This window comes from Melopsittacus undulatus, chromosome 12, assembly GCF_012275295.1.
Source record: "Melopsittacus undulatus isolate bMelUnd1 chromosome 12, bMelUnd1.mat.Z, whole genome shotgun sequence".
NCBI classification, from domain to species: Eukaryota; Metazoa; Chordata; class Aves; order Psittaciformes; family Psittaculidae; genus Melopsittacus; species Melopsittacus undulatus.
This window is the reverse complement of record NC_047538.1, coordinates 9,078,920-9,359,216: the sequence shown is the minus strand read 5'-3', so window position 1 is coordinate 9,359,216 and position 280,297 is coordinate 9,078,920. Positions and strand designations below refer to the sequence as shown.

General features: G+C 46.3%; 16 protein-coding genes and 1 long non-coding RNA gene across 38 annotated transcripts; 8 read left to right on the top strand and 9 right to left on the bottom strand.

Moving 5' to 3' along the window:
- Window positions 1–4,306: 4,306 nt before the first annotated feature.
- CASTOR1 (cytosolic arginine sensor for mTORC1 subunit 1) lies at window positions 4,307–9,304 on the bottom strand. Of its 2 annotated transcripts, none has more exons than XM_034068647.1 (9): window positions 9,135–9,304; window positions 8,979–9,049; window positions 6,997–7,190; window positions 6,748–6,880; window positions 6,108–6,231; window positions 5,412–5,525; window positions 5,232–5,314; window positions 5,029–5,123; window positions 4,307–4,951 (listed from the first exon to the last, which is right to left on the bottom strand). In XM_034068647.1, the coding sequence occupies exons 1-9, from the start codon at window positions 9,245–9,247 to the stop codon at window positions 4,886–4,888; spliced, it is 993 nt and encodes a 330-aa protein (XP_033924538.1). In that variant the 5' UTR covers window positions 9,248–9,304; the 3' UTR covers window positions 4,307–4,885. The 2 variants fall into 2 exon arrangements, with proteins under 2 accessions (XP_033924538.1, XP_033924540.1); XM_034068649.1 differs by having other exon boundaries at window positions 5,033–5,123.
- A 297-nt stretch (window positions 9,305–9,601) lies between these two features.
- TBC1D10A (TBC1 domain family member 10A) lies at window positions 9,602–18,300 on the bottom strand. Its single transcript, XM_034068347.1, has 9 exons — window positions 18,057–18,300; window positions 15,807–15,906; window positions 13,074–13,181; window positions 12,676–12,782; window positions 12,026–12,140; window positions 11,853–11,918; window positions 11,420–11,609; window positions 10,938–11,092; window positions 9,602–10,760 (listed from the first exon to the last, which is right to left on the bottom strand). Exons 1-9 carry the CDS (start codon window positions 18,251–18,253, stop codon window positions 10,368–10,370), a joined length of 1,431 nt encoding a protein of 476 aa, XP_033924238.1. The 5' UTR covers window positions 18,254–18,300; the 3' UTR covers window positions 9,602–10,367.
- Window positions 18,301–20,283: 1,983 nt separating this feature from the next.
- On the bottom strand, window positions 20,284–34,089 carry SF3A1 (splicing factor 3a subunit 1). Its single transcript, XM_034068401.1, has 16 exons — window positions 33,912–34,089; window positions 32,047–32,159; window positions 30,056–30,260; window positions 29,068–29,325; window positions 28,363–28,437; window positions 27,712–27,862; window positions 26,761–26,954; window positions 26,030–26,147; window positions 25,753–25,938; window positions 25,296–25,417; window positions 24,870–25,112; window positions 23,573–23,783; window positions 22,700–22,854; window positions 21,958–22,059; window positions 21,677–21,748; window positions 20,284–20,912 (listed from the first exon to the last, which is right to left on the bottom strand). Exons 1-16 carry the CDS (start codon window positions 33,975–33,977, stop codon window positions 20,811–20,813), a joined length of 2,373 nt encoding a protein of 790 aa, XP_033924292.1. The 5' UTR covers window positions 33,978–34,089; the 3' UTR covers window positions 20,284–20,810.
- A 442-nt stretch (window positions 34,090–34,531) lies between these two features.
- CCDC157 (coiled-coil domain containing 157) lies at window positions 34,532–40,425 on the top strand. Of its 10 annotated transcripts, none has more exons than XM_031042523.2 (10): window positions 34,532–34,909; window positions 36,099–36,270; window positions 36,893–37,577; window positions 37,661–37,738; window positions 38,014–38,204; window positions 38,315–38,470; window positions 38,945–39,113; window positions 39,416–39,555; window positions 40,010–40,080; window positions 40,158–40,425. In XM_031042523.2, exons 1-10 carry the CDS (start codon window positions 34,662–34,664, stop codon window positions 40,414–40,416), a joined length of 2,169 nt encoding a protein of 722 aa, XP_030898383.2. In that variant the 5' UTR covers window positions 34,532–34,661; the 3' UTR covers window positions 40,417–40,425. The 10 variants fall into 10 exon arrangements, with proteins under 10 accessions (XP_030898383.2, XP_033923886.1, XP_005141814.3 ...); XM_034067995.1 differs by having other exon boundaries at window positions 36,890–37,577; window positions 40,170–40,425; XM_005141757.3 differs by having other exon boundaries at window positions 36,890–37,577.
- Window positions 40,426–41,131: 706 nt separating this feature from the next.
- On the bottom strand, window positions 41,132–44,613 carry RNF215 (ring finger protein 215). 2 transcript variants are annotated; one of them, XM_034068329.1, is made up of 10 exons: window positions 44,353–44,613; window positions 43,788–43,916; window positions 43,575–43,646; window positions 43,411–43,496; window positions 42,929–42,983; window positions 42,680–42,784; window positions 41,841–41,957; window positions 41,628–41,765; window positions 41,405–41,507; window positions 41,132–41,310 (listed from the first exon to the last, which is right to left on the bottom strand). In XM_034068329.1, exons 1-10 carry the CDS (start codon window positions 44,611–44,613, stop codon window positions 41,288–41,290), a joined length of 1,089 nt encoding a protein of 362 aa, XP_033924220.1. In that variant the 3' UTR covers window positions 41,132–41,287. The 2 variants fall into 2 exon arrangements, with proteins under 2 accessions (XP_033924220.1, XP_033924219.1); XM_034068328.1 differs by having other exon boundaries at window positions 41,132–41,507.
- A 1,523-nt stretch (window positions 44,614–46,136) lies between these two features.
- On the top strand, window positions 46,137–51,135 carry SEC14L2 (SEC14 like lipid binding 2). The gene is made up of 12 exons (XM_034068607.1): window positions 46,137–46,257; window positions 47,378–47,453; window positions 48,014–48,057; window positions 48,197–48,256; window positions 48,338–48,526; window positions 48,869–48,964; window positions 49,089–49,149; window positions 49,224–49,307; window positions 49,444–49,550; window positions 49,646–49,785; window positions 50,522–50,691; window positions 50,777–51,135. Exons 1-12 carry the CDS (start codon window positions 46,204–46,206, stop codon window positions 50,926–50,928), a joined length of 1,233 nt encoding a protein of 410 aa, XP_033924498.1. The 5' UTR covers window positions 46,137–46,203; the 3' UTR covers window positions 50,929–51,135.
- A 235-nt stretch (window positions 51,136–51,370) lies between these two features.
- MTFP1 (mitochondrial fission process 1) lies at window positions 51,371–53,439 on the top strand. 2 transcript variants are annotated; one of them, XM_034068323.1, is made up of 4 exons: window positions 51,371–51,600; window positions 52,530–52,657; window positions 52,730–52,962; window positions 53,239–53,439. In XM_034068323.1, exons 1-4 carry the CDS (start codon window positions 51,549–51,551, stop codon window positions 53,312–53,314), a joined length of 489 nt encoding a protein of 162 aa, XP_033924214.1. In that variant the 5' UTR covers window positions 51,371–51,548; the 3' UTR covers window positions 53,315–53,439. The 2 variants fall into 2 exon arrangements, with proteins under 2 accessions (XP_033924214.1, XP_033924215.1); XM_034068324.1 differs by having other exon boundaries at window positions 53,161–53,375.
- Window positions 53,440–55,106: 1,667 nt separating this feature from the next.
- GAL3ST1 (galactose-3-O-sulfotransferase 1) lies at window positions 55,107–63,256 on the bottom strand. Of its 2 annotated transcripts, none has more exons than XM_031042507.2 (3): window positions 63,139–63,256; window positions 58,355–58,488; window positions 55,107–57,114 (listed from the first exon to the last, which is right to left on the bottom strand). In XM_031042507.2, the coding sequence occupies exons 2-3, from the start codon at window positions 58,477–58,479 to the stop codon at window positions 55,962–55,964; spliced, it is 1,278 nt and encodes a 425-aa protein (XP_030898367.2). In that variant the 5' UTR covers window positions 58,480–58,488; window positions 63,139–63,256; the 3' UTR covers window positions 55,107–55,961. The 2 variants fall into 2 exon arrangements, with proteins under 2 accessions (XP_030898367.2, XP_005141798.2); XM_005141741.4 differs by lacking the exon at window positions 63,139–63,256 and adding an exon at window positions 61,307–61,583.
- A 2,253-nt stretch (window positions 63,257–65,509) lies between these two features.
- Window positions 65,510–72,519, bottom strand: PES1 (pescadillo ribosomal biogenesis factor 1). The gene is made up of 15 exons (XM_034068542.1): window positions 72,387–72,519; window positions 71,765–71,844; window positions 71,416–71,569; window positions 71,221–71,330; window positions 69,555–69,726; window positions 69,229–69,318; window positions 68,018–68,134; window positions 67,818–67,895; window positions 67,373–67,462; window positions 67,056–67,186; window positions 66,802–66,927; window positions 66,540–66,724; window positions 66,300–66,433; window positions 65,976–66,143; window positions 65,510–65,720 (listed from the first exon to the last, which is right to left on the bottom strand). The coding sequence occupies exons 1-15, from the start codon at window positions 72,408–72,410 to the stop codon at window positions 65,634–65,636; spliced, it is 1,746 nt and encodes a 581-aa protein (XP_033924433.1). The 5' UTR covers window positions 72,411–72,519; the 3' UTR covers window positions 65,510–65,633.
- Window positions 72,520–72,703: 184 nt separating this feature from the next.
- Window positions 72,704–77,397, top strand: TCN2 (transcobalamin 2). Of its 3 annotated transcripts, XM_034068588.1 has the most exons (11): window positions 72,704–72,846; window positions 74,059–74,257; window positions 74,747–74,933; window positions 75,015–75,071; window positions 75,407–75,549; window positions 75,638–75,799; window positions 75,880–76,055; window positions 76,517–76,691; window positions 76,783–76,975; window positions 77,084–77,205; window positions 77,294–77,397. In XM_034068588.1, the coding sequence occupies exons 2-11, from the start codon at window positions 74,173–74,175 to the stop codon at window positions 77,353–77,355; spliced, it is 1,362 nt and encodes a 453-aa protein (XP_033924479.1). In that variant the 5' UTR covers window positions 72,704–72,846; window positions 74,059–74,172; the 3' UTR covers window positions 77,356–77,397. The 3 variants fall into 3 exon arrangements, with proteins under 3 accessions (XP_033924479.1, XP_033924480.1, XP_030898365.2); XM_034068589.1 differs by lacking the exon at window positions 75,015–75,071; XM_031042505.2 differs by lacking the exon at window positions 72,704–72,846 and having other exon boundaries at window positions 72,857–74,257.
- Window positions 77,398–77,837: 440 nt separating this feature from the next.
- On the top strand, window positions 77,838–82,208 carry SLC35E4 (solute carrier family 35 member E4). The gene is made up of 3 exons (XM_034068549.1): window positions 77,838–78,673; window positions 80,065–80,533; window positions 82,081–82,208. Exons 1-2 carry the CDS (start codon window positions 78,064–78,066, stop codon window positions 80,472–80,474), a joined length of 1,020 nt encoding a protein of 339 aa, XP_033924440.1. The 5' UTR covers window positions 77,838–78,063; the 3' UTR covers window positions 80,475–80,533; window positions 82,081–82,208.
- A 5,606-nt stretch (window positions 82,209–87,814) lies between these two features.
- Window positions 87,815–90,659, bottom strand: LOC117436862 (uncharacterized). Its single transcript, XR_004550182.1, has 4 exons — window positions 90,457–90,659; window positions 88,878–88,994; window positions 88,170–88,230; window positions 87,815–88,057 (listed from the first exon to the last, which is right to left on the bottom strand). It is a non-coding gene; the product is annotated as an uncharacterized lncRNA (long non-coding RNA).
- A 3,743-nt stretch (window positions 90,660–94,402) lies between these two features.
- Window positions 94,403–136,787, bottom strand: PRKCZ (protein kinase C zeta). Its single transcript, XM_005143265.3, has 19 exons — window positions 136,505–136,787; window positions 135,565–135,767; window positions 131,272–131,393; window positions 129,298–129,387; window positions 128,844–128,894; window positions 115,127–115,212; window positions 112,168–112,299; window positions 110,755–110,836; window positions 110,027–110,079; window positions 107,895–108,083; window positions 106,416–106,513; window positions 102,602–102,688; window positions 101,786–101,921; window positions 100,946–101,033; window positions 100,684–100,803; window positions 99,654–99,733; window positions 99,007–99,096; window positions 96,502–96,617; window positions 94,403–95,629 (listed from the first exon to the last, which is right to left on the bottom strand). The coding sequence occupies exons 2-19, from the start codon at window positions 135,633–135,635 to the stop codon at window positions 95,542–95,544; spliced, it is 1,779 nt and encodes a 592-aa protein (XP_005143322.1). The 5' UTR covers window positions 135,636–135,767; window positions 136,505–136,787; the 3' UTR covers window positions 94,403–95,541.
- A 247-nt stretch (window positions 136,788–137,034) lies between these two features.
- CFAP74 (cilia and flagella associated protein 74) lies at window positions 137,035–209,124 on the top strand. The gene is made up of 39 exons (XM_031043909.2): window positions 137,035–137,273; window positions 139,220–139,275; window positions 169,891–170,041; window positions 170,122–170,212; window positions 171,819–171,965; window positions 172,888–172,986; window positions 174,527–174,631; window positions 175,766–175,939; window positions 176,496–176,606; window positions 177,415–177,517; window positions 178,257–178,414; window positions 179,628–179,994; window positions 180,426–180,599; window positions 182,076–182,194; window positions 183,182–183,248; window positions 183,671–183,760; window positions 184,504–184,677; window positions 185,919–186,093; window positions 187,360–187,472; window positions 187,835–187,957; window positions 189,043–189,164; window positions 192,580–192,708; window positions 195,306–195,393; window positions 195,970–196,143; window positions 197,230–197,363; window positions 198,009–198,285; window positions 198,766–198,873; window positions 199,559–199,713; window positions 200,918–201,052; window positions 201,434–201,543; window positions 201,922–201,977; window positions 202,444–202,563; window positions 202,823–202,975; window positions 203,895–204,024; window positions 204,560–204,714; window positions 205,786–205,924; window positions 206,685–206,812; window positions 207,292–207,426; window positions 208,575–209,124. The coding sequence occupies exons 3-39, from the start codon at window positions 169,918–169,920 to the stop codon at window positions 208,686–208,688; spliced, it is 5,076 nt and encodes a 1,691-aa protein (XP_030899769.2). The 5' UTR covers window positions 137,035–137,273; window positions 139,220–139,275; window positions 169,891–169,917; the 3' UTR covers window positions 208,689–209,124.
- GABRD (gamma-aminobutyric acid type A receptor subunit delta) lies at window positions 146,873–161,800 on the bottom strand. Its single transcript, XM_005143264.3, has 9 exons — window positions 161,456–161,800; window positions 154,895–155,007; window positions 154,721–154,788; window positions 153,588–153,808; window positions 152,853–152,935; window positions 150,459–150,596; window positions 149,421–149,576; window positions 148,633–148,844; window positions 146,873–147,758 (listed from the first exon to the last, which is right to left on the bottom strand). The coding sequence occupies exons 1-9, from the start codon at window positions 161,521–161,523 to the stop codon at window positions 147,459–147,461; spliced, it is 1,359 nt and encodes a 452-aa protein (XP_005143321.1). The 5' UTR covers window positions 161,524–161,800; the 3' UTR covers window positions 146,873–147,458.
- A 1,604-nt stretch (window positions 209,125–210,728) lies between the features above and the next one.
- TMEM52 (transmembrane protein 52) lies at window positions 210,729–217,621 on the top strand. Of its 3 annotated transcripts, none has more exons than XM_005143281.3 (4): window positions 210,729–210,863; window positions 211,697–211,741; window positions 213,093–213,262; window positions 213,933–217,621. In XM_005143281.3, exons 2-4 carry the CDS (start codon window positions 211,710–211,712, stop codon window positions 214,286–214,288), a joined length of 558 nt encoding a protein of 185 aa, XP_005143338.1. In that variant the 5' UTR covers window positions 210,729–210,863; window positions 211,697–211,709; the 3' UTR covers window positions 214,289–217,621. The 3 variants fall into 3 exon arrangements, with proteins under 3 accessions (XP_005143338.1, XP_030899772.1, XP_033924321.1); XM_031043912.2 differs by lacking the exon at window positions 210,729–210,863 and adding an exon at window positions 210,870–211,236; XM_034068430.1 differs by lacking the exon at window positions 210,729–210,863 and having other exon boundaries at window positions 211,246–211,741.
- A 14,103-nt stretch (window positions 217,622–231,724) lies between these two features.
- On the top strand, window positions 231,725–271,825 carry GNB1 (G protein subunit beta 1). 5 transcript variants are annotated; one of them, XM_034068055.1, is made up of 12 exons: window positions 231,725–231,879; window positions 250,064–250,115; window positions 256,736–256,843; window positions 257,708–257,746; window positions 258,436–258,542; window positions 259,080–259,143; window positions 260,818–260,980; window positions 262,635–262,701; window positions 265,879–266,080; window positions 266,813–267,029; window positions 269,584–269,695; window positions 270,077–271,825. In XM_034068055.1, the coding sequence occupies exons 3-11, from the start codon at window positions 256,787–256,789 to the stop codon at window positions 269,688–269,690; spliced, it is 1,023 nt and encodes a 340-aa protein (XP_033923946.1). In that variant the 5' UTR covers window positions 231,725–231,879; window positions 250,064–250,115; window positions 256,736–256,786; the 3' UTR covers window positions 269,691–269,695; window positions 270,077–271,825. The 5 variants fall into 5 exon arrangements, with proteins under 5 accessions (XP_033923946.1, XP_033923947.1, XP_030899742.1 ...); XM_031043881.2 differs by lacking the exon at window positions 231,725–231,879 and adding an exon at window positions 237,693–237,770; XM_034068056.1 differs by lacking the exon at window positions 250,064–250,115 and having other exon boundaries at window positions 231,734–231,879.
- The last annotated feature ends 8,472 nt before the right edge of the window (window positions 271,826–280,297 follow it).

The window sequence follows — 280,297 nt, the reverse complement described above, 5'->3', positions numbered from 1 at the left end:
TAGTCAGGCCGGGTCATCAGACCCACTGAATCACTGGAAACTCCGGCAGAGCTCAGTGACAAGGGCCAGCTCCATCCCTCCGCGGTGGCACCGGGGACACCGGAGCGTGCAGCTCCTCACGGCACCGGAACGTGGGGCAGGCAATGGGGGAGCTGCGGGGAGAAGAGCGGGGCTGTCCTGCAGCCGGGCGAGCGGTGGCACGGGGACAGCCTGGTCCTCATGGCAAGCTGAGGTGATGGGAGCTGCTCCAGGCACGCCGGTGTCCTCACCCCTGCGAGCTTAGGGGGTCCCCATGGCGCATCCCGGCCAGCCGGCGCGTGTCCATCGCAGGGAAAGGGCTGGGTCAAACGGAGATGATGGAGTTGGCGATGATGACCCATGGACACCTCCAGTGGCCGCGCTAGGAGCGTGCAGGCAGCTGCGAGCCCCGCTGTGATCTCCGCTTGTCCCGGCGCGCTCGGGCTCGGGTCCGAGCCTCCAGCTGGGCACTGAGCTTGGCCATGAAGCGGGCGTAGCTCCAGAGGAGCCGGCAGCCCTCCAGCTTCTGCCGGAACACCCTGGGGGGGGCCGTGGGGCCGGGAGCGGGCCGGGGCACGGGCCGGGGCCCCGGAAAGAGCCCCTCCAGGTTGTTGAGGAGCCCTCGCACCTTCAGGTGGGTGCTGGCCAAGCGGCGCAGGATCTCGGCGCCGGGCGGGTTGAGGTCGCGCTGCTGCCGGGTGATGTCCTGCAGCGCCCGGGCCATGCGGGCCATGGTCCCCCGCAGTCCCCGCAGCCCCCCGGGCCCCAGCACCGGGCCCCGCAGCCACTCGGGAGGGTGGTTGGTGCGGCAGAGGTTGTGGAAGGCCAGGCGCTGGTCCTCCTCCTGCCCGGGGTGGGAGGGAAAGGTCAGCGGGGTGGGATGGGAGCAGCACGGGGACCCCCCACCCCTCAGCGCTGTGTGTCCCCCCGTGGAGGGGACAGGAGCGACCCCGCACCCTGGGGACAGGGACTCACATAGAAGGTGAAGAGCTCCTGCGCATCCTCGGCCATGTGCCTTACCAGCGCCTGGATCTGCTGCAGGGTCGGGGGCTGCAGGGGCCGCCCCCCCTGGCCCGGCACCGCCCAGAGGAGGAAGAGCCCTTTGGTGACAACTGGGGAGGAAAAGAAGGGTCAGGAGGGGACACTGGGACATCGCTGGAGGCAGGGAGGCAGCCCCTTGACCGTGCCGGAAAGGTGCAAGCTCACTGGTCCCTGTGCCACAGGGACAGCTCAGCCCTGTGCGCCCATCCCCTCAGCATCAGGTCTGGAAGCAAGAACAGCTTGTGCCAGGCACATGCAACCATCCCCTGTGCCACAGTCTCCAGTCCTGCTGCAGGGACAAGCCCCTGTGCCAAAAGCCTGCCGGGGACCCAGTGGGGAGCAGAAGGATGAGGACAAGGGTGGTAATGATGCCACTGAGCAGCCACAGCAGTTACCCCAGCAGCTGCCTGTCACCATGGGCCACCATGAAGGTGGAGACAGCGGTGACACCCCTGGATCCAGCCCCTTGGCTCCAGCTGGATGCTGTCCCAGCCCCATTGTCACCCATGGCTGTGTGCGGGCAGTGGCCTCAGATGCGGTGCTGGAGCAGCACCCAGCACCCAGCACTGCTGCACTGGTGGAGCCGAAGGGCTTGTGTGGGCTGTGCCAGCAACCGACTCTGCCATCAGTCTCCACACTGACCACCAAACCATGTCCCCTCCTGCCCATCCCCTTCCCCAGGCACAAAGGGACCCCCATGGGATGCCCATCCCCATGCTCCCACATGGGGTGGGATGTACCCATCCCCTGCCAGCACCCCTGACACCAGCAGCCCCCGCTCCCTGCCTGAGCCCCCCCCATGAGCTGCAGGCAGCCGAGGGCCGGCAGCAGCCCCGTACCTGCCAGCACGCGCCAGGGCCGCCCTTCGCTCCGCATGGCCGGGGCAGGGTTGTTTCGGCGCGAGTTCACTTCCTTCACTGCTGCCGATGGGGAACTTCGCCTTTTAAAGAGCACCCATTGCCCCCACCTCCGACCGGGGCACCCGGCCCCAGCGGGGAGGCAGCGGGGAGCAAGGCCGTGCCCGGGGGCCAATGAGCAGGGCTGAGCCCGGCGGGAGGAAATGATGCTGCCCTGCCAACGGGCTCGTTCTTCGATTCAGTTCCTCGAGGGAGCCCGTGTGGGTCCCGCTGCTCATCCCGGAACCCCAGGACCCGGCTGCCTGGAGAAGGGATGCTCTGAGTCACTCTGGTTTCACTGTGCGGCACCCAATGGGGTGGTTGAACCGAAAACATCCTCAGCTGCCCCGAAACCCCAGTGCAAAAGAGCACAGCAGTGTCAGGGCTGGCACCCAGGGATGGTGGTGCCACCATGTGGGGACATGTATGTCCCATCACAGGGGGCTTCCCCTACTGGGTCCAGTCATGAAAGCTAAAAACCTGCCTGGATAAGGAGGGAGGTGGAAGCCTGGGAAGTTCATAACATCCTGGAATGCCCAAGGACTGCCCTGTGCCATGGGAAGAGCTCAGCCCTTTGAGCCTATCACCTTGGCATCAACCCTGGAGGCACAAACAGCATGTGCCAGGCACATGTATCCATCCCCTATGCCAAAGTCCCTGTTCCTGCTGTAGGAACAAGCCAATCCCTGTCCAAAAGCCTACTGGGGACCCAAATGGGAGGAGAAAGATGAGCATCCCAGCATGGCCATGGCACTCAGTGATGCTCCAGAGGATGCTCCATCCCTCCCTCCACCCATCTGCTCCCAGCAACCCATCCCTGTAGGTGATGGCTTTGGGTGTTGATGGAGCGTGGCTCAGCCCCTCTGCCCAGCAGCACCCATGGGTGCCCTTGGAGAGGAACCACACACAGTGGGTGTTGCCCAAGGGCAGCGGAAGCATGGTGCGGGCAGCGCTGCCCTCACTGCTGCGTCAGCCTTATGCAACCACCATGGGAGAGCCCAGCTTGCTCAGCACCAGCACCACAGCAGCACCCACTGCAAACAGCCCCTTTACCCTGCCCCAGCTCCCCTTTCCCAGCGGATAGAGCTGGCTTTGCCTGCTCCATGAAATGGGTGCATGGGATCAGCTCTTTGGGACACGTTGGGCTCCGTTTTAGTGCCACCAAGTTGCTGGTGTGAGGAGAGGGAGCTTCCCCATGCCAAACTTCCACCCTGGGAGGGCTCAGTGATGGCACGGGGGGTACAGCCCAGTGATAACGTCTGCTCCGGACGGAAGAGCGCCTGTGACTCACCCCCAGGGGAAGAAGTGTTCTCTTTACCCAAATTTCCCACCCAGGCATCCGCAAGCTGAGGATTCCCCAGGGCAGGACCTGCCCCCTCCTCCTCCTCCATGTGTCCCGCAACAGAGGTGGTGCTGGGCTGGGTCGGGGGGGCCGGGACCCAGGAGAGCATCCTTCTCTCTGCACATCTGTCTGTAGGAGTTTGTCCATCTGTCTATCTAGGCAGCCCATTTACCATCTGTCTGTATGTCTACCTATCCATCCACACACACAGCTGCATGTCCACCACCTGTCCACCTCTCCATCAACCTGTCTATCCATCTACCTGTCACCTGTATAATGAATCAACTGCCCATGCATCTGTACATCCACTCATCCATCCATCCATCCATCCATCTATCCATCCACCAATCTATTTGTGTGTGTCCATCCATCTCTCCACTTGTCCATGCATCCATCTGTCCTTCCTTCCATGAATGCATCCATCCATCCACCCATCGATCCATTCATGCACCCATTCACCCATCCATCTCTCCCTCCCTCCCTGTCCCTGTGGACCCTCCAGCACACACAGTGCTGTGTCAGGACCCCAGCTCTGTGCCCGGGTGAGCAGGACCCCACGGGCCCACCCTTCACTCCCCAGGGCTCCCCACGGGTCCCCATGGCTGTGACCCCCGGGGCGGGCAGGCGGTGGTGCCTGTGCAGCCACAGCAGGGACAGGAACAGCGCCGGTGACCGCATGGGCCGGGGCAGTTTCCTCATCGCTGGGCGCGTCACCAGCGTCCCATGACAAGGGACGAGACAGGAAAGAGGAGCTTGAAGCCACCACAGGAACCCGGAGGGAGCTGACGTGGGGAGGACATGGCCGGGACCCTGCTGGTGCCTGGGGCAGTGGGAACGGGACTGGAGCAGAGCTGGGGTCCCCCCCAGCCCCACTGAGCTGCTCACAAAGAGGTTTCCAGCACCCAAAGCAGGGGGCATTGGAGCTGACCCCACCACAGGGCGCACGGGGGTGTCCCCCCCATCACCTCCGTTCCCATCCCACCCGGTGCCACCCCCCAGGGACGTGGCAATAAAAACAACAGCTTTTATTGACTCCTCAATAAACTCCATGGAAATGCAGCTTGGCAGAGCTGGGCTCACCACGACAGGCGACAGCCATCAGGGAGGGGACACCGGGCCTCACTATGGAGAGCTTTGGGGTGCCAGGGGGAAGCCCAGCTCCGGAGAGGCTTTTCACCAAGATGGGGCTGGTCCAGGGGTGCCCCAGAGCATCACGGCCACTTCCCACCCATAGGGGCACACACAGGGCATGGGGACACATCCTGGGCCATCGCCCCCATCACTGCTCTGTGGCACGTCCCCTCCATGTCCCCTCCTCCAGCAGGTCCCTGGGGGCATCCATTCTCCTCCGGAGCCCCCCAACAGGGATGGAGGGGTGGGATGGCACAGCAGGACCACTGTCCCATTGCCATGAGGCCACCAGTTCCCCACATCCCCAGCAGGCAGGGAGCGATGCTGCACCCTCCTCTGCCCCACACCATGGGGAGCCTTAACATTAAAACTAAGGAATACGATGGGGGTGAGGAGGGGCAGGGACACCCCCCCTGTGCCACCACACTGGGCCACCCGGCATGGGGACAACCGGCCACTATCTGCTGCTGTCCTGGCGCTGCTGCAGCAGCTGGATGACCTCGGCGATGCCCTCCTCAGGGACCTGCCAGGGGAGGAAAGGGGTTGTCAGCCCCATGGGAACACCCCCAGGGCGGTGGGTCCCCGGGGTCAGGTGCTCACCAAGGCATGGTCGAAGTTGAAGGTGCTGATGTAGTAAGCGGAGATGTCAGCAGCGGCCAGCGGCTCCGCGATCTGCGCCACAATGCCGCACTCATCTGGGCAGGAAAGGGGTCCCCATAGAGTGGTGGCCTTGGTGCCACAGGGATGCACAAGGGGAGCATCACCCCCAGGGCAGGTCAGGGGAGGATGGGGACATGTCTTACCAAAGCCGAGGGGCTGCCCCCCGATCCGCACCATCCGCCACAGCTCCCCTGTCGAGCTGGTCAGCAGCAAGTCACTGGGGAACCTGAGAGAGGGGGCTGCGGAGTGAACCCCCCCTTTCCTGGGGTTCACTCACACCCCAGGGGGGCAGAGGGATGGACACCCCCAGGGACAGCACCCACCGCTTCTGGGTTTCGGCGTCCATCACGATGGAGATGTAGCCATCGATGAGGGAGAAGGCAAAGAAGGTGATGGAGTCGAGGTCCTGACTGCCGGCTCCGGGCTCCCATGGGGGGCTGCAGGGCAGGAAAGGGGTCATGGTCCCCAGCATGGGGTGGAAAAGGCTCGGTGGTGGCACAGGGCATCGTGTTGGGTGAGCTGGGACTGGGGAGCAGGGGGAGCCAGTGATACCCCAGGGTCTGCAGCTTGCACAGGGACCGGGCTGGGGACAGGGGTGACACCAGGGCTTAGGGCACTCCTACAGTGCTGCAGTGGCTCTGAAGCAAGAGGGTCCCACAGGAAGGGTGTCATCCCATGGGACATGGCCAGGAGCATCCCCTTGCCACGGCACCATCACCACCAGTTTCACAATCCATCTCTCCTGCTCTGCTGCAGTGGGAGGGCTTGTCCTTAGGTGGTCCTGGGGCTCCCACCTCCCATGGTGGCAGTGGGACCCACAACAGCCACATGTGGGTCAGGAGGCAAAACCAGGTTGCAAAACACACCCAGAGCTTGAAAAGCCACTGGGAGCAAGGGAAAGGGACACACGTCCCTGCAGCTCAGGTGGCACAAGGGTGATTGGATGGATGGAGGGATGAAGGGAGGGAAGGGTGGCACTGGGTGAGGAGCAGCCACCATGTCCCATTGCCAGGACCCACCTGTGGGAGTAGAAGAGGACGTCGATGAGCATGGTGGCGATGGCGGGCAGCGTGTCGGGGGCCACGGTCAGGATGCAGAAGCGGGTCTGGGGGCTCTGCACCGGGTGCAGCGTGGGGCTGGCAGCTGGGGGGGGGAAGAGGCACCTGTCAGGTTGGGGACAGGCGCGCAGTGCCACCGCGTGGCCACCGCAGCCACAGCCCCGCATCCCTCGGGGACCTGAGAGCAGCTCCAGTGCCTAAAGGGGCTGCAGGAAAGCTGGAGAGGGGCTTGGGACAATGGCCTGTAGGGACAGGCCAAGGGGAATGGCTTGAACCTGCCAGAACAGGGGAGACTGAGCTGAGCTCTTAGGCAGAAGCTGTTCCCTGTGAGGGTGCTGAGGCGCTGGCACAGGGTGCCCAGAGAAGCTGTGGCTGCCCCATCCCTGGCAGTGTTCAAGGCCAGGTTGGACACAGGGGTTTGGAGCAGCTGCTCCAGTGGAAGGGGTCCCTGCCTGTGGCAGGGGTTGGAGCTGGAGCAGGTTTAAGGTCCCTTCAACCCAAACTAGGCTGGGATTCTGTGACGTGGGTACCACTGATGGGAGCTGGAGCACCTCTGAGGGGACCAGGTGGCCCTGGGGGACATGGACCCCGTGTCACTCACCCGGCTTGGGCTTGAGGAACCCATTGCTCACATCCTCGCAGGTGACGGGGACGCATTCACCACTCTCCTCTTTGTAGATGTCGAACTCCCCAGCCAGTGTGTGGATCACCACGGGCAGGTCCCGCTCCCGGACCTGGCCAGGGGGGCAGGATCAGGCCCAGCATCACCACCAGCACCAGCTGGGGCCAGAGGGGTCCTCACCCAGCACCCCCATGGGACCAGCCCCCTCCATCCTCGCCCAGTGCTCACCAGGATGAAGTCGGTCTGGTAGGTGGAGAGCATCAGCACAGAGACGTGGTGCTCGGCCAGCGGCGCGATGACCGAGCGTGCGATCTTGGTGACGCCGGTGGCCTGGCAGCCGGGGGGCTCGCGCCCGTTGGACACCACGCTGAGCACCAGCCACGTCGAGTCCGCCACCTGCATGAACTCGGAGGGCGGCAGCTCTGTGGGGGGACAGGGACAACGGGGCTGTGGCCACGGCACATCCCCTCCTGCACACCCTGCCCAGGACACCTCACACTGCTCCTCAGGGGCTGACGAGCTGGCCAGGGGGGGCAGGGCAGGATCAGCCCCAGGTGTGGGGCTGGAGGTGCTGGTTGGGGGCACAGACCAGCCCCATCCATAAGAACCAGCATCACGAGCCAAGATGTGTGTGCAGGGATGAGCAGACCAAGCCTATGACACTTCAGTGTTAGGCCCCATCTCTCCTCCCCACAGCAGCACTCCAAGGTGGGTGCAAGGGGGTGTTAGGGTGCAGTACACCCCAAAACCAGCATTACCTTGGTGATGCCTAGCTCATCCTTTGCCCCCCACCAGTCCCCAGCACCATAGCAGGACACAGGGCACCAGAGGGGATGAGGAAGGGTTGTGTGTGCTCCCCCCCCAACCACTGTGCTCAACCCCTGCCCAGGAGAGGACCTGGCACTGCTGGGGTGCCCCAGGACCCATCGCTGGGCACCATTTCCGCACCCCACAGCACCCGCAGGACATGGGGGGTGGCCACCCAAGGGGTCTCCAGACCGCTTCCCCCCCCCATGGGACACATGGGAGCCCGCTGGTGCCCCAGCCCCCCTGAGAAGACAAACTCATCGCACCAGTGGTGATGGGGAGGTCACCGCGGGGGGGGTCCCCATCATGGGGCAGGCTCCGCACCCTGTTCCCACTCCACGGCTGGGCAGGGCGGGAGCGGGGCCGGATCCAGGCTCTCGGCGGGTGTTCCCAGCGCCTGTTCCTGCGCAGGAAGCGCCAGAACAACCTCGGCTCAGGCCCAGGGCTCCGCGCTGGGGCCGCGGGGGGGACACGCGGGGACGTGGGACCTGTCCCAGCGCCGGCCGCTAAATCGCTTTCCAACAGCACCCGGAGCCGGGGGGGGAGCGCCCCGCTCCTCGCGTCACCCCCCGGCGGTGCCACCTCGCCCTCCACGGGGATAGCGGGGGCGCAGCGCTCTTGTGGGGGGTCCCCGCAGCGGGGAGGCACCGCCAGGCTCGGGGGACACACTCGGAGCCGCAGGGCCCCCGGCTCGGGAGCCATTGTTCGGCACTTCCCGCCCTCCCCTCGGGATGGGGAACGTTTGCGCACAGGCCCCGAAATGAAACAATCCGTGGGGAAGGGGGGGGGGGGGGGGGAAAGATCCCGGCCACGCGGCCCCTTCCGTGGGCAATGGGGCCGGGCCCGGAGGTGGGAGCTGGGTCCGGCCGCAGCGCTGCCCCTGCCCCTGCGGCACAGCCACAGGGATGAGCTGCGGCCGGCCCCGGCACGAAGCTTTGGGCGTGGGGAAGCCGGGCGGGACCCGGCCCCTCCGGGGCAGCGCAGCGCAGCCGGGCCCGTCGGGCCGGTACCCCCGGTGCTGGTCACCCGCGTGGGGACGTCACCCAGTGACACATCCCGAGAGGGCGGCGGGGCCGGGATGGCTCCAACCCCCCCATAGGACACCCCGAAACCCGCCCCCCGCTGCCCCGGGAGGATTCCCCCCCTGCCAGCCTCGGTGGGTGCAGAATCGGCCCCGCAGCACCGCGGCTCTGCCTGGGCCGTGGCCAGGCAGGCTGGGACATCCCCAGCGCCGGCGCCAAGGGGATGGGAGCTCCGTGGCCAAGAGCCCCGGGGATGGGCACGCTCTCAGGGAGCCGCGCTACCAGCCGGGACTCGCTCCTTGTGGCTCAGGACCGGAGCGCTGCTGCGCTCGGGTGGGCTGAGAACGTGCACAACTCGTGTCAGTGGTGACAGGCGGGTACCTTTGAAGCCCTCCTCGTCCAGCATGATGGTGTAGTCCTCGGGGGTCTCCGTCAGGCTGAAGAACTTGCACCTGAAGAACAAACCGGCACTGCCAACCCCGGGGCCGGGCACCGGAGGAGGAGGAGCGGGGGGGTGGGGGAGAGGAAGGTCGGTACCTGCAGCGCTGGGGCAGGAAGAGCAGCTTGAGCAGCGGGTGCGTGTAGAGCCAGAGCCCGCGGCGGGCCAGGCTCAGCACCCGCACCCGGTGCTCCAGGATGTGCAGGTCCATGGCCCCGCCGCACCGGGACCCGCCGTCGCCTCGGCACAAGCCCGCCCCGTCCAGGGGGCGGGGACACCGCTGGCCATGCCCATCGCTCCGCCCATCTCCACGCCCCCCTCCCGGTGCCCCAGGCCCGGTCACGCAGGGACCGGGTTCATCGCAACCCCAAACGCCGACCCCCACCTCCACCAGACATGGGGTTAACCAGGGCGGGGACATCGGGGTGAGAGCAGCGGGTCCTGCCCCATGGCACCTCCCAGCACCTTCCCTCCCCGGCAGGACCCCCCAGGGGATATGGGCAGACACCCCCGCCCCATGCCCCCCCCCAGCCCGCAGACGGGAGGACACGGGGCCGCAGGCGCCTTTACACAATCTGCTTTATTTACCTTTGTACAAAACCGTGTTTCCCCGCTTTATTTTACAAAGCCACCCCCCAACCCTCAGGCAGGAGAGAGGGGACCCCAAACCAGGGAGGGCATTGGCCCTGCTGGGCCTCGGGGGGTGGGGGGGGGGGCGGTAGAAGTGCTGGGGGGAGCCCCGGGAGGCTGAACCGTCCCCCCGAGGCTGAGGACATGATGAGGGGCTTTGGCCCCATGGTCTGGCATCACCCCCCCTGCTCCTGCAGCTCCCAACCTCGGTCCCTGTCCTGCAACGGTTACTGCCACGGAGGAGTAATAAATAGGCTCAAGTGAGTAGGTACATTGGGTACTACAGGTAGGGCTACAGCTCGATATATCCTCACTAGATAAAGAGGAGCAGGGTGAGGGGTGCCCCCAGCTCCCCACATACCCCCAGTGCCCCTGTGCCAGGCGTGAGTGCTCAGGAACTGGCCCTGGGGCTGGCAGAGGGATGGAGGCAATGAAGGGACCCTGGGGGCAGTGGGGCACAGGGCACTGGGACAGGGCAAAGGGACCAAGGGGCACCTGGGATCCCCCAGCTGTGGGGAGGGAGCTTGGGTGGCTCAGCCACCCCTGCCAAGGCTCCCACCGTGCATGGTGCCAGCACCGAGGTGTCCCCGTGGGTCACCGCAGGCCCTGCATATGGGGACCGTGGTGTGTCCCCATCCCTCCAGTCCCCACGCAGCCCCCAGCAGTGGCCTCCAGCCAGGTCCATGCGTGCCGTGCTGGCCCTACAAGTAGGTGTCCTCGCTCTCCCGGGAGCTCAGGCTCTCCTTGGACTGGTGGTGGGGGGAGCCCTGGGGGTGCAGCAGCTGTGGGGCAGAGCTGGGCGCCGCATGGCCCTCGGCCCCGGGGCCGTTGGCGGGGCTGGCCGGGCTCTTCTCCCGGCTCTTCTCCTTGCTCTTGCGGGCCTTGGGCACGGGTGCGGGCCCAGGGGAGACGATGATGGAGGGGACGGCCTCGAGCGCTCTGCGAGGGGGGGGCTCGGCCTCGCTGATGGCCTTGGCGCCATGCAGGCGCGGAGGGCTCTTGCACTGCAGCTCCCCGTGCGTCTCCCGCCACTTCTTGAGCTGGATGAGGTGCTCCCGCTCGATCTGCCGCTCCGTCACCGGCAGCTCGATGACCTGCGGGACACGGCTGTGTCAGCAGCGGCAGCACCGAGACACCTACGGGCACCCCCAGGGCGGAGGCAACCCCAAACCCAAGCTGTCTGCGGGCTGCCCCCATGCTACACCAGCTCTGCCCAGCCCAGAGCAGTAACTAGGCAGTAGGGGGACCGCAGAGCTCCCCCAGCACCTCACCTCCTGCACCAGGAAGGTCTCTTGCATGATCTTGGGGCTGAGGGCCCTCAGCCTCTCCATGGTCTCATACTGGCCTTGGCAGGACTTGAGCTTGTCCGAGGAGCCCAGCGTGTGTTTGAGCAGCACCAGGCCCACGCGGAAGATGATCTTCACCCCTGCAGTGGGAGAGGTGAGGCAAGGAGTGCGCAGCAACAGGGTGACGTGGCCACTGTGTCCCTCAGGTGCTGTGGGACACCAGGTCCCGGCTCTGCCAGCAGTCAGGACATGCAAGAGGGTGGATCTGGGACACACGTGTCCCCAGGCCCCAAGCCAACAGCCCAGCCTCCACCCCAGGCATGTGGCTGCCCCAAACCTGCCCTACGACAGGTCCCATGTGCCAGGCACAGGCACGCAGCCGCTGCAGAGCTCCTGCTGCAGCCCCAGGTGCTGTCCATGTGCTCACCCCGGGACGAGGAGGAGGATGGTGGGTGAGGAGCTTCTACCTTCACAGAAGAACATGTCCCAGACACGCAGAACGGAGCTCCAGGGCAGTGTGCGGGAGAAGGCGCACATGAACCACTCGGTCATGTAGAGGATGGGGTCGATCTTCTGCTTGCTCAGGTGTTTGTAGGCCACAGGAGAGACCTTGTGCAGCAGCGAGAAGAGGATCTGCCCATCCAGCTGAATGGCCTCCTGCAGGGACAGCATCCAGGGGCCTTACCCCCAGCACCCAGCCCCACCAGACCTGGCTCCTGGAGCAGAGCTGTGCCCCACGGATGCTGGGAGCGGGAGCGCCCCATCCCTGACTGCGGGATGCTCCCAGGGACCACGGCACAACACACACTGTGGGAGCCCCCAGGATTCCCCATGCTCCGCCCTCCCTCCAGGGTGAGGAGCTGAGGGAGCCATCAGAGGCACCACGGGCCCTTCACTCACCAGCTTCTCGCTGTAGTAGCCGGGGAGATACTTCTCACAGATCTGCACCAGGCACCAGAACGCTTGCTGCGAGCCAAGGAGAGCAGTGAGTGCCCAGGGAGCAGCCCTTCGGCTCCCTGCGACCAAGGGAGGCAAGGGGCAGCCCTCAGCACCCCCCTGGGCCCAGCTCGTACCTCGGCTGGCATGTGCATGAGCAGGACAGCGGCGATGGGGGCCTGGGCCTGGCAGTAGCCCTCCTCAGGCCGGTACAGGGTGTATGCCTTCAGCACCCGGAACAGGTCCTGCTGCCTGCGGGGACATGGGCAAAGGAAGCTGGACACAGGGCACGGCAGGGCCCCTGCAGAGCCCATGGATGAAGCCACACTGGGCATCCCATGGGGACCCGCCACCAGCCTGGGATCCTGCTTGCACACAACCCCAGGGACACAAGAACCACAGCGCTGCACACGGAGGCCCCATCCTACCCACATCCAGAGGTAAGGCAGGGAGATTACCATCTCCCATGGGTGCTGGCTCAAGCTGAACCATGGCCAGGCAAGGACCCAGCTGCAAGCACAGTGGCACAGACACTCCCCAACACACGGGGAAGGACAGGTCCCGGTGACATGGAGGCCACAGTGGCCACCTCCTCCCTCCACCTGCGGTCAGAGCCGGTGCTGAGGGCTGTGCCCCATGCACTGAGCTCCTGAGAAGCCATCCTGCTTTCAGCCTGTGCCTGGATGCCCTGGAAGCTGGGTAAGGGTGGAGGGGGATGCACAGCACCCACCCCACAGTGCTGGTGCAAGCCAGGGCTCCAGCCCAGTCATACAGCAGCTCCACTCACCCGTGGCCTCCACGGGAGACAAACATCTCATGGAAGGGGAACTGGCGGTGGAGGTCCCGCTCTATCACATCCAGCCACTTCGGGTCCCCCGTGAGGAGATCCAGTTCCTGGGGAGCACAGAGGTGGGGTGAGCAGCACCCCACAGCAGCACGGTGCTAGGTCTATGGGGCTGGGGGAATGGCCTCCAGGCTGGGCCTGGCTCTGCCCCAAACACAAGCCCCACCAGGCTGTGGGTCAGTGCACCCTTGACACCCCCCCTCCCCAGCAGAAACAAGCAGCATCTTGGGACCCCAAGTGATGCCCCAGCCCTCGAGACAGAAGGAACTGGCCCAGCAACTCCCCACAGCAGCACCCTGCACCAGCACCATCTGCACCAGCACCCCTGGACCAGCACTCACATCAAACTTGCCGATGTTCTGCTCCAGCTTGACCTTGCTCCCAGACAGGTACTGCCAGGCCCGGCCCCGCAGTGAGGGGGGGATCCCCTTCTGGCACCGCAGCCGGATCTGTGGGTACACACAGGGAATATCATGAAGCAGTCATGGGCAAAGAGGCTACAAGGGCAAGATGGGAGTGGGGCTGAGCACTGGCTGCACAGAGGCACAGCCTGGTTTGGGTTGAAGGAACCTTGAGGCTCATCCAGTTCCAACCCCTGCCATGGGCATGAGGGAGCCAGCTGAGGATTCATGGTCTGCAAACAGCTCCAGATGAGCCAAGCTCTGCCTCAAAGCAGAATCCACTCTTCCCTGTGAGGGTGCTGAGGCGCTGGCACAGGGTGCCCAGAGAAGCTGTGGCTGCCCCATCCCTGGCAGTGCTCAAGGCCAGGTTGGACACAGGGGCTTGGAGCAGCTGCTCCAGTGGAAGGGGTCCCTGCCTGTGGCAGGGGTTGGAGCTGGATGGGCTTTAAGGTCCCTTCCAACCCAAGCCCTTGCATGATTCCATTCCATTCATTCTGTGACCCTGCTGGAAGCTGGAAAACCAAACACTGGAGCCAAATGGGGAGCGGGTGCTCCCACCCCTGGCACAGCCAACGGGAAGCACTGGAATCACACAGGAGCACTCTCCAGGCTCCAGGCCAGCCCTCCTCTGACCCAGGGAGAGCAGGGAGATGCTCGCTGCTGAGCTCTTGGCCTTTCCCCCCTCTCACCCCAGGCTGGCTGGGCCTCAGCTCCATGCATGGCCAGCTCTGTGCCCAGAGCCAGCCCCTGGTTTCCTTGGCACTGGGCACCAGCAGGACCAAAGTCCAGCGCCAGCACTTAACCCCACAGCAGGGCTTAACCCTGCTCCTGCCAGCAGGGACCAAAACCAGACCCCCCCACTGCTGGGGCATCGGCAGCACCACCTCCCCATGGGCCCTGGCCAGCACACGCAGCATTGCTGGGCCCATCAGAGCAGTGCTTCCATCAGTCACCCCGCATAAGACCCGGCAGACCCCCAGCACAGCTCCACACCTCCCATCCCCACATGGGGAGCTCATCCCAATTGCCAGAGAAAGGGGATGCCAGAGCCCCCACATCCTCCCTGCTGTCTCCAGCCTGCCCAGAGCTGCCCTCCTTTTTCAGGAGCAGGTTGTTTCCAGGCAGCCGAGTGCAGCGCCCGGTCCCCAGGGGGGATTTGCTGCTCCCTCCCCATGGTGCTGTGTTTACGGGGCAGCCCCGGTCCTGCAGGGCTTTTGTGCCTGCAGGAAGCCCGCGGGCGATGCCCACTGCAGCTCTGCCCTGCTGCCAGCTCCCCTTCCTGCTGGCCCAGCTGCCAGGAAGGAAGCTGCCCTGCTGGGTTCAGTGCACCCCTGCAGCTCCAAAGGCACTGGAGCCAGGCACCTCACCCCCTTGGAAACCCCGAGCATCTCATCCCCATGGCTCCGGTGCTAGGGGTGCCCAGCCCTCTGGATCTCACTGTGCTCTTCCAGGGATCCGGAGCGTGTCCATGCTGAGGGAGGCCAAAAGCAAAGAGCAGTCTGAGTGCTGCTCATGGGTCTGTCCTCCTCCGGGCTGGTGACAGAGGGCAAGTACCAGCACTCAGTGCCAGGAAGGACGTGAGACCGTGGTTCCATCGGGATCCAGGCCAGGTGGGTGAGGGAGGGAGCGATTTGGGATGCCGGAGAGTGCAGGTGTGAGTGAGCCTGGCAGGGCTGGCCCAAGGGATCCCTGGGCTGTCAGCCAGCCCCGGGGCGTTCAGAGGCACAGGGAGCAGCCACGCGGCATGGCCACGTACCAAAGCATTCTGGCTCCTGCCAGAGTAGCATCGAGGCCAGGCCTGGCTCCCTTCCCCAAGCAGCCCCAGAGCTCCATGCACAGAGCAGCTCTTGGGAGATCCAGATCCACTCCCAGCAGTGTCCAGGCAGGACACAGGGGCTTGGAGCAAGCTGCTCCAATGGAAGGGGTCCCTGCCCGTGGCAGGGGCTGGAGCTGGAGGAGCTTTAAGGTCCTTCAACCCAAATCAGACTGGGATTCTGGGATTCAAGAGGCTCTGGGCGTCGTTTTTTTGCTTCAAGACACTCAATACAGCACATCCACCCCATGGAGACCCCCGGGAGCTCAGCCCAAGTAGAGAGAGCTCCTCTGCCAGCCCTGCTGCTGCCGGAGCCCTGACCCCAGCCTGGGCACGGCTGTGAGCAGCAGAAAGCACCCACAGAACAAAGTGCCCGCTGCCGTGTCCCGAAAAGCTCTCCCGAGTCCTTTGTGAGCAGCCAAGAAACAGGAGGGATTCCTGCACTGAACAAGAGGCTCTGAGCAGGGACAGTGCTTCGGGAGCCCAGCACAGAGCAGTGCCAGGAGGCTCTGCCAGCAGGAGGAAGAGAAGGCCCTTTGGCCACTCTCTGGCAGCGCTGGCTGGTGCCAACAGCCTCACTGCTTCCAGTGGACACATAGGACTTCCACATCCCATCCCATCCTGGCTGGTTCACAGGCTCAGGTCAGGAAGCACCAACAGATGCAGCCAGCCAGCACACAGCACCACAGCTCACCCTGGGACCCCAGCCTGCAGCCCGGCATCACACACACCAGCCTCAAACATTTCCCACCCGGAGTCCTTTGCCTCTATGAGATGCTCAAAACAGAAGTTTCCATGAGCCAGCAGCTCCCTCCGGGAATGGGACACAGGACACAGGGTGCTGGCTGTCACCCACTCACCTTCTTGTGTTTTTTGGCCATCCACTTGTCCCAGTTGTTGAGCATATCCAGCCATTTAGACTCCCGCTGCCGCAGCACCTCCAAGGGCACCTCCTCCAGCCTGCAGGAGGGGGAAGAGGCCATCAGTGCAGGGCCCCGCAGGTCCTCTCCAGCACCTGGTGTCCTGTGTTCCCCCCCGCACAGAGCCCAGCCAGGACACACTTGAGCTGGAAGCACTCAGCATCCATGACACCACAGTGCCAGCACAGAACCAGCTCCAGACCCCTCCGGATCACCCTGCACTGCACCCACCGCATGCCCAAGCATCCCCAGGGAGCTGTGGCCAGGAGAAGGGCACATCAGGAAGGTGAGGAACTGGGAAGCACATCCAGAGCCATTTGTGGAGCTGAGCACTGGCTGCAGGCAGGGAAAGCTGTGGCCATAAGCATCATGTCATGCTCGCGCTCCAAGCCTGGCGCTGCTCCAGGCCCAGCTCTGAGCCCGGCAGAGCTGAGGGTCCCCCAGGAGGGAGGGGAGAGCCGGGAACCAGAGTTAACCCTGCCGAGGCAGGAGGGATGCTGCTGCGATGCTCCTCTGCTTTCCACCAGCGAGAAGACGGGTGACAGAGAGCTCAGGCAGGCCCCGCGCAGGGACAGCCCAGGCACAGCAGAAGCTCCTCAAGCCATCAGAGCCAACCTCAGCAGGCTCAGCACTGCCCACAGCCACGCCAAATCCTTCCTGAGGACCCAAGGACCACAGCCCCGTGCTGAGCATCCTCCATGGAGCACAGGACACCCAGGCCCTGCCTCCTCCTGGAATGCAGGGAGCGCAGGGCCGCATCCAGCTGGCAGCCCCCTGGTCAGCTCCTCTGCCGGATCCCACCCTCCGGAGCCGGGATCCAAAGGGATCCAGCACAGGGTATGGAAGGCGCTGGCCCTGCACCAGGGCTCTTGAGGCGTGGGAAGCTCGGGAGCACTGGCCCTAGGCCTGCTGGAGCCCAGCCAGCCCTGAGTGGAAGCTGTTACCAGCTGCTGGCAGCGGGCACAGATGGGCACCAGAGGCACTTCATATGGCCCAGGCAGGGAGGACGGGGTGGGGGCACCCACAGGAGATGCCCTGTGCAAGGAGGATGCTCCTCTGCACCACACAGTGGGTGACAGCCCCACAGCCTGGCCCTTCCCAGTGCCCCCAGACCCTCTGCAGCTGCTGGGACCTCTCACTTGCCCTCCCTATGCTTCCCCAAGACCCTTCCAGTCAGAGAGACCCCAGCTCTGCCAAGCCAAAGGGAGGCTCTGAACTCCTGCTTATCCACTCATGGACAGATGGAGAGCGGATAAAAGCCCTGGAGAAGGACAGGATTGGGCCTCAGCGCATCCATGGGGCACAGGAGGAAGGCTCAGTCCCCAGTGACTGCAGCCACCAGGAGCTCCAGCAGGCAAAGCTGCAGGGACCAGGACATCCCCAGGGACACGTGAAGTGCTGCGGGAATAGGGTGCAGCAGCAGAAGCCACCCTGCTCCTACGGTGCTGAGCCATGTTCATCCCCCGGCACCTTGTCCAGCACCAGCAGAGAACCCCCTGGTGCCTTCTGCCCCCAGGGGCAAACGCTTTGCTTAGTGTGCACGGGGAAACTGAGGCAGGGGCCACAGAGCGGGCGAACCACCCGGGTCACATCCAGCCACCGCAGGCACTGTGCTGGCCAGGGCGTCGCTGTGCAGCGCGCCAGGCACCGCACAAACATGCTGCCGAACCAGCCCCGAGCACATTCCTGCTGCCAGCACCGCCCTGGGCTGCTCCCAGCCCCAGCCTGGGCTGCCCGGCTCCCTCCCAGGGCTTTCCCCGCTGCCGCCGCCCCCGTTTCCCGTTGGAATCCAGCGCTCGGAGGAGAAGGGGCCCGGAGGTACCGGATCTCCGAGGTTGGATCCACGGCACTTCCCGACTTTCCCCCCCTCACCAACACCGAGGAGAGGCCGAAAGAACGCTGCGGGCTCTGGTTCGGCCCCGGCCTGCACGGCCGAGCTCTGCCCCTCCCGGCGGGTCCCGGACCCCCCATGCCCGCGGCGCTGTCCCCCTGGAGGCCCCGCGCCCCGCCCCGGGCGCTGCCGCTCTTCCGGGGCGCTGGCACGGCGGGGCCGGGCTCTGCGGGGAGCCGGGGACAGGCCCCGGGGCCGCTCCCGCTGTGGCCCAGCCCCGCGGCTCGGCCCCGCGCCCGCCGGCAGCTGCTCCACGGGCGCTCGTTGACGCGCGGCCCGCCCGGCCCGGCCCGACTCACGGCCCCTCGGCGCTGCGGCTGCCCACGATGAAGCCGAACTTGTCGACGCGCCGCTCCTCGGGGCCGCCCCCGTTGACCTCGGAGTCGGAGCCCAGGGAGCTGAGCTCGTCGGCGCCGGGCTCGGCCAGGCTCTCGCGGGTCCCGGCCAGGCTGTGGTGGCGGCCGCCGGGCGAGCCGGGCCCGCGGCTCTTGGCCATGGCGGCTCCGCGGCGCCTCAGCGCTCCTCCATGCCGCGGCCACGGCGGCGGACACGCCCCCGCCCGCCCGGACCCGCCCCAGCGACGCGACGCTATTGGGCGGGAGCGAGAAGACAGCCAATCAGCCGTGAGGATGGCGACGGGAAACAGCTCCCATTGGCTGAGCGGCCAGGTGGGAGCTGTCAATCAGGGTGACAGAGAAGGGAGGCGGGGCCAGCGGCGGCGGCGGGGCAGGGACCGGGACCGGGGCCGCACTGGGGCTGTCACAGGCGCACACGGCACCGGTTGGAGCCAGCGGCACGCACCTAGCGTCGCACCGCATCCTGCCCCAGCGCCGGGGTCCCCACCGCCGCTTCACGCTGAGGCTTCCTAAGCGGCAGCATCGTCAGCGCGAGCCCCGGCCGGTGAAACACAGCAGCAACGGACACACGGGACACAGCAACGGGCTGGGAGAGGCCCTGGGGGAAGCTTTCACAGGGTTGGTCCATAGGGAGCAGGCACCAAGCTCCATCCCGCCTCCAGACCCTTCACAGCGGTCCTCCCCCTGCAGGGTCAGCTCTGAGTGATGGGTTTGTCGCAGACACACACACAAAGGGCCTGTTCCAGCCTTTATGGTGATGGAACGGGCTGGCCAGGCTCCACCTGAGCTATTCCGAGCAGGAAGGGTTCCTGCAGGAGCAGCAGGCCAGGTGCTCAATCCTGCTAGGATGAAAATGGCACCTGAGCACCAGGGCAGTGCAAAGAGACAGATGAGATCACATACATGTGGGATCACATACACGTGGGATCAGGGAGCATCCCAGCACTTACCTCCACCAGGCACAGCTGGAGGAGCAAAGCTGGGTGACCCCACACCGGATGTCCGACACCACTTCTTCATTTCAGAGCTTTCCTGCAGTTCAGTTTTACACCAGTACCGGTTTGCACCGATCCTCTCGTGTTTTAAAGCAAAGCCAAGCCATTGCACACCCTTGTTGTGGGGCAGCAGCACATTCCCAATGGCAGGATACTGGCATGGGTTCACCACAGCCAGGGGACCACTGTCAGCACCAGGCACCTTCATCAGGGCAGCAGGGCTTGCTCCTGCTGGAGAGGAGCACACCAGGGCCAAGGCGGCCATTGCATCCTTCCTCCTGCTGCATCTCTCCCCTGAGCAGGCAGGCAGTAAGGCAATGAGGATGTTGTGGTAGTGCCTGACCACCACTAATAATAAATCCGTGGTTTTGGATTATCCCAAGAGGAGAAGAGAGGCACCCACACCACAGACAACAGCTGCTCCTGCAGTACCTGTCCATTAACTTGTGTGCTGTGTTTGTGGATCAGCCTGCAGCACAGCTCTGATGGAAGCACAGAATAGGATCTCCGCAAGCCCAAGGTGGCAGCTGCACAACACGAAGCACAAACCTTTTTCCAATCAAACTCTAAATTCAGAGCAGTCTTTCTGCCCACACACACAGACAGCAGCATTTGTGTGCATTATGTTTACACCTAAAGCATAAATCACAGCATCACAGAAAGAAAGTGCCAGCACCTCAGCATCCTCATGGGGAAGAGCTTCTGCCTAAGAGCTCATCTCAGTCTCCCCTGTTCTGGCAGGTTCAAGCCATTCCCCTTGGCCTGTCCCTACAGGCCCTTGTCCCAAGCCCCTCTCCAGCTTTCCTGCAGCCCCTTTAGGCACTGGAGCTGCTCTCAGGTCTCCCCTTCAGGAGCCTTCTCTTGTCCAGGCTGCCCCAGCCCAGCTCTCTCAGCCTGGCTCCAGAGCAGAGCTGCTCCAGCCTCACAGCATCTCTGCGGCCTCCTCTGGCCTCACTCCAACAGCTCCACGTTCCATTTGTGCTTTACATTGATGAGCAACTCCGGATCACCAGGGGAATTCTAACCAAACCCCCATCTTGCAGCCTTTCCTGGAGAACACAAGGATTTCCTACAGTAAACAACAAACCCCGATGTACATCCATGCAGCCCCTGCAAAGGCTCCGAAACCAGGCACAGCTCCATCCACACCACCAAACCCTGAGGCACCACAAACGCCTGCACCAAGAGGTGTTTATTAAAACAAACTGGAGGCTCTACAGAAGCAGCACGAAGCTGTTTAACACACAGACCCAAACACTCCTGCTCAGGGAGGGTAAGTTTCCAAGTCAAGGTTAATCTGAGAGGCTCCTGCAGAGGGATCCAAGACAAGGAAAGAACAAGGGACTTGGCAACTGTTGAGAAGGAAGAAGCTGTCAGGAAAAGGTGAAGAGAAGCAGCAAGCAGCACTCAGACAGATGACGGTCAGTGTAAATCCCTCAAAGATGGATGTACTGAGCTGGGCACCATCTCAATGTTGCTTCAAGAGGGAATTCAATCAAATCATCAAACCCTAACAGACCAGTTCAGTCCATTTACACGTTTCAGGGCTCTATTAACTTCCCCTCTCCCCCAGACATAAGGTTCAGCATCTGTCTCATCAAATTAGAGCAGTGGGAATAGCCCCTAAAGGCTGGAAGACTCAAAGGGTTGGGGTTAAACAAGTGGCAACGCAGCCACCTTATGCCTCTGGGCTCCATGGTTCCTATTTCTTTCTGCCTCCTCTCTCTTTGAGGGCCAGGTGGATGAGGGAGCCACTGGTCATGTTGTAATAGGCCAGAGAGTTCGAGTCCTTGATGAAGATGCCCTGAGGAGAGAAGAAAAAAGTCAAAAGAAGAACTCTTAATGCTGCCTTCCCACAAAAGCCCAGAGCCAAAGCCCTCCCAGCCACTGCAACAGGACCGGGGGTGACAAAACAATGCAGGCTTTGGAAAAACTGGAACAGATCCTGGTGTCTTGGAAGAGGGGCACAGGAGGTGGTGGGGATGCAGGAATGAACAATACTCACCAGATACCTTCACACACACACACACACACACACAGAGTCACCACCAAAACCGAAGTTATTTAGAAGCACAGAATCCCAGCCTGGTTTGGGTTGAAGGGACCTTAAAGCTCCTCCAGCTCCAACCCCTGCTACAGGCAGGGACCCCTTCCACTGGAGCAGCTGCTTCAAGCACCTGTGTCCAACCTGGCCTTAAATGCTTCCAAGCTTCCTTTGTCACCAAGGGTTAACACAACATCTGCCCACAGATTAACTCCCAAGCGTACGAAGGTCAGTGCTCAGGCAGCAGGTTGTGCCTATGCATGACTGGAAACGAGACCTCCCCTGCAGTCCTGTGTCCAGCTCTGTGGCAACAATACAAGAGGGATGTGGAGCTGCTGGAGCGAGGCCAAAGGAGGCCTTCTCAGGGCTTCCAAGTTACTCTCATCCACTTCCCAAGCACATACAACAGGTCCACAAGAGCAGACTGACACACTGAACTGCCAACCTCCCCCACTAAAAGAGGCTGACTTCAGAGACAGCCACCAAGCCCATCACCAAGCAGCATTCCAAAGGCTTCAACCCACCTCGTACTGCAGCTTCTGCTTCCCAGCTGGCATCCCCGTGGCCTCGTGGATCTTCACCTTTATAACAGACACCTGGGAAGAAGCAAAGAGCTTGTTCAGGGGGGGTTCCCTGTTGTATGGGTGTACCCACTGCTCCCCACACACACCCCCTCACAGGAGGATACAGCCTGGGGAGCATCCCGAGGTTTACAGCTCCCACCATCAGGTCAGCTGCTGCTCCCCAAGGGAAGAGGCTCAGAGCACAGGGAGGAAGGGAGCAGCCAGGTCCATGTGCTACGTGCCTGGTCTGAGAGGGGCAGGGTGAACACCAGCACTTGGCCATTCAGCTTCCATTCCGTCTTGTCCTGCATGTTGGGAACCTGGACTTTGACCGTGACGGGGCCCTGGAGGAAACACAGATAATGTCTCAAGGTGAGGAGGCTCTGCAACGCGATAACCGAGCACCAGGCACAGTGTTTGTTCCAAACACCAGGCACTATCTTCAGCTCTCAGTAAACATAAGCTCCAATGATAGGAAAAAGCCTTCACTGCTTCCAAAACAAAGCGTTCAGCTGGATTTCTCTCATGCCTCCCTCTGCTCAGGCACCACAGGCACTCACAGCCCTCCTAAAGGCAGCCCTCAGGAGAAGGTTCAGTGTTAACACCCAGTCCGTGTTGTTATGGAATACTCACATCACCACGGTCATGCTGACACTGAGATATTGAATCTCCTTTCACCTCCAGCTCAGCAGTTCTTAAAGCTTTATTAGCACCTTTAGCTCTTCTTTGCATTACCATAAACCCAACTCTCCCTGCCCTCAAGTGCAGAAGGGCACCATCCCCACACACTGCTGGAGAGCTGCATCACTCTGCCCAGCAAGGGACACAGCAGTTTGGGAATGCCAGCACCTCAGGAGGTCACTCCCTTGTGCACACCAGCTCCTCTTCATGCAGTGAACTGGCTTCACATCCCTGTTGGGCTGCAGAGCCCAGCATGTCAGCATTCTCTGGTGCTTCTCTGTGAGCAGCCATACACACACGTACCTTGTTCCTGCGCAGGAACTCCTCCTCTGGGATGAGGCTGTCCTCGCTCTTCAGCTTCTTCGAGACCGGCTCATCCTCCATAGGTGGAGGAGGGTGCACAGGAGGCATCGGTGCCGGGGAGGGAACTGGAGCCACAGGAGGAGCAGGAACAAAGGCTGGAAGGGGACAGAGGGACAAGACACAATGTGTGGTCAGCCTGAGGCACAGCAGGCACCCCTCACATAGAAGATCTCTGAGCAGCCACTAAGGGCTAAAAATAACCAGGAGCATGCATGGAGGAAATTCACACAACCAGCAGCAACATGCAAAACTTCAAACATCAGAACTTTCATAGAGGGAAACAGGCCAGGAAGAGACAATAACCAGCCAAAGAGCTTCCTGCAGATCCTGCAGAAGAGCAAAGGCTCTGGGCTGGGCAGACAGAAGAAAAAGAAGGGGAAAGGGAAGAATTGCCTTTTCCATTGTGCTTTTCAACTCTGAAACACCTAAAGCCATGAGGAAAGGGGCCAGGTAACAGCTTTTTCCCCCAGCTGCAGCAGCTTCTGTAAGGAGCTGCAATACCCAGTGAGGTGCTGGCAGATCCTCTTCATCCCAGAGCCTTTTGGATGCTACCCCTTCCCCTGGGCAGGCTCCCAGGGACACAGCCACCAACCACTGACACCCAATTCACAGTCATGCTGCAGGAGGAGCTTTGAGCCCCGCAGCAATTGCTGAGACACAGGTCACCAAATACCCCCAAAAACTCACTGATGGGGTTTGGGGCCTGCAGTGCCACCCACACCTCTTATCCCAGGCACCAAAGGCACAGAATGAAGCTCAAGCCCGTGCTGACCAGGACTGAGCTGCTGCTGAACCAGCACACACTGAGCTTACCTGTTGGCACGATCATGGGGGGCGGGCGGGGGCTCATGATGGGGGGAGCAGAAGGGGGCATGGGCACCACGTTGATGCGCGGGGTGTGGATGATGGGTGGCATCGGGGTGGCAATGACAGATCCCGGAGGCAAACGGACCACGGATGTCATCGGGGGCCGAGGCATGACGGGGACTGCAGAAACCACAGCAGCTCGCACAGGAGGGGGCATCTGCAGGGAGACAGGGTAACTTCACTAGCAGCAACACTGAACCAGAGAAAGGGTTGGGCTGGAAAGGACCTTAAGATCATCCAGCTCCAAGCCCTGCCACGGACAGGGACCCCTTCCACTGGAGCAGCTGCTCCAAGCCCCTGTGTCCAACCTGGCCTTGAACACTGCCAGGGATGGGGCAGCCACAGCTTCTCTCGGCACCCTGTGCCAGCGCCTCAGCACCCTCACAGGGAACAGCTTCTCCCTTATCTCTAAACTGAACTTCCCCTGTTTCAGTCTGAACCCATCACCCCTTGTCCTGTCACTGCAGTCCCTGAGGAAGAGCCCCTCTCCAGCATCCTTGTAGCCCCCATTCAGACACTGGAAGGCTGCTCTGAGGTCTCCAGCAGCTTCTCTTCTCCAAGCTGAACAGCCCCAGTGTTCTCAGCCTGGCTCCATACAGGAGGTGCTTCAGCCCCTGCTCATCCTCATGGCCTCCTCTGGACTTGCTCCAATGGCTCCACATCCTTCTTATGTTGAGGACACCAGAAGTGCACACAGAACATGCAGGTATGCTGGGGGCTGTTCCCAGTCCTGGCTAAACTAACATGGATTTCTGCTGGCCTAAGGCTTGCTGGGAACCTTAAGCTCAGGCTGCCTGTGAACAAGCTCAGGAGCCTCATTAACAAATGAGATGGTTCCTTCTTCCCTCACCACCCTGGGTGCCACTTTCAGTCAGGCAGCAGAACCCCTGGGGCAGGGAGTCACCCGGAGCAGCTCTTACCTGCAGCTCCTTTGGCTCTGCATCCTGCCTGTTTACACCCAAAACAGGTCCCCACCCTCCCTGTGTCAGCCACGTTCTCTGCCTCTGAGACTTCACCACCCAGGCTCTTCCCCTGCCCAGCTGCTCACATCTTTCTGATGCCTCTAAGGACAATCCAACTCCACCCGAGTCTTGTTTCCCATTTTTAACAGCAACTTCAACATTCTGATGTTTCCAAATGAATCTTAAACTGCCCCTAGGCCCGTTTATAACCTGCTGTTATAACCCTTAACCTTCATCAGGACTCCCTTGTAACTGTGGCCTTTGGAAGCCCAAACACTCACTGTGGGGGGACGAGGCACGGATGTGATGGGCTGAGCACTAGCAGGGGGATTTGATGCTGATGAAGGAGGGGGTGGCTGGGGTATCTCATTGGGTTTGCTGGGCCCGATCTTCTCTTTGCTGTCATCTTCTGGCACCAGTCCCTTGGCCTTATGGATTGCTTCAATCTGCTCTTGGAGGGTGATATTGGCCTGGGCAGCCTGTTGTGTGCGGGCCATGCTGCCTGAGTGGCCATCCCAGGTCACCTGAGAGGATAAAATACAGCAGAATAAGCCTAACCCCAGCCTGTCCAGACTGCAACATGAGCTGCAGAGACATCAAGAGAGCAGTCTGACAGCAAGAACACAGGTCAAGACTTGTGTGTCTCTGAGCATAGAGAATACTACAGGAACCTGTTAAAACCAAACCAACACTAATGTCCACTCTACCTTTTCCTCGGGTTTCTGGATTTCCTCTTCACCAATCTTTTTACCAATGGCAGTCTCTTCTACACCAAAGATATCAGTACGGCGCTCTGCCAGCTGCTTCAGGCTGCTTTCAATGTCCAAACCTGCAAGCAGCAAGAAAAGCTCTTATCTCAAGTGACAGAATCAAATGTGACCAAGCTTCTGCCAATAATCTTTATGGTACCTGATGGCAGTCTCTTTAGGAGACTGCAACTGCTGCTCAGCAGTAGCCTATGCTCTTTGCCTTTAATATCACAGAAAGGCTTTGATGTACTAAAGACAAATGTAGCCACATAATGAGCATGCTGAGAACAGCAGAAAGCCACATTTAAGATGGGTCATATGAGAGAGAACTGGGGGAGAGATGGGGTGTGCTAAGAGTGCACAGAACTCATCCAGGAGCTGGGGTTTGCAAACCACAGCTCTCCCTGAAGCTGACCTGGGGCATAGACCTCATCATCACTCTGCTTTTCCCGGATGGAGCGGTCACGCTGCTCCAGCCATCGAGGATCCAGGAGGCCAATCCTCATGTGCTCCTGCATTTTACTGGCAGGAATCTTCTCTCCAGTGATGGGGGAAACAAGATACTCATCTGGAGCTGGGGCGGGTGGTAATGGCTTTGAGGCTGGAAAAGAAGAGCACAGTGTTGAAGCAGCCTGGAAACAAATGCTGTTGTGGTCAGTGAGGGAGAACTGATCCTCACCAGCCTGACTTACCTTTGGGATCATAATCCTTCCTCACAATGACCTGGTCTGGTGTGGGAGGAAGAGGTGGTGGCATTGGGGTTTCTGGAGGAGGAGGAACCTTCTGACCTTCATCTTCATCATCTGAGCCCTTAGTTAAACCAAACCCAAAAATGACAACCAAGTTCCAGCAGTCAAATACCCACGGACAACATTTGGGAAAGACATAAACATCCTGTGCAGCGCTGGAAGAGTTGATGCTGCAGCTGCAAAGAGATGGAGCTTCTCTGCCTCTGACACCCACAGTGGTTCCTCTGGATAAATCCCAGTTCAGCAGACCCAGAAGAGGAAGCAAGAACCCCTCAGCTTCCACATTAAAGAGCAGAGTAAGCAGGGGCTTATGGTTAACCCTGCTCTTGTTCCTTGTGACCACAAAACAGCTTAAACAGTGGGTGGAGGAATAGTCTAAAATGAGTCACCTTTCAGCATTCCAGATGCCACAGAGCATGGCCCGAAGGCTTGCTCACAGGAAGATAAAATCCACACCATGAGGTGACAGCACCACTGCATTTCTCTCTTGGAGAAATCATACTGTTCATGGAAACATGAAAACCAGCATATTCCAGCAGAAATGGGTTGGTTTGAAGTTCCATCAGAGAGAAATCTCATTTCCTCAAGGAACTGAGGAACTTCTTAAAGTGAAAATGCACCAAGGGGCACACAAACTTTATGGGATGAAAGTAATGGGTCTGTTGGATAGTTACCTCATCCATATCCTGCACTTGTGTGTCTAGATCCAGCTGGGCTGGGGGCTCATCTGTTTTCTCTTGCTTTTCATCTTCCTCATCTGACTCCACCTCCATCTCCACCTCCTCACTTTCCCCAAACTTCTCATAACGCTCCTGGATCAGGATTCGAGCTCCCAGCTCTTCCGGAGTGGTGGGAGGAGGGAAATTCCCTACAATGCAGAAAACAGAACTCCTGTTTCCCTATCCCCCTTCACTGCTCCATGCACAGACAAGTATGAACCTCCTGAATGAAAAGCAGTTTCTTTACACAGCAGTGGCATCAAGTATCTCCTTGGAGCCAACGTATATAAAACGGAAAGAATGGAGCCTACCCAGACCAACATGAGCATGACACATGAAGATGAAAGTACTTATAGGTAGAACTTAAAAAATACTTAGGAAGAGAAGGCTATGGGGAGACCTTAGAGGAGCTCCAATGCCTAAAGGGGCTACAAGAAACCTGGAGAGGGAGCTTTGCCAAGGGCCTGTAGGGACAGGCCAGGGGGAATGGCTTTAACCCGCCAGAGGGAAGACTGAAATGAGCCCTTAGGCAGAAGCTCTTCCCTGGGAGCATGCTGAGGCGCTGGCACAGGGCTCAGAACAAGCTGCTCCAGTGGAAGGTGGTTGGAATTGAAGGACCTTTAACGTCCCTTCAAACCAGGCTGGGATTCCCTGACAGGTGAAAATGCTGCCAGAAAGTGTAACAAGTTCTGCTCTCCTGGTGGAAGTGGCAAAGTGGACCCTAGTGCAGTCTTGGACCTAGTTCAAGGGGAACATTACTGACTCCAGAGACAACCCCAGCCCTGGTGTCACTAGAAGGCTTTCCCCACATCTGTAAACCCCAAAGTCTGCCTAAAACCAGCACTTCAGGACACAGTGCCTGCTCAAAGAGAGCAGAGCTTCATAGAGGTTACAGTGCTTCAGTACCTTGCTCACTGGGCTGAAAGTCAACTGTTTCCACCACCACAAAGTCATGCCAGTCAATCTGGGCATAAGCCACACGCTCCTTTTCTTTCTCCTCCTCTTCCTTCTTTCTCTCTCGCTCCTGGAACTTTGCCCACTCCACTCTGTAATACACCTGCACAAGCAAAGCACACACCAAATGTCAGACAAGAGACACAACACAGTCACCTCTACAGCACCTAAAGGCTTGCACTACCAACCCTTTCAGGGCAGTTACACAGGCAGCATCCCTGAGGCCTGGCACAACAAAGAACAGTTACAACCCTGTAATTCCACCTTTCCGAAGGAAAAGCCTCAGTGTGATGAAGACAGAAATCAAAGTAATAAAGAACAACCTGGAAGGACTCCAAGTGACTGCTGGGTCACAGTGAAGCTGTCTGAAAGTGAAACATTTCTGCTCTGAAGTTTCGTGCAGTTCCTAAGCCTCTGCTGCCACCCCTGGCACCAATGGTAGCCAGTAAAGGCAACTGCAGCACCCTGTGTTCAAGTGGCTACAGAGGAAACAACCGTTTTATTGCCTGTGCATTTATATTTGCTGCCAATAAACCAGAAACACATGAAGGTGAAACATTCACAACATCAGTGAAATACTTCTATACATTTCTCAGGCATTACCTGATCAAGGACTTCCTTGGGATTTTCAGCCTCCTTCTTGAGTTTGAGTAGCAAACCTTTGGGTGGGATCAGGATCTGAAACACAGGACAGCTGGTGACAATTCTTTTTGCTAGAGCTTCCATAAAGGCAATTATTCTCTTTCCTCAGTGATAAAAACACCAGCAGATCCCTGGTGCTACATTCCAGTTATTCTACTGCAGCCCTTATTACCTATCCCTCCTGCTTGCGCTTGAAAATACTCCCTCCTGGCTTTCCAAATACATTCTGTATTTAAAATCCCACAGCTCGTATGTTTCAGTAGTGGCTGGTACGTTTAAGTAACAGCCCACTGTGTTCAGCACCGCACACTGCCAACAGTACGAGATATTCACTCTACTTAGAGTGGGATTTAGAGGACAGACCCATAGAATCCCAGCCTGGTTTGGGTTTGGAAGGCACCTTAAAGCCCATCCAGTTCCAACCCCTGCCACAGGCAGGGACCCCTTCCACTGGAGCAGCTGCTCCAAGCCCCTGTGTCCAACCTGGCCTTGAACACTGCCAGGGATGGGGCAGCCACAGCTTCTCTGGGCACCCTGTGCCAGTGCCTCAGCACCCCCATGGACCTACAGATGTTCCCATTCTGGCTGCTTTGCAGTGCTTCAGTAGCCTCCAGAGCCCAGCACTGCTGCTGAGGGCTGAACCTGGTGGGTGAACTGCCAGGGTACCTTGGTGTACTGCTCCACCAGCTTCGTGAAGTAGTTGAAGAGGCTGTGCTGGGGGCGAAGGAAATCAAACTGGTAGTTCCTCTGCTCCTTTTGCATCAGCTGCGTGAGGAACTGCCGCCCATTGCGCGCTACGAACTGTGCCGTCAGCTTCACCACATCCAGGTCGAAGGCAGAGATGGAGGGAGGATCCGCAATGAACTCGAACTCTGGAGGAGGCTCTTTGGGAACCACTGTCTCCTGGATCACCTGGGCCTGCACCTGCAGAGCAGAAAGACATAGCTCAGGCACTGCCCTCAGGAAACCATCAGACACTTGGAGAACCCCTTTTGCTTTCAGCTGTTGCAGGAAAGCAACACCAGAAATGCTGGCAGCTGAGAGGAGGAAAGCTGGGACCAGAGGGTGCATTTGTGTTTGGGCCTACTGTAAACACAAGCTAACAAAGCTGGAAGCTGTCAAGACGTTGCTGTAATCCTGCAGGATGGGCAATGCTGGGTGTGCAATGCGTGTGACAGACATTCAGCCAGTGTGCTTGTTTCAGCCAGTATGGAAAAGGCACAGCTAGGCAAGACTAGCAACACTTTGCATCCACATTTTAAGGGGAAGTTGATCCCCCTGGCAAGAAAAAAAGGAAATGTTTCTACAAGACAAGCCCAAACTGACCTCCGGGACCCTAAAGACTCGCCTATGGCAGGAGTCCTAAATCCATCCAATCTGAGCGATCACTGGTGTAGGTCAACACACATTTGTCATCAAAAAGGACCAAACAGAATAATAAATTGGTTCTTTCCCTCCCAGCTTTCAGTTCCCAGCAACTGGGGGATGCCCACCTGCAGCAAACCCAGTCCCAGACACTGAACACCAAGGGATCACTGCTGGCTTTCTTGCAGATGTGTAACAGCCCCTTGTGCTCCAGACCTCCTGCTTCACATCAGGCTGTGGGCCACTGGGGAGAAGTCAAGTTCTGTGCTCGAGTGAAAGGGACACTTACCTTCTGTGGCAGCTGCTGCTGAGCAGTCTGCTGCTGCTGCATCACCTTGGGAATAGCAGCCGAGGGCTCCTGGGCTTTGCCCTCTTTGAACTCACTGACTTTATGTCGGTAGTAGGCATGGTAGGGATCATTGGGGTTCAGGAAATTGAACTTGGGGTTGTTTATCTCATTCTGGCGAATTCGAGCTTCAAACTCTGGCCCATTTCTGGGGAGGAAACAGAGGAATTATTCAAGTGAACAGGCATCAACTCCCACGTAAAGGTCTGTTTCTTTTATGGTGAGATGTGTTGATACATCAACCCCTCAAAGGACAATTTCCTCTCCTCCATGGAAATAGTCCACCTCTAAGTAACTCACACCAACAGCTCTGCACACACAAGTTAAAGGCACTTGTCCTGATTTAGTCTGAACACTTCACAGTGAATGTTTCTTCAGACAGTTCAAATCTCAGCAGTGTTCCACAGCCCCATCTGACCACAGACAAACAAAAGGCCATTTACTGGATTGACAGTTCATGGGATGCAGTTTACAAGGTACTTCCTGACCGATTTGCTCTACTCACAAGCTTTTGGGAACAGTTTCACTTCCAGAAAGTTCATATAAGGAAAAAAGTAGGTAAGGAGCAGCCTGTGCAGAAGCTGAGCATGGTAGGGTTGCATTCACGGAGCCCTAAGCTGAGGTACCACCCATTCCTCTCATCCATGGATTTGGGGGCACCTGAGCCAGAGCATGTTTTCCTTCACATCCTCTGGTTACCTCCAAGTCTTGTTTGGACACTCCACCCCTTCCAGAAGAGGAGGTCTCTACAATACCGAAGGATAAACAGCCCCTTCCATATCCTCACAGAAAGCCAGCACTCCCTGGCAGCACAGTTACACAATACGTGCTTTTGTCCAGAGCAGCAGCGAGTAACTCCCTTGAACCCACAGTGATGGGTGGCTCTTTCCAGTGAGGTGAGAGCACAGTGAGCGGCTACTGGGTGCCATGGAAGTTAAGAATGAGCCAGCTGAGGGGTGGCACCTCCTGTGGTACCCACATGCTGCCAGGAGGACCAGGATCGAACCGCCTAAGACCTCATGCAGTGATAAGACAGAAATCAGATCATGGAGCTGCTGTGAGGGCTGGAGCAGCTCTGCTCTGGAGCCAGGCTGAGAGAGCTGGGCTGGGGCAGCCTGGACAAGAGAAGGCTCCTGAAGGGGAGACCTGAGAGCAGCTCCAGTGCCTAAAGGGGCTGCAGGAAACCTGGAGAGGGGCTTGGGACAATGGCCTGTAGGGACAGGCCAAGGGGAATGGCTTGAACCTGCCAGAACAGGGGAGACTGAGATGAGCTCTTAGGCAGAAGCTGTTCCCTGTGAGGGTGCTGAGGCGCTGGCACAGGGTGCCCAGAGAAGCTGTGGCTGCCCCATCCCTGGCAGTGTTCAAGGCCAGGTTGGACACAGGGGCTTGGAGCAGCTGCTCCAGTGGAAGGGGTCCCTGCCTGTGGCAGGGGTTGGAGCTGGAGGAGCTTTAAGGTCCCTTCCAACCCAAACCAGGCTGGGATTCTAGGAATGATGCCAGTCAGCAAATGGAAGAAGCCCACGAGTCAAATTTATTCAGCTTTTAGACTCCTTCCTGCATACACCACAGGAGATCCTGCCCTAAGGGAGGATCACACATTCCCTGGAGGAGCCTCTCTCCCTCTGGCTCTCAGGGCAGGGTGAGATGGGGCTCACCGAGATGAGTCCAAACAAGGGTCGGATTTAACCTGACCCTTGTTTGTGGTGAGCCCTCTGGCTCTCAGGGCAGGGTGAGATGGGGCTCACTGAGATGAGTCCAAACAAGGGTCGGATTTAACCCGACCCTTGTGTGTGGTGAGCCCCTCACCATACAAGTGAGGAGCCTTGCTACAGGACTGGGACCTCCTTCAGCCTCCAGAGCTGCATAGCCATTAGCACCAAAGAGGAAAAGCAAGAAAATCCCTGGAATTGTGAGCCAACAGCAGTGTCCATTACCTGGCTACAAAGCTGGCAGTCTTGTCCACAATATTCCTGACTTCTGGAGGAGGGTAAATAATTCCAACCACAGGCTTGGCTGGGGCTGCTTCCTCTTTGGGCTCCTCTTCCGGCTGTAAGAAAAAACAATAAACACACCTTTATCTGGTGCTCTGCAGAGGAGCTGGCACAGAGCTGAGCCTTGGATTTCGTGTGGAATAATGTTGGTAACACACTGGTGCCTCCCAGCTCCAGTAACGAGCCAAGGGAAGAGCAGGGCCACAGGAAAACATCGTGGTGCTTGCAACCAGCACGGATGCTAAACTCAAACAGCCTCAAACCAAACCTGTGCAATCAAAGCTGAAAACAAGAGAAGGAACTTCAAATACTAGTGAGCAACACGTGTGTACCAGCACCAGGGGCTGAAATGAGCCTCGACCGCTGGAATCCCTATTGCCAGGTGGTTGATCTCCATTGCTTCCCAACTTCACTGGGAATAACAATCCTAACACAGTTTAATTGCCAGAGGGGGGACTGTTCTTCCCTGTTCTGCATCCCCCAGCTCAGGGAATGAATGCCAGGTCAGAATGAGGTATTCCAAGCAAACAGCCCCCGAGGCCCTGCCCTCCTTAGCTCCCAGATCCCGGAGTTCTTCCCAATGCAAGGCTGTGGTTTAACAATCCCATCCCAGACTCTGCTCGGCTGCTCAGGGTGGGTGACAACGTGGCTGCTTGCCCAGGGCACCGCAGGGGGCCGGGGAGGAAGGTCAGGCCCCTCCATGCAACCAAAACAAGCGCTCCCGGTGCTCTTCCTATCCCAACCTTGACCCCAATGTAGCTTTAGGAAAGCCAAGCAAAGAGGAACACCTGGAGCACTCCATGTGGGAATAACTGAGCACTGCTGTACAGGCTGGGAAACTTGGAGTGTTCCCAGAGGCCTGGGGGACCACAGGGAACTAGAACCTGAATGATCAGCCCTCATTAAAGCAAACACAGCTTTTCATCCCTGGGCAGCTGCCTCAAAAGCTAGTTCATAGAGAACAGCTCTGCAGGGCATTGTTCTCAGGGTAATTCCATGAGGATCCAAATTACGATCCCAGAACCCTCCCTGCAGATGATGGCTCTATCCTCTGCAGAGCAGCAGCTCTTTGCAGGACACGGATGTTGCTCCCCCTTCCTCACCAAGTGACTTCCACAGGAAAAGCTGTTACAGGAGAGCAGATCTACGGGAAACGTGTACACCCTTAACAGGGAAGTGCTCACATTCCAGTTAAACCTCTGGCTCTGCACAATCCCCATGGCTCCAGGGCAGAACGAGCCAAATGCAACCTTAACAGAGGGTGCCAGGTGAAACGTGCCATAAGGAGCTGCAGCTCTCATCGCCACTCGCTCTGAACACCATCTTGAGGAGCAGGATAAGGCAGCACCACGCTGAGGGCTGTTTGCACTCAAGCACCATACGGAGCTGCCCGTGGGCGCAGGGAAGCCGCTGGGTTTTACCTGGAGGAGCCAGGCTCCTCCTCGTGTCCATTAGGATCTGCCACCGGCTCGGGTTCCCTGCTCACGGCACAAGCGCTGACGCTGTGGTGTCGAGCCCCGCCAGAGCAGCAGCCCCTGCCCATTGGCGCTGAGCGCCCACCCCGGGACAGCGGGGAAAAGCCTCGTGCTGAGGTGAATGGGGCGGAGCGGGGGGTGCGATCCCTTCGGACACTTCCCACTCCCACAGCGCACAACAGACCCGCAACCACCGCCCGGTCCCGCAGGGAGGCCTCGGGCCAACTCCCCACAACCCAACCACAGCCGGGTCCGTGCAAGAGCCCCAACCGCCCGCCTCCCCCCTCACCGCTCCCGGCGCGGCCTGCGTGCCCCCCCCACCGCGGCTCGCACCGGTTTGCTGTCGGCGGGCGGCGCTGGCTGCGCGGGCGCCATGGCCTGCACGGGTCCCGCGGGCATGGCGCTGCGCTGGGGCGGCCGGAGCTGCGCTGCGGGACCGCTGCGACGGGAGGGACGGGACGGGACCGGAGCGGGACCGGGACAGGCGGCACAGACCGCAGCGGGCGAAATGGCGGCCGGGAGCTGCGCCGAGCTGCGCCTGCGCGCCGGAAGGGAGGATACGGCCAACAGAGGGCGCGAAGCGCAGACTAACAGGGAGTGTGTGCGGCACCGGTAGGAGACGCAGTGCGCATGCGTGATGGGAGGGGTTCCCTGAAGGAGGTGCGGCCCACAGCGGGGCCGTGGTTTGTGTTTGGGGTGTGGTCTACGGTGGAGGCGTGGTCTGTAATTGGGCAGCAGTCCGGGGGCGTGGGGGACACGGCTTGTGATTGGGTGGTCTGCACTGGAGGGAGGGCGAGAGCTGCGGGGGTCGGTGTGTTACCTGTGATTGGGTAGTCTGCACAAGGAGGGGGCGTGGCCTGAAGGGAGAATGGTCTGTGATTGGTCAGGATGTCCCGGGGCGTGGTCTGTACGGGCCGCGGCCTCCGTTGCCATAGCAGCGGCCGGCACCTGTGTCGGTCCTGTGCAGGCCTCGGCTCGGCCCCGGGACCTCAGCCCGGTTGCCCGGAGCCCCCAGCCCCGGGGCCCGCTGTGCCGCTCCTGCCCCAGCAGGGCTGTCCGAGCCCGGTGCCCGTGCCGCCCAGCATGGCGCACCTCCTGGGCCACCAGGGCTGCATGGAGAGCCTGCGGGCCGACCTGCGGGACCTGCAGGCCGCCATCGCCGACGTGTCCTCCCGGGCCGGCGCCGTGCGAGTGCCCTCCTGGAAGTTCCCGGATCAGGTTTCGTGTGAGCTGGACGTGGCGGCGCTGCTGGAGCGGTACCGATACAGCCCCGGCGAGCCCGAGGTCAGCCAGCACGGCCACGTGGTGCTGCTGGAGCTGCTCATCGACAGGTACCGGCCCCCGTGTCCCCGATGGGGTGTGCAGGCTGAACGAGGGCTCTACGGCTCTGCTGACACCTCATGGTCCACAGCTCTGCACATAAACCCCAACTCCTTGCCCTTGCACAGAGCTCAAATGCTGCCTGCAAAGGAGCAGAGAGAGCACTGGCACGGCTCTGTGCAGGGCATTGGGTGGATAGGGGCAGGCTCCTTAAATTGCTCCCTGAAACCTTGGAAACCCCTCGAGTTCTCCAGGCCAGGGAGGCAAAAGCATCGTTTGTAATGAGGGTGAAGTAAATGCGGCTGCGTTTTACCAGGGGAGCCCTTCCTGCAGAGCTTTTTGGCTGGATATGGCAGCATGCATGATGGATTTCATATGCATGTGTATCATATGGATATCATAGCTGGGGAGAGCTGAACTGCAGGCTGACAGCTGCAGGAGGGGTTTTATCCTCCCAAGTACTGCTCAGTGGAGGGAGTCAGGCTGAGGTGGGTCACAAGAGAACTGCTGCACACCCAGAGCATGAGCAGCAGCTCAGGGAGGGGATCCTGCCCCTCTGCTGTGCTCTGGGGAGACCCCCCTGCAGCCCTGATCCAGCTCTGGAGCAGCAGCACAAGAGGGACCTGGAGCTGTTGGAGCAAGTGCAGAGGAGGCCATGGAGCTTCTGCGAGGGCTGGAGCAGCTCTGCTCTGGAGCCAGGCTGAGAGAGCTGGGCTGGGGCAGCCTGGACAAGAGAAGGCTCCTGAAGGGGAGACCTGAGAGCAGCTCCAGTGCCTAAAGGGGCTGCAGGAAACTGGAGAGGGGCTTGGGACAATGGCCTGTAGGGACAGGCCAAGGGGAATGGCTTGAACCTGCCAGAACAGGGGAGACTGAGCTGAGCTCTTAGGCAGAAGCTGTTCCCTGTGAGGGTGCTGAGGCGCTGGCACAGGGTGCCCAGAGAAGCTGTGGCTGCCCCATCCCTGGCAGTGTTCAAGGCCAGGTTGGACACAGGGGCTTGGAGCAGCTGCTCCAGTGGAAGGGGTCCCTGCCTGTGGCAGGGGTTGGATGAGCTTTAAGGTCCCTTCAACCCAAACTAGGCTGGATTCTATGATGTGCACCTTCCTTTTGCCCAGGTCATGGGAGCAGTGCAACCTCTTGCACCCTTCCAGGCCCCTTTCCCCATTCCCCGCTGTTCTCAGCTGTGCTCTGTTGCTGTCCCAGGCTGCTGCTGCTGCTCCAGACCTTCACAGGTTATGCAGAGGAGCTGCTGAACGACCGAGCGGTGCCGCCGACGCGGGCCCTGGCTCCTGGCATGTCTGCAGGGCTGACCGTGAGGAAGTACTGGTGCTGCATGCTCAAACTGGGAGCCTTCTACCAGCAGCTGCTGGCCGAGGTGGGCCATGTGGGGGCTCTGATACCCCCCAAGCTGAGCGCAGGGTCTCAGCAATGGCTCTTGCACCCCCCTCCATGACTAGGACTGCTCTGAGGTCCTCCTCTGAGATGCCTGTGAGCACTGCCCCATGTGTCAAACCACATCTGTCCCACACTGTCCCCTCCCTCCTCTAACCACCAAACCAGGGTTCTGCTCATGGAAGAGCCTCACAACCATTCCTGTGGCATAGGCAGACGTGTGACAGAAGGGCCAGTCTCAAGAAGGGTACAGGTTTCATTGCTGAGCTCCCTCCTGTGACACCACAGCTCTGCCAAGGCTGGAAAGCTGCCTGGCAGCTGGGAAAATGTAATTCCCATATTCCCCCTCATCCTGCATCAGGGAGGGGGAAGTAAATTCATTTTGCCTGTTATCCACGTGCTTCGGTTGTGATGGAACACTGCAGTCAGTGAACACAAGTGCTCGGTTGCTGTCCTCCTGCAAGGTCTGGGCTCACTGCCCCTTGGCTGCACTGGTGCCCTGTCCCCACACTTCATTCCTCTGTATTTGGGCTCTTGCAGATCACCTGCAGCCAACACGGTCTGATCTGAGCCCTGGTTTTGTTCTGTGCTCTCTCCACCAGAAGAAGGCTTCCAGGAAGGAGAACCCTGCACTGCCCTCCAGTCCCCAAGCTGGGACCCCTGAGAAGGAGCCCCCAAAACACTGCTTGCCCAATGTTCTGGAGCCAAGATCTTCTCAAGACATTGCCCCATCCACTTCTTCCCTGTGCCTGCCATCCAGTGTGCTCACACCAGCCAGCAGTGCCTCGGGCAGTTCCCTGCCCAGGGCTGCCCACAGCATCCCCGTGCAGCCAACTGGGACATCCCCAGGACCCTGTGCCACCTGCACCAGCATCCAGAGCTGCCTGCATGAGGTGGGCAAAGCCATCACCAGCATCTGCCAGAGCCAGAACATCCCCTCGGCCCTCAGCAGGTTCCAGGAGGTGGTGGGGGACACGACAGGGAGAAGGACCCTCTCTGCCATGGATGTGAGCTACTGGGCCTCAGAGCAGAGCAAGGACCTGTCCCGGATCAGCAAACACCTCCAGATGCTGCTGCAGCAGGTCCAGCCGCTGCGGGCTGAGCTGCAGGAGTCAGAGAAGCAGAAGGAGAAGCTGCAGAGGCAGGTTGAGGACATGGCCTGGCTGCTGCAGGCAGAGAGGGACACCCATGTGCAGCAGCAGGAGGCTCAGCAGAGTCTGGAAGCAAAGAACAAAGAGCATTTAGAGGCTATAGGGAGGCTGGAGCTGGCCAAGGACAACCTACAGAGAGGTACAGGGGTATTCCCAGTGTGCCCTGCTTGGTCTGAGGGTTTTGAGGAGCTGTTTCATTACCAAAAGCTTGTGCTGCTTTAGGAGCGGCTGTGCTGGAGGAACAAGTCTCCACCTTGAAGGAGGAGCTGGCTGGGAAGCAGGCAGCTGTGCAGGAGCTGGGTAAGGACCCCAGGGGCACACAGCTGATGTATCCCACCCCCTGCCAGGGCCTGTGGAGGCTGTGGCTCCTTGAGGACACCTTGTCCTGGAGCTTCTCCCACCCAGCCTGGTTTGGGTTGAAGGGACCTCAAAGCTCATCCAACCCCTGCTACAGGCAGGGACCCCTTCCACTGGAGCAGCTTGCTCCAAGCCCCTGTGTCCAACTGGGCCTTGAACACTGCCAGGGATGGGGCATTGACCCATCTTTGGCCAACGAAGGTGCTGTGTGTCCCCAGAGACTGCCAAGGCCACCTTGCTGGAGGAGATGAGGACCACAATGGTGGCCAGGAGCCAGGTGCTGGCGCTGGAGGAGAAGGTGCAGCTGCTCAGCAGCCAGCAGGAGAGCCTGGACCAGGAGCTGGGCACCACCACCACACAGCTGCAGAAGGAGAAGGCCAAAGTGGAGAGCATGGAGAGGCACCAGGAGGTACCAGTCCAGCTCCCCCTTGCCCTGGCAGTGGGCTGAGCCTCTGGGTGCTGTTGCCCAGCATCATGTGGGTGCAGCAGCAGCCCCGCTGCAGGCTCCTGCCCCTGCAGTCCCTGCAGGCCAAGCAGAGGATGCTGCTGCAGCAGCTCGACAGCCTGGACCAGGAGCGGGAGGAGCTGCACGTCAGCCTGGGGGAGGCCAAGGAGGACAAGGCCCTGCTGCAGAAGCAGCTCCAGGAGAGCCGGGAGCAGCACAGGCAGCAGCAGGTCAGTGCTGGCACCCAGCACCCCTGGGGTGCCCTGTGCCTCGGTATGGTGTCCAGAGCCACCCCCTGCCCCATCCCACATCCATGGGCACAGCTTTCCCAGCAGGATGAATGTGGGACAGGGGATGACATGAGAGCAGTCTCCTCTCGGAGATCCCTCAGCCCGTGCAGGGAAGTCTCCACTGGGTTTCTCCATGGCCAAGGAGCAGAGGGAAGTGACTGCTCAGGCTGCTCCTGTGCCTCCAGCATGCCTGTTCCTGGATGTGCACTCTTCTTCATGGCTTCCAGCTCACACAGGGACCTTCCTGCTAAATCTCTGCCCACTTCCCACCGTCATGGGGCATCCGTAACACCTAAGGAAAGGAGGATGCTTTCCCTGGGGATCCAAGTGCTCCCCCAGGACTCCCCCATGCTGCACCATCCTGCGGTTCAGGAGAGCTCTCTGCAAACCTCAGCACCTCTTTTGTACACCCAGGAGCTGCTGGACACGCTGCAGCAGGAGAAGCTGGGCCTGGAACGGGCTGTGTCAGAGCTGCAGGAGAACGTGTCCAGGCTGCAGGAGCAGGCGCGGGAGCTGCAGGAGCGGGAGCGGCTCCTGGTCTTCTTCCCTGAGCTCCATGTCCCCACTGAGGCACAGTCTGAGAGTAAGGGAGGAGGCTCCTGCCCTCAGCCTGTGCCCAGGCTCACAGGGGATCAGGATTATCTGATCAACACCCCCTGTGCCCCTCACAGCCAAGCAGGGCTCAGCCCTGCGCTGTGCTAAGCCCATCTTAACACGCTTCCCAGCACAGGAATTGCTGATCCCACCTCTGGGAGATCAAGCTGGGCCAAGGCATGGATAGGGCTTTGTTTGCTCACATGGGTTGAGCCGTGCTGGTGCTCAGGGGGCCGGAGAACTGCAGCCTGAGCCCGGGCTCAAAGCACAGGAATGTTGTTTTGGTTGCAGGCACCGGGAGCTTGGCCGAGGACATGAAAAGGCAGCTCCAAGCCAACAGCATCCGGATTGGGGTGCTGGAGCAGGAGAATGCGCGGCTCAGCACTGCGCTGGGCAAGGTGAAGGTGGCTGCCCAGGAGGGCGTGCTGAAGGTGAGGATGCACCAGCCAGGGTGAGCTGGTGCCGTGAGGAGAGGGTGTGAAGCCCAGCACCACCCCATGGGCCATGGCACTGTCCCCATCCTCTGCGGACTGCCCATGCAGGAAAAGCTCTGGGTAGCAAAAGACCAACCATAGAATCCCAGCTTGGTTTGGGTTGGAAGGGACCTTAAAGCTCATCCAACCCCTGCCACAGGCAGGGACCCCTTCCACTGGAGCAGCTGCTCCAAGCTCCTGTGTCCAACCTGGCCTTGAACACTGCCAGGGATGGGGCAGCCACAGCTTCTCTGGGCACCCTGTGCCAGCGCCTCAGCACCCTCACAGGGAACAGCTTCTGCCTAAGAGCTCATCTCAGCTTCCTCCAGCAGCTCCATGTCCCTCCTCTCCATCAGTGCCACTGGAGCTGAACATGGTGGGGAAGTTTCACCCCTTCTCTTCTCTTCTGCAGCTCATCCCACAGAGCCAGCTGTGGTCCCAGCTCAGCCAGTGCAGCAGGGACACTGTCAGGCAGGACAAGGGGTGAGTAGGACCCCCGAGGAAGAAGCTGGGGATCCTCCCTCTTCTTCCTCCCCTCTGACTGCTCCCACCATCCACAGGCCGCCAAGCAGCCGGGACAGCGCAGGGACACAGGGACCCACAGGGGCAAAGGGACATGCAGGGACGCTGGGATGCACAGGCGACACCGGGAAGCGAGCGCCCAGCAGCCAGCGGGCAAAGCCACCCTGGGCAGAGCCTGTGGGCAAGGCCGGATGCCGTCCCTTGCTTGTGGCTGAGGGCCTGGTGCTGAGCCCCCCTGAGCCCCAAGGCAGAGCCCATCCCCTGTCCTCTCCCCACGCTGGTGGCCACCGCCAATGAATAAATGCTCTTGGGACTAACACAAAGTGAAGAGCTCAGCACCCAGCCCTTGCCCTGGCCAAGGGACACTGACTCATCCTGGGGCCCTTTCCCTTAGGAAACCCACTCCTGGCTCATCCTCTTGTGCTTCCACTGGGATTGGCCAAGCTGCTTGGAAGAGGAAAGCTGGGGGTGAGAGGAGGCTGAGCCCCTCAGCCCATTGAAGCAGCTCTCCCTGTGCTGCTGGCACCCACCAGCACGCAGAGGGGCCAGTGACCCCTGAGCAGCCCTGGCAGAGCATCAGGAACCTGGTGAGCTCAACACAACACGCAGCAGCCAGTCCTCACTTCCTCTTTAATAGAGACCAGTGAGTCCCAGCCCCTGTGGCACAGCTGGCTCCAGTGACACAGGCCCCACGTGGGTCCCTGCAGCCTCTTCGTGCCCTCCCTCATAATAAGTTAGTATAAATAAAGCGTTGGCCTTGCCCTCGGTGGTGAGGCCCCCAGCAGAGCTGGCACCCTGCAGAGCTGGCACCCAGCACCCCACCATGCAGGGGCCACCCCACCAAAGGCACCCGTGAATAGAAAACAAAGAGACCTATAAAAGTGACTATGAGCAGGGAGAGCACAGCCCAGCCTCTGCACCCTCCCACCCTGCTGCACCCATGGGTGCTACTATTCCCTTCCCAGCACCCACTCCCCCGCCCTCCCCACACTGGACCCCCCACCCTCACCCCTCTACTGGTGCTCATTTGGGAGAGCCCCCCCAGGATCTTCCTTCGGGCTGCAATGGGCACTGAGCCCGTGCCAGCAGCAAGTGCTGCTACTGAGCACCCCAAGTCCTTCCCCGGAGCACCCATGGGTCCGTCCCTGGAGCCCTGCCACCAGGCCAGCTAGCTCTCCGGGCAGCAGTTCCCTGCAAGGCAGGAGGATGGAGGGGATGGCATGGGGAGCCGGGGGGGCTCTGGTTCCCCCCAGCCCTCACCCCCGTGGTGGCGGTGGGCTCTCACCCAGGATGTTGCGCTTGCAGAGGGGGCAGGTCTGCTGCAGCAGAAGCCAGGGGTCCACACAGTCCCGGTGGAACTCGTGGCAGCACGGCAGCACCCGCAGCCACTGCAGGGAGGGACACGGATGTGAGTGGAGCTGGGCCCCGGCAAGCAGGGACAGTCCTGGCGCCAGGGATGGCAGGAGGACAGACAGCCCCAGTGCAGGCTGCAGGCTCCCAGTGCCCACCTGGCTCTTGTGGAACTGGTCCAAGCACACGGCACAGCTATCGATCTCGCAGGCACGGCTCCGCAGCGCTTTGCCGGGGTGGTAGCGCCGTGTTTTCAGCGCTGAGAGCCGCCGGTGGATGAGCTGCTTCAGGTCCAGCTGTGGGGACAGCAGAGGGTCAGAGCCGGGCACACATCATCCTGGGGAGGAGCAGAGCCTGGAGACATCCCCAACCTCAGCATTGTGCTCCGCTGGGTCTTGCCGCGACTGCCGCTGCGCCTGCACGATCACACCGGTGCAGAGGAGCAGGGCGATGAGCAAGATGGTGTTCCAGAGCTGCTGCAGGTACTTCTGCAAGGACAGACCAGGGAGCGAAACATGGAATCATGGAATGGTTTAGGCTGCAAGGGACCTTAAACTTGCTCCAGCTCCAAGCCCTGCCACAGGCAGGAACCCCTTCCACTGGAGCAGCTGCTCCAAGCCCCTGTGTCCAACCTGGCCTTGAACACTGCCAGGGATGGGGCAGCCACAGCTTCTCTGGGCACCCTGTGCCAGCGCCTCAGCACCCTCACAGGGAACAGCTTCTGCCTAAGAGCTCATCTCAGTCTCCCCTGTTCTGGCAGGTTCAAGCCATTCCCCTTGGCCTGTCCCTACAGGCCCTTGTCCCAAGACCCTCTCCAGCTTTCCTGCAGCCCCTTTAGCCACTGGAGCTGCTCTCAGGTCTCCCCTTCAGGAGCCTTCTCTTGTCCAGGCTGCCCCAGCCCAGCTCTCTCAGCCTGTCTCCAGAGCAGAGCTGCTCCAGCCCTCGCAGAAACTCCATGGCCTCCTCTGCACTTGCTCCAACAGCTCCAGGTCCCTCTTGTGCTGCTGCCCCAGAGCTGGATCAGGGCTGCAGGGGGGGTCTCCCCAGAGCACAGCAGAGGGGCAGGATCCCCTCCCTGAGCTGCTGCTCACACTCTGGGGGTGAAGCCCAGCACACGAGGGGGTTCCCTCCACTCCCATCCCCACCATTGCCACTGCCCCACACCAGTAACTGGTTACAGGAGGAGCCCCCCCCAGTGCCGGAGCCGTACCTGGACCTGTGAGCTGTTCTCCCCGGTGCAGATCACCCCCTGCCACTCCCCGTAGAGGCCCCCTCGAGAGAGGCCGCAGGTTGACCACAGCGTGAGGGTCACTCCCTGCAAGGCAGGAGATGGCATTTCTGGTGCTGGGTGCATGGAGGGGAGGAGGAGCCCGTCGGTGGGAGAAGTCCCTCCCTTCCCACCCTTCCCACCGGGAGAGGAGAGGAGGAGGAGGCAGAGGAGGAAGGCAGAGCAACATACCAGGTTCTCCAGCAGCACCGCCTGGTACGTGATCTTGGCTGTCGCCTGGAGCCCCCTGTGAGCAAAAGGCAGGAAGAGTCAATCCCATGGGCACAGCAGGATCCGACTGCAGCACCCCAACACTGGGAGCATCTCACCTTCATTCCCAGAGACACGGGGGACACGGGGAACAGAGGAACACCAAGGGGACTGCCCCTGCCCAGCCCTGAGCAACCCCACACAACCTCTTCCCCCCAGTGCCATGCCTCAGTTTCCCCGATGACACCACAGCAGCGATCCCCACTGACCACGTGCAGGAAGGACCAAGGGGTCCCATCACTGCAGTGGTGGGGACACGCACTGACAGCACCGGGGTGCTGGTAACCTGCCATGTGAGCTCTGCACAGCTCCAGCTCGCCCCCAGCCCATGTGCTGTGCGTGAGGACTGCCAGGCAGCCCAGCCAGGCAGGGTGCAGGACACAGCCCCACCGCCCCAGCCATACCGCAGCAGCGCTCCCAGCAGCCTGGTGACGTTGTCTGAGGACTGGATCACGATCACGGGCTTGGCGAGAAGCTGGGACACGTCCAGCTGCAAGCAGAGAGGGAAGCCAGAGCCGTGAGCAGGGCAGGAGGCCGGCGCGGGGAGCTGCGGGTGGGACGCCCCTACCTCCCGGATGGCGTTCTGGTTCAGCGCCAGGATGAGCAGGGCCGAGGCCCCCAGCACCAGGGCTCGCTTCATCTGCGGGAACAGGACAGGCTCAGAGGCAGCACAGGCAGGAGGGGGCGCAGCGGCCTCCCCGTGCCTCTCACCCAGCACCACACGGGACCCACGAGGGGCCGACCCGGGGAGCGCTGCCGGGGACCCCCCGTGCGCTCGGACCTTGCTGACGACGGCGGTGGTGAAGGACTCCTCGCGGGCGCCGCGGGGCAGCTCCGCCGGCTCCTCGCCCACCGGCACCACCCCGATCCAGCTGCCGGCAGCGCCCAGCTCCGGCTCCGCGTCCCCCACCTGCAGCAGGGAGCACAGCACCAGCCCCGGGCACCGCACGGCACCGCCGGGCAGAGGGGGCAACAGGACCTGTCCCCGGGCTCCCCCCCAGTGCTCCCCACATCTCCCTGCTCCCCCCATTCCCTTCCCAGGGATCAAAGTGCCCCCGCCTCTCCCTGGTGCCGGGTGCCTCCGGTGCCCACAGCCCGCCCATGCCCGGATCCCTCCAGTGCCCAGATCCTGCCGGTGCCCGGTTCCGCTGTGCCCCATTCCCTGCTGGCCAGTTCTCTATCCCCCGATGCCCGGTTCCCCGGTGCCCCATTCCCTGCTGGCCACTGCTCTATCCCCGCTGCCCGGTCCTCCCGGTGCCCCAGTGCCGGTGCCCGGTTCCCCATTCCCTGCTGGCCAGCTCTCTATCCCCGCTGCCCGTTCCCCGGTGCCGGTCCCCGGTGCTCACCAGCAGCAGCCGCCCGCGGATCTCCTCCTGCTCCTCCTCACCCCGCGGCCCGGCGCGGCCGCCCCCCGCTCCCAGCACGGCACCGCGCAGGGTGTAGGAGCCTGTGGGCCCCGCGGCCGCGCTGCCGCCGCCATCCCCCGGGCCCGGCCCCGGCCCCGGCCCGGTCACCGCCACCTCCACCCGGGCGGCGGGCGCAGGCCCCGGCCCGGCCCGGCACAGCGCCAGCAGCGGCGCCAGCAGCGCGGCCCGCACGGCCGCCATCGCACCGCCGCGCGTCGCCCCGCAGCGCCCCCTGCCGCCGCGGAGGACCGTTGGGGCTGAGCGCCGCCGGGCGGCGCCCGAGAGCCAGACCAGGGGTGGGGATGGGGCCGGGATAAGGGAGCAGGGATAGGGAACAGAGATAAAAAGGACCGGGATGACAAGGATAAAAGGGGCCGATTTAGGTACTGGGATAAAAGGGAGCAGGATAAAGGACAGGGATAGGGGCAGGAACACAGGACCGGGAGAGGGAAAAGGACAGGGACAGGAATACGGACAGGGACAGGCACCAGGACTGGAAACTGCCCCATCCCTATCCGGGACTGGAACAGGCACGGGGAGAGAGACAGGTACTGGGATGGGCACCAGGAGAGGGACAGGGGCAGGGATGGTGCCACACTGAGGGATGTGGGCCCCATGGCCCCACGGCCCCACTTCCATGCAGGGTCCATGAGGACACACGTGCACACAGGACACGCGTGCACAGGGACACGCACAGCCCTGCACACATGTGGGGCACCCCAAGCCTGGGCTCACCCCAACACCTGAGTACCCCAAAACCCCCTGACACCAGTCCACTGCCCCTGTGCCAGCAGTGCCAGCAGTGCTGCCACGTTGGCTCTGCTGCAGCCGCGTGTGCCTGGCACATGTGCCGAAAAAGGATTCCTGGGGGATTATCTGCTGACCAGCCGGATGCAGGGGCCATGGTGTGGTGACATTCCCAGCCGGACGGGTCTGGGTGTGCCCTGGTATTCCCGGTGCTCCCAACCGTGTTGCAATGATGGACTTAATCTCAGCACTGGAGCCGGTTTAACCACACGGCAAAACATTCCCATTGTTTGGCTCTGCTGTAAACAACAGCCCGGAAACCTGTCCAGCTCAGGAGCTGGACCGGGAAAGCTGGTCCCCAATGTGGGATACCCAAAATGGGAGTGTGGGGAACTGTGGCTGTGAGCATGGCCCCTTGGAAGGGACACACACATGAGACCTGTGGGGTGGGACATGTGTGGGGTGGGAATACAGCTGTGGAGTATCCCTAGGTTCATGGGATATGGATGGATCCATGGGGCAGTCACCACTGCAAGGGCTGCAGGTGGCTCCATGGGACATGCATGGGTCCAAGGAACAGATGGCTCTGTGGGACACGCATGGGTCCATGGAACAGACACAGCTCCAAAGGACATGCATGGCTCCATGGTACATCTATGGATGATGGGACATCTATGGGTGACACGCGGTCCCCTTAGCCCAATCCCCCTGTGCCCCCCATCCTCTCCACACCCCTACCCCCTCCTAAGCCCCATAACCCCATATCCCCACACCCCTCCACCTCCCACCCGTGCCCCCCATCCCCTCATAGCCCCTATAGCCCTGACACCCCCATACCCCTGTATCCCCCGCACCACCCGTAGCGCCCATCCCTCCCGCCCCCGCCGTACCCCGTGCCCCCGTCCTGCCCGGGCAGGGTCCAAGGCCTCGGGGCCGGGGCGGGCCGGGGCGGGGCGGGCTGGGGGCGGTGCTCCGGAGCCTCCGCAAGCCGCCGCCGGCGCCGGGGCCCGGTAGACGCTGCGCCAGCCCCCGGGGCCGGGTACCATGAGCGGCCGCGTCGGGGACCTGAGCCCGCGGCAGGCGGAGGCGCTGGCGCAGGTGAGCGGGGACCGGCCCCGGTGACCCCGGCATCCCCCGCGGTGCTGCCCGGTCCCGTCCCGGCTGCGCCATCGCAGCGGGGACCGCGGCTCCGAGCCCCCCATCCCCGTCCATCCCCATCGCTGCCGCTGGCTCCCTCCTGCCCCGCCGCGGGGCTCCGGGTCACCGGTAGCCATCAGCCACCGCTGTGGCCTTGGGACCGGCACCGCGATCAGCGGCACCGTGCCCGGGTGGCTTCCCGCGGGGTCATTCCTCCCACCGCGCCGGGACTTTATCCTATCGCTGCTCTTGGCCCACCCCAGCCCGAGATGAGCCCGCCGGGAGCCGGAGCCGGGATGGGGCAGGGAGCCGAAAGCGTCCCGGTGCTGGCGGGTGGGGGAAAGCAGAGCTGCGGAACCCGTCATGAGCACCTTGTTGTTCTCAGGGCGAAGGAGCTAATCCCGGGCTTAATTACACCTAAATTCAGCGGCAGATAATCCCATTGGCCTCATTAAGGGCAGGTCCTGGCCTGGTACGGGGACCTGGGCCGGGGCCATGTGCCACAGGGACCTGCACCCTGAACCAGCTGGGACCTGCAGGGTGTCACTGGAGCGGCATCATCCCAAAGGATGCAGAAGGGTCTGATGGAGGGGGCCAAGAAACCTGGAGAGGAGCTTTGGGCAAGGGCCTGTAGGGACAGGCCAAGGGGAATGGCTTGAACCTGCCAGAACAGGGGAGACTGAGATGAGCTCTTAGGCAGAAGCTGTTCCCTGTGAGGGTGCTGAGGTGCTGGCACAGGGTGCCCAGAGAAGCTGTGGCTGCCCCATCCCTGGCAGTGTTCAAGACCAGGTTGGACACAGGGGCTTGGAGCAGCTGCTCCAGTGGAAGGGGTCCCTGCCTGTGGCAGGGGTTGGAGCTGGAGGAGCTTTAAGGTCCCTTCTACCCAAACCAGGCTGGGATTCTGTAGTCCCTGCAGCCTCACACAAGGGGACCAGCTCAGGGATACCGAGTGCTTGTGCCCAGCATGTGCGGTGGCAGGGACAAGATGTGGGTGTCCCTGCCCTCCTGGGGCACAAAGCGGCAGCTTTGGGTTTTCTATGTGGGATCATGGCCCTTCCAACAGCCCCTCTTCCCCTGGCAGTTCCGGGAGAGCCTACAGGATGTGCTGCCCTTGCTACCCGCACAGGATGACTATTTCCTCCTCAAATGGCTCCGAGGTGACCCCAGGGTGGGGGATATGCTTTGGGCATGATGGAGCTGGGGACATGCATTGGGGGTGATGGAGCTGGGGACATGCCTTGGGGGTGATGGAGCTTGGGACACACTTTGGGCATAATTGAGCTGGGGATACATGTTGGGGGTGATGGAGCTGGGGACACGTGTTGGGGATGATGGAGCTGAGGACACACTTTGGGCATGATGGAGCTGGGGACATGCATTGGGGGTGATGGAGCTGGGGACACAGAGGGTAATGGAGCCGGGGACATTCGTTGGTGGTGATGGAGCTGGGGACACACATTGGGGGTGATGGAGCTGGGGACACGCATTGGGGGTGATGGAGCTGGGGATGTGTTGGGGGTGATGGAGCCGGGGGCACACATTGCGGGTGATAGAGCTGGTGGCACACATTGGGGGTGATGGAGCTGAGGACATGCATTGGGGGTGATGGAGACATTGACGCACATTGGGGGTGATGGACCTGGTGACACGCACTGGGGGTGATGGAGCCGGGCTGTAGCCCTCATTGGAGATGAGCTCTTTGCTGCCTGCCCTGCAGCGCGTTCCTTCGACGTGCCCAAGTCAGAGGCAATGCTCCGCAAGGTGAGAGGGATCCCCCATGCTGCCGCCAAGCTCCCGCTTGTGTCTGGGATGGCCCCATTGTCAGATCTGCCTGTGGGCTGCACCCCATCCCATGAGATGGGGCGTTCCCAGATCCTCTCATCTCTGCCCCCACCTGCAGCACCTCGAGTTCCGCAAGCACATGGACGCCAACAACATCATGTCCTGGGAGGCCCCCGAGGTGGGTGTCCCGGGCCCTGGGGGGTGCCCCGGGGGGGCCCCACCCGCATGGGGCGGTGCTGACGGTGGCGGTGCTCTGCAGGTGATCCGCAGGTACATGTCGGGTGGGATGTGCGGCTACGACCGCGAGGGCAGCCCCATCTGGTACGACATCGTGGGGCCGCTGGACGCGCGGGGGCTGCTGCTCTCCGCATCCAAGCAGGACCTGCTCAAGAACAAGTTCCGTGACTGCGAGCTGCTGCGGCGCGAGTGCGAGGAGCAGAGCAGGAAGGTGGGGCCTGGCCCATGGCCATCCCCGGCCCCACCACCCAGCGTCCTCCCCACCCCTCCATGTCCAGTCCATCCCCACCAGTCTGTTCCTACCAGCCCCATAAGTCCATGTCCTGTCCCTCCTGACACAGATAATGTCCCTGCCAGCTCCGTAAGTCCGTATCTCACCCATCCCTACCACTCAATGTCCTCTCCAGCCCCATAAATCTGTGCCAACCCCATCACCTGTCCCAGCCCATGATACCCCTTCTCCCCACACCCACACCTTGAGGAGGCTCTATTCAGGGCATTCCAGCCCCATCCCTGGGGCCGGGCACTGCCTGACCCCCCTCGCCCATCCCAGCTGGGCAGGAAGGTCGAGACGGTGCTGATGGTGTACGACTGCGAGGGCCTGGGCTTGAAGCACCTCTGGAAGCCAGCAGTGGACACCTATGGGGAGGTGAGGCTGCGACAGCAACACCAGGACCGTGGTGCAGGAGCAGGTCCCTGCTGTGCCCTGTACCCCATGAGCGCTTTGGGGTGTGTGCGTGGATGGAGCTGATGGAGCTCTCCCCATCCCACAGCTCCTGTCCATGTTCGAGGAGAATTACCCCGAGTCCCTCAAGCGCCTGTTCATTGTGAAGGGTGAGTCCAGCTGTGGGGCCCCTCCTCTCACTGGGGGGTGCTGACCCCTCCATAACACCCCCATCCACCCCCAGCCCCTAAGATCTTCCCCGTTGCCTACAACCTGGTCAAGCACTTCTTGAGCGAGGACACCCGCAGGAAGGTCGTGGTGCTGGGATGTGAGTCCGGAGCCCTCAGAACGGGTCCCCACGTCCCCCCCCCGCCTCCCATCCACCCGGGGGGGTGCCTGTGGCTGCACTGGGGCTCCCCACAGTGCTCCTGTGCCCCCCAAGGACCGAGTCCTCCTCCCTGCAGCCAACTGGAAGGAGGTGCTGCAGAAGCACATTGACCCCGAGCAGATCCCGGTGGAGTACGGGGGCACCCTCACGGACCCCGACGGGGACCCCAAGTGCTCGAGCAAGGTCGGAGTAGCCCCAGTGCACCCGTGGGTTCCTGAGGGGGTGCAGGGGTGCTTGCCCCCCCCCCATACCCACATCCATCTCCATCCCCTGTGCAGATCAACTACGGGGGGGACGTGCCACAGCACTACTACGTGCGGGACCAGCTGGCGCAGCAGTATGAGCACAGCGTGGTGGTGAACCGCGGCTCATCCCACCAGGTCGAGTACGAGATCCTCTTCCCAGGCTGCGTCCTCAGGTGAGGAGGGGGCTGCACCCCACGGAGATGGGGGGACACAACACAGTGAGGGGGCCAATGCAACAGAGGGGACACAGTGCAATGGAAGGGACACAGCGAGATGGAAGGGACACAGTGTGATGGGGGGACACAAGGCAATGAGGGGGACACAAAGCAATCGGGGAGATGCAATATGATGGATGGAATGGGGGTGACACAAAGAGATGGAGTAGACACAAGGCAATGGAGGTGACAAGGCAATGGAGAGGGCACAAGGCAATGAAGGGACATAATGTGATGGAGGGGACACAGAGGAATGGGGGGACACAGAGCGATGGGGGTGACACAATGTGATGGAGGGGACACAACACAATGACAGGGACACAAGGCAATGGAGGTGACAGCACAGTGGAGGGGACACAAGGCAATGAAGTGATACAATGTGATGGAGGGGACACAAAGGGATGGGGGACACAATGCAGTGGATGGGATAAAAGGCACTGGGGGTGACACAGTGCAATGGGGGGGACACAATGGAACGGGGGTGACACAGTGCAATGGGGGGGACACAATGGAACAGGGGTGACACAGTGCAATGGAGGAGACACAGGGCACTGGGGGTGACACAACACAATGGTGACACAATGTACTGGGGGTGACATGATGCAATGGGATGACAGTGCAGTGGTGACACAGTGCAATGGGTTGACAGAGAGCACTGGGGGTGTCCCTACCCCATGCTCTCCCCATGGCGCAGGTGGCAGTTCCGGACGGAGGGTGCTGACGTGGGCTTCGGGGTGTACCTGAAGACCAAGGCCGGGGAGCGGCAGCGCGCGGGCGCCATGACCGAGGTGTACCCCAACCAGCGCTACAACTCCCACCTGGTACCCGAGGACGGGTCCCTGACCTGCTCCACACCCGGCATCTGTGAGCACACCCCCCTCTTGCCCTTGGGGACACCCCGGGCTGCTCCCCCCCGGCGCTGATCCCCCCCGATCCTGCCCCACCGCAGACGTGCTGCGCTTCGACAACACCTACAGCTACCTGCATGCCAAGCGGGTGAGCTACAGCGTGGAGGTGCTGCTGCCGGACGCCGCCGCCGCACAGCAGATCCAGCGCTTCGGGGACCGGCCCAGCGAGGAGAGCCTCAACCACAGCCCCTAGCGCTGCCCCCCGGCTGCCGGAGCCCCCAGGATGGCCGCAGCCGCCCCACGATGGAGATGGGGCTGAGGCCCCCGAGCGCAAGGACCAAGGAGGGGCTGAGCGGGGCTGGAGGGGCGAGAGCCCCCGGGGAGCCCCCGACTGTGCCTTAGGGGGGGGTCCTAGGTCCCCACTGCTGCATGGGGTGAGGGGAGTAAAGGGATGGATGGAGCTGGGTCACCTCTGGTTATTGTCACCCAGCTCCATAACCAGACCCTGTCGCACCCCCCCCGCCCCATAACCAAACCCTGCTGCCTCTCCAACCCCATAACCGGACCCTGCTGCCCCCCCAACCCCATAACCGGACCCTGATGCCTCCTCCAGTCCCATAACCAAACCCTGCTGCCCCCCCCAACCCCATAACCAGACCCTCCTTCCCCCCCCCAGCCCCATAACTACTCCCCGTTGCCCCCCACCCTCATATTCCACCCATGTGACCGCCGCGGGCGTCATGTGACTATTAACCCCCCCGGCAGCCCCGCGATGCCCCGCCCTTCTCGCGTGCCCCGGGGGGCGGGGCCTGGTGACGTCTCCCCGGAGGGGCGGAGCGGGCTCGTGCGGCGGCGGGAGAGGGAGTGCGCGCCATGGGGGCGGTGGAGCCCGACCTCTACCGGGACACGTGGGTCCGGTACCTGGGTGAGCACCGCGGAGGGCACCGGGTGGTGGGCACGTGACACCGGCACCAGGCACTTGGCACGGGGGCACCACATCGGGGCGGGCAGCGGCAGCGGGCACTGCGCATGGACCGGGTACCGGCACCGGTCAGTGCAATACCGGCATCAGTCACTGCGCATGGACCGGGTACCGGCACCGGTCAGTGCATACCGGCATCAGTCACTGCGCATGGACCAGGTACCGGCACCGTGCTTGTCCTCAGGCACTGACACCAGGCGCTGTGTCAGGCAGCACGGTTGCATCAGGCACCAGCGCTGTGTTAGCAGGTGCCGGGCACTGACACCCAGCACTGGTTATGCACACTGCACCGGGTACCGGCACCGGGCACGGACACTTGTCCTTGGGCACATGCACCAGTCACCGGGTACCAGACACCAGCACTGCACTGCGTTGGACACCGGCACTGTGCAGCCAGTACTGACATTTGCCCTTGGCATTGATACCGGGTACCAGCACCACACACCAAGCACTGGCACTGGGTACTGGTGTCACACCACACTGGATAACAGCATCACACACTGAGCACTGACACTGGGTACTGGTGTCACACCACACTGGATAACAGCACACACCAGGCACTGACACTGGGTACAGTGTCACACCATACTGGATAACAGCATCACACAGTGGCACCAATACTGAGTACCAGCACTGCACACTGGGCACTGAGCACTGCCACTGCACAGCAGTCACCATCACTGGTACTGGCACTGCGCCAGCAGCATGTGCTGTCACCTGCACTGCCCCTCGGGACTGGGCACAGGCACCAGCACCGGTGCTGGTCACCGACAGCCACAGAGTGACCCTGTGGGTCCTCACTGCTCCCAGTGGGCACAGGAACACACCCGGGGGGGGGTCCTGGTTCCTACTGACCCCCTGCTGCCCCCCAGGTTATGCCAACGAGGTGGGTGAATCCTTCCGCCCGCTGGTGCCGGTGCCCGTGGTGTGGGCCAGCTATGGTGTGGCCACCGCGTACGTGACCGCCGATGCCATTGACAAGGGCCGCAGAGCTGCCGCTGTGAGTGTCACCCCCCCACCAGCACCCCCCACTGCTGCATTCCCATGCCCTGAACCCCCTCGTCCTCCCCAGGCGCACGTGCAGGACCCAGCGCAGGCCACGCGGGTCGGGGTGGCCGTGGTGGACACATTCATCTGGCAGAGCCTGGCCTCAGTGGCCATCCCTGGCTTCACCATCAACCGGCTCTGTGCCGCCTCGCTGGCCCTGCTGGGCACCCTTACCCGCTGGCCGCTGCCCCTGCGCCGCTGGGCCACCACCGCCCTGGGGCTGGCCACCATCCCCGTCATCATCACCCCTATCGACAGGTAAGGGGGACACCCATGGGATGGAGCACTCCCCATCCCAGGGGAACTGGTCCCAGTGTGACCTTGGAACTGGGTGGGGGAAGTATGGGGTATCGATGGGGGGTCCTTGTCCCAAAGGGGTGTCCAGCCCCACAGGGATGACGGAGAACAGGGCCCTAAGCCTGCTTTTGCTGACATCTGGGATGCTCCTGGGATTAGGGAGCACCCCAGCTGTCACATCAGAACCAGTTAACCGAGGACATCCCCCGCTGCTCCACTTCCCTTCTCCTGCCGTAGGACTGTGGACTTCCTGATGGACTCCAGCCTCCGCAAGCTTTATGGGGCACCAGGAGAGCCCCCGGCCCCGCACTGAGCCCCCCCCGGGGACATTGAACCTGATCTTGGGGTGCTGAGACCCACAACTGTGAACCCCCCTCCCCTGATCCCACACCCGGTCGTGGCCCCGGGGCTGGTCCTAATAAACCATTTCAAGGTTGACCCTGTTGTGGGTGGTGTTTGGAGACCCCATGGCCATGTCCCCTCCTTGGGGACACACACACATGGGTCTGGCTCTGTCCCAGCCCCTGGGGGATCTCAACCTGAGGATGAGGTGTCCCTGAGCACCCCACCAGCACCCCCAGGTTTTAGCTGGAGCCCCTCCATCCTCCCATAGCCACTGCCAGTCCCATAGCACACCCTGGTGGCTGCCACCATCTCCCAGGTCTTCAGTGGTGCTTCCAGGCACCCAAATCCCCCCAAGCAGAAGCCACCCACTCCAGCCCCATGGCCTGGGGCTGTGCCACCATGCACGGTGGCCACATCTCCCAGTACCACACAGTACCACCAGGGTGATGTGGCTTCCAGACAAGGTCATGAAGGCCCCAGCCGGCGGTGGCATCCACATGGTCCCAAGCGGAGAAGCTTTAGAGAAGAGAGAACCACTTTAAACTGGGGAGGAGGAAAGGGGGCACCAGCTCACCCCCAGCCCTGCGCCAGGCTCTGGTGGTCTGGACCCATCTCACCCCCTTTGTTCATCTCCCTGGGGATGAGGGCTCCCCCGCTCTGCAGCTTGGCATGGAAGGGACATTGGCCAAGGCCTGCACCAGCACAGCCCCAGCCGTGGTGGATGCCACCAGCACCAGCCTGGGCAGCAGGAACGTGGCACCGAGCTGGGGACAGCGCCAGACCAAGCAGGGTCAGAGGGTGCTTCAGCCCGTGGGGTGGGGGGTTTGGGGCCATGAGGCTGGAGGTGTCCACTCACCTTCACACCGCAGCACCTTCTCCTTCTGCACCAGCAATGGTCCAACCATCTCCCGCTGCAGTGTCCCCTCTCCTGGGAGCCCTGGGGCAGGAGGTGGTCAATGCAGCCTGTGAGGACCCCCAGGATCCCAAAGCCACACGGGCCACCACATCCCAGCCCGGTACCCAGCAGCTCTCCGGGAGGTGTCACCGCAGCAGCACAGGGCTCTCTGGGAAGGGCCTGGGAGTTGGGACAGGGCCTCCAGCAGGAGCATGTCCCATCCACACTGCAGGACTGCTGCTCCCGGCCCGGGGCTTGTGCTGGTCCCTCTGGGGACGGGCAGCCCTGGGCACACAGGGACAGCAGTTTGGTCACAGCCAGGACAGAGCTCAGATGTCCCCACATCACAGCCCCTGGCCTCAGCACAGGAGCATGCCTGGGGACATCATCTCTGCAGCCACCTCTGGCCTCAGAACTGGCTTTTCCATCCCCTTATCCGTGGAGAGAACCGGTGGTTGAGCTGGGATTTGGCACCTGCTCCCAGCAGGAGAGCTCAGCGCAGCATTGGAGACACCACAGAGCTCAGGCAGGTGCCCCAAGCTCTGTGTCCAGGACCCAAGGGCAGCACCATGCACAGCTGAGGTGGTGGCCCCAGCCTGGCTCTTTGGGCGTGCGTGCACCCCAGTACTGATGGTACTTTGGGGGCCACCCTCCAGCAGCAGAGCTAGGGTCTAGTGGCACAAGGGGGTTGTGTCACCCATGGTGGCTGTCCCATGGCTCTGGTGTCCGTGCAAGGCCAGCAGAGTGGGTCCATGGTCCTTGGCCTCCCCCTGTAGAAAAAGGAGAGGGATGGAGGTGGCTGGGCCACTCTTGGGTTAAAAACTGCCCAAAACACCATTATCTTACAAAAGTAGAAGGGCTCATTTATTTATGGTCTTTCCAAAGGGGGCAGAACACGGGCTGGGGGCCCTTTGCTGCTGGGGAGCCTCAGCCACAGGTGCCACCAGGGGCATCACTGGGATGGTGGCCACCAGACACCATTCCCCATCTCCTTCCCACACCAGTTCTCACTGGACCCTGTGGCCTTTCGGGATGTCCCATGTAGTGACTGGGGCCACGGGGCCCTCTAACCAGGGTGATGTGGGGCTGGAAGGGGATCTGCTGTGTGGATGCTGTTCACTGTGGGGACCATGAGCGCACTGATAAATGGGCTTTTGGGGTGGGTTTTCCCTTCTCTAAGCGGCTCCAGGTCACAGCCCAATGTGGACCATGGCTACAGGTAGGCTGAGAACGTGCTGCACTCCTCACCCCAAGGGCCAGAACCCCTGGAGGGGTGCAGCAGCCCCTGACATGCAGCTCTAGGAGCTCAAGGGAAATGGGGTGATTTGAGGAGCCCCTTGAGGTTTGGGTTCCCTGGTGGCAGCTCTGCCCACCCCGGACAAGGAGGACACCCTGCCCACTCCAGCTGCATGGTGATGGATGTGCTGCTCCTGCCACAACAAGTCCTTCACAAACACCTCCTCCAGCCTTTCCATGGAGAAGGAAGTGGATCCTCCTGGGAAAAACCATCCCAAGCCTCCAGTCCTTGATGCTCTCGGAGGCTGAGGGAGAGGCTCTGCAAGCAGGGGCTCTGCAGGAAGCTGGTGCAGGGTATCCCAGACCATTCCTGGGTGCCGGGGCCTCCAGTGGGTTCTGCACACGTCCAACCAACAGACACCATGAGTAAGAAAAAGGAAAGCACCTGGTTCCTGCTGGGGGAGAGCGGGACCCCCACCACCCCCTACCACTTGAGGAAGTCCCTCACGCGGCTCCATAGCTTGGTGATCCAGAGGTTGACCCCCAGGTCGGTCAGGTACTGGATTTCGGGCGTCAGCATCTTGCGGCACAGCTTCTGGTGCTTCTTGTTGATCTTCTTCTTCAAGTTGTAGCCCAGGATGGACTTCTCCCCCAGCGGCTGCCAGGGTTGCATGGAGGACTCCTGGATGGCACTGGCATCCACAGGGTGTCCCCCATCGATGCAGATGCTCTTCATCTTCTCATTCTCCCGCTGCAGCTCAGCCACGTCCTTGGCCATCCGCTCCCTCCCGTAGGCCTCCACTTTACGCCAGAAGGTGGCATTAAAATAGCGGTAGAGCTTGGCGTCAATGAGGTTCCAGGAGGTGGCCTTCTCATAGAGCTCAGGTGTCAGCCGGGACACATTGGAGCCCTTGCGGGCATTGAGCTTGAAGTAGAGGACATCCTCCAGCTGCCAGCACAGCAGCTCCTTCAGCAGCACCAGCGACTCGTCAAAGTACTCGAGCAACATGACAAGGTGGAAGCGTTGATCTATCTCCTGGATGTGCTCCTCCACCAGCGGGCTGGCGGCGTTCATGTTGTTGTCGTAGCCCAAGTCGAAGAAGAGGAGGTTTTGGAGGTAGTGAGCATTGAACCCATTGGGGTCATAGTAGTGCCATGGGTCCCGGAGGAACTCCGCCAGCTTGTCGTCCCCGCTCAGCTTCCAGGTGAGGGGAATGACGCGCCCGAAGTAGTGGAAGGAGGACTCAAAGAGGTAGGCAGGGTCCCGCAGCACCGTCACGAACATGGTGTCAGCCGGCAGGAGCTTGCGCACCTCCTCGTAGTGGAAGCGCATGTGGTTGCAGATGATGTTGAAGCAGGCACCGGGCCGGTAGTGCTGCACTTGGCTGCGCTCGAAGAACGAGGGGTAGTAGAAGTCGTTGCGGCCGTTGGGGAAGGCGAACTTGAGGCGGTGCTTCTCTCCGAAGCGGAAGAGGATGTTGAGGATGGTGCTGCTGGCTGTCTTGTGTGTCTTCATGAACATGATGTTCACCTTGGGCACGCAGTGCTGGCCCAACACGCTGCCTGTGCCGTTGGCCGCTGCAGCCGGAGCCTTGCCGGGGGCTGCGGAGGAGGTGCAGGAGGAGGAGATGGGGATCCTGGTGGGGAAGAGATGGGACAAAGTGAGAGGGCAGCTGGACCAACATGGCTCGGCCACAACCAAGGCTCAGGCGTGTTCCTTCCTGGAGCAGCTGGAGCACGGAAGGGTGCTCAGCCTGGGGATGGGTGCTCACCCCCAACACCCATTAGGATCCCCAGTGCAGAGGAGGTTGGGTTTGGGCAGAGCCCCCTGTACCCCACACCATCCCCAGAGCTCCTTATGCACTGCTGAGCCACCAAACAAGCTCACCCACCCCTGGACAACCCCAGTCACTGAGGATGGGCTGCGGTGGGAGTCAGACTCCACCAGCATCAGCACAGCTGAGCAGAGGGTCCCCATCCTTCCCCATGGGCATGGCTGCAGTGGCCCTGGTGATGTTGAGATGTGCATCAAGACAAGCTCTCCATGGCCATAACTCCATGGACAGGAGCTATTAACATTCTTGTGAGGTCTGGAAGCTGCCCACCCTTTGTAGGAGCTGTGGAGGATCCAGCATCCCAGTGAAGAGGGGAATAATCCCCATGCCCAGCTCCACAGACGAGCACTGGGAACACCATGTGTGTTACCTGAGCTGTCTGGGGCAGGGACCAGAGCCCTCCATGGGTGACTCTGGACACTGTTAATGAAGGTGCAAAGCTGATTCCTGATAACGATCCCATTGGGCAGCATGGGCAGCAGCTCATGCAACACCCACAGGTGGATCCTGGGGATAAGCTTAGAGGTAAATTCAATGCCAGGAGCTGAGTTTCACCAGGCAACAGAGAGCTTTGAACCTCTCCATGTCCATTGCTCTGCGTGACAGTGTGCATGTGGCAGCCCTCTGGTAACTCCTTAAGGACAAGCCCTCAGTGATAAGCACCCAAGTAATTACTCCCCTCTGCCTGCTGCTCCTGACTGCTGGGGAGTGTCCTTGTGATGCTTTTCCTTTTCCCAGGGGACACAAAGCTGTGGTGGGGTGTGAGTTCCTGCACCTCCTCATCCCACCATCACCCAGGGTGTGTGTATGGATACACCCATCTCCATCCTGCCCCAAAGTGATCACCCTCCGCCCCCCGCAGAGCTGGGGTTCTCCTTCACCAACTCATGGGGTGCAGACACCAGCACGAGGTTGTAGGAAGGGGATGTCTTGGTGTGACGCCATCGGAGCCTGGAAAGCCCCAGGATTTTCACAAGCTTTCCAGGGCTTGAAAGCTCTGGTTGGGTATGAAACAGGGTGGCCAAGCTGCCGGGGCACTCACTCTGCCATGCTGACTTGCAGTGGAGGGACAGCATAGGAGTAGAGCAGCAGCATGAAGCTGGTCAGGAGGGTCCCCAGGACGAGCCCCTTGCACATGGACCTCCAGTGCTTCCCATGGTGCAGCATCCTGGTCACCTGCAGGAGAGGAGAGCTGTTAGCACCGGGAGATGAGGAAGGTGGGACAGAGGGAGCTCAACGCACATGCCCTGGGAAGCATCTCACTGTGCTTTTTGGCCCTGGCACTGCCAACATTGAGGTGAGGCAGCACCAGGCGTGTCCCCACTGCTGGCACCGCTTCATGGCCAAGGAGCAGCAGCTCTGCCCAACCTGAGCAACCTTTGCCCTCCTGGATGAAACCCAATGGTCTGGGCTAGAACCAGGGGGAAGGAAGGAGCTGCCATGGGGCAGAATGAGAGCACGGAAACACCATGGACATGGGCAGGATCTTTCCAAGGACACTGGGATCCCTTTTCCCAAGGAAACCTTCAGCTGGATCAGGAGCTCCATCAGCTCATGGGTGGATGCTGCTCTGTGCACACAGCGCAGGCATGAGGGAGGTCCTGGAGCCTTCGGCAGCACTGAGGGCAATGTTCAGCCTCGGGTGTCTCCATATGGGGACAAGGGGGACCCAGGGAAGGATGTCACCTCCCTGAGCTAGTGCACATTACGTACGTGTGCATGCAGCAGGGCATGCACACAGCCAGAGGGCACATGCACACAAACACCCATGCACATATGTGCATGTGGAGACGCATGTATTCATACACACTGGGACACAGACACATATTGTGTGTGCACACACAGGTACATACATGCATCTCTGTGTGTTCATGCATCCACATGCATGCAGATACACATGCACACATGTATGCACTCATGAATGTCCCCTAAGAACACAGACACCCTTATGCATGCACACCCATGCACACACCCAGGGATACACACACACATACATGCACATCCATGCACACCCAAGGACACACACGCACACGTAAATGCACACACACACAAATACATGCACACCCATGCACACACCCCCATACATGCACACACACCCCATACATGCACACCCATGCACACACACCCCCCCATACATGCACACCCATGCATATACACACACACACCCTCATGCACACCCATGCACACACAAGGGCACACACACACACCCTCATGCACACACACATCCATGCACACCCATGCACACCCAAGGACACACACACACATACATGCACACACACACACATACATGCACACACACACCCCCATACGTACACACCCATGCACACACAAGGGCACACACACGGAGCCCCGTGCCCACCTCTATTCCCCCCCCCCGGCACCGCCGGGGACACGGGTGGGGGGGCTGGGGCCGCTCGGCTCTCCCGCGGCCGCAGTGCTGCAGGGTGTCCTCTGCGGCAGGACACGGGGACGAACCACCGTGACCGCGGCCCCGGGGCTGCCACCGGAGCCCGGGAGCACCCCCCGAGCTGGGGCAAAGCCCCGCAGCCCCGTTCCATCCATGGGCTTGGAGCTGGCTGGGGTTCAGCGTCCATCCCAACCCCAACCATTCCATGATTCTCCGACTGAGCGGCAGCAGCATCTCCTCAGCCCCGGCTCTTTCCTCCCTCCTCTGCAGCAAAGCACCCCTCTGTTTTCCCCGCTGCCCCCCAAGCAGGCGGGTTACCTGGTGCTGGGAATGCTGCTGGGACACGCGGAGCCCGGGCGGCTGCTCCCCCTGCACCCCCCCCCCCCCCCCCCCCCCCCCCGGCGCCTCGGGTGCTGAGATTTCCAGCTCGATGAATAATGAATGGAAAGTGCAACCGGAGCCCAGGCTGCGGCCGGGCGCGGGGCACAGCTCGTCCTGGCACCCGGTGCGGCAGCGGGGGCACCGGCGGAGTGGGGGCATCCCAAAAGCCCACCCAAGCGCTGCGCTGCAGCAGGGACGGGGTCAGGCAGCGCTGGCTGCATTCAGCCTCATCCTGCCCGGTGTGTGGGACCGGTGGCAGGCACAGCACGGCACAGATGGGACACAGCGGGTGTTTAGCAGAGCCACATGGGAGAGGGTGGCCCTGACCCTTACCCCAGCCCGGGTGTAAGGACCTGAGGGTCTCACATACCCGGGAGCAGCCAGAGTTTGGTCTTGCCCACGGTTACCATCCACAGAGGAAAAAGATGCTGATGGGAGCCAGGCAGTGCCAGTGGGGACATCCACCAGTACCAGAGTGAAGCTGCATCCCGCTGGCTCACAGGCTGCCCTTGTCACCACAGCAGTACTGATCCCATGGAAGCAAACCAGCTCCATGAGCCCTGTGGGGGTCCCGCTATCCCCCTGGAGCAGCACGGAACCCCATCCCTGTGCACTGGGATGCTGGGAGGATGGAGCTCCACCCTGGCTGTCTCCCTGGGGTGGCTCTGGCAAACAGTTCCCAACCCAGCTCCTCTATTGACTTTGCCTTCAATGAGTGGCTTAATTATTAATAGCTTGCTGAGAGAAATGTGGTGACCGAGGCGCTCTCCTGGGGGCTGCCATTAGTGCTGGGCAGCTGCAGCACCAGCTCCCAGCTGCCTGCTCGAAATTCCCAGCCGGAGCACACGGCAGTACCGGCCATTTCCCCACAGGTCACCCCCAGCACAGCCCAGGCCACGCAGCTCTGCAGCTCCATCCCCACATCCCAGCAGCTCCTCTGGTCCTTGGGGACATGCCGGAGCCTTCTTTAGGGTTTTCACTATAGGCGTCATCTCCTTTACATCCAACCGCTATAGCTGCTGTCCAAATTCCCCTGCCTCTTGCTCCTCTGGCCCTACAAGCCCGTGGAAACGGTCCTCATCCCACAACCCCAACTTTATGCAGACACGATGCTTCCTACCCCCCTTGCACAGCCCTCATGAGTACAAACATCAATCCCCACACTCCCCTCACACCCTGCCCCACAGATCTGCCCCTTGGCATCACCTTTTCCTCTGCTTGAGCTGCTCTCTGCGAGCCCTCCCTTTCCTCTCCTGGGCTGGCCAGGGCGCAGGGGGAGCGGGTGGCACGGGGCAAGGGTGCCGATGCTGCTCCGACATGGAATAAGCTCTTCCCGGCAGCTCCCCGCAAACGCTGGCTGGTCTGAAGCCTCCCCACTATCCGTAGTGCTTACGGCATCTCCTGGGGCCTGGCCCCGTGTTCACCGGCCTGGGGAAGGGGGAGAAGAGGCAGCGATGAGGGGCGCTGCGGGAGGGACACGGGGCTGCGGCCGGGCACTGCCCGGCTCCCCCGGCACGGCCGGGCCAGCCCCTGGGTCCCCGCGGCCAGCCCGAGCCTCCTGCTCCCCACCCACCGCCGCGGCACAGAGGAGGCATTGAGCCGCTGCCGAGCAGAACAACGGCGACGTTTGTCTCCATCTGCGCCAGCGGCCTCAACGGGGACATTGTCACCGGCAGCACCCAGCCCGGCATGGCCCTGCGCTGGCAGCCGGGGTGCCGCCGGCAGGGGGGCGACAATGGCTGTTCGGTGGCACCCGGCTCCTCGCCTCTTGCTGTGTCCGTGTCCCATGGCTGCTGTCAGCTCCCACCACCACAGCTCACCTGCAGGTGGGGGGCTCGGCCCCACAGCCCCGTCCCTGCCGCCCTCGGGTGCCCGGCCAGCACTGCGCCAGCCCCTCTTTATCCTCCCTCCCGCAGGCTCCCTGCCCTCCCTCCCCGCGCCCTCCCTATCTAAAGAGCTTTTACGGCCTTCGAGGCAGCGACATTTACGCTCCCTGAACCCAACCCGTGCACTAACTGGGAAGCCACTGTGCTGCCACCAGCCTTACACCCACTGCTGCTCCCACTGCGCTGTGCTTACAATCTGGGGGCACCCAAACCCCACTTGTGGGGGGCTCAGAGCCTGCTCAGCTGCTGAAGACACAGCCCCATGGACTGCATCACCCCACGGTGGCGCAGGAAAGGGGCCAGTGTGCTCCCAGACCTGTCCTCAGCACTTCCCACTCCTGATCCTCACCTGAGTCACCAGGATGGAGGGGTTTGGGTTTGCTGAGCCCCAGGGCAGCTCTTGCTCCATTGCAGCAGTGGTCACATCCTGCTCTGCCTTAGTGCGACTGGTTCCAACCCTGGGGTCAACCTGTACAATCCCCAGGGAGACCCAGCCCTGCTGGGGCATAGGAGGAGCCAGAATGTCCCCTGTCATGGCAAGATAAGGCACAAGGAGCTGCCAGCACCCTGCAGGAGCTGGCGTGGCCCTGCTCCCCTGGGATCACCCCCCGGCTGTGCAGGAGGGATCTGACAGCAGAGGGGAAAGGGCAGCTCTGTGCAGGGCAGAGAGCACAGGCAGCGCTGGGATGTGCCCTGGTGGAGCAGGGGCTGCTGTGGGACAGGAACAGGAGACTTGTCCCGAGTGTGTCCGAGCTCATGGCCTCCTCCAGCCCTTGTTTGATGCATTTCCAGTTGCATCCAGCCCTGACTGGGATCATGCCAGGGATTTCTCCTCCCAGGCCCATCTGTCACAGGCCACGACATCAGATTAAATATCAGCCCTGGCTCTTCTGGCCCTTTCTATCCCCTCACCTGGAAACAGCAGCGCAGGGGCAAGGAACCAACCCACAGCCTCTCTACAGGGCATCTCTCCATTCCAGGGTCCCCCTTTGTTTTGGGAATGCTGCCACAAAGAATTCCCACCCGGAAAAGGGCTGCAGTATGTGGAAGGGAAGCTGGTGAACCCAGGATGTGGCATAGACGAGCTGGGAGCTGGGACACCCCATCTGCAGCACCCATCCCCAGGAGGCCTCACCCCTGTCCCCCACCCACCTGGGAGAGGGCAGAGCGGATCCCCCCCGGCGTGGGGTACAAGCGAAGTGCTCACGCTGGGAAGCAGGGCTGGAGCTGGGGATCCCGAGGGATGCGGTGAGGAGCCAGGCAGTGGCACAGGGCTTGGCCCTGGACACGCACTGTCCAGGGCAGTGTCACACGGAACTGTCACAGGGAGAAGGTGTCATCAGGGTGGGAAAAATGGGAACCAGTGCCTACCCGGGTGGTGTGACCGGTCCTTGGCCTCTGCTGGCCCAGCACCCTGAAGCCAGCACCCACCCCGGCACCACGCCTCTGAGTGCTGCGGGTGCTGTGGGTGCTGCGGGTGCCTGTGGGTGCTGTGGGTGCTGCAGTGCCTGTGGGTGCTGTGGGTGCTGTAGGTGCTGTGGGTGCCTGGGGCTCCGGTGCGGTTGGGAAGCTCCACTCAAGGTCTCCTGGCCTATGGTGGGAGCCTGGCTCCAGGTGCAGCTTCCCAAGAGCTCCCCCCATGCGGTGGGCACCCCCAACCCCCCTTTTCCAAGAGGTGAAATAAGGGAAGGGGAAAAACAAGGGGAAAAAATAGAAACAGCAAAATGTTCTCAAGTCCTAAAGGGGGCGGGGGGGAAGAAATTAAAATAAAAGGGAAAGGAAAATGCAAAAAAAGAGAAATAAAAAAGAAAAAAGAAAGAAGAGTAAAAGAAAAATAAAAAAATAAAAAAGAAAAAAAGGAAGAAGGAAAAGGAAAAGGAAAAAAGATGAAAAAAGAAAAAATAAAAGGAAAAAGGAAAAAGAGAAAAGGGAAAAGGTGAAAAAAAAATTAAAAACGAAAAAAGAAAAATTAAAAAACCAGAACACGCAAAACCAGAACCAGGCCTCGATGGAGGCTGCAGGAAGGACAGGGCAGGAGGAGCAGGGCACACAAACGGCCTCTGCCGTGGATGTGTCCATGGCCACGTCCCTGCCCCCGGCAGCACCATGAGGGGCAGGGCCGGCCCCGGGGCTGGAGCGAGCCAATCCCCACAGAATTCCTGCGGGATGAGGCAGGCCCCGGCGCTGCCGCACACAAGGGTCCCCATGGAGCCCCGCAGCCGTAACGCCCTCAGGCACCACGACCCAGCTCACCGAGCCCACCGCAGCCCCACAGCACATCGGGGCACCCCTTTCCCACCCCGCGGAGGACCCAGGGAAGGGGGATCCTGCCCCATGGCCGCTGCCCCGCTCCCGGCATTACCCTGCGGCCGTGCCCTGGGCGGCCATGAGCAGGCCTCAACCTGCGAGCAGGCCTCAGGAAGGGAATGTGTGAGGAGGGGGAGTCGGGGAGAAAAACATGGATTTAGGGGAAAAGGGGGGTATAATGGTGCTGATGGTGGCTGCTGCCACCCCCCAGTGTGTTCTGCAGGGACCCCTTCCACTGCAGCAGCTGCTCCAAGCCCCTGTGTCCAACCTGGCCTTGAACACTGCCAGGGATGGGGCAGCCACAGCTCCTCTGGGCACCGTGCCAGGCCCTGGCCATGGCGTCCCCATCCATGGCTGTGGTGCTTCCCGGGTCACTTTGTGCCATCACCTCCACCCTGGCACCGGGTACCAGTGATGAGAACCTGGCTCCATCTTCACAGCCCCCCCTCGGCCGTTTACTCCATTGCTGGGATCCCACTCAGCACCCTCTCCTCCAGCCCCAGTCCCTGCTGGACATGCTCCAGTGTCCCGCAGGCACCGTGTCCCTTGCTGGACACAGCACCCCATGAGCGGCCTCACCAGTGCCGAGGGGCAGGATGCCCTCTTCAACCTCCTCCATCTCCTCCTCATGCTCCACTGGCTGTGCTTGCCCCCAGGGCATTTTCCCTATGGAAAGCCCCAGGCCCTTCCCTACAGAGCTGCTCTTCAGCCTGGTGCTCCCCATGGGCAGGACCTGGTTGAATGAATGGGCTTGCGTTGAGCTGAGCACACAGCCGGAATAGAGCAAACCCTTCCCAAACCTGCTGCTGGGAGCAAGGATGGGCAAAGGGTGACGAGGAGCAAGGTCACAGCCATGGTGCCCAGGCTCTGTCTCTTCAGCCCCATGCAGGATGAGGAGCCTCCTCCAGCCCCATACGTGCATGGGGCAGAGCACAGGATGCAGAGCGGACCCACTACAGCCAGGAGGCACGAGACAGCACTGGGTGTCACCTGCTTTATGACAACTAAAAAGCCAAGAGGGTGGCTCCAGGATGGGCTCCTCTCCACCGGGGGCTGTGCCAATCAAAAAGGAACAATCCCAAAGGGGCCTGCAAGAGCCTGGAGCTCTCCTTGGCCTCCTCCTCACTCACCCCCGTGTGAGTCAGGAAGCAGAGGTGGCACTGGCATGAGGGGCCAGTGACACTGATGCCATAGTCCAAGGCAGGATGGGCAGCACTGGGAAAGGCACAGCAGGAGATTTATTTACAAAGGGGAAATGGTTTCATTCTGTGTTCCTGTCCCAGGATCAAAGCTGAGGGTTCTGCAGCCGAGGACAAGGGTGTGCACAGGGCACAGCTCCGTCACGCCTGCCGTGCCTTCTTGCTTTTCTTCTTCTGCTCCTTGACAGCAGCATCGTGGGCTTTCCTCTTCGCAGCGAGTTTGTTGGCCTGTGGAGACCCCCCCGAGAGGCACAGTCAGAGCCATCTGCAGCCCTCGAGGGCAGCTCTGCCCCCCGGCTGTGCGTGGGGAGATGGACACTTGTGCTGCAGGCAGCTGGGTCGCTGCCCTCATCGGCTGCAGGAGAGCAGGAGCAGCCCAGAGCTGGCCCAAGGTGGGACAGACCTGGCTTTAGTGATCCATCAGCAAGAGCCCATTTGGGAAGAGGCAAAGGTGCTGGGCCCACAACAGCCCTATGCTCCTACCTCTCGGATTTTCCTCTTCTTGCCAAACATGATCTTCTTGTAGAGGTATTTCTCCCTCTTTTTCATCATCATGATGGCCAGGCGCTTCTCCTCGCTCTGCTGCTCCTGCTCCAGGCGCTGCTTGTCCTCCAGCCGCACCTTCCCAGCTGTCACTGTCACCGGCAGCGCCTGCAGGAGCCGGAGCTCAGCACCCACCGCCCTCCCCAGGGACACACGGAGCACCCTCCACAGCTGGCAGCAGGTCCTGAGCAGGGACAGGGGGCCAGGACCCAGCAGTGCAGTGGCTGCAGGAGCAGCACAGCCGCAGCAGTGACAGCTCTGTACCTTGTTGCCCTGAGTCTTCTGCTCTTCCAGCTTCTTTAATTTTATCTCCTCTTCCTTTTCAGACTCATCTTCCTCCTCCTCCTCTTTATCGTTGTCCTCCTCTTCCTCCTCTTCTTCCTCCTCACTCTCTTCATCTACAGACAGAGCACTGTTATCAACAACAGAGCAACAAGGCGTGGCTCCGGAGCAGGTCCAGCCCTGCTCAACTCCCCAGCTCCTGATCCCAGAGCCAGGCCTCACCTGGCTCCTCTCCCCTCTGCATCGCCAGCAGCTTCAGCTTCTCAGGAGGGATGTAGTCTCCCTCCTGCTCCGTCACGAAGGGCGAGAGGTGGGGGGGCAGCAGCACCCCAGGGAAGTAGTCGGCCACAGGGAGGCACAGCTTGGCATTGACCGAGTCGAAGACCCACTGAGGCTGCAGGTAGTACCTGTGAAGCAGAGGGACTCAGGCTCTGGTGCTCATGGGCTAGAGGGGAGCGTAGCACAGCTCTGGTGCCTCACCAACCTGCCAACAACCTGCTGCTGCACCTGGGGCCGGTCAACGATCTGGTGGGTGATGGATGGGTCGCTCACATCGTAGGTGGCCCCGATGCACAAGGACTTGTCCCAGGAGACTTGGCCACCAAAGCACCTGCCAGCAAAGCCCACGGAGGGGTCAGGCAGACAGGGGGGGTCCACAGGGTCCCCTCGCCTGCAGGAGGTCAGGCAGATCAGCCCCCAAGCCCTGATGGAGGGGCAGCACCGAGGCACAGCACGTACCGGATGACAAAGGCCAGTGCCTCCCGAGGCACCTCCCTGTTGAGAAAGAAGCGCAGCCCCTCAAAGAGCTTCTTGTGCTTCTCCAGGGCCTCCTGCTCCTTCTTCCTTGCATCCATCTGCTCTGCAGTCTCCTGCTCAGAGCAAAGTATTCAGCCTCCTCCCCAAGCCCAGCCCCTGCCAAGCCCCTCTCTGCATGGTGCCAGCCCCACTGTGCTCCCAGTCCCTCCCAGCACCACACCAGCCCCTGCCCAGGCACAAAACCTACCCCAGGCAGGACCCCCCAAGGCCAGGGCTGAGCCCCACCACCAGGCTCTTACCCCCTCCACTGGGAACTCATCCAGCTCCACCTCCTCCTCATGGGTTGGTGCCACCACCCGGGCCAGGGTGGAGCTCAGAGCCGACAGCTTCTGCAGTGGGAGATGAGGAAGGTCAGGCCCAGACAGGGCTTCGGGATGGGAAAAGGGGCAGCCTCATGGAGGAAGGAGCTTCTTGGACCAAGAGGTCACAAGACTGGAGAAATATTCAACCTCCTTCATGTACTGTCCCCCCCCAAGTCCCTCACCACGCAGAATGGATGCCAAGCACAGCTTCTCCCTTGTCCAACAAAGAGTTTGAGACCAGCCTCCTCCACCACAGAAGGGTCTGGCTCTGCTCCTCAGTCCCTACACACCGAGTGCCCCACAACAGGAGGAGGTGTGGGGTCAGGACACCAAGAGCACGCAGGATCCTCCCATGGAGCACGGTGACAGCAGTGTCCCTCACCTCCAGGTAGCTCTCCGAATCCATGGCGTATTCCTTGCCCTCTGCAGGCGTCAGCTCAATATCAGCCTGGCCATCGATCTGGGGGGAGAAACAGGATGTGAGGAGGCAGCTCCCAAATCCCAGAGACCCCAAACACCCCCTGACCCTCCAGCACAGCCCTGCTTCCCAGCATCCCAAGCCGGGAGCAGCCGGTGCCTCACCTTGGGTGGGTAGAGCAGGTTGAGGGACTGGTAGAGGCGGAAGTTGACGAAGCCCAGGAGCGTGGTGTAGAACTCGGTGAAGGTGGCCATCACCCGGTAATCCACATCTGTGGGGTGCTGCAGTCACAGCAAGGGTGAGGACACAGGGACAAACTCCAGGAAGGGAGAACTAATGTTGCCTGGGCAGGACGTGGGCTGGCCAAGGAGATGCTGCAGGGCGAGCTGTAGCGGTGAACCCAGCAGGGGCCAAAAACCTGGGAAGCCTCAACCCAACTGTGCCAAACCCAGGGGTGAAATGAAAGGGTCCTGACTGGGAAGAGGGAATAGCTTTAACCTGCCCGAGGGGAGACTGAGCTGAGCTCTTAGGCAGAAGCTGTTCCCTGTGAGGGTGCTGAGGTGCTGGCACAGGGTGCCCAGAGAAGCTGTGGCTGCCCCATCCCTGGCAGTGTTCAAGGCCAGGTTGGACACAGGGGCTTGGAGCAGCTGCTCCAGTGGAAGGGGTCCCTGCCCGTGGCAGGGGTTGGAGCTGGATGAGCTTTAAGGTTCCTTCAACCCAAACCAGGCTGGGATGACTCCGTGATACGATCTTGGCAAGGTGCAGCACAGCGATGAGCCTGACTCGGCTCCTCACTAAGTGGTACCAGCCTCATTCCTCAGGTTAATCTTTAATTGCTGATTAAGGCATATTTGGTAACTAACAAGAGAAAACAAGGAACTGGGGAGGCTGGTACAGCCAGGCACGGGAACAGTCAGTCTGCAGGGCCGTGCCCCACCAAGTACCCTAGGGCCCTTTCTGGGTTCCACAGCATGAGAGCCATAGGACGGTCCCTCAGCTGTCCTTGGGAAGGACTTCAGCAGCTCCTGTTGTGTCTGATGAGGGGTGATGGGTTTGAACTGAAAGAGGAGATTCAGGCTGGACATGAGGAAGGCATTTTTCACCATGAGGGCCATGAAACACTGGCACAGGTTGCCCAGAAAGGTGGTGGATGCCTCATCCCTGCTGACATTCCAGGCCAGGTTCTGAGCAACCTGGTCTAGTTGAAGATGTCCCTGCTCATTGCAGGGGGCTGGACTAGATGAGCTTTGGGGGATCCCCTCCAAGCCAAACTGTGAATCTATTCTAACCCTTCCCCATCCCAGGGAAGGCAGCAGTGCGGCAGCAGCAGCACGGGTCCCACACAGATCCTGCCTTGTTCCCCTCTAGTACTCACATCATGGGCAAACGTGTAAGGAGTGATCCATGTGATGGGCTGCCCCAGCACCTCGGCCTGGTAGTAGATGCCCTTGATGGAGAGGAAGACCTGGCAGGGAATGGAGGGAAGGCTCAGGAGGAGGAAGACCATGGGTGCTCCCTTGTCCCATTCTTGTTAACCCTTCCCATGTCAGTGAGTCATCAGGGAAGCATCAGGCAGCCAAGCAGCACCCATTCCCCAGCTGAAGCACCAGCACAGTGGGCCCAGTGCCATCCAGGGGCACAAGCTCATCACCATCACAAGCGCCAGGGCAGGGGTCTCAGCCCCCCTCCCGCAGCACCCACCTTGCGCAGGGAGCGGGAGGCGATCACGTAGTTGAGGAACTCCACGGCCAGGCGCCGGCAGAGCTGGATGGTCTGGACGTGGCACTTGCCCGTGCGCGGGAAGGTGGAGAACAGGAAGCACATGGAGAGAGCATCGTCCAGGTCCCGCAGCGCGTCCACAAAGGTTGGATACCTGTGCCCGGGCAGGAGGGGGAATCACACAGAGCCATGTCCACCAGGAGCTGCTAGGGCTCGTGGAGACCGTGTAGGATGAGCGAACAGGAACCAAAGTGCATCAGCCTCCTGCACGTCCCACCAAAGTGGTGACCCACAGTGATGGGGTGTCCCTGCTGGGCACTGGGAAGCTCACAGACACCAGCTCCTGGGACTCAGGGCTCTCCAGGGAGGCAGGACAGCAACAGTCCAGTTACTACGTGTTGTCAACAGGTTTTAGAACACCCACAGGCATTGAGTGTTGGGGAACCATGAGCTGGGCTGCACCCCCAGAGTGTGAGCAGCAGCTCAGGGAGGGGATCCTGCCCCTCTGTTGTGCTCTGGGGAGAACCCCCCTGCAGCCCTGATCCAGCTCTGGGGCAGCAGCACAAGAGGGACCTGGAGCTGTTGGAGCAAGTGCAGAGGAGGCCATGGAGCTGCTGCGAGGGCTGGAGCAGCTCTGCTCTGGAGCCAGGCTGAGAGAGCTGGGCTGGGGCAGCCTGGACAAGAGAAGGCTCCTGAAGGAGAGACCTGAGAGCAGCTCCAGTGCCTAAAGGGGCTGCAGGAAACCTGGAGAGGGTCTTGGGACAAGGGCCTGTAGGGACAGGCCAAGGGGAATGGCTTCAACCTGCCAGAACAGGAGAGACTGAGATGAGCTCTTAGGCAAAAGCTGTTCCCTGTGAGGGTGCTGAGGCGCTGGCACAGGGTGCCCACAGAAGCTGTGGCTGCCCCATCCCTGGCAGTGTTCAAGGCCAGGTTGGACACAGGGGCTTGGAGCAGCTGCTCCAGTGGAAGGGGTCCTTGCCCATGGCAGGGGTTGGAGCTGGAAGGTCCCTTCCTACCTAGCCCAGTCTGTGATGCTGAATCCCAGCCTGCACCCACCAGGACCAATGTTCCTGTGTTGCAGCACAACAGCACGGGACACTCCTTGGCCGGATGAAGGCTGCAGGACTCAAGGGCTGCAGTCAGATGGTGAGGTCCCACCACTCCAGCAGTGCTGCAGTCACAGCATCCCCCATCCCGAGCTTGCTGTGGCAGCACCTGCCCCCTGGTGCCATTTCCCTTTCCTCAATCTGCACCAACACAGTGTGGTCCCGGACACCACTGGGACGATGAAGAGACAACGACATTCCTTCCCTGCCACCAAACCCATCAAGTCACCAAGAGCCACCATCCATAAGCACTCCCTCTGAGGAAAACAGTGCCCAGGGAGAGGAGAAGAGCTCTGAGCATCTTCCTGGAGATCTCAGATTCATCTAGGATGGTCGGGCACTCCCTGCTCACTCATGCATCGCTACAGCTAGCTTGCAGCACGCCCTGCCCTTCTCCTCCAGCCCAGAAACACCAGTTTTCATCAGATACACACAGGAAATGGATCCCTAATGAGGGATGGACACAGCGAAGGCTCCACAGCTCCAGGGCAAGATCCTGCCCAGAGGACAGCTCTGTGGGACAGGTCATGCAGCTCACCCACCTCTCCTTCACAATGTGGTCAAGCTTGTAGGTGGGCTTGTTGTCCTTCAGCCGGTCTACGGTGCTCCACTCACTCTTCCCGTATGCCTTCCGGAGCTTCCGCACGAACACCTGTAGGACAGTGGGAATGCTGGGGAGGGTCTGTGGGAGAGGCCGAGGCCCCAGGGATCCCTAGGGGCTCCTGAAGGGAAAGCACCTTGTACTCCCGGAACTTGTTGACAATGGGCTCATGGAGGAGGAATTTGATGTCCTTGAGGAGGTAGAAGGTCCTGGGAGCTGTGGAGCCTTTGTTCACCTTCTTCTTGTGCTTGGGCTCATGGGGGTAGATCCCCTTCAGGATGCAGAGGCGCCTGGGGGTGGTGATAAGGGTGAGACTCGCAGGGTGGTAGCACCCAATGGTGCTGCCACCCCTCGGACACCCAAAACCACAGCACCCTGAGACCTGATGCAGGACACAACACCCGGCTCCCCATGGGGAGGGCTCATAGGGACACCCCACCAGAGGCCCCATCTGCTGCAGGGTCCCGGTTGGATGCTGAGCGCACCTGAAGTCGGGCAGGCTCAGCTGCAACTTCTTCCGTGCCCGGTTGCGGGTGATGTAGTTGGTGGCGGCCCCACGCTCGTACTGCAGAGAGACGGGGAGGAAGTCGGTACAGGGAACCCCACCACCGGGAGGGGGAGCGGAAACCGGCAGGGACACAATAGAGCCAGTGGCACGGCGAGAAGAGGGAGACCCGGCAATGGATGGGGTGGGTGGGGGCACGGGAAGGTACAGGAGGAGATGGGGGACAGGCAACGGACACGGTAGGATACGGAAGTGTACGGGGGGGATGGACGCGGTACGGACACAGCAAGGTACAGGGGGAATGGACACAGTACGGGCACAGGAGGGTACCGGGGGGGGATGGACGCGGTACGGGCACAGCAGGGTACCGGGGGGATGGACACGATACGGGCACAGCAGGGTACGGGGGAATGGATGCGGTACGGACACAGCAAGGTACGGGGGGATGGACGCGGTACGGACACAGGACGGCACCGGGGGGATGGAGGCGGTACGGGCACAGCAGGGTACGGGGGGATGGACGCGGTACGGGCACAGGACGGTACGGGGGGTCCCGGAGCAGGGGGGCTCCGGTGCGGGGAAAGGGGGAGGGTAACCGGTACCTTTTTCTTCTCCACCCCTCCCATGGCCGCGCCGCCGCTGCCGCGTGCTCCCGGAGCGCCGCAGGACCCTGGGCTGCCCGCGCGCTGCCTGCAACCGGGACGCGGGACCCGCGCCCACCGGAGCCGCGCCGGGCTGGGGCAGTGCGGGCGGGGCGGGGGCGGAAGGCGGGAGCGGAGCGGGCAGCGCGGGCAGGCGACGGGACCGCACCGGGCCGCACCGGGGCGGGGCAGGCGCGCCGCGGGCAGCCCGCGCGGGCACGTAGGAGGGGTCCTGCGGCGCGGGGCACGCCGGGGTGTGCGAGGCGAGGCGGGGCGGGGCGGGGCGGGGTGGGGGTGGTCCCCGGTGTAGGCCCCGTGCCCCGGTCTCGCAGTCGCGGCTCCTGCGGGCCCGGCTCCGGAGTCCCTGTGGCTCCTGGGGACCCGCTCGTGGTGGCGGGGGCCGCACGTCCCCGCCCCGGAGGTGAGTGCCCGCAGGGGCCTCGGTGTGCCTGGGGAGCGAGAGCCGAGAGCTTTGGGTTGTGCTGTGCCGCTCCCGGGTGAAGCGGTGGGGACACGGGCGTGCAGAGGGATACGAACGACAGCACAGAGGGGTTGTAACCGACAGCTGCCAGCACAGAGGGGTTGTAACCAATAGCTCCCAGCACAGAGGGGGCTCCTCAGCCCCACTGTCTGCAATGGCATGGGCTGTTTGCCTTGAAACACCCCCAAACCACCAAACAAACCAAAAATGGGGAAAAGGAACAATTCCAAGGTGGAAGGGGTTGATGGAAGAGAGGAGCTGAGGCTCTGCTCTCCCGGGGGTGTTCTCCTGGGCCGATGCTGCTGTGCTGGTGGCACCTGAGCATCACTGAGCAGGTGACGGCTGCTGCAGCAGTTCCGTGTTTGCCCAGTGTCCGGTGTCCCTGCATGGAGCTGGAAGAGATCTGAGGTCCCTTCAGTCCAGACTGATTCTATGCTGGTTTATGCAGTGCTGTGTGGGGCTGTGGGTCATGAGGGTTGGACCTGACCCTGGTGGGTCCCTGGAGCTGCTCTTGTCCCCACTGCAGGTTGCAGCCGCTCTGGGTGCTTCACCCGCCCCTGGGTGCTGTTGGTGCCATGCACCCTCCGGCACCCTCACCCATCCCCACCGCCTTCCAGAGAGCAGCTGCCCCTGGGACATGGGGCACCTCCTGCCCCTGTCGCTGGTGGGACACCCATGGGTGCTCCCTTGGGTCCCCACTGTGTCTGTAAAGGCCAGGCGCCCGGTCCTCAGCCCCCACTGAGTGCAGGGCTTCTGTGGGGCGCAGGAGCGAGTCCCCCCAGCCCAACACCTGCCCTGAGCCTGGGGGTGCCAGCAGCACCCTGGGACCCCACGGCAGGGATTTACCTGGTGGGGTTCAACCCCCCCCGCACCTGCTCCCCTGCTGGGCTGGTTAATCCTTGTTTGCAGTTCCATATGGACAGCGAGTGCCAGCTCCTGAAGGGGATGGAGGGCGCGGGACCACGGGATTCCCAGCCCCATTCCTTGTTGATGACTTTGGCCGGTGGCTCTGACCCAGGCAGGGGTTCAGGTCTCGCTGCCCTGGCGCAGGGCACGGACACCCTGTGCTGACACGGGCTGGGAGTGAAGGGGGGCCGGGAATTCCTTATCTCTGCCCCGCGGGGGTCGGGCTTAATTTCTCTTCGCCTCCAGCCAAAGTTCTTCCCTGTTCCTGCTGACTCGGCTCCAGTGCGCGGAAACAGCCTCTTGTGACACCTCCCTGTCAGCGGCTCCGTCCCGGCTCACCCCGCCGAGCAGTGCTGAGCCATGGCACAGCACCCACTGTCCCGCTGCAGCATGTGGCTGCTCCTGGTGCTGCTGCAGGCTGCGGGCCTGCCTGCCCGCCTCTGCGGTGAGTATGGCCACGGGCACACCCCGCACTCCCTGGGGGCTCCCCCCTGCTGAGCAGGTCCCTGAGGAGTGTGACACGAGCCCCATCGATGCTCCAGCCCTGGCTCTGGGGCCGGGTGAAACCGCTCTGGCGATGGCTTCCCCAGGGCTGAGCTCTGTGAAGTGCCTTACTCCTGTGCCCCATTCTTCCCAGCGCCTGCAGCCCCCAACCACCCATGTCCCTGCGGACAGGGCAGCCCTGGCAGCCCCCGCCAGCCCCATGAGTTACCTCGGGCTCTCCACACTCCTGCCTCATGTCATTTATGTTGTTTATTCCCCATTTCGGGTCAGAGACTTGAGCTCTGGGGACCTGAGGGGGGGTTGCAGAGGGCAGTGTTTGGCTGCTGGATCTCCATCACCACCACAGCCCCACACCACCGGTGCTGGGTGCTGCAGGCGCCCTGGGGCTCTCCTGCCCCACTCACCCTCTGCTCCCTTCCGGGGCCTGTAGAAGCCCCGGGGCAGGAGGCCCTGCAGCGGGCTCTGAGCTCCCGGCTGCTGGCGCTGGCTGCGGACCCTGAGCGGGAGCCTGACCCCAGCGTGTACCTGGCGCTTCGCCTGGCTGGGGAGCACGACCTGCACCGGGAGCAGCAGTACCTGGAGCGGCTGCAGGACGCCTTCCAGCACCGCTATGGCCGGTAGGTCTTGCGGGACACACCGCGTGTCCCCGGGTCACTGCGGGTGTCCCCTGGCCTTTCACTGACACCGAGTCCCTGCAGGAGCCTGCAGGCTGCTGGAGATTCCCGGCACCATGCTGCGGACACCGAGCACAGCACGTACGTGTGTGTCCCACACATGGACAGTCCCCTCTGCTGGCAGGGTGATGAGCACCGGCGCAGTGTAGGGGGGTGATGGGTACCACTGTGCTACAGGGGTGTCAGATACTGGTGTGCTGCAGGGGGGGTGGCTACCAGTGTGCTGCAGGGGGGGTGGTGGGTATTGGTGTGCTGCAGGGGTGGTGGCTACCAGTGTGCTGCAGGGGGGGTGGTGGGTACCAGTGTGCTGCAGGGGCGTGATGGGTACAGGTGTGCTGCAGAGGGTTGATCGGTACCGGTGTGCTGCAGGGGTGATGGATATCAGTGTGCTGCGGGGTTTGATGGGGTGTTTGCAGGAGCACTGATGTGGAGTGGCTGGAGACAGGGCGCCTGGCGCTGTACCTGCTGGGGCTGAGGGCCACGTGTTCCCCACTGGAGCACAAGCTGCTGCGCTCACTGGTGACGTGGCTTAAGTACTACCTGGAGGAGGACTGGGCAGGTGAGAGCAGCCCCATGACGTGACCGCAGTGAGCACCCACCGGGGCACTGGCATGTCCAGCTGCAGTGATACAAGCCCCTGTTCCCAGGCTCCCGGCGGCACGGCCACCCCATCACCAGTTACTACCAGTACAGCCTGGGTGTGCTGGCACTGTGCGTGCAACGCAAGCGGGTGCGGGAGGAGGTGATCCGCCGGCTCCTGGCCGCCGAGCAGCACTCCAAGTTCGGGTACAGTGCTGGCAGTGCCATAGGTAAAGGGTCCGTCGGGATCGGTGGGGTGGTGGCACCCAGGGTGGGTGTGTGGCTGCGTGGTGACATCCTGTCCCCACAGACACAGAGGCAGTGGTAGCGGTGGCCTTCACCTGCCTGGAGCAGGAGCGGCTGGTGGGGCCCACGCTGGCAGCAGAGCTGCGGGCAGCAGTGCATGGGGCGAGGAAGAGGATGGTGGAGGCACAGGGCGAGGATGGCTTCTTTGGCAATGTCTACAGCACTCCCTGGGCCATGCAGGTGGGTGTCCGGTGTGGGGGGACACCAGCATGGGATATGGGTTTGGGACATGGGTGCAGATGTGCACGTGAGCATAGACACAGTGTGAACATCATGAGGTTCAAGAAGGCCAAGTGCAATGTCATGCCTGAGTCAGGGCAATCCCCAGCACAAAGACAGTTAGGGTGGAAATGGGATGGAGCAGCTCTGAGAAGGACGTGGGGTGTTAGGTGATGAGAAGCTCCCTATGACCATGGCAGGGGGTTGGGACTGGGTGAGCTTTAGGATCTTTTCCAGCCTTTCCCTTTCACTCTGTGATCCTATGGCTCTATAAGCAGGGGTATGGGTGCAGATGTGGGTACTGGGGCAGAGGCAGGGGCTGGGTGATCAGTGCTCAGCTCATTGTGGTGCCCACAGCCCAGTGCTCTGAGCCACCTCCCTCCTTGGGATGCTGCCCATCCCCTTCCTCCCTCTGGCTCCAGGTCTTCATCGCCACCAACTCATGTGAGGCACAGGCTCCGTATGGCCGGGCCATGGCGGCGCTGCTGCAGCACGTGGATGCCTTCAGCACTGCCGCCACGCTGGCACAGCTGCTGCCGGTGCTGCACGGCCACTCCTACCTGGACATTGCCTCCATGCACTGCAAGGAGGAGCTGGGTAGGAGCTGGGGGCAGCTGGGGGGGCGCTGGCACCACGGGCACCGCGGTGGTGGCCTGGTGCCCATCAGCACCGCGGTGGCTTCTTGCAGACACGCTGACGCCCATCAGCCCTGAGCCACTGTCGGAGCTGCCAGGGAACAAGACGGTGTGGTTGGTGGTGGAGTGTCCTCTGCCATCGTGTCCTGAGCTCTGGCTCTATGACCACCCGGTACTTGTACCTGCCAGTGCCACCCTCCTGGATGTGCTCAGGGCAGCCACTGAGCAGGGACCCCCCGACTTTACGTACGTGTCCCTCACACCCAGCGTGGCCATGCCCCATGCACCCATCCACGGGCTCATCCACCCGGCAGTGCTGGGGCTGGACCCTCACCCTCATCTCCCCCCCGCCAGGTTTGACACCCAGGACACCCCTCAGGGCCCCTACCTGAGTGGGGTGCTGGGGCTGGAGGCGCAGCAGCAGAAGTGCACGTACTGGCAGCTCCTCACTGCGCCCAGCACCAGCCTGCAGATGGGTGAGTGACACGGGACCCACGGGAGGCAGGGGGTTCCTGGCTGTCCCCACGGCCACTTTCCCACCCGGGGCTGTCCCTCTCTCCACAGGTATTGGTGACTACAGACCCTCCGATGGTGAGACCCTCATCCTGCGCCTCACCGAGTGGTAGAGGATGGGGGTGATGGCAATGAACCGCCTGCCCAGGCTCAGACCCTGCTGTCTCCTGCCTCCTGCTTTCCTGCGCCCGGGTGCCAGCACCCCAGATGTGCCCTGGGGGGGAAAGGGAGAGGAGGGGGCACACAGGGTGCTCTTTGTCCTGTGTGCATGGTGGGACGGAAGTACCCAGAGCAGCAGCTCTGTGCCTGGATGGGGCAGCAGCTGCTGGAGGCAGTATTTGGGATGCCCAGATGTTCATCCCCAGTGAGTCACAGCCCGGGCCATCCTCTGGGCGGGACGCATTGAGCGCCCTCCATCCCCAAGCCCGGTCCGTGCACCGCGGTGCCACCTCCTGGGTGCATCCCAGTCCCGCTCCAGGGATCTGACCCAACCCCAGCCCCTGGGGACGGGGTCGCGGTGACCCCGCCTCGATGGGAGCCGCACCCGGGGGCTGTGACGCGGAGCCGGTGCCCCCGCCCGGGCGGTGCTGACGCGGAGCTGGGGCGGAGCCTCCCTCCCTCCCTCCCGCCATTACCAAACTTTCCGCTCGCCGCTGGCATCGCCCACCTCGCGCATGGCACCAGCGGCTGAGCCCTGACACCGGCGGGCACCGGGAGCGGGGGACCCGAACCGCCCCTAGCAGCACCAGCACCGCCGGGCACGGCGCGGGAGGACGGAGCAGAGCGCAGGGTGGCAGCGGCGGGGAGCGGAGCCGGTGCCCATGTGCCCGCGGTCGCGGCGCGGCGATGAGGCAGCGATGATGACAACCACCGCCGAGGGCACCCGCCGGCCCTGGAAGCCGGACCCGGGGCAGGCGCAGGGCGGCCGGGCCCCGCCGTGGCCGTCGGTGCCGCTGACCCTGACGGTGCTGGCCTGGCTCGGCACCGGCACCACCATGGCCGGCCTCAACAAATGGATCTTCTCTGCGCACGGGTTCCGGTACCCGCTGCTGCTGTCGGCTCTGCACATGCTGTCAGGGGCGGCCGTGGGGCGGGCGCTGGGCTGGGCGCGGGGGCTGTCCCCGCCGGCCCCGCGGCACCGCGCCAGGATCTACCTGCTCAGCATCACCTTCTGCACCAGCGTGGCCTTGGGCAACGTGGGCTTGAGCTCCGTGCAGCTGGACCTGGCGCAGGCGGTGGCTGTCACCACGCCGCTGGTGACGCTGCTGCTGTCGCGGGTGCTGGGGCGCCGGCGGCACCACCCGCTGCAGTACGTGGCATTGGGGCCCGTGTGCGCCGGGGCCGCCTGCGCCATCGCCAGCGGCCACCAGCCCGGCTGCGGGTTCCTGCTGGCTGCTGCCGTGCTCCGCGCCCTCAAGTCCATCCAGCAGAGTAAGTGCAGCCCTCCCGCCCCCTGCCCTGCCCCTCCCCTGTCCTGCCTGTCCCCTGCCTGTTCTCTGCCCTGCCCGACCCCTGCCCGCCCCCGCCCTGCCTGTTCCCTGCCCTGCCTGTCCCCTGCCTGCCCCCTGTCCTGCCCGCATGCCCTCCCCATCAGCCCCCAGGGCACAGGAGTGCTGGTGCTGCTCCCTGGCACAAGTGCTACCTCAACCCTCCGGCACTTTGGTCCCCGGTGCCTCTTTAGCCCTAGTGCCACCCCAGTTCCAGGGCCACCAATTGCCTTCCTGGCCCTGGCATCACTCACTGTCTGCCCTGTTCCTGGTGCCACACCAATGCCACCCTTTCCTACCCTATCCCTGCTATCACTCCAGTTATCACCCTGTGCCATCCTAGTACCATCCTGTCCCTGGTGTCACCCCAGTGTCACCCGTACCCACCATGGTGCCATGACCTGGTGTGACCCTGCTTTGTTGGTGACAAATGCGCTGGTGTCCCTGTGGTTGGCTCCCAGTGACACTGCCCCATGTCCTGGGGGGTGGCAGTGCCATAGCACAGGGATGCCCAAACTGCCCAGTCCTACCCATGGGCTCCCCCAGCACCCACCCTGTGCCCCTTGTCACCCATGGGACATGGTGAGTGGCACTGGGGACACAGTGGGGACAGTGCCTGGCATGATGCAGGGTGAGGAGATGGGCTTGGAAACTGCAGAACAGGACAGGGAAACGGCTCCATCCAACCTGCCCCTGGGGCACCCCTGACCTGGGACACCCCCAGTTCCCCCTTCCTAGTGACTGTGTTCAGCTCTGGGCCCCTCACTGCAAGAGAGACCTTGAGGTGCTGGAGCGGAGCCAGAGAAGGGCAATGAAGCTGGTGCAGGGCCTGGAGCACAAGAGAGATGGGGAACGGCTGAGGGACCTGGGGGTTCAGTCTGGAGGAGAGAAGGCTCAGGGGGGACCTGATGGCTCCCTACAAGTGCCTGACAGGAGGATGGAGCCAGGAGGGGCTGGGCTCTGCTCCCAAGGAACAAGGGATGGGACAAGAGGAAACAGCCTCAAGCTGCACCAGGACAGGTTTAGATGGAGCTGAGGGTGATGATGGAGCACCACAGGGTGCTCAGGCATTGGAACAGGCTGCCCAGGGCAGGGCTGCAGTCACTGTCCCTGCAAGTGTTCACACAGCATGGAGACGAGGCCTCAGTGCCATGGGTTAGGGGTGGCCTTGGCAGGGCTGGGGTAAGGGCTGGACTGGATGAGCTTAAAGGGCTTTTCCAACCTGGCTGGTTCTGTGATTTGGGGCTTGGGCACTAGGGCTCACGTCTGTGGGTGACCCTGTGGGTGCAGGTGTCCCCTGGTGCCATCCCCACTGACTGTCCCGTGTCCCCACAGGTGTCCTGCTGCAGGAGGACCGGTTGGACGCGCTCTCCCTCCTCTGCCTGACGTCTCTGCCCAGCTTCTGCCTGCTCCTGGGGGCTGCGGTGGTGCTGGAAGTGGGGCCCTCCTGGGATGGGGTCTTGCACTACGACAGCACCCTGTGGGGCTGGGTGCTGCTGAGCTGCCTGGGCTCCGTGCTCTACAACCTGGCCACGTCGCGCGTCCTGGCCCTCACGTCTGCACTCACCGTGCACGTGCTGGGCAGCGTCACCGTGGTGGGGAACCTGCTGCTGTCGCGCGTCGTGTTCGGCACCTGCCTGAGCGGGCTCAGCTACACGGGCACCGTGCTGGCGCTGGCCGGGCTGCTCCTGCTCCACCAGCCCCGGCTCCTCACGGGGCGCTGGGCCCGGGCACCGCAGCCATGAGGAGGGACAGCGTGGAGCCGGGCACGGGAGCTGTGGTGGTCGTGGTGCAGTGCACACAGGTGTGCTGAGCTCACCGTGATGGGTGTACACATCTGGTGTGCATGGTGGTGTGTGCATGTGTGTGCTGGTGTGCACAGTGATGTGAGCACATGGATGTGCTGAGCTCACCATGATGGGTGTGCACAGGGGTGTGGTGTGTGAACACATCTGGTGTGCACAGTGGTCTGTGCATGTGTGCTGGTGTGCACAGTGATGTGAGCACGTAGGTGTGCTGAGGTGCATGGTGCTGTGCACAGAGCAGTGCTGGTATGCACAGGTCTGTGTGAACACATCTGATGGTGTGTGAGGCTCTGTGCACATCACAGTACTGTGTGTACATGTGTTTGCTGGTGTGCACAGAGCTGCGTGTACTGGTGAGTGCAGCATGTCTGCTGGGTCCCATGGCTCTGCATGTGCACAGTGCTGTGCACACGGGTTTGCTGAGGTGCTCAGCGCTGTATGCACATGTGCTGGTGTGCACGGCACTGCACGTGTGTGCTGGTGTGCATAGCCCAGTGTGTACATATCCTGGTGTGCTCAGCCCTGTGCACACACAGTTCTGTGTGTGCGAGGTGGCCCATGCAGAGCTCTGTTGATGTGCACAGGCTCTGTGCGCTGCTGTGCGTGCCTGGGGCACACGTGCTGCTGTGCAGCTGTGTGTGTTCCAGCAGGTCTCATGTGTGCTCTGTACATAGGAACGTGTCTGTGTGCATGGCTGGTGTGTGTGAGTGTGTTGCTGTATGTGCAGAGCCTGGTGTGCACGTGGGTAATGTGCACAGACGTGTCCCTGTGCACGGAACATATGTGTGTTGGTGTGCACAGGAACTGTGTGTGCAGATGCACCTCAACATGTACCCGGCTCTGCACAGGCTTGTGTGTGACGGGTACTGGTGGCTCATATCTACATGTGTGTGCCATCGCTCTACATGTGTGTGCCCAGGCTGGGCACATTTGGGGACACGGCTGTGGATACACAGCTCCATGCAGCTGAATGCTGTCACACCGCAGTGTGTGCGCACACATGTATGTCTGTGTGCACATGTGTGTCTGTGTGCACATGTTTGTATGTGTGCACATGTATGTGTGCACACGTGTGTGAGAGTGCTCTGCTGGCTCCGGTACCCCCCGGACTTTGCACATGCGGTTCCTGTAGCTGAGCAAGGTGCCAGGGCCAGGTCCGGGTCCCTCCTTGTCCTCGTCCCCACCGTGTCCTGTGGCCACCCCAGCTCCGGCCCCACCATTCCCGGTTTGCCGAGGCTGGAGCAGCAGAGCGGGAGGGTCACAGCCCAGCAGAGTGCACGGGGATGGCTCAGACCCGCTCGCATCGCTCCGGGACAGCATCCGCCTACCTGTCACTCATCACTTTCGCCCCACAGGTCCATTTGCGTCCAAAAAATGCAGTGCCCGCCCTTGGCTGACGGGCAGCAGAGAGGGGCAAGAACGCCTGGCCCCTGCGCCCACAGCCGAAGAACCAGGAGGGGATACTGCTGCTGCGCCTCTTCAGCGCACAGCTGGCATCGCAACGCTGGCACCCGCCTACCTGTCACTCTTCGCTTTCGCCCCACAGGTCTGTTGGCATCCAGAAAAAATGCAGTGCCCACCCTGGGCTGCCGGGCCCTGCGGCCCTGCTCGGCAGCCCGTACGCCCGGCACCTGCGCCCACAACCGAAGAGCCAGGAGAGCACTACATTGCAGCATCAAAGGATCAGAATCAGAACTCTTCTCCACAACCGAATTGCCTGCGGTCAGAGACGGTGCTGTTAAACGTCAATACACATGTAAGTTTTGAAGTAAAGACACTGCCCTTGATGCCAGAACATAATTTTACTGCTAAAAATTCACTTCAAAGCAGCCTCTGCTGTGAAATCTAATCCTGACCAGTTCTGCAGATATACAATCATTTAAACAGTGCTGCATACCTAGCAGCATGGAGAGATAGTGCTGCCAGTCATCAGCACACACTATTTGCAAAGATGGCACTGCCTTTTTTGTCACAACTAAGTTTTACACCTACATAAGTTATTGGATCGAACCTGTGCTGGAAAACAGGTCTGCCGCCATGCTGTATCCAAGCTTCAGTGTCAGAACTCTGCTCCACATCCGAAATACCTCCAGTGAGAGATGGTGCTGGGAACCATCAGTTAACATGTAATCTTTGAAAAACAGACACTGCCCTTGATGCCACAACTAAATTTTACTACTAAAAGTTCATTGCAAAGCAGCCTGTGCTGTGAATTCAAATCCTGAGATGCTCTGCAGATGTACACACATTTAAACAGTGCTTCATACTTGACTTAGCAGCATGGAGAGATGGTGATGGGAGTCATCCAAACACTCTCAATTTGCAGAGGTGATATTGCCTTTGCTGTCACAAGTACCTTTTAAAGTTACATGAGTTACTTGATGAACCTGTCCTAGAAAACCGGTCTCTTCCCATGCTGCATCCAAGCATCAGTGTCAACTCTGATCCACAACAGAATTGCCTGCACTCACAGAAGGTGCTGGGAGTCATCAGCACACATGTAAACTTTCAAATAAACACACTGCTCTTGATGTCAAAACTAAATTTTAGTACTACAAGTTCATTGAAAGCAGCCTCAGCCGGGAAATAAAATCCTGACCCCCTCTGCACTTGTACAAACGTTTAAACGGTGCTGCAGAGCCGACATAGCAGCATGGAGAGATGGTGGTGGGAGTCCTCAGCACACAATATTTGCAAAGGTGGCACTGCCTTTGCTGTCAAAACTAACTTTTACACTTATATGAGCCTCTGGATCGAACTTGTGCTGGAAATGGGTCTGCTGACATGCTGCATCCAAGCACCACTATCACAACTCTCATCCCTAACCCTAACCCCTAACCCTAACCCTCTCATCCCTAACCCTAACACTAACCCTAACCCTAACCCTAACCTAACCTAACCTAACCTTAAACCCTAACCCAACCCTAACCCGAACCCTAATGTCGGGAAGAGGGCACCCTAACCCTAATGTCGGAAAGGGGGTACCCTAACCCTAATGTCGGGAAGAGTGCACCCTAACCCTAATGTCGGAAAGTGGGTACCCTAACCCTAATGTCGGGAAGAGTGCACCCCAGCCATAATGTCAGACTGAGTGCACCCTAACCCTAATGTCGGGAAGAGGGCACCCTAACCCTAATGTCAGATGGAGTGCACCCAAACCCTAATGTCGGGAAGAGTGCACCCTAACCCTAATGTCAGAAGGAGTGCACCCTAACCCTAATGTCGGGAAGAGTGCACCCTAACCCTAATGTTGGGAAGAGGGCACCCTAACCCTAATGTCGGAAAGGGGGTACCCTAACGTCGGGAAGAGTGCACCCTAACCCTAATGTCGGAAAGTGGGTACCCTAACCCTAATGTCGGGAAGAGTGCACCCTAACCCTAATGTCGGAAAGTGGGTACCCTAACCCTAATGTCGGGAAGAGTGCACCACAGCCATAATGTCAGACTGAGTGCACCCTAACCCTAATGTCGGGAAGAGGGCACCCTAACCCTAATGTCGGAAAGGGGGTACCCTAATGTCGGGAAGAGTGCACCCTAACCCTAATGTCGGAAAGTGGGTACCCTAACCCTAATGTCGGGAAGAGTGCACCCCAGCCATAATGTCAGACTGAGTGCACGCTAACCCTAATGTCGGGAAGAGGGCACCCTAACCCTAATGTCGGAAAGGGGGTACCCTAACCCTAATGTCGGGAAGAGTGCACCCTAACCCTAATGTCGGAAAGTGGGTACCCTAACCCTAATGTCGGGAAGAGTGCACCCCAGCCATAATGTCAGACTGAGTGCACCCTAACCCTAATGTCGGGAAGAGGGCACCCTAACCCTAATGTCGGAAAGGGGGTACCCTAACCCTAATGTCGGGAAGAGTGCACCCTAACCCTAATGTCGGAAAGTGGGTACCCTAACCCTAATGTCGGGAAGAGTGCACCCCAACCCTAATGTCAGACTGAGTGCACCCTAACCCTAATGTCGGGAAGAGGGCACCCTAACCCTAATGTCGGAAAGGGGGTACCCTAACCCTAATGTCGGGAAGAGTGCACCCTAACCCTAATGTCGGAAAGTGGGTACCCTAACCCTAATGTCGGGAAGAGTGCACCCCAGCCATAATGTCAGACTGAGTGCACCCTAACCCTAATGTCGGGAAGAGGGCACCCTAACCCTAATGTCGGAAAGGGGGTACCCTAACCCTAATGTCGGGAAGAGTGCACCCTAACCCTAATGTCGGAAATTGGGTACCCTAACCCTAATGTCGGGAAGAGTGCACCCCAGCCATAATGTCAGACTGAGTGCACCCTAACCCTAATGTCGGGAAGAGGGCACCCTAACCCTAATGTCGGAAAGGGGGTACCCTAACCCTAATGTCGGGAAGAGTGCACCCTAACCCTAATGTCGGAAAGTGGGTACCCTAACCCTAATGTCGGGAAGAGTGCACCCCAGCCATAATGTCAGACTGAGTGCACCCTAACCCTAATGTCGGGAAGAGGGCACCCTAACCCTAATGTCGGAAAGGGGGTACCCTAACCCTAATGTCGGGAAGAGTGCACCCTAACCCTAATGTCGGAAATTGGGTACCCTAACCCTAATGTCGGGAAGAGTGCACCCCAGCCATAATGTCAGACTGAGTGCACCCTAACCCTAATGTCGGGAAGAGGGCACCCTAACCCTAATGTCGGAAAGGGGGTACCCTAACCCTAATGTCGGGAAGAGTGCACCCTAACCCTAATGTCGGAAATTGGGTACCCTAACCCTAATGTCGGGAAGAGTGCACCCCAACCCTAATGTCGGGAAGAGGGCACCCTTACCCTAATGTCGGAAAGGGGGTACCCTAACCCTAATGTCGGGAAGAGTGCACCCTAACCCTAATGTCGGAAAGTGGGTACCCTAACCCTAATGTCGGGAAGAGTGCACCCCAGCCATAATGTCAGACTGAGTGCACCCTAACCCTAATGTCGGGAAGAGGGCACCCTAACCCTAATGTCGGAAAGGGGGTACCCTAACCCTAAAGTCGGGAAGAGTGCACCCTAACCCTAATGTCGGAAAGCGGGTACCCTAACCCTAATGTCGGGAAGAGTGCACCCCAGCCATAATGTCAGACTGAGTGCACCCTAACCCTAATGTCGGGAAGAGGGCACCCTAACCCTAATGTAGGAAAGGGGGTACCCTAACCCTAATGTCGGGAAGAGTGCACCCTAACCCTAATGTCGGAAAGTGGGTACCCTAACCCTAATGTCGGGAAGAGTGCACCCCAGCCATAATGTCAGACTGAGTGCACCCTAACCCTAATGTCGGGAAGAGGGCACCCTAACCCTAATGTCGGAAAGGGGGTACCCTAACCCTAATGTCGGGAAGAGTGCACCCTAACCCTAATGTCGGAAAGTGGGTACCCTAACCCTAATGTCGGGAAGAGTGCACCCCAGCCATAATGTCAGATTGAGTGCACCCTAACCCTAATGTCGGGAAGTGGGTACCCTAATCCTAATGTCAGGAAGAGTGCACCCTAACCCTAATGTCGGAAAGTGGGTACCATAACCCTAATGTCGGGAAGAGTGCACCCTAAACCTAATGTCTGGAAGGGAGTACCCCAACCCTAATGTCAGGAAGTCTGTACCCTAACCCTAATGTCAGGAAGTCTGTACCCTAACCCTATTGACGGCCCTAGCCCTAGCGGCTACCTGGGACGGATCTACCTAGCGCCTAATTTGTTTTGCCTTTCCGTCATCTATCATCTCTCATCTGCCATCTCTCATCTGCCATCGATCATGTACCCATCTATCATCATCTATCATCTAGCATTGACTTACCTGCAAAATTGACTTACCTGCAAAATTGACTTACCTGCCAAAACATCATAGGGGTACAGAAACAACCCATACAAGTACAAGATCAATAGTCCCTCCCAACCACCCCCACCCTCTGCTTTTTCAGTTAAGGCAACAATTATAACAAGTTATATTCAGGGAGGAAAACATCATAGGGGTACAGAAACAACCCATACAAGATCAATAGTCCATCCAATCCACCCCCACCCTCTCCTTTTTCAGTTAAGGCAACAATTACAACAAGTTACAGTCAGGGAGGAAAAAATCATAGCGGTACAGAAACAACCCGTACAAGATCAATAGTCCATCCCATCCACCCTCACCCTCTTTTTCAATTAACACAACAATTATAACAAGATATACTCAGGGAGGAAAACATCATAGGGGTACAGAAACAATCCATACAAGATCAATAGTCCATCCCATCCATCCCCACCCTCTGCTTTTTCAGTTAAGGCAACAATTATAACAAGTTATATTCAGGGAGGAAAACATCATAGTGGTACAGAAACAACCCATACAAGATTAATAGTCCATCCCATCCACCCTCACCCTCTTTTTCAATTAACACAACAATTATAACAAGTTACAGTCAGGGAGGAAAACATCATAGGGGTACAGAAACAACCCATACAAGATCAATAGTCCATCCCATCCACACTCACCCTCTCCCTTTTTAAGGCAACAATTATAACAAGTTATAATCAGGAAGGAAAACATCATAGGGGTACAGAAACAAACCATACAACATCAATGGCCAGTCCCATCCACCCTCACCCTCTCCCTTTTCAGTTCAGACAATAAGTACAACAAGTTATAGTCTGGGAGAAAAACATCATAGTGGCACAGAAACAACCCATACAAGATCAATAGTCCCTCCCATCCACCCTCACCCTCTCCTTTTTCAGTTAAGGCAACTATTATAACAAGTTACAGTCAGGGAGGAAAACATCATAGGGGTACAGAAACAATCCATACAAGATCAATAGTCCATCCCATCCACACTCACCCTCTCCCTTTTTAAGGCAACAATTATAACAAGTTATAATCAGGAAGGAAAACATCATAGGGGTACAGAAACAACCCATACAAGTACAACATCAATGGCCAGTCCCATCCACCCTCACCCTCTCCCTTTTCAGTTCAGACAATAAGTACAACAGGTCAAAGTCTGGGAGAAAAACATTATAGTGGTACAGAAACAACCCATACAAGATCAATAGTCCCTCCCATCCACCCCCGCCCTCTCCGTTTTCAGTTAAGGCAACAATTATAACAAGTTATAGTCAGGGAGGGAAACATCATAGGGGTACAGAAACAACCCATACAAGATCAACAGTCCATCCCACCCACCCTCACCCTCTCCTTTTTTAAGGCAACAATTATAACAAGTTATAATCAGGGAGGAAAACATCATAGGGGTACAGAAACAACCCATACAAGTACAAAATCAATAGTCCCTCCCATCCACCCTCACCCTCTCCATTTTTTTATTAACACAACAAAAAGCATTTCTACAAGTCCGCACTCGTGCAATTCTTGCAGAGCCAAGGCCACGCAGTGAGCGATCCCAATACCCTGAGCCTTGTTACTGGACAATAAGAAGATTCTCGGCAGGCATAAGCAAGGTCAATTGTCTTGTTATGCTTCTGTAATTTCCCATGTTTTCGTGCAGAGAATGATCTCTGCCAAGGCTATAGTTTCCCACTGTGTTTTTACAAATACAGTATTACAAAATACACAAATGCAGTTTTACAAATACAAGAACAAACAAGTTATAAACATTAGCTTTGTAAACAGTAGTAACCTCTAGACTCACCAATTAGAGCTCAGCATCCAAGGTTGCTCAGCTTTCTCCTTGAGTCAGCTACATCCACCTGCTAAACATGCACAGAGTTACCCACATGAATTCAAGCTAAATAGATTAGCCTAAAGAGAAAGAGGTTCAGTATCGCAGCAAAAACCTGGACATTCCTCAGCTTTGCAGAGCCTAACATTTACTCCCAACACAACCCTTTCTTCTACCCATTCCCCAAGAGCTATTCACGCACCAAACCCGACGTTCATTTTCTCCTGCTCCACAGCTCCCTGCTGTGCTAAAAGACTTGCTAGTGTAGCTGAAAAAGGGACCTGTTCTTTCTGTGTGCTGACCGGCAGCACAACCAGACTATCGCAAGGAAATCGCAGAACAATTTACAGCTTAGCTGACTTTTAAAGATTCAAGAGCTTGGCCCAACAGGAGCTAAGCTTGTCTGACTGTTCCAAAGCAAACACCATTACATTTATAAGGAAGCAACCTATCCAAGGACACTGTGATACCAAAGAAAGGCAGTGCAAAAAAGCAGACAATGCTTCAGATGGAGCAAACCTCTGAAGAGTCAATGACTTCAAAAGAAGTGATTGTGCTGCTGGACAAGGTAGTGCCTTTGCCCTGAGCTTTCAAAGCAGATCAGCAAGATACATGCTTGCCTCAGTGCTGAAGTTCCAGCTGAATGCACTGTTATTCTCTCTACTTCCACCTACTTACCAGAAGCAGCTTCCTCGGTATGCTCATCCGCAGTGCCACATCTTCTTTTGCTGCGTCAAACACAAGGCCAGGAAGTGCATCCAGTAAGTAAACTCCCCAAGAGGTGAAGGACAGGAACTAATAAAAAAAAAATAATTACTAAAATAGTTGCACTGAAGTAAAACAGAAAACTGATGTCAAAGCTGGAAACACAGTGCTCCAATCCCAAATCTGCTTCATGCCTTTAGCCCTTCCATTACCACTCTGCAGCCTCACGCAGTAGCTCACTCTAAACTGTACGTGCATTCTCACTAGCTCCAGGTCAGTGCTACAGAGGGAAGGGACTGGGGCTTGACAAGGTCTGGTTTGTTCTCATGAGGGTGACGGCGTATTGAAGCTCTCCGGCTTCCAGGCACAAAGGGGAAAATACTGTGACATGCCCTGACAACAGGGGGTCACGCTGCCAGGTCACCAGCAGCACAGGCAGACATGCAGGCAGAGACCCAGATCCTGACTACAGGCAGATCGCATTGCCTGCACCACGACTAAGTGGCTTGGCGCCGTCTTTGGAAAGAAGGGGCGAGTCCAGACCATCCCTCCGCTCGTGGACTTAGGGAAGACCCCCCTGTTACTGCACAGCGACCTGCTCTCCCTCCAGGGAGGCTTAAGCTAAGCTGCAGCAATTTTAACAGGGGCCTAAAGGACAAGCTCACTCACTCCCCCACATTGATAGACAAGGACAAGACAAACACAAAACAAAACGTCCCAAAAAGGGAGACGGTCTCCGTGCAGCCACTGTCCGGGGAGTCACCCTACTCACCAAGCAATAGAGGAGAGCCTCAGACCATGCCCAGGGCTGCGTGGAAGCCGGAGAGCTTCAACAGGCCAAGGGCCAAATGTTATGACACGCCCTGACAACAGGGGATCAGGCTGGGTAGGCCACCAGCAGGCAGAGAGCTGCTGGGGCAGAGGAGAGGGGCAGGGAAATGGCCCTCCCCTGCTTACAGGGTGGCCTGGGGGTCCAAGAGAGCTCTATTTCCCCCTCGGGTGTGGAGACGCTGGCTCTCACCCTCCTTTCAGGGTTGCCACGCTCTCCGGGCAGCCAAAAGAGCAAGACGGCCAAAGGCCAAAACCAAGAGTAACAAAGACCTGAGCCCTGCTTACAGGGAGGTCGCCCAGCACACAACGTTCCTCAGGGCCCCCCAGAGGTGCCATCATGCTATTACGAGACCTCGCCCTGTGCCCACAGGGTTTCCCTTTGCCCAGGGTGCCTTTCTCGTGCCCCCTCTTCTACCCGACGCAGAAGAGGGTTAGGATTAGGGAAAGGGTATTTCTGGAAGAGCCTGGGAAAACGAACGACGGCTTCGCACTGCTCTCCGAGCTTCCCATACCTGAGACCTAAACGAGACACCAACAACCACTGCAGACACCGACACTGCTTCCCGGCCATGCCCTCTCCACCCCCCGCTGGCGGTACAAAAGCGAGCTCCCGTCAGCCGAGGACCGCGGGCCGAGACAACACCGCCCCTCAGGCGGTGGAAGCCGAGGACCATAACAGCAACATTACAAGGCAGGCACTGCCATGGCCGCTCGGCCTCACCTTTGTCGACTTCCATGAGAGCAGAGTTCGCGTTCAGCTCCTGCTCCCCATAGCCCGCATCGGACAGGAACGACTTGGCGCTGGCAGCCATACCGACCGCTTCAGCTCGGACGGGACACCTGCGCATGCTCCGCTCAACCACACCGCCTCAGCGAACGCGCAATACGCACGCGCAGCCGCCGCACGGAGCCGCCACTACGCACGCGCAGTAGGCAGTACGCAGCCGCCGTACGGAGCCGCGGTACGCAACCGCCGTACGCAGGCGCCGTACAGAGCCGCCGTACGGAGCCGCCATTACGCACGCGCAGTAGGCAGTACGGAGCCGCGGTACGCAAACGCCGTACGGAGCCGCCGTAAGCAAACGCCGTACGGAGCCGCCATTACGCACGCGCACTAGGCAGTACGGAGCCGCCGTACGAAGCCGCAAATATGCACGCGTAGTAGGCAGTACGCACCCGCCGTACGGAGCCGCCATTATGCACGCGTAGTAGGCAGTACGGAGCCGCCGTACGGAGCCGCCGTACGCAAACGCCGTACGGAGCCGCGGTACGCAGCCGCCGTACAAAGGCGCCGTACTGAGCCGCCGTACGGAGCCGCCATTACGCACGCGCAGTAGGCAGTACGGAGCCGCCGTACGTAAACGCCGTACGGAGCCGCCATTACGCATGCGCAGTAGGCAGTACGGAGCCGCCGTACGCAAACGCCGTACGGAGCCGCGGTACACAGCCGCCGTACAAAGGCGCCGTACTGAACCGCCGTACGGAGCCGCCATTACGCACGCGCAGTAGGCAGTACGGAGCCGCCGTACGTAAACGCCGTACGGAGCCGCCATTACGCACGCGCAGTAGGCAGTACGGAGCCGCCGTACGCAAACGCCGTACGGAGCCGCTGTACGCAAATGCTGTACGGAGCCCCGGTAGGCAGCCGCCGTACGGAGCCGCCATTACGCACGCGCAGTAGGCAGTACGGAGCCGCCGTACGTAAACGCCGTACGGAGCCGCCATTACGCATGCGCAGTAGGCAGTACGGAGCCGCCGTACGCAAACGCCGTACGGAGCCGCGGTACACAGCCGCCGTACAAAGGCGCCGTACTGAACCGCCGTACGGAGCCGCCATTACGCACGCGCAGTAGGCAGTACGGAGCCGCCGTACGTAAACGCCGTACGGAGCCGCCATTACGCACGCGCAGTAGGCAGTACGGAGCCGCCGTACGCAAACGCCGTACGGAGCCGCTGTACGCAAATGCTGTACGGAGCCCCGGTAGGCAGCCGCCGTACGGAGCCGCCATTACGCACGCGCAGTAGGCAGTACGGAGCCGCCGTACGCAAACGCCATACGGAGCCGCGGTACGCAGCCGGCGTACGCAGGCGCCGTACTGAGCCGCCGTACGGAGCCGCCATTACGCACGCGCAGTAGGCAGTACGGAGCCGCCGTACGCAAACGCCGTACGGAGCTGCCGTACGGAGCCGCCGTACGGAGCTGCCGTACGGAGCCGCTGTACGCAAACGCCGTACGGAGCCGCGGTACGCAGCCGCCGTAAGCAGGCGCCGTACTGATCCGCCGTACAGAGCCGCCATAACGCACGCGCAGTAGGCAGTACGGAGCCGCGGTACGCAAACGCCGTACAGAGCCGCCGTACGTAAACGCCGTACCCTCATTTCGGCCCCCGCATGCGCAGTAGTAATTTCGGCCGGCGCATGCGCAGTAGCAATTAAGGCTCGCGCATGCCCAGTAGCAATTTATACTCGCGCATGCGCAATAGCAATTTTCGGCCGACGCATGCGCAGTAGCAATTTTACCCGCGCGTGCGCAGTAGCAATTTCGGCCGGCGCATGCGCAGTAGCATTTTACCCTGCGCATGCGCAGTATCAAATTACACTCGCGCATGCGGAGTAGCAATTTTGGCCCGCGCATGCGCAGTAGCAAATTCGACTCGCGCGTGCGCAGTAGCAATTTTGACCGGCGCATGCGCAGTAGCAAATTAGGCTCGCGCATGCGCAGTATCAATTTTGCCCCGCGTATGCGCAGTAGTTTTGAGACAACGCATGCGCAGTAACGATTTTGAGCCTGCGTATGCCTGCTAGGGTTTTGAGCCCGCGCATGCGCAGTAGCATTTTATGCAGGCGCATGCGCAGTAGTGTTTTAAGAGGGCGCATGCGTACTAGGTTTTTGAGCCCTCGCATGCGCAATAGCGTTTTATTACGGCGCATGCTCCGTAACGTTTTGAGCCCGCGCATGCGTACTAGGTTTTTAATTCCGCGCATGCGCAGTAGTGTGTTGTGGTTTTGATCCGGCGCATGCGCAGTGGCGTTTTGCTCCGGCGCATGCGCAGTAGCGTTTTGAGCCTGCGCATGCGCAATAGGGTTTTGAGCAGAAAAGCGGAAGTGGGACTCAGCTCCATTTATTGAGAAATAATAACAGTCTATCAGCTTTGTCATTAAAGTCTTTAATAGATGTGCAAGAATATAAATGATCTTAGCTTTTAGGGATTAGTATACCATCTTCTGCACAATTAAAACTGGTCAGCAAAGATCCCAACTAATTAATTATACAAAACTACAAGAACATATTTACTGGTTTACAATCATTGAATTAGCTAGAATTTTCATTTACTATTTCAAATAAGACAACTATATATCATTACCAGATCCATTTGTAATATATTAGGATTTATTTTTCCAAACCACACATTTAATTACATCCTTCATTTTCTTTATTTATAAAACAAGTACTTTATATAAAAAATTTCCCCTTCATCAGGAACAGAACATTATTCAAACACTTGCACATGAGCAACCAAACAAGGATCCAGCAAACTATTTGGCAACACAGTAACATTGTAAATGCCCGTAAATCTTTGAAATAAAATCAGTAGTCTTTACAATGTTTGTTTAGCAAATGTGTCTTCCTGTTCTTCCTTCCCTCCCTCCCAAAATGCCCCAAAACCTAGAAAAAAGGTTAAAAAAATCACCCAACCCACGTTTTTAGTATTTCCAGTTTGAAGTTCTCTGCCCTGTTGTGTCACAGGAGAGCTGATCTGTCTCGGCCCCAGGCAGGAGCTGCCTGCAGTCACTCGGGGAACTACTGGTTTGTTTTAGTACCAGGGGAATTGAAAACACACAAAAAAAAATATATAATTATCCAGGGTAAATAAATTACTAGCAAGAAATGGGGGAGAGGAATAATTAGAAACTATCAGATTTAAAAGGTAAATGTTTCCTTTAGTAGATAAAAGTATCTCAAGTCCAGGCATTTGAGGCAAGTACTTCTTACCAGTTAAATAATTTAGCGCTGATTAAAACACATTTTGCTGAATATGAAAAGGTACAGTCCAACAGAGAAACCCACAGCTGAAACCTGAACGGGATCAACACAACCACCACAGGCTGTGTACTCCTGGGGAAGGAGGGGATATAAGCACAGATTGTTAATCAGTGATTCATTGACAATTTGAAACAATGTTTTGGCAGTCTTGTCCTAGCACCTCATGACCTGGATGTGAATCCAAAAGATGTCATGTTCAGCACCTAATGCAATGCTGTACCCTGAGAAAACCAGATGTGAATGGAAAGCAAGCCGAAGGGTTGCAATTCATGCTGCAGCTTACACCACATCAGGTGAGATGAGCACAGGAGCTTGGGGTTTCTGTTTTCCTTCCCACATAATTCCCCCACCCCCCCCCCATCTCTACAGCCCACACCCCCAGAGCTAGCAAGAAGCAACTGGTGCTCCCAGAGGCAGGTACACCTTCACAGCACCCAAAGCTCCAGACAGCAACATACACTCCCTAATCTCAAACACAGTGAGGTGAGCTTCTCCAAGCTGATAGACTTTGATATAAACCAGCCTTTCCCTGCCCCCAACCCCCACCCAACCTCCCATGAGAAGGGATCTGATAGAGCTTTTGCTTTATCCAATTTCTTACAATATTCATTTTCCATCCATTAAAAAAAATTATTACTTTAATGCAAATCATTTTACCAAACCTTCCATTTTCTGAAGTAGAACGATTAGTTATTAATAAACACTGAGTAACTGGAAGCAGACAGTTTATCAGAAGTAGGAGGTGTGCTTTATCAGGAAAGCGTATTCTAGATTCTGGTTATTCTAGATTTACTACTTAGACTTTAAGGCTATGCTTTAATTACACTTTTATTTCATTTCTGAATATCTGTATGGCTGATAAAAATACTTTTCAAAAATCTAATATACAACTGCAGGTGTAGGCACTGCTTAAGTCTTTTCCTAACTCCTTTGTGTGCAAATTTAGTTTTCTTCAATTGAAACATTTTGGTAAATTTGGAGTTTTAAGACAACATTTAGAAATCCGCAAATTCTAATTTGGAATTCATATAGCTGAGTCACTCTGCATTTCAAATCCAATAAAGGTGCCAACAAACATGAGGCTGTAGCTGAGAATCGTTTTGTTCACATGTTAATAGTCACTTTATATTAATGAGCAGAACTTACCAGGTTTAAGAATGTTCCAAATACATAATAATTCTTCAACGCAGTTTTATCCATTTAGGCACTTAAATTTTGTACCCAAATTTATGTTTTGATTGCTAATAAAACACAACTCCTTTTAAATACATCTGAGATGTTTAGACAGGTACCACTTGTGAAAAAAGGCATCAAAAATAAGCTTCAACACCACTGTAATGTATTTTATTCTTCAGGATGTTACACTGCAATACTCTTCAATTGGTAGATCATTGCATCAAGCCTTTGTAGGAAGTGTGTTGGTCTCAAAGTTTTCCAGAATCTCCTTTTCCAGGGATGCAATGAATATCTCAATCCTTCATGAAACAGGCACAAAATGCAAATTCCTTCATTAATGAAGCCAGTTGTGTCAGTGCCCAGAACTTAAGAATCATCAAGTGGCAGAAGACACCCACCAAAATCATTGTTCTCTTCTTTGATTTTCAGCAGCAATTTGTTGGGGTTTTTTTGTTTGTTGGTTTATTTTTAAATCATTGGTCTCCATCCAAAATGTTACAGTTCCCCAGCCTCGCATGCATATACTGTGGTTAAGGATAAATTTAAAGGTCATTCACACTGTCCACAACAAAAGATGTCATTCCTTCATACTGTTTCTTCTGTTGACAGCAACAATGGATTAATGTATTCAAATCCTTCAAACTCTGACTGATCTATTCGCTTTATTATATCTCTGAAAAAACAAACAAGAGCACTGATTTAGTTTTATCAAGCACAAATGCTGGTTTTGTTGCTGGTTTTGTTCTTCAAAAAACAAAATACATTTCTGTGAAGTACATATGTGAAGTTGTATGGAAACAACACTAAATGGGGAGAAATATATTATTTTTATTACTACTACCACTACTATTATTCTTCAACATTATTATATGCCCCATCCCTGACACTGTTCAAGGGCAGGTTGGACAGGGATTGGAGCAACCTGCTCTAGTGGAAGGTGTCCCTTCCAACCAAACCAGTCTGCGATGATGACGATGAACTGATAGAAAGTTTCTTCTGCCCCTCCAGTTCAGTTACTAGCAGTTACTAAGTAGCACTTAAAAGGCCCCGAAAGCACAAAGTAATGATGACTGTTGTTCTGTAATACCAATTTAAAAGTAAGAAACAGTAAGAAAATTTAAAAGAAATATAGGCTGCTCATGTTATATTCATTATATTCATATATATTCATATTATATTTAATAATATAAGTATTATTAAAGAGTCATGCACAAAGCTAATACTTTTTGATTACAAAAATGCAGCTGGTTGGGTCAGGAATTGAACTTGTATCCTCTCTCAGTGCCTAGCACACACTCAGCAGCTAATCAACCCTGTACTCCCGTCTTGTGTTAGAATACCAGCCAGTCTTCTACACACAGTAAGTACGAGAAGTTATGTAAAATAGGCAGGATAAAAAGAATATCAAATTTACTTCAACTTGGCTATATTCTAATGCTAACTACAGAGCCTCCTCCTAGTAATTTTCAAGTAATTTATAAATTGATTTCTCAATATACAATTACATTAGGGGAAAAAAAAACACCAAAACCAAAAAACCCTTACTCATCATCTGGGGTTAGCTGCACAGGCTCGCTGGTGAACTGTGTGTCAAAGTTATCCAGACCATAATCGTCTGTGATCTGAGGCTGGAACGGGGGAGTGGTTTGCTTCTTCTCCAGCTAAGATACAAACACAAATGGAGGAGAGGGAAAATAAAGTACTGCATATTCACAAGGTTTCCACAGAACATCCACGCATGCTGGCTCTAAAGCACATGCACAGAGCAGTCACTATAGTGGACTCAAATATCAGTGGAAGACAGAAACATGTTAAATATAATCTGACATTAAGGTTTAGACCATTTTGACACTAAGTGGTGTATGCTCATCCTTTTTAGCCTGTTGCTGTATTTTAAATACAAAACCTTCAAAAATCACTAAAGTGTTAAGACTTACAAGAAAATCTTGAGAACAGACTTCATGTATGAAATAATATTTCATTTGGGTGGCATGGTTTAGTGTGAGGTATCCCTGCCTTTAGCAGAGGGGGTTGGAACTGGATGATCTTAAGGTTCTTTCCAACCCTAACTATTCTATTCTATGATTCTATGAAAAAACGTGGTCTTGACACTTCCCTGAATGCTGTTCAGCCATCCTATATGCAGAGTCAGGAATTAAAAATGTTTTTAGCTGTGCCACACACAGCTCTGATGACTAACATGAGGGGAAAAAAAAATGTGTTCACTTCACCTCTATTTATTTTGTAACTCGAGCTTCACACAGATGATTTTTAGTCAGTATTAGACTCTTGTTTCAACTTGAAAAGATTTGGAAAAGCTTTTAAGTCAAAATCTTTGCTCCTCATCACCTGCATTTCAAAGGAAAGTCTAATAACTAAAAAAAGCTTCCAAATAATTTTTCATTTTGCTCTGAACATATTTCCCAATGCTCTTCATTAGAAGTTCAGCTAAACTTCTCATACTCAGGACATGAGATCCTCCTGAGCAGCACTGTCCTAATCAGATCACAAAACAGAACCTCTGCATAAGAGAACACAACCCTGCAGCACACGATGCTCATTCTCCTATGGAATCTCAAGCAAGCTGTGCTGTAGCACCACAAGGTTGTTAACCCTAACATTCAGGCTTGAGGGAGAACACAAAACAAGGAATGTCTGACAAAATTAAAGACAACCTTTGTTATAGGAATAACTGTATAAGCATGAGGTATTTTAAGCCACTGGCTCCTTACACACTGCGTGTCTTCTCCTAAGAATGCTAACAGGGACGGCCTGAGTATCAGGCTTCCAAGGAAAAATGTAACAAGAGTTTTACCTTCTCCCCTAAACCTCTTTAATATTACTACAGGCCTATTCCCACACACTTGTAGACTTCCTAGGACTGTCAAAACATGACAGGCATATTCTATCTCTGTTCAACTAGGCATTAAAAAAAAAAGAAAGTGCTGATAAGGCAGTGGTTCCAGACTTAGTTGTTTTATTGCTCAGGTATCGATAAATGTAACAGTGCCCTTTCTGTGATGGTTTTCTACCATGAAGGCAGAAGTAGATATAATTGCCAAGAGAAGGTTAAAAAAAAAAACAAAAACAATTTAAGCAAAACTTTATGCTTGCCAAACCACTAAAGTCAAAGCCATCCACTCCCCCATGAACTAAAAACTCCCCTCACACCAAGAGCAATAAAGAAAACCTGACAGTAATAACCAAAGAATCTTTTTGAATAACCACACTGCTCCCAAGCCATATCCTTAAATAAGGACCTGATCCTACTCACACCTATAACTAAACCCTGTTTCCTACCTGAATAATTACACTGATTTAAAAATTACATCATTTGTGATTTCAGTCTTTTTTCTTTTCAATATAATACAAGCAGATTACAAATGCTTCATGTACCTGAAGCACTTCATCTTTCATGGTTGTATCTAAACTTGTTTCACAACACTGCACCCATCCTGCTGGCCATGTAAATCAAGCACTACCTGTCCTGCCAAGGCAGAAAGAGTTTCTAATCACCAAGAGAAATTACCTACTGCAACAGCATTCCAACAGGCTGGCTTTGCTAGTCCAGATTTCCATGTTCAGTGAAACATTTACTAATAGGACTATATGAAATGCCCACCCAGAACTGAGCTATGAGTCTGGGAATCTATGGAGTCCTCCCCACAACTGCAAGCACCTTGTGTGTACACTGGAGAAATTCTATAGCAGCAGAAGTCAGTGCATGACTGTAGAATCTACAAACAGAAACCAAGGAATAAATGGTTCCTACAATGCTTCTTAAAATTTATCATTTGTTTTAAAATCAATACCCCCAAGTTGTAACCATTCCTAGAGTTCAGAAGGAAGCCTGATTTTTGGTAGTAAAACAAAGCTTGTTTCCATTATGGACATGGAAGAAACCTTGTTCCTCCATCATCTGGAGAAAAACAGTTTTTACTCTTCTAGAATTGAATTTCCCTGTTTTTAAGGGGGCTTTTACATGTGCAGATAATTAATGAACTAGAGAATCTATTCCTTTTGGGCAGACATAAACAGAATAATTTTTACCATATCCCAGTCTATGCTGCGGAAAAACGTATGAGACTTGATATCAGAAAATCCTGTCTGTGGCTGGCAACCAAGCCTTTCTTTGGGATCCTGTGGAAATACAAACTCACATTACACACTCAAAGCCAGTTATGGTCTCTGTTTATCCCACATACAGCCCATATGCATGACTCCAGCATTCCCCACAACTGCAAACTACTGCTAAAATAGTAGGGCTGTCAAGGAATTTTTGTTCTTTTTCCTTTTTATAAATGAAGTTTGTTTCAAATTTCATTTTAAAATTATATTTTGCAATTTCTTAAAAAATATTTATTTAGTAATGTATAATTCATATCCTTTTCCCCCCTAAAAATCTTAGGATTTCAATCAGCTTGATTAAGTAATAAAGTATTCCAGAAAAAAAAAAGCTTCAAAACAAACCTATAGTTATTTTTTTCAACTAGATTCAGGCTTTTAAATCAAGTCTGTGCTGTGGAATTCACTCAGCAAATTAGCAGCTAAGAAGTGGCTTCTTTTAACATACAGCACCCAAAGATTTTATAGGTTTTCTTAACAGTAAGCAGATTAAACTCTTAACTGTATTGCTTTCAACAGGAAGCTCCGACTTCCAGATCTTAGATGCTAAAAATAAGAGAATTGTCATTTACCTTGTTTAAAAACCCTTTTAACACGTGGGAAGCCTTGACAGAAAGAAACCTTGGAATCCGGATTGGCTTCTCGAGAATAACTGTTAAAGGTTTAAAAACAGCAATATTGGCTTTTAGTCTGTGACATTACCATGATCTCCACAGAAACATTGTATTATTTCAGTATGTGACCATTTGGAAAATGGGAAGACAGAGTAATTAGTTAAAATAATGCAAGCTAAAGGAGTTACAGTAATTCAAGGCACTGTTATAGTGACAGTTGAAGATTTCCTAAAAGAAATAATTAGCTGCACTAACTTTTCCTACTGTTTGCAGTGCAAGCATGGAATAAAACTTTTCCACTGTCCTCACTACATGGAAAGGTGCAATTTTAAACAGTAACTGACTTAGCATCAGGCTCATACGAAGAGCATTGCAGATTGTGGTAAATAATTACAGCAACTCCTTTCAAGAATGACTCTGCATATTAGGGAGCATGCAGCTTCTCAATTCCCCGAACTGTCACAGAGTTTCTGTAGTAATAAATATGGCATGTATTACTATTTCTGCTTAGAAAAACTCATGTGTCTCTATCTAAAGGGTACTGCCGCTTAAAAGAAGTTGGTACTAATTTCATCAGAAGTAAAACTAAAAGTTGTCTGGAGCAAAACCACAGGCTGACATATTTCTGTCAATAAAGATCCTCCTACTCTCTCATGGAGCACTCAATTTTAAAATTCATTCTAGGCCTGTAGATTTGCTTCTAACAAAAGTACCATTCCAGACAATTCTGTGATAGCTCTGGACTGTGGACATCTGTACAAAAGTATTTTCTTGTCTGAAAAAGGCTTCCTCATTCCAGACTATTTTATCTGAGTTCAACAAAGCAAATTTCTGGGATGAAGAACTGAAAATATTTGAGAACTTTATCTACAGTAGATTTACAGACAGCTACAGGAGAACAACTGCAAAGGGAATGAAAACTCTCCTGCAGGAACTGGAATTTTCACTATTTCTCCCCCAAGAAATACAAAAATCCAAATGACTATACCTTGGAAGAGGTAATCTTCAGTGTTCATGTCTGGATTGTCAGTAATAATATCAAACGGAGACCTTCCTGCCATCATTTCAAACATCAACACGCCAAGAGCCCACCAGTCCACACTGAACCCTGGAAGCATTTGCAGAGCAGATTTTCAGCAAGGACTCAATGAAATTGTTTTCTCTCATAGAAGTGAACATCAACAGCCTGCTTCAACTAGAACTTTGCTTTGTGATTTATTATAACTGCAAATTGTTTAGTCACAGCTTACCATATTCTTCTCCTCTGAGGATCTCTGGTGCAATGTAATTTGGTGTCCCACAGAAAGTGCTTGTAGTATCACCAGGGCCCAAACCTTCCTATGTGCATAAATCATGCAGAAATTAAAAGATGACCTCCTTTTCTGGGAATTTCCCTTAATTAGACTTACAAAGCCAAGTGATTCAGGAGTTCTAAAGACCTTCCTTTCAAAAAAGGCAATGCTAGAGCAAAACAAATGCTCATAGTGCTCAAAGCTGGCTTGTGACTTCACGGCTTACCTTAGCAAATTAATCGATTAAAACTGAGTCACAGCACACTTCCAACTACATTTTGCTTACTGTTTACAAACACAATTAAAACCAAATCCAGATAAACAATTTGGAAATCCTTTTCTAAGAGATGTTGTGAAAAAGCATCACATTAAGAACATGCTACACTTTGCCAGATGCTTTGAAAATGATGCTCTTTCAATTGCCTCTCAGTGACCAAGATTACAGCCCCTGAGAGCTAAGGTACCAGACAGCCCCCTTGGTTACTGATCTGCACAGTCCAATCTCAGAGAATGACAAATTCACACTCACAGGAGCAGTTAAGAGATGAAAAATACATTTTGAGAAACATATTTTCTTAAACATAATTTTTCTAACTTGAGTCATTTAGCAAACAAATAGAAAAAGAAACTGACTTGCCCAAAGGGCCAAACTACTTTTGACCAGCAAAATGACCCACACAACTTGAAATGTTAAAGGAAGAATTACAAATCACTGGATGCTGTATTTGATTTAAAAGCATAACCAGAGAGATGCTGCTGAATGACAAAGTGACAAAAGAAAGGTAAGAAATACCCTACCTTGCACATGCCATAATCTGTTAATTTGATGTGACCCTCTGCATCTAGAAGAACATTATCTAGTTTTAAATCTCTGTAGATTATGCCTCTTTCATGGAGGAAGTTTAGAGCAATACAAATTTCAGCAGCATAAAACCTGAAAGTAAAAAGGAGAAAATTCCCATTAGCATTAAGATTGTACAAAACCTGGTACAATTAAAAAGAAAAAAAATAATCTTGTCTTAAAGCATCACTTTGCAGTCAGCTTTTATCTACCAGCAGCATGCTAAAACCAAGCTACACTTATCCATAAGGACACTGACCTTGTGTATGATAAAGCGTTCCTTTAAATATGGGAAATTACTTAAATTCTAATTAAGAAAATATTTATTCTTTATACTACATTTTTGCTGAAAATTCCAACTATGAAAGAGGTCTGTCTTTTCCACTCATTCAGAGTTAGAATAGGATTTTGTGTAGTGCAAAGCCATGCAAAACAGATTTTTCCTCTTCCCCTACCAACACTATATTAAATCAATGTAAGACCAAAGCAAATAGAATAGTTACATCTTCCATCAACAGATCAAGCAAGTATTACCTAAATATGAAACAATAAACAAAAGTAAATAGGAGGAACTGTTACTACAAATTCTTGCTTACTTGGAAAAATATACATATTCTTCAAAAAAGCAAAATTCACATTTCTTCCCAGGGCAGTACATTCTAAACTTGAGAATTAACTTTTTGTTCCTTCTTTGTCATTCATATACTTGTATTTCCTAAAATATTAAACAACTACAACACAGGAAAACCACTACAACTGTGCTAGTGAAATACCTTGCGTGTTCTTCAGGAAGCTTCCTTTGCCGTTGCATATGAAACATAAGATCTCCCCCGTTTACATACTCTATTACAAGAAACAATCTGAAAGCATATAATACAATTAATGGATTCCAAGGAAACTGAAGAAAAACTATTCTTATCCTTCCAAATTAAACAATTTTCACTTCCACTCTTGAATTGACTTCTAGACTTCTTACAGTCACAGAAACTATTTAAGAGAAAAAAAAGAGAGTACTTTTTTGATCCATATAGGACCACATCCTTTATTTAAATGACAGACTGCATATAAAAGAGAGGCAGCTGCATACAACAGGCTATTGTCTGGTATAAAACCTGCCGAAACTTATTTAAACAGTACATAAGACAAAAACATTTGCCCAATGAGGTACTCACTTAGCAACAGAAATAAAGACCCAAAGCATATAATGAGATACAGACTTGTTTAAAAATTACAGCACAATCATGGAAGTGTGCTAGAAGATGGTGCATGGCCAAAATGAAGGTTTATCCCAAAAAGGTAGAATTGTCTTTCATTTGAAAAATGACATTAGTAACAACAACAATGCCAACCATTTAAAATAAAAGGTTTAGTATTTAAAAATACTTTAAAAGATGCATCAATTGTAATTCAAAACCTTTCTGAGTACACCTGACAGATTCACCCTGATGTAACAGTTATTAAATTGTTACTCTGCTTAACTAGATACTGTTCATTTTTAGTAGCCAAGCTACAGCATCACATGTGGAGAGCTCTGTAAATGAAATGTAGCTTATATACACAGAAGTCATCAAGGTTTCTGCATAGGCAAAACCTGAAAATTATCATCCGTATTTGATGCAGTTTTCCTACTAAAAGGTCACCATCTTTAATAAATAACAATATTTGCTCAATTAATGAGCACCTGGCAACAATACAGATCAGTATGTTTTACAGGATTTGTAATATTAATACATAACTACAAAGCTTGCTGTCTGTGCTAGTTCAGTTCTTGAAAAGCTCAAACAGACGTACTGAAAGCAAGTTGACAAATTCAGTTAGAGCAGCGTAACCTGAATCTGCTTTAAAAAAAAAAATGCAAGTTTTAGCTGAACAGTAGATGACAATAATATTCTTTCCAATTTAAATAACAAAATCTAGCGTATTATTAAAAAACACATACAAGATTATTTCTATGAAATCATATGGCCATCACTGAGCTCTTCCCAATACACTGTTAAGAAACATACTGTCATTCCTGAAAGGAAAACCCACACTGTTCTGTTGTATTTGAAGGATAGACTGAGACTAAAGAATTTGAGGATTGACAGACTCTGCTCATACACACCCATGATGAAAACTGAGTAAGGTGAGCCAGCAGGGCAGACAATGAAATCCCACCCTCCCTTGACTTTGCCACAACCTCTACACCTGCAGAAAATGGTGAATTAAAAGACAATATGATGGACCCTTTTCCGTCACTCCCTACATGGCATAGTCGCTAAAGGAAAGATCTGGGCACAGATCTGGGCTTATTAGCTCCTCTGCAGAACAGCTTTTGAAACAACCTTCTCAAGACAAGATGGGAGGGGAAAGAAACAAATATAGGTGGAATGAGCTGTGTAAAGAGACCTCTATTACAGTTTGCAGGAAAGATTTCATCCTTTGGGAAATATGATCCAGGCAACGCTGCTAAGGTCAGAGAGAGCAACAGGATAGAAACATGTTGAGTAAGGGCTCCTTATGAAAGCTGCAGCTCTCCCAGGAGGTATTGTTTCTTTATACATCTCATTTTCCACATGCTGAAAACTCCTTTCCATATATCCACACACTGGAAAACATTCCATTTGGAAAAGACATTCTCCAGTCTTCTCTCAGCCCATTCTAACTGGTAATAATAAAGATTACTTTCTTCCCTTTGCAAAGGAGTCTTCATTTGAAACACCTGAAGTGTTAAAAACTTCAAAGGTAAAACAGGAAAAATTATTGGACACAACCCAGCTTGCACCTCTTTCAGTGGCCTCCCCACAAGATTATAAAGACTTCAATAAAAACTTTTTAAGACTTATAAAAAACTAAAAATAAAATCACAAATAAAATACATAATGCCATGAGCGTTTTATTACAGCATTCCTGATATTTTTTGCTTTCAAATTTCCTATTCAATTTGGAAGCTTTCAATGTTTGATCACCATCCAGAGCCTGCAATTTAAAGTTCCTTGTGTCAAGTCATGTTTTAGCATGTGTGTGAAAACTGATGGTCCTTGCTAATTTTAGAAGGATTTACTCAAACATCAGTGATCTAGCAGGGTGGAGGTTTCAGAGTGTTGCCATCCTTGGAAAACACTTATCTGGCAAGTCTGTACAAGCCCCAGGTACATATTTTATGACAGTAATAAAACAAGCATTGCTAGTATCTGGAACAATACAAACACCTACATTTAGCATCAATCAGCATCTATAAGTACACATTTTTCTTACTTAAAAATCTATTAAAGATTTATTTAGGAGCAAGAACATGTTCTTTTGTAAATTCTTTCCCCTCCTATTACACATAAACCCTTACACATAAACTATTTCATATTACAACTTGTTTTCTTTGGGCCAGTTAACACAAGCTGATGTTGATGAGCTTATTCACTTGAAATCAGTTTTGTGCTTCTCTCTTCCTGTAATGAGGTTATGAGCATGATTTTTTTTAAACATTACAGCTATAACCAAATTTTGAACTCGTGACATTGCAGCTCTATCCATGGCAAAAGGCTGAAGTCAAGCAAAGCACTTCAGTTTCACTGCAAGAAGTCAGGCTGGAAAAAGGACTCCAGAAGACACAGCAGAAATACAGAAAGTTTTCATTACATTCAGCTACTTGTCAATATTTCTGTTCTCAAGTATGCCAGTGTAAGTACCAAAGTGTCATGCAAAGGACCCTTCTATTGCTCAGCCTTTTCATTGTTTCCAATATTTCTAAGTAACCGCATCCTCAATACCTCACACCCTGCCCAACCACTTGAACTGCTACATTAGACATTCAGTACTATTTAGTACTTGGTGACAATATTGGTTTAGCTTAAAGGCCTTTCACTTATGGAAGTGTAACAGCAAGTAGGTGCCTGTGGAAACAAAATCACCCCAACCCACAACCCCCAAACATCCGAATTCCACAGTGACATACATAAGCATGGGCACAACAGTTCTTGATTTTCTTCATATTCCAATTACAAAATAAGAAGCAAGTAACCCATTTTGGATTGGGCACACAAGGACAAAAAAAAAATTAGTATTTCAAAGTACCTAAGAGTTTATTTAGCACTTCGTCAAATAAAATCACATACTTCATCAATAGGTGCTAAGCTTTGTAGGTAAAAAATACTTCATACACATGTAGTTTTTAAGTTATTAAAATTATTATTGCTGAGCAGCCCAACTCTTATGCTAATTTTAAGAACAGAGAACTACAGCCTGGTCCTCTGACAAAGGCCCTGTTCAATACCATCAGGCATTATAAACTCTCCCCTACAACGCTGCGTTTAACCCTACTACCAATCTTCCTCCTCCCAAAGCCACATAGTGTGTGCTCAGGAAGACAGCACACAGTTCCTCCTCCTCATTCAAGTTCCCCCTTTAGGTCTGGACCTGGGATACCAGCCTTTTGCTCCACACCGCACGGGCTAAGGTTCCCCACTGGAACTGGCTTTGCTGTAAGCGATACCAATGCTTCCTTCTGAACACTCCTGACAGTGGGACGGCACTGGTTACATTTGCTTTATGAGAAGCAGTTAGTACAATGAGCAAGAGTTTCAAAACAAAGTAATTTCAGATCTTTCTTACCGACTTGTTGTTTGAAAGCATGAATGTAAACCAACTAGGAATGGGTTACTGGATGCCTGTTCAAACACATGTTTCTCTGTCTGTACCCAATCAATATCCTGAAATAGAGTAATTGAACAATCAGAACTCCTGCTGGATAATCACTGGGGGTATTCCCAGAAAACTGTGAACATCTATGCTCCCTTGCACATACACCATCATTGTTACATTGTTCTTCAGAAAGACAAACCCCCCTAAAATCTGGAAGTTATAAAACATTTTAATTCCATTATATATTCAGAAGCTTCTTAACCATTTAGAAAGGTCTGCACAAAATTTAAGCCATTTTAAAATACCATAACATCTGCAGTATTTGACATACTGCTCACACTGCTTCATAGAAATAAATTCAGCTAGCTTAGATGAATGATCCTAAAGCTGCTGAGGCAACTCATGCCAGTAACATAAGCAATGGGAATCTCCAGGTTTTACAATGCTCAAAATAAACTGAAATTCACTTTCTCACCTGAAACTCAAAATTAATTCAATATATTCAATAATTCAAGAAAATACCAAAACCTGCTTAGTTTGTCCAGCCAAAATCATTCTTAAAACATCACAGACCACCTTTTAGTACTTCAATGGGGAGAAGTCCTGAGCACCCAGAGCAATGCCATATAATAAAACCCTATAAAAATTTGAAAGATATGAGCACAGTACTGCAAGATTCAGGACCCCCAATAACAAAGCATTTGGTAATTTTTCATACAACCATCCAAAATTTAAACTTTATGGGCACTTGGTTTTAGCAGTAAATACTCTCTTGATGCAATACACTGATCATGTTCCACCCTGCAAACACTCAGTGCTCTGGTAATAAACTAGAAATGTAATTGTGCTAAAAATTCTTCCTTTCCAACAAATACTTCCAGTTTTCCAACCAACCTGAATACAAAGACTGGCACTGAGAGACCAGGCCTTCTTGTCAAGGATAGTTACTGAAACTAGAGCCTCAAAGGAAATAAAGAAATGTCACCATCAAATTAATCTGTTAGGTTTTGTGTTCAGACACTCCTGACAACCTTGGAAAGGTAAACTTGGATCCAAACATGAGCCACAATCCAGTTCTGAGTAAAATCATGACTCAGAACGGTTTCAGCTCCTATTCTGAAACACAGAGAGTAATCTGCAGCTACATTCATTTGCCTTCAAAGTTAAGTGCCTAAATCCCACCCTATTTATCTCACCACTTGCAGCATATCCAGGTTGGGATATTTTTCATGTGCATTCCACTAAGACTGTTAATAGCTGGTAATTGTTATTAACATAAGGGACATTTCTCAGATTTAATCTCCGTGCTTCATGCAGCCACTTGATGACAAATGAGTTCAGAAGTTAGTAAAACCTGTTACAGAAATAGCTGCTTTCTCAGTTGAAAGTTTCTTGTTAAAGCACAGTAAGTTTTTACAGAAACAGAATGCAATTAACACAGACTTTTACCTCGTCATCATGGACCAATTCTTTTTTCACTACTTTCATAGCATAAATTTGATCATTCTTTTTTAACCGAACTAAAAGAACTTTGGCATAACTTCCACGTCCAATAACTCTGATTAAATCAAAGTCCTGTAGTCCAAGTCCCTGAGAAATCTTAATTCCATCCATTCCATCAATGACTGGTTTGATTTCCTGTATAAAAAGAGATAGATGCTAGAAATAGAAGACATTTTCAAAACAAGCGACTATTAAAGCGAAGAGGTCTTTGACCACTGGACAGAATGTGCTGAGTTTGCTTCCCATTGTCAGTGGCACACAGATCTGAATGGCTGATAACAGCACATTTGTTTGGAAATGTTCACTTAGTATTGCCTTTGCTCTTGCTAAAAGTCACTATAGTTTTCAAGGCAGTAGTTTGTTCAATTAATTGTTTAAACTTCCCTACTGGAAAATAGAAGGGAATGTCCTGAGAAATGAAGTTTTACTCAAATTCTTTGACCACATAGAATTATCCTTTGTACTAAGTGAAGAAAATATTTCATATTCTGACAGATATTGCAGTACAAATTAATAAAGGCTCTCTAAAAAGGAGGAGGATAAAGAAACAATCATTTGCTATTGAATATACCTGTCTTGGTTTCAGTTTAAGCAACAATTGCTTGTATTAAGTACAATTTCTAATAGGTCCTGGGAACATAGAGAAGCAGATGCCCGTTTCTCAAATGTGAGAATTTGCAGCAAATATACCACTATGAAGAATTTTATTTTTAAATTCATTACTTAAAAAGATAAATTTTATCGTGACTTTTTGCTGAAGTTTAATGCGAACACATGAGACTGAAGAACAAGCAGTTGAACCAGGCAAATGCAGCAGGTACTGTGACACTTCATGTTTTACCAATATAGACAATGCTCTGACATACTTCTGTGGCCTATTTTTATCTGACCTCATACTACTGTACTTGTAGAGATCAACATTCTGCTGAACTAAGAAAAGTACTTATATAAAGAATCTTGATCTAGGATTGACTGCTCTTAGAAGAGATTGCTCTGAGCTTAGAGTCTCATCAAAGCACCTACCAGAATGCCACTTCCTGTCTGCAAGATAACTTAAATAATTTTATTAAAGCTTGAAAATAAGGTGAGAAAATCAGAGCAGCATAATTCAGGACACTTGAGCAAACAGCACCTACAGAAATCTAAATACAGTATTAACCTGAACACTAACCATGGCAGAAGTCAGCAACTCCAGATCACAATTCTGACATGTTTTAAACTCATACCTTTCCATTTCTGAATCCAAGACAAAAATCTGAAGATGTGACTGAAAATCACTCACCCATGAGCGGGAAGTACTCAAGTGTGAAGTAATGGTAGTGACAAGCATTGTAGTAGAGGTAAAGGAAAAAAAAAGTGCAGGCTAGCTAAAAGCGGGGTATGAAACTAACTGTTAGCGTTTTATAGAGGGCATCCTATTTACTTTAAATATGCCAGAAGCACTGCTTTTAAAGAAGTGTCTTGGAGCCCTTTAGAATTAAAGAGTATTGGGATTGTTCAAACTGCTTTAAGCGAAATACATTCTTGGTATGCAAAGATTGTATCAAATCCTCTACAAAAGAGCTGAAAACCAGAGTTTAAATGTATGCTATTATATTTGTATTTCCACATGAGCTGTCTATAAATTATTAGATATTATTTATGTGAAACCTCTCAGACAGCTGGATAGTTAATGTATTACCAGACTGAACTAACTTTCATAATCATAGAATGCAAGGGTAGCCTGAGGGTGATGGAAGGGGGTACAGCCATTAGAGAGAGCAGACAAGATAATGTCAAAGCCTCCATTTGTTGCTAGGACCAATAACGTCAAACCCTCTGCTAAATCACTGTTGTTCCAATATGAATGGAAAGGATAAAATACATTAAAAAATTGGGATAACAAGAGCTGGATACAAAAGAAACCTGACAACATCCAACAAAAATACTTTAAAAAACTAATCCATTTTCAGAAAGAAACACCAGGCTTTTTTTTTTAAGGTAACAGAAAAAATAGGACAAATAATTTGGCATATTTATATAAAGTATATGATTCAGAGTGTGTAAATATGACCTACAGAGATATTTTAAAAACCTACCTCAGAGTCATCTTTAGTGTTGTCATGTTTCCGGTTTGAAGGAATGTAGGGAACTGAAAAAAAAAACAAATAGTGTTGTTAAGGTCTTCATTAGAAATCATTTTTAAAATTTATAAATGGAAAGATTCAGTAGCTTAGGGTCAGCAGTTTGCTTTAAATACTATGGGACAGTTGACCAAACTTTCCTACTTCTCTTGTAATTCTGACAGCAGGGTGCAGCAGAAACTACTCTGAGACAGCAAGAAATTCATCAATGGACTTTTGAGCTCATAGCAGCATCTGACAAAGGACAGTCATTTCCAAGAATGGGTGTGGTAAATGGCCCCAGAAAACAAGACAGGTTAAATCATCAAAAATGTTAACCTAGAAAGAGTACTACAAACCACACTAAATTATGAAATACTTAAAGGCTGAGGGTGCATTTAATTAGCATCCCAGCCTGGATCAGAAGTACAGGGTTTTAAAACAAAAAGTACATCTATTGTTCCAAATACCTCCATGCTTAATTTTCCATTGTGGTTTGGTTTCAGAGCTTATGAATTTAGGATGAAACCAAACCAGATGACATGTTTCAGAAGTATGTTTACTGTAATCGAGTCCCTAATGAGTCCATGGGAGTAAACAAGAGCTAATCTAAGGTAAATTTTACTAAAAAAGAAACCTAAACAGGTAGAAACTGGGCCTCCAAATGGAGAAACACAGGAATTTTTACTTAAGACAGTACTCACTTCCAACAGTTTCTTCTGAAGGGAGGCCAACATCATCATTTTTATCATCTAACTGAGGTTCCTGGGAAGGCATGACCGAATCCTTGCAAAACACACAAGTTACATAGGAAAAAAAAAACATGGGTTTATGCAGTAACTTTAAGCGAGTATGTCTTGCACTGAACTACGATGCAATGAGAACCTAACATTTGTGTCCTCCACAATGAAAATTGTGTTTTGTAGTATTTCTGACTACTAACACTTTGTGATGCATTATAAAAACAGCCTACAAAATGCCTAAATGCAACATTGACCATTCTCTACAACAGATGCTTTGCTGTCTTCTAAAAGCAAGATAAGTATATTTTGTTGCAAAGTTAAAAATTTTATTCTATTTAAAACTTCCGAGTCTGCTTCACGTGGAACAGCAACAAAGTAAACACTTCAACATACACACTCCATTTAGAGCACTGGCATATTCCTTTTCTATTTAAAAACAGGAATTGTTCCTCACTATGCAAGGGTACAACAGAAATTGGTAAAGATCATAACACCAAATAGTTTTATAGTACATTTAGACACTGGTATCAATCATAACTCATTGAGAAACATGTAAGACTATTCCAATATGTATAGCAGCATGCACAAATAAATCAGTAAAGAACCTAGCAGTGCAATAAAGAAAAATACTGGTTTAAGTTCTGAATTAGAAAGAACATGATGCAACAGCCAGTGAGATACTGGTTGTCAGCAATGAGTAGAAGAAGGGCTAAAATTCAGGGATAAAGATTCATGTCATAACCTAGGAAAATCAAATATTGCCACTGGAATGTATGAGGGAAGCAGAGGATGAAAGAACACTGGAGAAGCTGAGGTGGAAGAACATTAAAGCCTTTTTCCATGCAGTAGTGCAAAAACCACACAAGTGCCTTAGTTCTTAAAATATTCCCATAGGCTAAAAGGAAGAAATCCAGGATTTGTCCAGAGAAGCTGTGGCTGCCCCATCCCTGGCAGTGTTCAAGGCCAGGTTGGAGGGGGCTTGGAGCAACCTGCTCTAGTGGAAGGTGTCCCTGCCCATACCTGGGTGTTGGGACTGGATCAGCTTTAAGGTCCCTTCCAACTCCGACAATCATAGAATCACAGACTGATTAATGACAACTCTTTATCTCTCTGTAAAATACAGTGTGTCTACTGGAAGAGGGAAACTCAAGCTTGCACACAGTTCATATCACAAGTTTTCTTTCCTCACTTTGTTTCTACTGCTCACAATCCAAAGGCTTGTCCTCCAGAGACCTCAGTTCAGAAAGTGAAAAGCAACCACTACCAAGTGTTACAGCTCCACCACTACACACAGCATTTAATTACTCAAGAGGCACATCCACAAACAGCCACTCAGGACAAAACGAAACAGCTTCATACAAAACACGAACTTACCATATGCCTTTTGCAGGTCAGTGGAACAAGTATATGGCAACGCTTATGGACCAACAACTTGCAGTTGATACACTTGTAGCCTTGCCTTCCCAGACCCCATATCCTTTCACTGCACTGGCCACAGTACGCTCTCTAAAACCCAGAAAGTGTATCATTAATTCAGTTATCAACTCCTTTCTGTAAATAAGTAGTTGCCAAGCAGCAAGAATTCACCTACAAAATGAGTCACTTTCTAATAGATGTACAATATTTCTCTTAGAATTACAGCTTAATATTAGCAAATTATGCCAACAAAATATTTTGAATTTCAGATTCTGACAGAGGTCATCCAGACAAAGCACACAGAAATTTGTACTACACCATTATGCATAAAATCCACCTGGACTGACTGCTCTGGAGAACACAAAATCTTACACAATACAAGTTAAAGTATGAAGCATGTTCTATATCTGCACATATATACTTTAACAGAGGTAGAAACTTTGCATAATTAAAACTCAGCTATCAAGTCTGATGTAAAACCTCTGTATCTTGCACCATTTAATGGCAAAAATATATGGTCTTTTCCTCTACATGCAGTGACATAGCATCTGACTAAATTAAACCAAAAGGAGGACAAAGCAAGAAGCCAGACATTCTACTGTTGACTTCAACAAAGCAGGTCTTGAAATATTTTTTCCAGGTTGTGTGTGCTGTGGTCATTTTATCCACTCTACCCAAAGTGCCAATTGTAATATGAGCTTCTTAACATGCCAAGAAATCACCCAGCATCAGGTGATTCCTCTGTGCAGTGCACAGGTTGCCAGCACAGGACTTACTCATTATTCCCTGTCTACACGTTTTCTGCAGTGAGTCCTGTAACAGTCTAAGGCATTGTCCAGCACCCTGCAAGCTGCACATGAAGCCCTACTCTCATCCTCAGGCTCAGGCAGAGCTCTGCAACTGTCCCGAAGCTGCAGACCAGAACAGAGCAGGTCTGTTCGTCCCAGCAAACTGCCAGTTAGAGTGTGGCTATTCACATCCTCAAACTAATGAATCACACAGTGTCCTGCCCAAAAGCATTAAGCTACTATAAATCCTTACAAGTAGTATTAGAAAAAATATACTAAGAAGAAAAGAAATAATGATCAAAGAATAGATAATTTTAAAAAAAAAACAACAAACCAAAAAACCTTCTGCATTGCCCTTCGCATGTTTTGATAGCTACAGAAAGCAAAACTTAATGACATCCCACTCATCTGCACAGCCAGTTGCTTTTGATCACAAGAAACCCAAACGGCATTGCTCAGGGGAAAAAAAAAAACAAAACCAACAGCACAACCATACTGCCTCATAAGAGAAGCAACCATGGACATTATAGCCCCTTCTTTCACAATTCCTGCTCCATCAGACTTCCTTCAGTATCCCTGTCTAGGTTTGGCAGCAATAGTACTAAGACTAAATAAAATATTTTAGGCCCTGGAAATAACATACAAGAAAACAGTTTCATTTACTTCAGACAGATGCAGGGAAACAAGGGCGGGGGGGGGGAAGATGTAGGGGTGGCTCCCAAATTCCTTCCATTAATGCCAGTATTCCTCTCCTAGCTCTCCAACACACATACAAAGTTTCGTATGTGTTAACCTTTATGTTAAGCAAGATTAAAGTTTAGATTCTGGCACACATTCATTTTCCTGAATTATCTGAGAGTTCTAAAAGGTTATTATGAAAAAGGAATTAATTTCTAAGGTCATACTTCAGCCTTAAAAATTCAATCAACATTAAAACTTGGTATCTAATTTGGTAATGCATACATGACCATGACTTACTATAAATTTATGTGTTCTTACAGCACATTTTGCAGTTCATGTCCACTTTACTACTAACTGCAGTTAGATACACCTTGTGTTCTCACTTTGATTCCATTTGTATAAAGACAGTTACAAAGTAGTCTTGTTTAGGACTGTTGACAAATGGGCATACTAATAAGGCATTAAAACCTTTATGTGTATATTTGATATCTGCCTAATTTCAATCAAAACACTAATGCACTTAACATGGCAGGTATGCACTCACAATGTTTCAAAGAAACATGTTTGGACTATAGGGCAAATAAGCATAAAAAGTATGTGTTTCACACTATAAATGAAAAAACTGGAGTTGGCACACCCCATTACACAAATGCATGTTGTAACTCGGATACTTAAGATATTTTTCACATATCTAGGGATAATATACTGAGTTTGAAGGGGCTTTTCCTCCTTTCAATACAGTTTTGGGGTGGCGAGCAAGAGGAAAAAAGCTAATTTTAAAAACCAGTTACTACTGAATCACAGTTCACTTCCCTCACTGCACTCAGGTCTGTATAGAATTCCCTGAAGTGTTTATATACTACATTTGTACATATACTGCAAAACTTAGGCATAATGGGATAAGCGAAGGAGGTGTCTCAGTCTTAAAGCTACATTCACTTCCTTACATGGATTAAGTCAGATTCTTAAAATAGTTGTATTTTAGCTCAATAAACCAGATTTGTTTCTTAATCAGATGATTTAATACCTCAGATTCAACACATTTAAAGCAAAAAAATAAAAATAAAAATAAATCAAGAGCTCTTTAAGAGCTGTAAGAATGACAAAAAGTACCAAAAGTAAAAGATCATGCTAACAAGCAACCAAAATCACATAGAGTAAGGAGGAGAAAAGCTGCTCTAAGTAAGCATCAGTTTAAATAGGCACAAACCCAGCTTTTTAGAGACATTAAAAATAATTCCCACCAATAACATATTAACTCCATCCCAGATTCAAAGCCTTCCAAAGTTTTTCTGATTGTTATGACCTGAGTAACACTGCATAGACTGAGAAGTCACATGAATAAGCATCTTGCTTTTCAATACTCAAATACAGAACAAGCACAGGCTGAGAAAAACAATTACCACAGAACATTACCAAAACCCAACATTTTATGCAACAGTACTCACTCTGTTAAAACGTTTGGCTTGAAACAAATGCCCATTCACTCGGTACAGCTTCCTCCATCTTCTGGCTCCACGGCGGTAGATTGACTCTAAGAAAGAAATTAAAAAGGTGTAAGGCAGCAGCATGGTGGCACAGGAATACCAGACACACTACATTAAGAAAGTTGTGACTTAAACCAATCTTGCTTTTCCAAAAATCAACGCACAGCTAAAATCTCTGCTGCCTTGTTTTTAATACGTAAAGGCAGCCGTAACTGACAGCTCCTGCAGGATGTGCCTTCCCCTCTGCCTCTCCCTTTTCTCCTATCAGTGTCTCTTTTCCATCACATGATCATAATCTTGTTACCATTTCTTGGCTGCTCACTCTGCAAGCTCAGGTGAGAGGGGCACAGGAGTGCTAAATTGCCTCCTCTGGTCCAACCACAATACCTATCTCACCTTCACATGTGACCACACAAAGGTCTGGTGCTAATAACGCTTTAGATGTGTAAGTATTAAAGACGTTACAAGCTTTGAGTGACATTATTTGACCTCATTTTTAAGTCGCAATTAAATGCTGTCCAAAATATTTCTCTGGTTAAGGGAACAGCTCAAATGCAGGTCTGCAATTATTTCCAATCTATTCTAAACATAACAAGAAAACATTTAATCTGTTTAAGCCAGACTTTTCAAGAGGCCCCAACATGACAGTACCTGGCACCTACTCTGAATTACTGTTGTTTTCATATCCATACATGCAATTTTGTGCGACTGGCTAATTAGAGAATTTGATACGTAATACTAAGTGTTGTAAAATGTGTTGTGTGACACCAGTTCTATCCAGAGCTGCTGTAAGGGTGACACAGCCAACCCCTGCCACATAAGCAGGGCCACAAGCTTTCCACAGCTGCTGGTACGAGTGGGCACTGGGTGGACTGGGGAGTCGAGGAGGAAAGAAGGGGAAGAGTTTAGCAGAAAATTCAGTGTTAAAACTGACAACATATTCCTAAGAGGATATAAAATAGTTTTTAAAATGTCAGATTTTCATTACCTAATAATCAGCTCTAGCTACACCTATAAGGAGATTCCATTTTAGGGGTTCTCCCAGTTTACTGTAATATTTAAAGTTAAGAAGCATATTTCACACAGTCTGACACATCCCCTTAAACATTTCCAGGAAAATTATTTTACTGTGTTTTTATGGGTGCTAGAATATGCTCTTACTTACTTGAAAAAGGAAAATGTGAAAGTCTAGAACCCTCATTTTGATACCATTATTTTAAAGTAATATGGTGAATAAGATTATCCAATACAAAGCTTTAACTGCATGCCTTTCTAAAAAGAGATTCTTTATGCGAGTTATAATGCAACTTAACGCTGTTGGCAGCTTGTACAAAACATATTTCATCTACTTTCAGTGGAAAAATGGTAAGCATAGCTATTTTATAGGGAGAATTAAACAGCATAGGAAGCATAAATAATGGGGAAAACAACAGTAAACTACAATTATGATACCTAACAACTTCTGAAAGACTGCAGGCCACAAAAGGGGCAAAGGCAGTCACTAGAATAGAGGTATATGGTTTAGTATCTCTGATGCAAATAGTTCCCCCAAACCTCCAAACACAAACTTTAAAGAAAAAAAAACCCTCCTGTTTTTCCTAAGCACAATTTAAATGAGAATCTAGAGGAACGATTGCAAAGTTTCTGCCTAAAACTATGCTCAAACACAAACATCAGCTAAAGACTGTTCCGCTATTTGTAGGATGACTTTACATCAAGGAGGGAAAAAAATCTTCACAAGGATTTTCTCCAAAATAGCTAATTGACTCATTAGACAAAGCACCATATGGAGGCAACCTACTACATCTGTGCGCTGAACATGAGCTTATCACTGAGATGAGGAATATTAAGTGAACGGTAAGTTACCAAGCAGCTTGTGCTGATGAAGTCTGTAAATAACGGAGCAAGTAACTTCCCTAATTAATAATAAATAATAAAAATCAAAGTCAAGGTTTGTATCATACATTTGTGAAGCAACAACTTAACAAAACCTGAACTAATAGAGCATAGCTTCAAAAACATGGAAGAAATCTACAACTTATTGCTCTAACTGCCACTGCCACAGTGCAGGGTCTATGTGAAGGCAGTTCCTATTCCCTGACTCTGAAAGTGCCCAAGGTAAAAAAAAAAAAAAAAAAAAAAAAAAAATATAAAGAAAAAACAGTGATCACTGTAAGGCACACCTGTATCTCACAAGTCTTACTTGTATTATTACACACTAAGATTAAATTTACATGACAATAATATGTTCTTGGTATCACAAAAGCTTGAGTATTTAATTATTGTGTTTAAGGAAAGGGCTACTTTTTCATTTATTTTACAGTGCACATCTGTTAACTCTTTTCAGGACTTGAAATCAGCTGCTTGGAAGCTGCAGGGGATATCATACCTTAAGCAAAATAAGCCTTTCCTGTCTCTGACATTAAATCAAGTGTTTGGGATGAAAAAAGCTGTCTTTCCTTTGAATATTTGTTCTGTTTCTGAACAAGCTTAGGGGAAAATGCAAACAATATTTTAAGCCACGAACAAAGATAATACATTTTTATTGAGTAACACAAATACATATTCTAATTAAAACGAATGTACTGAACTTCACCTACTTCCAGGACTGGAATATCGCAGGGAAATAAGGAGACTGGTTTTAGTTATGATTACAAGGTAAATAAAAGTACTCAAAGCAAAACAAAATTAACCACCTGTCTACATGTAAAAAGCCGCGTGAAACAACTGATTCTTGCTGCTATGCAATTCTTCCCTCTGTTGTCAAGCTGTGCATCTATATCACTAACAGTAATGCACAATGAACCTTGTAAATACACTTAATTTTTTTTTTCCCCAAATACATCTCCTAGGGTTGGGGTTTTTTTCCATCTTTAAAAAAATACTGTAGAAAAAAACTCATGGGAAAATTACACAAAAATATTTAAGTGAGGCTGCAAATGGATGAGCAATTTGTCCATTGTTCTGTGTTAATTCCAAATTAACTAATCCACAGAAGATACTGCCCCAATTCAATAGTGACCTCTGCAGAACTTCACAGGAAGGATGTGAACTTTGCCTTTGAAAATGTAACTTAATAAAGCAGGCAGAAACAGAAGAAGGAACGGACAGTTTTCAACTGACAATGTCCTTCCCCAGCACGGAGAAGAGAAACAATTTAGAAGACTGGCCCAACCTGCCCTCAAGCCCAAAATACTTTTTTCCATCTGCAAGTTGATAAATGCTTGTATGTCCCAGAATACGTAACAGAAATAATCTGTCATGTGCAGACTGTGGTTCACACCAATGAATGGCAGCAAGATGCCCACCAACAAATTATGTCCTCTGCATTTGAATTTACAAATTCCAAAGTCTGCTTCTACGTGATCAAAATATAATGAAAATTTTTACTACCCTAAGTACAGCTATTAATTGCTATTGTTGCACATCACTTCTCAGGGACTAATGCAACTTGTTTACAGGCCAATTCCACTGCCTGCCAGCTGCACAGTATAAGAATGCCCAGGTTTTGTTTTGTTTTTTTAATGTTTTGCTGAGCATACAAGTGAGCATTCTTTCAAAACCAACTCATAAATTACAAGTAAGAAATTGATATTAGTATTTTAGATGGAATCTGAATTAGATGAAAATATAACATAAAAATAGTTACAAATAAAGACAAAATTTTGCGCAACTCAAAAGAACCTCAATAGTATGTTGTTTCACATATTTGTTATTTAACATGTTCCAAATAGCTAAATTTAAATAATAAAAGTACTGTTTTCTGAAGCATCTAACATACAGATCTTGTATGGGATGTTAATCTGTCCTCTTTATCATGAAATAGCTGCTATGTACCATTGCCATTCCTTTTCAGATGTTAGGAAAGCATATCCTTAACAATATATATATTAAGTGCTTTCACCTCTTACAGTTATTAAAAGGGTCAAAAGTTAGCTTTTTTTTTTAATTGAATTTAAAACTGATTAGCAATTGGGAAACCGTATCTCCATTCTTCTTTTCTTTTGCAAGACATAAAATTTAACTACCAAGTCAGATCAACCTTTATGAACAAGATTAAGCACAATTAAAACAGCAATAGTAACAAAGGAAGTTCCCTACATATAGCATCAGCAGGTAACTAAGAAGGAAATAAAGCTGTATCTCATAGAACTGTAATATCCTTCCAGCATTTATTGTGACACAGCTAAAACACTGTTTAAATATCCTATTTCCCCACTGACTTTGAAGAGGGTGAACCAACTTCCACTTCAGGACTACAAGGTAGAAAACCTGTCCTCCATACACACTGTTTTCTCATACATCATCTCCTGGTTGCTCATATTCATATCCTTCTGTTCAAATGGCTCCATGCCACTGCAAGGTGATGAAGGCAATGTTATCAAGATGGATAAATCTGGTACTAAACTAGGATATTAATAGGAATCTCCCAGTCATCTGGTGGAGAAACTGCAGCAAGTCTGATTGATCCACTTCCACACTGAATTCTAGAACATGAACTGTGAAGTCATAAAACAGTTCAGGTTAGAATGGACCTTAAAGATCATCTACTTCCAACCCCAAGTCAAGACAATCACAGAATGATTTTTTTTCTACCTGTGAGATTATACATTTAACTAATCACTCAAAATTGTTAAGAACTTAAATCAGTGACTAACAGCCCAGAGTTTACTCAGATTATTACCTAGTCAAAGCAAAACCATTTGTCAATTAGTTGATAGTTGTTTGCCCAAGGGTTTATTTGTCTTAAATCCAAAAGACCTGTATCAGGATCTACAGAAGTTTGTAGCATATGCTTTGGAACTTTTAATTAAAAAAAAAAATAATTTTCTTTGGAAAGAGGGTAATTATTTTGGAACTAATCACCAAAATACTATAGAATTACAGGATAAAGTAAGAGAATTGAGTATTGTTTTACTACCATTATTTAAAAATCCTTCTTAATCAAACCCCCCAAGAATCTAAGATGACAGATGTATAGGAAAAAAGGTATAGTTTCAAGTATTTTCAAGTGGCTGAAGGTATTGACATGGTTTAGTGGTGGATTCAGCAGTCCTGGGCTAACGGTTGGACTTGACCATCTTCAGGGTCTTTTCCAAACTAGTTGATTCTCCGATTCCATAGTGTCCAAAACACATTTCATTACTTCACAAGCTTTTTTCTTACTACTTGCTGAAGAAAGAACTCAACACATTTTCTGTGCAAGGCTCATGGCTTTTCTATAAAGATCCTAATTTTACAAGCCCAGATCAGAATTCTTTTGGTTTGAGTTTTTTTTTAATTTATTTTACCTGAAATTTACCAGACATATTTTCAAATAAGATCACAAAGAACAGTGCTACTTAAGAAATCCTAGCTAAATCCAGTTACTGGATGCTATTCCAGAAGTGATGTTCTGAGAGGATCTTTGTGCACGTCAGTGCTCTCAACCTGCTGTACATCCTCCAGTGTCTCTAGTGTGCATTCTTGCAAGGCTGTCCCAGCCACAGGATAAAACGATGCTGTGTTTATTGCTCTAATTTGAAAGAAAATGTTGTGAAAAGGGACTGGAGACAATTGGTGGTGGATCCGTACACTTCTAAAAATTACAAACATTTTTGTTTAGTAATTAAAAGAGTTCAGATTTTCCCCTTCTCTAACTACACAATATTAAGCTTTACTGCCTTTCATGATGTGTGGCTGGCTCCTCTTTACAAAACCACAGTGCAATACAAACCCAAGCTTCCATTGCTTTGTTAACAGAAATCCAAACATCTTCTTTTCATGATTGCCTTATATATTCTCCCAAAATAAAAATAACTTTCAATAAAAGATTTACTACAATGAAACACTCATTTAATGTTCTATTAGTATGAATTAAGATCTGCACTGAGAAGTTTTTAATCAAGTTGAAAGAGTACTGAACCAGTACTTATTTAAATAATTTCATTCTTTAATTTACCTTAGTACTGAAATAGATCGAAATGAAGTTCTGAATATTTAAACAATCTGTAGCAAAACACCTTCAGCAGAAGATGAATAATTTCTTTAGTATTAAACTCCATTTATGCAGCAGAGACCCCTGCAGCAGCACTAACTCTCCAGATCTGTCACTCTCCAGTTTTAACACATCTGTATCTCTCTCTGCTTTGTTTTAGGAGGAAAATAAACTGAAATGAAGTGCAGTGCCCATTCTTATTATGTCCCAATTTGAGTTCTACAAGTTGTGCTCTATTTTCTGTCATTCAATAAAACTAATCGAGGGAGTGTCCCACTTGTGCTTTTACTCCTTTTAAGCTTTCTCATATGCTATATATAGTAATTATACATTTCACTAGTATAACATAAGAAGTAGAGTTTGCAGCAATACGAAGTATCACTAAACTGGACATTATTTAGTGAGAGTAGTTAAGTTTAAAAAAATCTTATTAGTTTCAGGAATTACTCAAACCTTTTCCAGATTTAATGATTATACACTAATTCTGATTGCAAACTGCGTAAATCTTCCAACCTAGTTAATTCTTTAATGATGAAGAGAACTTCTGTTTCCCAAGACAGCAACCTTCCATGTTAGAGCGTCATCTGTTTATGATAGACTTGTACCTGCCCTTTCATCTGGTCTGTTGATGGGAAGCTACAGTGTTTACTGTGTTAAAGAAAGCACAGTTAAATCTTTCAAATTAACAATGGTATTTGCCTTTTAGCTTTTGGAAGGGGGCTTTCAATTCACTCTAGAGGAAAGGAAGATAATTATAGCAGAACAGCAAAGTTCACACACTGCTTCCCACCTAAACCCCTTCAGATGTCCACCATGCTCTCCACTATTTGTGTATGAGATCTGCCATGTAAAATCATTTGACAATAGCTATTTCTTCTAAGAAGTTGAAAGTTACACAAGCTATCTCAGTTACACTGAGATAGCTTGTCTTGCTGTTGTTAGAAATAACTGCACATTAAAATTAATGTATCAGTTCCAATCCCAGATCTATTGTTTCAGGCCCTACAATATCAATTTTAGCACTGCTTGCCTGAGGGTTTCCTTTCCTTGCAACCCCCGTGGGTAAGAACAGTTTTAATCAAAGTTGGAAATCTATAGAATAGAGTCCTGTACCAGTCACAGGGCATCTGTACCTGCTTTACCTAAAATTACTGGAAGAAGTATATAGCAGCACTATTACTATTACAAGAAGTTACTGTAGAAGTAAAGAGGACCAAACTGAAGTTCTGCCTTCAAATAGTTTCTGGTTTCCTTTTAAATACCTCCCCACCTAATAATTCAAGGACAAGCAGTTAGAGATGCAGAAGTATTAGCAATTAAACTTTGGAATTACAGATGAGGAGCTTCCTTGTCAATATTGAGAATATCAGGTTTTGTTTTTCCCACTACCCAAATCTCTACCTTCCCCCTGTGGTTTAAGGGCAGAACTGCACAGTCTGTTCAACACAACTCTTGCACTGACAGTGATGACTGGGACTCTCCTATGCCTCTTCTGAAAAACCTCCCGTTCAGCACCCCTGAAGTTAGCTGCTTTTTGCCTTTTCACTTCAGGAGATCTATTTACCAGCAAGTCATCAGTGGCTAGCCAGCTGCTATCACTACTTAGTCTTCTCACAAGTCTTCATTCACTTCTGAAGCTCTCTTCATTTCATATTAGCAGCACCTGAAATCTCCCACAAAATCTGTTTTTTCACATAGCAACTCAAAAATCCAAGAGATAAATGCTGAAGACCCATTCTCTGCCCTGCAGGCCTCTACTGCTATTTCTGTGCCTCAGTTAAATATTAAAAACCTTAACTTGCATAAAGCAACTCAGATTAAAAAGTATTATAAGGAAACCCAAGTATAATATATAATTAACCTTGAACATATAATTTAAGAAGTTACACATTAAATAGCTTTTCCACACTACTGAAACAGGCAGAGGTTTAACAGGCTCACAGATTGTCCACTAATTCCAACCAATAACACAAAAAAACTTTAGCACCCTCTTGCAAATTTAACGTTAACCCAAAAGCTTGTGCATCAAGAGGATTTACCAACTTATGAGACCTATGTGGAGAGGAAGTATGACAGATAGCACAGGGGAATGAAGCTAGACACTGCATTCAAGAGAAGTTTTCTAAACCCAGGTGGCATCTTTCCTGCACAATTATACCACATTCTGACCAACAGCTAATGGAGGGGTGTGGAAAAACCACCTCCAAACAACCCAGGCTATTTGTTAGGACACCTTAAAAACTCATCCAAGCATTCCTTATTCCACTGTATTTTTTAGTTTATAGTTTAAAAATTGTTACACAAATATCTGCTAGGACATCCAGTATCCTAAAGTAAGAGCAGATATCAAACCCCACAGCCAGATGCATGCTTTGTAATTTCATGCCTCGATTATCAAAAAGGAAACCCAGCACTTTATTCTTCACTGAATGTTTCATAGCTAAGAAAAACATTTACACTATTGCAGCATTTTAAAAAAATAAAGTTCTGAACAAAACAGACCTTTAGCTACAATTCTGGTTTCAGTAACTTGCACCATCTCGTAATCTGTATGTCTGTTTTTCAAACATGCCACGCGTGAAGAAACATTATCCACAGTTAAGACAGAGAAAGGTATCTCAGGTACTCTTAAGAAGCTATGACACAGCTGTTTTCAATTCCTGAGCAACAATACATCTTAAACAGAACAATTTCCCCCCTCTGTCAGTTCAATTACTAGAAACCAGGAGAGGGTTACCACCAGTTTCAAAATTGCCTAATTATCCAGTGCAATCCAATCTATGTCTGCAGAATAGTCTCTATGGTCGCAATAGTTCCTTTCTTCATTGGGGGATGAAAATGGTTCACGTGCTCTGAATAACCTAATCACTGCTGCCAATACAGTAACAAATTAAGGGGGGAAAAAAAAACCCTGCCCTATGAGCTAGACAAATATTTACAGACCACACTGTTGTAACAAGAAGCCTTCTGGAGCTATTTTAGAGTATCAGGCAGAACGTAAAGCAAAAATCAAGTATCTATACCTGGAGTAAAACTGCTCACAACAATAATTAGGTTAGTAAGATACCTTTACTCAACCCTATGATGAAATTTTTAAGATGGCTTGGGGAAAAATGAAGCCCCAAACACCTAATGCTGAAACACTAGACAGATAAACAAAGAGTATAAGAGACATTTACAACACAGTGTAATCATTATGAAAAATATAAGACAGCAAATCAGTCAAATATTAGATTAAAAAAAAAACATTACTGTCATACTCATGCCATAAGTACTTATACATTAAAAACATTTGGTGAAATTAAAGGTTTCCTAGTCTTCAATTTTTTTTTTATTTAATGGAGGAGATAGCAAAAACAACCCTACCCAAATACAAGACGAATTTTAACATTAAATACACACACCTAATTGTTCTGATATAAAAACGAAGAAGTGTACTAGCACAGTTCCTAGTACTGTCAGAATAAACTAAGTCAACACTAATTCAAAACAAGTATTTCAGAATTAACACACATCTATCTCAGACAATCCACTACACACAATTCAACAAAAAGGCCCTGGAAAATGATGCTGCTAAAACGTTAATCTTTACATCAGCAATCTTACAATAAACAGGCCTTCACACATACCGTCAGGGGTTTTTGGATACATTTCTTCCCTTAATTTCCAATATTAGCAGCAGCAGCAGCATCACACACTCTTCTGCTCTTTTCCTCCTAAAATACATCCCCCAAGAGTCCTTTCAATGCAATTTTATCAGCATTTCTGAGAGGTCTCTCAGACACATCCCTACCCACAAGAGGCAGCAGGAATCTCTGCATTTGTAACAATCTATGGCTGCAAAGGAGGAAGGTTGGCAAAGCAACTGTATCATAACCAGAATGCTGAGTTCTATTATCTACTGCACCACACGTACACACACACTGCATCAATGGCCTCAATTCATAGCAGCAATCACGATGATACATAAAATCTATAGAAAAAGCATGCATTACTCACTGGGGTTTATTCTTTAGCTTCTTCAGCATGTAATTCTTTACGCTTTACAACGTAATAGGTATGAAATGAAACATTTTCCCCCTTTATTTCACGGATGCCTCTGTTTGAATACCATTAGATACCAAGGACAATAGGCAGGATCAGCTCCAACATTAAGAGCAAATATTTAATGGAAGACTGGTTACCCCCGTCTCTCCCTTTCACATCTCTGCCTCATGTATCCAGGCACGGGTGGTACTGGCTCCCTTGAGAGGCTGTAGCTAGCAGCTGAGGCACAAACTAAAACATGGCATGGATGTCAAGGAGCTGATGTCACAAAACCAAGTATTTCTCCGCAAAACCCAGCAATTTCATCAGGAAGTCCTCCAAATCAATCGGAATTGTTCAGCTGAACATGCTTCATTATACAATGCACTGCAGCAGCAGGAGTGATAAATCAGAGCAAGATCTGTCAGCGTAAATAAGCTGACACTACAATAACTAAGTTCTGAACTGCCAATCAGATGCCGTGCTTTGTATCAGGCTATCAGGAAGGCATCACTTATGAGCATGGAAAGGAAATAAAAACCTAAACAATTCTAAAAGCCTTAGTAGCAATCCCAAAAGAATAGCTAATCTACTAAAAAAGTTAAGACATTTTTAAACACAAAAAACTGGCCTAGAACTCTGCCATCTCTATCAGGGCACACTGTTATCAAGTGCCACCTCCAGTCCAGCATATGCTAGAAATACCCAGGAGAGGTCACATTCAGTGTCTGGGGAGATCTGCCCCCTGCCACCTCACCCACTGCCACATGCACCTGCAGGGATGGGTTAAGTGGCTGGCTGAAGGGAAAAGGTATTGTTTCTACAACAGACGCCATACCTTTACACTGGGAGCTAGGTCTGGCATGAAAAAAAATAAAAAAGAAAATAAAAAGGTGCCAAAATTCAGGAGCAAAAGAACACAGACAACACGGATTCATATACTGGAGACTCCAAATTCAATCTTGCAGACAGCATCACATCGATATGAGTTCTTCAAGCACAAAAAGAACTTTTCTTAAGGCATTTGACAGAATTGCAATGAGTCACATGGATTAATTCTGTTAATGGATTACATGCATTTATTTCAAGTTTTTCTGGCTGCTACAACCTCAAAAGCACATCCATTTCACAAAAGCCCAGGCCAGCTAGCAACTGTGCAATTAGATTTCAACACAGATGTGGAGCACTCTGTATGTATTTCTGCACTCTGCTTCCAAAGCATTGCTGTTCTGAAGGAGCTGGAAAGAAAACCCCAAAATTCTGCAGAAGTTCACCACAAAATAGATTTGTATCTCAGAAGATCACATACTATTTGAAATAATCACTCCATAACCTAATAAGAACAAGTGATATATGGCAAACAAAATTGCTTATCAATTGAATACAATTGTTGAAAAATCCCATTTCAAACTCGCTGCAGTTCTATTACACACCAGAAGTCCACACTTCTAGACTGTTAATTTAAGTAGAAGGCCATTTTGGGCAGAGCAACTAGTTAATTGCGTATCTGCCTCTGGAAATTACTCAAGACAAACTCATCAGCTCCTTTACATGTGAACACGTTGCTGTAGAAAGGAACATATGGAACATTCAAATTTTTTAAGAGGATTTCCTATGAACTTAACTATGGTGATAAAGCCTCATAAAATAAATAAATAATTTGAAACATACCAAATATTTTCTGAACAAATGACAGTATTTTAGTCCTGTCAAAATAAACAATGCTTTAAATGAACTGCATCACCAATCTCAGTAACATTTCCACACAGCCTGAAAGCAATGCAGATGTTTGTTGTACGCCTCTAGCTAACAAGCAATACCACTGCATGCATCAGTTTATGCTAAATTAGCATCAATACAATTTAATACTCCTGTTGTAAACCAATTTGAAAATAGTTACAACTAGGCCACACCACCAGATTTCCACACAGGCCCTATGGATGCAGCAGCAATGTGCACTAAATTTATTCATTAAGTTATGAGAAACCTGACCACAAATCATTCACCAAGCACATCCTACAAAAGAGGATTTTTAAGCCACCAAAGTATGATTCAACATGACCTGTAAAACCACACAGGGAGAAATACCCCACAGACACAAAAACCAGGTCACCTGAGCCACACTAATCCGTGTGGATCTGTAGTTCATCTGGTGGCTTTAAATAACTAACATGCTAACAAATTAACAAACTTTTGTACTAAAACATCTACACTTTTAATGAGATCATTAAATTGCAGTGAACTTTATTATGCCACATTACTTGCACAGATACCCTTTTGAGTAACAGTCTTTTCTCTCCTCCACTTAGCTTACATTTCTTGACAGTATTTCACATCAGTTTGTTCTGTGTTGTCACAAATAAGTCTATTTCGGACTAGCACCAGTCTAGGTTTGTACAACACAAGCATTTCCTCCTTCCCCCTTTAAACATCTACAGGAACAGAAGCAAAGATAGAGACAGCTGGTTCTTCCAAGTTCTTTGACTGGGAAAACAGAGCCCAGATGAGCTCACTCCCTACAGTTTTCAGCCAACAAATTAGAAGAAAACAGAATAGGTTTTGGCATGTTGTAGAACAGCCCCAAATATTACAGTGATGGCAGACTTAGTTGCCCCATTCTTAGTAGCAGAATTAAGGACTGGGGGCACCCCAAAGTTAGACTCTGAAATAAATTCACTGCAAGGCAGCTGTTTCACAGAAAACAGCCTGAAGACTTATGATGGGAGCATTAACACTTCCATTGAGCTTTGGCATCAAAATCTGCCCTGGAAGAGCATGACAAGCATTCTAAGGCTAGCTAATCCCTAAATTCAGCACTGTAATTCTCATAAAAGTCAAAAGCACACAAGACACTGAACTACCCAAGCATCCCAAAACACCATCCCCAAAATAGGATCCATATCAATCATGTATATCTACTTTTGCATGGGATATTTTTTAGAGATTAATAACCTTTTCATAAAAAAGGCTGTATCTCTCTCCTCAACACACATTTATTTTCCCTGCAAAAAAAAAAAAATCAAAAGAAGAATAAAAGAAAAGGATCATGTTCAAATGTGCATCTAAATTCCTGATGTCTCTCCTCCCAATATACCAGTTACTAGAAACCTGTCGACACAGGAGTCACGGACAACGCAGAGATGATCAATGTGATCAAACAATTGCCAAACTTTATTAGATACAGTGCTCTTCTTACACCCTTACTCCCTTATGTAACAGCCTTGGATACTGAGCTCTAATTGGTTAGTCTAGAGGTTACTATCGCTTACAGAGCTAATGTTTACAACTTGTTATAATTGTGATTAAATACCTTACTCTAAAAATACAGTGGGGAAACAACAACCTTGGCAGAGACCATTCTCTGCACGTTTTCAGTGGAAAATTACAGAGGCCTAACAAGACAACTGACCTTGCTTATGTCTGCCAAAAATCTTCTTACTTTACAGTAATAAGGCTCAGGATACCAGGATCGCTCACTACGTGGCCTTGGCTCTTTAAGAATTCCCACAGAAACCAGTATTAATCCTCAAACATTAAACCAGCACTATGTTGAGAAAACAAACATTTTACATTCTATTAAGAAACCACAACAGTAAATTACAAAAACCTTTGAATACATTTCTTTGTATGACTGAAAAATATTAAACTAAAACTTAGTAATATTTTAGTACTCACTGTCTTCTCCTGGACAAGGCATGCCAGGTTTCTCTGGAATACTTGGGAAAACTGAAACAAAGAATCAGATTTTAAGTTAACGTATTCTCAGTAATACTACTTCCTTGATTCTTAAATATATTTACACAAAGACAGTTTCTGGAAGCCTTTAAACAATTTTGCATGTGAAATAACATAACCAAAATTTGGCTCCATACTGGCAAGATCTTGTGCTTGACTACAGCATTACCAAACCTGTGCAGCTTAGAACCCCAGCCTGCCTCAAAATCTATGAATAGTTTCAGCTTGGGCTCCACACCCAAAAGAACACTTTCTTCTTACAACATTAAATTCCAGTGCACCAGCTACATTAAGAATGTATTCAACAGGCAAAAGAGTTGTCCAATGTCATACTGAAGAAACATCTGTAATTACCAACAAATGCATACAGGTTCCTGAACTGTGCAATACTTACCATGAATAATCAGCCCTTCATCTCTGTTCTGACAATACAAACGGAATGCTTCTTCTAGCTCCATCTGAGATGAGATGGTACATGGGTCACCTGAAAAAAAACACAGTGCAGGCAAACTTATGACTGAAGAATTAAGTAGAGAATTTCAGTTAGGAAGAAACACATCTGCCTCCACGATTGCTCTTCTAGCAAGCATTTGATATAAAGCTGGTATTTTGATCAAAGCCAAAATATATCAACACTGGGTTTTTTTTCCCCTTCTACTTTTATGGAAACTGTGTAGCTAGAAATATACTGTGTTGATTTGCAAGGGGACAGCAAAACAGAAAAGTGAATACAGAGATTCTAGTTGAGCCACTTGCCAGATTGACAGAAAGCAATCTACAACTAAGAAGTATCAAAAAAAAATAAGATACAGGTGAAAGTTATGGATGGGAGACAAATATGCCAACACTTATATAGAGATATAATTACTCTTAAATCACATATTACCAAATCCTATATGTCAGAAGATGACCTTTTCAAGGTATAAATCTTGATCAGTTTAAGTGAGGACATCTGAATGGGAAGATAACTCCTCTCTGGTAGGCACAAATGCTGTTTTAACAGCCCATGATAGACTCTAGATCAGCAGTCTCCAAACTTTTTTGGCAGCACACCCCATCATTAAACTTTTAGAGCACAAATCCTTATTATGCAAATTATGTGCATTATAAAAAAGACACAAATACAGAAATCTTTAAAGGAATAAATATTAAAATTATTTTTCAATGGCACAAAGATGTACCTCAAAATATTAAATATAAAAATACTTTTAAGAGCTATGTGATTAAACTTGCTTCATAACTTTTGACAATCTAGGTTTAACATTTTGATATAATGAGTCAAAGGTCTAGGTCTAAGCTCAGTTTATTTCAATTTTAATGGTGTCATAGCTAAAGAAAAAAAAAGATACCATAAAGATACATAGATCTGAACGGAAGAAGTGCATTGTTGGATGTGCTTACCAGATCCTAATACTCATTACTCAATCCCAACCACCATTTATGCAAAGACTTGGTTGGCATTCAGTGAGCAAATTTTCACCTTCACTGGTATCATTTAGCTGCTCTTGCATTACCTATTATCTCAACACACACTTTGGGTGAAGTTCATCATTAAAATAGTGGATGTAAATACATTTTTCAAATACTTTTCTGGATAATTTTGTATCTTCTTGATCGACTTCTTGCCACACCTGATTAGATGGCCATTGCTTTCCACCTGTCCTGTGGCTGAGAGTTCATGCTTCCAAGTAGGAAGGAGGAATGTCAGCTCCACCATTTTCTTGTTGTCTGCCTGTGCTCACGTTATTAGTGTTACCTTGCAAGGGTTATTTTGGTTAAAACTAGGTAATTAATCCACAAATCCACTTAAGCAGAGACATGTAAACTGCTGTACACCACAATACACAGAAAGCAAGCAAATAAGCAAGGGGGTCATTCTAGATCCCAGCAGCTTTGTGGAACACCCACCCTTCCTGCAGCACACCCTGCCCACCAAATGTGACCCATCAGCACCAAGTAAAGATTAATTTTTTATTTTTTTTTTTTTTTTAAAGGCAAATGCTGGCATGGTAAAATCAGTGTTGTGGCCAACAGTTTGAAGTTAGGAATTTTGAGGGGTACAGCATTAGGCTGATGAAAATCTGAAATTGAAACTCTGTGTTCAGTACAGAAGTATGGAATAGTAAAATTTTAAAGTTTTACATAGCCTTTACTTCTACGGAAGTGAATTCAAGTGCTCCTGTCACCATCCACGTTTTGAGGCTCCTTTCTCCAAACTCCTTGCTTTGTAAGACATATGCTGGCATTTAGAAATGAAAAGTAACTCCACAATATGAAACTTCTTTGCACAAGTTTCCTCAATGCCCCTTCTTAGTACCACAATGAAAAATAAACTCAAGAATGCTTAAGTAGTATTTCAGTACAATACCTTCATCATCAATCCACTTGAGGGTAATTGGCTGTTCCTGCTGTAAATTACACATCTCATGTACTTCATCATAAAGTTCATCATAGCTTATTGATACATCCAAGTTTGTTATCAGGATGTCCCTGCAAAAGATGAAAACATAAGTTTTTATCAGAAAATATCTGCATTAGCCTGCATATTCCAGTAATTCCACCCATGGATGCCAAGCTGCAAAATCACGCTACAGAACCAGCATTCCTCATATGAAATGCCACACAATACTGCCAAAGCAGGACAAAGATTTAGAAAAATAAAATGAAAAAAAAAAAAAGATTTTGTAAAACAAAACCTGAGAATGCAAACTAGACCTTCTCTTATTTTCTAAATATTTTTCAAATGACAGACTCAAGGAAACTGATTAAATAAGTGCAGGAAGAAAGAGGAGATGTACTTAAGTCATCTCCCTTACAAAGACAGGCTGGAGAAACTACACAGAAACCTCACAGCAGCTTCCGTATCTGAAGGGTGCTTACAAGGATGCTGGACAAGAGACTCTTCATCAGGGACTTTAGTGAAGGGACAAGGGGTGATGGGTTCAGACTGAAACAAGGGAACTTCAGGTTAAATATAAGGAAGAAGTTCTTTACTGTGAGGGTGGTGAGGTACTGGCACAGGCTGTCCAAAGAAGTGGTAAATGCTCCATCCCTGGCAGTGTTCAAGGCCAGGTTGGACAGAGCATTGGGCAACATGGTCTAGTGTGAGGTGTCCCTGCCCATGTCAGGGAGGGGTGGAACTGGATGATACTAAGGTCCTTTCCAACCCAAACCATCCTATGATTCTATCTCAGTGCTTTCAAAACCTTCTAAGGGATAATTAGGAAACAGTTTTGTAGTTAATAGCTACGGGCATATGTAATTCTTCCCTTTAGTTTAATACAGTATCTCAGAAGTTCCTCAGCAAGACTGAGATAATTTTTCCACTTTCATACTGTGTGACAAGTCATTTTAGAATATATGCTATATTACATACTTTACCTACTTATATTTTTTAACCTGAAGCCTAAAGGTGCTACACTGAACTGAGGATCTTTGGCTCTATAACTCACATTTTAAATGATATGCACAAAAACTTCGCATTTTGTCTTTGCTGAGGAAAATTATAAGAAACAAAGCTCTAACACAATCATTTAAGAACTATACTGAGGTTCAAAATCAGATTAAAAGCACTTCTACCTTTTCAAGTATATCTTTAATCTACAATTTATAAACTTCTCAAAGAGCAGCAACTTAATTCTGCATAATAATAATGGAAAAAGAAATATGTATGCTAACTGCCAACTTGTATATCCGCATTACTGTACAATAGTGAGAGCTGTCAGCTGAGGTTAAGCTTAAGACTATATCCCCATCAAAAGAATCATATTTTAAGCACTTAAAGTAAGAGATCAAACCAGTTCTCAAAGTAGTATTTGAGACCTGGTACAATGCCTCATGCCAAGAGAAGGTTACTAACAAATGCAGCTTATTAATTCATACACTGCCATCTCAAACCAGTCATGAAACCAAGCAGCTATAGCTCTGTGGTAGCTCTGGACAATCATGCTTTCTCAAGTACCTAAATACTACTCAAACACTAAAAATATGCAGTAAGACAATATTCTACTATGCACACTACAAATACTAATCAGCTTTTGCAAATGCCAACACTAATTATATTTAATCAAATTGTTATCTTCATGATGTCCATGTGCCTTTGAGATACACTGTGTTTGACCTTAATGCCTGCGTAGTCACATTAGGCAATCAGGGCACAGATAAATCAAAATCATTTGTTATTTAACACTACAGAATCTCACAGAATGCTTTTTTTGTTAGGTATCTGAAACTAGATTTTACAGAGTAATCCGAAGAACTAATGACCATCAAGTTATGGACAAGCAGTTATAGCAGGAGATTAATCGTGCAAAACTGATTAAATGCGTCACCATTTAGAATCAAGGTAACAGAGCAAACCATACTGCATCACTACTCTATTTAAACAAAGTGATTTCAAGTAACCAGCTATTAATCAGGTAAACTAAACCGAAATAATGAAGTGCGAATTACACAAGTTTACTTTCTTTTGCAATCTACTTAGGCAGTTATTTACACTATGCTATGTTAGGAACTCTGTCACACCCAGAAACATGAATACCTAAGATACTAGGACTCCAGATAGATTCAACATTCACATGGTTTAGAATTTCCTCATGCTTAAATTCTTAACCAGGATTTCAAAATCATACATTGTGCTAGTACTTTAATATTTTAGCAGCTACCTGAATAAGCTTGTTCTTGATTCTGAAGCTGTCGAGCACCAATGATTTCCTGCAGTTTGTCAAATTTGTTCAAGAGATGACTAGAGTAATTTAATAGAGATATTAAGATAATCTGTTATACAGGCTATAATACCAAAATGATCAGCTCTTACTCACCGAATTTGATCAGTAGACCAAAACCCAAAATTCAATCAGTTGGAACTCTTGTTTTGTAAATTGCCATATTACAGACTTCACAGTTAATGGAAAGTACTAAACATAGCATTGGAGCAGAAAATACAGTTGTAGTTTATTGTAGAATAGTATAATAATTGCACACAAACTCTAATAATGACACAAGTACTATCACCTCCTCCATTTCTGCAGACAAGTTCTACAGAATGATAAAATGGTTTGAGCTGGAAAGGACCTTAAGATTACCTGGTTCTAACCCCCCTGGACATGGGCAGGGACACCTCACACTAGACCATGTTGCCCAATGCTCTGTCCAACCTGGCCTTGAACACTGCCAGGGATGGAGCATTTACCACTTATTTGGACAGCCTGTGCCAGCACCTCACCACCCTCACAGTAAAGAACTTCTTCCTTATATTTAACCTGAAGTTCCCTTGTTTCAGTTTGAACCCATCACCCCTTGTCCCTTCACTAAAGTCCCTGATGAAGAGTCCCTTGTCCAGCATCCTTGTAGCCCCCTTCAGATATTAGAAAGTGGCTCTGAGGTCTCTGCGTAGCTTCTCTTCTCCAGGCTGAGAACCTGCCTCAACTTTCTCACCCTGTCTTCATACAGGAGGTACTTCAGCCCCCTGTCGTCCTCGTGGCCTCCTCTAGACTTGCTCCAACAGCTCCATATCCTTCTATGTCGAGGACACCAGAACTGCACACAGTGCTGCAACTGGGGTCTCACAAGAGCAGAGTAGAGGGGCAGGATCACCTCATTTGATCTGCTGGTCACATTCCTTTGATGCAGCACAGTATACAGTTGGCTTTCTGGGCTGCGACCTACTCTTTTCTCTTTAGAGCAACACTACCTGCCAGCAAGCTATCCCAAATAGTTTACACAAACTTCTACTTGTGTTTATAGCACCTTCCCTTACTGGGCTCAGCCCCTAATGCTGTTTCAGAGAAGTATGCATGACCATGCACCTCAGAGAAGTGCATCACTTGAGTATTTAAAGTTCAGATGTTCTTTCCAACAGTATGACATGATTCAAAGGTGTAAGATAAAACTACAGAGCAGAAAATTATTACTAGTAATGGCAAATATATGGTACGAGTCTTTTGGACAGAGTTCATAAGGCAGTTTACTTGTGATCTACGCAAAAGTCCCTCATTCCTCATATTTAACCAAGTAATGCCAATAATAACTCTTTCTAAAATTTCTCCAAGACAAACAAAAGAGGACAAAACCAATGGCACCCACTATTATGTCAAGACTTACATATCTCTCCACAAAGAAAAACCTAATTTTCCAAGACAGAAATTGCTGTAAGTTTAAATCATGTCAAAAATTCTCACTAGAAAAGGACTCATAGTAAGCATCACATTTCATCCCAAGGACTACAGTCAAACTGACAACTCTGAGGGGAAACCTATACTTCATTGTCTCCTGTTAATTTTGGGAGTGACTTTTAAGATTTATCTTTGTTATAAAGAAGATATGACAAAATATAGTAACTGCATCTAAATGCAATAAATGGGTCTATACATGCCCATGATCATGAAACAAATCAATAATTCATCAACCCAGAATAACAATATGCCAGTTTCACACATTTTCTCCCCTCCTTTAACAGAAGAATAAATAACCAACTCTCTTCCACAGTCAGCATGCTGCAGGAGGCTGCATGGTATTTTATTAGCCCAGAAGTTTACCCACCTGATATGACAAACTACAAATCCACCAATGCCCTGGTTACTGTATTACTAGATCAGACTATTAACTTCATGCTTCAAAATTAGACAGGACACAATATGGAGGAGAGAGCATGATGACTTACCCGCTATAGTGTGTTTTCACTCTAATGAAGTCCTTGTTCAAATCCATTTTTGAGCCCATTCTGCTAGGCATGGTCTGTACTTAGTGGTCTAAATGAAATTACATAGAAATACGCTCACTCAAGGCATATAATTAATTTAATTTTGAAGCAAACTGCTTCACATGCAAAATGTGTGCTTCTTCTCCAGATGATTTTCAATCCATCTGCACAGAAAGAAAACCAGAAGAGATGAATATACAGACACCGCTGACCAAATGAGTTGTCAAATTCTATAAGCACAAATAGCTCTACATAGAACAGTGAGAAACTGAAATATACAAGACCACTGACCCACACAGAAATTAAATTAGTTAAAAATATCCTGTACAATTAAGTTTTACAGAAATAGTCCAAGCATACAACGATTTTTCTTTTAATACAACACCCAACAGTTCCCTCTTGGCTAAAAACACCCTGAAGAAATCTTTACTTATTCATCAACATAGCTTCTTGCTTTTTTTTTTTTTTTTTCAAAGAGTAGAGTATGTTAGCACAGAATAGTTCTTACATAAATGGAAGACTACTATCAACTGATGTTGGTTACAAATTCCCCCAAGAAAATCAGAACTCCAAGGGACAACTTAAATTGCTTTTATGATTGAAGACTGACGAACGCCGTTTATTGAAAATTACCTCCACCTTTCTATAGAACACACACACCGAGAGAGCGCCCCAGCCCCGCTGCCTGGGGATGCAGAGCCACAGGTACCAAGAGACTGCAGAATTCCGCTTCAAGCACTCTCCTCTCCCGCAGGATTCGAAGGAACCCGCCAGGCCCCCCCGCCCGACACCGGGGTCCCCTCAGCGCCCGCCGAGCCCAAGCTTGGCGGCGACAGGGACTGCACAGAACCCGGGGAAGCGGCTTCAACCCTCCACGGCCTCCGGGGCTGCCGCTCCCTACCTGCTCCGGCCGAGAGCGGTGCCACGCCAAAGCCCGGGGCCCGGCTGCACCTTCCGCGCTCTGAAGTTGCTCAAAGTCCCGCGGAGAAGTTCAGGACCGGCCGTTGACTCCTCGCCGGGGGTCCCCAAGGACGAACAGCAGCAGCGTGCAGCAAGGAGAGCGGTAGCATGGAAACGGCCACCGGATCCCCTTCAGCCAGGTCCCCCTCAGCCGGGTCCCCCTCAGCCACCGCCCGCTTCAGCGCCCCGCTCAATCCGGTGAGCCTGGCAACGGCACCACCGCGCCGAACATGGCGGACTAAGAAGGTTAGCGCCCACAGCCAATAGAACCACTCCTCCGCTACCTGTCAGCCAATAGCAAGCTCCAACACACCTGGAACCAATCCCCCAAAAGATCCCGTCCACTCACTGCCAATCATAGGCCGGGAACTTTTACCTGTGGAGTGGAAGTCTCTCAGCCAATTAGAAGCATGCGAGGAAGTAGTAGAGGAACACCTGTAGCCAATGGGAGAGGCCTACGGCAGGCGGGGCTCCCGTGAGGGTGGTGGCTGAGGTGAGGGGCTGCGGCCGCTTCAGGCCTCCGCAGCCGCTTTCCTCCTTTCCGTTTCCACGGAGCTGCCGCCGGGGAGTTCCCGGACCTCTCCGGGCCCGAGACCCGACACCGCTGTGGCGGAATGAGGGCCCGAACCTGAGAGGCGGCTGCCACCGTGACCGCCCTGGTCACGGGGGACAAGGAGCTCGCGCCTCCCCCCTCCCCGGAGCCTTCTGAGGTAGCGAGCTGTTCAGCCTGCTGCAGGCCGGGGCCCCGGCGGGAGGACAAGGAGAGCTTGGCTGGGAACCGTGGGACTGTCTCAAGGCTGGGGTGGTGATGAGGCGAGGGTAGAGGTGGCGGCCACCGGCCGGGAGTCCTGAGGGAAGGCGGCCTTTCTGAGGTACTCCGCGGGCTCAGCTCTCGTTCTCACTCTAAAGAAACCCTTAACAACAACGAGAAATTCCTTCTCCCTCCTTCCCTCAAAAGGGTGCCCTGCCAGCGCACACGCTGAGCCAGCTGCCTGGGAAAACCCGCTTCCACTGGCGGGTAATCTCCCATGGGGGAAAGCAGAACACCCTGCCTGGAGAGGATTCATTCAAAACTGTTAGGGGAAATAACAAAAATGAACAGTATTGGGCGTCCGAGTGGTCATACCAGAGGGGAAAGAGGAAAAACAACAGATTGTTTTGTATTAGTGTTTATGATTTAACCACCATTTCATGAGAGCAAGTCTGTGAAATGGTTAATGCCGTTAGCTCTGCAAAGGTGAGTTGTTTTGTCTCCTAATGATACTTTGATCTTCGATTTCAATCTCTGAGTAAGCTGTGGCCAAGGCAAAACCTGTCCTGTGTAGAGGAGGTCGGAGTTCTGCCTGTTCTTCAGCTGAAGCGTGGGTTAGTTAACCCAGAGAGTCCTCTAGCGGAAATGATGCTTGTACTGGCCAAACAGCTGGTTTCCTGGTGTGTCTTAAAACGATTTTCCAACCAAATAAGGTATCCTGACAAAAGATTTGCTTTGGGGCTCTTGTTAAGCTATTTATATCCACCATTGGGCAACAGGAACCCACCGAACTTGAAAAATAAACCAAACCTAGCTGTCCAAACTGTAATATAGTTTTGGAGTAGAGCACTCAACCTGTATTTTGAAAATGGCAGAAAAACATATAAATCCTTAGTCTCCTGCTACGACCTTTGTACACCTACATCAAACTCTTTTTAGGCACCATTTAGCACTTTCACAAGATCTTTATGGGTGTTTATGGGGGGGGTTGCACCAACATAGCTCTGAGCTTTCCTTTGGTGTTTCTACAATGTGTCAAAATACAAATAATAGCTAACTCTAGTGTAAAACTTATTTAGTGGTAAAACTTAAATTAATTATTTATTTATTTAATATAAATTAATTTAATATAAATTTATTAATTTAATTATTATTATTTAGTGGTAAAACTTATTCCCGTTAATCTAGATGTTTTCTCTGACACCAAGGGAATGCACCAAATGGTTTCATTTATCAGTCTTTAATCTGAATTGTTTACACACTGTTAATTTTATCCTAGTGAGAACTGTCAATATGGTTTCAAAAAGGGCCCTTACATCTTCATCTGTTCCAAATTTCCTCTGCTTAAAATGGAGAATATTATGTAATGTATGTCTATGAACATAATTCTTTTAGGGCAAGCTGAGCTTTGATGTCCTGTCACATCAGTCAGATGGCTTCAGCTTCTTGAGTTGTTGAATTGGGAGATAAAAGGTAGCGCAGTCCTTCAGAACTGTAATTTGGGGTGTTGTGTGGTTTACTGTTATTTTTTTCCTTGGCAACCTACTGAAAACAAAAAGATTGGGTACATTTTCAGTGCTTGTAGAAAAATCTCAACAATAATATTTTTACATCTTGCAGAGAGAGTAATTGTTCACTTATTACCAATGCTGTTATTTTGGAAGTCTTACTTTGAGTTAGCTTGTATTTTCCTATATTACTTCTGGGCAGATGGCATTTTTTGGAGAGGATGTCAGCTTTGCTCCGTGCATTAGCTGACAAGGTTGCAGCTGGCTCGAAAATGCAACATATTGTATGATCACTGCTTCTGGCATATTGTTTTTGAAACACAATTGACTTATGTTGTCCTACAGCTGTAAAACCTGAGTTATTCCTGAGCTTTCTTTCTTCCTTTTTTTTTTCCAGATGGCAGAGTATTGTGCCTTTATTTCCTACTGAAACATCCTCAGCTTAATGAGAAGGTGAGATATTGCTGTCTACTACACCTACATTTGACAGCTCCTACAGGTAATTTATTTTATTCCAGGTTTAAAGTAGGTATGTTTTGCATCTAAAATTTTAATTCTTTTTTACATTACTGTTATCTCCTGATATGAGATCTTTTACTCTGAAGAGGAGATTATGAACTGATCTGTTTGAGAAAGAAGGCTTCAAAAATGTTTTTTCCTCAGGTATTTCAGTTCTGTTTTGAAAATAAGTCCTACCACATCCAGCACAACAAAAAGCAAGTTTCCCATTCTTGCATTCCTTTCTTTATATGATGAGCTTTGGCAAATCATAAATCTCTGCCACATGACCTAAAAGAATTTTTTTTAAGTGGTGGGATCATAGGTATTTTTTTACCAGTATTTGTAAGGGGGTTCAATAAGAAAGAAGAGCTGCCTCCTGCTGGAAACAGCCATATGGATTTTCTTTCCTATTTTGTTGGTTTTTTTTTTCCAAAGTCACTGTGGCTGCTTAACAACCAGAATCAATAGCAGCCCATTATGACCATGAGCTACTGCAGTCTAGTGGAAATTATCTTAAAGAGGACTTACTTCATTTGCAGAGAGTTCTTAGTAAAATGTTCTATGTTAGCTTGCATTGTTAGCCCATCACCTCCTCCACAGCAGAGCTACTCTTGTTTTATGCAGATACGGCCATGATGATCATATGGCTTCACACAGGTAATACTACATTTAACTTCAGCACCCAGTTGTGCCACAGATTTAGAGCAGCAGTGGATAGAGAATACTGACTTGCGAGGAAGCTAATGTTCATATTTCAACTGCTGCAGCCCAGTAGTCTGATGTTACCTTTTTATTGAAGTAAAAGTTCTAAACATCCAGAATATTGGCTTCCAAACTTAATACTTCTTTCATTTTTCATGCTACCATGTCTCTGACAGTACCTTTGAAGCCTGTATGTATTAAAGGATGTATATCTGCACATTTCCAGCAGATGGCAAGATATTCCTAGGCAACTCTCTGGGAAACAAAGTTATATATAAAATGCTTACAAGTAGTAGTGCTTTATTTTAATGCTACAGACTGTTGAGAACTGTTCTTTAAAGATAAGTTTAAAAGGAAAGAAAAAAGTGCTATTTAATGGTTTGGAAGCTTTTTGACTAAACAGAACTGTTTTGGTGCTGATCGGGATGTGAGTGGGAGGCAAAGGCCTGAAACTGAAAACATAACATGAATTATCGATATTAGCTACGAGGCTCTTGGCTCACTGTCACTGCCAGTTGATCACTCTCATCTCCAGAGCACTCTCTCTGGCTTACCAAAGGCTTTCCTTTGAGAGAAATATATCTCTCTAGAAATAAAGATCAAAGGATGGATATTTGTTATGGTTTATTTTATTTCACGGGCGAGGAATTAAACAGAGATGAAGATTGTCATTGCAGTTTGGGAGCTGTTGTCGCTATATGATGTTTATCATCTCCCCTTTCCACTGGTGTAAGAAACAGTGAGGAAAAGCTCTCTGTTTTAATTCTGGTGGTTCCACAAGCACATAAAGTTGTGTAATTAACTAGGCTAATTAGCAAGTGGCTCAGCTAGGACCTTCACTGCTTGAATGACTAAAACTATTGTGAATGTTCCTGCTATTGAAGGTTGTTGGAGAATTCTTGCACTATATAGACTCTTCACAGAGTATGTACAAAGGTTTTCTTACAAATTTAGACAGAAGGATAGAGAGTTGGAAGTTTTTACACCTGGTGACTGGCTGACAGGACTTGTAGCTGTTTCTACCTTTTCTTTGCTGAAATAACTTTTTTTCTTTCTTTAAACTGCTGTATCCACAAAATTCTTGTATGTTTCTGACAAGATTGATCAAAAAAATCTTTCTCCTTTTCTCCCTCCTTGTAAATGCTTCAATTAAGACATCATTATGACAACTAGTTCTTAAAGACAATTGCTGAAATAAAAGGGGCAATCAGTACTAGTTGCACCTCAGTAGAAAAGGACAAGTGGTATCCTATTGTTATTGCCTTAAATCTTCAGCTGTATTAAGACCTGTCAACTTCCCAAGGTTTTAAAGATTTAGTAGGCAAAATGAAGATTTCAGACTGTTAACAACAGATAAATTGAGACAGCTACTATCTTCAAATGTATATGAAATGTGAATAAGCAGTTCTGTGTTGCTCTGGAATGAAAATACATCCCCATAGAATGTCTTTTTAGATCAACCCAGCAATGTGTGTAGATATACAGGCTGCTCTTCAGCCTCCTTGCTCTTTTTCTGCCAAGAGACAGCTATCACTTCTGTTGAGATCAGTGGCAGTGAAATAATAACTCAGGAGACAGTCCAGCGGGAACAAATTTGAACCAAATACTTCTAAATCTGGATAAAAATCATAAGGCAAACCATTAATATATTTTAACAGGAACTGAAGTAAAGCATATATCCTACATGACATCAGAAATCACCATGGTAATCCTGTGCAGATTTTCTTGCTGGACTGAATATTAGTGTTTTTCTAGCCCATGTTAAAATAGACAAAATGAATAATGTTTCAAGACTATTTTCAGTCAACACCTCCCTTTTACTTGTCTGTCTTATGTAAGATAGAAGCAACCAGAAGCTAACTCACTTTTGTTGGTGTATTAACCAGGAAGATAAAGAATTCTATGGGTAGCTCAAGCTACACATATGTTTAAAAGCAAATAAAACCATCTTCTATGCTACTGTACTTATTTTCTCAGGATAATTAAACAACCTGCCTCTGTAAAAGCACAATTTTTGCCCACTTTCCTTCTGTGTATGTTCACTAGCACACAATACACTGTAAATCACAGGGGCTCCCTTCTTGCTTCATAACCTAGTCCTAACTCTTTAGAAAGCAACCTTTTGCAGAACAGTGAACTCCCAGTAACATCTGATCATCTCTGTTGGTGCTATATTTTCTGGCAGCCCAGGCATGACTGTCTTCTCAGATTGTTTTTACTGGGCAAGACTTGGTAAAAGGAATAGCTGTGACATAAAGCTGATATGAGGAGACAAGAGATCCTTAATGCATTACATAACAATGGGCTTAGATCCTCAAATTCATTTTGTTTAAGACACAAGCTGTCAAGGCAGAAAGAAACTGTGCCTTTCCGATTTCAGCTATCACATCCATCCAAATAGACATGTTCATTGCCAAATCTGTATTCTGTTTTCATTAGGAGTTAGTTATCTGTGTTTGTAACACATATTGCTCACAGTATTATTACAATATCGAACAAGCTTTCAATCACTGCACGTTTTCAGCTGCTGTAATGAAGAGGGTATGAGAGAATTGCTTCAGATTTTTCTTTAATGAAAATATTCTCCGAAACTTTCAATAAGCTTTTTGTTATCTGTCCTGCTTCACAGACAGCTATGCAGGGATGCTGTTTTCCTCCTCATGTGAAGTGCTTTCTTAGGTTAATGACTGAGTATTTAAAATCAGAGCAATTGTATAAGTGTTTTGTTGTACCAGCAGCAGAAGCCTCATTGAGTTAAATTGGTTTCACTATATTATCTGTTGGATCAGCAAACCAGTGAAGAACTGATGTGAGAGCTTTAACTTGGATGAATGTTTTCATTTTTACCCAGAACCACGACAGACATTTCTGTACATTAACCTCTTAATAGTGCTGTCACCGCCAGCATTACTTTCTAGCAAATCACACAGTATCTTGCTCCTCTTCATCTTGTGCTGATTGAGACAGCAACAGCTATTTTTTAACATAAATACAGTAGTCTGCATAAATACCCCCCAGTAAGCACTTGTGAATACAAAATGGTGCTTCCTTTTCTGTTGCCAAGGCCAAAGTAGAGTTTTACGAGCCCTTGGGCACATAATAAGCAGGATTTCATTATGTGATGAAATCTCTGAGGTTATTTATGCTCCATCCTTGGCGCTGTTCAAGGCCAGGTTGGACAGAACCTTGGGTGACATGGTTTAGTGTGAAGTGTCCCTGCCCATGGCAGGCGGGTTGGAACTAGATGACCTTAAGGTCCTTTCCAACCCTAACTATTCTATGGTTCTGTGATTTTGATTTTCTTTCTAATGCATTTTATCTTCTAGCTCAATAGTTGGGATGTCTATTTTGTCCATTTATAGAAGCTCCAATTTCTGTATATCTACATTTTATCAACACTTCACATTTAGAATGATTACATTAACACATACCCCACTCCTTTTCTCACAGACATGCCAGTCCATAGAGCAGTACTCTAAGTTGCTGAAAGGAATATGAATGTTTTCAGGTACAGCACAGAAAAAGTGCCTTCTGATCTGTCACATACTGGTTTTGTTGGGGTTTTTTTTGCCTCTCCTTGATGCTAATACAGCCCATCCAAAGGCAACATTTAACTAACATCAAATTCAGTTTATTTCTTTTTATTATCATGAAATTAGATTTGAATAAGGCATTGTCTTTGGATTTTAATACATCTGAAGTATTAATGTCTGATGATTTCTTAAGGGTGATTTTTTTCATTTAAAAAAATCAAGCACACGCTTAAGTGCAGAAGATTCAAATTTATGCAAAGCTCCAGTTGTTACACCAGGCTCCTGTACTGAAGTTTCTCCTTAAGAAGAGTTTGAATGGCATCTGACTTTACTTCTGGCTCTGGAAACAGATATAAGAAAATCGCATTCTTGATGGTGGAGGTGTTTTGTCTTGTACTACTCATGCAAGTGCAGTAACAGTAGCTGAGACATCTCTTCTCCCCTCTGAGTCACCTTGTTCCTGGAATGGACACAACAGCCATATGCATGCTCACAGTGCACGTTTCTGACTCCCTGCAGTGTTCTGAGGTGGTTATTTTCCCTTTATTTATGCTTCTGTCTATGACATTGTGATAGTCTAGCATTCTGGCTTGAGGTTTTTTGAGGAATATATTGCTGCCACCTTTTACTTCAATCACTCAACAACTGGGGTTGAAGATCTGCAGTCAAACTGTAGAAAATATTCATTGACTAAATCTTCTGAAGAAGTCAGCGGAGCATGCAGCCTATTACTACCTCCCAGTCATAGGAGAAGCAACTGATTTTGTCCAGTAACCTCATGTGATTACTCAGTTGGCTTCAGTGTAAGGAGTTATGTCAGGTGCACAAGCTATTACTGCTGAAGTAATTAGATTAGACATTGCCTGTATAATATCTGCAGCTACCTTCTTGCTAATTATTTCAAATAACCGGCCACTGCATGCTAGAGGGACTAGGTCAGCACTTTGTTCTCTGCTCTTCAGTAACTGCAATTCCAAAATAATTCCAGAATAATTGTTTTCTTATGATTCACACTGCACAGGAACTTGCTGTGAGTATTTCAGCTGGATTTAGTCAATAATTTCACTCTTAGCAGCAGATACTGTCCCTGACAGGCAATGTAATAAACTACTAGAGAAACCATCAGGATATAAAAAGGTTAGACTCTGCTTTCACAGCAGTAGTTAATCTACTGATTTTAAACTGAAGATTATTTCTATTTAGGCAAGTGTAACAGAGAAGAATAAGGCATGATGGTCTTTCTAGAGAGTGTAGTACTGTTGTGGTGATAGATTCAAAGTTCTGAGCAGAATATTTCACACTTACTTATGAAAGTACATCATCCAAGAGTTATATTTAAACTTAAGATGCTTCTGTGGCCAGACAATATTTAGATCAGATGTGAATTGAAACAGCTCACTTTAAGCTGTAAGAAGAAGTAGAGGGGATTCAAGATAGGACCTGACCCAGGATCATGGAAAAAGCAACAACTTAGTAAAGAAAACGCATTGTAAAGTCATGCTGCTTGTGGTTTTATTCCACTCTGCACTTAATCATTATATAAAACAGTAGAAATGATCTAGAAGACAGCAAGAAGGGTGAACTTCTTTGAGGGAGAAAGTGATTAAGACCAAAAGCATACTTAGGAAAAAAATGGTGTATTTCTGTAATGGAGCATTTCATCAACATCAGGAGCAAACACCAAGAAAAATACAATCCAAAGAGGAGAACCAGGAGGAAAAAAGAAGCCTGATTACCTGCATGTATTGAAGGACATGCAGAATTTCATTGGCTTTCTGGATAAGGTGAAAATTGGGCAATACTTTGCTTTAATTCAGTATGTGCAAGTCTTCAATAATATGGTAAATAGCACCATGTAAGTACTAGTTGGATGCACTTACCTACTTGGAGGAGAAGAGTTGTCTCTCCTGAAGGGTTTTTTCTTCTGTAAAACTCAAAGATATAGGAAAGAAATCAGTATCATTATAGCAGTTTTGGGGAGGATGCAGTGATATGACAGAACTGAGATTCCCCAACAAGTTAATGGCAGTATCTGGGACCAGAATCCAGGTGTCTAAGTCCAGGGCTAGACTGGTGAGAATTCTGTGGAACAATTCCAGTTTGCACTTGCCAGGACACTGTTGGCAAGTAGGTTTTCCATTAAAGCAGAAACTAAAGGTTGAGGTGATCCTAAGCCTGACTTAGATGGGAGCATATTTTCTATTTTTGCTCACTTCAGGATCACTACTTTTTCTTCAAAGCATTCTCTTACTTCAGTGACATTGAGCAAATCTTATTTTAGGTTATAACCTGTGTTTAAATGCTCTGTCTTTCAGTGCTGGTCATACAAAATCAAACTGTGTGTCACAGGTAAGGCAGGAGGGACACAGGCACACTCCACTGTGATCAAATGCTTGTTTCATCCTTATTGCAATTATTAACCATCAGCCACTGCATTCGAGATTCCCATCTTCAAAGCCCAGCATAGCTCTTACCTATGTCTTTTGTCATGTTTACTCTCACACCTCCCCATGCTCCCTTCCATCGTAGCTTTCAGCCACTTGCTCTGCTTTCTTCTTCCCCTCCCTCCTCACTTCATATTTTCTTTTGTCAGTCTCTATATTTAAAACAGAATCTCACTCTCAAGACAACAAAATCCTCAAAAAAGTTTCTTTTTTGAAGTGTCTTACACTGGTTTCCTACACTAACAATATTTTACTTGCCAAAATTCATATCCCAAAATATTTACTGTGGAGTTTTTTGCCCGCTGTGAAGCTGGTGTTTGTTGTGAATACTGTATTCATTTGCTGAGTTCCCTGGAATTATTTACAGAACAAAGTGTTATTTTGCATGAATGGGGTGAGAGGCTCTAATCCTGATTTAAGGAGTGTGTGAATGAGTACCCACAAATTTCACTGTCAGATAGTGGAAGTGAAGAGGCCTAAAAGGTTAGCTCAGCCTCTGAATAAAAATGGCAAAAATATCCAAAGCAAGCAGTAACTCAAAGCCAGTTATGACTTTTTTTTACTTCACTCAGCTATTTAGGGACAGATGCAAAAAGGATATTTTCAGAGGCACACATGGTAGACTCTCACTGAAAATTAGCAGAATGAATTTTAAAGCCCTTCCTGAAAATGGAGTCTGAGTTCCTTCATTATCAAGCTTCTTTAAAATTTTTCCCAATTCAACATAGAAAGTCTGAGTTTTCCCTGTGTTTCTAAATCACTTTTATCTATTTTGGGGCCTATTAAACTAATAAACTTCACTGTATTTAAGTATTTAAATTTTCAATACTCTAGATCTGAAATGTAATGCAGTCATTATTAACAATTCAGTAGAATGTTATGCAGTATATTTTATTTCATGCTGTCACTAAGAGCACTGAAATGCTTTCAATACTCTATCCAAGACAAATAATTATGAAAAAGCCCCCAGTCCGCTCTATTCCCTTTTACTTTGTTTGTGAGATTTTTATGATTAAAACCTCCACCACTACTGTTAAACCTGGACCACCCCACAGAAGGCCGAATGCAGAAAACTACTCCTGTGTGGAAGTGAGGGATTATCTCTTCTATTACAAAAAAGGAAAGGATCTAAGTGTGAAAAGCCAAATCTTCATTACTGATCAACCCTTAAAGTGGAGGAAACTATGGTAACTTAAGATTTAAGCTTTTGCTGCAAATATGTACATATGAAAAACTGTCTCATGGTAATCCAGGAAATTAGGAGATGGGATTGTTTGGCAGAGTACAGTAATTACTGTCTCAAATCAGATGGGTAATAAATTGCTGGTTTTAGTAGGAATTGATAGCAGGACTTTCTTGACTTTAGAAGTACCTCAAGCTCTGTTGAGAACAGATAGATCCGTACAGTTTCTGCAAGGGCAGTTTAGTCCATAGGCATTGTTCAGTTTGTAGTTCTTCACATTGTGTATGCAACCCAGTATATAACATTGACTGCTGCAAAGGCTGCTGGGAACACGGCTCTAGCATATATATCAATGGTATCGGCATCAATGGGCTTAAAGAGGGACTTCAGACCACTCTTCTTATCCAGTTTCATTATTTGCCGCTGTTTTGTCTCTCCAGTTTCTATTTCTATTGTGCCGTAAGATCCAGGCAGGCTTCTGGGAATTCGATGCTGCCTGTTGGAAATGGCCAGCTCCTGGCTGACACCAGCTATGGAAAGGGAAAACAGAACAATGGCATTCTTCACGTTTATCTGCAAAGAAAAGAGAACCTATAATAGCAATTTATAGGGCAAAGGTAGTTCATACAAGCTAGACATTACACTGAGATGGTGAAATACCATAGGTGCTGAATGGTATTTATCACAAATCCCAGACTTGTTTGAGTTGGAAGGGACCTTTAAGCTCATCAAGTTCCAGCCTCCTGCCGCAGGCAGGAACACCTTCCACTAGAGCAGGTTGCTCGCTTGCTATGGCAGAAGGATCACTGAAAGATTCTGAGCTACAGCTTTTAAATTCTGGTTATAATTTTACGTGCTCAAAATTATCAAGGCACCATCGAGACAACATGCTTCAGCCCTCCTGACTCAGAGCAATTGACTGACTTCAAGGACACAGTTATCCCATTCTGTGGCCAAAGGCCACAGGCAGTTCTCATGCTCTTGTCAAAGCTGAGAGAACATGGAGCTGGGACAGAAAATTAATATGGGTCAGTCATATCTGCTACAGCTTAATAAAATTAAATAATAAATAATCATAAGTAATACCCAAGGTGCCAGAGAGTTCAAAAATATGTAGGCCTGTACTTCAAATTGTGAATTGTTAAAAAATGGTTCCTTAATCAGTTCCCCTGCGCTTCTTCACTAATAGGCATGTATGTATGTGAAGAAAGCAGCAAAGCACATCTGGAGCTTCTGGAAGCAATCTCATTCATCTCTATGGCCTCCTTTGTTCAGTTTCACTGGACTTCACACCTACACAACTTGGATCCATGCTCATTACACCTGTATTTACCTTATGCAGCTTGGGTGTAACAAATGTAATCTACAGGCGATAATGTTGAAGACTAAAGTTTTTTGCTATTTTACTATTATGAGTAAAGTTACTCATAATATTACACTTACTGACCTCTGCACTCTGCCTTCTTGCCTTTAGCTTGTTCTTCTGCTTTTTCATGTAGTCAGCATTGAAATGTGCAAATGCATATTCAACTAGTGCAGCGAAGACAAATACATAGCAAATCCAGAAGTAAACATCAAGTGCCTTAATGGCAGATGCTCGTGGAAGCGAAGATCGGGCACTGACCATCAATGTAGTCATAGTGAGAACAGTAGTTATACCTGCAGTCAGTGTGAAAAATTTTACTTCAGGTTTCACAGTGTATATTAAGTGTATTTACTAGTCTGAAGCTGAGGAATATTTTCATAGGAGAAGCCCCCTAATATTGTGGCTTCTGATTTTCAAAACAGGGGAGCTTGTAAAAAACTGCCTTGGTATGACTAAGGCAGCTTTGAACATGTTATTCTTGGTTTTATTCTAGATCAGGACGAACAAAACCAGATTAACTCTCAAGAACTCCTGCATCTTACAACCCTGACTCAAGCAAACAGATCCACAAGCTTTAAGAACATTATTTTGTCACTGTCCCAGTTCCTTCAAATCAATTCTTTCATACATGTGCCTCACTCTCACTGTTGCTTTTAACCCTTTGTAGGTGGTTATCCTGTTCTTTACTGAGCAGCTGCTCTGATAGCATGACAAAAATTAGAACATGAGGAAAATCTTTTAAAAGACCATCTTTTCTGCAGATGCAAACACAGTATTCATAAATGCACTTTCATGGAAAATGAAGATTATTAGAGATAATTATAAGCTGAGCACACCCTTCCCTGTTAGTTCCCCAAACTCTGTTTTACCTAATGACACTCGGGCAGGCACAGCTGACTGACTGATCCAGAAAGACACCCACGACATGGCCACGAGTAAGATAGAAGGAACATAAGACTGAATGATGTAAACTCCTCGATTTCGGCGAAGGTGGAAGTGGAGACTTAGCCTGGGAAACTGACCTGCTGAAAAAAAGAGCACAGAGACACTGTGCGAACTACAGTTAGGCTGATACTCGAAATAACATCTCCTATAATGACACAAATTTACATTCTTAAACATCTTTTGGACAAAGATCACAAAAAGTGTTTTCAAATGCTCTTCAGCTAGGTTTCATAAACCCTGCAGGAGGTAGTGCAGTTCTAATCAGCTAAGAACAGGTGAAATGGTTTGTCTCAGGTCATATCAGTACCTGATCTGAAAATATGTGTCTTCTCCACTAACAGTATTGTTTCAAAATGTACTGTCTTATCATCTGCTGTAGAAAGCCCTCCAGATACTAAATTTAGATTTCTTAAAAGTCCAAGTTAATTTCAATCTCAAAAAAAAGCTTAGAGGAGATGTGCAGCATAAATGAGAATCTGAATACATGAAAGAGGATGAAGAATCAGCAGGAAAGAAATTACTCCAATCTTATACAAACACTGCAATAAACCCAGTGCTATGCATACACACCACTGACTTCTGCACAGAATTAGTGTGATCTGACTGGACGTCATAAGCTCCATAACATTAAGGCTTATGGAAAATTCTCTTTATCAGAAGTTGTAAATTAGGTCAAGAAAATGTGAGCAATACCTCGAGTGGTTTTATCTAGTGCTGTCTGGGTGCTCCAAGCAGGATTTTGTCAAACATATAGAGCTAAAGTACATAATATGCTACAGCAGGTACCTGAAGGCTCAGCAAAGGTTGGCATTTTTTACAAGTGTTGAAGAAAACTCTTAGCAAAACCCTGGCAGGTTCTTAAATTTGTAAAATAAGAAGCAGGATTTTTTGTTATAGATACAGGTTTTCCTGTCCAGGAAAAAGTCAGGTACTATCCCTGAACTGAAGACAGATTCTGTTACCAGATTTGAAGTTCATAATTTCTGTTGTGAACTGGTAGTTGGTAATTGTGAACTGAGCAAGCTGCAGCTTATCCAGCCCATGGATCTCCTCCTGGTTTTCTGACCAGTGGTAAACTATGTCCTCTGAAGAGTAGCCATCTGCAAAAAGAAAACTGAATAAATACTAAGTTTGAGGAAGAAATTTAAGCACATGGAGGACTCAGAGTGGAAGTCCTCCAATTCTTCTGCTGTGCCGATTTCCATTGGACCCATTGCAAACATGTTGTGATTCAGTCTGGATAATTCACTGTCCTGGCAGCATTGATGTTGCCAGTGTCATACTGGGGTATCTTTCCTGCAGGGAGAATAATCCAAGTTGATTCACACTGACTAGCAATATGTGGCATGGCACAAGGCAGTGCCATAAGAAATAGTCAGATTATTTCTCAAAAAGATTATTGCATGCTCAAAGTCAAGGAACTGTTGCTGTTGTTCCTCAGACTAGCTAACTTACCCCTGTACTGGGTTTGGATCTCAGAGGCACAGAAATTACTGATTGTAAAAGAAAATAACTATCAAATTTGATCTACCTATGCCTGTTCTACTGAAAACAGATCAGGCTGTAATTCTGTGTGGCAAATCAATCTCCAAGATCACACATTGAGTTAATAAGATAGGTACTCTGTACTAGTCAGGCAGCATTGGGGAAACTGGATTTCCTTTGTCAGTGATTCCCCAGTGTCCTTAAAAAGGATGTGTCCAGTTGGGTTTGCATCAACCCTTGCAAGCCCTGCAGTGCTTTTACAAACAGACACTGTACAAGGTACATACTGAATTGTTTATATGAATCCCCACTCTTTGAAACAACTGTTAGAGCCTCCCCCAGGCTTAAAGTACTTTAATAAGAAAACAGTGTTTATGCCAACAGCCTATGTGTTGGTTTTCTGTCAGTTCTCCAAACGGCTTTTGAACTTCCTATTTTCCCAGCCAAAATGACAAAAAGGTAAAGGTTTCAAATTCTTGATCCTTTGAATTCTAGATTCTTAAAGTTTTGTAAGAGATAGTATGTGGAGAATGGAAAAGTTGTTTGTGCAGCCAGTTAGAGAACAGCTCAGCCCCATGCCTATTCTGAGATGCATCAGCTTAACATTCACCGTGTAGATCAGGCTGTTAATGACTGCAGCTGGGCATGGGTGGCAGCTGGAAGGTAATGACCAGGGAGAGGTGCAGGGCACCAGGGAGATGGGAGAAGGGGGAATATGTATGAGCAGATTTATGTGATATACAAAACCACAGGAAATTGATCTTTGCTAGTTTTGCTGTTAATAGAAAACCTGCTACTAAAACATTCATTTGTTTAAGAGGCTTTATTTCTGCATGTTTGTTTCACTGAAATGAACCCCCTCAAATTCAATTTAAAAATGCAACTACCACCAAAACTCCCTGCAGAATGCGCTGGGAGAGAGAATCAGTTGCTGGTACAGTGTCTGCTGCCTCTGCATTTGGTGATTACATAAGTAGAACTGTAGATTGCTATTTTTGACAAGAAAAATGGTATTGTGGTTAATTGCCTAGAAAACAAAGTCAGTGTTCAAAAGGAAAAAGATGAACTAGCATCTGCAGGCCAGTGGATCTGCTCAGAAACTGCTATTCACAAATCTCTGGAACCCTCAGGACCTGGAGACTCCTTGATATAAAACCCATGAAAGGCCAGTTCATTGCTATTGATCAGGTGGGCCCTGCTCGTATCAGTAGTGAATTTCAGTCAAAAGTATTAATGCTCTTGGGAATTACATGCTGATCACAGATAAAATACAGATTGGACAAAATATGAATTCATTCTTCACCCTCCTATGTGAGGAGAAATAAATTTCAGCCAATCCATGCAGTATTCTGATTGATTTTGTGTAACAGATACAAGAATGCCTAAGCAAGCTAAACAGATATGTAAGGTTGTCAAATGTTATTCACTGAAAGCAGGGAATTCTTTTTCCTGTTTTCTCATAAAGAAAACATAGCACGTTGGATTTTGCCTGTGGGCTCCTCTACTTATCCTTACTGGATATGATGCAAACCTGAGCCATGCTAGGGACTGTCACAATTGTACTGGGTTTTACATCATGCACACAGATGCAGACATCCGTCAGGAGGACTGTAGGTTGTTCATCTTCACTAAATTAAATCCTAGTTTTGAACTGGATCTGAGCTGAACTGGTATTGAACAGTCCACAATCTAATGCCCAACACAGAATGAAGGGATTCCTATTTGTACCCATTACTTCTAAATCCTAAGGCACCCCTGACATTTTATGGACTAAAGCGCAATCATTCCAGCAAACTCCAGCAAGCAAAGTACCATATACACAGGCTTCACACAAAACACAGGTTATATGAAACACTGTACTCAGCCCTTACAGCTCTCCAAATCCAACATGCATTCTTGCTCATCCATCGGATACTTGGAAAGGTCCATGTCACAGGCCACTGTTGAGGTAATCCTGTTCCAAGCAATGTGAACACCAGTTAGATGCATTCAGATAGATGTGTCTAATGTCAGAGGACACTTCAGCTACTTCTGACGGTGAAAAGGACTTTTCTGAGTCAAATCTACTCCCTTCCACTGTCCCCAAGATCACTACAATTACTTTAAGGGTGACTTTGGACTTAAAATTTCAAAACTGCACACTCATAATTTTTTAGAACATTACACAATCCACTTTAAATATAGTTATTGAATTCTGGGGAAAACACTCTTCCAAAATGAGGAAATAATACTTTTTCTGTTTGAAAGATGGGGAAGTTGAGCCTAAATCAGGCTCCTAGTTCCATTGGAAAATAGTGAGAGTGGAGAACAGGATCTCTGCCCTGTTTTGACCATGTTGCCTGCTGACCAAATAGTTACGAGTTGCTTATCTCCCATTAAGGGCATTCTAAAAGTGATCAGTGATGAGGCAATGTTACCAAAGATACCTTCCTGGCATCATAATCCTTGAAAACAAAGGGATCTCTGGTAGGGGTCACCAGTACTTTCTTCCATGTTACATTAATAATTATTTCAAGAAATCATCCTAGGAAAACCGAGTGATTACTTTAGAGTCTGTCCAAAAAGTTAATCCATGATAAGGTAAACTTGTACTCTTTCTTACTCACCTGATGCTGTATAATATGACTCCATCTGGCTGGAGCCTGATAAGTTTGTTTTCTACTGTCACATCATGGAACCAGGCAGATTTGGCATTTACTATGAAAGTATCTGGCAGCCAGAGTTTGTCCACAAACCGGCTGTCCAGGCCCAGTGTCTCATTGGTGTGGTTGTAGGACAGGCGTTCATCTCGCCAGCTCTGGTGCAGGAATACTGTCATGGTATATTCCTGGGAGAAGAGAAATCCCAATCAAAAAGTGATGCTAAGCGAACACCATTTTTTTTATGTCTTGAGACATAATGGCGATGTCTCAATGGTAATGTCTTGAGACTTGATCAAAAAGCATTGTATTAGCCTAGAAAAGTAGTAACTGCTTCCAGTGCAAGTATTTTTATGCTCAGTCAACCATAGAGCTGCCCAAGTATTTTAATTTCTGTCATATGCTTCTACCACAGGTAAGCCCAAGATAACAGAAAGTGATTTGATGTCAGTGTTACACACATGTTGCATGAGTTGCATATGTCCTAATGAAGAAAATCTGTTTATAAATCTCCACGAGTGCAACTTTTGTTTTTGAGAGCAACACTAAAAAAAAACAGGTGAAGTTATGCAGATGTAATAAAGGGAAAGGATGGAGAGAAAGCCAACATTTTGACCTTAAAATTAAATCTATTGTGCTTGAGAAATGCAGCTAATCCATGCCAATGCCTGTTTATTTGATTTGTAAGCTGTTATACTCCACTGTATTATTGGAAGGGCTTTACACAAAAATGGGAGCATCTCACAACCAATCGTTCCCTTAGCTTCTTTTTGTAAGTCTCTGTACTGAAAGAAATTTGAACAGAAGTTGGTGTTAATACTAAAACTTAGGTTTTCTGTTAGTGTGTGCTGCACAGATCCAACCTTGCTTACTGTAGTAAGAAAACTCAGTGACTTACACATCACTAGATTCTTGTATTTGCCAATGTCTGCCAGAAGAGACTCTGCCTGTGTCTTAAAATACAATGTTTGTTCCCTGTAGCATCTTCTTGCAGTAATTTCTCCAACCACATTGGAGATCAGCTTTCTAGTTAGTTTTGTCCAGTTTCTGTCACTGCAGTACATATGTTCACAAGTGGGTAGGTTTAACTGATAACTTACCATGTTTACTTCTGAGATGTGGTCGATGCTGGCTACTTCAATTGCGAGAGCAACATTAACAGGCGGACCTGAGAAAAAATGTTTGAATTCATATCATCAAAGTACCTATAAAAAATATAGGTAAGGCAGAAGGATTGTAAGAAATAAAAGAGATAATTATTCCCGAAGTCTCACCTCCAATCCCAGGCCTGAAGTTACGTGCATACCCTTTCATTAAATCATCCAGGTTGGGTAACCAGGATATTTCGATGTTGGAACCTATGTAATCTCCAATGTCAGTCATAGCTCTAGGTAAAGAGAATAAGTATCTTTTAAAATTTGGCCATGCTCACAAACCAAAAACTAACAGAAAATGAGAGACATTGACTTCTCTTGTACCAGATATCAACCTACAGCATGACCAGCTATACTGGTAGAAAAATACTGTAGATAGATAGGAAAGCCATGTCAGACTCTTCAAATTAGAAAAAAAAAAAGTAGGCCAAAAATAGATTTAGAACTGTAAAGAAAGCATGAGGGAAACCAATATACTTTGATTACTGTATAAAATGCATCTGTGGATAATGAAATGCATCTATCTGGGTAGCAGTTTATAGCAGCTGTGACAGCTCTTAGTACAGCTATGGAACAGCTGAGATCAAGAGGGCTGGTAATTTGTCAAATGTGATGGGTAAACAGTAAAAATTACACACCTGGAGTTTGGATTTAACTTCTTTGATTTGGTGAAAAAGACCACTGGGGCTCAGGAATGTGAAAAGCAATGCTAATAGAAGGTGTACAAACACCTGAAAACTGGAAAAACATGATCAAGAAGGAGAATTTTTTAAATTGACGCCTTGGCATATTAAGGAACATGAGACTATGTTGAAATTATTTTGCTCAAAAATGTAATTAATTGTAACCTGTAAGCTTCAGCCATAAATGTGTAATGGTAATTCCTATTCAGTAAAACATCTAAGCTCCTTTTCTAGGTAAAGAATGATACTTTATGTCTTTCCCTAATTACAGTAGATTACTCCAATACACTTGAGTGAAGATAGTTGCCTAAAGATCTCTTTGTCTTTTTGGTAGAAAATGGTGGTTTTCAACTCCTGTTGCTAAGCTGCAGCCAAGTTTTATGAAGTGTTTTGAAAACAGTGCTTAAGTAGGAAGGTGGCTCCTCTGTAGTGCCCTACTTCGCGCACCTACGTACACATGTGTTTTAAGCAGATTACAGTCTAGAGGGGGTTTACTTAAATATCCATGACACAATTACAAAGAATCTTTCTCTATTATTAATAAAGCCTTAGGGTCAGATCATCAGTGTACAAATGTTTTGAAGTCAATGAAGCTATATGCACTTAATACCAGTGGGAATTATTAAAGTATTACAGCTAAAATAAATTTATGGCTGGATTTACCTTGTTGATGTTTATACTACTGGGTTCATTTTAAACTGCCTTTGAAATGGGTAACAAAATGATTCTCAGTTACTGACACTCTCACACACCAGCATGGTGCTCACAAAATGGCTTCTAGATACTTAAAGAGAATATGTGAGTCACAGTAACCTACAATTTCATTTACAGAGTTATCACCGAGTTACCAAAAGCTTTTGCTAATACTAAGATTTTTTCATGCATCTCTCATATGAAGAAAAGCTGAGAAAGCTGGGACTGGAGAAGGCTTGGGGGGGGGGGGGGGGGGGGGGAATATCTTATCAGTGTATGTAAATACATGAAAGGAAGGTGTAAAGGCAGAGCCAGGCTCTTTGCAGTGGTGCCGAGTGACAGGACCAGAGGCACAAACTGAAATGCGGAGGTTCTGCTTGAACATCATGAAACACAGTTTTTACTGTGAGGGTGCCTGATTACAGGGACAGGTTGCCCAGAGAGAATGTGGTTGCGCTTCTTCGAGATATTTAGAAACCCTCTGAACATGATCCTGGGCAGCTGGCTCTGGGTGGCCCTGCACGAGCAGGGGTTGGACCAGATGACCTCCAACAGTCCTTTCCAACCTCAACCATCCTGTGAACCTGTGTTTTACCTTAAAGCTGACCCATGATCACATTAAACAGCCATATTCTTCAAATGGCATTGTTAGACTAACACAGAGGCTGGTAGAACAAGGGAGATAATACAGACACAAGAACTAATGTTCTAGCAGGTCTCTATGCTTGGGGGTGAGACACAGCGTGGTGTAAATGAGCCTAAATTTTCCTTGTGTCAGTTTAGCTCTCAGATCATCCCACATCCTCCAGTACAGTAGAAATCTCCCATTCCTCTCATTTTTGTCCCTCAAGAGTATTGAAGGAGAAGAGAAATAGCAAACTCAAGAGTATTATTCTACCTAAAATGTTTTCATTTCTTTTTTATCTGGTGAAGACAGAAGTATGGATATTGGCAGACAGTATAGCAGTCCTCTGTCACAAACAATGGCTTTGGAAAGCAGAAGTTTATTTTTGTGGCACTTCACGGTCCTGTTTGTGATAACGCCTTTGGGCCACTCTTCTACATTATTCATTCCGTACATCAGGACAAGTGCTTTCAAGTTACATGAAGGATGGTGGGAGAATTTCATTCACCCTTGATAAGCAGTTGGGATTACATAGGGCCTAAAATATTACTCATTTATGGTACCTGAAAAAGGAAGACCAGCATAGAAAATATGCATTGAAAGGGATTAACTTTTCCAAGTGTAAGCAGTAAAGATGAAAAGAAAGGAAACTACTATTAGTTGATTCAGCAGCTTCACTTTGTGACATAAGCTGCTGTAAAGCTTGTTTTAGTAAGAAAAGGACTTTGCAAAATTAAGCTTTTGATTTGTAAAATTCAAGGGGCATAACAGCTCATCAAAAAAGCTTATCTTTATTTTTCACCAGGCTGGACAGGGGTGCTTGGCTGTTTGAATGGCAACATAGTCATGTGCAGTAATACCACTCTGAAAGTCATTCCCATATCTAAAGCTGGATGTAAAACATCCTCTCCATGAAAAGCATAGTTAGTTCTCTTGCACAGAAGCAAAGAGGAAAAAAAGATCACTGATAAAGTGGGCAAACTATGAAGTTCTTCTTTGCACAACAAATCTGTTCTTGTGCAAAGAAAAACTTCATAGTTCTTTGGGAAGAAAGGGAAGTTCTCTTTTCCTAGGGAAAGTGACTCCAAGCAATGAATCTCAAATGACAGAGCAAAGAAACTCATCTCTTTCAGAGCTAAGTACTATCAGTTCTAGAATAAAAAGTCTATCTAGCCCAAAATCTGTTTTGACTGAGCTGACATCTTTCCCCCAAACAACTTGGGCAGCACATCTCTAAAAGGCTTGTCAGGCCAGAACACTGCTGGAAAACTGTTGCTAGAAATATATCAATACAACTAGAAAATCTCTGGTATTTAAATTACACCAGGGAAGGAGGCAGTCTGTGTGCTCTGTGAATGAGTGCACTGCAGCTAATGAACCATTAGCAATATTGGTTTTGCACAGCAGTGCCGAAAGCTCTGCAGCATCTTTAAGTCAGTGGCCAATGAGATACTGATTTTAGGTCACACTTCCAGAGGGAGTGTGCTAACCTCTTGACAAATACATACAGCAGTAAGATGTTGAAATCACTTTCTGCATCATCTGTTTCTTCTTAAGTCTGCTAACCTGATTATTCTGGGGACTGTGACATAGTTGTTATATGTATCTTTAAACCTGGTGGATGGAAATACCGGTTTGATACTGAGGATGGGATGGACTGCTTTTAATTTTCTTTGAGGTAATCTTTAGGGGGCGAATGTCCCAGGTATCATTGCCACGAAGGAAACTTTCCTGGGGAAAAAGATAAGGAATATCCTGCAAGGTCAGTGAGCAATCTGGCCTCTGCCAAACTCTAGAATTATCTAGAGCAGTATGTGTATCCCTCCTATCTGCCATTCCTGACTCTAAGTGAAGCTCACTGTAAATCTTTTGTATTTTGAAATGTAATTGAAAAAACATTAAGCTTAATTCATGGCAACCTTTTAAACATCAAAGCCCTATTTCCTCTCTGTGATTTTTAAGCTACAGAAAATGGACCTCTGTTTCCATACATTTATGTGTTAAAGCTGCATTGTTTCCATGAATATCAGTAAAAGACTGAGGGAGACACACCACATAAGGGCAATTGTATGCAAATGTATAAAAGTCATTTAACATAGTAGAATCATAACTATAAAAATATACCTATTTTTATTAGAGAATTCAAATCTCTTTCCGTAAGGAATTCCAAAGTAGAGACATACACTCCAGAACTCCTATCAGTAGTACTCTTTCCCCACACAAATAAAGCAATATTCCAAAGTGTATTTCAGCAGATGATCTCATTCACTGTGGCACATTTATTACAGCAGCATCCACACCAAACTGATAAAATAGGGGAAGCTCCAGCCTTTGCCTCAAAGAACCATTTCTTACCACTAACTACTGTCTCAAGCAGAGTAGAAAATACCACTTTTTAAAGATGTTTACCTGATAACAGTACTGGCATAAGCAGGATGTCCTGACTTAGGTCAAATATGGCTCATTCACTTCAGTCAAACAGCACATATGACAGAGAAATTGCTTCAACGAGGGCTCCTTAAAGCACCCCAAAAGGGTATTCAGAACCGTTCTAAGGAAGTAGCTTCATGTTCACCTCACTTCCCTCCTCTGCCAACCAGAACATTATTTTAACAGCTCATTTCCCCTTTGGGAAGTCTTATGTTGTACCACCGAGTTCAGTTCTTCCTTTTTTTCAGTATGTTTTTGCTTACACCTATCAATATACAGTCCATAGAACTCACAAGCAGAGAATATGGTGAGTTTGGAAGTCCTTTGTCATCCCAACCATGAATCACATTACATTTAGAACACAAAAGCAGAGCAATAAAATGTAGCTCTTGGCAAGTTTAACCATTATTGTAAAACTACAGTATTAATAAAATACTGCTTTTCATAAAAGCATCTCTTACCCAAAATAGTTACAGAACTAATTATGGAGCTCCAAGGAAGAAGAATAAGAAAGTTAATGTGCTTCTTGGGCCCTTCGAAGGGGAATTATTTCATAGGTCATCTGTGTGTGAGTAATTTTACTGATGCAAGGAATTTGGTTTTGTTCTGTTTAACTCCTCAGAAGCACACATGCAGGTTACTCACTTCTTACAAGGTTGAACAGTGTTCTGCCATGCTAAATCCAGAATGTTCAGAAAACTTGTACTGAACAGAGCAGCAGCTCTCTTTGACCACTGAATCTCTCACAATTTGGCATACTTGGAAAACTACCACAAATGGAACAGTCAGAATTTCACAAGGTAGAATTTGCTTTGCCTTACTCTCTGCCACATGTATATGTATTTTTAACAAACGGCTCATCACTGTTGTGTAACTGGAGGAAGAATGTCCAGTAACTAGGTAATTAATCCAACTGTAAAGTCATTTATCCAACAAATTACAGGCTGTACATATCCTGGCAGTTGCTGTGCCTAGGAACAAAGACAGAGGCTGACTCTTCCTTAAAATTCTTTCTTTCCTTCTCTTATACTCAAACACCACTTTTCAACCAAAATACATAATGCTAGTCCAACTGCAGATAGAGAGACAGGCTCATTGGAATTATGTGCAAGATCTTGATGCCCTTAGGTCACAAAGTTTGTCCTCTGCTGTAACACTGGATTGCTTCAGAGCATGACAGTGTCAGGATCTGACCCTGGGTAACAGCCTCAAGGTCACAGGATAAATCATTATGTCAATCCTAAATAAGAGCAGTTGACTTGACACTTCCTCTAATGCCAGATCCTTTTCCTTCCCAGGGAAAAAAATCACATCTCACTAATTAATTCCAAAACCTATGACAGCAATGTTATGTCTTACTACAGTTATGACTTTGCTTCTTACTCCTCCGAAGCTATCAGTAATGCCTGTGAAGTCGAAGCAGGAAGAGTGATGTAGATATGTATTTCTTACATACAGCAAGTTCTTTTTTCACTCCCCCTTCTATTTTCATTACATAATCATGGCAAGCTTTCTCGAAATCTATCCTCCAGATCTGAAGAGCATATAGAGAGCGCATAGCTGGTTGCCTAGCTAACACCTCCCAAAGAAATGTGACTCTGAATTGCAAACACAGATCTTTACAATTTTTTATTTTAAGAAATGGTTGGCGTTCTTGAGACGTTTTTTTCTAAGATCTCTGCCAGTCTCTTTCTCTCATCCCAAGTTCAGGAGTCTTAATGAACCCATTAGAAAGGAATGTCTCTACTTGGGGGTTTTAATTGTACCTATGGAGGCCCCAAGCAAAGATGTTCAGTTCATACCCCACTGGCTGTGCTGGATTTATGGAAGAGTTTCTCATTCAAGCAGGCCCCCTACAGAGCTGTTATAAGGATGAGGCTGCTCTGGGATGTGCAATACCATTACAAAAAGAGATTGCCCCCAATTTAGAGCAAGTGCCCTTGGGGAAAGGCATCTACAGGCATCCTGTTAGAAACACACCCCTGGATTAACCAAGAAATTGCTGCTCAGTTGGCAGAAGTGTGTCCTCTGCTAGAAAAAGGAGGAAAAAAACCCAACAAACCAACAAACAACCCAAGATAGAGCACACTGAGGAAACTCTTCAGTCAAGCCCCTTTTCTCCTGAACACTCACCCACTGCAGCCGTAGCTCCAGGAGAAGAGGGAGCCGCAGCCAGATCCGGCAGTACCAACCCCACCGTAACAGCCCTCTAAATCTAGTTTAGGACAGAACGATAAGGCATTTTCTTACCTGATACATCTGTGCTGCTGGGTGCACAGTAGGACCAGGGCAGGAAAAACCCAGGTAAGCAATTCCATTTTACTCCCATTTATTAGATAGTGGCAGACAAAACCCAGGTTCCCCGGCTCTCTTGGCTGCTCAGCAGCTCCAGCAGCGTTGCCATCCTCGTTGGCTGTGTAAGTTGAGGCTGAGTTTAAAGCAGTGCTGTGATGCTCAGCAGCAGCAGTCTCCCCGATCTCTCCCTTGCCCGGGAGCCATGGAGGCAGGCAGTAACGGGAGGCAGGGCAGCTCCACTCCTCTGCGGGCACCGGTCCGTGCTCCCGGTACCCCTCACCGCCCCGCTGCGGAACGGAGCGCCTGGTTCTTGCCTCCGGCCCGTCTGCCTGCGAGCCGGGCTGAGAGCTGAAAATAACCTCTGGAATGACAGATAAATCCCGCCGAGCGCAGGCGGGAGAGAAGTAAAAGTGCTCCGGGGATACTAGCGTCCTGAGCTAATAACTGCAGAGAGGAGGAGGAGGCGGTTTGGCAGCAGTGAGCAGGCGGCCCCGGGGAGGGCTCGGGAGCCGGGACACCGCGAGTGCGAGCGACGGGAGGCGAGGCACGGCTCGGTTCGACACGATGCAAGTGCCAGCCGCAGAGCTCCGGGGCGACCGCAGCTGCAGCCCGCCCTCAAGCAGAGAGAGTATAAATGGGGGGGGACGACGACAGGACTGGGGGGAATGCTCCGCTGAAGGGGAGCTGCCGCCTCTTCCTGTTCCAAGAGCCGTCCCAGGCGGGTGCTACAGACGCAGCCCCGGCGTTTCACAAAGTTCTGCCTCGCCGCTTGCTGCTCTCCGATGGGCTCCTCCGAAGTGAAACGCTCCAGGTTACTCCAGCGAGCTCGGAGCTGTGACACTGCTTTCGCCACGCTCCATCCCGCGGTCGCCCCGGCGGCGATCCCGGAACCCCCGCGCGCCCCGGCGGGACGCTGCCGGCCGAGGACAGGGGAGGGAGCCCCGGGCCGGGTCCTTATTGACCTGCAGGTCAGACTCGGGTTTCTCCTCCATATTCGCTCTTTTGTTCCCTCCTCCCCCGCCTCCTCTTCTTTTTTTGGTGCTGTTCAATCTGGAATGACAATTTTAAAACCAACCCACAAAGGAAACACTGGGAAGGAGACATTTTTTAAAAATATCATATAGCACAAATGAATGTATAGATTCCTTAAGCAAATGAAAGGCTGCACCAGGGGTAATGTGATTCATTTATCTTTTCCTGTGCTTAACTTAGTATTATTATTCAATACCAGTATTTCAAATGACAACTAAAGGGTGGTGGATGAGGAGAATAACAACTCAGTGGGATCCAGGAGGAGAAGAGGCATACAGATAAACACAATACATACACAAATGTATACAGCTTTACACCTTTCAGGGTATTTTCAGTTGACCTTCTTTCATATTTTTCCTACTCTTAAGACTGGTGTTCCAATGAACACCTGTCTTCTCTGAGAATACTCCTTGGTATTGTTTTTCTCTGGCTAAACAGTCATCAACTAATTTACTACTAGCAAAAAAGTGTTTTCTGTCTTCAGGATACACCTGTAAAAATAGGAAAATTAGCCAAGGCAAATCGTACATGTGTAATGAATGTGTGTATCTTATACATGTGTATCACATATGTATGTGTGTCAGTATGTATATTTTTGTATTTTATACACATATAAAATGTATGTGTGTAGATATTTGTGTGTATTTTGTACACGTGTAACATACGTACGTGTGTGTGTGTGTTGTGTGTTGGTTTAAGTTCATTATGGCAGCATATGCTCTACAGGCATAGATCTTTCTACAGATTTGACCACAAAAGCAAGTTAAAATGAAATGGCGATCATCTAAACAAATCACTGTCTAGAGAATTCTATTTTCTACAACAGCAACACTTCTAGCACTCACTCTATTTGGTCCTATGAGAAAGTTCTTTGCTGTCAGTGGTTCTGATACTTCAAAAAAGAAAAAAGAGGAAGAGGTTCAGTTCCATGCTTTCTCTAAATTCAGCACACTAATTCTCTTTCTTACTTCTACCATCACATGCCTTTTTCAGCAAAAACCAGCAAGGTGAATGTCCATAAAATCCTTAATGCAATTGTGATGGGAGGATTGTCATAATTTTTCCAAAAGAACCCCTTGTAACCAAGATATACTACAAGGGTTCTGGTTATCCCTTGAAAATAAACTATCCATCCCTTTCACTGGACATTGCATAGGGATATTTATCCAATTGTGGAAAACATCTAGAATGATCAAGGTTTCATACTGTAGATTTGGATTAACAATGTCATGATGAATAGAAGAATCACATACAGGGAGTTTTCCATCATCACACCTGGATTTAACAAAGCCTCCTGTTATTTTCACAGGACTGATTTAGCTATCACTTTGTATCTGTACTTCAGAAACAAAGATGTTCTAAGATCCATTCTCACACAATTCCAAAATAAACGTGCAGTTTCTCTCAGATAAATAAATTACATTTGATGTATATGGGCCTTAATCATATCCTCTATATTATACAGAAGGACAAATGCTGTGTCGTTCAGGCTTGGGTTTAGTTGAATCTGCATACAAGTATGTATTTAAGCTAAATAGGCTGTTACATATACATGTGCACCCCCAATCAAAATTAATAATTCCTATTAGCCAAAGGGAAGAGAGGGACAAAATAATAATAATCAGTAATATTTAATATCCTACAATTCTAGCAGAATATCCCAAACTCTTTACAGTCAATGACAGATTAAATTTTCTCAAGAGACAGATTAAAATACCCAAACAATTAAAATGGCTACTAAAACATCAAAACAAAACAAAGAAGCTCCGTAAACCTTTCTCATCTAATCCTCTTGAAAATAATTAAAGCTTTCCTTTAGCTACTGCCTTGGAAACGTCAAATATTCCTAAAAAGATGGGCTGTGATACTAAATGTTTCTTAAGCCTGTTTGCTACTCTGCTAAATGTCTGCTCATCTGTGTGGCTGCAGTCATTGGTGTTTGTGAAAATACCCATCCTACAACCGGCCCTTGTACATGGAGCTCCAATGGATCATCAGCATGGGATGAAGCCATGCTTCAGCATGACCAGGCTGTCAGGTCAGGGTTACACAGTTTGGAACAAACCTTCTTTTTTGCTGTTGTACATATAAACCTGTAGTAGAGTGGGCACAGCAATGTAATAATGACTATCATGATACCTAGGTCAGTATTTCTGGATTTTTTGGCCATGCCAGTCTGTCAGAAGTTGGTGGGCTCTTCACACATCTGCACATTTTTACAGGTAACTATCATTTAAACATTATTAATTATTAAATCATTAGTTGCAATTATAATAATTATATAGCTAATAAATACATAATAATTATAATAATGATTCTCTGAATCAGTACTGTATTAACAATTTCTAATTGCTAGAGTATTTACTCATTACAGTAGTAAGCAAAAGTCACAACTTTGAAGTAATGTTTTACTGTAATCAAGACCAGAAACTCACATTTCAAAACTTGTAAAGTATTTTTCTTCTGGAGCACTTAACAGATGGGAGTTTGCTGGTCACAGTCATCCCTATTTTTGTAACTGCTACCATAAAATAAAGTATTGGAGGGCACAATTTGATGACATTGAGGAGAAACAGACTCCTTGATTTGGGCCAGATAACAAGTTTACATACTCCTTTATTACCTCAGGATTTTGAGAGCATATCAAAAGGACATTATTTAATTTACAGCTGCACTGCACTACCTGATACATTTAATAGATCATTTTCTAAACAGGACAAATGGTTTTACTGACAGAAGGGAAAGATATCATATTGTCACATACAAATTTTAGAGGCAAAAGATGTACCACAACAGCTAATTAGTTTCACTCATGATTCCACCTAAATAGCTCATGAAAGACTGTTGTGGCAATGTCACATGTACCCCTATCTTTATAAATGGCTTTGGAAATACCAGTAGCAATCACATGTCAGGAATACTTAGCTCACTTCAGAGGCTGTACTTTACTTGCACTGTATGAATGTCCCATGGCCCCAGCATGTATGTTTCTGTATTTAATAAATATCAGTATAATCACAACATTAATTCTCTTTTCACTTAAAGTGCTGGCTGAGAAATGTAGTTTTCATGCTTCCAAATGTTCTGTAGAACACCCAGTTCCTCCCTCAGTCCGCACACATTTGTTTGACAATTATGGAGTGCAATGCGACCAGACACTTTGCCTTCTTTGTGCAACAGATTTAGGATGAAAATCCCCAATTTGCCCCTGTGCCGGGGCTCATTCCAGGACTGGAGGTGACTGTCTTATTCCAGTGGTGTTGCTCTCAGATGTATGCTCCCAGCAGATGCCATTGCAGGTCATTCCTCAGTGGAGTCCTCTGATAGCAAGTGCCCCTCTTGTTCTTTCTTACCACATCTGTAAGGATGACCTGTTGGTAAGATGCTTGCCCATGTTTTTGCTGTTGTTTGCAGGCAGGTTTTAATCCATATCATAAAACAGGGCCAGAGAAATTGGTTTATGTAATATGAACCATACTGCAGAAGTTAAGATTCCATTATTGGCATGCCTTCCTGCCTAAAAGCTGGAAAGCTCCATATATGAGCTACTATCACCTTGGAAACGGTCAGAAAAGAAATACCAACTGCCTGCAGAAGCACAGTGCGCAGACACAGAGCAAACTGAACTGTCCAGTTCTACTAAGTTTCAAATTGATCATGAGGTGGTACTAAAGGAATGCCACTGAAATGCCTCTAAATTTAATTCACAGTAAGAAAAGAGCAGGATTTTGATTTATACCTGCTTTCTCTGTTACCCAGTTTCTAAGAGATGTATCACTGGTGGTCAGTGCCTACAGAATCCATAAGAGCAGCGAAGTGTTTTTATACATCTGGAGCTTAAAGCTGGAGTAGAGTCACTGACTTTAGTTGACAGTTATAAGTTGTGGATTGGGAGATAAGAACTGCAGATACTTTCTCTCTTCTCACATCTATATGGGAAATAAAAATCTAGACTTTCTCCAGTGACAAATTATTCACTCCCACAAATAATGACCAGTGGCCAGGAGATCATGTAGTCAGATGTATCTGGTAGTGTGCACTCTGAAATGACTGCTGCTGACTGGGACTGTTGTAAAACTGCAGTAACAAAACATCTGGTATATCTGGATTCAGTTGGATTAACAATTTGAACTTTGTTCCTCTTCAGAGTGACTACTACACCTACACTTCCTAAAGAACAGCAACTCAATTTCTAATCATCTCCCAAAACTTTCTCTGGCAGTGCCCGTAATCCATTGTGGTTTACAGCAAGGGTGCAAATCAGCTATTTTTTTTTTTGACTCAAGCACTGGTTAGTGTTTTAGAAACCTTAAAGGTTAACTCATTATTGATATAACTAGTTATCATTTTTTGTTGTTCTGAAAATCATCCAAACAGTTGTAACCTGGGGTTGAATAAATAACCTGAATAAAAATATCACAAGAAACTGAACATCAGTGATATTACCAGGTGTTCTTACAAGTGTTTTCTTGAGGGGAAAAAGACATGTTTAGTTCTTTTACATTCTGACTATTGGAGTGTGAGAACTGGGAGTTTCAGAGTTAACTACCATTATAACTATTCTAGATCAGCAGAGAGAGCTATACAGCTAATCACTGCATATTTTTAGCCTACATCTTGTAGCTTTAATCCTGCAATGTCTGTATGTAATTTGATTTATGTAATATGAATAGATGCCATAAAATCAAGATTCCACCATCCATAGAGCTAAGTATTTGTAAAGAATTAGGACCTATAGCATAAGTGTGGGACAATGAATGGATCACTGTAAGTAATATATGCTCTACACTGTGGGTGCCAGTGGAAATAAATTCTTAGATTAGCAGCATGTGCATGGTACTGAAAAAACAGACTTTACTTCTCTGAGCAACTATAAAAAAACTACAGAAACATTCCTACAGTTAAATACATCTGAGGATGCCTTCTCTCTCTGTGTACAGACCAGTGTGTATTTAGGTACAGAGCATTGCTTAAAGAATGATGTCCCATTGGTTTAATGACTGAATTACTTTGAATCTTTGAACACCTGAATTACTCTAGCATGCCATTTAGGCCTAGTACCAGCAGTAAGGGGACAAGAATCTGCTTTGCTCTGAATTGAACTGTACTGTCCCTTAACTGTGTCAAGGTAATACAAGAAATAGAAAAGGAACCTAGTTATTACCAATGAAGAGCTAAAATCTGGTAACCAAACACACAGCAGTGAACAGAAGATTCTTCTCTCGAGGAGCAAAGTATTCCAACCAAGACACATGTTAAATACAGGTATTTGGCTTTGTTGTGAAAAATACCAAACATCATCTAAATAGTTTTTAATTTAGCGATTTTATGTATACTTATAGTGCATTAAAGTGTTACAAGGAACCTCAGACCCAGCAGTTTCTGCTGGAGCTAAAGGATGCATTCAGAATGTAACATTACAAATGGGCACCATGATCAGTACACAGGCTTTTTGCTATAACCTTTAATTAATAACTCATGGTGACATGCTATTGTCAGAATAGTCCAGGTTTACTTCAGAGAAGACATTTGAGACAGCTTTGTTCTGGATTGAAACTCGGAACTTTCAACTGTTGGAGGTGCACAACCCAATCTTTATGATTTTGGCACTGCAGAAAGTCAGGCGAATTCACTAAAAAGATTATTTCTAATTATAATGCCACCAACTTGCTTAAAATTTATAAATGCATGTAGAATGAACACTGAAGCTGAAACTATCTCTTTAAATTTACCTGAAATCACCTGAACTGCTACTCAAGACGGACTGGGCAGTGTCCCTGGCACAGTTGCTCACCCGTGTGGTAACTCACATTAATGCCAAGAGAAGCGTTAATGCCTTCGGATCCCTCAAGTACCAGTCATCCTTTGGGAGCACGTGTCAAAGCTCACAGAAATGTATGAAAACTCTTGTTAGTCCAAACGGGAAAGATGCTGTGTGTTGTAGTAGCTCATATTTTAACTTACACTACTGAAAATAAAATCATCGTCAAGCAAGAAAACCCTGATCAACTGTTCAGCTGTTTCAAATCTCTGTATTCATTGGGTTGATTAAACCCCTGAATACCTCCCTCCGTTCTGCAGGTTTAGGAAAGGGCAAGTTTCCAAGCGGGAAGCCGTTGTGGGGAGGTGTGCTCGCGCTCAGGAGGGCCCGCCCGGTTCGCACCACCACCCCGAGCGGCGAGGGGGTTTCAAGGCAACCAGCGCCGCCCTCCCACAGCGACTGCAGGAGACGCGCTCCCTCCGGCGCCCCCGCTGCGGTCTGGCGGTGGTTTGCTCCGTTGCCGTGGCAGCGGCGCTAACGGTCGTTGCGCGCGGCAGCAGAGCTGGGTGGCTGTGGGGACGAGGTTTGAGGCTCTGAGGTGAGGGCGGTTGTTGCCGTCGCAGGTGTGCTGTGTACCTGGTGCGGGGTATTGCTGCGGGACAGTGGGGGTCCCGTGTCGGGATGGTGTCTTGGCATCTGTCGCTGCCTGGTGCTTTCCTTGCGGAAGGCCTTCGGGCCTCACGCCGGGCTGTAAATTTTGAATTTACCCACAGCTCTGTTGTGTCGGTGTTGGACTTGTGCTACCTGACAGTGCAGTTTAGCAGAAGGTATCCTGGCTGCTGCTGGTGTGTTTGGCAGTTTGTTTTATGTTTGTGTTACTTTTTAGCACCACTGACATCCTTAACTGTAGCCTGTTGTTGCAGAAATTCTACCTTGGCTTTAAGGTGGTTCTTATAATTTAGCCTACCCTGTACTTCAGATTCCATGGAGTGTGTTCTCTGTTCCAAACAGGATAAAATAGATCCTCTCTTCTAGTTCATGTTTTGAGTTCTGCAAGAGGATTCACAGAAATGCACTCAAAGCTGAGCCACCACCTTCATTAAAATCGATCAGATGTACAAGTCTCTGGATTAGTAAGATCTTAATGAAATGCTCAACGATGTGGTAATAACTCATTCTAGAGGATATATGGAATTTGCTGAATTCTAATAAATTTTATCACTATTTGAGAATGGTTTACCTAACAGTGGATGGCTGTATAAGATACAAGAGCAATCAGTGTTTGTTGGAGTTGTTCCCTAACCCTTCTGAGTAAAGTGGTTGCTAAGTGGATAAAATATGTTCAGGGTTGTTTTGTTATTGAACTGATAGTTATAAAATCCAAAACCTAAAACAGCAGTGTCCTTTCTTCTATATAGGAGATTTATTAAAGTGGATACCCCAGATGTGGGACTGGTACAAAGGTGTGTGATTGTATGCAGTTCTTTCACATGCATTAAGTAATTCATGCTATTAAATCATCTCAAGAGATAGTCATCACCCTTGTGAGTTCCTGGAGATTATATATGTATAAAGTATGACTTCTTTTCTTTCTTAGCCTGGTTGTTTTGAAAGTACTACCAGTATGGAAGATAATGAGAGCAGTTTCGGTGATGTAGAAGAGCAAAAATCTTCTCTAGCATTTCGGGAAGAGGAAGCAAAAGAAGACAAAGCTGGTCAGCTCTCTAATGTGGAAGAATGCTGGAAAGGTGAAAATGAGGAATTATTTTGCTAGCTCACAAAAAAAATCTATTTTAATATTTTAAGTACCTGTTTTCATATCTATTAGAATCCAAGGTTGAAGAAGAGTTGACTGGTGGTAGCAAGATGGGAAACAAGGACACCTCTGAAGAAGTTGGAGACAAACCTGGTTCTAGCATGTAAATCCTTTGTTACCATTTCTAACAGAACATCCTTTATAGTGTTAACTTAGCTTTCCAAGACAAGGTTTGGTTAATTCAGCTATGTGTCTGTTGTTAAATTACTCATAGGCTATACAGACCTCTCCACAAAAAAAAAAGCTGATTACTGCTATTAAAACAGTGAGCTGAGTAAGATAAAGACGTTTATAATCTGAAGCTGCTGTAGGTATGTACATAGAACACAATGATTGCACCATGTTAATGTGGGCTAATTGGTTTTCCTCAAAGGAGTGTTACACTAACCAATTTACACTTTTAAAATCCATCTAGCTCTTTGCAGTGATGCATAGTGTTTGGTTTGTATTCTTCTGTGCTTTCATAGAACATCAGGAGCTGCTGGAAGAAGACAAGCTGGGCTGCTGAAGAATACCAGTGATGGATTGTCATTTTTCTTAATTTTTCTCAGTGATACAGAGTTTTGTACCACTGTGTAAAGTCAATTAGCACAGAATTGGTACAATGATAGATTAGTACTACACTGATTTTTATAAGCAGGTGATACTGATTTATTCCTGAAGTAATAAACTGACATGTAACAGAGGTCATGAATGGACAGGAATTCAGTGGTTTGAATGTGGCCTTAAGCAGTTGCTTCTCTCTTCACAAATGTGACTTCATGTTTCGGTTTGCTTTTACAAGACTGTTAATCACTGCCCTGGAATGACCTACCATGATTCATTAGGGACTGTAGTGACAGGACAAGGGGTAACGGGTTGAAACTTAAACAGCAGAGGTTTAGACTGGATATAAGGAAGAAATTCTTTACTGTTAGGGTGGTGAGGTACTGGAATGGGTTGCCCAGGGAGGTAGTGAATGTTCCATTCCTGGCAGTGTTCAAGACCAGGTTGGATGAAGCCTTGGGTGATAGGGTTTAGTGTGAGGTGTCTCTGCCCATGGCAGGGGGGTTGGAACTAGATGATCTTAAGGTCCTTTCCAGTCCTAACTATTCTATGATTCTATGATGAAAATCTCCAATAATGTTTATTAATATATGTATGTGGAAAGTTGTATACCACATATATCTACTGCCAGTAAATGCTGGCAGTTTTACCATTATCAACAGATAAATTCAAATACATGAAAATGATGTAAAAGTCCTCAAACTTTAAGAACTCTTCTTGCTATATGTTTAAGCAAACCAAAATGGTAAGAGAGATTAGCTCACCCCACAAACCCATCAGCTGTATATAATGTTTTAAAATAGTTTAGAATGTTCCCTTTGAAGTTTTAAACTATTGTTCAGGAAAAGTAGAATCTGTAAACCCCAGGTATAATCAAGAGGAGCCACAGGCATTTCAAAACCAAGACATATAATTAATACATTAAATGTGGGTCTAAAATGTCCGACATTAGATACGCAAGTCTAAAAATCTCAGGTTAAGTGCATTTAGGTAAACTTGTATGGATTATGTTTGGTTTTTCCTTATTTATACTGGTCATATTTGTGGCTGTTCTGCTAGCACAAGAGTAAAATAGAAAACAACTCTCAAATATGTAAGTGGATGACATATGAACTTCATGTAACTTTTCCATTTCTTATGTTTTCATGTGCTTCAATTCAAAGGGAAAGCTTGGAACATAATTTGGGTGACAATGATAATATTCAGGCCATGAAGCATAAGGATAGAATCTGCTTATTGCGCTTACAGAGGAACCTAAAAGAGCTCAATGACATAGCCAGAAAAAAGGAACTTGAGGTCCAAAAACACAGGTTAGTGTTTAAGCAAACATAATCCATCAGCATAAATCACCATCCAGTACTGGGATACTGCATCTAAAGTTTATAGATTCTTTTCAGGACAGTAATGTGATGCAAACACTTGTTTAATATAATATATTCAATATATCCCAAACCCTTGTAATGAATTAAGGATCAAGGATAAAATTTAATTAAGTACTTGAAAAAATAAAATACGGAAGTGAATGTTGAGGAGGAGGTGTTTGGTCCGGGAGAATTTGGTGTGAATTAGATGTATGCACAATTGTGCTGGTTCACCAGTCAGCTGGAAACATCAAGTGGAAAATTAATTGCAAACATTTTCTTAACTGTGATGGAAATGATGCATTAGAATCAGTGAAGATACTTTAAACACTCAAAAATAAATGTTTGACTATGTTAAGGTCACAAAGATGTTCTTTAGTAACAAATACCAGAAGAAGGCTGATGTAAGGAGATGCTGTTTATGCTGTTGTCTTTTTTGGTAATATCTGAACTATGGATGAAGTCAGAAAAAATTCGTTACATTTTCGTGGATTTTTGGAGAAAATGTTTGATGTTAACAAGGGCTTCTGAAGAACCTCAGAGTAAGATCTTAAAAGAAAAATTGTGGGGGTGTGGGGAGTGACAGAGCACTGGAACAGGTTGCCCAGGGGGGTTGTGGAGTCTCCTATATTGGAGATATTCAAGGCCCGCCTGGACAAGTTCCTGTGTGATGTACTGTAAGTTATCCTGCTCTTGCAGGGGGTTGGACTAGATGATCTTTTGAGGTCCCTTCCAACCCTTGGGATTCTGTGATTCTGTGAGCTGGGGACTGAAAGGAATCCTAGCCGTGAATCTTGCTTCCAAAATGAAGAGTTTCATCAGGAAGAGTAAAGAACTTACAAAATATGAATAATCCATTTGTTTCTTGCAGAGACAAGCTGCGTACCTGTCAGCTGCAGATCAAGATGCTAGCAAAGCGTCTGGATTATGTAGGCGCTGAAATTGAGAAAGAGGAGGAGGCTGGCAACGTGTAGGTAGAAAGTATTTCTGGATACCAAAGATTACAGGCATTCACTAGGCTTATCTGTGTGTAATTAATGCATTGGCTTGGGGATCGTTAATCTCTAAGCTTTCTGGGCTAGAGGTAATATTCTGTCAGGTAAATCAGTGCAGAAAGAAAAATAAGAATGGACAAGAAAGAGGCATATATTTTAAAATATAAAAAGAGGTTATTTACCCGCTCCTGTCAATTAACATTTATCAGGGTCACAGTCACATCTGTTCAATGTGATGAACCAATGCCAATGTGCTATAGCAATTTCAGTGGTCATGGTTTTGCTTCTCGTAATTATTCCAATCAGGAATCATATATATATCTGCCATTTCTTTGGTTGGTTTGTGTGTTTGTTTGATGTTGCAAAATGCATGAATGCCTCTCAGGAGTAGTTCTGCATACAGGAGCTATGCTGAGACACTTATGCGGTAAAGTGGGAGGCAATTCACTGTGCTCTTCACATTTGGTTTAAATAGAAAGAAGTGGGTGGCTTGTGTACCAGGCACCAGTGTATTGTGAACAAACTTCGCAGCTGCATTTCATGACCTGTGTTAATCTTCAAGTTAGTATATTGGTGAATGATAGAATTATAAAGGTGGGTTAGCTACCAAAATGGAATAGCTGCTTAAAGAAAAATGATTAGTTGAATGCTAATGAACTTCTTTGATGGATGCTGGTACTCCCTGTTCAGAGACAGTCTTAGTAACAACTACTAGCAAAGACAGATAAGCATTGTAGTTCTTATGCTTCTGATGGGTCATATTGTGAAGTCTAAACTTGCAGAAAAATAACAGTTCTCACAATCTATTACATTTAACAAGTGAATAGTTGAATAGAAAGACTTGATACATTCCTAGCTTATGCAGCTCAAAGGCATCATGTTTTAGCAATAAAGAAAATACCAGCTACCATTAGCATCACTGATGCCCAGTACAAAAATTCTGAAGTTCGAGTAGTAACTTCAGATAGAAGATCAGTTTTCAATGTTAATTTAGAGGAAGGGAGTTTATGTTGACCATAGTATGTTGACCATCACTGTTGATTATGTAGTACACTGTCTACTGGTTTTCCTGGATAGAGAACACCAAGGATGATAAACAACTGTGTGACAATGCTGCCATTGTAAGTTGAATGCACGTAATATCGTAATACCTTTTTAAAAGCAAAATCGGCCAAAGTTCTCCAGGTTCACCTGAACTTATTTTCATTAATACTAGTACCTTTACTAGCGAGAAATGAATAGTCACATTAAGTTACAGGTCCGTGCTTTTGAAATCAGTCCTCCTCTGTACATTTCAACCAACATGTAATGCTTTATAGAAAGCTTCACTTTTGAATGAAGAACGGATATTTGGAAGGCTAAATAAAGGACTGCACAAATTAGAGGAATTCTAATACATAAATCTCAGCCTTAAAGCTATTTTCCATTGTTGCTGATCTTGGGAGAGAGGTGTATTAATTTTTAACCTTTATTAGTTCCAGTTTCTTGCTGATTGTTTCTTTTTAATGTTAACAGTGCAGCCTTGTCCCGCCTTTGGGCAGTGCACAGGCGACTGTGCACTGAACTGGAGCAAGAGAAAGATTTGGAGTTGAAAATTGGTTTGACAATAAAAGATGACACGTAAGTGAGGGCATGAGAAGACAATGTGATGGGAGTTAATCTTTATTATGTTCTTCATATGCTGTACTAAACAGCATATTAAACAGTACTGTTTCTTGAGTTGTTTGTAAATGTTGAGCTGCATCACTTGAGGTCGTGTGAGGCTGGCTGCAAGACAAAGGACCTTGAGAGCAATTTGTAGCCTGAACAGTCTATTGCTTAAGAATTTGATTGCTGTGGCTTAGTCCCTGAGTTGGTTTTGCACATGTAAATGAAGTTTTCATTTTATTTGGAGTTATGCATAAAATATGCACCTAAACAGATGTCATTTTAAATGGAAACTAAGCTGGACTAAAGTAAACCTGCTTGTGGTACTGATTTCTGAGCATAAATACTTCCTTTATAAGGCATAAGGAAAAAGATTGAAATTGAGAATGATGGACACATTGTAGTGGTCCTGTGTATGTTTATGCTAAGCTAATTTTCCTTTTTAGCTGCACATACTAAATTACTTACATAGAATAAAATATCTTGCAGAAGGCAACAGGAGAGTGTGTTTGTATTTTGACACCAGAGATGACACTGCTAATGCCCCTACATCAAAGGAGGAACACAAGCACCAGCTTATAGATGTGCTTAACCAAGTGGTTAACCAGAATGCAGAGTGTTCTGCTGCAGCGTTGTATAATAGCTTTAAAATGCTTGAGCTCTTTATTGTGTGATTAGGAATAACTCTATTAATCTGTTTATTTCTATCCCTATCATATCTCAATTCCTTCAGCAAAGCATAGAAGAATAAAAGCTATGGCCTGTCCCTGAAGTTGTTTACTGTTGGAGAAAAAGCTATTTTCCTAATTTTTCTAATTTTCTAATGTGAATTTGGAAAACGGAACCTTGAGCTTTTTTTTTTTACTTCTTTTTTTTTTACTGATATTTTTAATGTCTTTAAAATTAAATGTAATATTAGATAGGAGCCTTGGTCTGAAAGGTACAATACCTGTGTCAGTAACAGAGTATGATTTACAATATAATTGAAAAGACAAAATAAAACATGGCTAGATTTTCATTCTCTCTGGCCTTTACTTACTCGGGAGCCTGAAGTAAGTGGGTAAAAGTCAGCATTTCAGTGGAAACAACTCACACTTTGTTTTAAAGGCTTGAAATGTGGCGCATAGAAACTGAGCAGGGAAAATATGAAAATCTCCATGAACAACTTAAAAAAGATGAGGAGGAGCTAGAGATGAAATACCAAGAACGAGCAGAAGTGCGGATTTGGGAGGCAAAAATAGCAGCATTGCAAGCAAAAAAAAATCAGCAGTCTAGAGCAAAGTAAGTGCCTAGAAGACAGACTCTGCTTCCTTTCTCTGCATTATTTTTAGCCAATTCACTATTTCAGGTGTTGAAAAGATAGTTTCAAATATTAGTGGTATTGTGTCTCTTAGCTGGGTGTTGCTTCAGGAACATTTTATGAGGAAATGGAATTAAATTAAGAATTGTCCACAGTCTTGCAGTTGTGCAAGTAAAGACTTGTGAGCTATGGAAATAAATGTGCTAAAGACAAACTGTGAAAGCTTTTTGTCGAAGGAAATGAAGTTTATTAGCTCAGACTGATTGTGTGCGTTCTGCATTTCTGTTGGCTGCCAGGATCTTCTGAACTGATGATCAAGTTCACTGGGATTTCTTGGAAAAAAAGCAGGCACCATGACATCTCTTACTAATTTGGCTGTGGGTTTTGTGAAAACAAGAAACTGTACAGGGGAAAGGCAGAGACTAATGTCCTCCATCATGTATTAATAAACTCCCCAACCTCACCCTTAGATGTCATTGTATTAAAATCAAGGTTTACTTACTCCTGTGCAACTGTTGGTTTGCCCGTGTTTTGTAGAAAAGAGAAGGAAGCTCAGAAAGAATATGAAGAAAAGCATAAAAAAATACTTGAAGATGCCAAAAGGAACCATGAAAAAGCATTTTGCTTCCTGAGAAAGAACATGGCAAGGTAATTGTTCACTCCTTTTCTGTCATTGTACATCCTCTGGTGTACAATACTTTATCCTTTAGTCTTTGGAAAATATTATTTTTTCTGCTAGGTGTATCTTATGTTACACTTGGAAATCTGCCACAGTACCTGTGCTGTGAAGCAGTCAAATCTTACATGGCAGAGAGAGAGACTTGGAAAGAAGAAAACCCACTCACTGTCCTGAGACAAGCTTCATATTCCTTGTAGCTGAAGGGACTGTCTTCTTGAGATGCAGAAGGGTCTGACTATTTATAGGCATTAATAATAATCTGAAACATATATATATATACACACACACACATATTCTTTCTAGTTTACCATTATATTAGCTGCAATATCTCAGGCTTGATCCATGGCCATATATTGCTATCTTTAAGAGTTCAGAGAGTTTCTAGGGTTTATTTTTACTGTGGGTACAAGTAATTGGCTTGTATAATGTTCACTATGTAATTATTTCAATATTGGCTATGTGAGCAACACCTAAGTTCTTTATTTTAGTTACTAGACGTATGTCATTATATGGAACACATTCTTCATATTCAAAATTTATGAAAAAAGTTGTTGAGCAAAGTAGTTGAAAGCCTGTTGGCACTTGGAGCTTAAGCAGTACTGAATATAGAAGAGTCTTCCAACTGTTCCACTTTACCCACACCCAGCAGCATAGTAAACACAGAGGCTTACAGGAAGAATGTTTGGTGACATTGACAATTACTACTTGTCAGGTTAAACATTCTAATACTAAAAGCTTTCCAGGATATGAGCCTGAAAGATTTTACTTTGCTTACAGAATTCATGAAAAAAATGCAAAGGAAGAAGTGAAAACTCAGGAGCATATGGAGAGAAGGATACAAGCTGTGCTTTCCCTGAAAACCAGCCTAACTTCCAATAGGGTACTGCTGCTGCCATGGCTTAGGGAATGAAGAGATTGACTTGTTAGACTGCTAGGGTTTAATGCAAGTAATTTCAGTTTTCTTGTCAGAATTGTTATGTGATGCTGTCAGATCACCAACCAAATCTCCTCCAAATGTGGAGAATTTAACTGTAGGAGTAATGGTGTCAGATTTGTATGGGCAGATTTTGACACTTCTACTTGTGGAGTTTATTCTGTCAACAATATAATGGTTCTGGTAGGGTAGCTCCTTTGCGAATGATGCATACTACAAATAAGGTCTCTGAAAACTCAGCCAGAAGCATTTTCAGCTGTTTGGATCCCAATGTGAAGATTCTTCATACAGAGAAAACATATGGAAGCAAAACAGTTAAGGAATTCTATAATGTAAATTAAGAATTTCTGAGCTATTCTGCTTTGCTTTTCTACTTATGTTCTGTAGAATCAGAGGGAATGATCTTAATTTAATACCATTTTGATTAGAACTGTATCTTTTCACATTGCTTCCTTGAGTAGCATTTCAAGGACAGGCTAGAAGGGTATGGGAGTAGTCCTGACCTAGTTAGAACTTTCTGTATCTCAGCACACCGTGACTGCTGTGTATGTTAAAAACAATAAATTCTACTTCAGAGAAATCTGCCACAAATTTATATTTGGGTAAGGCCACCAACACTAGATTCTCTGGTTTATATTCTTTAGCATGTGACTCAAATATGTAACTGGTTTCTATGGCTTCATAGGAAAAACTCCAAGCTCTCCAGGCTTGGAACAAAGCAAAGGCTTTAGAGGCAGAGAAGCAGGAGATGAAAATGAGGGAAGCTATTCTAGCTGAAGGAGGCAATGTTGCCAAGGAAATTTTTCTTCATAAACAACTGCTAAAGTATGAAGAAGAGAAACGGTAAGTATTCATATCTGTATCAAAGTTTCAGCTACTTACTGATGCTCATGCAGGAATATGTTGGAGCTCTTAGCCACATTCTGAAAACGTGAACATCTAGGATGCTGTCTCAAGGGAGTGAACTCATGCGCTGTATATGTGATTTGTAGAGTCTGTTTTGAAGTGATTTAAACTTTGAGCTTAGGTGTATTATTCAGAAAACTATAGTTTAGGAGCCAGCATTCTATGAGTAGTACAAAGAAGATAAACTGTTCCAGGAGGGAAACTCAATGAACCTAAACTGGATGCCTGGAGTAACTGTACTCTCCTTTGTGCTTTTTTCTGATTGAAATTACTCCTCTGCCTTTGTAGCAAAGTTGATAGGAATGTACCTGTATCTCACCTGTACTCTCCTTTGTGCTTTTTTCTGATTGAAATTACTCCTCTGCCTTTGTAGCAAAGTTGATAGGAATGTACCTGTATCTCACCTTAATTATTGTTTCTAACCACTTAAGATGAAGAATTTGAGCTAAAATACCAAACAGGGTGGCTGAAGTGTGTGTTTCTGCATGCTGGATAGCCTACAAATGCAGTAATCTGTAGCAAATGATAGAAATTCAATAAGTAAAGATTCAGTAAGTCTTAAGTTTTGATTAAATAAAGCTTAGCTCTTAATAGCTGCATACCACCACTTCTGCCATCCCTAAATATGTTCTAAAATTCATGTTAATAAAAGATTCATATCAGTTTGTAGAGATCTGCTGGAAATATCCAACTCTTATGTTCAATCCTTTCCACCTTGCTTGCTTTCTCCCTTTCCTGATTCCCTTTGCAGGCCAGGGAAGACGACAGTTTGTTAGTTTTATTGTTAGCTGTGTCATGTTTCTCACAGCAGATCTTTTCTAATTTCATCTACTGTCCTGCTAATCTGCCGAGGAACTGCTTAGGTATTTCTCCCAAGGCTGTGCTTTCTCCCTTTCTGTGAAGGGATATTCTTAGTGTTCTCTATTTCAGCCTCAATATATATTTGTGAATTATCTGCAAAAGGAAGTAACTTTTTAGTTGACAAAAATGTGAAAATAGCCCCTAAATCGCCTAGTGTCTTGACACAAATTACCACTGCACCCAATTTAAAGACTTTCTATTTAGTTTAAAGGCTCAAAAGAATTGGACTCCAGTTACTATCAGAAACAACCACAGTTGACTTAGTGTTTCTTCCAACATTGGATTACAGAGCTTTTAGAGAACAGCAAAAATCAAGAAAAATTGAGATTGTTTCTCAAATTCTGCAAGAAAAAGCTTCTGTTCACAAGCAGAGGAGCCAGTCCAGCACTAAGACAATAAAGGGTGGCTGTAAACCTGAGGACTCTTTCCCATGGAGAATGAAGACATGGCAGCACATCGAGAAGGCCTGCAAACTTTCAGCTGGAGCATCAGCTACTTCCTCAGCTAGTGAGAGAAGTGCTTCTGTAGGAGAGATTTCTGCAGAAATACCCCACAGCATGCTCAGTGAAAGTGGTGAAGATGAGGAAGACAGGGACAAGATCCTAGTACAACCAGAGTTCCCAGGGCTTTGGAGTCAGAAATGTGACTTGCACAAGGTAAATACTGTGGTATCTCTTACAAGAAATAGAAAAGGGAAAAAAAAACTGGATGAGATGCTTTTGTAATTGATTCCTTGTGAATTTAGTCCTTACAAAATTTTGATGGTATCCATAAAAGTAACTTGATAGATTAGAAATGCTTCATTTGCCTCTCCAGAAGTTGAGGCCACCTGAATTAATGACACTGGCAAGTGCTGCTTTGGAACCTTACTTAAAACAAGTAATTATCTATTTCACAATTAAAATGCAGACTTTAAATTAGCACATACATGCACAGATTCAGATGTAATGACTATTGGACACTATTCTTGTAGTGTTTGTTCTCCTAAAGAGCGAACGATACTTCAATTTTAGTTTGGAGGTATGTGAACACAAACTGATCACACTTCCTGACCATCATGGTGGTTTTTACGGATGTTCCTTGTTAGATACCTCAAGAAGAAATGGATCTAAAACAACAGGCTACAAGGGTAATGAAAAAAGGAATTTCTCAGAAAAAAAAGGAGGAATTCCCAACTGGAATTTTTCACATGCAAATAGTTTCTTGTCGTGAACATAAAGGATGTGCTTTCTATAGCAAACCAAGCTGCATTCATTTCAAGGTTAGTGGTCATTCTGCACAAGATCTCTAAAGATGATGTGTGTATCTGCTGCTTATATATACGCCAATTTCTTTGCCATGGGTTTAGCAGCAGCAGTCATTTTTCTCTGTCTTAGTAGCTGGTGCAGTGCTGTTTTTTTGACTTTCAGCCTGGGAACAGTGCTGATAACACCGATGTTTTTAGTTGTTGCTTGGTAATGTTTACTCTGACCAAGGACTTTCTGAGTCTCATGCTCTGCCAGGGAGGAGGGGAAGCCAGGAGGGAGCAGAGACAGGACACCTGACCTAAACTAGCCAAAGAGGTATTCCATACCACAGCACATCATGCCCAGTATATAAACTGGGGGCGGTTCCCAGAAGGGCTAGATCATTGCTTGGGTCCGGCTGGGTATCGGTTGGTGAGTGGTGAACAGGTGTGTTCTCTTCCTTTGTTATTTCCCTCATCATTATTATTGGTGGTAGCAGTAGTGGTCTGTGTTATATCTTAGTTACTGGACTGTTCTTATCTCAGCCTGTGGGAGTTACATCCTTTCCATTCTCCTCCCCATCCCTCTGGGAGCGGGGACAGGAAGGAGGGGGAGCGAGCAAACAGCTATGTGGTTCTGGGCTGCTGGCTTGGCTTAAACCATGACAATCTTGATCAAAATTCTGTTGCACTGGGAAGAAAAGAAGAATTTCTTGTTGTCTGTCATAGGTCTTCAATCAAACCTGAAACAGTACTTTCCTTTTTCTTTAGCAAACTCTTAGGTAAATCATAGCCAGATTAAATCATAGAATCATAGAATAGTTAGAGTTGGAAAGGACCTTAAGATCATCAAGTTCCAACCCTCCTGCCATGGACAGGGACACCTCATGCAAAACCATGTCACCCAAGGCTTTGTCCAACCTGGCCTTGAACACCACCAGGGATGGAGCATTCACAACTTACTTGGGCAACCCATTCCAGTACCTCACCACCCTCACAGTAAAGATCTTCCTGCTTATATCCAGTCTGAACTTCCCCTGTTCAACTTTCAACCCGTTACCCCTTGTCCTGTCACTACAGTCCCTCATGAAGAGTCCCTCCCCAGCATCCTTATAGGCCCCCTTCAGATACTGGAAGGCTGCTATGAGGTCTCTCTCTTCTCCAGGCTGAGCAGCCCCAGCTTCCTCAGCCTGTCTTCATATGGGAGGTGCTCCAGCTCCTGATCATCCTCATGGCCCTCCTCTGGACTTGTTCCAACAGTGCCATGTCCTTTTTGAGGACACCAGAACTGTACATAATACTCCAAGTGAGGTCTCATGAGAGCAGAGTAGAGGGGCAGGATCACCTCCTTCAACCTACTGGTCACACTCCTTTTGATGCAGCCCATAAACTACTCAGTCTTACTACTTAGGCCTGTGAAGCACAACTATGGTAAAAGCAGCTGCTTTTGTCATTACATGTGTAAATGCTACTTCTGTAATTCACACCAGCTGTTATGTTTGGTATTCTAAGGATTTTGATGTTGGTCAAGTCTACAAAAAGAAGATAGTCTTGATAAATGCATCCTACAGTGTTAATTGCTGCAGACTAGTGGGAATCAGTGAATGGCTCAAGGACTTTATCCGTGTTCAGTAAGTAAATGAACTATAGTCTAGTTGCTTGTTTTACTGTTGTACCACAGCAGGAAATGTAACCAAATTCTGTAGCAAGTTAAACAGATTTTAGTAAATGCATCTAAATTGCTGTATTCCATTCCTGTGTGATGAGGAAAAGAACTGTCTCAGAGCTGAGAAGCAAGAGGTTTACAGAGCCTGGGCTGCATGTCATTGGTGATAGCAAGGGAACAGTTCCTGACCTGTGGAAAGCAGCATAGACCTGTGGTGGTTGCCAGCCTCAACAAGTAGAGAGCTGTTTTCACAAAAGTCAGACCATTTTAAAAAAGGGGAAAGGGCCTCGGTTGGTACAAAGTGGTAAAAGGGGACCCAAGTTTCTTTCTAGGGAAAAGCAAATCTTTCACAAGCCACCATCCTTCACAGCATGATTCTGATTCAGTGTCCTGATGGACATTTTACTTGTATCACGGTGTCGATGGAATGAGGCACTGAAATGAATGTCAGTTTCCATTCAATATGATCTTGATGCAGCTTGCAGCAAGCAGCACATTCTCTAATCGTTTGCAGCTACCTGCTTGGGCTATTTTTCCCCCCTCTTCATTTCCCATTTGGACAGGGGAGATGTTACAGAGCAACATGCAAAATGGGTAGTGGCAGAAGACTGCTTCCTAGTTGTTCAAATAGGTGTTGGTGACATTACTGAGCCCCAGCTTCACCTGTTTGGCTAGAGTCTCTTCATCTGTAGCAGGAAGGCAATAATTTTTGCCTTTTAAAAGCACTTTAAGACTTTCTGAGTAAAAGCCTCGGTAAAGAATCAGCCTTTGTAGTTTTAGAGTTGCAGCAGGCTTCTGTAGCTCACCATTAATCTGTCACTCACTCCGACTTTTCTATGTAATTAATGCAAATGGGGGGAAAAAAACAATAATCTGCCATTGTTCCCAGAATAGGAGCTGGATGTTTTATACATAGCTCTAATTTGGAGTTTTATGTTAATTATCTCCATAGTTTTGACCCACCTGGCAAAATGTCTCCAGGAATGTCGTGTGAGGTAGTGGTAACATTCAAGCCAATGGTGAGTGCACCTAAGTGCTAAGTTACACAGTGATGACAATCCTACTATAGTCCACTGGTCTGATTAAAAACATAGTTAATTTTACTGTTAACAAGGAAACAAAATGCCTTTCTAGAAAAGGTGGTCCTTGGACAACTGCATGCATGTTGGAGCTCTGTTGAATTGTTAATAAGGCATTTTCTAAGGGCATGTTTTAGAAAAGTGCCTTTCACTAAGTGTTTATGGAGTATGTTTTGAAACTTCCTCCAGATCAAAAGATTTATATCTCATGGCTAAAGCTACCGGAGACTTTAAAGTGGAAATGTAGAATCTGTAGAGATACATTTAAAAATATTTAAGAATTAATAAAAACATTTTTCATCAGAATACACAGGCTAAATCTCTGCAATATACTTGGTTGGGATTTTGTTGTTGTTTCCTAGATAAACGAAAATCTGGAAGGAGAAGTCCTGTTTATGGCACAGACAGGTTCTTTTGCTGTCCCACTGAAATGTACAGCCAAAAGATGCATTGTAAGTGACTGTTGAAAACTGATGACACAATGTTATGTTGTGAATGGAAGGAAAAGTAGTGGCTGGACATGAGAGCTTTTTTCCTTGGATATTATGGAAATTCCATCCCAGACCTGCAGTACTTTAACTTCAATATCCTATGTAGATAAAAATCACAGTATCTTTCTATCTTTTCTAACATTTATAAAAAGCATATAAGACCTCCTTTCTTTCAGCATCTCAGTCTTCTGAGAGTATGATAATGAATTTTAAGTAAAGAACATAATAGTCTTACTGCTAAGAGATCTACAGATAGCACTAACCTTTTTTAGCTACCTACCTTGTAGTACAAACTAATATGTAGTCACTGTATAATGTTAAAATGCTGCTTGCATCCCAGCTTGGTACTAGTAGAACCATTTTTCTTTAACACAAGAGTAACAATGTTGAATTGGAATGTAAATATGACCTACTTCCAGAGTAACTACCTGAAGACTTATGCAAGCTGCTACTATAAACAGAATTTAACCTGTTTTTTCTGTTATCATACACTAGACTGAAATGGAAGTGGCTCAGTTTAATAGGATGTTGTAATGAACTGGCTTCTACAAAAAGGCAGGAGGATACCCACAATTCATGTTGTTGTTTGATACCCTCTTTGAAATAAGAACTTTAAAGTCTTATTCTTGAAAAGGTGGATGCTCATTTAATGGACATTGCTGACTGCCTAGGACAGTAGTAATTAATGGCTTATCTTACCACAGCTGGCACTAGATAAAGAGCTCATTGACTTTGGTAGCCATGTGGTGGGAGAGACAATTTCACAGACCATCACCCTGACAAACAGTGGAGCTTTGGGAACAAGATTCAGAGTTCAGATGTCAGCAGGTAATAGACATCCAGACCAACCAGCAGCAGAATTGGCTCATGAGAGAATGGTAAGTTCAAAGCATTTCCCTAAATGAGTAGAAAAAAAAAATTCTCCTCTCTATTGAGGGCTGTTACCTGAAAACTATTATAATAAATAGTGTTAAAAGAATTAAATTAAGAGCTCTCAAGCCAATAGTGGAATGAATGCAAATGATTGTATATTGTGTCTTGTGGAACATCCTGTGTGGGGATGAAGCAGAGACTGTTGAAGCATACTAAAACTCAGACATTTGGTGCACAGCTGACAAAATGTGTGGTATTAGACCTGCTATTTATTGTTCCTACAGCACATCAGTTCCAAACTTGACAAGAAACTGAGGAATCCTAAAGCTGTACTCCTTCATCTAGCAGATAATTCTAGGTGAAAAGCACAAAAAAGAAAAAAATCCAAACAAAGCCAACTACCCACCCACTGTGGTAGGAGCTCATGCCTTGTAATTCTTGTGTTAATGACTATCATGGTCATGAATGTCCCTTTTTCCTCAACTGTCTTATAGGTAGTACCCATAAATAGGTTCCACAGGCCGTTGACTGGAGACAAGATCACTACCAGGTTGCATGTTGTTGTTATGAGGTGCTTATGTGTTCTTGTAAACGCAATGCACACACTTCATCTTTGTTCCATCAGTGCAGTCTAATTGCTTGGGTTGTTGAAGAGCAGTTGGTTCAGATGGTGTTCAAAATTCTCTGCTTGATAATCTAACCAATTTTTAAGTTCTAAGAAAAGGGTTGACCTCTGGAAACACTACCTTGAATAGTATGTACAGTGAAACTGTGGAGTTGCTCACCATGGTGTTCAACTCTCATGCTACCCTTAAAAGCATGGCTCAAATAAAGAATTTGTGAAAGTAAATATTGTATCCATGGTTCTCCTTCTGTATTCTATCTCTTGCAGGTATGTAATAAACAGAAATATAGGTTTAGCAGTCTTAGTTTTGATGTAGAGCTGCCTGTGTTTCAACAAGAAAAATCTTGATTCTGTTAATTGTGAACTAACTGACACCATATTGTATGTCTCCCATTATATCATTTACCTTTTTAGGGCAGCAAACAAAAATTAAAACTGGTCATTGATAGAGGTCTAGCAGAATGTGCAGTTTTCAGACAGTGCAACGCATTTCTCCATTTATAATGTGGAACAGCTGCAAGAAAACACAAGTCTGATTTGCAGCTGCCTGATAAAATTGGAGCTGGTGCAAGCTAGGTGAGTAGTCACAGTAGAAAACATGTTTTCTGTGTTTTCTAATAGGTTACTCAAAATCTCAGTGACTCTGTTCCTGAAAAGGAAGTCAGCAACAGTCCTGTGAATTCTGTGACTGAAGTGAAGGATCAGATTGGTTCTAACCATAGTGAAGAAATGTCCTACTGTGCAGCCCAGGTGGAGCCACAGAGGACTGAGACCAGCCTGAGCAGGAGCTCCACAGGTAAGCATTATACCTTTGTAGAGTTTCCTGTAAAGAACTGTGGAATTCAGTTTGCAGAGTTACTCAGTAAATTAAGTAGTTCATCGTTCTAATAGTAATGTTGTCTTTCTTTGTATGCTGCCTCACAAAAAGTGACTAAAAATAACATACTGACACCATTATATCAAAAGCAGTAGCAACTCTCGCTTCTCATTAGTGATCCATAGTTCAGTCTTAGAAGAATACAGAAACCAACTAGCTTACAGAAAATGCAAAATTGTTATCATTCTTGTCTCAGCAACTGAATACTCACTGCTCAGAATAGAAATCCACATGACAGGTTTATTTTTATAGTCTGTAATTCTGGGAACAAGGAAGCAGAAAGATGAACCTCCTCAGACATTTTCCACCTCATTCCTGATGTTTACTAGGTGCTTAATGAAATCCAGTGTGTAGAAGAGACTTTCCTAATTTCTTTATATCTGTATTCTTTAACATTTCTTCTGGATGTTGATCATTCCAACTTTAGGAAACTAAGAAGGTCCATGAAAAAGTTGTGTGTGTTTTTTGATTTTTTTAAATCTGGGATCTGTATTGTGAAATTGAGTGATTCCATAAATCGTGGTGGCTCTTCCCAAAGAGCACATACCTTTAGAGATGCTTTCAGACCTTAAAACCAAATGCATATTCCATGGCTGTGGCATGTGAACATACCTCATGACAACTTGATCTTTTCCCTGGTTAATGTGAAGCAGGTGGTTGCCAGTTGGTTACAGCCATACAGTCCAGAATTAGCTTCATCTCTCTCAAGGTGCATCAGTTTAAGGGACTTTGAAGCCTCAGTGGGAGACTGTTTAATTAGAAGTAGTTATTATTGCAGCTGTTTTGAAGATCAAGTGAAGCAACACTTCTACCTGCTTTGCAAGTCCTCCTGTCTGCATTGCCTCATCCCACTGAAATTGTTCTCAAAGCCTAGTTCATGCTTTCAACTGAGTTTTCATTCCTTGACGTAACAATCTCCAGTATAAACTTCAGCCTACTGAAACATTAACACTATTACTCTGCAGTGGAAGGCTCAAGTGCCTAAGATTTGCCTTTTGGACTGGGCAAAGATGACCAAACAGATTTCCTTCTGGCCACTTATTTCTCCATCACTAGTAAGCATTGTTGGATTTCCAGTATTGACCAAAATTGATGTACTTCTGCTCTGTTTGATATTTTCTAGCGAATAAATTCACACATCCAGTACTGTGTTGGGTCTATATGTGGGTTTTCTTTTTTCCCTAGAACATCTTGGTCAAGATATATTGAATTCCAGATCAGATCTAGACACAGACACTGCACATAATTTAGTGGAATTTTCTCCTGAAGAAACACCAGTTGAAATTGTGCTTGGAAAGGTAATGAATATCCTGAGCTACAGACAGGACTTTCACTAGTCTAAGTCTACATCAAATAAATGGCTTTGGCTTTGGTGGAAATGCAGGGAATCATAGAATCCATTTCTAGCCCACTGGACTTCACTGTATCACAATTAATTCTTGAAATGAAATCACGTGACACATTTGCCCTTTCATTTGATCTATGAAGACTTAATTTGAGTTGGAAGATTCTGTATACTGAATAGTGTGTTCAATCTAGTTACAAACTAGGTGTAGTAGACTGTATTATGAGTGTATATTGCTGCTTTATTTCAATACAACTTATAGCCAGCTGCAGTAATGCAGTAATTTTCATTATAGACATATTACTTCTTGTTTAGGTTACTGAAGGTGAAATTGGACCCTTCAGCTCAGTCAAACTTCAGATCCTATTTGTGCCAGCTATCCCTGGGGATGTGCGGACAGAGTTTGTGATCATGTTTGACAGCTCGGACTGCAAACCAGTGAGTGATTTTGTGCAAGACTTGCTTTAAAACACCGTATAAAAAGAGTTTTAAATCCTCCTACTTCTGCTTTCCCCAAGAATTAAAAGAACTCAGAGTCCTACATTAGAAACAGAAGAAGGGGGGAGAGGACAGATCTATCTATGGGTATTATAAGAAATAACAAGAAGGTGCCACGTGATTCTGTATTATGTGGTTTGATGGGAAGTAACTTTGTAAATCATGGTCCTTTCTGATATAGTGTGGTTATTAAACCTGTGATTCTCTTAAATGTAAATAATCACGGTATTCCTATTTTAGCAGACATCATACTGGAAAACATCTAATGCCTTGGAAACAGATACAAAAGTATTCTTCTCTACTCCCAGCCCACATAGTTTGTTTTTTTTTCTGAGATATCAGAACTGGAATTATTTAGCATGCAGTAGTGAAACTGATGTGTGAAAGCTGGAAGAGATGACAACTTCAGTTGCCACTTCAGCTATATTTTGATTCTACACTTTATTGGAAGCCAAATTCTGCCTGAGAACAGTTCACAGAAACTTTCCAAAAAAAACCCCAAAACCTCCCAAGCAGCTCAGTAAGCCAGTCTTGGCTCTGCAGGTGGAGTCATCTACAGAAGGAGCTGCAGACATGTACTGAAGGATCATCTCATCCAAGCTGGAGCTCTGCAGTCACTGCTGTCAAACCTGAGGTGGTTATAGGAAGTACAGCACCATGCTGCCATCACTATGTTTCTTTGCTGGCTAAACAAGCTGCAGTCTCTTGAGTTTCTGCATTATGGCACGTTCACATATGCTAGATGCACTTTAAATATTTCTTTTGGGTATCATGGGCAGTGTGCTATTCCTTCAAGTTCTCTGCCAAAGAGCCCAAGCCAAAGTATAATTCTTTTTCTGCTGTGATACCATAAGATCTAGGGTTTATTTTACAGATGATTTTCATAGCTTTGCTTAATTAAAGAACCTGTTGCAATATGACTGATAAAATATTTTACTCAGCTGTAGTTTACAGCAGAAATTCTTGCTCTGTCTAGATCTGTAAGAATTTGAGACCAATAAAACTAATAATTTATGTATTAACAGCTGTGTTTCAGTGCCATTGGAGTTTCTATGGATATGCCAGTTTGGGTGCCCAATCCCAACATTGACTTAAAAATCTGTATGTATGATCGACTCTATCAGGATTGCATTGTCATTCAAAGCAGGTGAGTGACCCTTTCGTTATCAGCTGCCTGACATAGGAGCTGGATCATGAAATCTTAAGTCTTAGGTGATGCCTTGAGATTCCATTATGCCAGACATATCTTCTTGTCATAGGAAGCTAAAGAACAGTTTTGGTTTTCCATGGCATTTCAGGAGGACATCCTGATTGCAACCCCCTGGGTTCCACACTGCTGTGGAAGTTGGACTTGGATATCTAACTGCTGCAGATTCCCAGACCAGCAGTAGCTAGGAAGCATCTGGGTTAATATGTGCCTTTCCACTCCTACAAGATACCCTGTATTGTGTCTGTTCTGTGGAATAACTGCAAAGCCCCCAGGGAATTGTAACCCCAGAGTATGATTGTGTGGAATTTGCACACCAAATATCAGGGAGATAAATGTGTCTGAACTTAAGTGCATATTGGGTATAATCAGCTCAATCACAGAACTTTATGAAAGGATATTTTGTTATTTCTCTTCTCTTTTAACTAAAATCCATAGGAGATTATGATCTGGAAAGCCAGGCTCATGCCAATTATTTATTGAGAAGGTCAATCACCAGTCTTTCCAGACTTGGGAAATGATGCCAGATAAATCATGTTAGTCCTTTTTCATCTGCTATAACATGGGCAGGGTAAAATTTCTCCTTACCCATAAAGGCCTTAAGCACTACACTAGAGTGATGCAAACCTTGGAAGTACACATAGAGTAGTCAAATGGCAATTTAAGGGGGAAGAAGTACCTGGATGTTTCTGTAGTCCAAATCAGTAATGGCTGGAGACTTCTGTTTGCGCTGTAACATAAAAAGAGTATTTTGGTTTATTGTCTCCAAGAGCTTTCACACTATGAGAGTGTGTTTAAATGAACTTTTACTTGTCTTCAGGTGCTTCAGGTTTCTTTTCTCTACCTAATGCAGTCACTACTGCGTGCTTCTTTTAACGATTTGCACTTCTTGAGTTCTATTTAAATAGGATTAGGGTGGGTTTGTGGGAGGGTGGAGGAGAGAGTGGTTCTGTAGAAGTCATCCATTCTAAACCACTTAGCAGAATTACAGGCTGCAGAGATTCTTCACAGTTGGAAAGAATTGAGTAAAGCTGTTATCTCAGAAATTCAGCTTACAGATATGACAAGCTCAAGTTGTTATGTAAGTGACTTTATTTGGTCTAGATAACCCAGGGATAAAACTGGGAAGTATAGCAGCAGAACAACTCTTTGAATGAAAACTTAAGATCTCAAGGGATCCCAAAGATAGTAGCTGTCAAATTGCTCAGGGCAAAATTCTTAACAGAGGGGAAAATCCTGCTAATCCTTTGCCAAGTTTCACTAATTTAAGAGCACTTAATATGTGGTATGTGCCTTTAGTACCTTATTACTCCCAGTTCTCCATAGCTAGAAAAAATTGTCACTGTTATACACTTGTTTGGGCTGAAATTTGAAGTATTTCATTTGCTGGAATATCCTGTCTTAACTTTTTATTCTACAAAAGTAGATAATAACCTCATTCAGATGTGATACCTGAGAAGCTTCTTCCTCTAGTAGCTATTGACATTTTTCTGTAGCATATATCAAGAGGATTCCTCATTGTACACGGTACAAGTCAAACCACTTCTCAAACAGAATGAATTTCAACTGTTGAAAATAGGTAGGAATTACTATTAGTCAAGAACAGTTTCTTAGGTTGGACTAGTAAGTAGCTGTATTTTAATTGCAACAGTGAAAAACTGTGGAAAGGTGGTCTGGGGAAGGACAATGACCTGGAACTGTGCTCAGACAAAGAATCCAGAGTCCAGGACAATAACCGGGCTAGCAAACAAGTTGTCAACATACCACCAAAGAGAGTAATTTGTTACAACAGCTTTACATGTGAATGGTGTATCCGCTATAGAGTTACTATGGTGCTGTCTGTGCTAATGCTTGGAGCAGCCATTCAATGAAGGAGAGCAAAGGTACCAGCCCAGCTGGAAAGGCAGCATGTCTGACAACTGCTGGAAGCCTTAGCTAAGGAGTCTAAAGTTCAGATCCAGTAGATGTGAAATCTTATTTGCATAACTTCTAGAACAGACATTCTTTAATTAAATGTTAATTACATACTTAAAAACTCTCTGCTATTCAGGAATATTCTTACAAATTTCTGCTCCAATCCCTAATCACTTATAGCAATAAAAAGCCAAAACAAATCAACCAACAAATAGAAACCGTAAAACACTGAGAGAATTATTTAGATATTCAGGGCAAAATGTGACCCAGACCTGAAAAAGGTGATGTGTTTGAATAGTCTTTTGTTCACCACCAGCACACAGAAACATCTGCCAAGAGCAGAACAGAAGGAACTTGCCTGTATCTTCTTGCTGCCGAGATCTATGACACTGTAGTCTATAGCAGATGTGGAACACCAGGTTTTCAGGTTAGATAGCTCTGGCATGTAAGTGCTCAGCAAGCCCTGTGAGATTACAAAATGTAAGTTAATACCATTTGTGTTTTGGGGGTTGGTTTTTATTTTCTGGTCACATTGGTAATCAGGCAGTATAAAGGATGAAAAATCTCTTACCAAAATCCTGTCCAATACAGATCACTTTTGAAAGTGTTTTCTTTGGCAGGTTATAATCTGCGTTGCTTTAATGAAGTAGTATATACTTCATTATATACTTATGACAATCTTAAATTGTCAACAGTCAGAAATCATTCCTGGCTCCCAGTACCACATGCTGTAGCTGTTGATTTAGAGCAGACCATCTGGACTGACAGCTTGTAAACCAGTCCAGGAGAAGGAAAATGACAAGCTGAAATATTTGTAAACTGCTTGGCAATTTTGCACTTGGCCATGAAATTCCAAAGCAGGGTATGGTCTGTGGCTATCACTGTGCTAGAATATGGGCAGAATTCAGCAAAGAGGGAGATGTTTCCCAGCTTCTAGTGTGCCATTCAGAGGGCAAAGTGATCACAGATTTTAGCAGGGGAAGTGGCAGTACAAGCTTATCCCCACAGTGACTTCTAGCCCTGTAGAATCTCTGCTGTTAGAGAAGTTATGGGAGAGCTGTGAACTCACATCTATTTAAAAAGTCACCACAGTTTTGGGGAGAAATGCAAAAGCAGCAGTGCTCTCATTGCATTTCAGGCATCAGCCAATCCCCCCACCTGAGCTTGAGTGTTTTTCTTGCCTGTATAGGTTTAAGTTTTGGTACTGAAGTTGTTGAGATAATTATGATGATAGTGAGGAGGACTGGAATTCACAAACTGGGTACTTAATGATGGTTTAGGTGTATTATGCTCTCTCAGGATCATAGTTTTGATTTTTCTGAGTACAGGCTGGGGCATTAAGTGCTTGTGAGCTGCTGAAGCAAACTCCAAGAGCAAACGTTGCTGAGATGACAGCACAGGTACCCTCAAAGCCACCTAAGTGTGTCTGATCTGTTTGCAGAGCAAAAGCCACACTACATTTGAAGTTTGAAGTATGCAAAGAATTGAGTAAACACATGGAGCTGCTTCCAAAAACAGGTTACATCCAAGCTCAGGCATCCTTCAGTGTGCAACTGAAGTTTCTGCCCAGGTAACAACTTGAACCTTTTTGGTTTTTAGAACAGTGTGTGTAGGAGGCTGTCAGGGGAAAACCTGAGAAGAGTTTTTTTCTGGCTTTCACACTACTGGTGCCAATGCAGTCCTAGTCTCCCCCCCTTTTCCCTCTTAAGTTGCCAGTTGCTCAAGGAGGAAATTAACTTGGATCACATACCTGTGAGGAAACGCTCTTCCTGTGGTGACAACAGCAGTGTGAAAATCTTTGCAGTTGCATTCCTGGTAGGCTGTTCCTGTTTCTGTGGGAAGCTACTGTTATAAAAGAGAGAGGTTATCTAGGCAGGTGGCTACTTCATGGATCACTGATTAAATAATTTCTGGACAAGAACACCTGTGCTTGCTAATTAAGGTAAGAACAGTTGGGCTTCCTGTTCATCTCTCCTACCCATAGACATGTTTCTCCAAGATATGAATGCATTGATCTTGAATTTCCTGTGGTATTTTACAGAACATGTTCTAAGGTGCTAAAAGCCTTATCCCAGCATGTCTTTTGTCCGTTTCATCATACATCTACGTATACAAATGGAACTCAGTTATAGGAAACAAATAATTCCATTTTTCTTTTTAATTTGAATAAAGCTCTACTGCTGACCACTGTTTACTAACCTCATCATTGCCATCCTAAAGAATTTAGCTGGACATCTATTTTCAAATATAAATTAAATGATCTAGATCTTAGTTCTGGTGTACAGACAAATACTTTAGAAGCTTCTTTGTTGATTGCTGCTGCAGACCTGCTGCCTCTGTCATGTAGGTTGAGTCCTATCGATGTAAGTATATTTGGATTTTCCTTGATGCACTCAGCACCTCTGGATGCTAAATTAATTTTGAAATTGTCACTAAGTTAGGATTCAAAGAACTAAGTATTTACAGTCCTTCCAACATCTCAAATCCTATCAGTGACCATTATGATGGCATTTTTCTGTTCTTAAACTTCAGATGCTGCAAAGCATGTTACATGTACTGAGTGGATAGAGGCATAGCCTGGATTTAGAATATTAATCTTCCTCAGAAAAAGGGGGAAGCTTCAGAATGGAAATTTGATGAGATTATGGCATTTCTGGCATACAAAAAAAATCTGGCTGTTTTGGCATACAGATCAGTTTTAAAGGCTTTAACACACTGGGGAAGGGTGTGTATGACAGGATGAGTTTGCTACAAGCTGATGTGAAGCACTGAGCTAGTGACACGTTTCTGAAAATGCCTCCTCATTGACATGGTATTATAGGCTCTATTAATAAAACAGCTGTATTAGAAGTAACATGAAAGTAAAAAGAAACCCTCACTCAGCAATCCTCAGTGAGCAGTTAGATGGCTGAAGGCTTAGGAAGTTCTCCCAGGGACTCTGGACACTGAAATGCTCATTCAGATGTGACCATGCTCACATCTTTCTGGGTGTCAGAAGCAGGCTATTTCTCTTTATTTGAAGGCAAATTCTCTAATGTGCTGACTTTCAGAATTCCCAGATACCACGTGTTTTAGTTTTTCTACATTTGGAACTAGTCCTGCAGATGCTGGCAGTCTAAATCTGATTTGTCTTGTATGCTTCTTTTTAATTTCTTTAAAGCATGAAAAGGCCATTTTCAGAGAACTGTCTGAAGGGTTTCAGTATCTTTCCCCCAAGGCATAATAGCTAATTTAGAGTCCATAATTGTGTATGTACAGTTATAATTATTTCCTTTTCCTCTGGATTATTTTGTAATAGATTAATTTATTCTGCTATTCTGATGTCCTGTGACAAAGTGAAAACTCTTTCTTTATTCCTACCCTGTATTTAACGCCAGTTCCCATCTTTAAACAAGTTAGCAATTCCTTAGAAGATCACCTAAAGTCATGGTCCAGATTTGCAGAATAACCTCCAGCAAGATTTCAGATCACCATGGTGACTGAGTGGGTGGTATTTATTATTCATTAACTGTTCTTTAACAACACATTAAAAAATTGCATGTAATTCCAGCAGTAGTAGTAGGAACATTATCACTGTGGGGACCTAAGAACAGGAAGCAATTTACCCTTGTGCTGTAAGACACTATAAATAGACCAGCAGAGCTAAAAATTCTGCAGCTTTTGTATTGTCTTGGCTTGAAGCTTTAAAATAGAGCTAATGATAGCAAGATGCTGCAGCTACAGAGAACCTGTATTTCTTGTAATCACTGCTCTGGTAGATAATCAGACACTGTTGCTCTCCAAGTTTGTTTCACTTTATTTATTCTTTGTTCTGGTTCTGTCTCAAAGTGGCTGATAATTAACTGACACCACTGTCAAAAGAGAATGATTGCCTCAGTGGGGTTGGGTATGTGCTGTGGTTGCAGGAGGTTTATATTCTGATTATAAAGTAAGCTTTACATTTTTCAGATTTTAAAACGAGTGGGTGGCATTTTAAAAAGCATAAATGGATGCAGACCTCTCTGAATTAAATCCCTTCAGCTCCTGTGTGTCAAAAAATCCTATTTTTAAAAATAAAAAAGCTAACATGGACAAGGTCAATTGTTCTAGCTTCATTTCATTATTCCCCTTAGCTAGAAAATAATCAAAGTATTTTGATGCAGCTGAATGTAGTTTTGTGATCTTTAGGCACTCTCTTCCTCAAGATGCAAGGAGCTATTTTAATGAAGAGACAAGAATTTTGGAGGCTCCAGTTACAATATTCATTGTGGATAAGGTTGGGGATTTTTCTTATGCTGGTTATTGGGCTCATAATAGATGTAAATTATTTTAGAGAATGCTCACTTAATGATGCCTAATCTTAGATGAGTTCTTTGTAGGTCCTATAATAACAGTAAAAATGGTAACAGCTTTAAGTAGTAATACAAATTTGAGAGTGTCTTCTTGCTAGCATGTTTACCATATGGAAAGTTAAATCCTTCCTAGTCAGCGCTCATCTATTCCCTGATAGTTTGTTTTGTACCAGAGAGTCATCAGGTACTGTAGCACAATCTTACTATTCTGATCTGTACTGCAGATGTAGCATGTTCTTAGAGTTGACATTCCTTGGAGATGCAGGTATGATTCCATCCTAGCACGGGGAATTTGAGATACAGGTATTATTATCTTAATTTTGCTTATTGAAGAAGCATTTTTCTGTTGCTTATTTTTGGAGAAAAGCGAGGCTGAAGTTCACAAGATAGGTATGTTACATTTATATGTTATTGTCAAGGAATAGAGTAACTTTTTTGCAGTTATCACTTAAATCCTGCCCTTACAATGCTACAGCTGCTCTTTCTTGCATTTGTTTCAGGCTAAAAAAGTTAACATTACTGTCCATGCAATAGTTACTACTTCTGATTTGGAAATCAGTCCAGCACAAATCAATTTTGGATACTGCACAGTCTATGAAGCTGTGCAGGCAAACGTTGTGTTAACAAACAAATCCATCTTGCCACAAGAGTTTGGATTTGTGGGGCTTCCAGAGGTACGTAGCTATCCCACACACATCTCTTTGAGAATCAAAATAGATTTAATTATTATGAAAATATGTTTCAGTGTGAGTGTAAATAAATCATAACTGGTTCTTGCAAACCAACAGAAATGCTTCTGGCTGCAGCACTGTGGAAACACACAGGTTAGGGTGGTGAGCAATATCACTCAGTTTGCATCCCAAGGCCTAAACACTTTCAAGCAGAATAGCCATTCCTAAACTGCTTATTGGGAGTCATCCCTGATAATCCCTAGGTATTTCTGACTGACTGTAAGTTGACGTGGCAGCAGAATTAATCACAGGAGCTGCTAGTTTTGTGGGGGCTATGTCTGCTGAATTAGGGTTTTTCTTGCAAAAAAGTTAGCAGCTCCAGCTTCATAATAGCATGATGATCAGAGTGTGAAATGGCCTGGCATATTGGAATCAGAGCTAGAGGAATCTGACATTTAATTAGGCATTCTGTCTTTCTCTGCTGTTTTAGGTATTAAAGTCAAGGAGTTGGCTAAAAGAAACTGGTATTTTCAGCTTCCTAAAGCTTTACTTCACAGCATGTGTTTCCTTATTAGTTTAAGATTAAGCTTTAGATTAAAATGTGACATTCTTGAATCATTGTCAACTCAAAACCAAACCAATGCCTATTTGTAGATATTAAACTGGTTCTTATCACTATGGTATCTGCACCTCACATGGGAATCAGCTCCTCAAAGATAGTGGGGGAACTTGAGATTTTTATCATATTTCATTCAGTTGTCTATAGAGTCTAAATAAACATCATTAGAGCAGGGTGTATACTGTGGATAGTAGATCCACAGTGGGGAAGAGATTCCACTGAAGTCTGTGTTAATGGATTTAATGCCTTTCAAGTTACTTTGAGATAAGAAATCTGCACATCAGTCAGACACTAGTCACTGACTCAGACGAAAGCTTCTCACTAGAAGGTTTCTGTTTCCCTGATGTTTGTACATTTAATAACAAAATGTTCTTATCTTGCCTATAATGGCTTTAATTTATTAAGAATTTGATAATTTAACTTTTTTTGTTATTTTAATAACAATCATTTCATATCCTGCCATTTTTAAGTTTGTTGAAATTCAGCCCAATGATGGAGTTGGAATTCTTCTTCCCCTTGAAAGCCTGACACTGGACATAATCTTTAAAGCTAACAAGGCAAAAGATTACAGCTTTGAACTAACCTGCAAGTCAGAGATTAATAGGTATGTGAAGAAACTGATTGAGTAGTAGGTTATGTAGAAGTCTAAATCACACTGGATTTCCACTGTTAAGCTAGTTCAGAAATTGAATTCCTGCCTACTCTGCAGACGTAAGGCTAGGATGAGTATGTGGGGAGGTAGGGATTCTCTAGTTCACTAGAACTGCTCAATGCCTGTTAGCTTCATCCTTCATTTAAGTACCTAACTTTAGTGAGGTCACTTTTCCTTTCCCTTCTGAAGTTTATCCTTGTCACATATCCAAGCTGCGAGTTTGCCCCAGGTCATCATAACCTGCAATGTTCTGCTTGCATTTTTCAGCTGAATTGCTGAAGGTCTATATTATTGTTATCATTATTATTATTAATATTTTAAATACTTCATACTAAACTAGTGCTACTAAAATAATGATGGCATAAACTTTGATTTGTCTGGTTATATTTCCCGAAGCTCCCAGAGGAAGGATTCGAAGAGGGACTCTAGCCAATTGTGCATTAAAAATAGATAGTATTATTGTTCATCTTTAGGCATAATTCCCATTGTAAGCTTGAAATTTTGTTTAAATATGGACCACAGGATTAGTTCCTTATTTTCTGGGCTGATTAAGAGACTATTTTATGCTGAGACAATTTATCATGTGCTTATTTTTAGACAATTCAAGCTGTCATGCAAAGCTGTTGGAGTCCACCCACCTCTTGAATTGTCTCATTCCTTGGTTCAGTTTGCTGCAACAGCTTTAAATAGTGTGTCTACAGCAACACTGTATGTGATGAATCCCCATGTGAGCATCAACCACTTTACTCACACTGTCCCAAGGATTGGCAATGGGGAAGTTGCCCCTGTTGGACCCACTTCATTTGAATTCTGTGTGCCAGAAGACTGTCCAGTGACAATCACACCTTCTGTTGGAACTGTGTTGCCTGGGAAGGTAAATTGACTTCAAACATCAGGTGTTCTGCCAGATCTTTTGATCAACCACCTCCCTGCAAATGCTGTCACTTGTAAACAAAGGTCAAAATGTAAATTACTGTTAGAACAGCTGGAATATTTTCTGTTGTTTGAAATAATGGTTTAAAGCAAACACGAGGGGTTAACCATTGAATCTGGCTAATGCTTATGGGAGTTTTCACCCTGGACATTCTTTTCCCAGTTATGTTATTATGAGTGATTTGAAGAATGCTGAGAGATCAAAAATATTGGCCATATAAAACCAGCCTGCTGTAACACAGGGGACATCTGGAAAACTGCAAGTGACCTTCACCTCAGTATCGTTTTGTTCACTGGAATAAAACCCTTTGTATTTGTGAATTGTTTGCTGTGATGTCCATGCTCCTGTTGAGCTCTGTAGGTGAAACAGACTTTGAGGGCTGAATTTTGCCAACCTTCTTGTGTGCTCTCTCACTCCCAGAAAAGCTTGATTCAAGTGTCCTTCAGACCAACACTTTCGGATCAGCTCCTCAGAGAAGAGGCAGTTCGGAGGCTGTGCAGAGCAGCTGCAGCAGGGGCAGAAGTACAAGTAAGGGATGCAAAGAACCAGCATGTGCAGTTGGGCTGCTACTTCCAGATATTTGTTTCTCTGGATGGTATTTTTATCATAAAATGATTTGCATATTAATGAAGCCCAACTCATGATCCATCTAGGACTTGCTTATAAGGGACAAAAGTAGGACTGTACTGTTGCACTTAATGTGTATTTTGTTTGCTTATCAATAATCTTACTTCACACTAACAATTTCAAAAGCATTCCTAGAGGATTTTCTTGCAAATGCTTAGTACAAGTACTCTTAAAACCCAAAAAGTCTTTACCCTTCTTGCAGACTAATGGCATGCATGGACTTTATATGCAATGCTATGGGTCACTGAGTTTAAGTGAGCCCCTATGGTTGTCTTTATGAAATAAATAGGGGAAATTCCCATGAGAGGCATAGTCTCTTACTTGTCTGCTTCAATAGGAGAGCTCTTTTTTTTTAAGAAGGGGTAAAATATGCCTATACCAATTTAATTTTACCTAATGAGAAATGTAACTACTGTGTCTATGGCTTCTTCCCATGATTCTGCTGCTGTTAGCATGCTTCATACACTTTATCACCTCTTTGATTCTGTATCCTTGGGTGAGGAACCACGTATTTGTAAACTGATGTCTTAACTGGATTACTGGCGATCACCCTCAGTGTGTAATGTCTTTGTGTATGTATTTGCAGAAAAAGAAGAAAGATGAAAAGAGAGGGGGAAAGAAATCAGGCATTTTCATTACCAGACAACAGTCTTCCAGACAGCTGGTAAGGGATGGAGGCAGCAAATACCCAAGTTCTCCGTGCAGTTCTGAGCAGCCAAAACCTGAAGAGTTAATGCCTGAGTAAGTCAGCAAAAGCATCTGGTACTACATAGACAATATTCTCCTTATAAGTAGTTTAATAAATCTACTAAAGCCAATAGGTAGACACGAAAGCAAAGTGTAGAGAAAAAATAGCTTTAGCTGTGTTGCAAAGGCTGTTTCCAAAATTAGCACTGCTTTTAAGCCACACAGCTGTACCCTCTCATGTTAGCACAGAATCCCTCTCAGCATTGGAAGGACTGAAGACTTCAAAGAATGTATTGAGAAGTGAGGGAATTTGGCTGAACCAATGAGGGTGGTGTTTTAAAGGGCAATGAGAAAGCTGAACTTAGTTACCAAATGAAGCTACTAACAAACAGGTCTAAGAGAGCTGCATAACTTCATCCCAGATGGAAACCATCCAAGGGCCCACATCCATGGGGTAATTTTACTTTTTGGGGTCTTACCTAATTCATCATATTATTCATGGTTATCTGTAGTCATGGAAATGTCAGAATGCTGTAAAATGTGCATTTTAAATAGTCATTTTACAATATGTGTACCTCAGTGAGGATTAACATCGATAGCAGAGGCTATCTAAAACTTGGGTACCTAGATGCAAAATGATAGCTGAGGTCCCTTGTTTAGCATGTAATTCACCTTTTCAGACCCACACTTCTGCTTAATCTGAGGAATTTAGCAGTGTTTGGAAGGAAATACGTGCTTAAACACCAGGCATTTGACTGTGCTTGATGTTAGGCATTTTTGTCTAAAATCCCATGTTCCTTGCAATCTATTCATTGTAATTTTTAAATGCTTTCAGCACAAGTCAAAAAAATAATATGTAAATTGTAAAACTCCCATTATGAAGCATTCCTTGGCACTGCATTAGAGAGATGTGATAATGTGTGTTTACATATCACTGACATGATGTAGAAGTAGTGGAAGCCACTGGAATACTTAAAGTATTCAACATAAGGATCATACTGAGAATTTGTAGTCTTTCATATGACATCTGTTTTATCTGGGGTTTTAATTTTTATTCTTTTTTGGTAAGAAAAACAAACCACTTTGTAGGGTTGGGTCCATTACTGCACATCAAAAAAGTCGCTGAGATTCAGTTACCTTCAGTTGTGAATGCATGACTAAGAAACAGTAAACACAAATAGCTCAGGAGATACTTGATTTGGGTTTTTTTCCTTGCTCTCTCACTTATTGAGATAATTGTTATTCCTGGATTTTCTAGTTCTGAGGCCTATATGACAGCCCAGGCTTTCCTGATGAGGACTTTCAGTGGGAGGTTTGAAAAATACATCATTCCGTGCTTTGTTGCAAGTGAACAAATCAATGAAAAGAAAGACTCTGAAAACTTAAGTTACAGGTAGGTATTTGTACTTCATGATAGTTCAGAAATTCGAGGGGAAGTGGTGGGCATGTTAATTTACTTGTTTGGGGAGGAAATAAGTTTTCTGATCTTAATTACTTCATAAGTCAGTGGTAGAAACTCATGCATATGACTCAGTAGTTGGGTAAAACTCAAACACATGAAATTCAAGAAGCTTAAAAGAATAAGCATGTGGAAAGCTTAAGCCAGATGTAGCTCATCTTTCTGCTTAGAAAGCAAAAACCAGCCACCCCAGATTATGTATTGTTTTGTAATACCAATTTAATGATATCCTGTGACATGAGCACAATAAGAACAGATTTCTGAAAATGTGTTTCTTTATCATCCAAAGCAAGTAACCTTTTATTATTTCTCTAGTCCCTACAACACTTTGTATTTGGAGTTGCACTGTCCAGCTGTAGCCCCATCTGTTGTGGTCATTTCAAATAATGGAAAGAATACTGTCGATTTTGGTGATGTTGCAGTAGGTATGAAATTTGAATTCAAGTTTTGAGTTTTCTCTATCTGACATTTTCTTAGTGTGGTTTTGCATTTCCTTTTACACTGTTCAGTTGATTTTCGAAAGTCAAGACAGAAATTAGCCCTGTAGTAGGTACTTAAGTGGAAAATTAGGAACCTACCTGGCCAGCTGAGGCATGTGAAAAAGCAGACTCAATCCCAAAACATGGAATTGGAAGCTCTGTAAGTGACTGTCGAAATCTGGAAGTGTTTTAGTGAGCTTTGATGAGTGGATTAGTAATAGAAATTGAACAAATGTTTGGGCCAGGTAGAAGCATGAGTTAAGGGAGGAATGGTAGTGTATGAGTGAACAGCATCACTTTCTCAAATGTTTTCATTCCTGTCAGGCCACAGAGAGATGAAGCAACTTGCAATGCAAAATATCTCCTCAAAGAAGCTGGAAGTATCCTTGTTTGGAACACAGGAGTTAACCTGCTGTTCAGCTCCTGTTTAATTCGACTCTATTTGGAAGAGGAACTGTTTGACACTAAAGAAAGTAGGAGGTAGCAGATTTCAGACTCAATACATTTCTTTCAGAGGGAGGCAGAAAATAGCATGAATAATTTATTGGACAAGCCAAGGGGACCTACTGGAAAGTGAGTTCAATTCTACCCTTTTTAACTGGAAATCATTCTGCATAGATAGAGCCAAACCTGAGAAACACTTAACCACCTTCCAGAGTGTATGGTACTGATGACTCAGCTGGTTTTGATGCAGTATTATGTTCTTTTCTGCAAGTTACTGTTCTCTGTAAAAGCTTATAGATGTTACTTCATACATCTTCAGTCTGATCAATACTTCGAATCTGTTCTTGTATCCTTTCCCCCAGTCATTGTTTATAAACTTTTCCTTAAGCTACACAATTTCAGTTAGGATTCTCAGTTCTAAATCCCAATGGTCCCTTCCTGTTGGTCAGAGCAGTTGGAATGCTTGAGCCAGGTGAAATTAAACCCCTCATCATCTCTTTTTGTCCCAACAAGAATGAATGGGTGAGTAAGATACAGCAGTAATGGGGGGAAAAAGGAAAGATGTGGAACTGTAACTGTGTGATATACACGTATTACTGACTGGGATGAGACTGTATAATAGGAAAAGCTTTGCTGCCTGTGCCTACCCACTCCTAACATTTAGATCTTTGTCTATGCACTAAATCCATGGGTAATGGACCATTTGTGGGAGGGGGGCAGTTGGAAGGGTGAGGGATGTCTTCCGTTCAGCACCTGGGCTAACACAGACATCCTCTGGCAGTCCTTTGAAATGCTGGAAATCTGGGCGGCAGAGACCAACCTAACCCTGAGTGTCACTGGACGTGGGGTGACACCATCAATTGTTTGCTCTGTGGAAGAAGTACTCGATATGGGCTATGTCATAGCCAGAGAGAAGGTGACTTCCACATTCAAGGTAAATCCCTCTGTGCTGAACTAAAAGCATGTCAGCGAGTTTTGTAAGGAGGAAGAGGAATTCTGTAGTTTTTAGTCCAGCAGAATGTAAGGCCAAGAGGCAAACTGTAGACAAGAACACACCTTTAAAGGCAGTCTGGCAGAGTAATCTGATGCTGAGACAGTTTCAGGGTGAAGGTTACAAAACTGTGCAGGGAGGATCTTCTTAGCTGCTGCTGTCCTGCCTGCAGCCTCTACACAGAAATAGAGCCATAAAAAAAGTATATTATATATATATTGAAAAATATATGTTCTTTTTCATTTATATATATATATACATATATATATATATATATTTTCTATAAAATAAAAAGAAATGATCTATGGGAGCTCCATAGATCTAGTCAGCATGCAAAAGGAATTAACACTGAAATGGCTCATCTTTTAACAGTGTTAGAAATATTTGCCCTCTTTCTCCATTCTGCCCATTACTGCTGTCCCAAATGAGACTGTACTGAGTCCAAGCAAAGCAGTGGCAGGGGTACATGGGTGAAATGCAAAACTGGTCCTACAAAGGGCACACAAGGGTCTGCCACGGTGCAACTGAGGGACGTTTAACCAGTTCGCTCACTCATATACTACAAATTCCACAGACTCAGAAACAAGCCAAAATCTTCTCTCAGTTTCTGTCCCAGTACATCAATAACCAAAATATATTATTTGATGCAAGACTTAAAAGGAGCCTGGTCCCTGTTGTTGGGTGCAGGGCTGACATGACACATCATGGGTAGCAATAAAATGTGCTTTCAGTGGCATCTGAGCACACAGTAAAGCTGTAATACAGTGAAATAAATTCAGCCAGTTCACTAACTGTGGATCCTATGGGCTTGAGGATTGATTTTTCTTAATGAATCTGCTCCTGTGTAATTTCATGTCATCAGATACAGAACACTTCCATGCTGACCCTGCAATACTCCATCCAACTTGATTCACTTTCACCAACAAGGGACAAAGATCGGCAGAAGCTTCCGTCCTTTATTACATCTTCTTTGAAGAGAACAGAGCTTGTTGGTAAACTTGTCTTTTAGTCTTGTACCTTTGTTAAAGGCTCTGAAGTACAAAGCAGCAATACTTTATCCTGTTAAATCTACACAACTGTTGAAATCAGGGGCATCGCATTCCCAAAATTAAAGACACAATTTTGTTTCCCAATAGGAGCTGCAGTAGATTTTTCAGTATGTGTGGCTGCAAATTTATGCAGCCTGTGCAAATATCCCTAAGTAAGGAGATACTAGTGATTGAATATAAATAAGCGCACAGTAATTGCATATTAAAGGTTATATTTAGGGGTGTCCATCTCTGTAGAAACATGTTAGAATATAGGAAGGGTTTGGTGATGTCACTTCAGTTCCTCTAGAAATGAATGCATTAGACTGTTAGGTGGCTTTTTACTGGGTGTTTTTAGCACCCTGTTTTGCTGCAAAACCATGCATCAAGCTTATTTATTTGCTATTCCAAAAAATTAAATGGGTTTAAAATACATGAAGAAGTAAAATGAAGCCGCCCTGCTCTCCTCCTTATTTCTATCCTAATTTTTATTTACTAGGAACACAGAACTATAATGGCCTAAGTGTGTTCAGCGTCTTCCCAACAGAAGGAGAGATTGTTGCTGGGAAGAGTCAGGATTTTGTTGTTACTTTCAGTCCTGATCATGAAAGCCTGTACTATTCTGACTGTCTCAAGGTTGTACTCTTTGGCAAGGTGAGGCAATCAAAATCCCTAGATTATGAAATCAAAGTCTAAATATGACCTGCAGTGACTTTCATCCATGTGGGTCTTAGTAGAAGTTTCAGATAGTTATATCCAGTGAATAGTATTCAGTTATATCTAGCAGACTATATTCATAGGCAGATATATCTTGATCAGATTAACTGATGTAGTAGGTATGAGATGGCAGCTTTGGGGCCCATGCACTTTTCAGGTTCTAAATATTCAGTTATTAATTGATGGCAGCAGTGAGCTGGGGTTCAGTCCCGTTTTCTGCCAGCTGTCCACATGGTGTAAATGTGAGGTGATGGGAGGTGGGCTGCTGCCATTACTGCTGAGCACAGCTCCAAGTGGCTTCTCTGCAAGCAGTGTTTAATGGCAGTGGAGAGCAGAGCTCCACATGCACAGTGCCACTGGCAGGTGCACCAAGCACCAGGGAGCTGCTTCTGCAGTCACACAGCGTGAGGAAGGAGGTTTCCATCTGTAGAGCAGCCGCTGAGCTTAGATGGAGCCCAAGTCAGGATATACAGGCTGGCAACACAGCAAGGGGCTTTACTCCACATCCAAAGAGACTGAGCAAAAATTAATAAAGAGTGCCAGCTAAGGACCATTGGCAGGCACTGCAGACATGGAGCACAAACTGTCTCCAAGCAAGTAAGTTCTGTTTCTCCCCTTACAAGGTTGGTATCTCCAGATGATCTTTGGAATTGAAGTTAAGAATACAAATCAGAATAAAATGAAGACGAATGGAGACTGGTCCTAGGTTACAAACTCTAGCGAAGTTTGGCAGCAGATAAGTTTTGCCTCTTTTAGTGGCTTTAGTACGAACAGCTTGTCCAGTGCTCTCCTGAGGTTGCTTCCCAGGAATGAGGGGCTGTTTAAAACAGGAGTGGACAAGGCACGGGGGAGATGTGGGGTTGTTGCAGTAGAGAGCTGATCCCCTTGGCATCTGTGTAGTCAGGTGAGGTAATAATTTCTGTGTAACTGTTGCTGTTGTGTCAGTTTTCCTGTTATGTAAGTACTTTACACTGAAACCTGCATTTGACACTTTCTTTTCCTGCACAGGAAATAGCCCATGTGATCCACCTAAAGGGTGCAGCCAGAGATCGTCCAGTGTTTGTGGAAGGGGGAGTTCCACTGGATGTGCCCATTGAGTCCCTGGCTGTAACACCACCCCTGTCATCACAGGGAGCACCAAAAGAAGGTGACATCATACTGCTTCATTACAAAACAGGGAGTGACAAGACATGGGCATGTTCCCCATCCTTTCAGAAATAATAAATTAAAGATAAGTTTCCCAGAATCAGAACAAATAAGCATTATGGGATAGCAGGAAACTTGCATTTAAGGAAAGATTTTTCTCTTAATGTTAATGCAGTTGTATCTTAGTAACCATCTTCTATTTTTGCAAGTTACCTTGCAAAAAAATGTTATAATTTAATAGTACTACTATGAAGTATTAAGATGTATTTGCTTTCTGCATTTCTGACTTGTATTAAATGTTTATATAATAATTTCATACATTATAACATATCCTGGACTTTCCCAATTGTATAGTCATGAAAAAGGCATACTTTTGGGAGGTTGAATTTATTCTTCCTTATTTTCTCTGGACAGGATCTGTGTTTAGAGACAGTGCATAAGCAAATCCTAGTTCCTGAGCTGTAAATTAATCCAAGCATATACAATATACAAGTAGGAATATCATACACACAGCGTATGTGCTATGAGGCTAGAAAATGAGCAGACAACTTGACAAATTTGCAACTGCAAATTATGCAAAATCTCTTTGTGCCTAATTCTTCACCAAGTCTGTAAGAAGTATCTCCCTATCTACAAAAACTCATGAATTTACCACAACATCGCTTCATTTTGAACCATACTGTTGCAACCTGTAGCTATTTCAAACTGATACTTGCCCAGTTGTGACTGTATCCAATTTTACTTGAATTGACTATGTTTAGAGCTGCAAGAACCAGTGAAGTCCATTCTCCTTGCTTTGGAGTACATGGATGGAGAGAGTTCTCCAGCATCAGCAGTGACAGAGCTGAGGATTGGAGCCATACAGACAGCTCGATTTGCATTCAAGAAGGTAAAGAAAATTAAAAATGAATTAAAAGTGCTGGTTTATGTCAGGTGCTGTAAGGAATACCGATAGAGTACAGATAGCTATGGGTCCTTCCTGTTAAAAATCTGTAAATCAAGAAGTACAGCTTTCAGAGTTTCTGATAAACTGTACGTTATAAAAGCATCAGTGTTTGAAAAGGAAAGATAATTTTTCAGGGGCTAGTATGAGGGATTAGCAGTGTCATATTAAGTCAGCAACAAAATTTAGCAGTTTGCTCTCCTAATTCTGAATACATAAATTTGAGCACAGAGGTGGATTACAGGTCCAACCCTGTGGTTTTAGTGTGGTATTTTTTGACAGCTTGAAATGTGAACAAGATGGGTACTTGGGGTTTCAAAGGGTGATAGTACTATGGCAAGCAGCAGCATCTGGGCAACGCTTTCTTTAATAAGCAGTCCTGATGCTGCTTGTAACAGGTCCTGTGTGTGGTCTGTCTTCTGCAGCACACAGAGTTCGCTTTCCATGACCTGCCGCTCCTCCAGCAGAAGGGATTTGCTGTTGAACCTTCGCAAGGAACGATCGAGCGTGGTCAAGTCAAACGCATCCGCATTTCATGGGTGCCACCTGCTGACTTCTGCGTAAGTTACACTCGTTGTACGGCATGTGGTGGCTGTTTTAACCGAGTTGTACCAGAAGCACAAAAGATGATCTTGAGGCAGTCAGTGGTACAGGCTGTTTTGACACATGTAGTTACCAAAGGGAGCATAGGCTGGTAGAAACACCGATAGGAGAATAAAAGTGGGAACAGCATGTTTGATTTGGAGGCTTGCAACCTCCCCATGGACTTGCATTTGGTGGTGTGGTGAAAAGATGAGCATTAGTCACTTGCACCTTACACAACTTTGTGACCTGTGAGAAGCTATTCTGCCTTATATAGTGCCAAAATGCTGCTGATGATAACTCAGACACAGCTCTGATCACACTGATGTGAGCTGTGCAGGAAAACCTGCTGACACAGAACTAAGTTTACATGGATCACTGTGCCACAATGTTCACGTTTCTTTGCCTGTGGGCTGCCTTTTCCTGGTTGTTTTCCTAGAAGGCAGTGGGGCTTTTTTATTTTCCACTTCATGAACTGCTTTATGAACTCCATTTCTCTGGCTGCTTTTGCCTTTTTGTGCTGCTGAGTCTGCGTGTGAGACCCAAACATCTCTGTGGGGCTGTGTTTGTTCCTCCTGATTCATCTGCTTGGGCATCCCTGGAGACTGAAAGAATTTACCTCCCTTGCTGTTGTTGTGAGCTGTGTGGGAGGGCTGAATGAGTAGCTTGTTCCAAAATTAAAAGATTGCTGCTATCATGTGCAGAAAGAACGATGTAAAATTCCTGGCATGATGTATCACATCGTGCCTCTTGGTAACCACTGGCTGTTACACAAGATTTAACACTCACTCATGTTTAACAGGACCCATTTCCTTCCTAACCCTCACTGCAGCATACTCTGTTGCTGCTGTGCCCAGCAGCCATGGTTGTAATGTGGTGGTGCTATCTGTAGCACTCTGGATATGGAATGCTTGGTCATTGCCACTTTACTTACTGCACTGGGGGCATTGTGTGGGGATATGAAAGAGCCAGCAGGGTGGGAGGTAATGATGAGGGGTAATCTGTAGCTGTAACTGCTGCACCTTACCACTGAGATGGAAAATACATGGTTTAGACTGTGATAACTAATCTGTCCTATTAAAAATAAAACAACAAAACTTTGGGTTTATGTATGGATTTTTTGTAGGATGATGACCCTCCACTTGTGACAGCCCTCCTGGCCTTAAAAGGTGATGTTAAAGAATCTTACCAAATCCTCTTCATGACAAAAATTGTGTGTGCGTATGCTCCCACCGAGTGAGGGAACCAAGCTAAGTGAAAAGGAAGACAGAGGCCTGTATTCCTGGGAAATCAGTGGATCTCAAGTTGGTACATGGAAAGCTTTTGAGACTGTTGCAAATGTAAGGGGAGCAGAGAAGGTGGCATTTCTTCTTTTTTCCTGATAAAATTCTACTTAAACTCTGCTTCCACTAGTTTTGTTTTCAAGCTGATTCAGTGACAATAATCTGGTGGCAGAAGAAAGAATTAGTGAGGGCCCCAAGCAGAGACATCTGCTGCGTTAATCACAGGGTCCGCTGAAGGTGAACATTTCCTCAGGAGCAATACCTCTTTTACATCTACATGCATTAATTTCAAATGATGTATCATTCCCCAATTTCAGATGCATTTTAATGGATTTGGAAAATCCTTGATTTTTCCTTTTTAAGACCAGAATAAAGCCTCAAGTCTCCTCTGCATCATTTAGCCAGTCATTTTATGATACACTGGAAAATCTTCCTAATAATATATGGGCAGGAAGCAGTGACTGTGCTGTTTGCTGAATTGCTGGGCATAGTTAGATGCTAGGTCATGACTCTCCAGGAATTTCCTGTTTCTACATTTGCTTTCCTTTGAATTCTGACTAATAGCAGATCTCTGCCTGTTAGTGGGGAAGCTGGGCTGTCTTGCAGGTGTAGCTTCTGTCAGGAAACAGCAGCTAGTTCAGGGAAGCGAAAACTACAGAGACACAGTGCTGTGGGGAATGAAGGGACCAGGACATCAGCAGACACCTAGAAACGCAGAAAATCTTTTAAACCTTCTATCACTCTTTCTTGAATCACAGTAAGCCTGTGGGAAAATTCCCTCAATGCCACTCAAAGGCATATTGCTGTTTGGCCCTGGGTACCAGCCCCTTTAGATATTGGAAGATTGTCACAAGGTCTCTCCTGAGCCTTTTTGGCTCTGTTCTGATCTGTTCTCATTTAATAATGGATCAAGTGGCTGTGAAGTTACTTAACTCTTCAGTCTGAAGATCTGCAGATGCTGAAGCAATGACCATCACCATGGGAGGCAGCAGGCCTGGGAGTGGGTGGCAGTGTCAGCCAGGGACAGCACTGCCTTCCGAGCAGCAGAGGGTGTTCCTGCTGGCACAGTCGATCGGGCACATAATGAGGTTTATGTGCTGATTCTCTCAGAGTCCTTGCAGCCTGGAAGGGAGATCAAATGCACACAACACAGAACTGTTCCAAATAGTGCTGCACAGCTGGCAGTTACTGAGCAGTAGGGAAGTTTTTAGAAAGCCAGGAAGGGCACTAACTTTATGTAGATTAGCATAGTTACTTTTGCTACATTTTAAATTAGTGCTGAGCCTCTTTAGAATCTTCACAATGTGAACTTGCACTGTCAGTCCATTGAGAGTTCAGGATTTCTTCTGAATATTATGATTTCGCACTGAATTTGCAACTGTCCTCACTCTTGGACCACTGGACAGAAATGCCTGCACTTTCAGCTTTGGATCAAAATGCCATCATATACTACTTGTCTCTGATGCAGTTCTAGTGGAATATGAAAGCAATTCACATCTGTGTATGGTCTTTATAATCCTTAAAAAGCTAATTTCTAAACCAAAGGAAGTGAGAGAATACATCCTAGTGTCATACACCTCTTATTAATGCATGTTCTGCTTATCCAGGGTCTTTAGAGATTGCTTCACACTTACGAATGCAGCTTTTCCTAAGTGAGCAACGGTCCTATGACCCTGAGCAGTCTTCGAGGAGCGCACTGTTAGCCCCTGTGGCACATGTCATCAACGAACCCTGCCTGCAACACCGCTTTAGAGCCTTGCGGACAAGAGTAGTGAATATCTGCTGGAGAGCAGTCAGCTGCGGGGTCAGAGGGAGGAATCCGGCGGCTCTGCCCCGCCGAGCCCCGCTGCTCCCCACCGCCCGCTGGGGCGCTCCTGCAGCCTCTCCGAGCCGCGGGCAGGGCCCAGGCAGCGCTTCCCGGCCCTGGGGGAGGGTTACGGGGACCGTTTGTCCACCCGAGCTCAGGGGCGGCCCCAGCCGCGGCTCCCCGGGACGTTCCGCTCGTCTCTGAGGAAGCTCCGCCTGCCGCGCTGCCCCGCGGACCCGTGAACGAGCCGCTTGTCGTCCGGTTGGGTTTTCCATTCCCCAGGCATTGCTCTGCCCTCTGAGAGGAACTGCGAGAGCTCCGATCGGTGAGTACAGTTCTGTAACGTCTGTCCGCAAGCTGTTCCCTTCGCGGCGGAGTGCCAGAGCAGAGCTGACTGACGGCCGTCCCTCACTGCCGCTTTTCCTTTGAGATTGGCAACAGCTTACAAACCTGGCTTGGCTGCCCCTGCTCTGTACCGAGGGTGAACGATCCTCTTTTAATGTGACAGCGAGGTGTCATCTGCCAAAAAGCAAACGTGCAGATCTCGGGCAGATCCTCTTGGGCAGATCTCTTCTGTGCCAAAGGATTCAGTTGCCTGAAACCTGTAGCATTCAATCCAGCAAGGTAGAGATCTACGCTACTGTTGGGGCAGCTGCACTTCTGAAATGGCATAGAAGCTGATCTCCTTTTCTTGCACCATAAGTAGATCTGATCCCCACATTTCTGGCTGTATTTGAGCTATGAAAAAGTAATTTGAAAGTAACTGTGGGGAGCAGGCAGTTGTCTTAGACTGGCATTTTCAGGCTGTCCTCTGGCATTAGGTACCTTGTCTCAGTGAACTTTAAGTAACTTGCATTTGGTTTTGGAGATGCCAACATTTGTAGATCTCTCTCCTAAGCAACAGCAAAGTACCACTTTGTAAAAACATTTATCGACTCAGAAGCCAGCTTTTACAATGGAATTATTTGCATGTCCTCAGCTGGAGTAGTTTTACAACTATGAAGAACAGTCCTCTGAGAGGAAATCTAAGGGGTTTTGTCCCATGCTCTTACTGATTCCTTTCCCTTTTTCACCTCAGAAATCGTGAAATTTATTCCCTGTTATAAATTTGCTGTTTGTAGATATCTAAATCAGTGAATCATCTGTCTTCCTTCACAGATGCCCTCATAACATGTCTAATTGGATCAGTCTGTGGTACATCTGGTAAGTTTACTGTTAGTCTTACGAACCCCGAATAATTTGAAAGCTCTGATGAACAGTAATTGCAGTAAGGCAATGGAAATGCTTTGCTCTTGGGCAGGAGGCAGGAAAGGGCTTCTCCTCAGTGTTGCGAAAGCTGCCAGTGGAGTATATTGCAGATGAGCCCACAAGAGAGATAAGGTGTCAGGCGGGTACGGCATTCATCCAAGGAGATGTCATCTGCCCTTTCTGGGTACTGCTTCCCTGCCAGGCCTGCTTGTCCTGTTGAACCAGAGAGCTCTGCAAGAGCACTCAGCACTGTGGTGCCTCATGCACTTTCCGTGGCTATCTCCCTCTCACGGGACAAGAGGTTGTTCACTGGCTGTGAACTCCAGCCCTTACAAACCTTGTAAACAGGTAAACATTTGGCACAAGTGATTCATCTCCTGCCTAGGACAGGCATTGTAGCTACCAAAAACTTTAACGTTGTTTTTATAGTTTGCATTCTGCCAGTGTGTTAACATTTCTTACTCGTAAGTACTACCTTTGGTTTGGAAAAAAGAACAGAACACTACCAAGGCCATTTCTACACATATTTAGGGTGGAATATAGCTCTTAACCAGGAATTCAGGAACATGGTGTCATAGTTTAAACTCAGACTTCAGTTGAAAACACAGCACTGCACCAACTACTAAGGAGAAAATAACTGTTACAGCTGAACCCAGCACACATGGTCTGTCACAGTAATTCTTGTCAAGCCATTTCAACTTTGTCCTTGGGCCTGCTTTACAGCACTGTGAAGCAGTTCTTATTGCCTCATCTTCTCATGACACATCCCACTGCTCACCTGGCTCATGAGAGAGTGGATTCATTTGAGAAACTGAGGAGTGGAAAGGTTGAGTTTCAATTGAGAGCCTGAAACACCAGCACCTTGACCTGTCTGCATTACAAATCGTTAAACTTTGTTAAACAATAGGTAGAGAGAAAATTGTGTTTTCAAGACATACTGCAAAATCTAATTTCTGTGCTCAATTATTAATACAGATCCTAGACTTATAAAAGCATTTCCCTCCAAGTACATACCATTCTTAGAGTTGAAAGTAGAGCCATTCTCACATGCACGTTGAAAATACAACCTAAGGTAATTAACATTACTGCATCTGTGAGCCAGAAGGGATTGTACTGTTGGCCACAGCAGTACTTCAACTTGTGATTAAGCGTTTGTGATCCAGCTTCCCAATTCAGGATCCAGAACCCATTCAGAACTAAACCTAGGATGTTTGGCCTTTCACCCATTTAGAGAGAAATTGTATTCAGCTCTGGAAGAAGTAAAATATAAGCATTGAAGTTTTGGTGTTCTCCTTCCTTCTCTAAGGTTAATCTTGCTGACTCTGTTCCTGCTTCTGCTCTGTGGGATCACAGCGAGCTGCATCAAATTCTGCTGCCAAAAGAAGAGGCTTCCAGTGGAAACCTTCTCTAGGCACCCTTATGATTTAACAGTTATTGCTATTGACAGTGACAGCACTGCCCATAGCACAGTGACCTGTAAGTATGTCCTGGAAGTGTCTGCTGGGGTTCAGCAGTGCTTTGCTATTGAACATGTGCCTGGAATTCTGTGTCCAGTCCTTGGGAGAAGGGGGAAATTTTGATGTACTCCCCAGACAACTTTCAGCCCCAAAGGGTGGGCAGGATAGATAAAGGTGCGACATGGGGGCACCACAATAAGTGGATGCAGAAGACAAGCAGAATTTAACTTGTCCATGGGGGGTTACCCACTTACTTGTTGTCTCCCACATCTGTTCTTATTGCCATTCCCTCATTCAACTTTTCTGCCCTTCTCTGTTTCCAACTATTCCAGCCGCAGTTTTCCAATGTGAGTTGTTCACAGTTGTTCGTATGTGAACCCTCTCCTATAACGTACATGTACTATGTCGAGTATTTCACACTCATTACTGGATGTTGACATGCAGGGATATTTTTAATTCTGACTGCTTTCTTTTGGAGAATGTACAATTCCATCATAGGTAATTTTCTATACTGATAGCTTTTAGTATATAGGGCATGACGCCACAAAAATGAATCCATAATTTCTTGGAAAAAAGCGGGATTAGCCCTTTATATATATATATATATATATATATATATATATATATATATATATCAGTGTTCCATAAAGGTGTTTAATGTTCTTGTTTTTTCATTCCCTTTTTCACAGCATACAGCTCATGGCAGTATCCTTTAAGTGCCCCTATTGCTTCGGTATTTGTGGATATGGATAAGAACACTGTATCACTTCCAGCTTACAGTCTCTATGCAATGGAGTTGCCACCTTCTTACGATGAAGCTGTCCAAATGAGTAAACAACAAGTACCACAGATAAGCCAGAAATGCAATGACATCCCTGGACAGGTGACATCTGGTGGGATGAATCCTGTCCAGTATTCACCTGATACAAGCAACATATATCCAGCAACACAGGCAAATTCAGGAAATTCGGAAGATGCAACACAAGAACAGCTGCAGCTCTGTGACTTGTTTCAGATAGGGAGTAAAGGAAGGGAAGGAGAGTAAAAGTTAAAGAAGACATGAAGAGTTTGGTTTTCCAAGTAGGTTATGATGGAAAGATGTTTCCTTTCATACCCTTGTAATGATCTGTCAGATAGAAGAAATGTTTTTGTGACTGCTATTATCTCCTGGTACAGCTTCTTCAAGGATACAAAATGAAGTAAAAGGGCAACAGTTTAAAAATGCCTATAAAAGTGGGACAAAGTAAAAGGGCAGCAGTTTAAAAATGCCTGTAAAAGTGGGACATGAATTGCTTGTTCACATTCTGATAAAAATAATAAAAATATTCCTTGTGTCCAGCATATGGCAATAAAAAAAGGCAGGGGAATTTTGCCACCTCGGGAACACACACGAAGAGTCAGAACAGTACAAACAGCAAGCTGTTGTTCCAGAACAGAAGCTTCCCAGACTGGAGTGGAAAGGGGAATCCTAGCAAGTCACACTGAATAGCCTCTGTAGTTTCTCTTCTTTTGAGAACATTAACTGCCCAGAAAATGGCTGGAGTGCAAATTGCTGCATAATGGCCCATGCTCCTTAAACTGCAGGACAAACAAGGACAGGAAAGCCTGTAGAGGGAAATGTATTGTGCTGTGTTTCACAGCTAGACACAAAGAATGAGGCAGATGAGAAAAGATACTTTCTTTGTCAGTCACGAAACCCAAAGGGATTGTTTTCGAGGTTTTTTAAATCTTCAAACTTGCATTTTCAAGGCCAGCTGGCTTGTGGGCTGAACCCTTTTGCTACTTAGTTTTGCCAGTTAAAGTACAAATTAATCTCAAAGAAACACTTTTGCACATGGTTAAGCATTACTAATGTGTATCAAATTTTCATCAAATATTTCAAAGATGGCTTTATACCTGATTATCTGCTCAGGTGTCAGGATCACAGTCAGTACAGAAAGAAATCAAAGATTCCTGACAGCTGTGCCATCTAGCATAAGTTGTAACTACAAAATACCATAGTACAGTCTGGGCAATAGTCCAGAGAAATTACTCTTTAGAGATGATTCTTTGTGAGGTACTGATGGCAAGGATAACTGCTATGCATCATGTTAAAACTGGGAGCTTGGAGTTGATTACAGTGATAGCCCAAGCAAAAATATGGGCTATGAGAGGCCTTGTTTAAAATGACAGCTTTTTTCCTTTTCTTGCCCCTCCACTATTCCAAACAGTATGAATTTTGTCCACTCCTGAGTAGTGGTTTTCTTTGAATCCACTTTAGCAAGGTGCTAATTTGTCTACCTTTAAAAACACGTGTAATCTGCAGGATGGTTCATTGCTGTGGGGTTATCTATGGGATATGATCAGGAAAGAAAGTGTTAGATCAGAGTTAATGTTGACTGATGTTCAACTAACAAGAATATGACTGATAGTCTTAATTTTTGCTGAAGTTGCTTTGGTAGCTGTGAAAAGGGTCTGCCTCCTGCAAATATTTAGGTGACTGCCATTAATAAGTAGTAGAAGTGGTGGGTACAAAGTCTTGCACAGCTTTTAGAAGACTATTCTGTGTCAAGCATTACTGCAAGAACTACCCTGGAAATGAGCACTAATGATTTAAAAATTAAGATCTCTGCCAGCCAACAGGACTGAGACTAGAATCTGCTACACATTTATGGTATATGAGCTGCTCATGAGTCCATCTCTCAACACAAAGAAGTGTTGGTTCTGTGTTTAACTTGCATATAGCTTACTGTAAGGGTTGCAGGGAGAGACTGGTTTAACAGATCTGCTTCTCTTCTGTCTTGTCTGTCTTTCTTAATTGTACTTCTCCTGTTCTGTCCTTTGCCTGCCTTTTCTGTGTCAAGATGGAGACTAGGCATAACCCAGTGTAACTACTTGGATGTTTCTAACTGGAAAAGCAATATATGCCCAGTCCTGGGTGTCTCTGAGTCACAAATATAGCAGATGTGTTTTTATTTATAGAACTTTTCCATCAGGGTAGCACTCAGAAACAAATCCTATGCCTTTTGAAGAAGCAATATCTGTTGGAGGGGAATGGCTGAGTGCTCACTCGCTAATACAAACAGGAATATAAACCCAGGCAAATGAAAAAACAGTGACTGTCACAGGAGGGCAGGCCTTCACTTTCCTGTGTATTACGCTTATATTACCACTGGGAACAGCTTTGTAACCAACTAGCTGTCGGTGCTGCAAAGCTGTGAGGGTGCTTCTAAGGCTCGGGTTTGCTCGGTTCTCCAGCGATCACTCAAAGATTGAGCTTGCTTGAGGAGGATGGGAGAATAATCACTGTTTGACTTCTCTTTCCTTCATGCTTTTGCTTACACAGTAACACTGAAGGAAGTGAGTTTGTGTGTGTGTATGTAAGAAGCAAGTGTCATTTGACATGGCATAGTGAATGAAGAACTTGTTTTTTTCCCTGGCTTCCTAGGAAGAAGGGCTTAATCTGGTGGGGTTTTTCTAACACCTAAGAAAAAGCCTTTTGTCTTGCCCAGGCTCCTGCCTTGTAACATGGGTCATTAATTTAAACACAAAATACATGTTAACATAAACTCCTGACCTAATCAACCTGCAGGAACACAGGAATTTCTTTGCATGCCAAAAGTGGTTCAGTTGGCTCCTCAGTAGTGATGTGTCAGCCCTTTATCACAATCGACTGGCTCGTCACAGACAGTTGGTAAACAAAGTTGTCCCCAGTCCTTTGTCTTTGAGAAAGCAGGTTCCACGCACAACTGTTCATTAGTTACATCTCCACTTCACAGGTTACTTCAGATCAACAGCATTGCAGAAGTTATCCTGACTAGGGGATTTACAGATTCCATTTAAACTCCTACAGCAAAGAAAGAGCTCTCTTCCCATCTTGAGAACAGTTTCTATTTGTGTAGTAAATCCCGTAAATCCATCAATTAGAATCATTAGTTGCATGTGGGAACACAGTGAGAGAAAATGACCCTTTACTGAACTAATGTCAGATAAAAGAATTAAAAGGGCCATCTCCTGAATCCTGGTCCAGACAAGCAACACCTTGAAAGTGTTGCTCTCATATGCCTTTCATAGCACTAAATAGGAGGCAGTAGAATGTAAAAGAGCATCTGTTGATCACCTGGGTCATTTCTGTTTGATAGGATAAGTTGGAGAAAGACAGACTTTCTTGTTATTATCTATAAAAATAAGCTTAGTGGCCAGCTTTCACTCAATATGTGTTTTTGCAATACTATGGAAAGGGACACTATGAGCTCCTAACCCTACTGTATGGTTAGAATAAACTTGTTTGCTTTACCTGATATTTTAAAGGTCAGTAAGCAAATCCAAAAATGTGGCATGGAGATTGATGCTCTGTCTTCATTCTTACTGCTGTTTTGCATTAAAGTTTCTCTCTTGACTTTTGCTTTGTGTTCTGCAAAGCTCTGTTTACTTTTGGTGTGGGACTTGGCTTTGTAGTCCTAGAAAACTTGCTTTGTTGTTGATGCTCTTACTGAGGCTCAAAGAATAAGTGGGATACTTTCAAAACCTAGACATTGTGTTCCTTTGTATTTATTCTACCAAGCATGTATAAGGGAAAGGAGGGAAAGGACTACTCTTAAAATTTATTTGTTCTTACTGGATATTGTGATTTGAATTTGCTCATTTGGCACTGCTCAGCATACAATTTTTCTTCTCTCATTTATCCAAAATGATCATTTTGCCAGTTATTTTCTGTTGTTATCTTCTGGCTGTGTCAAAGAGCTCGTGATGGGGAGATGTACTGCTGGAAAAGTTGGTGCTTACCTCACTGTTGGCAGCTTGCAGTCTTGCCTCTCCTCTCACACACACATGCACTCATCATGAGCACTTGTGCTCAAAAGGCAAATGCAGACTTGGAAGTAAATTGCCTTAATAATTCAAAAGCTTTATAGCCCAGAGCAAATTATGCCTTGGCTCTGTCATGAAATTCAGGTTGCAAATCCCTTTATAGCCAAGCTCATTAACAATCTAAGTAAAGTGGTACATCTATAATGGCTTTTATAATCGATGCATTATAATCTTTGGAGAGTATTAAGTGGTAGACCTGAAGCATCCAGACTGGAGCATCAATAAGGGTCCGGACACAGCAAGAGAAAAACGTTTCTTTTTCTGCCTTGTGGCTGCCTTTGTCTGCGTTGCTGCCCCCAGATAGCTTAGAGGGAGGTTTGGGTTGTCTGTTTGCTGCCTGCCATTCAGCTTTACCAGATGCAGTTCTTGAGGGAAAAGAATGACTGTCATTGCCAGTCTGACACAGGGGGCACTCAGACAGGTGTAAAAAAATAACAAAAAAACCTGGAGAATTTTATTTTCCTGTTTACTTGGAGAATAAAATAGCTCTCAGGGAATCACTTTCCAGATTCTTGCTCTCAGCTGTCTCCTGGCTCTCAATCTAATTATCTTTACCTGTTGGAACTATTTTTACTCAAGAGCCATTTACTAATTTTGCTGTAAATAGCAGAGGTTCTTTCCTTTACCCACAGCTGAAATTCAGACTCTGAGAGAAGCGTTGGCATTCTGTTCAGGGCACGCTATGAAACCAAAGGACCACAGAGGAATTGGGCTCTATAAAAATAAAGACAACAAATGTTTTATGAAATATTACATCCTAAGGCTAAATTCAATGTACACACACACACAAAAGAAAGCTGAGGTGCAAACCCACATCAGTGGGAAAGCATTTTGTTCTGGTCAGTCAAAATTTAGAATATAAAATGCCAGAGCTCTTCTTATCTTACTGGGGGAGGAGGTGGGGGGAAGGAGGCCACAGAGAAGAACAAACCATTTGTAAAGATTTCACATCCTTTCGGAATTACAAAGCTCACTTTGGGCACTGGAGAAAGGAGAAAATATTTTTCTATTTCTAATATAGAAATGCTTTAATCTGCATTAAAGTGTTAAATTTTTACTCCTCCACCCCCCCCTCCCCCCCCCCCCCCCCCCCCCCGCTTTTCCAAGTAGCTCGAAAGAGAAATAGGAGCCTGATGTTGTACATTGTTTCTTCTCTTTCCATGCTGACAGTTTATGACACAAGCTACTTCATTCTCACATGTAAGGAGATATAGTCCTGAAGTATTGCCCTGGGAAACACAGCTCAGCTGCCTGCTCTGCCACAGACTTCCCAGATGACACTGGTCTGTAAAACAGGGACTGTCTTACCTTACAAAGACTTTTGAGCATGAATACACGGAGCGTGGGCTGTACTGTCACAATGAAACACAGGTACAGTCAGAGCATGATGAACTTTGTGTGGGACATGAAGCTCAGAAAAAACCTCCCTGCTCCCTCCCTCTCTTAAGGAGGGAACCTGGGGAAAAAGCTTGGGCAAAAGTGTGAGATTTAGGAATAGCCTCTGGGCTTCAGGTGCTAAATCCAGCAACTATTACAACATTCCTAACTGGAAGCAGCAGCTGGGGGGCAAGAAATTTAAAAGATAGGCCCAGGATCTGTGTGAGATACCTGATGAGGTGATAGTAGGAGTCTTGTGACAGCAGTTTACTTTACAAGATTGCTGATGGGATCAAATGTCCTGAGAGATATCCCCACAGATGTAAAAAGGGAAAACAGCTGTGATCAGCTAACCAGAAGGCCATACAATAAATACACCAGGCGACTTGTCCCTTCGCCTGTTATTCCAGTTTACAGAATATTCTGCTTTTCTCCACTAGATGGCACAAGTGAGCCCGAGTGGCCTGTAGGGATGTCGGTTTCCAGCTGCGGTGCTGGCAGGCAAAGCGTAGGTGGACTAAATTGTGAGATTATTTGGAGGAGAGTTATATGCTTATATTCCTTACTTTAAAACTGCACATTTAGAGTAGACTTTTTCATGTTCATAAAAGGTCCTTCATACCTGCTATAAAACACTGAAACTCCACTGACTTGGGCCACATGGGGAGCGAACAGGCTTACGTTGTTATTTTGTCACTGTAATAACTCAATACCTGTGACAGTGAGTAGGGCTTTCAAATAGAACAGCTTGCTCAGGGCTTTGAGTTCTCAGAGGAAGGAGATGCCATTGCCTTTCTGAGCAACCTGTTCTGGAGTCTGACCACCCTTAGAGTAAAAGTAGTGTTCTGAATGGTTGAGTGGAATTTCCTGTATTTTGGATTGTTCCCACTGCTTCTCATCCTTGTCAGTTGGTGCCGACTGAGAAAAGTCTTCTGCCTCCTTTCACCTTCCCATCAGGTATTTACATGCATTGCTAAGATCTGTCCTGAACCATCTCTTCTTGAGTCCAGAGAATCCAAAGCTTGCTCATCCTCTCCTCATGTTAAATGCCTCAATCCCCTTATCACCAAAATATTTAATCTCATCTTTTGCCCAACTTGTCTAAGTTACTCAGGAATTTTCACCTGAATTAAATATTTCACATATTTCTCCTAAATGTGGGCCTAGGACAAACAGTTCTATAAAGCAGACCATGGGAAATACCACATGGGAAGGATATCTGATCGTTCTGTTTACCTCCTCATACTGTGCTGGCAGGCTATAAGCTTTGCTGGTGCTACCTATGCACTGTTTCTTATTGAACTGTGTAGACAAACAAAACATCATCTCAAACAGGGAGAGTTCAACACAAGCTTGTGATTACAGCGGACAGCTCGGAATGCTGCTGATCTGTGTTCCAATGGTAAGAAAATTGGCAAAATGAAATCAAAGAGCAGAGGAGAGAGAATAGATTCCTCTACATGAACCATTTAATCAGAAATGGATAAGCTGCTTGAAAGCAGGAAAAATAAATGCAGTCTTCCTACTGCTTTGCATGGTGCTTTGGGGTGGAAGATGCTACATAAATACCCCTCCTGTGGGAGAATGTGCTTTAGAAGTACAGGAAATTGCCTGGATTAAAAAAAGAACATAAGGAATGATGCTCTTTCAGGCCAGAAAAGGAAGAGAGATTTTCTTTCTTTTCTCTAGTTTATCTCATTGTCACTAGCAAGAGAAGCATAACTCATCAGAGCATGCCCTTGCCTCCCACAGGTTTTAATCAAAATTACTCATTATTAACAAAAATAAATCTGCCCTTGATATTTTCTTCTAATATAAAGAAGATAATGAAAATATAAAATAATATAAATTTTCTTCTGTGAATTGTGACTGGTGATGCTCTAAAGCCACCACTCAGTGGTGTACTATAATAATAATACAGAAAAATCTAAAGTTTCTGATCAATTCCTACCTTTTTATTTCCTAACACATCCTAACGTTTTGGGTATAAAACTTAATCCCCCAAATCTCTAATTTTTAATCCTTAATTGATGCACAAGGCGCTAGGTAATACATGTTAATGTTATAAAACAACAGACAAAAATCAGGATAAGGAAAATTTGCGCACCTGTGAGATAAGTTTGGTGACTTCTTCATCTAAACTCCAAGTGTGCACATGTGTCTAATCTGTTTTATACATCCCTTCTTACTTCTCTTGCTTGCTTAGGTCTGCTCCTTTCAGATGACCATTTGGTGCCCGTTTCTTTTGTCTGTTTGTGCAGTCACATACCCATGCACCCAGGATTTATGCAGATGCCCAAAGTGACTACTTCACAAGTCTGAAACAACATTCAGAGAAATTAAACTGAAGAGAAAAAAAAAGGGGGCTGTTTCTTATCAGTCTGGAGGTGGGGTGGGGGATGGAAGAGGCAACTGCTATGTCCAAAAATTAGTCAAACTGTTATTTATGAATTCACAGAAACACATGCATCCCTAAGCACAGGTGTGGATGCAGAAGGGTCTTTCTTCAAACCCTGCAAGTCTGCATTTGTAGCGATTCACATCTTGAGCTGTTGCTACATTGTCTTGAATTCAGGGAAGGCTCCAGCATAAATCTCTGGCACAGGAAGTTCAGCTTCCTCTCCAGACTTCCTTCCTCCACCTCCTTATATGCAGAATAGCAGGGAACATATTTAAGCCTTGGCTGTGCCGAGTGAGAACTTAAGACTAAGTAGGGCAGTTTGTGTTTTACCCCATAACTTCACCTGACATGTCCAAGATGGGCAGTGCACAAGACAGTGGTTCTTAATTTTGAGATTTAATCCCCAAATTATCCTGAACTGTTGAGTTGCATTTTGTGACTGCACACAGAGCTGTGTCTGGTCCCTGAAGCAAGTATCATCAAAATGGGTCATAAGGATCACTTACTGGCATTCAATCCCACTTCCACAGTGAATTAGGCAAAACTCTTCTTGATGACAGTGGGGAAGTTAGCTGTAATGTAAATCTGCTACAATTGCAGAGTATGAAAAACTACAGGAAACCAGGTCTGGATCAAGTTAATGCCTAGGCTATTGCTACCTTTAATGAGCTAATTTCATCCTCCTAGATTCTTATCTAGTCTTCAGTGTCTTTTAAAAGCAACTTGTTAGATTCCAGCTGAGAGCCAGTGAGTCCAGATATCCAGTTTGAGCCACAAAACAACTTGAACTACATTTTAACTTAACTCTGGAAGTGCCTGTTAAGTATACTAGGGAAATTACAATGTTCAAAATGTGAGACAATGTTGAAGACCTCTGAGCCTAGTCTGCAGAAACTGGCACTACTTTGTGATCCTTGCTCAGACTGCAGAAGTGATATACCCACAGTAGCGAAGGATGGCAATACACTGATGTAGCTTATGATGCTTTCAGCTCAACAGGTAAATTCCAGGACCATCTCTGGGATGTTGTGGCTATGCTACTAGTGTTTCAGTGTACGGTGAATATATTTGCTACCAGAATGCATTCTTGCTATAACAAAGCCAGCATGCAGTGTTTGCAGAGTGTGTGTGGCTAAGCTTTACCAGACATAGTTTAGTCCATCACCAACCTACCTCTAGAACAGAACATGCTATACTGGGGAAAAGAACAGCAGCAGCACCTGCTTCAGTACCCATCACCAGCAAAGCTGGAATAAATACTATACAGCTGCAATACAGACAAGGGAAGACAGGCCTGCCCAGCTCATTGCTCATCATAGCATCCAGAGTGCAGACTACTCTGAGCAGTTTACTAGGAAGAGGACTGTCAGAGAGCTATAGCCTTTTTAGCCCACAAGATTGAATCCTTTTGTTCCTAAGATTTCCCCTCACTTCTCTGCCATACATATGTTGGCAGAAGTTGAGTATGTAGGTCTGGTTTTAGCTGTAGCACAGGCTGAGCACGTGTATTAACTGAAAACAAGCTAATGCAGTCCATACAGATAGGGCAGAACACTGCCCTTGAATCGTATCTGACATCTTTCTTGTGAGACATGTGTTGCTAAAAGGCAGCCTTCCACAGGGCTGGCAGAAAGTAAAAATCTGAAAGCATAAAGGAGGAGTCACATCTACCAAATGACATTTCTTGCTTTGGGAAGAAGAAAGTGTTTAAAACCCATACCATGTCACCTGCTGATTCACACAGGAAAAAAGAATACAGAAAGAATTGTTGAGTTTCAGTCACTTGCAGGTGCTAAAAGTAACAGATTAATAAATAATAAATAGGAGTATTATCAGTAACAAACGCCAAAGGGTGATGCTGTACCTAGGTGTATATCTGCTGACTAGTGCATTTTAGTAAACCACAGAGTGCTTTTAGCTTTGACTCCAATGTTAATTTTGGCAGTGGAAAGAGGTTTTATTAAAGTACTAAATTATCATTCCTCTTTACTTGTATTACATTTGTCATGAGGATTAAAACCCCAATATAGAACTATGGAGAGATGCAAAAACTGAAATGATTAATCTGATCCTAAATAAATGGAGCTCACACTTTAAATAGTGAGAAGTGCATTCACTTCTTATATGGCCTCATTTTTCAAGGTTTGGTTTTTCTCCAAGGTATTCTTTTTAAATCCCTTACAAGCTCAGCTATTGGTAGGTATGTTACAATTGTAGCCCATAATCATTAGGACTGAAAATTTAAGCAAAAAAGTAGGAATATAGAGGAATTAAACTATTTGACAACTTTTTAAAACCATTAAATTCAAAGGAAACAAACTGCTGCCTTTGAAGTACTCTCCAGTAATCTAAGCTGTTCAAAATGCTGCAGCAAATTCACTTGTTTGAAATCGTCACCATACTTTATTGTACTTTTTAAGTAAGAGCTGAATAGTATATTAATATGTCAGTCTTGCATAATGCTGAATCTTTTCCAGGATGTTCTCAAGCTTTCAGGAATCACCAAAGTTAGTGAACAATTTTACCTACTTGCAGCTAGGATCCATAACCTCAAAACAGGACACACCAACAATTCTCTAGATTGTTCTGCTGCTGTTATATTACCAATGCAAATCCCTCCTGGTACCAGTGTGGAAGAAGTCACAAAAGATACAATGGTCTTTATGTTTTATTGGATTAGCATAATATACATCAGTAATATAACAGCATAACTTGGCCTAAACATACATAGGCAGTATTACAGCTCTGTTGCTGAGCTTTTGTAGGCAAGAAAGTTGTCAGCATGCTGCTCACAGTATAATGTAAAACCTGTTTTCCAGCTGTTGGAATTCTCAAGTAAAACTGTCTTTAACCAAACATCAAAACCCAACACAGTATAATCGCCTACAGATAGAATTTATTATCAATTTCAAAACTAGTTTGTTCAGTTAACTGAAAGTTTAAGGTTTTTGGACAACGCTTGGGTTTCTTTCATGTATTTTCCTCCTAGTTTTGTGTTTGTTCATGGAGACCTGTTACCACTGGGTAAAGCAAGCAGTATATGTTACTTTGACTATCTACTGTTTGAATGTGTTCCTTGACCCTCTAGAACTTGTTAGTCCAAATCTGTTTGTGTTTTAAGGTTTATAAAAATATTTCCCATCAAAATTATTTCTTCAATAAATATTTTGGCTTGACTAAGCAAAAATATACATGTAGTGGGGCTTATTTTTTTTCCCCATTATGTGTAATTGTCTTTGTATAAAAAGTCAGTTTTGCTTACTATTTATTTACTAAAACATTAATTCTTCCCAAAAAAGAAACTTTCTCCTGGCTCAGACACGCACAGATACTTCCACATGCAAATCTCGCAAAATCCAAGAGAAGGGTTTAACTTTTCTCAGCCCATATCCCTGACAATGGATTTTGAATCCTATTTCCAGAGCTGAGAAGCAGAACCCAGGAATGGCAGCAGCAATAGTCACAATTTCTTCATCTCTGCCAATTCAAGAACCTCCAAGAACTTTGAAAGTGTTACTGGATTAAGTTTTCCAATACCATTGTGTGTTACTACGTCCATTCCCCATTGGCACATATAAAGCAAAGAAGCTAAACCATTCTGAACCAGCCTCCACAGCTAAGCCAAGAATAAAACCCAAAAGATTAGAGTACCAACTTGGAACTTCAAGCCTTTCTTCTTGGGGCAGCCATAACCCATCTATTTTGTGCTGTATGGAAGAACTATCAACAAAATTGCTCTGAAGGCAGGATAAACTGTAAATGGATTTTTCTTTAAACAACGTAACTGATTAAGATAGCAAACCATGTATTAACACTCCTGGAGGGAGTTGAAGAGATATAAAGATAATGGAAGCATGGATGAGAAGAAAAATGAAGTCAGATTGCCTTTAAAGTAAAAAACAACATTCATAAACAATGGTTATCACCAAGGAGATGCTAAGAAACAGCATGTGAAATGCACAACATGGAAAGGTCTATATTGTATATAAATGGCACAGCCAACATAGTTTTTAATGTTATCAGTAGGAGTTATTTCCCTAAGAAAAGCAAGCCAGCACCTGGAAAACAAAAGGATACTTAATGGATTTCAACATGGAGTTCTGTATTAAGCTGGTTTGTGGATATTGAGCAAACGGTGGAATGAAATAAAATTATGGCTCTGATTTTTTAAGTAATGTTGTTAGAAACTATGTATCTTCCTTTTTATCCAGTGCTGAGTAACTGAAGCTGCCCAGCTCATAGGAAGTAAGGCTAGAGTGCTTTTTCACCTCTCTGTTCATGTTCATGACAGTATTTTCTCTTGCATTTCTTTTATAACCAGCTTAAGCATTCAAAAATGCACAGTGAAATTCTGGCCATTAAGACAGGTAAAACTCCTGCATATCATGTGTTCATGTGACTTAAATTCTGCCCTGAGCTCTCAGAATAGTACTGCTTGGTCTCTGATAATCAGGCTGTACTAATGAGGCAACTGTTTCTGTCAGTTCCCTTGGGTAGTGACTTGAGAGATGTTTCGCTTTGTGTGTTTTGTTTGGTTGCTTAGAACCATGAATTTTACAGGCACAGCTTTTCTAACAGGTGCTCACAAAAAAGGGTTTTGCAGAATTGGGATTTTTGATGACAAGAGGGTTGAGATTTGGGTACTTACTGTAACAGAATCCCGGAGGTAACAAGAAAGTTCTCTCTTCTTGAATTAGAAGACACCTCACTCTTGTTCAAAGGACATCAGCTTTCAGCAATGCAGGAAGTGCAGGCCTTCATGGCAGGTTCTTTCATTCTCAACAGCAGCTGAACAGCAAGGTAGAGAGGGGTCCTGAGCACTCACACTATGATTCTATTAGTTTGGGGTTTCACAGCTCAGTTCTGTAAAGAAATTTCTCCTTTTGCTTCTCAAATAGTCTTCATTAATTTCTCAGATCAATTCCTTCTACTGCGGTGAGGTAAGGAAATGTAATATACAGGTCTTTCTCAGAATAACTGCATCATTTAGCCTGCCCAGGCTGGGTTTAGTGTACCATTAGAGTAAATTTTCTAGGTTCTCAGTGCAGTGCTTTCCTGTCCAAGACTAGCACAGCAGGGAACATGTGAAACTAAACATACACACAACTAAACCCACACAACAGACTGGTGATTCTTAATTGTTTCTCTCACAAATTTCGTCTCCAGCCATGTCATTTAACTATTTTGTATCTTCAGTTCCTAAAGCTCTTAGGGCCACATGAACAGCCTACATCATCATACAGTCTATGAATAACCCCTACACACCTTATATAACATTCACACAATTTTTTCTGGAGCTGCCTCTGAAATAATAAGATTAGCATGCATGTTTTATCCTTTGAGTTCTCTTCCACTGCAAGAACAGAGTGGTTGGGCTGAATTCAGTTGTCAGTTTTGCTTGATGTGGGTGACAGAGTCTACCCCTTTTTTCAGTCTATCCTTTCATCACTCTATTTTGCTCAGTTTCAGTACAAATTTCCAAATAAATATTTACTTTTTAAGTACAGGATGTAACCATTATTGAATTGACTAATTTTATTACCTATTACAATTAAATTAATGACTACTCAAATATCGAAGCATGCCTTAGTCCTTTCCTGTATCACAAATAGGCTTTGTCTGACTACACATAGATTCTCAAAGGATGGTGGTACAAGTCCCCCAACTCCAAGTATTTTTTTCTTTGTGAATGTGGTTTTTGTTTGCTGGGTTCTGGAATCCGCAGCAGTACTGAAGCTCTCCTTCAACTGCAGCAATGAAATAAAGTAAGGCTCTTTGAAAGAATCAGTATTTCCAGTGTTTGGTAGCAGCTTTACCAGGACATACGCATGTGTCCTGCTTCCAAAACTGCCATGTCAAGGATGGAAGAATGTTCTGCAGGAATCTGACATGAAGCTAGTTGAGCAAATCCTTGTATCTAGAGGTATTTCTTGCAGGTGAACTTCACTGCAGGTTGGATGTCTGACATTGTGGAAACTTTAGTAGCTAGGATGAATTCTCAATGTGGATTCTGAATTCTCAGCATCTCCAGGGTACCGGTTGTTTTTCTGTTAGTTGCTCAGTAAGACAATGATCCCCTTGAGGAAAGTTCTTTTAAACGGGGAAATATTAGGCGTTAGGCTTTTGCATGATGCTGATTAAGCAGTTTGAGCAATTGAAGTGCTACTTTAAAGACTGCTAACTTAGAGAAAAACCTACAGGCATGCAGTTGGTTGTATGCATGTGTGTGTGTATTTATACATACGTGTTCACATGTTGTAGAATCTGATTTTCAAGACTACTATAACAACACCTTTTGTTGCTATTATAGCTGCAGAATAGGCTCCATACAGGAACACTGAATTCCATTTATTTTCTTCTAAATATCTGTACACTTACTCCTTCCGTTCTACCTCAGCTCTGAATGACCTATACTCAGTACAAGGTATGAGATTTTCAAAAGTATGTTAATACCTTATTTTATATTCTCCCTGTTCCTAGCAATGTTTGTTGTGATTCAAGCTATGCAAAGCCAGCTATGTTTGTTCCATGCCACATTCCATCATGCCCAAGTAGGGCAGCCTCTTTACCAGGAGCACCAAAGGACTTTTAAAAGCCAAGCTATGGCTTGCCAAGTTTGAAGGTACAGCAAAAAATGTGAACTAGTGACACACACTTGAATATGAAGGAAAAGAGAACAAGATCTTATACAATCCCCAGCACATGGAAAAGAGCTCAAATACAATTCTGATCGTAGGAAAAAGCACCAAACCCCTGTTCTGGTTTTCTCAATATGAGTTTGTACAAATAGAAGGAAAAAAAAACAAGAGTGTTTGGTTTGGTAAGTGTGCAAACAGGCTTGAACCAACCTTAATACATGTTTCAAGGTTCATTACTCCCAGCACAGAAGATCTGTTATTTTGTTGCGCAAGTATACATATAGATTACAGAATTACATACTTGTTTTGCACTGTAAGATTGTATCACATCTAAACTATGATATGATACAATCCTGCAGAGGTGAGACAAAGTTTCACAGATCTGATTACCCTGACACGCCAGAAGACCATTTATGTCAGAAACATTCCAGGACTTTCACTCACTGGAAACCACCTTAAACCACCTTGGCAGATGAGGGAAGAAAAATGGTGTTTTTGGTTCCCAAGATTCCTAAGCCCATATTTCACAAATATTTTAAAGCCTCAATAGCCTTTATTTTTACCTGCTGATGGCAGTCACAGACATGTGACAGTGAAAGCAGAGCCTGAAAGCTAGGAAGCAACTTTTGATATGTATGCAACCATTGGCTCTGCTTGAGCAGATGCCCTATTAATCGCGAGTTGGTAAAAGCATAAAACAATGTGTGGCATAATTGTTCACTCTTTGGAAAAGTTTCACAGTAATACTGAAGCGGACATTTTTTCATCCTAACAACAAATTTATCTGTATTCCACAAAAGCCTTGAACCAATAAGGACACTACCAATAAGCACACTACCAGTGTGCTATAGTGGTACTGTAATGCACAGGATTTGAATGGCAAAGCAGCCTGCAAAAACAGGTTTTCCAGAGGCACAGCAGGTATAACAGATTCCAGATAGTTTTGCCATTATGTTTGAAATAGCTGAAGAAACATGCCAACTAGTGAAATTATCTAAAGATTCATCTGACTTGGTATGCTCTCTATAAAGAGGTTAGTAGCAACTGACTGAGAAAAAGGTCTAAGATATTTTGCAACTGAGAACTATGGAGCAACCTGCATACATGAGAGGTTTTTCTTTAGATCTAAAACAAGCTCCAGGAGAAAAATGTCTATTTTTTTCTTGAGCTGGCCTAGCCCTGGGATATGTGGAAGCCCCACATTTGAGAAGTTTGATTATTTAGTGGAATTGAGTGAGCGACGTTTCCCATCTTTTTCAGGTATTTTAATTTGCTTTGGCTATACTAGCTACTTCAAACTGGACTAACAAAAAAAAAAACATAAAGATTTGGGTTTGTTAGTTATGTATATTAGGTCTTCAGCTATTAGCAGATATTTTCAGCTATTTTTTTAGTTACAAACTGAATTTTTGCAATATGCAGAAACAGATAAACTCATACATTGAATAAGTCCACTCATTTATGATAATTTGCACATTCTTCCACTGAATACTGCAACCTAGGACAATTTATGTATCTATGCACACACACACACACAAAAGGTTGAAAATGAAAAATAAATTTAAAAAATAAAGATAACGCATATACAGTAGCTTCTAGCACAGGACTATGTGAAGACATCAGAATTAAGCACAGGGATGTACATAGCTATGTGACTCTTCTGACAGGCTTTATAATGCAGAAAACTGATTTGTCCAGTGAGGTTCTGAAAACAAAACCAAAAAGCTCCACCAGCCCCATGTGGAACAGCTCTGCACTCTGCAAACAGCCTCTTCCAGTCTTCATAATTCCTCTTTGGACTAGCGGTATAACTATGTATCAAAGTTCTCAGTGGAGAATTTGATATAATGAACTCACTGGATCAGAAATGTAACTACTGCATTTACAAAGGAATAGGTGTGGTGAAAGCGTTAGTCTGTGTTTATGTGATTCTAATCAACATGTACGAACACATTTAGCTGGTCCAGTTTCCTTACCCAAATTCCATGGATTTTAAGAGGTGGCAGAGTACACTTATGTAGAGAAATTCCCTTTAGCTCTCGTAAAACAGAGGATGCATAAAAAAAAAAGTGAGAGATTCCAAGGAAAGGATATGTTCTGAAGACAGTATTTTTGGGGGGGACAGGGGGAAGAGTTTAGGTACTATGATTATCCACAGCTAAAAGCACATAAAAGAATTATGAGGAAGAAAACTAGTAGGTATTTTTCATCATGAGGCAGGTCCAGTGGGAAAATGTATTAGGTTATTATGATACAGTTACTTTCTGTAATGAAGTTACAGTATTGCAGTATGGGAGCGCTGGTGTGAAGTGAGGCCATCTTGGTAACATCGGTGGTCCTGCCTGGCTTATGTGAGGCCCAAGGTGTAAAACAGGCGTAGCATTTATATATATATATATATATTCCATTATTTTTCATTTGATTTTCTACTTTCTGCAATCCCTTCCAGAGGGGAATATTAAATATTAATATTTAAATGAAAATATTAAAAGGCAGATGTGGAGACTTTGGCCTTGTGAGCGCCCTTACAAGCAACGCTGGAGAAGGAAAGAGTTGCAAGCCTAAAGAATCGCCACTTGTCGAGCTCCTGAGGTAAAGGCTGTTGTACAAAGGCAGCCGTCCCTCACTCGTGCTCGGCAGCTCGTTACATTAAACCCTGTGTACCTCGGGGGGGGGGTGCCTGCAGCTCCCCCGGGCTCTCCTGCCTCCGGGAGCTCTGTGTTTAACACCGCCGCTTGTGAGGCGCTGTTCCGGGTCTGCCTTTGTTCCCGACAGCCCCACACGGCCGCGGCCTTGGGCGCGGCGGAGCCGGAGCGCAGCCCCCGGCCCGCGGCCTTTGTCCGCCTCAGAGCGGGCGGCGGCGGGAAGAGCCCGCGCTCCGCGGCCCCTGACTGGAAGGGCGTTGCCCGCCCGGGAGCGCGCGCCGGGCCGCGGCCCCCCCCCCCGGTGCCTCCTGCGGTCTCCGCCGACGCCGGGGGGGCGGGGCCGGGGCGGGGCCAGGAGCCGAGCCGGGGTTTCCCGGGCGGGCTGGAGGGGTTTGACCGCGCCTAGGCTGCTGCTGCCCGATGGCCGCGGGGAGCTGAGGGGCCCTCGGCGTGCGAGGAGGAGCCGGGACCCAGCGACCCCCCCCCCCCCCCCCCGCGGCGCTCCCCTCCCGACGCGACCCCGCGGCCGGCGCTGCTGCTGCCGCTGCTGCCTCCCGGGACCGGCCGGGGAGAGCGCGGGCGGCTCCCGTCCTCTTCCGTCCCCCCCCCTCCCTTCCTTCTCCTCCTCCGCCCCCACCCTTCCCCGCCCCAGTCCGGCGGGACGCGGGCAGGAGCCGCGGGCGACTGAGGTACCGGCCCGGTTCATGAGCGGCGGCCGGAAGGGCAGGTAACTGTTGGAGGGGGCAGGAGGCGGCGGGTGGGCCGCGGGGATCTGTACCACAGCCTCGGCGCCGTCCCGCTGCCGCCCGGCTCGCCAGGCTCCCGGCCCCACCCTGAGGCCATCTTCCCTCCGGCGGCGGCTCTGGTTCTTTCTTCCTTCTCTCCCCTCCCCTCCCCCGCTCTTCCTCCCCGCTGCCGCACTTCTCCTTCTCCTCCGTACTCCCCCTTCCCCTCACGTCCTCCCCTTCCGCCGCTCCCTCGGCTCTCGCGTCGCCTGGGCACCGGGGTGCCCCACCCCCGCCTTCCCCATTCCTCGGCGGTGCCCTCTTCTTCCTCCTTCTCTTCCTCGCCCACCCGTTCCTCACGGCCCCGTAGCAGAAAAGGGCGGGCTTCATGGTTTGTCCAATTCTTGGTATGGTGGGATTGGAAATAGCCCCCCTCCCCCGTGCTTCGCCACCTCCTCGGTGCTCCAGCCTCCCCTAAAAAAGAAGTGTGTTTGTAACTGGAGGAGGAGGGGAAAAAGGTGGGGGTGGGACTGGTTTTTCTCTTGGAGGCTTTAAAGCGAAAAGGGAGGAGACCTTGGATCTTGCCGGGTTCCATTTTTAATTATAATCATTCTGTAGTGGGCTCTGTTAGAGGGTCTGAGGTGTTTTTTGGCACGCGTTGAGACACAAAAGGCGAGTTTCCCAAGCGATCCATCGGACAAAGGGAATAATTTGGAGAGATTCAAGAGCGAGCTGTGGTGTTGTCTGCTGTAATGGTGGAAAACTGATTAAGAGGAGACGGGGGTGAGATAAACGGGGTAAGACTGCTTCCAGCAGCCCTATCCCGGTGAGGGGCTTCTCAGGTCGGGCTCCTGCTGTGTGTGCTGTCGGCGGGAAGGGTGCAGGAGGTTTTGGTCTCCTTAAAATCCCAACCGAGGATGGATTTAAACCTCATATTTGTTGTTCTCCCATGTATCACGGTACTGCATATTTTTGTGTGCCTGTAGCAGCGATAACGAAGATCATGGAGGGTTCTTGCTACAATAGAAAAATGGAGCTTCCTTCTCGGAAACGTTATTAAAAATATTATTCCGTTTTCCAGCTCGTTATTCAAAGGCTATTTTTATTCTCTTTTTCCATACAGGGGTTATTTAAGGTGTAGGATTTATAATTCTACAGCTTTGCAGGAAATGAAGAAGTATAAAGTCTTATATGTAAATATGAAGGAAAATCTTGTTCAGAAGAAAATCGGAATAATGTGGAGACCATTGTAAGACATCAGTTATCATTCCTGGAGATGAACTGAAATTTAAACGAATGTGATACTTCATTATTCTCCAACAAAGTCACGGATTAGGCTTGTTGCTTTAAATAAGGCATCCTTTCTAGGATGCCGACTGCCACGTTATTATGTATTGTCTCCACAGCAGAAAATAGGAGGAAAGGCTGTAAATGTAAGACTTCAGTGATTATTGAAATACCTTTTGGGGATAGTTGGCTTAACTTGGAGAGGTGATTTAAGACTGAAAAATTAGACGTTTTGCTGCTGTAAAATATCCGCACCTAATCGTGAGAGATTTATCCCCTGTTCTAAGCTGATCTGCTTAAGGCAAGGATGTGAATCAAGACAAAATGCTGTCGATGTGGATGTGAAATACATGTGAGAAAACGAAGACTACATTAATGCCTAAATTTCTTCTAAATGTCATATATCAGAGTTTATTTTTTCCTTTGTGGGCTTTAGGAGAGGAGAAGGGGTGATAATAGTGTAGTTGTTTTGGTGGCTGTAGATTAGCCAGGGTGTGTGTTTGATTTTCTTTTTTACTGTGAATGAATGGATCTTTCTGTGCCTGGGCCCAATAGCTGCAACAAGATGGCGTTTGCAGCAAGGCAGCTCTCATTTTTCAACTCCTCCTCACCACAGCTTTGCCAGGCTAGTTCTTATTTCGTAATTGTATTTTACATTCACTTTCTCGTTCTCTTTACTTTCTTCTTTTTTTTTTTTTTGGGGGGGGGGGGGTGTGTGTGAAGGGAGGAGGAGTGTTTGGAAAACTGCTGCAAGAAATCTGTGGGGGTTTTTTGTTTGTTTTTTTGGGGGGTTTTGTTTTTTGGGGTTTTTTTTAATCAATTTTTGTGAGCTTCTCCAGATAGGAACTAGGTGGGAGGAGTAAATAGTTTTATTGAAATGTTCATATAGGCTCTTACTGGATAAAGGGGTGACATGATTTTCTTTTTTGCCTTGCAGTACCTGCTTAATATCATCAAAATGTTCTTGGCTTTTATTAAGCCTCTTGCTGAAAAACTATTTTAAACCTAGAGCACAGGCATACAAAAACTCAGCTGGGGCTGTGTAGTGTTGCTGGTTCTCTATAGCCAGGTAATCGTCAGAGCCCCTGTAGACAGCTATCTTTCTGTAATACAGATGTCTCCCATCTGCTTCAGAATGTTAATAATTTGTGGAGGTTTTTAAAACTGCTTTACCTGGAATTATTTTCATAGTCTAGGTAACTGTTGTTTTAATGGGAATTAATGAGCGAGGTTTTGGGGATATCAAACCAGTTCTGTGCCTGTGAAGTGTTTTAAAATGATGTTACAAATGTCTAAAACATTTTATGTGTGTTTTTTAGTAACTCAAAAAAATGGACTTTCAATTTGTGACTTTTATGACATTTCACTATTACTACAAACTTCTTAATTTTGGTAGCCTAAATAGAATAGCTTGGATAATACTTGATGTACTAGACTCAGGACTAAAGTAATACATTTGCCAGCCAGAAAAATAAGAAGTGCTTGTTATGTCTCCTGTGTTAGGATGACCTCCAAACCTTTGGTAATATCAACCTTTTTTGTACTTTTTATCTGTGACTTAATTTATAATCAACTGATTATTAGTTTATAGTAATGGCCCAGCAGTAGTTCATACAGAAGGAAGTGGGGTACCAGAACAGCCGATTTGCTTGTGTTGGGTTTTGGTTTTAATTATTTTTTAAAAAGCTGAAATTAGCTGAATGTATTTTACTTCTCTTATGACAGGAACAATTTTTTTAGTCGAGAATACTCATCCAATAAACTATTAGTTACACTTGATGGTACTTTTAATGAGCTGCTAAACTTGAAACTAGTTGTACAGGTTTTTTGGTAATACTGCTTTGGCCTGTCAGCACAGGATCAGAAAAGAGCACAGTGAAGAGGGGTTCCTTATTCAGTAAGATAAATAGGAGCTGCAAGGACTAAACAAGGATAAATGCAAAGTCAGTGCGTAGCAAGCATCCTACCATGGAGTCTTCAGCAACATATAAAGGTAGAATTCCTCAGTAAATATTAGCAGAATGTCCATATCTCATGCATATCTGAAAATGTTGTATTTGGACTTAATGAAAATTCTTTTTGTGTAATTAACCAGTAACGTTTTGTATAATGAGGAAGTACATAGACTTCTGTGTAGCATTATTCTTAATATAATTCAAGAATAAACACTTTACAGCTGTTAAAAATTAAACTAGTAGACTTAAGTTCTTCAATTAAAGGAATTACTTTCAGGTTCCTTTTAAAATAATAGGGGAAATGTTTGGTCTTTGTTGGGCTATTTGGACTTCATAGGTCTAAAGCAAAACCTTGCTGGCTACAATGTGTAATAACTTCCTGGTGCTTTGGGGTCTTGGATTTGGTCATATGGAAAACAACTATAACTGTTTCTTCTCAAATAGTTACTTAGTTAGGCTTTTTCAAACAGTGTGAAACCATGCCAATTCGTGTGAAACTCGTGTGGCTTTTGCAGGTTCTCAGGGTGTCTAATGCTGTACCTAGGAATGTGAAGGAAGTATTAAATTCAGCTGGTTTTGTAGTTATTGCAATAAAAAATTGGGATGGCTTGCCTTCTGTGAAACCAGCAGTAGATTTGTCTTCTGTATGTCAAGCTCATGTCACTAAATTGGATTAAATTCTTACTGTCCATGGATTTTGGCTCTCAGCATTAGTGGATTGGTAATTGATATCCTCAGTTTTAATATCCAGTTTTAGCCATATGGCATACCGTATTGTTTCAAGAATGGCATTTAGTGCTAATTTGTTACTAGCCAGTTGAAATGACAAATCATGCATTTAAGTGGTTAAATTATGCTTAGGTGAGTTGTCTTTGAAGGCTTTGATGCTTTTGTTCATGCCAGTATTGGGAGTATTTTTTAGTGTTTATCTGGGGGGAGGGAGGGGGAATCTGTAACCTTGAAAGCATCTAGCTTGTTTTAATGAAATGTTTAAGCACGTGACTGAAGATAAAGTGGAATTTTTAAGAGAGGCTCTTCATTGCTGCAAATGCAGACTCAAAAGAAAAAGAATACATATTCTATTCAAAATGTGGTGGGGTGGTTTTTTGTTTGTTTGTTGTTTTGTTGTTTGGTTTTTTTTTTCCCTACCCACTAATAATGTTGGAATTAGTATCAGCCATGGTCATGATAAAAAGCAAAAACCCCCCAAGTCCCTTACTTTCTATTTAACATAGTATCTCAATTTATTATTTCTTCACAGGGTGTCTCATATACTGGGGATTTTCTATGCATGGATTTGTTTTTTACCAAACAGAAGTGTAGGCAGAATCCATAGATACTTGAGCCAACTGGTAGTTCAGCAGAATGTTAAGAGGGTTTTAAAAGCTTTGAGCTGGCTATGAACACTATCTTTACTTTAGATGCCAAAATAATCAATGTAAATTACTGAGGAAGGCTTCCTAGTACAGGAATATGGCCATTCAGAATAGGTTTTGAAGCAGAATACTGCATTTTTATTAAAGCACTACTAGAAGACTTCTCAGTAGAAAGGAGATGGTTAGCCTTTGAATAAAAATGCACATTTAAAAGTGGTTTTGGGAACATAAAGATCAGATGTTCTTGACCTGTTTGTTTTGGGTTTTTTTTGCTTTTTAATTTTATTTTAATTTTTTTATTTTTTAATTGGTGACCTATACAATGTTTTTTACAATTAATATTTTAAGACTATGTAAATTTGCATTAAATCCTAGTGTCCATTGCATTTATTAGAGTGACATAAAACGTGTCATAATTTTTTAAATATAATGAAATATTTCTGCTTGTCTGGAAGACTGTACTTGGAACCTTGAGTGTACTAGCTGTGTGTTTGTATTGCCCAGTATCTTCAGACATCCAAGAGTCTTTCTTGAACCCAGCTACAGCAATGACGTGACAATATTCATGCATGCCATCTGGAAACAGCTAAGATAGCGTGATGCTTGCTATATATATCTTACGCTTGGTGTTACTGGGGATGCTGTAATTAGATGTCTACATGGTAGTTTGTGTAAGGAAAGAAAAATAAAATTTGGGGGCATCATGGGAGTGTAATTTGTGGGGAGTCTTGGAAATCCTAACTTTAAATTCTGTCCAGGATTTTCACCAGTAGCCTGAACACTCAGTTGCTTGGCTATCAAAATTTTAAAGTGGTAGAAAATAAGGATCCCATCCAAAATGTTATATGTTGACCTGGTTATTGATATTTTAGTTCACCAGCAATATGGGGGAATGATGGGACACAGGAACAAGTGTTTGAGAAAGCAGTTATGAAGACAATACTTCAGTTGCTTCATTAAAATACCTGGTTTTATTTATCAAATTGGTTTTGTTTGATTGTCAAATCTCTGCAATTTTGAAAGGTTTTATGTGTAGAGAAGAAATACTTTCTATATGTTATAAGGATTAATTGACCTGTAATTAAATATTTTCTGCGTTCCTACAGTGGTTTGAGGGAGGTTTGCCTAAAATTACTTTCCAGTTATGTTTATCTTTTTTTTTTTTCTCAGAATATTTTTGATGTCATCTTGAGAACTGCAGTAATGCCTGCCAGTGTGCTTCCAAAAAAGATATTATCTGCAATTAGATTGATTAGATGATTTTTGGAGCTTTACGTAAGGCAGTCCTATATTAAAAAGTATGTAAAGATTGTTATGACTATTTTCAGCTCTATCTTTCTCCCTCCTCCCTATCCCCCCATCAGCAAAGAGAGCCACTCAAAAGAAAAAAGCCACTGAACCCAAAATACTTCTCTGGAAACTCCTGCATGCTGTCTACCACAGTAGTTGTGAATATTTTACCAGTTTAAGTATCAGTGATGATTTTTCTCATCTTTATTACAAAATCCAACTGTATTGACTATGGGGGCACTAAATAAGAAATTTTGCAAGGCTTTCTGTATGACTTTCAGAAAGACAAGCACCTACAAAGTTGTCATTGACAGGAAGTCTATGCCTTACTGCATGATCTTTCTTCTGCTACAGTAGGCTCAATTGCACAGCTTGGTGCCAGTTGTTTTCTTTCTTTGTAAGAAAGAAAGAGTTTCTGCCTAACTGCTGCAGGTGAGCTGTTAATTCTATACATCTTTATTTTCCTACTGTGTTTCTGGCCTTCTTGCTAGATTTAGGGAACCATTTTAAAAGTCTGTTCGTTAACATGTGCTTTGTGTTCATCCTGACATTTTAGGATTTATTGAAATCTGAAAATAAATAGAGGTCATCTAAAATTATTTGCAAGCACAGAAATTGAAAAGCTGAAGCTGTTTTGTTTTGGGGTCTTTTTATGAAATGTTGAAACAAATTTCCAGTGCTGCTCTGACAGAAGAATTTCTAATTATGCACTACAAAATTGCAGTTTGACTTCCATGGAAACTGAAATGTATGTGCCTGGTATTAATGGTGTATGCCATACTGTAAGCACTTCCTCAGTGGGACATCTGTGATAACACAAGGTATATTTAAGAGGCTTCTTTTGCTGAGGGTTACTAAGCAGGCTGTTAAGAATTGTTTTTGGAGATCATATAGCATGCTTGTATCTGTCCAGATAAGCCTTGCAAGCTGCTGCCTGAGGTGGTGTCCTTTTGTAATTGATGTGGAATCTGGCTTTCTTTCGTGATTAGGGAAATTGAACCATCGTGGTATATTCTGTTTTAAAATCAGAGCACCTTATAGTCAGCCCAACTGTTTGGACATTTGTTGTATTTAAGGGATTCACCAAACAATTGAGGGATAGGAGGGGGGTCAAAGCTCCAAGGCTAAAAGCATACAGAAGATGGTATGAGCTTGCCTTTTATTGGTGTAGAGATCTTAGAAGTTTCTTCAGCAGTGAAATTTGTGAGGCCAGGCAGGATTGTTCATGGCATAAACAGCATTGATCAGAAGGCCCCAAACTTATTTCTTATTTTAATATATGTATAGTACTAATATTTTCTAAGATCTCTGTGGTTAAAGCTAGTGCAGTAAGCCTGGGTTTTGCCATATATAGAGAGTCCTGTTCCATTTAGGTTTATTTAAATTGTTGAGCTGATATATCTTGGTTAACAGCAAATGGTTCAATGTGTTGAACATCACAATGCATGCATCTTAAAATAAATAGAAAAAAGAAAAAAAATAAACTTATGTTTCAGTGTATAAAATACCATAAGTTATAATTACGTAATACGAAACTTAGTATATGGATTTTTTTTCCAGTAAATGAAATAACAGTGCTCAACAAAGCAGGCCTGTACATGCTTCAGGATGCTGAGAACAATTCCATTTGTGGTCCTCTTGGCCTTTTCCCATTTAGTTCCCCAAACTCTTTTCTTCGTATTACCACACCTTCCTCCAAATGTATTTGTTAGGTTATTTTTTTTTCTGTTCATCAGAAAAACAAAGTAAATGTGATAGTCTGCTGAAACCTTTGGTACTGAAAATAGGATTATGCTGTACTAATTAAAGAGTTCTCTTTGTTGGAACATATAGTTGATATTCCTGTTGCAAAATCTTTGTGAAGAGGTAAAATGCTGAAAGTACACTGCTGTCTATTTAACAAAGGTGTGGTCTATACAAAGATCAGGAATGGTTTGCCTGGTGCTATTGGCAATTTAATTGTGCTTCAGGTTACTATGTCCTGGATTTCATTACAAGTTGTCAGATACTACCTGGCTAGTGCCTGAAAACTTAACTGTTAAAGTTAACATACAGTACTTTGGTTAAAAGACTGTATAATACTTAAAGAAAATTAAATAATTCTGGACAGGAACAATTAAAACTTTGAAATCTATTAAAATCTTGACAAAGTTGTGTGTCTTTAATAGGTGCTTGAGAAGTTGGAGAAGTGTTTTTTTCATGTATGAAAAGTCAACTATCATAGAAACTTTAGACATTGAAGTCAAATTGATTACTTCAGCTTACTTCATTTATTCTTGTGCCTGTAGATGATACGTGAAGTTTCAGCATTTCAGGGAATATGTTGTTCTGGAAAAAGCTTTGTTGCTGATAAATAGGGAAGCAGAACTTGTGCAGAACCAGCATTTGGGGCCTTAATATCGACGCAAACTAGTCCACAGGTGTAAGTATTTAGGTATCTGATTATTCAAAGTCTCTTATTAGGCTTGAGTTTGGTGTACTTACAAATTCAGGATATTCAAGTTAAGTTATGCAATGATTTTGAAATTAGAAAACTGTATCCTAATCAAATGGAGTGAAGCATCTTTGAAGAAAAGGGGGGGAAATCTTAAAACCATTATAAACTTTGAAAATTTGAAGATAAAATTAAGTTCTTTGAGACATTTTGGGAATCTTGGGCAAGTCCTTAGACATGAGAAGATGCCCAGTCATCTTCGTATTTGCTTCTAACCTGACTCCTCTCTTCCCTTTAACTCATACTAAAAGATGGAACTCATACTAAATCAGGCATTGGGAAATCCACCGTTTGCTACTATGGGGATCAAATATACAGCATTTGGACAGATTACCTTAGGGTAAGATGGGATGTTAAGCTGTGTCACCTAGCTAATTAATTTGGTTTTGATTTCTCAGTCTAATTTATCCTGTAGTCATTTTTTTGTTCCTTATCCTTGCTGTTGTGAACTAAATCCAAAAGGGCTCACTCTGGGGAAGCTTTCCATGAGGAAAGGTGGTGCAGGCATCTTGTAAGCAGCTGCCTTGCCAGTTCATGACTTTGTGTGTTTAGGAAATCAAGATGGACAAATAGTTTATTGCCATGTGCTGGGCTGCAAAACTGATAGTTCAGCTTCTAGTTAATGAACAGCTCTGCTCTTACAGAACATGAAGGAACTTAGAAAAGCAAGCTGAGATAGAAGCTGCAGTTGGAAACAACCATGTTTTTCCCAAGTCACAATCCTTAATATTCTGAATAAGGTGGAAGTGACCAGTCTTTAAAGCTCTCTCCCCTTCTGTTTTCAAAGGGAGTGAGTTGATATATTGTGTACTACAGCTAGTGTGTTTTCTGTCTTCTGATGTTTTGGGTTTTCTCTTTCTTAATTCCCACCCTGGTTCCTATTCCTAGTAGTACTTGTGTTCTTTTATTCATATTTTCCTCTTGATTTCAATCATCTAACCACATGCTTACTGTCTAGAGGAATACAGCTGCTACTTAAAGATTAATGCCAGATGTTTTAAGAGTTAATGCAGTACTATAGGAAAAAAAGAACATCCAAGGATGAAAGCAAGTATTTGCTTTCTTGTTGTGATAATGTCCCTGGGCCATGCTTTTTGTATCAGCATTAAGCATTGTAGTGTTGTCTGCTCCTAAACGCTACTTCTGAGTCTAATGGCTTCAAGGTCTCCTATGTTACTCTACTTTTCAGTCTGGCAACCTTGCTTTACTTGTTCCTGTTCTTCTGTATCTTTTGTATCAAATGTACACATCAAAATAGAGCAATTGCTCGGAGAAATTAATGAGCTACTGGAGGTGTATAAATCATTGCTATCAAAAATAATGGAACTGCTTGCACATTGATTAAAGATGGGTTACGTTGATTGCAGGGCTAGAGAAGAAAGTATTGCTCAGTCTGTTTGGAGTAAAAAGAGAAGTTATGCTGTATTTTAATCTCTTCTGAGTATTTTTTTCTGCTATTGATTTTTAAGGTGGCCCACTGAAATATTATTTATCTTCAGACTGGTGCTGGAAAGCAGTGATTTCATGTTGTAGCTTAATTTCTTTTTAACTGTGAATCTTTGTTAATATCTTACTGAAGATCAGCATGCCGTTTGGACACTTAAATTCTTATTTCAATGAAATAATTAGCTGAAGCTTGGCTAAGATCTTCAGCACTGCTGTAAAGAAGTAATATTTTTTCTTGTAGATGATCTCCTAGGCTATTTTGTGTAGTCTGTGTAGCAGAGGCACAAAGAGAGCAGGTGGTTTGTTGTTCAAATGTCTTAACTACTGCATTTTTATTGGGGCAGGATATGATAGTAGTTATAGTCAGGAGGTAGTTATCAGTTGAGTCTTGTCCAGCCTGTCCATAAGATGGGGTATCTTTGTTGCTTCTGTTGGACTCTTGATCTGCATGGTAAAGCACAATTCAGATTTGATAGAATGTAAAGTACCTTGGTGCTCTGCAAACATAATGTGTTTTTCACCAGTGTTTTGAGGGCCTTAGTGCAGTGAGACATGTCAGCATCTGAAAGTTTTCATTTGAAGTCTGTCTACATGCATGGCTGAGGGGGATGATTTTTCAGAACCAAAATTGTCCAGAAAAGACCATGTTAGATATGTGATAAGTTGTATCAGTAACTGTCCCTTTGCTCGAGTAAAAGCATGCTGACTTGCTTGGCTACTTCTTCAAATTTTAATTATTTGAGTTTTAAGGATGTAAAAAGTATTGCTGAATGTAGCATTCTGAAAGCTCTATTTTTTTTAAAGGGTGTAAGTAGGGAGCAGCTGATTCTCCTTTGACTCAGTTGACTCTTTACAGGCTGGCATATGTAGCATGAAATGGATGATTCATCTTCTGTTGATAAAATAGTTGAGCTGCAATTTGTGGAAATGCAAAATACAATAATAGCAATTTCTATTAATTTTCTGTGCTTATGCATGTACACAGTCTTACTGATTTCTATGAGTATTTTTCATATCTAATTTTGCTATTTTCGCTTTTTTTTTTTTTTGTATTGTAAGTAAGTGTAGACCATTTCCTCCTCTAACATAATAAATATTGTGGTGAATATTTTAATGTACCTACCGATGTCACCTTAATGGAATATCTGAAGAAATACATTATTCTTAACAGGGTCGAAAAAATCATGCCAATGCAGATGTGTTGGCAAGCAGGGCTGAGAGAGATATCATTTAGGCTTTTGGAAAATACTTGTTCTTCTCTTTTTTCTTTAATCCCCAGATAGTGGCTATTGATCTGTCCGATGGATTTTATTGTAATCTCTGGGATTCTGGTAGCAGGAGGTGGTGTGATCACCTGCCTCTGTGCCAGGTTTTACATACAGCTATTCATTTGCTTGTGAAAGCATGATCCAGCCAAGCTTTATTCTCTTCAGCATCTACTGTGAAATATTTGGGGAGAGCTTGAGCAGAACCTCATCATATGATACAGAAACACATCAGTCTTTGGGAAGACTTCTTGAATATATTAAAATCACGGAAAATGTCCTGAAGACCTACTGGAAAACTGGTATATCTGAAAGTGACTTTTAAATAAACAGCCTTTTGACAACTTCATGAGAATTGGCAAGAATGACTTTTCATAATGGGATTGCAGTTTTCATAATGGGATTGCCTGTTCTTAAATTGTGGGTTACAAACTTTTGTTACCTGAGCAAGTGTGTTTCTAATGTAGACTTTTACTAAAAAAGTCAATTACACACTTATTTAGGTGTATAATGTGTCTTCATTTGCTGTTTTAAGATTCTGTCACTGATTGTCACACTGGGATGGTGTGCAAACTGCATCTACAGAAGCATGCTTCCACTTTTAGCTTCTAGGAGACAATGTACTGTGTGTAGCTTGCATTCTGAACTGCCCTAAGCCTGCTACCCAGAGATTCAGCTGATTTAGATGAGAGATTACACATTTTCTGATAAGATAATGAACTGGTACTGTGACACCACTGCTTTAGGTCCCCTAGAGAGGAAATAATGAATGTCTTGTTTCTGGGTTGTTTTTAGATTATTTTGCCATTATTTTGTTCAACTTCTCTTCAAACACCTTGCTGATAATGCTTCACACCAGGCAGCTTTCCCATATCTGACTGATTTGTGATATAGTTTTACCCTTGGGTTTTGATTTTCTCCCCAAACCTCCTCCCCTTTTCTTTCTTAACACTTCTAAACCCAAACTATGAATCTGTTCTTACTATTATCAGCTTTCTAGATAGCTCCTGGGGTGTGTGGCATTTTTTTCCCTCTTAAGTAAACGCCTTGAGAGTTCTTGATGCTAAAGGGCTTATGCAAAAAAATGTATTTCCTAGACAGGGTAACTAAAACCTTTTTGATTTGTCTCTTGCAGGTAAAGTGCCACGTGGTTTGGGTTTCTTTTAATCTGTAAGACCTATCATTATGTTTCTTCAGCTCATGAATAGTTAGTTGTGTGTTACAGAGAAGGTGTTTGCATACAGCAATATTTGGTTACATAGTCTTACCTTTGTAGCTGCTCTTCTGTTCATGGCAATAATATTAATACTAAATAGTGAAAAATATGGTGTGTCAGTGACATTATAGAAGTAGGACTGTGATATCCCTGTTGTGTGTGTGCACTGCCCTGTTCAGTTAAACAGATTCTGGAGAGTTTACAAATGAAGTAAAAATGCCAGTAAAAACTGGAGAGCATTATAAAAGAGTTGAAGGAAGCAATGAAAGGTGATAGTTGAAATGAGAAACAACTGTTAGGTTACTGTAAGGCTCTGCATATAGAAGCATCTGGTAATAAATGCTTAGTCATTTCTGTGCTCGTTAATTGTGATATATGCTCCTTCTGGATATATGCTGCCTGGGTTTTGTTTTTTGGTCTGAAGGGAGATATCTAGTAGTATGTGACAACAAAACTGCTTGGTTTTGGGTAAGGGGATACTTTATTAAGTGGCAATGTTCAGTAATTTCTTTTTCTGATAAATGTAGCTAGAAATTTATGCACAAGCAGGTTCTAAATTTTCCTGGCTTAGTGGTTTGAAAACTCACACTAAATATTAAATTTTGTTCTTAAAATAAATTACCTTGCTATGCCTGCCTCTTACCAGGAAGTGTTAGAATGATCTTAAATGTGAATTTCTTTAAGAACAAGGCAGAAAAGATATAGGTAGAAAATATTTTTACTTTCATGGCTAAGGTAGCAACAGTTAAAATATTCTTTAACTGCTTCAGAGATGTCCCAACACTCCTCTAAGATGGTGTTATTTTAAGCATGTGTCGTTAGACATCTGTTAAACTTGTAATAATCAGTTATTTTATTTTGTACATAAATTCTCTGTTGTTCTTAGAATTAAGATTATTTTTTAAAAATACACATAGCTTGCAAATGCTTTTAGGAAGGATTAATGCAGTGACCTGTTATAGTCCAAATTTTTATGCTTAAATATTGCATTAGTATGATTTTTTAAATGTAGGTTATGGGATTAGCATCAGCAAATATGAGTATTTTGGCAACATAAGGATGCTGTCTTCCATGGAAACAGCTTCAATTTGCTTACTGTTGGTGGCAGAGGGAAAGGGTCCACTTTACTCTAGAGCTGCTTATTACAAGCATGTGTCCCTACTAACATCTTAAGCATTGTTGTCTGCTTGTTAGTATTCTATTTAGAGAAAATGGCAAACAGTCCAAAAGGTTTATTTTTAAATACTTTTTTTTAATGAGAAAATGGACATGAGCCGGCTGCAGTGTGCACTCACAGCCCAGAAAGCAACTGTATGCTGGGCTGCATCAAAAGGAATGTGACCAGCAGGACCAAGGAGGTGATCCTGCCCCTCTACTCTGCTCTTGTGAGACCTCACCTGGAGCATTGTGTGCAGTTCTGGTGTCCTCAACATAAAAAGGACAAGGAACTGTTGGAATGAGTCCACAAGGATGATCAGGGGACTGGAGCACCTCCCATATGAAGATAGGCTGAGAAAGTTGGGGCTGTTCAGCCTGGAGAAGGCTGCATGGAGAGCTCATAGCAGCCTTCCAGTATCTGAAGGGGGGGTTATAGGGATGCTGGGTAGGGACTGTAGTGACAGGATGAGGAGTAATGGGTTAAAACTTAAACAGGGGAGGTTTAGATTAGATATGAGGAAGAAATTCTTTACTGTTAGTGTGGTAAGGCACTGGAATGGGTTGCCCAGGGAAGTTGTGAATGTTCCGTCCCTGGCAGTGTTCAAGGCCAGGGTGGACAGAGCCTTGAGTGACATGGTTTAGCGTGAGATATTGCTGCCCATGGCAGGGGCTTGGAACTAGATGATCTTAAGGTCCTTTCCAACCCTAACTATTCTATGATTCTATGAAACATGGGAGGGATGAGCCCTCAAGTCTTAGGCATGCCAGCAAAAGCTGATGGTCTGTGCATTGATAGCTAGAGTTTGGTGATGTTCCGTAAAATCTGGGTTGCTTTACTCTGTGGCAATAGCCTCTGGCATATTGAGGAATGTGCACATAGCAGTTGGCTTTTTTTGTGAGCTGTTCTGTAATGCTTTTGGAGGAGACAGAAATGCAGTGTTTCTCTGAGACAGTAATTCCAAGTTGGCACTTTGAATGTGAAACTCTTGAATTTGGGCTTTGCAAGGTCTTGGAAGCTTTCTGGATATGTTAGTATCTAGCTTCTCCCCTGAATTTTCTGAAATAAAAGCTTGATTTTTTTGGTGGGTTTTTTTTTTCTCTTTTTCCTGAAGCTGACACTTCTGACCTCACTGCTTAGGTGAAGGCAGTTTGATGGAAGACTGTGTTGACTGACCAGAAGGTGTTTCATGCAGATCTGTTATGCCAGGATGAAGAAATGCAGCCAGAACTTTGGAGGAATCCTAGAACTGATCTTTATTCTTTAGCTCTCAATTTTACTGTGTTTTATGCAGCTGTGAGAAACTTTTTTTCTAATGCAATCTTTTAGATGTACCAAGCAGAGTAGAAAAAGTAATGCAACTGCTAATGTAACTGTTACATAATGACCATTAACACTTATCAACTTGCTTGTTTTATGTGTACTTCATTCACACTTAACATATGCAAAAACATCTCCTGAGCACAATAACTGCTTCAGGTGGAAACTTGGCAATTCTTCAATGCAAGGAGCAGCCAGTACCTCCCACAGAAACAGTTCAGACACACTAGCCGTTGACTGCAGAAGTGTTTGCAGTAGGTTTGTGAAGGAGTTGGACAATCTAGCATTGTCCCTGCCAGGATAATCTGCTTTGCAAACCTGTTAGGAAGGTATTGCTTGTTGTTCAAAGCTTATGTGCTTGGAAATTATAGACTCAGCAGGTGATTCCCAGAAAGACAACATCAAATAGAAGAGGTTGTATCCATTCACTTGAGCATATTTAGATTTGTGAATTTGTAATTACTATTTTATCCTTCCATTGGCTGTCCTTCAAAGCTGCTCCTGCAGGAGGTGACAGTGAAGACTAGGCTTTCCAGAATACAGATCTGTACTAAATAAGAAAAGTCTGAACTGGAATTAGTGCTTGGAGGAGGACAGACACAGCTGCTTATGAAGACAGGCCAAACCTTGTCCCAGGGTCTGAACCAAACCTTTGGTGGGCAGGTGTCTTGTCTGATGAGCCATTTCTGGTCTCATATCAGGTTATGTATGAATTGATGGCATGTTTTAAGAAGCTAGAATGCTTTTGCTGCAGCTCAGATGTTGGCCTTGGCATCTAGTTAATGTATGTGTAAAGCAGTCTTAAGAAGGTGTGCTGGTGGAATTAACATCCAGAATATTTAGGGTTTAAGTCTGTCATTGAATCCATAGGTCAAGAAGAAAAATGTGTTTATACAGCTAATGGCTTTGGAGAGGGCTACAGTGAATGTGTTTAGGAAGTTGCTTAATTTTAGAGATTTGTTCAAATTTGCTATGATGTTACAGTAAAATACTTCTAAATGCTTTCCCTACTTTTCAAAGTCCCTTCCTTTCTTTGCTTTCCTGCTTTCCTCAACCTCATGAAACTTCTCCGGAAGAGCCTTCATGTGAAGTTTTCTGATGGATTTTGGAAGTTTTAGGCTTTGTCACCTCAGTATAACTACTTCAAGGAAGTTGAAGGAAATCTTGAAGGAAAAAGGAGTATTAGGCTGTTAGCAGTTAGTGCTGTAGTAGGGAAGCCTTACCCAGAAGTGATGATGCTTTGCTTGGAGCAGAAAACTGGGAATGTGGGGACACTGGGTACACCAGCTATGTGTAGGGCTGGCCAACCTCCAGGTGCTTTGGTATAATGGTTTAACCACTTGAACCAAGCTTAGTGTATTCTGTGGTACCTTTTGTTCTCTCTGGTTTTAGAAACCCCGGTTCTTGGTGTTGAGAAGCTCAAGCTCTCAGCTAAGCAGGGCTGTAAGGGCTGATTTAGACAGTGCATAAAGCTTGTTACAAGAACTCTTTGCTGAACCAGTATTGTGGTGTGGTGAATGACTTGGCCTGTAATTTTCATGTTGCTTTTACCAGGCTACATTTTAGCTAAAAATGGAAGCTTGTGACAATGCAGATTTCCCCTCTTCAGTTGCTTGTCTACTTTTGTTCTTAAAAAGAGCTCCATCTTTAATTGAAAATACCTCATCTGCTCAGATTGCCTTCTGCAGGTGTTGCAGGTTGCTTTCAGCAAACCCAACTGGAAACTTAACCTGATTTTAAAAGCAAAACTAAGCTTTGTGGAACAGTTTGCTGTTACACTTCCTTACTCTTCTTGCAGGCTGGTTAAAGCAGCTCTTTCGTTGTTTTTTCTTGTCTGTTTTGTTTTTCTTTTTTGCAGAAGGCATATAAATTCTGCAACACCTCTCCTGCATTAATGAGGGTACAGCACAGGGTAATAGTGGTGTATGTTTTGCTATGGTGTATTCTGTGTGCTGTTAGTGTTCCAGCATGATTTTTACTTGTTTACATTTCAGAGAATACTTTCAGAGTTTCATCAGTTTTCATCTCTCTGCAGTGTGGGCAAATTTTTCCTGTCAAGACTTCTGAAAGTTGAACAGAGTTGATCTTTCTTCAGAACTTCAAATGGTCATATCATGTGCTTGTGTCTTTGAGGGGTTAGAGTTTGGCCCTTAAAGTGTGAGTTACTGTTTTATGTCTAAAAGCATGTTGTTTTTTTTCTGTCAGTAGCCAACAAAACTGCTTACACTGTGATGATTCCATAATCACAGTATTAAATTGTTATTCTAAAAATAAGCTTGGATGAGGATGATCCATATCCTAAGTAGTTTAACCTCCATACCAGACGCTGGAGTGGTTTGTAGATTTTCCAGCTAATAGTGAACTGTAAAATCAGCAAGATGCATTATCCATAATCATTTCAGTTTAAAGTACATGAGATTGTAGACTGGCATTCTGATTTAAGATCATTTCACTTCAGTACGTTCTTGCTTTGTGCTTAGAATAATCCTCTACTGTCCTGATGCACCGGCTTTAAAGATGTACACTCAGTGTCCATTGACATCACCCACAGCCCTTGCTTTGCTGTGTGGTACAAGCAAATTGCAGATGTTTTGAATGTATAAGCGGTTGTCAGTGTTTTGAATCTTGGGGTGAACTATAATTATGACTTTGTGCTGCTGGAGGAAAAAAATTGCTCCAAAATTTCTGAGAAACTCTTCCACCTTGCTAAAAAGCCAGTTTGTGTGTTAAATCATTACAGTCTTTCAGACTGCAGATGTGTGTTTTTTAATGTGTTAATACTTTACTTGTTAACATCTTTAGTGATTAGGAATCATAACTCTTCTAGAAGGGTTTTGTGCTCTGGCTTGAGCTCTGTAGTAGGAGGTTTATGTAACTTCTTTTGATAAAATGGGTACCTTGGTATTTCACTGTGCTTAGAAAGCTAGCATACCTCAGGAACCGTATTGAGCAGAAATAATTTAATGCTTTGAAAATGCAGACCGGGGAGAGGGGAGACTTTGTAGTCCAGTGAAAATTAGTCTTGTATGAATGAGACAATGTTCTGCTACAGTCCTAAGCTCTCTAATAATATGGACTTCTGTATCAGCTAGGGGAAGAGACTTAATGATCTGAGGATTGCAAGAGTTTCCTTGGAAAAGGATTTTAAAAGTGACATGAGTGAGTCTTTTGGTCCTTTTGATATTAAAGCAATGCCCATTTCCTTCCATGATGACAAGCTGGCTCTTTGTTAGCCAACAAAAAATAGTCTGTGCTTTGATAACATTTTAATTTCTGCTAGACTTGTTAAGAAATTGATGTTATTTCTTGACAATTGTACAAATTCTGGTCTTGTTTTTTTTTTCTTTTTCCTTTTTTTTTTTTTCCTTTTTTCCCCTCCAGAATTTACATGTTTGACAGCAGAAGTTGGCTTTCTACTGTAGTGAGAGAAAATGTAAGTAAATAAATAAGGTAACTTATTTTTTCTAGTGCTTGAGAAACTCATACTATATTTTAAGTAACTAACTTAATGTTTTTAGCTGTTAATATGTGCAAGCCTGAAGTACCTATTTTCTGCTTTAGCATATGTATTCTTGTATCAACAGGAAGAATTTTAAAATGGGCAGAAAACTTGCTAAATAATAGATACTGTTGCCTGACTTCATTCAGAAATGGAACTGGCAAAGCAGAGGGAGACCATAGATGAAACTGTTTCATCTCAGTAGGTCAGGGAATTGCAATAAATAAAACGATTATAATTTTTGAGCTAAGTGGCTCTTGTCAGAATGTTCTTTTCAATGTGTCAGTATTATTTAAACAGAACCTAAAAGCTTCAAAGTTCATATTCTTTGCAATCATAATTATTACTAATATTTTTGGAACAGTGAAACCTTCATTATCTTCCAGGCTATAACTTCAAATGTTTCTGCCTCTTGTGAAGCCTCTTGGTCTATTAGGAACATCTCTAGTTAGCCGTATGTTGTTTAGGAAGTATTTGCTCAGTTGTATTTGTTGCTTCCCATTACTAGATGTTTACCTGTTTGTCAGAAAGCAAACACCAAGTGAGCCCCTGTCTCTTTCTCTAAACCTGTCTTCCTAGGTGCTCTCCAATTAGTTACTTTGGTCAACCCTAGATACCTCCAGTGTTCTATTTTTTGGAGGAGCAGAAACTGAACACAGTGTTCCCAGTGTAGACAAACCATTGCTTTTCCTCAATGGCATTATAATATTTTTAGTATTTTTTTTCTGTCCTACTTTGTATTTAACCTTTTGTTTTAATCAGTGCTGGGTATTAAGCCAATGTTTTTGAGCTATATTCAGCGCATATTCTAAAGGGTTGTGTTCTGTGGTTTGGTTTTTTTCTTTTCCTTCAAATAAAGCTGTATCACAGAAATTAGTGTGATTCTTTACATTTGTGTTGTTTTTCTGCATACATTTTCTCTGATTTTTTTTAACTTCTAAAATTCTCTACTTTTTTTGTGGTCACCCTATCTGGAGATTTGTGTTCTTCAGGATCAGAAGGCACCCCTGAATTTTTTTGTCTTCTCTTGTGGACCATGTAAATGGGAGAGAGAACACCTCAAATTTGTTCCACAAGCAATTCTGATCTTACTGTATTTTCTATTGAATAAAAGTCAAATAGGACTCAATATATACTTCCAATTAAATAACAAAACCCCCTCAGCTTTTCAAAGTCAATATGATGTCAAAACATTGGAACTAACAGTGGATTGTGTATAATTCCTTTGTCATTGTGAAAATGTACAAGCTGCTGTGCATGTTGCTAATAGGATTTATGATATCTAATAGATTAACACAGTTTCATTTAATCAGATGACCTGCTATGAGACTGTCTGGTAGGCATAACACAAACTCATTAGGAAGGCTGTAAAGTTTTGGCTCTGTTCTTGCAAATGATGTGCTTTGCTTTTACTCTGTTTTGTACTTCTGTACTGGCTATGGGGGCCATGTATATTAGCATGGAAGATGTTGAAGGAACAAGTATCAGTCAACCTGTTTATCTGGGAGAAAGGCAATTTGGCTAACCCTCTTAGGAAATTACTGTGTATGGGTAATACTCTAACAATATATGTTTAAAACCTCTCTGTTACCAGACTGCATCAGCAATGGCTTGGTGGGATTACTTTAGTTTTTGGTAGTAGTAATGTATGCTAAAAAATATCATGTAGGAAAGAAAGTTTGGCCATCAAGGGACAGAAGTTCTAAATACTTGACTTAATGATAGCTGTGACTTCCAGTCTGTGTTCTCTTCTTTTAATCTGTAGAGATTATTTATAGGATGGGCTATGCAGGAGAAAATTTATTTTTGTAATAATGGAAATTATGTGAGAAGATTAAATAATGGTGTTTAGTGAACATCTCATTGCTGTTACCAGGCAGTTGTAGAGAGGAATCATGTTTAACACAACAGTATATATTTAGATGAGTTGTATTCAACTCTTCCCACTTCTCTTACAATGTAGACAAGCATAATGTAGTCTACATCTAAATGTGATAGTATTAATGGTACCTTGGTTTCAGTAACTGGACTTAATTGGATAAAGAGCTTGAGCTCTGGAAAGGACATTAGAGTTGTAACAATGAAATGAGTGAATTCTTCTTTAGCCTTTGAGTTATCACTGTGTTCTGCATAGTGAGCTTTACCTTTAAAGTGAATTATTATCCTGGGACCTTATGTCTATCTCCATTTGCAGGAAGCCTGTGGGAGTTATTTAGATTTCATATGGCTTTCTATTCAGTGCAATGATTGTTCAACATAATTGAGTGTCTGGACATAGAAACTTTTTCCTCTTACACAGGAATATAGGTCATGTAGCTTAGAGAAAAACAGACCAAGAAGTTGTTAATTTGAGATGAGTAACCTGATAAATCCTCTTGAAATAGCCTAATTGTGAAGTTTGACCTTATATTGAAAGGTGAACTCAGTACTTAATTTTTCCTATGTGGGAAACAGAGGAACAAAGGGACTCTTCTATGGATACTTTCTAAGAGGAGATTAGAAACTTGGGTTATGTAGTCTAGTGAAGAACAGTGAACTACCTTGCAAGTACGCATCTTCTTGTCTCTAGTAAAAGCAGAATTATCTACAAGATATACTTGTCAACAAGATTAGGAGGATTTAGGCTTAGAGCAGAGACACTTAAGCACTTCAGCCTCTGGAAAGGTCTTGAGTGGGTTCAGCAAAGTGAATGTGTTATTCTTGAGAAGCCTGCCTTCAAGAACACAGTAACATACTGAAAAGAAAGTGAGGTAAGCATGAGTTTGGCTGCTACCTATTTCTTCACAGCTGTGGTGATAGTTTGGATAAAAGGAGTGTGGAACTTGAATAGTGACTTTTTTTGCATGAGGTTTGTTTGATTTAGCAATTTAGTAATGTCTTTCAAAACTACAGAAATAGGAGTATCATTGCTATCAAGCCTACAGTTTCTTCTAGAAACGTTCTGTTAAAATGGGGTTAAATGCCCTTAAACATGCCAAGAAACAAAAAATGTATTATTTCATGATACTCAAATGCGCTGGTTTGCAATGAGCACAGATCATATATTGAACAGTTTTTGCTTGTTGTTTCTAAGAATAAATCTGTATAAAAACTTCTCATGTATTGAGAGAATAGATAAAAATATTTTGTTTTCCCATGCATTTTCCTGACCTTACCTGTTGTTCTTGCCGTTTTAAAGTTGTTTGTTTTTTGTTTTGTAATTCTAGACACTAGTAAACTGCTGATTTACAGTAATCAGTACACAAGAGAATGGAACCCTTTACTTCCCTATGGCTTTCATATTTCTGACATAAATTTAATTGCTTAAGACTTGGTGTAAAAGAAATAAAGGAATAGCCAAGTTGGTTACCCCAGAAATTTTAGTCTGCTTCAGAGAACTCCTATATTTTAATGCCCTAGGCTTCATTAGGGTTTTTGTTTCCTGAGTGCTAGTGAGTTCCATCATGTCGGCAGGAATTGGATCTTCCTGTTGATGTTGAAACAACAAAGACTACAAAGGGAACGTGCAAATGTAGGCTAAACAATTACAATGGATGCTGTCAGAAATGCAGTTTGGAGTTGCTTGGAGTGCACAGGAGCTAACTTCCAACTCTAAAAGTACCTAACTTCCAGATGTGAACTTATGTGGATCTATGGTGTTGCAGATGGGGAAGACATCAAGGGGTGTGTGCATTCAGCTACTAATTGTCATGCAGTGAATACTGAAATGTGAGTCCTGCCTAGCAAGCGACTGAAGGTCAAGATCCATACACACTGCTTGTGACAACAGTTGTTAAGTTCCTGAAACTCCTCACTGCCTGTGATAATGGAGATGGTTGCTTGCATGTAGGTGTAAAGGTTTCTGTAGTGCTGAGAAACCATTTTGAAGTTACTTATTAAAAGGAAGCTTTCCTTAAAGCATTAGATAGCGACTGTCTTGATGTGGAGTTCACAAATAGATCATTTTAGGAGCTTAGCTGCACACTAGGTAGGACCTGGGTGGTTTGTAATAGTACTCTTCAGTGCATGCTATATTAAGCAGTAAGGCCCAAGCATGAAATAAGCTTGTGTGATTTGTTTTGAACTGGGTGTGTGCAAATAATCCAGAATGAAACTACAGGGTTTGGTTTCTGTGAAGTGGACTTAATATAACTTTTTTCCCCTAGGGTTAGTGTTAATTTCCTTAGGCCTCTCTTTCATACAAAGAATTATTGTTTCATTTAAATGCAAGAGAATTCTGTTGCATAGCACATAAATTCTGGCAGAAATGTCACTATTTTAAGCAGTGTTACAGGAGAACATGTCTGCTTTGACATTAAATTATTCATCCTATTATATTTTTAAATAAAGCTGCGTGCAAATCTTCAGTGTAGTTACCTGTATCTCTTTGCAGCTGGAATTCTAGTGTCCTAAGTCTTGATCCTAATCCTGTCACTGAGTTGCTGTGACCTTGAACAGAATGCTTAAGTTTTGGATCATGATTTCTTTCTCTGAAATAGGAATGATACCATCTCTGAATTCTTTGTACTCTGCTTGGAGAGGCTGGTATTTGCTTAGTGGTAAATGGGCTTATATATTAACTTGAAGAATGGCAGAAGCAGAAATTATTATCTAAAAACTAAAAGATCTGAAAATTTGCAGTTTATTTGTAAGGACAGTCTTCAGAGTTTCTTAATTCATGACAAGACTAGCACATATTATTTCACATTGTGTGTGATCTGTGTGTGACTGTGGTGACTGAATGCTAAAAACCGTAGGGAGACCCAGCCACAGTCTGTTTTGTCTCAGATGTACAGTGGACAATACATCTTGAGAAACAGAAGAGCATTCAAAAGGAAAGGTGGTTATAGGATAATAAAACACTCTTGATGGGTTTTGTCTTAACTGGATTTGACTAAGCTGAGCAAGGGATCTTAAAGGGGCTTAAAGATGACCCTGGCACCAGAAGAGAGAAGAGACCTCGTTTCACAATGAAGTGAAAGTGCTTTGAAGCTGTGTGGATGGAGGGTTTGAGGAAGGAGCTAGCTAGAATTCCTTTTCTAAAATATTGTGTATTTCAGAGAAGAGTATAAATTATGATAGGGCAAGACTTGACAGTCGTTCCTTTTGTTCTTTAGTTTGCAATACTAGTTACTGTGAGGAGACCTGAGTAGTCTGATTATGTGGGATAGCAATATTTAGGGAATGTTAAAGTCTTGGTAAGTCTTTTGAAGCTTCTTTTCTTTAGACAGCAGCACTTGCTCTATTGCTTTAATTTGCCTTCACAATATGCTTCCTGTTCCTGTGAGTGGATAAAAATGTGGAAGTTATCCTCTTCTTTCTCCTTGGGAAGGGCTTTAGGGAAAAAAAAACGTACAAACCCCTGCGTGCCTGAAAAGATAAATAAGCTGATTAAACTTTAACAGAGTAATATGTAAAGCTGCTGGTGAAGCATTTGCTTTAATAGTAAAGGGTCAGTTCTGGCTAATAAAATGTTCAAAGCACACACTACCAGTGTTTGTTTATAAACTCCAGGTGCTCTGTGTAGCATTTGAAAATTGAGCCAATTATCTTGATCTGCAATAAAAGATAAACCTCATCAGCATGTTATATATAAAGCTGCAGAGATTTTGAAACAATTTAAGAGCAGCTGAGTTTTAAGCATGCAGTACTAGTGAAAAAGGCAACAACATCTTTCTGGAACAGTGATTTTCAAAGGTATGCTGATTATATTGGAAAACAGTCCAATAGCTGAGGAACTCTCCAGGCAGTAGTAGAGACTGTTCAGTGGTAGGTGTATTCTGTTGAGCTTCTATCTTGCTGGCTATGGAGTACAGCAGACAGAGCGATAGCATTAGTAATTTGGTCCTTATCAATGCTAGAAAAATAAGATTCTTAGAGGTAGAAGATGTCTGTTGGCAGCAGTTTCTCAAGCTTCTCAACTTAACATTGAAAAAAATACTAGATATATTCTGACAACATGTTACTATTGGAATCCACTCTACAAGTCTCAGAGAGACATTTCAGCAATTAACACATAAAATCCTGAATGACATTTGTGAGTGATTCTTTTATGCAGATCTTGGAACAACATTTTTTCTCACAACTGCTGTGTTGCAAAAACCATTCATAATGGCTCTTACAGCATTTTGCAAGTGATTGTGTCAGTCTGTAAATACTTAAGGGGCTTGCTCTTTGATAGGAGAATTCCTTACTGTATTCTTAAGACCTACAGGGAAGTTCTGAATTTCATGTCTAACATTAGTGTTATCTTCTGGCTCACTCTAGGGAAATTTGAGTTTATACAAAACTGAATCAGAAAAACACTAATGAAAAATGCAAATAGGAGCCCTGGAGGGAAGAAAAAAGTCCAAATTATGTTTTATTTTCTGTGCTGGCAAAAAGCTGAACACATTCAAGTGTGGTAACACCTTATTTTGAAGAGATTTCAGAGACATTTTTTCACTTGTATCCTAGTACTTATAAACCAGTCTGCCTTTTGTTCCCAGGAGCTGTTTGAGATGGATGAAAGGACTTAGTAATTTCAAGCTCTGACCTCTACTAATTCTTATTATCTCCACTTGTCTGTCTTTCAGATTTCTGATTGTTTCAGAGGTGGCAGTGGAGAACACATTTAGCACAGGAAAATGAGTGAGCTTGACCAGTTACGCCAGGAGGCTGAGCAACTGAAAAACCAAATCAGAGTATGTATGGTATCTGTGACCACAGTACAGATGAGTGGTTATTTGTGTGGCTTGCGAGCAGAGATGGACAGAAACGATGCATTAAGTTACATGGATGCTGGGGAGGGACTCTTCGTTAGAGACTGTAGTGATAGGACAAGGGGTAATGGGTTAAAACTTACACAGGGGAAGTTTAGATTGGATATAAGGAAGAAATTCTTTATTGTTAGGGAGGTGAGGCACTGGAATGGGTTGCCCAGGGAGGTTGTGAATGCTCCATCCCTGGCAGTGTTCAAGGCCAGGTTGGACGAAGCCTTGGGTGACGTGATTTAGTGTGTGATATTCCTGCCCATGGCAGGGGGGTTGGAACTAGATGATCTTAAGGTCCTTTCCAACCCTAACTATTCTATGATGCTGTGTTTTCACAATGTCAAAGTTAATGTGGATTTTTAGAAAGGGCAAGCATATGTGATGCTTTAGGAAATCACAATTTGGTCTTTTAATATTACTTAGAATAGGATAGTTACACAAATAAGCAATCTCTTGTTTAAAGTTAGGTGTCAGCAATGAGATTTGTCCAGTTAAGTCTCAAAACCCTCCAAAGATGGAGCCTAACTGGACATACAGTTCCATTGCCTGACTGTCTTCATGGTGAAAATCGTTATCTTTTCCTCAAAAGAAAAATGTTTGGAAATCAAATGCTCAATATGGTCTGTGTTTTAACGGCGGGCAGCATATTGTATTCATGTTGCGGTTAGCGTGGGTCCTCTCTGATGGCAAGCAGAAACGCTTTCTGAGCCTTGGTTTGAGGGTGCTGGATCATCTTGACAAAACAGATAAGGAAACGTAGAGAACTTCTGATTTCTGTTTTTTCTCCTGCTGCAGGATGCTAGGAAAGCATGTGCGGATGCCACCCTGGCTCAGGTAAGTATTTAAGTTTAACATGAATTATCCTTTATCGGTTTCTTTAATTTTGCCTTTAGGTGGTTCCTTCCAGAGGGAAGTAAATTGTTTGTCCAGCTTGAGCAGTAGTTTGTGTAAGAAGTGTTCTGCTACAGAGATGGTAGTAGTACAGTCTTGCTGCTGTTATAGTCTGAACCATAATACCTGCTGAGATTAATTTAGTGATTTCCACATAATGCTGCATTCCTGTTTGAACTGATGCCGAACCTGAGCTAATACCTTTGCCTCTTGCTGTACTAACACATTTTGATCCTATTGGCTTGGCTTTAGCCAACATTAACTTAGGGAATGTGAATTCTGTGCTCTGTAGAGTATCTCGTGGAGATACAGTGGGGGATTTTCTGGAAATCTACATGGGAGTAGAAAACCCAGATCAAAGGTTTGAAATCCTAAAAGTCTAAGACCTAAACAAGGTAATTTCTGAGTGTCTTTATAAATGCAATAGAGGGCCTGCTTCCTGAGTTTGGTAAAGAAGTACTACACAAAATGATGTAGCTTTAGATTAGGCAGTTTTTAAAAACTCAGTCAATATTCAAACTGTGGGACTTGGGTCTGCATTGGAATGCTTCTTTAAATGTATTCGTGTATGATGTGCTACTTTGGGAACTATGAAGTGAGAAATTCAGTGTATGACACCATTGCTGTTTCAGATCACAGCCAATATTGACCCAGTGGGAAGAATTCAAATGCGCACTAGAAGAACGCTCCGGGGACACCTGGCTAAAATTTATGCAATGCACTGGGGGACTGATTCCAGGTGGGTGCTGCTTATCCAAATCAGATCTCCTGGCATAACCCTTTGGAAAGCTGACTGTGCAGGACTGTCGTTTTATCTGTTCCTACCACTAGGAACCACTAATTCCAAGAGAACTCGGACTACCAAGAGAATTCAAAAACACTTAATATCTCTTTTTTCCTACGTTAAGAATAGTAAAAACCAAACCATATTGACACTGTAGATTTCCACAATCAGTGAATCTAAAGCCTGTTTACAGAACACATAAGCACTGACTTAATGCAATTTTCATCCCTCAGTTGAGATGTTAGTTACATGTTTTTTCTTGGGGCAGAAGGTGTTAACATATAGGTGTTCCATCACACATTTCCATACCATTTAGCATTGTAATTGAGTACTTGCAAAATAATTTTGGTAGTGCTAATGACTGAATTGGGTAATGCTGCACTGTACTTGAGCTGCTTCAAATACCTTGGCCTTGATGGTGGAGAGAGATGCCAGCACAAAGATCTTCCTTTTTCCTCCAGTGATTGTCTTTATCTCCTGTTTCCTTTCTAGGCTTCTAGTTAGTGCCTCCCAGGATGGTAAACTTATAATCTGGGACAGCTATACTACAAACAAGGTAAGATGAACTGGTATATTACTGTGTAATTCAATTGTGAAGACATGGGAAGGAAATGTTACCTGTCATGCATTTGGCTGCATCACTTTCATAGTCCTAAAACAAAATTTTGAATTCTACAAAACAATGAAGTTTGCATTTGAAGAATACAGCAGTGTATCCTTAGAAGCAGAAACAACTGCAACAACAACTTTAAAGCTGGGATTATTGTTGAATCCCAGCTCTGAAGCTAAGGAATCCATAACTTTACTAACGAGTAATAATAATGTTTGCAAAGTCAAAATAACCCGTCCCTTTTTTTGCCTTCCTCTTGTGAGTCCCAAATCTGATCTAAATTACTGTAACAACTGAAAGACAGTAAAATAATCTTTATATAACACAATTTCTATCTCAGTATCTTTGGTTTTTAGATGAATGCTAGTTAATCCATCATGTCATCAGGAGGCAGAGAGCAGCTTTCTTATCTTGAGGGGAATGGAATCAGAGGTTCTTGCTAGACTGGTGGAACATTTACTAGGATCAGAAATGAAACTCTTCAACTGCAAAAACTTCCTCTTCCTCCTGTACCTCTTGACAGTATTGATTCAGAGAAAAAGCAATGGAGTGAAACCCAACCAAACAAAAAACCCCACCACCCACCTGCTCCAAACGAAGTAACACCCCCACCCTGACCAAACCACAAAACCTCTGGAATTTGAGGTAGCAAACAGCTTGGTGTTGAAACAGTATTAAATTTGACTAGGTAGCACCCAGAAGCGACCAAATCAAAAATGCCTGAGTGACAGTCTGCATATGTTCTTTTGGCAGTTGCAGCACGCATTGCAAGTCACACAGGTGCCAAAAATATAATCTTTTCCTAATGATAAAATAAAATGGCTCAAGGTGAATATTCTGATTAGATCCCTGGTAGAAGACTTCCAAGAATAAGCTGATTGTGTTTTCAGTGGAAGGGGTTGGATTTTCAAATGCTGATTGCTGCAGGACTGCATATTACTGTAGCAGCATAGGAACAGACAATAATCTTCAATTGAGAAATGCAGGAAGATTGTTTCTATTGCATGAGGTCTCAATATGTGTAAGGATATGATCCCTTTCTTAAAGGTGTTGTGAACAAATTTGAAGTTGAGTTAACAAGAAGAAAAGGTTTAGCTTCCATATTTTTTAAGTGGAGTTCTTTGCACACAGAATGATAAGGAAACATGGGATAGTTATTTAAACATGAAGATTAATTGCCTGCAGTGGGTTTCCAAAGAAGGATTTAAATGGCAGTGGAAGCAGTGATTTAATTTCTTGTTAATTCATAGCATAGTGTCTAGGCTTGGAATTGGCAGTTTTACTGACTGTATTTGGAAGTCAATATTTTCCTGAATCTATAATAAACCCATAGTCATCAGAGTACTGAAATAATTTAGTTTTTACTAAAATTGCTGATTAAACTGGATTTGGGACAGGCAAGTTGAGATTGTCATTATGTCATTACTTGATCTGATGAGCTGTAGTATATGCAAGTTACCCTCAAAATACTTCAATACTCAAAAAGACCAAAGACTTTTCACTGTTTTCTTGTCCTTTTGACAAAAGGATGATGTATGTCTTAAAGACAGGTGAAAATCTTCCTGATGATAACTAATGAATCTGTTTTGCAGATGAAATACATTAATGTGTCTGTTTCAGGTGCATGCCATTCCCCTGCGTTCATCTTGGGTCATGACTTGTGCATATGCTCCTTCTGGTAATTATGTGGCTTGTGGTGGTCTCGATAACATCTGTTCCATTTATAACTTGAAAACTCGTGAAGGGAATGTACGTGTCAGCCGTGAACTAGCTGGTCACACAGGTGAGTGCCTCTTCAGAATAATCTAAATTATAATCACATGGTGAAAGTTTTCTTTTAATCTTTTAAATAGAATTTCCTAAATAAAAAATATATACTGCATTGTGCACCTCTGTTTTTTGGGCAGGACTGTAGCTGCATACTCCCTGTTGTTAAATAGCATTTTCTCCTTCCTTTTTAAAACTTTTTTCCAAAGGATTATAGTCTTTGAGCAGAAGAAGTGTAATGACAATGTTTTAACTTTTTGCAAGTGAGACAGCAGCTTTCTGATGGAGCTTCTGTTTACTTGCAGAGGTTTGAGTTCTCCTTTCCTCTTGTTTCTCCTTTCCTCTCTTCTCCTCAAAATACAGTGAAAATAGAATTGTTGTCTTTGGTTTCTGTTTCTAGGGTGAACTGTATTGTGATTGATGAGGAGAGACAGGTAGACTTGTAGGCATTACCTGGTAAATTAGGATGTAAACTGTAGCTGCAAAGTTACCTTAGTGACAGATGAAGCAAAACTCATCTTGTTAGGTAAGAAGTATTGTTAAGTGTTTCTGAAGCAAGAAAGCCCCTCATGATACTTGAAGCTGGTGTCTTAAGTGTGGGGGTTGAGTTGAAAATGTTTCTTTTTGAGTAAACCAAGAGACTCAGTGTCACAAAGTACCTTTAAAAGCAAATTCAGTGGCTGAAGGTATTCTCACTTCATAAGAAGGTAGAGTTGATGGAGATGAGTAGCTTACAAGCAGTAATGAACTAGAAACTGTGAACTGCTTTTGTGTATTTTCTGATAATGGACAGATTGTATTTTTATTTCTGTGTGAATAGGATTGGAAATTTTTCAGAGGAAAGCTGGGTGGGTGGTTTCCTGAACTCCACTGAAAATTAAAGCACTGGCTATTTACTAGGCACTCTGGTCTCTTGTAAAGCTACATATCACCTTTATGGTCTCTTTGTTTCCACAAAGGATGTAAGACAAAGGTAAATGGCTCCAGAGAAAAACTCTAACAGTTCCTAAAGGAAATTGTCAAGTGGGTTCTGTGTCCTGCTAGTTTTCTGTCTGTTGAGCCTCTATACAGAGAAAAGAAAACAGTATAAAGACTGTAGAAAGAAAATAAGGTTACTCAGAAATAAATAGCTACACAGTAATAATTTGTAATGATTTTTTTTTTTAGTACAGAAGAAGTTAAGTGTGAATTGAAGTACATTTAATGCTATTTAATTCTTTCACCTGTTTTTCTTCCAAAGCATGGTTTAGGTAATTTAGAGGAATTGTATACCCTTTGGGTGCAGTTAAGGGTATGAGAATGTAGCGCTGATTTGACCTTCCAGGTAGTGGTTGTGATGGGACTAGTAAAATGATTTCTGAAGTAGATACTCTTCCCCCTCCCGCTCCCTGCCCACACTTTGGAACACAGGGAAAACTGTTCAGGTTTGCTGTGACACCACAGTGTACCACTGTGCTAGTGTAGCGGTTGGACCTGGTCTGTAAAGAAACAAACTCCATTTGATTCAAAACATTGGAGGGTCCTATATGTCAAACTTGTTTGTGTTGTTTTAGGCCTGCACAGTAGTTCTTGCTGCATCTTCAGGAGAGGAGGCAGCAACATATAAGCAAGCCAGTGTGTAATGTGAAGAGTAATCTCTGGTCTTACTCACCAGCTTGTTTTGTTTTCAGGATACTTGTCGTGCTGTCGCTTCTTGGATGATAACCAAATCGTCACCAGCTCTGGTGACACCACCTGGTAAGCACTGAAACTTTGACATGATAGTAACTTCACAGCTCTGCTATGGAAGGAAACTTTTTTTCTTTGTAAACCTGATAGTCACCCAGAAGAGTAAATGTGATTTAATTATTGTTCATATGTCATATTTTTAACTAGTAATGGAAACTTGGACTTTCAAGTTTGTTAGCTTTGGCTGTTCAGTTATGCCCATGTTCTGAGGAGCCTGACCTAATTCTGTCTGTTAAGATTGTATGAGTTTTTTTTTTTTTTTTTCCCTAGAACAATTTTGGTTTTGGAAATGTATTAGACTAATTAATTTCTCAAACTTGCTTAGTATTTTCAGTGTTTATTACTTAAGAAATCATACTAAGATTTTTCTAATACAGAAATTTGTTTGTTGCTATTTGTAAGATTTCCTAGAAAATATTCTACAGTGACAGTAGATTTTTTTTTTTAGGAGAATGTAGGTGTGTAACTCAATAAATACTAGCTTCTGAACAAAAAAAAAAACCTCAATTTTTTTTTGTAGATTTTGTCTATTATATCTAATGCTTAAAAGCATCGCAGCTCTTGCAAGCAGCAAAGGTTGTCTAATCATAGTATCAGAGAATAGTTACTGATCTCCATTGAGCCATTGACATTGAGCCATTGACCACAACTCTTTGCATGCGGCCATACAGCCAGTTCTTTATCCACCGAGTGGTCCACTTGTCAAATTGATGTCTTTCCAATTTAGAGACAAGGATGTTGTGTTGGACAGTGTTGAACGCTTTGCAGAAGTCCAGGTAGATGACATCAAATGCTCTACCCCTCTCCATCAGTTCCATAGCCCCATCATAGAAGGCCAGCCAATTGGTCAGGCAGGATTTCCCCTTAGTGAAGCCCTGCTGGCTGTCACCAAGCACCTTGTTGTTTTTCATGCGCCTTAGCAGGAGAATCTGCTCCAAGATTTTGCCAGGCACAGAGGTGAGACCAACTGGTGTGTAATTCCCTGGGTCATCCATTTTCCCCTTGAAAATGGGGCTTGTATTTCCCTTTTTCCAGTCGTTGGGAGCTTCACCTGACTGCCATGATTTTTCAAATATAATGGCCAGTGGCTTTGCAACTTCATTCGCCAGCTCCTTCAAGGACCTACAGATGGATTTCGTCAGGTCCCATGGACTTGTGTATATTCAGGTTCTTAAGATGGTCTCAAACCAGATCCTCTTTTACAGTGGGCCTAAGGTCTTCATTCTCACAGTCCCTGTGTCTACCTTCCAAGTCATTAAAAACCTCAGCCTTCTCCAAATCCAGGGTAGCGACTTCTGATAGCTTTTGGAGAGGGCCCCTTTGTCACTAGTCTTTTATTTGCTAAGTACCTATGGAATCCCTTCGCATTATCTTTCACATCCCTAGCCAAGTTTAATTCTAACTGGGCCTTAGCTTTCCTAACCTGGTCCCTAGCTTCCTGGACAACATCCCTGTATTCTTCTCAGGTTGCCTGTCCTTGCTTCCACCTTTTATAAGCCTCTTTTTTCCCGTCTAATTTTCCTCAGCAGCTCCTTATCCATCCAAGGTCTCCTGGCCCTCCTGCTGCACTTCCGTCTAGTTGGGATGCAACACTCCTGAGCTTGTAGCAGGTGATTGTTGAATATCAGCCAGTAGTCTTGGGCCCCCCTGCCCTCTAGGGCAATATCCCATGGAACCTTGCTAAGCAGGTTCCTGAAGAGGCCAAAGTCTGCTCTCCTGAAGTCCAGGGCAGTGAACTTGCTGCACACTCTTCTCATTGTCCTAAGGATCTTGAACTTGCCCATCTCATGATTGCTACAACCAAGGCTGCCCTGGAGCGGCACATTTCCCACGAGCCCTTCCCTGTTGTTGAGCACGAGGTCAAGCATGGCATGTCCGTGTCGGCTCCTCTATTACTTGCAGGAGGAAGTTGTCTTCCCCACAGTCAAGGAACCTCCTGGATTGCTTGTGCTGGGCCGTACCATCCTTCCACCAGATATCAGGATGGTTGAAGTCCCCCATGAAAACAAGGGCCTGTGAGCGTGAGAGGCTGTTCTTATCTGTTCATAGAGCGCTTCATCCAGAGACCTCTTGGTCAGGCGGTCTGTAACAGATCCCCACAGTAATGTCCCCCATTGCTGTTCTCCCTTTAACCCTGACCCACAAACTCTCTGACTGATCACCTGTCCCCAGAGGGAGTTCCATACTCTCCAGCCTATCCCTAACATAAATAGCAACTCCCCCTCCCCATCTGCTGGGTCTGTCTTTTCTAAAGAGCCTGTAACCCTCCATTCCACCACTCCAGTCATAGGAGCCCTCCCACCATGTTTCTGTGATACCTATTGTATCATATCCCAGTAGATGTGCACACATCTCTAATTCCTGTTGTTTGTTCCACATACTACGGGTGTTTGTATCTGAGTCAAGGTCCAAATGAAGTCAGCTCATAGGCTGGAGCAGCTAAAATATCTCTGCATTGCTCTAAGCATTTATTATAAGCACTTCTACATAGTGTCAGTCTCTTTGAATGCCCACCTATTAGTTCACTGATTCTGAGTAGTTATTGAATACATATGGGGTTTAATACAAAAATGTTTCTAAATATGGGTTGGTGTTTTGTTTTGTTGCAGGGTTTGTTTAAATTCTGCCCTTAAGAGACTTTAGCTGCTTTGAGTTACTGTAGTAGCTCTACAGTTCTCTGGATAGCAGTTTGTCCCTGACAGTTCAGTCAAACTTCAAAGTACAGTTTCAAGTCATCTCTTACTTGCCTTGTGTGAATCTGCCCCTGATGGCTCTGCTTTACCTAGAAATTACAGAAGTTAAAAAGCCTGAATCTTCCTTCAGTGTATAGACCTCTTGTTAGGGAGGTAATGGTATTATTTCATCCTTTTATACTCTTTGATTATCACTGTACTAGTGATTTTGCTGGCTCAGAAAAGCTTGAGGATCACAGACATAACTCAAAGTTGCACATCAGTAGTGTGTTTTTGAAAATGGGAAATGCTGACTCAGCCTTTGCTGTAGCTTTGCTGTTGCTGCTTTAAATTATTTCACTTGGTTTTTCTACCATTGGTTTATTTTTTCATTAATACTTTAAGGAGTTTTACTTTTTAGCAGTGATAATAAATTAACAGGTTTTAGACAAGAATTGCTGTCTTCACCTTGGAACACCAATGTGTTAATATCTACCTTCTTAATTCTTTCAAGTGCTCTCTGGGACATAGAAACTGGTCAGCAGACAACTACGTTTACTGGGCACACTGGAGATGTCATGAGTTTGTCTCTTGCTCCTGATGCCCGGTGTTTTGTTTCTGGTGCCTGTGATGCCTCTGCCAAACTGTGGGATGTTAGAGAAGGAATGTGTCGGCAAACCTTCACCGGCCATGAGTCGGACATCAATGCCATCTGTGTATGTATCGACTTGAGCAGAGACCATGGGATTTCAATTCATATTTTTACATTTCACTGGTCTCAGCTCTTAACCATGTACTGTATGATGTAGTATTATGGCATTTTTTTTAACTGATAATTTTTATGGCTGGGGAAAGTACCTGAAACTTGTACAACTTGAGATCACTCAAGGTAAATGAAAACTGACTGTTCTTCACATGCTCTTACTTGCCAATAGTAGCGACTGCACTTTATGCATTTGGATAAATTACATTTTATGCTTCTGATACATTTAAATGTAATGGTTTAAAAGGGAAGTAAAACTGGTGGACTTTGGCTGACGGAAGACATTATTTAAACCCAACATTTGGTTTACCCTAAAATTGTCAAAAATAATGAAAGTTCTTTAAAAGCTAAACATATAGAATGGCCTCTCCTATTTTATCACTGGGTCTACATCACACTTTGCTAAAAGCCCATAAATGGTTGATGTAAAAATGGAGGTGGTGAGTTAAGGTCAGCTCTGTTGTAGTCATTTGCGGATAGGGGCAGGAATATGATGATGTTGCTTAAACACATGAAACCAGTGTGGAGAGAAAAAAAAAGAATAAGAGGAAAACTACCATGCTGGGGAGTTGTATGCTCTTTTTTGCCACTTTCTTTTTTTTTTTCACTTACTTTGTACAAAATGGTGTATTCAGTGGGACAGAGGAATCAAGTCTGAAATTGTGTCTCTTTTTCCTCCCTCAAGTTCTTCCCAAATGGCAATGCGTTTGCCACAGGCTCAGATGATGCTACATGCAGGCTTTTTGATCTCCGGGCTGATCAGGAACTTATGGTTTATTCACACGATAACATCATTTGTGGCATCACCTCTGTAGCATTTTCCAAGAGTGGACGTCTCCTCTTAGCTGGTTATGATGACTTCAACTGCAATGTCTGGGACACGCTGAAAGCTGATAGAGCAGGTAAGTGGTTTTTCTTGGGTATATATAATATAAACATAGTGGGACACACTGAATGTGATTTGTCATTGAGTGTTTCCTGCCTCAACTTTAAAATTCTGTGATAACCTGTTTCAGGATGACCAGTGATGAAAGTAGATTAATGATGATAACAAATAAAATGGAATACTGCTTAAGGATAGGAAGAAAAAATGGATGGTTTCAAACAGGAAGATTGCCACTAAAACCAATGTTTTGGTGGCTGTATTTGTAGACTTTATGGCATTGTTTGTATTAACTGTTCAAAGCAATTCACCATTAACATAGCTGTTCATAGAAAAGTTGTTTCCTTTTTTTTCCCCCGATAACTTGTATCCGTAGCTGTAGAGACAGCCAGCAAAACAGCAAGCACTGTGGAGATCAACTTTTGGGGAAATGACTATGAAATCTATTGTATGAAGATTTAGGTGATTTAAGTTCAGCTCTTTAAAGTGAAAATTTTTATCAGAAAAAAGGAGAAAAAATATAAACTGAGTTTCAAATGCTTTGCTACTCTCATTAGAACAGGGGATAAGAACAAGAGGCTATTGTGCTACCCAATAAAGGCCTTTAAAGTTATCCTAGGTGGATTTTAAAAGCAAACAAAAAGCACCAGCCAAGTTACATCACAGGCTGGGGAGAGAGGGGAGCCAACCCAGACACAGAGAAATGTATGATCCTACCAAAATAGTTTCCATTGGGTTTGTTAATTCCTTTTTCCAGCAACCAGATTTTATTCTTTGTTTCCCCTGAGATTTCGGATAGTTTTTGTCAGCGCTCAGAAGTTGAAGCTGTGGACTCTTGGTTTGTATATTCTAAAATAACTTTTGGTTCTATTTGCGAGTTGTGCCAGATACAACTATTTTGGTACTGGAATGCATTTTATGAATCAGTTTGTGTGTTGAGAGTTACCATTCCAGACTCTTATGCTTTGATTATTGAGACATAAATGTGTATATAAGCCTGTGTGGAAATGAACTGAGGAATTTCTCTTGGTTAATGTCTAGGTTAGTTTACAAATGGCTGTGTTTAGGTACTGTAAAAACAATTATGTGGGTCTTACTGTAGTTCTGTTCTTTGAAAGACCTTCAGTAAGAAAAAGGAGGTGGTGATCTTGCTTACCTATAGAAATGAGAAACAAGTCTTTTTCTACTGATCTGGGTTTACAGTCCATGTACATGCCAAGTGCGATTCTTTATTACTAGCTTTTTAGAACTGATTTAAACTACTCTGAGTATCTTGCATACTGAAATGTTCTGAGACTTCAAGTTGCTGATAAGATTTGACACTTGGACACTTCTATCATACCTGGTTCTATATTAAGTACCTTTGTGGTTATATATTTAGCTCAAATGCATAAGACTTCTCAGTGCTGTCTTTGTTTTACAACACTGCAGTTGATAGTAAAGTGAATGTTGATATATTAATGCTTTTTCCACAGTAAATTTTGGGTAACTCCTACATACCCGTGATAGCTCTGGCAGCAGGCTTCTGTATTGCACTGAATTCCCAAAGAATGTATAGTGTGCTTCAACACTCAGGATTTGGCTTCTGATGGGGCAGAAGTGCATGATGCTGTCCTGAGGCTTTAATAGGATTTGGAGATTCATGGTGTTACTCACACAGCATTATTGCATTTATCAAGTATATCATAAACGTTACTTCTTCAAACATCAAGCATCCTTGTATATGAATTAGTCACTTGTGCACTGTAATTAACAATAATACGGACTTTAAAACATGTTAGCTTAAAAACAACTGACTTAATTCACGTTTTGGGTAAAAGAAAGGAGGAAGCCCAAAATACGAATGAGAATTCTAAACACAATGTGATTGATGTATAAAGATTAATTTTAAGTGTACTAATAGCTTAATGCTGTGGACTGAAAAGCACTTGAATATAATTAGGTTTTCTTTTTACCTACTTGAAACTGTTAAATTGAAGAGGATAGAGGAAAATGTTGTTTATTTAATTTTTCTGCTTGGTTGTAATTATTTTTTGTTGTTTTTTGATAGTACTATAATTGTAACAGATTTCCATATTGACAAATACATTGCATGTAGGAGTTTGTCTTGTGAGTTCTTGTAAACATAGTGAGATAAAATTAGCTGAAAAAATGCTTTAGTGTTAATAACATAATTCAGCTTAATTTACAATTTTACACACTAAAGAAATTAAAATCTAACTAATTGATCTTTATCACTGTGGAGAGGAAATGCAAAGAGCTATGCAATGCATGGCTGTACTGTATTTATTGCTGTGACATTGTCAGCGGAGATTTTTGGGGCTGTGATTTTCCAACTCATGAGAAATCAGTACAGGTTGTAATGTGGGGGATACACAAGGAAAATTTTGGAGTAATGCATTTATTGAATTATTCCACTGTGGAGCCACTCAATTGTATCTAAGTTTGTGCTTATTAAACCAAAAGCATTTAAAAATTCCAAGCATGCCTGTTCAGGATTTTTTTAATGTATTGTTTGAATAATCCAGTCACATGTGTCTCAAAGTAATGTTTGTTAATGTTCTTACTTACAGGTGTCCTTGCTGGTCACGATAACCGTGTCAGTTGCTTAGGTGTGACTGATGATGGTATGGCAGTGGCAACAGGATCATGGGACAGCTTCCTCAAGATCTGGAACTGAAGTAGGTAGGTATCCAATTAATTAAGGCTGTGCTTGATTGGGATTTCAGAATGGTTTTTTCCAGGTTAAACAATGCTGTTTTACTGATGCTACGAGCCTATAGTTCAGATTAAGAAAGTCACTAAGAAAAAAAGAAATCAGGTTGTTATTATAGAAGGCCATTTGTTTAATGTATGCAGTGGCATTTTTGTGATGTGCTATCTTGGCATGTTTAGTTTTTCCTGATAAAGATGACTATACAGTCTTTTGAACCTGGGTTGGTAAATAAATAGCATTCTTGACAATGGCGAGATAATGGTGAAATGTGTCAATTTAGTGAGGCAAAGCTTGACACTTGCTTATGCTTTATCAAAGTGCAGCTCTTAATCAGTCTTTCTGTGTGCCAGAGAGAGGTGGACTCCATGACTGGAAGAAGTTTCCAACAGTTGAAATTTAAAAATGATAGCATATCCAATCCAACCATACTAACTTGGACCCCCATCCTCCCAACTTCAAAGGGCAAGATCTTTTCCATCTCCTGTTGCTGAAATGAAGAGCACAATTACCTTTCCAAGAAGAATTTTTGTGTTGTAAGCAAAATGAAATTGTGCATTCCTTCTGGGACCATTTTTTTTCTTTTCTTTTCTGTCTTGAGAATTAAAAAATGAAACACTATCATAAAAGCATGACCAGAAAATAAACTTGAGCATAATTGTGAAACAGTTAGCTTTCACTGTAGTTTCCAAGTTGAGGTTAAGGACTTTTATCTTACACACTTGCAAATTTTAAAGTCATGTTTGTAGCAGGATTGTTTTTTTTTTCCCAAGTTTCCTTTTTAAATACATTTCAAGTATTGAATTGAGCAAACCAAGGGAGTCCTCGCCCAAAGCATCTGGGGGTTGTTAACACTGTAAATTTAGTCCCGATTTTTTTTTCCTAGTGTCACAGATAATTGTTGCACAAAACTTGGCATATATAGGATATTGTTAAGCAGTAAGGTAACCAAGCACATGCTGTAAAAGGTAATGAATGCTTGTTTAAAGAATCCTTTCACCTTTTATGGATAGCAAATGCAATCCTTGGTCCCTCCTGTGCCCCCCCCCCCTTTTTTTTATCTGTTTTGGATTTGTCCACTGGAAAGGGCAGTTTATATATCCTTAACACTATCCTATAAGTCTCATCAACCAGGAATCTCTGTTTTCAAAAGAGACCTATCCTACACCTGGGTATTAAGTCAATTCTTTGTGTATGAAATGATGTACAAATCAATGTTTTGAAAATAATGATCTTGAACTTTCTAAGTTAAACAGGAAAAAAAACCTTTTTTGATTGTTTGCCATATTGGGTGGGTTTACTCTTAGAATCGCATGCTGTAGAAATGCTAAAAAGTGCATATTGGACTAAGTCCCTAGATGTTTTTTCTTTGAAGAAATAACCTGTTTAAAAACTGTAACCATTGTCGCTGTATTCATTTATTGTTGCTACTCTGTGCATAAGTCTCTGAAGAACTCAAGTACAAGCTATGCACGTTTTGGAGTAGCGTGATAAGTCACTTTTTTTTTCTTTTCTTTTCTTTTCTTTTTTTTCTTTTTTTTTTTAGATTTTTATTTTAAGGAAATGGCCTGTTCAAACAATCGCTGTCAAAGATTCTGGGGTGTGGGAGGAGGGAACTCAGACCATCTTCTTTATAAATGAGATCCTCACAGCCAGTTCCTCTTGTAGGAGGAGTCCTTTGCATCTGATCAGAGTCATTTTTGTAATGAGCAGGTTTTCCTGGCTTTCTTTTCAAATAAAACGTTAAAAGCAGCAGTGTTTGGACAGCAGATTGTTCTGTTAAACTTTCCTATCTTCTCACTGTATCCAGAAATGCTCCTTCCTAGCAGCAGTAGTAGCTTTTCTCCATTTTGTTTTTTCTGCAACATTCTGTACAAAAATGTGCTGTAATTGTGCGTTAGGCCTGGATTTGGCATAAAAGATGAATTCCCTCTTACTCTCTTTCATGAAACTACTCTGTAGAGCTTTCTCCACGCCCTGTATCCCTCTTCACCTTTTGTATTTAATTTTAAAGTCAGTGTACTTCAAGAAAGCTGGATGCAAGATAGATACTATATTAAAATGTAATGTTATTTAAGATGTAATAAAGCAGTTTGACATGAGTTTTGACTGATCTGTTTTGCAGCTTTTTGTTCAACCCACAAAATGACTTCTGGCAGGATCTGAGTTACGAAACAAGCATGCGAGAAAAGTGTGTGATGCCCGAAAACAAATTGTTAGGTATTTTCAGTTGGCTTTGATCTTTAATGGTATACATAATGTGTGGTATACATAATAGGAACATGAAAATACTCTGTGGGATATAAGTGTAACACCTTAAGTAGGAAATTAGAGCAAAATGTTCAGGAACTTGTTTTAAGATTTCTGTGCCCTTTTAATAGAGAAAGAATTGAGTGGAACATCTTGTGTTATTGCCATTGGAGGGTGTTGTCATTGTTAGCTGTCCTTACTGTAGGTATTGAGAAGGGGAAGTAGCTGTCATTTTAATGCTCAGTAAGAACAAAGTCTCCACAAGGCAGGATTATATCTAGGAGGAAAAGAAAAGGACTTTATACCAACAGAAGCAAATTCCTGCAGCATGAGGTGTTGAAAAGCAGTTGGTTTAACAACTTGGTGTTGGGCCACTCTGGGGTTTATTTTGCGTTTTTAGTAGGTAAAGTCTCTTGTCTTGTTCTGACCTAAACAAAAGTGATTTTCCCCCCCCACCCTCATTTCACATCCACCAAGAGAAATTCCAGTGCCATGGCTTGGTTTCATACCAAACACGGTAATTCTTGGCCTCAATGGAGAAGTTTTTAAAAGCTGTGAGTATGGAAAATATGATGCTAATAGTACTTAACTAGCAGTCTTTAACTGTGAGCTTAGGGTTTTTGGACTGCAGAATACTGGTAAGTAGTTAATGGATGGAAATGCTTAAATTTGGGAACTCAAATTTTGCTTTTTCCAATTCCAAATGATATAGCTATTTTTTCCCTGCATGTGATATACTTTTATTCCAACAGATGTTTCATATATGCCTTTGTCTAGTCTATAATAAAATCAGTGCAGACATTACTGCTTGCTTGTGCTTGAGAATGCCTTTACTGGTAGTAAAATACCTGCCAAGATAGCAACTTTTTGTGTCAACAGGCTAATGTGCAGTGTGGTGTATTTGAAATACAGTTGCAAATGCATCTTGCTGTAGACAGTGCTTCTGTTAAATATGAAGCTTTAAACTATATTATTTAAATATTTAAAATCTGCATGCTTAGTTATTCAGAGAGCCATAGCTGAAGAAAAATGGGTATGCAAGGCAGGAAGCACTGAGCTCTTGCATCTTTGACTCTGGGGTTTTGACAGCTTTTAATTTTAGGTGGGCTTGAGTCAGTACCCAGTTCAAAATGGGTTCTATAATCTTACCTATAGCAATCATAGTAAAATAGTAGCTCCTCCTGTGGGCTTCAGAAAGATTCTGACTTAAAGATAATTCTGGGATGTGATTCCAGAAGAGCAGCTTCACCTAGCTGCTGGGAAACTTGTAGAGCAAGGTATCCTAAACTGAGCACTTTGTCTCTGCTTGGTCTTGGTGGCACTGCTTGCAGTTTGTTACTTGTGGGCTCCTGGGTATTTGATGTGTGGAAGGGTGAGGAGTGGTGTCTTTGTAAAGGAGGATGGAGTAAAATGCACATGTTTAAGAAGCCTGTTAGGTGATGCTGGACAACACTGATGGAGCTGAGGTATTCAGGTAACAAGTGCGTGTGGGAGTGGGAAAAGGAGTTACAGTTGTCCGGTGCTGGGTTGGGAAAGTGTGTCATGGTAATAGCATGGACTTCCATGGCATTGGAATACTTTAATGGAGCTGGGGGGAAGGAGTCAAGTGAAGGAAGAGGTAACAGATGTCTTAATTTCAGTACCTAGTGTTAAGACTTATAATGGGGTTTGTGGCTCTTAGGGCCTTTAATTTCTTTGTATATTAAATGTATTTTTAAAGATCTGAGGTTCTACTGCTAGTGGAAGAAAAGATCTGAGCAGGGCATCCTAACTTCAAGCCATTAAGTGCCCTGGGCTGTATGTTTCACAGCTGATTTTAAACATACTTAAAATTACTGATTAAATCATGGCCTACAGGAGCTAAAAATAGAAATATCTGGTTTTGGGGAAGTGGCAGAGTAAATAAGCATAATAAAACCTGTCACCCTTGCTGTGTAACTTGGGTTGAAGCAAATCAGGATCTTATGTGATATTATGATTAACACTGTTTTTGGTGTAGGTGTAACCAGGAATTCAGATTTTGAGGGGAAAGAATCAAAGAACTGACTAAATGAACAAGTTTGAACAGCAGTTGGTTATTTTTGCATAGTGATGCTCTGAGTTATTTGGGATTTGGGTTTATTTTTTGGTGGGTTGGGTGTTTTTTTCATCTTCATATAATCTTTAGAAAAGTCTGTTTCTGCTTTAAATGTGAGGCTCCTCGGTGGATCTGAGTTGGTCACTATATAACATTCCAGTGTGTGAGAATTCTGAAGTATGGGAAAAGCTGAATTTCTTCTGGTTTAGGGTTTTATGAGAAAGGGAGGAAGAAGAGCTGGAGGAGAAAGTTTGGAGAGAATAAACAATAGATTTCAATTCTAATGTTCTGGATCAGGGATCCTTAGTCTCTTCCCTTGTCAACCCTGCTTAGAATGGCCCTATCCCATGAAAATTCCCAGTATACTCAAAGATGGGAGCAGACATTTTGTATCCTGAATGGCAGCTGCTTGCATTGTGTCAGATGTGCAGCTTTATTCTGGCAGTGTTATTTGGTGATTCAACTATCATTACTTTGGTCCATTTAAATATTATTACTTTTGGTACCTGATGAGTTAAATTCCTGCTCTCTTTGCAGACCTTTCTTAAACATTACTGGATGCAGTCTTGTCTTCTCTTACTGCTCTTGCCAAACCAGATCTGCCGGTAACTCACTACCCGTGGGTCTGCTCCATCAGTTACTTGTACTGAGCAATTGAAGGCCTTGCTTCTGGCATGGCTGGATGTCGTTCCAGGCTTTACTGCTTGTGTTAAACCATTGCTCCAGGAAACACTGTTGAGACAATCTGAAGTTCCTGTTTCCTGACAGGAGATGGTGTGTGGCAGGCAGATTTCTGGCCTCGTGACCATCAGCTGCCTGCTAGTTTGAAATGTCTGCTTATTTAAGAGTGGTGAAATGCAGACAAGAGAGCTCTTTCTTCATGTAGCACTTACTCTGCAGGTTAAATCGCTTTAGTGGAAGCAGGAAAGCTTGAGCTCTTGCTTTCCATGGTGATTCCTAGGCTCCTAGAATGGGTTGGGTTGGAAGGGACCTTAAAGCTCATCCATTTCCAGCCCCTGCCACAGGCAGGGACCCCTTCCACTGGAGCAGCTGCTCCAAGCCCCTGTGTCCAACCTGGCCTTGAGCACTGCCAGGGATGGGGCAGCCACAGCTTCTCTGGGCACCCTGTGCCAGCGCCTCAGCACCCTCACAGTGGAGAATGTTTTCCTAATACCTAAATCTACTCTCTTTTAGCTTTCAGATTCTTAAACTCTTGTCAAATATAGAGAACTTGTGGAGTTCCAGACCAGGGGTTGGTGTTATGGAGTGGTTCCTTTCTGACAGTTGTGGCCCATTCAAATATGTTCATTAAAGGATGCCAAAATTGAATCATTCTGAAACTGTCAACTCAGCTTTTCCTTCAAATATTTATACTAAAAAGTCTCTAAGGAGTATTTTGGATGTGTATGGGATAGTAACACAGATTGTATTTGTAAAATTATCCAGTATGTTGCTTCCATGGGGGGAATGGATGCCATTGAAATGTGAATAAAAGCTGGGTGAGCTTCTCATTGCTATGGGAGCTGGCTGCTTAAAGCTCACGCTTTAGAAACACGGGCCCTGCAAAATTCTCATTTAGGCTTAAACCAAGTCAATTTTGTCATGAAACAGAAAACAAGAGAATCTTTTTTCTTTTCCTCCTGTAATTATTCATAAGTCTTTTGCTCTAGATGAGTGCAGTGAGATGTGATTGACCCCAAAAGGTAATCTGTGGAGCTGGAAGTGGAGAAGGAAAAGTTTACTTGATGTAACAGATTTTTACATGACAAAGAAGGTAAGGGAGGAAAAAGCCTGTTAAAAAGGATGAGCTATTCGAAGAGCTGGGTTCCTGTGAAAACTGCATACAGAAGTAAACAGTGCAGCTCCATCTGGTGGTATAAAACCTGAGGGTGGATGGTCAGCCTGTACTGAATTTGGCTGCATTGTGCTCCAGGTACCCCCCAGGTAATCCCTCCTTTGTAAATCTTCAGAGCCCATTGGAGATGTTTTGATTTTCCCATAAGCACTTAAAAAAAAAGCCCGAGCTTTCCCCAGTGTTCCCTTTGATGGGGATTTTCTAATTTTATGTAAGACCTTGAGAGGGCAGAGGTGATGGGGTTAAAAATCGGCCAGTGTTACCTGGAGCAGGGTCCTTTGGACTATTTTAAATTCAAGTCTTGTTTAGAAACTCATGGATGGAGATCATGAAGAGCCTCGGTAATTCCCTGCCCTTCTCTCTCCCTGCTCCCAGAATTCCTGAGCTCCTTCTCACCGTTTTTGACACATCCTGTCAGCTCTAATTGCAGGTGCTTGCTCTTTTCAGCTTTCCTCCTCTGCTTTAAGTAGGAATTGGGATATGAAGTTTCTAATTAAGATAGCTTGATTGACAAGGTATTCATGCTGGGATTGGTTTTTGATGCTGTCCGCTTCTGTTCAGTGGTGTAGTGAAGTGCCTTTCTGCAGTACGAATGAGTATTGCCATGATATATTCTTGTATCTGATAGAACCATCACATAAATTCTGAGTCCCTGTTTACAAAAGCAAATCTGCAAAGATCTGTAGAATTCTAATATTTAGTTTTGGTCTCCTTTGCAAAATAAGGATTCATGTTGAGTGAAGAGCAAGTAGGCAGCAGCAGATCCTTTCCTACCCTGGCTGCTGCTTGACAGAGTGAGTCATACTGTACCAATATATAGCTGCATATATTTATCTAAATTTTCATTGGCTTTTCACCTTAGTTCCTTATCTTTTTTTAGTGATTTACTTTCTCTAATGATACAAACAACACTGAAACAAGGCCCAGTGGGAATAACCATATTTTATTCTTGCCTCCCTGGAGCTGGTGCTTTATTCCATGACAAGACAACATTTAGAGTGAGTGGCAGACAAAATGTGACATTTAAAATTAGTCAAGCCTTATAACTGCACGATTTTATTATTATTATTATTATTATTATTATTTATTTTTCCACTGTGTCCTCTCATACCCCAAAGGTGCCCAGAATCCCCTGTCCGCTCCCAGAGGACATCAAATGGTGCCTGCGGCATTAACAGATCTATGCCTGCAGTTACAAACCAACTCTTTCCTGTGGACCTTTCCCTGTGAATCCTGTGAACCTGTTTAGATATTTCATTTTAATCACCTGGGTTATGATGTTACTTCTACCTCTCCAACTGCAACAGGAGGGACAGGATCTCGTTTGTGTATTTACTTTATTTGGTTGCTAAGGATGTTATGGAAGTTAAATCTTACAGTTTGAGGCCAGAAATCATGAATGCATCTGCTCACATCATCAAACAAGGGAAAAAAATATAAAATCCCGGGAATGAAAACATCTTCAAACAGTATCTTTCACCCCACTTTATTTTTTTGCCTCCTTCACCTCCCCTTATCTTCTTCAGAAGGGCTGGGGAGGACAAAATTCATCACATCTCCTGGCAATGGAAAACTGAAGCTGGCAGGTGGGTGACCTTCAGCTCCAGCAAATACCATCCCTCTCCTGGAGGCAATGAAAACTCAGCCTTCCACTGATAGCTGTTTTCCTGTGTTTAAGCATTTAATGTTTCCTTTCACCCTGGTGGCTTCTTCCTGAAAGCAACAACAGACCAGGAGGAGTCAGCAGGTGAGGGTTGGAGCCTCCCCTCCGGCCTCTCCAGCCCCTTCCACATTGTCTTGTAGGACACGAACTGTTAACCAGCAGCTGTTCTTCCTGTAGTGGGGATCTGAGCTCCTGGATGAACCATAGGTATTGCAGGAATGATGTCCTGGGGAGGGATGGACACCAGCCTGCACCAGTGAAAGAGCTGGGAGCTGCTCCAAGGCTGACCCTATCATTGAATTGACCAATTCTGTGTTTCATCTGCTGCTTGCATCAGATGTGCTCAATCTGAAAACCTTGTCAAAGGTTGGCTCAGGTTCATGTGGTCAAGTAACATGAAAGAACTTCCTGGGGTGTGAGGTGTTACTGAATTACTTACCAAGGAAGGCCTAGGAGCTCAGACTGGAGGGAAGATGAGTGCGATGCATTGGCCGGGATGGTGGCAGCTGCAGCTCTAAAACGTGATGTTGGAATTAAAAAATGAGAACCGCTCAACAGAATATTTTCCTCTTCCTGTGGCTTATTTCAATCAAGTGATGGCAGTAGAGCAGTGCCGAGCTGTGCAGGAGAAAATCCTGCCCATGGCAGGGGGCTTGGAACTGGACGATCCTAAGGTCATTCCCAACCCTATTCTATGGGTTTATGGTTCTAATGGAGGGTAACCGGGCTTAATGGGAGTCTGGGGGCGGCCATATTGGTGGGGTGCCGTTGGTGCCGCTGAAGAGGCGCCATCTTGAGTACGGCTCCTGGGGGCGGCCATAGCGCTGAGGCGCCGTTGTGTACCCGCATTGCACCTCGCGGCCGCGTTGCCATAGTAACGGCCGCGCCTGCGCAGACCCGTTTGTCTTCCAAGATGGCGCTGGCGCGTGGTGGGGGCGGGAGGCTCGCAGTGGACTGGGACCGGGCCCGGCACCCACCTCCTGCATGGCAACACCGCCCTGGCCTCCGAGGTACGGGCACTGATGGGGAAGAGAGACACAGAGGGACCCATAGAGAGACATTGGGTTTGACTCTGTGGGGCCCCATGGGGTACTCATCACTTTACCAGCCAGCACCACTGGGAGGGATAGGAGCCGCTGCCCTACAGCAGCCTGTGCCCGGGGAGGGGCCTTAGGGGGGATCGGGAGGCAATGGCAGGCAATAGGGGGGTAGTAGGGAGTTAATAGAGAGTAATGGTGGGAGAATGTGGGTTAATAAGGGGTAATGGGGGTTAATAGGGAGTTAACAGAATCTGTCCACTGGGTTGGACAGATCTGAGCTTGTCTTAAGTGGGACTGGACTGGGCTGAACTGAGCTAAACTGGCTTTGAATTGGCTGATCAGGTGTTGGCTGGGCTAAACGGGGCTGAATTATGCTAAACTGGGCTTAATTAGGCTCACCTTGTCTGGGCTGAGCTGGAGTGGGTTGGGCTGTAAAGTGGGCTGAACTGGCTTAAACTGGGCTGGGCTAAACTGAACTGAGGTGGCCTAAACTGCTACATTGGGCTGGAAAGGGCTAAAGTGGGCTGAAGTGTACTGGGCTGGACTGGGCTAAATTGGGGTTAACAGTGCTAAAGTGGTCTGGACAGATGAGACTTGGGCTAAACTGGGCTGAAGTGGCCTAAAGTGGGCTGAACAGGGCTAAGATGTGCTGGAGTGGTCTGAATTGGGCTAAACCCTGCTGCACTGTGCTAAATTGGTCTGGACAGGTCTGAATTGGGCTGAGTGGTCTATACGGGGGTGGTGTAAACTTTCATTCCTTTTGATTTTTTTTTATAATCCCTTCATTCACTTTGCTTTTTCCTGGCTTTATGCAGTTTTAGTCAGCTTTATTTGCTTTGCATTCATTTTGTTCTTCAGATCTATTTACCTTGTAGTCCTTCAAGATCCAGGTTTTGAGGTAAATGATAACAAATGAGAGACAAAACCGACTTCCAGCGCCACGCTGCAGCACACACAAGGCCCACAGCGAGGCACTGTTGTGCTTCTCACGGCTCAGTCATTTCCAGACACAGGTAATCCCTTTTCCTGGAATTGAGACTGGTAGAATAGTTATTGAAGCAAATCAGAAATTAATCTTTTCCTTACCAATGTGCCCTTATGCACACCCACAAACCTAACCCTATAAACAAGAAGAACAAGCTTAAACAACCTCTCCCTCAAGGAGGCAATGATTGCCTTTCTCCTGCTTGGTATGGGACCAACATTACAACTCCTCTCCACCAGCAACTGCACAGAGCAACAGAGCCACAACAGTGCCAGCATCACCAAACAATCTTTCCCAGCCCCAGGAGAAGGAAATCTTCCTCCTCATCTCAAACATGTGCTTTGCCATCTCTCCCACCACTGTCCTGTCCCTGCTTAGCTGAGCCAGCACAGCTCCAACTGAGCCACACAAAGGGTTTGGGAAACACAAGTATTTGCTCCCAAGTCCTGTGTTGATGGCCATCTGCTCTCACAGAGTCTTTTCTTCCCCCATATGAAATATGGCACCTACATACTAAATGGGTAGAAATTGAAGTGCAGCCATCAGATCAACTTCCAATTACACCTTCTGTTAGAGAGCAGCAAACAAAGCACTAGGGTTCAGGAGCAGCACTGTGCCACGGCTCACAGCCTGGTGGGCTGCATCTTCTCACAGCAAGAGATCAAGATGGGATGCTGCAAACCCACTCTCCCCACAGCTAACAC

Coding starts and splice junctions, on each gene's coding strand:
- SLC35E4 (XM_034068549.1), top strand. CDS start 78,064: ATGTGCCCGCGGTCGCGGCGCGGCGATGAGGCAGCGATGATGACAACC. Junction 78,674..80,064: donor CCTCAAGTCCATCCAGCAGA/GTAAGTGCAGCC, acceptor GTGTCCCCACAG/GTGTCCTGCTGCAGGAGGAC.
- PES1 (XM_034068542.1), bottom strand. CDS start 72,410: ATGGGAGGGGTGGAGAAGAAAAAG. Junction 69,319..69,554: donor CCTCCCGCTCCCTGCGCAAG/GTGGGTGCTGCG, acceptor ATTCCCTGCCAG/GTCTTCCTCTCCATCAAGGG. Junction 66,928..67,055: donor GCACTGGCCTTTGTCATCCG/GTACGTGCTGTG, acceptor CTTTGCTGGCAG/GTGCTTTGGTGGCCAAGTCT.
- MTFP1 (XM_034068323.1), top strand. CDS start 51,549: ATGGGGGCGGTGGAGCCCGACCTCTACCGGGACACGTGGGTCCGGTAC. Junction 51,601..52,529: donor CACGTGGGTCCGGTACCTGG/GTGAGCACCGCG, acceptor GCTGCCCCCCAG/GTTATGCCAACGAGGTGGGT. Junction 52,658..52,729: donor AGGGCCGCAGAGCTGCCGCT/GTGAGTGTCACC, acceptor CGTCCTCCCCAG/GCGCACGTGCAGGACCCAGC.
- PRKCZ (XM_005143265.3), bottom strand. CDS start 135,635: ATGCCTAGCAGAATGGGCTCAAAAATGGATTTGAACAAGGACTTCATT. Junction 108,084..110,026: donor ACACTAAAGATGACTCTGAG/GTAGGTTTTTAA, acceptor CTTTTTATACAG/GAAATCAAACCAGTCATTGA. Junction 106,514..107,894: donor AATTGGTCCATGATGACGAG/GTAAAAGTCTGT, acceptor ACTCTATTTCAG/GATATTGATTGGGTACAGAC.
- CCDC157 (XM_005141757.3), top strand. CDS start 34,662: ATGGCGCACCTCCTGGGCCACCAGGGCTGCATGGAGAGCCTGCGGGCC. Junction 34,910..36,098: donor CTGGAGCTGCTCATCGACAG/GTACCGGCCCCC, acceptor TTGCTGTCCCAG/GCTGCTGCTGCTGCTCCAGA. Junction 39,556..40,009: donor CCCAGGAGGGCGTGCTGAAG/GTGAGGATGCAC, acceptor TCTCTTCTGCAG/CTCATCCCACAGAGCCAGCT.
- TBC1D10A (XM_034068347.1), bottom strand. CDS start 18,253: ATGGCCAAGAGCCGCGGGCCCGGCTCGCCCGGCGGCCGCCACCACAGC. Junction 12,141..12,675: donor GTCTCCCGTGGAGGCCACGG/GTGAGTGGAGCT, acceptor ATGTCCCCGCAG/GCAGCAGGACCTGTTCCGGG. Junction 11,093..11,419: donor GGACATGTTCTTCTGTGAAG/GTAGAAGCTCCT, acceptor CTCCCACTGCAG/GGGTGAAGATCATCTTCCGC.
- TMEM52 (XM_005143281.3), top strand. CDS start 211,710: ATGTCTAATTGGATCAGTCTGTGGTACATCTG. Junction 211,742..213,092: donor ATCAGTCTGTGGTACATCTG/GTAAGTTTACTG, acceptor TCCTTCTCTAAG/GTTAATCTTGCTGACTCTGT. Junction 213,263..213,932: donor TGCCCATAGCACAGTGACCT/GTAAGTATGTCC, acceptor CCTTTTTCACAG/CATACAGCTCATGGCAGTAT.
- RNF215 (XM_034068328.1), bottom strand. CDS start 44,613: ATGGCGGCCGTGCGGGCCGCGCTGCTGGCGCCGCTGCTGGCGCTGTGC. Junction 43,647..43,787: donor CCACCGCCGTCGTCAGCAAG/GTCCGAGCGCAC, acceptor CTGTTCCCGCAG/ATGAAGCGAGCCCTGGTGCT. Junction 41,766..41,840: donor CAGCGGAGCACAATGCTGAG/GTTGGGGATGTC, acceptor CTGTCCCCACAG/CTGGACCTGAAGCAGCTCAT.
- CFAP74 (XM_031043909.2), top strand. CDS start 169,918: ATGGAAGATAATGAGAGCAGTTTCGGTGATGTAGAAGAGCAAAAATCT. Junction 183,761..184,503: donor GTACAGCCAAAAGATGCATT/GTAAGTGACTGT, acceptor ATCTTACCACAG/CTGGCACTAGATAAAGAGCT. Junction 205,925..206,684: donor ACAGGGAGCACCAAAAGAAG/GTGACATCATAC, acceptor GACTATGTTTAG/AGCTGCAAGAACCAGTGAAG.
- SEC14L2 (XM_034068607.1), top strand. CDS start 46,204: ATGAGCGGCCGCGTCGGGGACCTGAGCCCGCGGCAGGCGGAGGCGCTG. Junction 48,058..48,196: donor CAGAGGCAATGCTCCGCAAG/GTGAGAGGGATC, acceptor CCCCACCTGCAG/CACCTCGAGTTCCGCAAGCA. Junction 49,150..49,223: donor GCGCCTGTTCATTGTGAAGG/GTGAGTCCAGCT, acceptor ATCCACCCCCAG/CCCCTAAGATCTTCCCCGTT.
- SF3A1 (XM_034068401.1), bottom strand. CDS start 33,977: ATGCCCGCGGGACCCGTGCAGGCCATGGCGCCCGCGCAGCCAGCGCCG. Junction 25,939..26,029: donor GAAGGATTATGATCCCAAAG/GTAAGTCAGGCT, acceptor CTTCTTTTCCAG/CCTCAAAGCCATTACCACCC. Junction 21,749..21,957: donor CCCTGCCCCTCTCAGACCAG/GCACGTAGCACA, acceptor GCTTCTTCCCAG/GTGTCTGTTATAAAGGTGAA.
- CASTOR1 (XM_034068649.1), bottom strand. CDS start 9,247: ATGGACCTGCACATCCTGGAGCACCGGGTGCGGGTGCTGAGCCTGGCC. Junction 6,881..6,996: donor ACCAGACCGACTTCATCCTG/GTGAGCACTGGG, acceptor CCCCCTGGCCAG/GTCCGGGAGCGGGACCTGCC. Junction 5,124..5,231: donor GGGGCAGCCCCTCGGCTTTG/GTAAGACATGTC, acceptor TTTCCTGCCCAG/ATGAGTGCGGCATTGTGGCG.
- TCN2 (XM_034068588.1), top strand. CDS start 74,173: ATGGCACAGCACCCACTGTCCCGCTGCAGCATGTGGCTGCTCCTGGTG. Junction 75,550..75,637: donor CCTGGAGGAGGACTGGGCAG/GTGAGAGCAGCC, acceptor CCCTGTTCCCAG/GCTCCCGGCGGCACGGCCAC. Junction 76,056..76,516: donor GCACTCCCTGGGCCATGCAG/GTGGGTGTCCGG, acceptor CTCTGGCTCCAG/GTCTTCATCGCCACCAACTC.
- GABRD (XM_005143264.3), bottom strand. CDS start 161,523: ATGGAATTGCTTACCTGGGTTTTTCCTGCCCTGGTCCTACTGTGCACC. Junction 153,809..154,720: donor ACATCTCAGAAGTAAACATG/GTAAGTTATCAG, acceptor CTCTTCTCCCAG/GAATATACCATGACAGTATT. Junction 148,845..149,420: donor GCCTGCCCGAGTGTCATTAG/GTAAAACAGAGT, acceptor CACTGACTGCAG/GTATAACTACTGTTCTCACT.
- GNB1 (XM_034068055.1), top strand. CDS start 256,787: ATGAGTGAGCTTGACCAGTTACGCCAGGAGGCTGAGCAACTGAAAAAC. Junction 266,081..266,812: donor CGGACATCAATGCCATCTGT/GTATGTATCGAC, acceptor TCCTCCCTCAAG/TTCTTCCCAAATGGCAATGC. Junction 267,030..269,583: donor GCTGAAAGCTGATAGAGCAG/GTAAGTGGTTTT, acceptor TCTTACTTACAG/GTGTCCTTGCTGGTCACGAT.
- GAL3ST1 (XM_031042507.2), bottom strand. CDS start 58,479: ATGCTGCACCATGGGAAGCACTGGAGGTCCATGTGCAAGGGGCTCGTC. Junction 57,115..58,354: donor CTGCAAGTCAGCATGGCAGA/GTGAGTGCCCCG, acceptor CTTCCCCACCAG/GATCCCCATCTCCTCCTCCT.